This window comes from Citrus sinensis, chromosome 9 (assembly GCF_022201045.2).
Source record: "Citrus sinensis cultivar Valencia sweet orange chromosome 9, DVS_A1.0, whole genome shotgun sequence".
Lineage (NCBI taxonomy): Eukaryota > Viridiplantae > Streptophyta > Magnoliopsida > Sapindales > Rutaceae > Citrus > Citrus sinensis.
The window spans coordinates 28,498,197-28,734,147 of NC_068564.1; the positions used below are offsets into that span (position 1 = coordinate 28,498,197).

A 235,951-nucleotide genomic window follows, 5' to 3' on the forward strand; every position below is an offset into this window, starting at 1 on the left:
ACAACTACGATAGTAAAGCACCCACTTTCGAGAGCTGGGGAAAGTTATGGACGTGGATCGTGGGGGGGGGGGTGGATTCGTAGGAAGGCTATAAAAAGGTAATCGAAGAAGGTAAACGGTTTAGACATTTTCACATTAGAATTTAAGGAAAAACATCTTTATTGAGAGAAGAGAGAAAAACTCAAAGGTATTTTTTATTGTCTAAGAGATTAAAGAACATCCACGAGATTAATGGCCGAGTTTCCCACAAAAATAAATCAACATTTCTGACTTAAGCGTCAGAGGGTTTTCCCGGCGTGCTCTGACCAGTTTCTGTGTGCGCGGGAGTCTGCTAAAGTAGAAGTCATACGGGGCATTGTTCTGCTCAATTAGAAGGGTTACGAGAAGAATCTGCTGTTGGTCGTGAATTCAGGAGTTGAGGAAAGATCCTGGTCATGAACGAGCAGACACCAGAATCTCGCATCAACATAATGTATTAATTTTGTTCCACTAATTTTAATTAATAGTACATAATATTTATCTTAAGAAAAATAAATCTAACCATTTGTTAACCGTTTTAAGGGGTGATAGAAATTTTATAAAATGGTAATGATAACCTTTAGAGTTTGAAACAAGAGTGATGGTAGAGTAACGATGAGCAATTAATTGAGTGGTTGGTAATTTTTTATAAGATTCAAATGAATTAATTGTATTATCTTACCAACAATTGATGAATACTATATTATTTAAGATAATTTCTTTTTAAGATAAAGGATTTGAGATGTGTAGTACCACTCTCGAAATAATTACACTTGAATAACATGTTTATTTAAAAATTATTTTTCAATCCTCTTTTGAATTTGCAATATTATTATTTTTCTTTAAATAAATGTTTCAAAAAGTTATTACTATTAAGAATAAAATATGATACCTAGATGATTATCTAAACCAAATCAAATAAATAAGCTGTAATTATAAAATTTATATAGTGCAATACCAAAAAATGATACTAACTTAGTACATACGTTTAACTAAATGTCATAAATTGAATCAATAAATTCATGGGTGAAATTGTTTGTAACATAAAAAAGACTTGATCACCTACATTTTAATAAAACTTAATATAACATATTAGAATAGCCACTATTGTGTATACTATTAAGGATATACGTATATTATTTTAACACCCATTTAGTACATCTATACTACAAAATTATGGTTTATATTACAATTAATATTATTCATGGTGGAAAACTATCCAAGGCTTATAAAATTTAAGTTTCACAAGCTCATTTCATTTTAGTTTCCAATATCACTTTGTTGTTTTCAGAAAAGTTAAATCTAACATATATTATGTTCTTGATTAGTTTTAGTGTATGAATCATGAAATATTATTTTGTTGATATTCATTGATTGTGGTTTTACATTTTATGTCACTAAGATTCATTACCTTAACGATGGTAATTAATTGTGACAATCGATAAAATATTACCCCTAATAATATTCGTATGGGAATGAATGGAAAAAAAACTAACTCGTTTATTTTTATATTTTCATTTTAAAAGCATGGTTTGTGATATTTTAATTTAAATTTTGACACAAAATATGAACTATTAATCTCTTATAATCGAATGGTTGATATTGAAAGTCAATATAACATTTTATGATGTTAAATCATCCACCAGTAATTGAATTGTATGAAATCAAAGGCTTCAATTTTTTGTTAAAATTTAGGTTCAAATGGCTAAACTCTAAAAATATATATCTAGACCATCATGTAGTCATATAACATATATAGCTGTGATGTAAATATTTCTCATTTGTTATCAAACTCATATAGTATATGTAATAATCTATACATATATATATATCTAATAATTTATTACAATGTACTAATGGTTTTATAGTAAAATTCATATCTTTATAGTAAGATTCATATAATATAAATTATTTCAATGACTTACCACCTAATTACATTTATTTCAAAGCTATTATATTTCTAAGTGTAAAAGTGAAAAAAAAAAAAAAGTAAAATTGTAACACTACAGATGGTACGTAACATTTACAAACATAATATTTCAGTTTCACTTTCCCACTAAAAGCTCATCAAAATTTGGAGCAACACGTCATAAAAAAATAAGCCGACTTATCATCCCATTAAAATTAAGAAAAACGACAAGACGTTTCAACAAAATTAGTTCCCTAAGTCGTCTAATGAGTTTTTCTTAACTTCGACGGTCACAACTTCGAGCTGCCGCGATGGCGCCTGTGACCGTGAGAGCCACGGGAGCTATTGGAGCAGCTGCCGGCATCGCCATCGCCGTCGTCACTTACTGTACTCTCTATAAGCCCAATAAAAATCGAAACTTTCGATCAATCTTCTTCAACAAGAAGAAGAAACTGAAACCGAGAAGAGGCCTCGTGGATGCCATTGGGAACACTCCTGTGATTCGAATCAACAGCCTCTCCGAAGCCACTGGCTGTGAGGTAAGTTCTGTTCTCGATCTTTTCCTCTCTTCAAGCTTCAATTTTTTATCCTTGTTTCATTTCAAGCTTTGAATTTTTTTTTTTTTTTGCCTTTTCTAATGCTATTGTAATATTGTTGATTTCTGTTTTTGAATTTAGCCACTGATTTTTACTTTTGATGTTTGGTTGGCTTGTGGGTTGTTTTAGATTCTTGGAAAGTGCGAGTTTTTGAATCCAGGGGGCAGCGTGAAAGATAGAGTTGCTGTCAAGATTATTGAAGAGGTAAATTGTTTTAATTCTCTATTTTATTGCTTTGAAATTCTGAGAAATAAAATCAGAAAATGTTGTATTTGATTTATGTAAACGGTTATAATTTTTCTGACGTTAATGGTGTTTCGAGATTTTAGCTTGCATTGCTTGTAAATGTTGAATAACTTGGTAGTTGCTTCATTTTCCTAAGGCATAATGTACATCGTGTTACTTTGTGCAGGCTATTGAATCCGGCAAGCTAACTCGGGGTGGGGTGGTTACTGAGGGGAGTGCTGGAAGCACCGCCATAAGCCTCGCTACAGTTGCTCCCACCTATGGATGCAAATGCCTTGTTGTTATTCCTGATGATGCTGCCATAGAGAAGGTATGTATTTATGTACTTTTAATGAGTTCCCAGACATTTGAATGTATGCTTCATACTCTCAGGTTTTGTTGCATTATCTTTAAAAGACTTTGAATAGTTAGAGTATACTCAGGGCATTGAAAGACATATTTCCTTGAGAGTCCTGTTGCTGCCTTGTGTGAGATATCTGTATCCTAGACAATTTTTTATGATGCAAGCTAAAAGTATCAAAGAGATTATTGTTTCCTAGGCAGATCCTATAATCAATTTTGAATACATATTTAGTTATCTACCATAGTCTGCTAAGTATAACTTTGTTAATAATTCTAGGGAAATTATCAATCGTATACCCTTAGTTTACTCCATTATCAAATTTACTACAACACTTTCAGGACATATCAGTCATCCTCCCTAAGTTGACAAAATATATATGTCGTCCACCAAACTGTTAGTTGCCATTTAAATATGATGATGTCAGAGGGGTAATCTAGTCTTTTTATATGATACAAGTGATAATTTAAGGGTATATAAGTGATAATAAGAGATTTTAAGGGTATATAAGTGATAATTTTCAAGGGTAAAATCGTCAATTCGTTACTGTTCCGTTAACTTTCAAACGGCAGCTAACGGTTTAGTGGACGGCAGATAACTTTTGTCAATTTAGGGTGGACGATTGATGCACCCTTAAAGTGTTGTAGTATTTTTTATAAAAGCACAAATTTAGGGTATACGAATGATAATTTCCCATAATTCTATCAAAAAAAAAGGATGTGCTCCTTAAATTTCCTTTGTATTATTGATTTTATTTACATTACAATTATGGAAGGTTGACATGCAACTTATTTATGCATTCTAAAAGGTGGCAATGCAGCAGTTAAGTACCTGGAAAGTGATACATCCCTTAGACCGAACTACTGAGATGGATTAAACTTATTGTTTAAACTCATTGAACATGTAGGAGATGAACCCTATTGTATTCTTTGCAATCATTTTGCCCTTTGTTTCTTTGTACTGCAATGCATTAAACTGTGTCTCTCTTGAAACTTTTCTCAGTCTCAAATACTTGAGGCTCTTGGAGCTACTGTAGAAAGGGTGAGACCAGTTTCAATTACACACAGAGACCACTTTGTCAATGTTGCAAGGAGACGGGCATTGGAAGCAAATGAGTTAGCATCAAAGCGTAGAAGAGCAGTCGACAAGGATGGAAAAGAGCTAGAGCATATCAATGGTTATGGATCTGATGGAGCAATACAAAGTTCAAAGTTTCCAAGTGATTGTACTGGTGGTTTCTTTGCAGATCAGTTTGAAAATTTAGCAAACTTCAGAGCGCACTATGAGGGTACTGGGCCTGAGATTTGGGAACAGACTGGTGGTGAATTAGATGCATTTGTTGCGGCTGCGGGCACAGGTGGCACTGTGGCTGGGGTTTCCAGGTTTCTCCAGGTTTCATTCTTTTCCTTTTCTCATTTGTTATTCATATTATGCTGTCAACGTTGCTTAAATTCTCCGAAACATGTTCAACAGGAAAATAATCCCAACATCAAATGCTTTCTGATTGATCCTCCTGGTTCTAGTTTGTTTAACAAGGTAACTAGAGGAGTGATGTACACTAAAGAGGAAGCTGAAGGACGAAGATTAAAGAATCCATTTGACACAATAACAGAGGGGATCGGAATCAACAGATTAACTCAAAATTTTATGATGGCAAAACTTGATGGGGCTTTTCGAGGCACAGATAGGGAGGCTGTTGAAATGTCAAGGTTAGTCCACGCTAAGCTCTTTCATTGTTGAGAGGGTTTAGATTCTTTGGATATTGAGGAATCAAAGATGGTGGAATTATGCTGCTTGTATTTTTATTTTTGTCCCGATCTGGCTAATATGCTATTGTGAGGAATTCCTTATTTCCCACGTCTCATTTCTGTAAATGAGAATGTTTTCCTTCCATCCATTAATTATCATCAATAGACTGGTTTAGTCAGTTTTAACATATATACTCTTTACTTGTACAGGTTTCTTGTGAAGAATGATGGGCTCTTTCTTGGGAGCTCTTCAGCAATGAATTGTGTAGGAGCTGTCAGAGTGGCACAGTCGCTTGGCCCTGGTCACACGATTGTTACAATTCTGTGTGACAGTGGAATGAGGCATCTGAGTAAGTTTTATGACGTCCATTATCTGTCTCAGCAGGGTTTGACACCTGCTGCAGCTGGATTAGAATTCCTTGGCATCAAATGAAATTTGAGGATGCCTGAGATCACTGTTCCTGTACATTCCCACCGCTCGAAAAGCATTTTATTCATCAACATATTATTTGTGAGAGGTTGCCTTAGGGGATGTGACCTGAAAATTTTGCCAATGAGTTGTTGAGCGGTAGCATTGGGCGGATCAAGCACAAATCATTTTCTTGAGGGTGCAAATTCAGATTGATCGTGATTATTTTTAATTTTTCATACAGGTATTTATTCAAGTCATTATTTTGATAGGAGTATTCTTTAGGAATATTTAGTTATTTTTTATGATCAACTTCATTTCTGCATTACAAGTAACCAGTAAAACCTTATTATTTTGGCATGCAAATATCTAATTGAATGTTTAGAGCATTATAATTTATTTCGAGATACTGAGCTACCTTTATTTTCCATTGACCTGAAGCTTACACTGTTTTGAAACAAATCATTTTGCCACAAGCACGTAATGGCATTAGTCAATTTCAGAAAGACATAATCTTCAATGTATTGCTTAATGCCTGGTCCCTTAAAAGACCACAGAGAAATCAAAACAAGAACTTGACTTTAACATAATTTTTTTTTCTGCAATGCTTTCTGCAATAACGATGATGATAACAATTAACAGCGAACAGTTTAACCGAAGACTTATTGTAGAAATACATAGCTCAATAAAATGTTGTGTACAATGAGATTAAACTTTAATGGCAGCGGTTTCCACCAAAGTCAAATTTGTCAACAGGTAAATATCCAAGCTAACCAGAACTCCAATCACTGGGGGTTCCACCTCTCAAATTGTGACTCATGGCAATGTGGGTCAAGCCAATCCCTATTAGAACCCTTTGACATGTTGGCACTTACTCTTCCGCCACCACCCACAAGCTCTCGCAGATTTTCCACCTTATTCTCCCGCCCAGGCCCACTTGTCCTCCGGTCAGCTTCCTTCAGTTTCTGTTTAAATCGTTGCTTTCGGCTAGAGGAGTTCAACTCCTGATGCTTTGGATGTGAAGGTGGGGCACCATGCGGTCCTAGATAGATGTTCTCTTCTTTTTTACCCTTTTTAGAGATAAAAGGCAACGAACAGATATAATCAAGTGTCGCTATTTATGGTACTATACTTGATAGGATAAAAGCTTCAAAGGAAAAGTTACCATGTATTCATGCTTAATGTATATTTAACTTTTTCTCTTTCTCCTGTACTTCAAAAATAGAGAAATGGAACAGGCACTGACCTTTGGGGAAGGAGGTTTCGAACTTTCCACTTCTACAGCATCTCGTTTACTTTGATCTGAGTCCCCTATTCCCAAGCTTGGAATCACAAATCCATCCGTGTCTGAATTAAGCATCACAAACATTAAAACAATTAATTACCTTGATGAGGTCAATAATAGGACAAAGTTCATTCCATGCGTATTGCCTGCGTATAATACACAGCAAGGATGTAGCCAGAAAATTGTTTCAGCTGGGGCATATTCAGCGTATGACACAGACCATGAATACAGCTTAACTGACTGGACTAATATTTAGTGAGTGAGGTTTCCCATCCATATCCAAAACTTTTATCCTTTTTTTAAAAAAGATACAATACGATCTCAAAATATTCTAATAACAGTATATGACACTACAACAATATTATATTATTATTTATCGGTAGATTTTTAGTAATTACCGTTACCCTAGCAAGGTTTTGTGTTCTGAAAGTCAATACGATAATATAAAACATTTTCATGGATACAACTAAGAAGAAGAAGAAGAAAATGAGGGAAAAAAATAAAGAACCTTATTTTTTATGGTTTCATGTTTTTTAATTAACATCTTGTTTAGATAAATTTCTTTTGTCTTCATTTAGGTGTGGCTAATTCATGTTTATAGAATCCAAATACCTAATAAATTTTTAATATTTGTTTTTCTTAAGGAGGGTTAAAATTTGAAACTCGTCACAATTACCTTGGCAATTTTAATAATTTTAATATTGAGCTGTGGCACTATCACAAATGCAAAGCAATTATGGACTGACTTAAAATTACTCTTCAAATTTTTCCAAAGCCAACTGGGCCCATGCCCCAGCTGGTCTTTGACCCGGATAGTCCTATACTGGCTCCATCAGTGATATGTAGTCCACTCTCAGGGAACTACTATTTAAGAAACATGAACCGGCTATCGGACCATACAAAATTCTAACTACTTCCCACCATTTCATTCTAAACCAATCCACAATGAAGTAAAAGTTTGACTCATCGAATGCAGTAAAGGAGAATAAACTAGAAGTAAGCAGTGGGCACCCAAAAAAAGAAATTATTGAAATGTCAAAGACATTTAGGTTGCAAAAGAAATTTGATTAGAGCATTCTTCAGATACAATCCGGCATACGTAAACAATTAGATGTTATGACAACTCCAAATTAAAATATTAAAAATGCACTCTTTTCTTCAAAGCCTTAAAAAACTTGCATTTTGGGACAGAATTACACTCTCTCACATAAATTCATGTCAAATTAAGTTATTCGTAAATTGATAAAATGCATGATTATCAATAACTCAATACAAAATCAACATACCCACCAATCAAATCCTATCAAATAATACAAAACAAACCTGCCACATGGCATTACTCCTATACTAACAGTGCCTACAATAATTTTTTAAAAATAAAATAAAATCCAAACTTCACCCAAATCAATTCATTCCCATGTCAACCTTAATTCAAAACTTAAACAAGAAACGCAGATCAAATATAACCATATTGAGCACAAAGAATATAGAAAGATCCAAACTTTTTAAGAAATTCCTGCATTTTCTAGCGAACCAAACAGAAAAATTGGAAATTTCTTTTATTGCATACCCCACTCGTCTTCTTCTTCGATCTGAGGAGTGGTGTGCACTGGAGAGGGTTCCATTGGACGCTGACGATCATGGATTTCAATGGCCAAAGGGCGATAAAGCCCGGATGGGGAGCGAGATCAGATCAAAATCAATCACCGAAACCAAACCCCAAGTCAAGCAATCTGTGACCGTTTGATTATATAAGAGCTTAAATACTGATGAATTAACAAATATGGAAGGTTTTTGCTTTCATTTTCAACAATCCCTAACCCTAGACTCGGTTATATATAAACTATATGCAAAAAAGACGGTTGTGTTTAATTTTTATTATGATTTGACCCGTGCACAATTTCCATATTGCCTAAATTACCCTTTTCGTTTTCATGGGATTGGTTTTTGGATTGAGCCATTGTGCTTAGAATTCAGGATAGTTTTGTCATCAACGTCATTGATTTGTCTAAAAATTCATATGATGTGCGGTGTTGATTCGGTTGGAGTAAAAACGACAAAAAAGAAAAAAAAAAAGGAAAAGAACATAAAATCTAATCGATATGGTAGTAGATTTGCAAAATTGAATAAATATTTTGTAATAGATTGTTTTTTGAAAATCAAGTAATCAAATCTTGTTGTGACATCATCTCTATAAACTTGTATTTACTAATATCATGGCTAATAACACGATATTAATTTATGCACCCCAAAAAGCAATGTTTTATTGCTTTTGCCTATTGAATTGAAAAATGTACATGCACCCTACGCACACATCATTACAAAAATTGCACGAGTGACATCATTAGGGGAGCAAAGAAATTTTTGATAGATACTACATGTGTGCTCTCAAAGCACCCTTTTTTTTTTTTTTTTTTTTTTTTCCTTCCACCAAGCTATCAAGTATCAACCATTTCTAATTTAGGAGACAATAAAGATGCTGCTTAATTGGCATTGGCATGTACTTTTTTACAAACCAACAAAAATTTTGAAAGATGAGATCACTCTAAAATGAAGATGAAAGAGTGGTCTTATGTTTGTTGAAATTAAAGTGCATGCATGAGTATAACTACGCTCTCTTTATCATTTTGGGTGGGTGAAATCTAGCTCAAAAAGACCAAAAAAAAAAAAGGTTAATGAATGCAATCGGTGGCATGAAATTAAAGCTTTCTCTTTTTCATAAAGAGGGGCCATTCGTTCATTGATTTCATTCAAGATTTCTCAACAGTGTTACATAGATGCCCTGCACTTGGCCTTTTCGCATTACTTCTGCGGGTTCGTTTGCTTGTGAAGTAAGGCAGGCAATGGGGTTACCCGACGTTAACAGCCAAAAAAGATGTCTTCACGGTAATGGGCGCCCTTCTGCCTTCATGAGGGGCGATGAAAATGGAACAACATGACAATATCATTACATTTCCATGGGCTTTATTGCAGACAAACGAAAATGGGCAGGTCATAATCACTGAGACCTCTTCTTTTTGATTTATCGTATCTGCCAAATTTGTAGATCGGTTCTATTTTCACCCCCGATTTAACTTTTGCAAAACATGCCAGGCAAGTTGACCTCTCGAGTAGGTAAATATTTAATTGGTTTTACAGTGTCATCATGATCAGCGAGACGTGTTGCACATGGATTGGCAATTCCAAGACTTTTTATGTCTGTGAAATGATAAATGTTGAAAAAAAAGGGTTATTTCCACCCAGCCTCTAAATGTTTTGACATTTTCTACCGCGTATTTATATGTTTTGACATTTTTCATTGCGCACCTAATTCAGTTAATATGATAGTTATGTTTAACGGAATTATTTGAAATTTGATTAAATATTCGAAATACCTCTTATCTTGAATTAAATAGGAATGGTAATTTGTAGGCTTGGGTCTAGACTTCGAAAAGTCCAAACCCACATTATTTAAACAAAGCTCAGGCCATTTTAGACGGGCTCAGGCTTTTCTTATTAATTATAAAATGTTTTTTAATTAAGAAAAAAATTAATTTAAAGATAATTATCTAATATATAATAGAATAATAGTCCAATGCATAAAATATTAATAATACAACCTAATAAATAATAAATACTAATAATAAAAATTAAACTAATTTAGCATTTTAAGTTTTTCCTTTTATTTAAATTAAATTTATTTTTTATTTATAAATAAAAAAGCCTAGGCCAAGTCCGGCTTACTAAGCCCTTGTCTAGGCCCAACTTATGCAGGCTTTACATTTTTTTTGGTTCATATCCAGGGCCCCCTTGCAGAGCAGGCTTTATGTCTGAGCTTAGGCCGACCCGAGCTTTTTTACCAACTTATAGAGAACAATTAAATGAGATAAAATGCTAATTTAATAATTAATATTTACATTAAAAATTCTTAATGAAAGGTAATTAATAATAATTCCATGAATTAACTTATCAAATAAATTTAATTTATTATCATCAAATAATATTTAGGGTATAAACTTCTAAATTTATCCTTTGACTGTTAGAATAAACGGTCAAATTAACAGATTTAGGTGTGTGATAGAAATTATTGAAATATTTGGGGATGTGATGAAAAATGTTGAAATATTTGGGGACCGGACGAAATTAACCCAAAAACAAACTATTCTAGTGTTTTACTTCTTTTAAGAGAATCAATTGCTGATAAGAACAAACTAGTATACTGTTGGTCCTTAATGAGAAATTGAACACAAGACCTTAGTTTACTATGTGTTTATTTTCTAATGAAAAGGGCTGTATACAACAAGTGATTTCACCAGAAACAAGGTCCTAGAAAACTTGAAAAGCTCATTTCTCCAGTAGTCAACTGCAAATTTCCTTGGAAGCTCACCAAATCAGGCACAAAGATTCTGGTAAACCACTTTTGCTTCGTCTTCATACTTAGCGTACTCCAAACTCCATTGTAGCCTCTCTCTTTTTTATTTCTGAGCAGCAAAAACTTCATTGCTTTCCACTTTCCAGTCAATAAATATGAGTGACATACTATTACTACTTGCATTTGCTCCTCTCGGATAGTAGTAACCCTTCGTCGCATATCTTTTCTGCTATATATTTCTAGATCTCTGACGATGGGAAAATTAGTAAAGTGTCAAATCTTTTCTCTACTAATTTGTCTTGCACTTGTCCTTGTTCCTTGTTTGGTTCTCAGTTGTTTCCTAGGTTTTGGCTTACTTTCTTTCATAGTTACAGTCTCAATCTTGATTCTGTCAACCATTTACTTAGTCAAATTCTCAAGAAAGCAGCAGCAGCAGCAGCTTACTTATGTTGATGAGAAAGCAATTCAAAATGAAAATCCCATGTGTGATTCAGTTCTTGAGAATGAGCCTGACGATGAGAAAATAGAACAAGTGATTGAAAATGTTGCACGAGATAAAGCTGCCCAAGAAAGTGAAGTTGGCTTTGTACATGAGCCTGAAGATTTTCCATCAGACAGTGATACCATTGATCATGACTCAGTTTCAAGTGAAAACATTGAGCTCGATTGGGTGAGAGGCAACAACATTGTCGGTCAAAATGGATTAGTGATTTCAAGCGGGTCAGTCTCAGAAGATGATGAAGATGGCCTCATTGAAATTGCCATTCCAGGCAGCACTGATCACTCCACTTGCAACTTGAGTGAGGAAGAACCAAGGCAAAAAGTTCGGTCGAATAATTTGCCTGATGATTTCTTGCCTGAATCCTTTATGAGGCAACAAGGCCTGTTGGAGATCTTTGCAGATGTTAATGAAGTGAACGAGGAGGAAAATTTGATTGAAATTGACATTTCCATGGGCTCCATCAAATGTCCAAGGTTTGAAATTGAAGCATAAGCAAATAAATGTTCTAGGGTTCAATATTGCTCTATAAAAATTTTGATTTCTATAAAGTTTGATCTTGTCGACTTGGCATCGCTTTAGGTTTCAGTATGTTTTATTTTATTTTTTTTCTATTAAATGCTGATACATAATCAAATTATGCACTTTTTTATTTGTCAGCTTAGCTTTTGCTAAAAAGTTAAAAATGTTTGATGCTTTTTTCTTTAGCCTTCGGTACTTTTTCTAACAAAATACTCAAGTTTCACTTTGTTCCTGTTCTGTAACATTGATTCGAAGATATGAGCCATAGGGTAATATTTGCTCGTGACCAACATTTGTGCTTTCAAAAATAAAAAAGTGTGCTCTTGATTCTTTTCTTTAGTTTTACTCAAGATTTCATGGGGTATATAAATAAGAATTGACAGATGTTTCTTTCTTTTCCCTTTCTTGGCTGAGATAAAAAGTCCAGTGTGATGAGATTTCAGTATACACTAAAGAGGCACACTCAATTTGTCAAATAATGAGCCAGATTAAACTCAAAAGCCCACTTAAGTTGTAAGATAATGTCGGACGGATTGGGTACCCAAAAGCATTTTATCTCGCAAGACCCCATTTTCTTCTTTTACTCCATTAAATTTTAAAAGTACCCTCTTGTCTATATATCTTTTTTCACCATTTACTTCTAAATTTTCTTGTATTATTTCGTAATTATTTTTTTCTTTTTAAATAATTTTATCAACACATTTACATGCAAGTCTATCATCCATTTTTTTTTTTTGGGGGAAAAAAAATTGATAGTCTGTTATATAAGTGTCTATTAGAGGCTTTTTTAGATAAGTAAATTTTTTAAAATTCAATGTTTTAGAGTAAAAAAAAAGAAATTAAAAAATTATCAAGACTAACATCTTGTTGCACTGCTCATCAAATCGCTATAGAATGAATGGAACATTTTATTTCAACAAATAAAAAAATTTGCAACATGCAAAGTGAAAATACAAAAGAGAATAGATATACAACCAGCACAGCTTCCGTTGTTTACGATAATTTCAACATCAGAGGGGCCTCGTGAGATGAGAGCAGGGGGACCGAATAAACCACACTCCTTATCTTTTTCTTCATGAGTTGTGTTATTGACAACCTCTCTATTATCTTCATTAAAAATAATAATAATAACAACCCTCTATTATCCTCTAAACCCCCCCCCCCCCCCACCCCCAACCCCACATTTTTTTTTAATTCCTAAAATAACCTCCTTAGTAAACAGGAAGGGTTCTATAAGAGAAATAGTGGGGTGCCTGCCTGTGGCGCCACTCTTTCTTCATTCATACCGATTCTATAGGCCCCTCCTTTCCTTTTCAATCCAAATTTGGATGATTTGATAACAATTAACAAGTGGCAATAATACACCCAGATTTTTTTTTTTATTTTTTTTTTAGATCTATATTCACGTTACTTCTTGGTACCCTTGAAGCTTCCTCTATAATTAAATTTGAGATTCTGATCTCTATGTGATAGTTCAATCAAGTTAATCCGTTAACCCAATACCTCATCTGCTGATGAATAAATTATTAATTTCTTTTTTAATGGGAAATTGTCACTTGCTATGGCATCAGAGGCATCAGACAATTCCAATTTGAACAATGACAAAAGCCAACTTTAGAAATAATCATTTTCATGCCAAATTAACAATAATTTTACTTATAATTATAGACTCGACAAAAAAAAAAAAAAAAAAATAATACGAATTTATTTCTAGTGGATTGGCCTAAGAATTTTTAAACAATTCTTTTTTTTTTTTTTCAAATCAGGCATCTGAGTTTAAATTCAACGTGAGGTTACGGAATTTGAGTTTTCAGTGCCCTTACTTACTTTTCAGGAGAAGAGAAAAAATTGAAAGAAAATAACGTGGATTTTCAGAAAAAAATAATAATAATAAAAGAGTTAAAAAGAAAAATACAAAAACATCCACTGAAGCGCCACTTTCACTGCCGTGGGGACCACCACTACTCGCGGATGCTCAGACACAACTCAAAACGAATATCACACAGCAGCCGTTGATTTCCCTAGATACCCTCACCCTCGAATCCCGTCCGTCCATTCGTTTCCGACCTCGAACTACTCCCTCGATCCTACGTGGCACTTAACAGCATTTCAAATCCGGATTTCAAGTCCGAACTATAAATAAATTCACAAATACAGCCAATTTATTTTAATAACAATATTTATTTATTTATTTATTTTTATTTTTTAAAGATGTCAAACACTGAAAGAAAGACAAGTAGAGTTCAGAGTCTGTTTTCTTTCGAGATTTGAGTTTAAAATCTCTGTAAGTTTTTAAATTCTATGCTTGTAATTATTTTTTTAATTATCAATTTCTTTGGGTAATTTTATTTCTAATTACGGTAAATTTTTTCTTTTTTTATTTTGTTGTCTGTTGAAGGTTAGGGTTTTCGATTGGTTTGTAGCTTTTGTTGTTGTTGGTGTTTTTTTTTTTTTTTTTTTTTTGGGGTTGAAATTGACTTACTTGCTGTGTTTTTTGGCTGAGAAAATGTGAAAATTTGGAGAGAAATTGAGGTTTGAATTTTGAAAGTGAGGTCTTTTATCTTTTTTGAGGAGATGTTTTGTAATTGAAAGTGTGAAAAATTGGGACTTTATACGAAATTGAGTTTAGCTTTGCCCATTTCAGCTGAATTTTTATTTCAGTAAGTATTTTCCTGAACTTCGTGTCATTTATTCAGCAAACTAACATAGGGTTTTTGCTGTGTTTGTGGCTCTTCTTACTGGTTTTTGGTGAAACCCGTGTTAAGCTGTGTTTGGTGGCTGGGAAAATGTTGGAATTTGATTAGAGATTTTGAGATTTGAATTTTGATACTGATGTATTTTATCATTTTAGGGAGGAAAAAATGGAACTTTTTTTTGCATTTTACTTGATACGGCCTGGTTTTAGTTTAATTTAGCTGAATTCAGGGAAAAGAAATCATAAACCCTAATAATTGAGTCGTCTTTTTCTTCAACTTTTTGTTATTTTCTTAGCAACCAACCAGAGGATTTATTTAACTTACATTTTTTTTTTCTCTGTCTTGAGAGTTCATTCAGGCTTGCTTCATTTGTATTTATGGGTTAGTTTTCGGTTTATTTTAAGGAAAAAAAGTTTTGAAGGGATTTATTTATTTACTTTTAGAAGAGTATTTGACTTAAGAATTTTCAGAACTTGCTGTACTATGCTAGTATTAAGCAATCAAACTGTTCTGTTTTCTGGGATATAAATTTGATCGATAAATAATTTACTTATTTATACTATTTGTGCAGCTTTTATTGGCATTGAGTTGTGAGAGATTCTTGAATAGTTTGATCAGGCACAAGAACGGTTTCTGTTGAACAGCTTACTTTGAATTAGGTTGATTATGGGTGAGGAAGAAACAAAGAGTGAAGCTCCTCAGGCAACAGAAAATGGGACAACTAGCTTGCCAGAGAAACGAGGTGAAGCTGTGGCTGTGGGAAAAGAGGTGAAGGAAGATGATGGTGTGAAAGATACGGAAGAAGATAAGAAAGCTGATGAACAATCTGAGACTGACAAGATGGATGAAGACTCAAAAATCAAGGAAAATAACAAGTCAAAAGAAGATGAGGGAACAGAAAAAGAAAAGGACACCAAAGAAGAGGAGGATACCAAGGAAGAAAAAGAAAATGAAGAAGATAAAGAAAAAGAGGAACATAAGACTGAAGCAATGGAAGAAGAAAATGGACCAAATGAACACGAGGTGGCTGAAGAAAAAGTGGGGGACAAAGAAGATGGGAAAGTGAAGTCTGATGAGGCTGAGGACAATGTACAGAAGGATGTAGAGACTAAGAAGGAGAAAGGTTCAGCAAAGCGTGCTAAAGGGAAGAGTGATGGGGCGAAAGCTAGAGAAAAGAAGCCCAAGATAGTGAAGGAGAAGAAAGAACCAGAGCCAAGAACTCCTACTGTTGATCGCCCCGTTAGGGAGCGGAAATCTGTTGAAAGACTTGTGGCATCTATTGAGAAAGACTCCTCAAGGGAACTCCATATTGAAAAGGTTTTCTTTTTAACTATTTTTCTTCATTCATATAAATGTAAATTTTGTGCCTCACCATGACTTTGTTTGATGTATATTCTTACATGGATTTTGTAGGGTAGCGGTACTCCTTTAAAAGATATTCCTAATGGTATGCCTATCTTTCTAATGTCATCTATTTTTTATTATTATGTGCTATCCTATTACATATATATACATATTTTTCCTGCTATTAAAGTTTATGGCATATCTGAATGATCATCCCTTAACTTTTACTTGATAATGGCCTCGTGACATCGATTTAAGTTTATGACTAAATCACTATATGATACCGTGGACCTTCAGGTTTTTGAGATCTCCATTTTTAAAGTCTTAAAAAATGAAACTTTTTGCAGAATTGAGCTTAATATAGCTTTATTTTAGCTTAATTTATCTTCTGTGTGCATTGGCATGTCAATGCAGAGTAGTTAATGAATTATATGTCCTCTTAATGTGCTTTCTTCAGTGGCGTTTAAGTTGTCTCGAAGGAAGACTGACGACACCTTCAGACTGCTGCATTCAATTCTCTTTGGAAGGAGGGGAAAGGTAATCTGAGTGCTACGATTTCCTTGCTTGATGTTCATTTCCTGGACAATGTAGTTCACTATGAGGACGTAGTAAATAGATACCTGCATGCATGCAGATGTGCTGTATTAACTCCATGAATATAAGACGGTTTTGGGTCTTACTCTGACGCTTTTATTGGTTGTGCTAAACTTCCTTTATGTCTCCCATTTCTTTCATTTGCAGGCATTTCAGGTCAAAAGCAACATTTCTCGTTTCTCTGGATTTGTGTGGCATGAGAATGAGGTAAAATAATTGCAGTTTTAAGAAAGAAGATTGATCCTCTCTACATACAGTATGTTATGCATATAGCATATGTTAGGGCTTTAAGTATGTTTTCTTCTTATGTACTACCACATATTTGGTTTGCCATGTGATGGTCGTGAGTGAAAATTTTGACTTGGATGCATTTATTTTTTATTTTGCGTTCCTACAGGAAAAACAAAGGAGCAAAGTGAAAGAAAAATTTGACAAGTGTAACAAAGAGAAGTTACTGGAATTCTGTGATGTACTAGACATTCCAACTTCCAAGACCACTAGGAGGAAGGTATGTCAATTTGCTGCTGCATTGGCTAGACTGTTTATATAGACTATTTTTTTAGTTTTCTGTCCAAATTTTTTGCTGTATGCTGTCTCATCTTCTGGAGAGTGGCCACTATCTCATCAGTTTACTTTGAGCAAAATGAACCTTTTCAATTGTAAATCTCTTTAATTGTCTGCATAAGTACATGTGCACAAAATATTCAGGATTTGTCAATTTAGCTTCTCTGCTTGAATTTAAAAAATTGAAGATATCAAGTGATATGTCTTAATGAGATTAATATGCATGTGCAGGAAGATATTGTTGCATCGCTGATTGACTTTTTGGTGGCTCCTCATGCTACAACTACTGTGCTGCTTGCGGAGAAAGAGGTTTGGTTACTTTAACAAAAAATGAAAAAGAAAATTGACTTTACAGATGGCTGTTGTTTCTTGTCTGCTGTATCTCTTATTATAACATTCTGTTTGTAACTCAGTCAAATAAGAGCAATAAGCGCAAGAGGGTAACTAAACAAGGTTCAGCAACATCTGGGGGCACACCTTCTAAACGTTCGTCTAAGGTATTAGTTTACTTCAATTGAAATCAGAAAGACGGTTTACGATTATTGCAGCTAATTGTAATGGTTAGAATACCTTTTGGTTTTCAGTTTTACTATATCCGAGGAGATGGTAATCCAATTCATCATATTTTTAGGCTAATGGTGACTGATTTGATAATTGTTTGCAAATCTGCTGCTCTTTTCTTTTAATAGCATTATTGTTTCTTTTAAAAAATATAAGGTTATTGGTTGTTTTATAGAGTCAAAGAAAGACTGAAAGTGCTTCAAAAACGGGGAAGAAGAGTATTCCTGACACTGATGATGAATCTGAAGAAGAAGAAGAAGAAGGAGAAGACGAAGAAGAAGAAGAAGAAGAGGAAAAGGAAGAGGAAAAGGAAGCAGAGAAGGAAGAGGAAAAGGAAGAAGAGGAGAAGGAAGAGGAAAAAGAAGATTCTGAAGGAGAAGAAAAAGAAAATGGCGTTCCAGAAAAATCAGATGATGATATGCCTGAACAATCTGAAAGTGAGGACAAAGATGAATCTGAGGATGATTCTGAAGAAGATGTCCGAAAGCGCAAACATTCAAAAGCTTCGAGTGCAAAGAAGGTATCTGGTGGAAAATCTAGGACCAAGAAAATTACAGTTTCAAATAAGTCTAGTCCTCCACCAAAAAGAACACCCAAAAAAGCATCAGCTAGACGGTCCAAGGGTGATGAAGACAGTGATGCCAGTCCGAAAGTATTCTCTAGAAAGAAGAAAAATGAAAAAGTCCCCAAGGAAAAGACTTCAACTCCAACAAAATCTACTCGCAAGGAAAAACCTGGTAAAATAGTTGCTGTCAACTTCTTTCACACTCCCTTTTTCTTAATTTTTCCTTTTGGCTAGACCAAATTATTTGTGTTTGCTTTTTCTTAAGCACTAATATGCTGAAAGTTGCTCTTAAAATAATTCAGGGAAAAAGGCTGCAAAAGGGAAGGAAAAAGCTAAAGAGGAGAAGTTGAAGCTGACTGATGAGAAGCTAAGAGACGCTATATGTGAAATTCTCAAGGAAGTGGACTTCAACACGGTGAGATTTGATATCACTATGATCCAATTTCTCATAAACACTACACATTCTTATTTCTCCAATTGCTTTGGAAGACGGGAAAAGAAATTAGATGGAAATACTTTAAATGGTTTCAATCAGTAATTTCTTTCACCAAAAAAAATATAAAAAAGGGGAATGCTGCAGTAATTTCTAGCCTTGTGTCTTATCACTAAGTTGTATTGTTTTATTTTTCAGGCTACATTCACCGACATTCTGAAGCTACTTGGTATGCCTTCATCACCTTCATTTATTGCATTTATTTTCAGCATTTTGAAGTTTCCTATCATCAGATGATACCGCTCAATTGTCTAAGCTTTTAAACAAACTTTATCTGGTGCATGATTCTGAACTGCTGAATATCTGTAAAAAGTTAATTAGTTATTTGTAATACTCAAAAGAAATAAATGGTTAACATCTTTAGAGAACCACTCATAAAGGTTTTGTACAAATGTTGTACCTGTTGACCAGCGATGTCAATAACTGCTGCCCAAGATTAGAAGCAATCCCTGCTGATAGATACCTTGTACTAGGAGTAAGAAACACCCTTAAACTATTCTCTGCCTGATGGGAAATTTGATCAATTTACAGCTCAACAATTTGACGCCGATCTCACATCAAGAAAGTCATCAATAAAGCTCATGATCCAGGAAGAGCTCACTAAACTAGCTGATGAGGCAGATGATGAAGATGGAGAAGGTGATGCTGAGAAAGATGAATCTCAGGTGGCAGGTCAAGAGGTCGAAGCCTGACAATCTTCAAAATGGAACGTGACCGTCTCAAACTATTGTACCTATATTTATATGCCTTTTGGTTACTCTTCAGAGTCTAGTTGTACCGTCTGTATCCTTTAGTCTGTACCAACTAAAGCTGGCTGTAACTTAGTGTTAATTTGCTGGCAATTAAACTAGAGATAAGTAGAAACCAGAGGAGCTGGATGGATGTACTGAAGGCTTGTCGTAGAATTTGCCGCTTGTGTACACAATAACATAATTTGTAGGAACCTTTTGACCTTTTGTGGAGTAAAAAGATTTGACGGTAAAGTCTGGTTTCATAGTTATCCAACCTGGGACCTTCAAAAGCTGGCAATTCATTCCAGGTATGTGCTTATCAACATTAATTTTCAAAGAAATGATTGTTGCATGATGAGATGATTCATGGCCTCATGGGACCCTATTTTTGGATGATAATATTTGTTTGGTCTCTGCCTTATTAATCGAGCCGCGTAATTTGTTTCTCATTGTTGCTGTGTGCCACTGGCCATGTGATACTGAAGATCAAGCTTTGCTGACCTGAGATTGCTTGAATGCTTTGGTTGTCTGGTTGTAAATGTCTGTTTACTGTACAAATGCGAGATTTTGACTTCTAAAGTCTTTGTAGCAAGTACCCTAATGCCCGTTTTTCATTTACATATCGAGCAGGATGATGACTAAATGCAGAATTGGACCACAAAGAGTCGAGGGGTGGTGACTAGACCAGATCTTGTTTATAGCTGACAATCCCGCCAATCTGAAAGTATCCATACCGACGCAATACTCCAGTGAATTTATCTTGATTGTGCTAACCTACCAACTGCTGGGGGCCTAAAATGAAAAGCTATATTTGAGAAAGGCTAATGTTAAGTTTCCTCTCACATGAATAATGAATGTCACATGAATAATGAATGGACCCATATCATTTATTATTCATGTGAGAGGATTGTAAGTTACGTGCATGTAACTTAGGGGGATCCAGATCCAAAAGATAAAAGGCTAAAATGGAATTTGACCTAGTGCTACGGTACAGGGAGTCAGGGACCTAGGCGGTACGTGGGGTCAACAGACCCAAATTGACAGTTCCTTAGACGCGCAGTGAGGCACTGGCTTAGATCTCAGTGTACAAATCAGTGATTTTGGGAAAGCACTTTGTGGGAACAATTGCTTTTATTAACCTTTTTGCTTAGTAGTTGCTTTTCACTTTCGCAATAGCAAGGGTTCTAAACGGACGGTTTTGATCACAACATCGCAAGGGCATCCAAGTTGTTGATAGATAATGTTAATGGGGGGGATGGGATACCCAGTTGCCAGCCATACCGATTTTAAAGAGCTTGTTTTTCACCAATTGAGGTTTAAGAAAATAGAATGCAATCGTCGTTATCATGGTTTCACTTTGGACTGCTTCACGCAAAAAGATTTTTTTGATGTCTTTTGAACGCACAACTTTTACAGCCTCGGTGCGCGACTATTAATTATGCAACAATTTGGCCCGCCCAACGCGAATGATGTCTACTAGATAATAAGGTAATATTTTTTTTATATATCACAATACTACTATCAACTGAAGTTGCATGTTATAACTTTGATTTGAATATTGAAAGCAATCATACACATCATCCTTTGCCGCTGCCTGTCATAATAGACCCTTATCGGTATGCAAAATGTCAAAATCTTGAAGCTAAAGACAAAAAAAATTGCTCCACTACTAAAAGTGGAGCACTCATTGACCTTCTACTACTACTACGACTCCTACTACTCATCTAATCAAAAACTAAGTGGATGGCACATCTGGTTAGTTGATTGGTAATCCTTGGTGCTGCCGTCTTGGTTACATTTGTCATTTTTTAATCAGTGTTTGGTTTGTTTATAAGCTTATAAGCTGTGTCTTGTGAACATCATAAAAAGCAAAAAAAGTGTTTTCATTTTTTAATTTTTTTTAAAAATCCTATGTAAAAATCCAAACGAAAACCATTATAAAGGAATTCTAGAACATATTATGGTGGATGGGGCCTTGAATTTTGGGTATTAGTCAATTAAATTAGTACATTTATATAAAATATATTAAAGGGAAAGGATAGCCTAACAAATACACAATAAGTAGTCACAATCTTAGGGTCGGTGACAACATTAAGACATGGGGTTGATGACTAGGTGAAATCACTTATTTAATAAGCACTTTATTGTTAGATTTGGTGCCATCTATAGTTACCTATCCTATTGGCTAAGTCATTGTATGTTTCCACTAGGAATTAAGAACACTTTATAGTCAATTAATACCTACAAATTGCATGTATGTGACGACAAATAAAAATATTTATAATATCTATGTAAAGTAAACAAACCCATGTAGAGAATTTAAAAATCATGTTTCCACTGTGAAGTGGCAAAAATTAATTAAATTAAAAAAAAGGAAGAAAAAATAACTACCTGCAAATTGCATGTATCCGAATCTGATGACAAAAAAAAAATTCTATATTAATCTTTACATAAAATTAACAAACCCATATGGTAAATTAAATAGTACTCTTGACTAACAAGGACTTGTTCAAAATTACTGTTGTCGAATTATTTAATAGTTAAAAGTTAAATTAGTTAAATGACCGCTAATCTTCCTACCTGCCATATTGATAAATTATAGTCTTCTCGCAAATGAGACGTTAGTGAACTTAATCGTGAGCTCACTATTTTTTTTGTTTTTGTATTCTAATTTGGAAAAAAAAAAAAACTTTTTTTATATGAAAAAATTAAAAATAAAGGAGACCATCAAATAAAAAATTCCAGGTCACACCGACCACGTGCGAGATACCAAATCAATGGTCCAGATAATCAACCACACGACCAATCGAATGGCGTAAATTCTGTCCGTGCAAATACCCACTTATCGACAAACAACGGATCAGAATCATCCACGCGTCCAATCTCTACCCGTCATTAATGCGTCGATCCAACGGACCCAAAAAACTCATTCGCTCTCAAAAACTTTCTCCCCCTCTCAACGAACCCCAAAAAATAAAAAAATAAAAAATCCTCTGATTTTCCCCGTACCAAAATTTTGATAGTTCATTCAAAATTATTAATAATCTCAAGCTTTGTCACCCCTTTTGTTCATTGGAATCATTTCTTGAGTTTTGTCTTCAAAGTTTTAATTTTTTATGATTTTACCTGAAATCCAAAGGATTTTTTTTTTTTTTTTTTAAAAAAAATTGTGCTTCAAGCTAGCTAAGCCTTATAATTAACGTTTTCATGCATGCACTTAGAATTCAGTAAAAGCTTCAAATTTTCTTCCGCAAAGCCTTCAATTTAAGCACCACCCTTCACCAGAAGTACATAAAAAGCTTTTTAATTTAAGTTTATCTCCAAAATAATCATGGGAGACTCGGATAATGATTCGGGAGGTGAAAGAGAGAGGCAGCACGGCTCATCCAGGGAGCTGTCGCCGAGGGAGCAGGACAGGTTCCTGCCGATAGCAAACGTGAGCAGGATCATGAAAAAGGCCCTGCCCGCGAATGCCAAGATATCCAAGGATGCCAAGGAGACCGTGCAAGAGTGCGTCTCCGAGTTCATTAGCTTCGTCACCGGCGAGGCCTCCGATAAGTGCCAAAGGGAGAAGCGAAAGACCATCAATGGAGACGATCTCCTGTGGGCAATGACCACTCTGGGCTTCGAGGAATACGTGGAGCCGCTCAAGGTTTACCTGCAGAGGTTCAGGGAGATGGAAGGGGAGAAAATGGCGCGTGACAAGGACGCGCCGCCGGGTCACGGTGTTGGCGGTGCGATTGGCGGAGAGTACGGTGGGATGATGATGATGGGACACGGAGGTCAACTCAATCAAGGGAACGTGTATGGCTCTGGTGGGTTTCATCATCAAATGGCTATGAGTAGCAAGGGTGGGCCTACCAGTGGTGGTAGCTTAGGTAGGCCCAGATAGTGGAAAAAGAGTCTGGAGGTGTGATCTCTGATGACGGGGAAACGCGTACGGTGTAGATCCGTGGGAACATGTGATTGGATCTCTGGTGCTTAGTTTACCAGCTTATTTGTTTTGCTCTCTCTCTCTCTCTCTCTCTCTCTCTCTATATATCTCCATGTGATTAACTTTCAGTCTGTGTGTAGGTTTAGGACTTTCTTGATTGTAATATTATGGTGTTATAACAAAGGAAAAAATTTGCTTGCGTGCATTGACTACTAGTATATATATATGTATATATAATATGTGTATGTATATGTATATGTATATGCATATGAATTGACTATTGAAGATTTTTCTTCCTTTGTCGATGCGATTGCATATATTATATATGTTGGTTATCAAATTACTGACTCTTTAGCTAATCAAGTTAATTGGTTTGAAGATCCTCCAACTGACATTCAAACATCTCCTATTTAAAGATTAATAAGGTTTTCCTAGTTATAAAATGCATGGAATCTTTTTTGCTTTACCCAATAGAATTCTTTGTTTTGGTTAAAAACTATATTGATGGGAAACAAGTATTATTATTATTATTATTATTATTTTAATGTTGTTTATTGATTGAATCTATGGCATTCGACTTTACAGTTAAGTCTCATATTCTTCTTTTGAAGAATGTTGGATACGTTCGATACTAAACATGCCATCAATGAGTTATCTTTCCCGCCCCCCCCCCCCCCCCCCCTTTTTTTTTTTAACTCCATAAGCAACATACATAGCCAAATATGGTGCGACATAAATGGTATATAAAAATATTTACTTTAGATGGATATTTCGGGCCGAGGCGTGTTATATTATACACCACACAAAAAAAATTGCACCCAACAATTCAAAATAATTGTTTTGAACACGTGTGTTTATCTGTGTTACATGTACTTTCAGCGATTGAAGGATGAATGTCACTTCACTGACATTTGTTCAACGCAACAAAGGGTAGAGGATGTGGGGGGTGGGGGTGATGGATGATTGTTCCAACTTTCAACCCAAACAGTGTGCAGCACCATTTGTTTCCTGCTTCCTAGTACCAGCAAACATGGGAGACACCATTACGACTTGCAAGAAACCGGCATTTTCCTTTTTAGGTTCTTGTTAAGCTACATAATAATATAACTTCCATTAACAGCGGCAATTTAAAATAGTGGGCTTGATCGCCACCAGATCATGGACCGTCAGGTTTATCAAAATTTTATAGAAAAGCCCACCAATCCATCTGCAGAGTGCAGGAAATCCTTTTTCATTTAAATATGATTGTACCTTGGACTGCTGCTCATCCACATTCCACTTTCCACGTCAGAGTGTCAGTCACTTAAGGTCTCATATTTTAAGGATGTCTCATTTTTTAAGTATTTTTTTAATAATTTTTTAATACGTATTTTAAGAAATTAAGAGTTATTTTTGATAAAAAAAAATCTATTTTTAGAAATCTTAATTTTAAAGAAATATAATTAATAATATTATTTAACCATTAGTTGATTCATTATTATTATTTCCAAAAAATTATTTACCTTTTTAATTATTCAATGTTAGAATCTTTGATTTTTAGTATTTCTTTTAATTTCTATTAAAAACCTTATAATCTCAAGAATTAGTAAATGAAAAAAATTTCTTGTTCTTTTCTCTACAAAGAAAATTATTATATTCATTGGTTCATGTAAAATAATTAGTTTCTTAAAATATAAAGTCCATTTTTGTTTTTGAACATCAATTCATCATTTCAAAATTTTGTACTCTATCATTTTAAATATTCTATTTAAAAAAAATATTGTTTTTATTTATTTGTCTGTTTGTTTTTAACGATTTTAATGGAATAAAAAAATATCTTCTTGACTATTTTTTAGGTTTTATTTTTAAAATTTTTTTATCTTTTTTTATTATTATTGAAATTCAAAAATTAAAGATGAAATAAATTTTAATTCTTTTTATATGTCTTTGAGTATTGAAATTGCAAAATAAATAGAGGCCTCATAAGAAAATTTCGCCTAAGGCCCCTCAGACTTTAAACCCGGCCCTGTTCCACATTGTGCCATTGTAATGTGTCAAGGCAAATTGCACAGCCTCTGAGAACTTAAACTAATAAATGGCACAAGGAGATGAAGTTTGCTGATGCGCACTCGAGTATTCTCTAGAGTACTCTACCGATATTTGCTTAAAATGACTATATAACAGACGCTTAGTGTTCGTATCAAACTCTAAAAAGAGGTTGTTTTCTTGCAATTGAATCAAAAGGAACTGTTCATACAAAGCGAGTCTAATAGAATGGGATCGAACACTCTCCTAGCTTGGAGAGCTTGAGACGGAGGTGTTATTCTATTCTAAGCGATTGACATCAACACCTCCTATCACGCTTTATATAGGAGACAGTGGCTTCATAAGTGTAAGGTCGTGCCCTCTGACAAGATATTTGCTTGAGAGGACTTTGACGAAAAATCTTAGGTGAGAAATCTTAAGTGAGACAGTCTTACATGTCATTATCATAATATAAGAGGACCATCCAATTATATATTGCCAGTGTCAAAATGGCTCGACCCACTACTTTAAATGACGTGTTGAAACTAAAACCACCCAATCTAAGACTTTCTTTCCAACGTATATACACATATATAACAATCTAATTTCTCATTTATCACAATGGACTATATTGATGTTTGCCAAGTAGCCTCATGGATTTCCATTTCACAATAGTTGCAAAAACATGATGAGCAATGGCAAAAGTGGAAATACTATTGGGGAAATGCATCGATTGGATGTCATATTTGATGGAAATGGAGCTCTTAAGTCCCAGAAAGAGAGAGACAAGATCTAAGGTTCTAAACAAAGAGCGAATAATAAAGTCTACAAATTGTGAATTTGCCAATACCTTTTGAAGAAAAGATAAGAGAAAATACCAAAAGCAATCTTTTATGAACTAAACAAATAGCCAAAATACTTTATATTAACTCATTTTTATTTTCTAAAAATAATTTGGAGAGCTATGTCAAATATCAATAAGCAAAAATACACAGTCATACCATCTGCCTGATTCGACCAATGTTTTACCATATGGAGCCTACAATATAAGATAACGAAACTCAAAGTAAGGAAAACATCAAAATTTGGGGGGGGGGGGGGGGGGAGGAGGAAAGGGGAGAATTTTGAAAACCACATAGGGCTATAATGGAAGTTAACAAAACTATAAAGAAAAATTAACAAAGGCATATTACGTCAAAAGATTTTGAACTAATTTTTTTTTCCTTCCATATATACAAGGTAACTTTATATATAATTCGGGTCGGGTCAATAATTCAGGTTAAGTTCGTGTTGGATCAGGTTGGATTTAAAACGGGCCGGATTGAGTTCGGGTCAAATCAGGTCAAATCGGGTCAGTTCAGGTCGATTGAAATCGGGTCAATTTGGCTTAAATTTGGTTAATGCAATTTTGAGCTCTTTTGTTTCTATTTTTGTAGTTTTTATGATAGTTTTAAGACATTTTTCTTAATTGTAGTCATTTTTACTAATTTTCAACTGAAAAAAAAAAGAAAGAAAATGCTATTAAATCAAATGAATAAAGTTAAAATGCTAGAATATGATTATTTACCTATTGGCTTGGAGGGTAGGATTAGGACTATTATTTGCTCAACCAACAAAGTCCAAACTTAATAAAAGTTAAAATTAATACAAATTTACAAAGTCCAAAGCACAATTTCCAAATAATGTCTTTGAAAGTTTGAAACACAAACTCACAAAGTCACAAAATTTAAACATAAATAAATTGTTTAGAAACACAAATCACAAAGTTCAAAGTTCAAAGTTCAAAGTTCAAACATTAAAACTAAATAGGCTTTCCTGGTTCCTCCATGGCTCCATGCAAGCACTTTGACAAGTTCTAAATTCAAATTTTTAAACTCCAAGTCAAGTGCCGATTGCCTAGAGAAAGATTGAAGAAATGTACAATAAATATTTTCTTTAAGCCACGTTGCAAATGAACAAACTCAATTCATATAAAAAAATTGAGCAAATAAACCAAATTCATAAGGTTACACATCAAACACAAACACAAACACAAATAAATAAATCTAATTCATATCTTTAATTGAGCTAAAGGGGTGTTACAATCTTTCTAATTTCTATTATATCATTATAAATTTATAATTACAAATCAATATATATGTTTACCAAATTTTTCAATACACACACACTTGAAAATATATATATATATATATATATATATATATATATATATATATATATATATTATGGCATTCATCACCAAATCAAGTTAATAATAATATTAGACAATAATAACATTCTATCAACTTCAACTTGTTTAACTAAAACAATTACAAATTAAACTTAAAATTTAAAACTATAACAACTATAATTATAGTTTAAATTACAACCAAATACTAATAGTACTATAATATCAAATTATGAATAATAATATATATTAAAAGTTACATTTCAAACATTTATAACACTAATGTCGGTGCTCACCGCTTCCACTGTCGAAGTTTGCGATCTTATAAGCTCTATAAAATCAAAAAAAAAATTAGTATCTCAAGTACATGACTGCATGTAGATGTTCTATATAAAGTTATAATGCATTTTAAATAAATTATGTATAGAATATATGATAAAAATTTAAAAACATTACCTTCTTGTAATTCCATATGAAACATTTGCTCCTTAATATCTTCTTGGAGGTTGTAAACGGGATTGGCAAAAAGTTTAGACTGCATCCAAATTTCAGTGCATATTAATGCATCAACCATAGCCGGGGTTAAAGAACTCCTATATTCATCAATAATACGACGCCCGGTGCTAAAGGCAGACTCAGATGCCACTGTGGAAACAGAAACAACGAGGACATCTGTTGCAATTTTCTCTAGAATTGGATACCTCGATCCATTCACCCTCTACCAAAGCAAAACATTAAGTTTAAGATTGCAGGGATCTTCAACTGGGTCCTTCAAGTACCTTTCCACCTCAGATACTACTCTTCCACTCTCATTCTGAACAGAAACCTTCCTGACATATTCAAGGAAAGGGCGAGCAACTCGAAAATGGTCATCACATTCACCACCAGCAACATCCACCAAATTAGCCTCAGTTGTAAAACGTTGAGAAGAACTTGTACCTCCATAGCTACCACTAAGGCCACTCTCACCATACATCGATGGTGTGGAGCTAACGGAGAATGCACTATATGCATCATAAAACTCATTCAACAAGTCCTTCGCTGCTTTGGTCATTTGTTCAACCATCAAGTTATCATTGCCAAAAATGATCTCAAAAATATGTTTAGCAAAATCTATTTTCGCTCGTGGATTAAGAATAGAGGCAACAATCAACATTTTGTTTATCTTTTCTGTGGACTCTCAATACTTATCAAATTTTTTCCTCATACTATAAGCCATAGAGGACACCCAAGGATCTACATTTTCTTGCAGTGCAGTCAATGAACTCTCAATTAAGCCAATAGTATCATAACAAAGATTAGAAGTCACACTCAAAGAGGTAGAAACCAACAATGTGGCATCATAAAAGACCTTAAAAAACTTCACAATTCGTTCAGCACTCTCCTAATCCTCTGGTCCAGGTGGGCACACCCTTCTAATATTATTTTCTTTCTCAGCAAAATATGCCTCATAAGGTTTATCCACTTCTGCCATTCTATCAAATGCCGCTTGAAATTTCAGCGCAGTTATTAACATCAAATAAGTGGAATTCCACATGGTAGGACAATCCAAAACAACAATTCCTTTTGGACAATTCACCTGCTCAATACATTGTTTAAATGTCTGCAGCCTCGTGGTGGAGGATCTCACGTACTTCACAACATTCCGAATAGCGGTAACACTAGCATGCAACTCTCCCAATCATGAAACAACAATCAAATTCAAAATATGTACACAACAACGCACATGTATATATTGTCCCACCAACACAAGTGCATCATCATTCCTCCACGTAAGCAACTGCATAGTGATATAACTAACAACAATATCATTTGCAGTGGTATTATCAACAATTATTGCAAACAATCTCTCTATCCCTCAATCTTGTAAGCAAGCCACAATCTTTTTGCCAATCAACTTCCCTCTATGATCTTCAATTGCGCTAAAACTAATAATCCTTCTATTCAAACACCAATCACTATTAATAAAATGAGTTGTAATCACTATGTGGCTCATGTTTTGAACAAAAGTCCATAAATTAGTTGTAAGAGACACCCGCTGCTTGTTGTTGCAAATTAAACTCTTCAACATTACTTTTTCCTCAAAAAATAACTCCATAACATCTCTACCAATAGTTTTTTGAGATGGCATTGCGGGATAGCTACACTGCAGAAATGCCTAAATCCTTTGTTGTCTACAAAACTGAGCGGCAACTCACCCATAATAATCATTTTAGTTACTGCCCTTCGACACGCGTCTTGACTCCATCATTTACCCAAAAAAATTACTTGCATTTGCTTCGCCGCCCTAAGCTGTCAAATTTGTTGACTTCCACTTTGTTGTGCCCGAAATGTCTTGTATAATCATGTCTTTATATGCCTTGTCATATTTGTAATCCCATCAAGCCTTGAATGACATTGATATTGCTTACCACAATAGTTGCACCTACATTTGTTTGGATTATCTTCGAGTAAAGTGAAATGATTCCATACTTCCGATCTTTTCTTCATTGGCGGTCTTTTCCGCTTCACATTTTCTTTTCCTCTATGGGTTCCTTCCATTTGTACACTTTGTTCTTCATCGTCACTCATCGAATTCGATCTTGAGTGTCCAAGCATCTGAATATTCAAAATAATAATTAATAATCATTAATTCAAAAATCAAAACACAGAAATATTATTAACATAATCCATAAACAAAAATTAGTAATTTCAATTCAAGCTGTTCATGCTCCATAAACAAAAAGTAAGAAATTCATGATTAATTAATTAATTATAATATCTAATTACCCACTCCCCATAATAATATGATATTATTTGTCTATCTATGTCTTAATTCTTATTATAAACCCTTTAATTTCAAGCCCAAGTTATTTGTACTTAACAACTTAACGGATGATTAACAATTTAACATACAATAAAATATTAATTGAACTTATTAATTTTTTAGGGTTGAAGGCTTGAAGCTACTGCGCAAGTGCACATAATCACATAATACATTATAATTATAAAATATATACAACATAATACTTAATTTTAATATTTAATCTACCGAATGTGCTAATTTATTCATAAAAAATCAATTATTAACTATTATTAACAATTATCAATTAATATTATTTCAATTATTAATAATTAACAAAAATTTTGTTATTCGCTAGCTAACACCATTTTCATATGTCCTTTATGCTTGACAGCCAATATGGTCTATTCGCTAAACAGAGCAAACGATAACAATTAATGAAATAAAAACAAAACCCACCAATCAACAATTCCTTTTTATATATGAAAAAATAATAATTTCTGAAGAGCTTAATAATTAACTAAATTTCCTTGATTTTATTACTAATATTTATAAATACATAATTACAACAATTAAATAATAACCAATTACTAAATTACATAATAAACAATTAACAATTAAACATATATAATTAATTAATTATATAGTATATATATACCATGAAAGTTACGACTTAGGAAATAGGAAACTTGAAACTTGAAAGTTGAAGCTTGAAAGTGGAAAGCTTCAAAATCGGGTTTGGGTGGGGAGAAAGTCGGGTCGGGTTGTGAGGATTCACCCTTTAAGCAGTAGATCGGTGGCCACGGCTCACGGCTGGACGCGATTTCACTTGGCAGCAAATCGCGGCTTCACTTGGGAGACGCGGACAGCTCACGGCTGGACGAGTTTGACTTGGCAGCAGCTGGTCGCAGCTTCACTTGGCAGCAGCAGATCGTGGTTTCAGCAGTTGGCAGCAATATATCGTGGACTGGTGTGTGTGAGTCTTGTGGTGGCTGGTTGCGGACTTGTGACTGCCTTGTTTGTGTTTGAGTTTGACAGTGAACTTGTGATTTGTGCAGTTGTGAACTTGTGATAGTGGTGTGTGGCTGACAGCGTGTGTGTGTTAAGTTTGTGAATTTGTGAATTGTTGAGTGATTGTGTGCAGCATGTGTGTGTGTATACAGCGTGTGTGTGTTGTTGTGCATAGGGATGGCAATTGTACCCGCAAACCTGCCCAAACCCACCCGCCAAAACGCGCCCGTTGCGGGCGAATTTTGTATTATAAATTAAAACCCGCACATGGATGCGGGTGGGTTTGGTATTAACCTTATATCCGGTGGATACCCGCATGGATATCCACCAAACCCGCAATATTTTTTCCAAATATTTTTAATTTAATTTTAATCTAAAAATGTATAAAGAAAATAATGTCATTAATCAAATTACCAAATAGCCAAAGGCTCAAAGTTGTGTATGTGTGTATGTGGCCTATCTCCTATTCTAAAGTCATAATCTAAAGAAAACTAAAGGCATTTTCCTTCGAATTAGTATTTGAAAATATTAATCTTAATTATTATTATAAGTATTGTGTTGGATGGGTGCTTATGGTGGTGAATGAAATGAATATCTTCTCTTAGAGCTTGTTTTAAATGATAATATGAAATGTAATTATTATTTTTAGATACTAGTTTGTGTTTTTTAAATGGATTTGTGTAATTTATACTTAAATTTGAGAATTTGTGTTGAATTGATGTGGAAATTTTAATTTTTCATTTACATTGTTTAAATATAAAATTGAGTATGTTATATGGAATTTGAGGTTATTATTATAAATTTATATATTAAACATTTGTGATTTTAAATACGGAAACCTGCAAAAAATCCGTCGGATACCATTGCGGGTTTGGTAATTGTTAAAACCCACTGCAGGTGGGTTTTTGTAAAAAAATTAAAACCCGCTGCGGGTTGCGGGTGGGTTTGGTAATTTAAATTTAGTGCGGGTTTGGGTTTGGTAATGGCAAACCCGCTGCGGGCGGTGCCCATTGCCATCCCTACTTGTGCAGCGTGTGTGTGTGTGTGCTGGGCAGTGTTAATTTTAGTTTTTTTTTTTGCAACCCGATCGGGTATTCGGATCGGGTCGGGTTTGACCCGAACCGATCACAACCCGATCGAGTTTGTAATTTTTAATCTGATCGAGTTTCAATCTCGACCCGATCCGACCCGAACCCGAAAAATTTCAGGTTCGGGTCGGATCGGGTCGCATAAAATACCCGTCCGTAATCAAAAGAGTGCAACTAAATTATATATAATATAAATGAATGAGCTTCGATTCTTAGATCTTACTAGAAAACGAAATGTTGTGTGCGAGAGAGAGAGTACGAGAAACCCTAATATGGAAACTTGTGTTGTGAGATTCTATTTTTCTTTTTCTTTTTTCCAAGCTTCTTTTGTTCTCTTTTTCTTTTTCTTTTTCTTTTTAATGTGCAATAATCTAGTAATCCTAGTTGTTATAGTTGCTAACGTAAGCCATCAGGTATTCTACACACTTCTTCTACTTTAATTGGAATTGGTTTTGTTTCGTTGCACGTGGGCCCAAGCACATCGTATACGGAGGGAATTACGATATCAAAATAATCATTGACTAAACATATATTTGTAAAATCACATTAAATTTTATTTAATTATAAGATGTGATTAATTAAATGTGCGTGCGCGCGCATACATGCACACCGGTAATTAAGTTGTTATCTACTCATGTGAGGTCTAAATTTTAAATATTTTTATACTTAATCCATACTTATTAATTATTATTTTACTCATATTTTGTCAGGTAATTCTAATAGTTTAATTTTGCACTATTACATTAAATTTTTATTTATCTATTTTATATCAAGAATTTATACATATTTAAATCATAATTTTTATTAAATAAAGTAGGTTTCATCTTCTGCTTCATTCTTTTTCTCTAAGCTTATTAGTGCTTTTGATTACGTGAAGTCACGGTGGCAGTACCAAACCTGCTTCCGTGTGATAAAGTGAAAACACGGATATGAGCCTAACGAAAACTGTGGACATGCAGTGGACCCAGCCTCTGAATTTGTTCGATGGGCCATGGCCCATTGGATTCTAGGTTTAGGTACCCAACCTTTAAAGAAATGCTCTAGGTTGGGGGCACTTTTATTCATTCATTTTTTATAAAAAAAAATGATTAAACCACTCTCTTGTCAATCTTCAGTTTTAAAATAATCTATAGCAAATTTTAATAGTCGAGATCTCTTAAACATAGTACAAGATTACAAAAGACTGAGTTTTAAATTTCACTCACATACTTACATTTTTTTTATATGCATCCTTATCAAATGATTTCACACAATTTAATAGTAAAATAATAAATAGATTAAATCATTTCTTATTTTACCTTTGTAAATAAATAGATTAACACCATCTCTTATTTGACCTTTGTCACAAAAGTTAATAACTTAATCGCATATTCTCGACTGAGGAGGAGGCTAAGTTGCAGCTTCTACGAGTGACAGTTTCGGCAAAAGGTAAGGTCCATCCACTGATGCCATGATCCCTTCGTCGACATTGAAGTCTAAATGTTCTCGACTTAACCTACACATCATCACACGCTAACTGCTAACTGCTAACTGCTAAGCATGATGGTACTTCACACTTCACATTTGTTTTGTCGAGTTGACAATATTACCCGTGGGGTACTTTTGTCTTTTCATTTTCTTGGAGGCAAACCCCTCACATGATATCATTCAAATCGGACAACATAAACTGGCCCCGGCCAGTCCAGTGACGTCGTGCCAAGTAACGGCTACTTCACCCCCCATAGCCAGTCGCAGTACCCTACAAACTCAACTCAACGGTCACATTTTCACTTACAAATACCAAATCCGCAACGCTTCGCATTCACTTCGAAAAAACAGTTACACATATATCCCTTTCATTTCTCCCTCAAAATAGAAAGAACGCAACAAACACTCAAATCTAAACCAAACATCTCGACTTCAGATTCATCATACAAGATTACGATGATGCATAGGCTTGTTGTTCTTGCATTTTTTGTCTTCATGTTGTCGGATTCCGGCAACGTACAAGCAGACAATGCGCCTGCACCGTCACCCTTCTCCACAACCCCCGCTAAACCCTCACCACCTCCCGCCAAAACTCCGGCAACTCCTCCGGCCAGTCCTCCCGCTTCCCCTTCTCAACCCCCAACCGCATTGCCGCCAAAAATCTCTCCTACGCGGTCTCCGGCGACCGCTCCTGCTCAATCCCCGGCGAGTCCCCCGCCTACCGTCAGTCCCCCGGTTCAATCCCCATCAACCCCTCCTCCATTGTCGGCCTCACCCCCGGCGGCAACCCCTGTTAGTACTCCCGCGGCGACTCCGGTTGGGGCTCCGCCAACAGTGGAGAGTGGACCGGCTGCTGCTCCTCCAGCGGAGACACCAACAAGCATTCCATCGAGTTCCGCAACTCCGGCAGAGGCCCCGAGTGTGGTTCCTTCTAGTGGTAGTCCACCAGCGCCGGCACCGGGGAGTTCAGCACCGGAAACAGCAGAGGGTCCGGCCAATGATGAGTCGAGTGCCCGGTCAATGTTTGAGATTCGGGTCATTTTGAGTGGGTTCGCAATTGGAGCTGCCTTGGTTATCTAGATTAATATTATTTCTCTTCCACATTTTATTATTTTTTTGGGTCAGGGATTTGGTTATTTTATGGATTGTTTTATATGAGCTTAATTTTTTTTGGAATGATAAATATTTGTTTATTGTTACTATTGTTGCCACTGTAACAAGAACATATTGCATTTAATCAATTTATGGATAGGAATAGAAAAAATGCCAATTTTTGATAACTTAAAAAAAAAAAAGGAAAAATTGAAACACTATTAATGTGTGAAAATTGCAATATTATTACTAGTGGTAATAACATTTGGTAGCAAATTAGCAAGGTTGGCTATTCCGGCAACTGAGTGCTCCGGCGGACGGAGAACTAGCAGTTAAAAGTGAAGTGGCCGGTCTCGCAACCATGCTTGAAGCTTTCATGTAGCTTGCAGGAGTTTCTTGTCCAGAAGGTGTAAAGAAAGCACCATTAAGCATCAGATCTCCTTCTGATCTCCAATTCCATTTCTTCCATTCATCATCTTCTGATATGATTTCATGTTTTGTCACCTGAAAACGCAGCCAGCAAAGCTTAGAATTGGAGAGCTTACAAGGTCCATAAACAACTCTGTGTGTGATTCGAAAAAGACTTACCTCCTTGGTAGATTCGTCATTTGATGCTATGAAAACATTTCCTTGGCTATTGATTGTAGGATTAGCACTTCCTCCAATTGCATACATCTCCCACCCAGTGTATATATTATTCACAATGTGAAAGAACCCATGTCGGCACCTGCAAAAATTAAGCCGAAATTATCAGGATTCAGTAATATCCTACAATAAAAAGCTGTTACTCTGTTCTCTTAGTTACCTGGGCATTCTTTGAACAAGACCATCTCCGAAAAAATTGAAGGCAATGGTGACCTGCATATTCTTGTCAGCAGAGAAATCATCACTATGACCCATTAGCATGACTTCATTGTGATGGAACATGTAGTTGTTTGAGATTGTTATGGCTGTAGAGCCATAAACAATGTCGATGAGTCCGTCATAGCAATGGGAGAAAGTACAGTGATCAATCCAGATATCTCTTGAACCGAATATCGATATGCCATCTCCATCTGATCTGCCTCTTGGTCCATAATGTTTCGGCGAGTCCCTCACCACAGCACTTCCTGCTGGTACACAGTCATGTATGTAAATGTTATGTATGATGATGTTACTTACGTTGTAAATTGATATGCATGGTCCATTTGACATTTGAACATTAAACCCTCTTCCATCTATGGTCTTGTATGAATTCATGACTAGTTCTTGCTTCAAGTTGATGACCATATCGTGATCAAAGATTATCCAAAGGGGTTCTTCTTGGATTACGGCATACCGAAGAGAGCCAGGAATTGGGTCAACTGGATCATCGTCTTTGGACTTGACTATATAAATTTCACCATCTCTGCCTCCAACAGCATTGCGTCCAAATCCAACTGCACAATCGGCAAGTGCTTTTCTGTTACTTTCCCATTCAGAATCACACCTCCAGCAGTCATCAATTGGGTTGCCGGTTCTGCAAGATTCTGGCCCCAGTTGCCTTCTCGTTGTGCTCCTGTAGTTGCATAAAATATTGTCAAACTCTAAGAAGACTATCACGAGTTTATTTAGAAATTCTGATACTTACCTTTCATGTGCCTCTAGAATCTGCATGATTGGAAATAAAAATATGACCAAGGAAATGAGAAAGGAACTTGACATTTTGAGATTGAGCGAGGGACCTGCTAGTGCTTGTGCTTGGTTACAACATCAATTGACTGATTTTGCCAAGCTACTTATAATAAATGTGAAATGACTAATGATGTGCACAAATCGCAGAATCTTGTACCCAACACTTTAATTATGACTGTCATTATCTGCTAAATACGTCTATTAAAAGAATTGAAACAACAAGGGTCTGAGCAAGTGAAGAAAGTTTGAAAAAATGAAGTTGACTTGGGTTATCAAAGCAGATGATATGGATTAGGTAACGCCGTTGAAACCGGTTAATTTGATATGTGCATATGAGAAGATATATCGAGTGATGAAAAAGGAAAGATTAAAGCAAGCTCTCCCACATATAATTGTATGAGACTCAAAATGGTGAGCTATGAAGAAGTGGGGGCATTAGATTTGCAAATGCAGGCCGTAAAGTTTGGTTGGCTTGGCTTACTGGCTTTAGGGTGCTATAATTTATGGTATCTGTGCTGCCAATTTTTGTTGGTGCTGCAATTGTTAATATGCAGAATGCAGCAAAATTGATTAAGAATGGTCCGGCTCCGGCAAAGTCCATGCTCTGCCATTTGCATGATGATCATAATCCTAGATCTAGACATCTAGTGGCGCTTCCTCTCGCCATTGAATTAGTGGGTGCCTAGGTGGTGGGCTTTTTTGTACCGCAACGAGATCACATCACTAAGTAGTCCCACTTGAGAACCTGGGGTCCTGTTACGGGACCTAGGGGCTAGGCTGTAGGTCCATGGGCTGGGCTAAAAGATCCAATACCCCCTTTATTAATTTTTTTTTTCTGAAACACGGCTTAAATGAGTAAAAAACTTTAAACGTAACTAAGGCTCCGTTTGGTACAGCTTATTAAATAGAGCTTATAACAGTAGAGCTTATGCCAATAGAGTTTTTGGACAAAAAATTATTGGGTGTTTGGTTGTCAATAAAAAAAGTATTTTTGAACCATGAAACTATATGATATTTTTTATATTATATATATTTAGAAAAGCTTTATAACTTCTACTCCTAAAAGTTCAAATTTTAGGCTTTTCCTAGTAGAGGTAAATTAGCTTATTTAAGTTAAAAAAACTCTATTAAAAAAATAACCAAATACCATAAAAAATTTTAAAAAGCGCTTATACGATTAAATAAGCACTTATGGCTCTTAAATAAGCCATACCAAACAGGCTCTAAGTGTTTTAAAGTTGGAGATTGAATTTCTTTCTTTGTATATTCGTGAGAGTAGAGCAGTCACTTTTATCAGGTATTTCTTTTAATGTCATTAAATTTTTGAAGACTTGTATAATACTCGTATCGAACTAGGATGAATCTATTAAAATACCCACCAGTAGTGCCGATAGATTTTGTACGTGTAAAAATATCAGCACTCAAATTAAAATCTGAGGAAAATTATTTTATCTTATTGGAAATGGTTGTCAAGTATTTCTAATTTTCCAAATTTATTTATTTTTTTCTTTTATTTTGTAGCATGAGGTATATTTTCCTGTGCCAAACACGAAAGCATCGCCTTATTATCTTTCTCCGCTGCAAATTTCTCTCACACAGAAACATGACCATATCCAATCTTCTTCACTCCCCACAAACACCTCTCACTCTCTTACACAAGCCCCATAATCATCATACTCGCTCTTCATTCCTCAAAAGCCCCAGCTCATCATCATTCTTCACTTTAACTAACAAAGTGAACCACCACCAAACAATAACTACCAAATCCAAAAAGAGCGACTCAGCTGACTACCCAGATCGTTTAATCTCAGCCATCTGTTATTTCTACCCTTTCTTTGATGGCATTCAATATGGCAAATATGTTATAACTCAATTCACCCCAATTCAACTACTTATTCAACCACTTATTCCAGCTATCAAAGTCTTTAAAAGCTTCCCCTTTAATGGGTTTCTAGTCTTTTTGACTTTGTACTTTGTTGTTGTACGCAACACTAATTTTAGTAGATATGTTAGGTTCAATACCATGCAGGCTATTGTGCTTGATGTTTTGTTGATTTTTCCTGATCTTTTTGAGAGGACTTTTAACGCGGGAGAAGGGATTGGGTTGGATCTGATGATGAGTTTGGACAGTACAGTGTTCTTGTTCCTCTTGGTTTGTTTGATTTATGGCTCTTCTTCTTGTATGTTAGGTCAAGTGCCCAGATTGCCAATTGTTGCTGAAGCAGCTGATAGACAGGTTCTTTGATTACTCATTTGGTTTCCTGTTTCTGGTTACGTAAAATTTGTACTCAATTTTTGGATTGAAGTTTCAAAGGATTTAAATTTTATAACACAATGTTCTTTCTGCTGCTGTTGTTTTATATTTTAGCTAAATTGTTATGGTTATGGGTGAATTTTCGTCTAGCTGGTATTTCTACTGTTATTTCCTTAGACAAGTAATTTTAGGTAGGGAAATGATACCTGTTTCTATTGATGGTTGATGTTATGAATTGAATTTGGTAGAATAATCTGATGCTCCTTTCATTGTTCTGTTATATGAATGGAGTCCATATTAGTAATGGATCAGAAGTTAGTCTCTCTCTCTCTCTCTCTCTCTCTCAAACTGAAGCAATGACAAAATGTTAGCTGGGATACAAATAAAACATAATGTTTCAGTCATTTATCTTTATAAACAAGGCCAAGCAGGCATCCAACTGGGAAGTACACTGTCCCTATGGTATGGAACTAGGGTTCATGTCCGACATTTTACCATAGTAAAAAGATTTGATGTAGTGAAGTATCGGGTAAAATGGCGAGAAGCCTTTTGACTCATGGAGGAGTATTTGATCTGGGAAATAATTATCAGATATGTATGTTGATTTTGTCGAATAATTTCTAAAGTCTACCAATATCTCTACCATTTGTTTGGAATGACATTTGTTATCAACATAGATTGGCTTACCCAGTTATTGCTTACAGAGACCTTAGAGTTTCAGGAAATGTTAAGAGCATGGTGCAATGATGTTTGATAATTCAAATAAAAGATAATAATTATGCTTACTAATAATACAAGACCCTCCCAACAGTAATATTCCAGTATTTATATCCAAGTGCAATGGTGTCTAGTTCTAAAATCTGAATGGTTCTAAATTAATCTGAAATATGAACAGATTGAAGGATTGAATTTGGATTTATAGTGCGTTTGGGAGTGAGATACTGTAACTTTTAAACTGTATTTTACTAAGCTACTGAGCTGCCAAAACTCAATTGTAAGGTGTTACCAAACACCTTGGCAATTGAGATTTGGCGGCTCAACTGCCACACATCACTCTCAAATGCACTCTGATTGCATCGATCAAACTTGTGTGATGGGTAGGCACTTGAGTGATCAAAAATATAATTTCAATTGATTTAAAGAAAAGTATTTTTGAAATTTCTGATCTATAAATTACTTTCAGAAACAACAGGAATTCAAGAGATGAAAACCTTCTATTTAATTTATTTATTAATTCATGCATTCATGCGTGAAGGTGAATTGCAGAGGCAAATAGTCTCGTAACCTCACGATCATCATAACTTCTGTGTGATATAATCCATCTGGATATTCCTCCCATAAACCATGGCTTTGGTAGAGATGTTTTTAAGCGCGTTACTTTCAGCTCTGTTTGACAAATTGACATCCCCTGAGCTGCAAGACAAGAGGGTTTAATTCCGAAGCTGAAAAAGCTGGAAAAATATTTGAAGACGATTTAGGCCTTGCCTATTGATGCGGGTGAGAAGCAACTGACCGGTGATGCAGCTAAGTTGTGGCTCGATGATCTCCAGGAGTTGGCTTATGATGCAGAGGACATTCTGGGTGAGCTTGCAACAGAAGCTTTAGGCTTGCAAACTGACAAGCGAAAGCTAGAGCAACAAGTTACATGACTATGCCCTAAACTTTTGAGCCCAGAAACGGAGGCAAAAACAGGGCTCACTTGCTGGAATTTTGATCACTATCTGTTCACGTACTCATCAACTCCGGGGGCATCAAAATTCAAAACTTTGTCAAGAGCGTAAATTGCTAGATCCTGCTCATCTAGCAAAGTCCCACTAGTTTTTGCACTGCCAATGATATTGGTCTTCAGTGTTAATTCATCAGCTTCATTTATCATGAATCGGAAGTTGAAGCTTTCCCACTCAATCAGTGGCCAAAGTGTTCGTTTATCACTTTATTGGATTTCAACATGAGAACACACAAGAATTCAAGAAATGAGATCTTGTGTTGGCTGTATGAGAAGCTTTACTTTTACAAATCAATACTACATACAATGTTGTTCTTATATTAAATTAGGGATGGCAAACAGCAGGTTCTGGCCAGGTTTTTTCAAGCCCATGTCCAGGCCCTCTGTCAACTAAGTATATGGGCATGGGCCGGGCCGGACTTGGGCTTTATTTATTTTAAAAATTTTAAATTATTGTAAATTTGAAATAAATTAATGATCAACAAGTTATTAAAATCATAGATAAATTAAAGAAAATGAATATTTCAAATTAAAAAAATAAATAAAACAAATAAAAACTCATAACTTTAATTTTTTTTAATACTGAATTTTCTAATTCAAACACTCTCTTAATTGATTGACACAAAAGAGAGAATTTTGTATCATAATTTTAGTTTTTTTGAATCATAATTGATTTATAAGTTAAGAATTTAAGTTTTCTTTTTTATTTTTAAATTACTTTTCAATTTTAATTATATTATTCTAATTTATAAAATTATTTTTTTAAAAAAAAGTAGTGGGCTTGGGCTTTGTCCGGGTTTTTTTTCTTGGGCTCTTGTCCAGGCCCTCATGGGTGAGGGTCAGGCCTAAGCGCGCGGGCCCGGGCTTTTTTGCCACCCCTATATTAAATTAACAAGTTAAGTTGGGCAAGAGTGAACAAAAGTTTATATTTCATTTTAGATATTAGGTCTCCTTTGATATTATATTGTTGTGGTTTAAACCAACAAGCGCGTAGATTAACTGGTCTGAAATTGTTCTAGCTTAACCAAGGTCCTCGATTCGAGGCTTGAGAATGCAGCTGCGTTAAATACTTATTGGGAGAGCTTTGGCGCCCTAGTGGTCCTACCCAGCTCGAATCTGAACTAGTCGGGACCCAATGTGGTATTGGGATACCATATGATTTAATACACTGAAAAAAAAATATTGTTGTGGTTTAAAAGTTAAAAGTCACATATTGATACTGTGAAATGAAAGTTATAACTCTGAAATAAAATTTTCATACTATTTTATAAATATAAGTTGTGAAGTTATTAATATAAAAATTATTAATCAAAAGTTCGTGGGTGAAATAATTTGAACTTTCAAACTACATTTTAAGTGTTTAGGAGCCTAAGTTAATTAGTGAGAATTTTATGTTAAAATTTCAAACCCCTATCAAAATTAAATGTTTTATGATTGAATTGTTGGGTAGTCAATGTTATAAAGAGGCTAGGAATAACAATCCATAAACTTTTAGTTGGAGGATGTTTTCAGACATGTTTAATATTGAGGTACTGTATGTTTTAAAGATTAATTGTTATGAAAAAAAATTTTATATTTATGAATAAAAATTAATAGTGTATGGTAAATATAACTTTTAACTAATAATTTTTACAAAAATATTAAGAATATTATAGGTTTTTCATATATAAATAGTGGATAAATCAACTTAGTTTTAAGCTATAGTAGTTAAGACTTTTATCAAACACATTATTACTATAACCTAAAAACCTACAACTACCGACCTTAATATCAAATAGAATCTTCATTTATACTTTATTTATATATCATGATCGAGATACAATGAGATCAAGTTTAAGAGAAACGAAGAAATTTTAGAATACTAACTGAAGTCACTTGAAACTTCTAGTCACATTATTTAGTTCGGCCGTGTGGTACTTTGAAGTTGCTAACATGACTGTGTTTTCTTGGTGGTTAACGAAATGCATTAATGTTCAATGGAATAATGGTTGATGAGAGTACTAATTAATTATTTTCACGTGGATGTAATGTAATATACATCATCTAATTTGAGAACCATCTAAATGAGATCTAACCATGATTTGAATAAAGAAATTGAAACCGAACATGCACAAGCTTAGCAAACCATGACCAGAAATTAAGGCACTTCAACTCATATACCATATTTCCAAATAAATCCATTTAATCTATACTTGCAATTGTTTAATCCATTTATTGTGCACAGGAGTTGTACCACGTCACTCACCTTCGTAAACTTTAATTTATCAGCAAATAAATAAATGTATACCTATCCTCGGGACAAGAATCTAATCTTAATCACGTACTACTACTTATTGTAATTAATTGTCTCCTACTTACCACCAACAATGAATTAATTTCATTTGTGCCACGAAAAGGCAGATACTTAATAGTAAGCATCGACAAGTAGCAATAGGTCATCCTGAAAAATCTTCAATATGATAATACGAGTCATTATCGACTTAATGAAAAAATCTTGAGTACGGCCCTACCAATATATTATGATGTATCGGGAAAAAATCAAATCCTCCTATGGTTTCCAATTCACAATTCAAATTCAGCATTCAATAATCAATAATTTTCTAACTTTATATTTATACATCGCTTTCGATCAGCCTCTTTAGGTTTAGAAATAATCCCAAGTTAAATAATATACAATTATATGTTGACAACTTGTAGAACCCTAAAATTGAAGAACAACCCATTAAAACCTGGAATCACATCAATCACGCAGCAATCAATCTCACGTAATTCAAAGGTACAGCTAATGTAATGTTGTGAAAAAGAAATTAATATATATATTACAATTAATTCTATACTTGCTTGCTTTAGCCGAAGTGGATACCAGGTAATTGAGCTTTAATCTATAATTTAATTGTTTATAAATACTTTAGAGGACGCGGAAAGATTGATCAGAGACAGCAACCCAAGTTTTTCTCCACGCAGACAAAGATTAGATTAACAGAATTTTAATATTTTATACCAGAGCAGGGCATGATCATCATAATGCGAGATATTAATATTAATTTTCAAAAAGACATGATATTAATAATAATAATAGCTACAAACAACGACTATTTATAGTGAGATTTGAAACACATGCAGGTTTCCATAACGTGCATGTGTGGCAGCTAAGGTAAGAACAAAGTATGCATTTTTATAGTTACATTCAATAAATATAAAAGAGTTTTTAAATTGGATGAGCCTTGTTTTATATATATATATTATAAGCTATTTTTTGGCTAGTCAACTTCTCGTTTTATCATTAAAGTTGATTGTTTAAGTTAATTTGTCCGTATATATATTATCATAGAAGCAGATTTTTTTTTTTTTTCCTTATTCGAGGGTAATTTTTTTTTTTTGATAAATAAGATATTCGTACTAAACTTCAATTAAATTACATTAAAGTAGATTTTGATAATTTTATACAATTATAAATAAATTTTCCGTTGATTTCTAAGAAAAACTTCATTTAAGCTACACCGAGACGTATCCTAACACTCTTGGTGCTACTATCTTAGATTAAAAAAAAAAAAAATCGCCAAAAAAAAAAACATGTTAAATGAATCTTAAAATTAGGATGCATCTGGTTTTTCAGTCTTTCTGACTATCAAATTAAAATAATTATTATGATCGATATAAAGCACGCGATTTTCTGTTAGTTATGACTTATGAGCGTTAGAAGAGGAAGAATCTTAACCGTCCACAGACGTATCGTGCTTCCAACCAAGCCATGAAAGATGAAACTTTTGTCGGTGGAGGAGACTGCTGGCGTCACATGATCGATCACATTCGTCTACGTGTCAACGTTTAGTAGGTTCATGCCAGCCTGGCAATTTTGGGAGCACGTATTACACAGCAGTCAACGAACCCACAAATTAACAAAACAAAATTAAACATAATGCCCTACGTATCTTCCCTAATTACCCTCGGGTTTCAACTGAACTACAAAAATGCCCTTTAAACATGGCCCACCTTTTCTTGACCGTGATATCTCAAGCCAACGCTCCCAGCTTGGCGCCCAGTCATCCAGATCGACGGTGATTAGTCATTCAATAAGCAGAGGAGATAATCGAGAGTTCGAGACATTCGAATCAAATGCAATTAGCGCACATTCGAATCAAATGCAATTAGCGCGTAGATCGGCTGGTATAAGTCTATTCTATCTTAACGAAAAATTTTTATTCGAGATTTAAAAATGTAATTGCGTTAAATATTTGTTGGGAGAGTTTTACCGTCCTAATGATCCTGCCTGGCTCAAATATGAATTAATCGGATCCAATACGATCTTTAAATACCAGATGGTTTAATATAAAAAAAAAATATAACTGTGTATTAATTTTTTAATATTTAACCTTACCAACCAAGAGAAATGTTTTTTTTAATATATTGATTATACTATTACACCCATCTCATTTTGTCCCTAATTATAGTTGCTCTTCTTATTTTGAAATTGTGTTCATTTTAACTTACGAAAAAAGAAAATTCTCTTCTTCTTGATCTTTTTTTTTTTTTTGTCTTAATCACAAGGTATACTGGGGAGGGCCCCAACCGTGGAAGGCACTTTTAAGCCTGTACCACAGCCCAGACTATAAATTCCCGCTCGAACTGAAAGGCACAAGTTCTCCCAACAAATACGACTTTCATGCGACTCGAACTGGAGAGCAAACTCAATCAAGCCACTTAAAGGAATTTCATTGCCAGTGGAGCCAACACTTTGTTGAGCTTCTTCTTGATCTATTTTAATTCTTTGACGAGCAGTTTTTAGTGGTCAACAAATTGAACGGCCAATGATTGGTGATCACCAAAACAACATAAGATTATGCGAGACATCCAAAGGGGTCCTAGCAGATCCCAGCGTCAATCTCTTTTCAAGGGACTTTACAGTGTGATTATTGATTGATTTTTGTTAAAATGTTATGAAGTGCAAAAGGTGAAAAGATTTCGTGCTTATGGTTCTCATGGATATATTCTAAACTTGCAGTCTAGTGTTTCTTCAAACACTTTTAAAATCTTACTTTAGTGCCTTGATTTCTGATCAAGCGATGCTAAATCACGTGATCCGTTTTCAACTACCGCTTTACTCAATCTCTTACACTTTTTAAATCTTGATTTATTTTTTGAATAATAAACTTTTGGCTTTGCGAATTAATTAGAAATTAATTTATTAGTTGATTTTAAGAATTAGTTTTTTGTTTTGTCCAATTAGTTGTGCATCAACGAGAAAGCTTTTTTTTAAAAAAAAAAAAATTAACATTGTTAAACACTTAGAAGTTATAATGCGGTACTTGAAATATTCAAACACATTATGTTGTTAAATAAGCAACAAGAAAGAAATATTATATTTTAGGGAGTTCAAAGCACAACCCTAGACAAAAATAATGTCTAACAAAACGTTAAATTATGATACCAAAAGGTCCTAGGTTTAGGCCATAGCAATTATTGAACAAACCCTAATGTTGTTTGATTTCCTCTTTTTAAACAGTTAATTTCCATCAAACCCCCATACTAATCTAGATAGTTAACATATCATTAACTAAAATCATCACATTTTTTTTTCTGATTAATAATATATATATATATATATATATATATATATATATCTGTATTATTAATTAAAAATAAAAAATTAAAATTTATAACACTCAATCCTAAACATATTCTTACTTTCACATTACTCTCTTCTCTCTAGAGACACTGTTTAAAACTAATTATATATAATCAAGGTTTACTAATATCTCATTGGAAATGGAATAGGGTTTCTTAGTTATTTAATTTCTAAAATGAAGTTGCTTTGCTTGTTATTATTTGGTCTAAATCTAATTGTATCAGAACTCTCATTAAGCTTTACCAATGCAGTGGCATCTTTCGTAAAATCTTCCAAATCCAAGCCTTATCTCCAGCAACAACTACTCCACTCTTCCCCTCACTTTTAACCCCTCCACTTCCCATCAAGCTCCATAACCACAAGGACTCAAAATCAAACTCCTCTGTTTCTCTCTTCTCATTCTCTCTCCTCGAAAACGACAATGCCGCAGCTCAAAACGGCATTCCTCCTCTTCTCTCTTCTCCTCCTCGTCTCGGCGGCCCAAGCGCACAACATCACCCGCATACTCGCCGGCCACCCTTCATTCTCGACGTTCAACCACTACCTGTCGGTGACCCACCTCGCCGACGAGATCAACCGCAAGACCACCATCACCGTCTGCGCCATCGACAACGCCGGCATGTCGGAGCTCCTCTCGAAGCACCCGTCCATCACCACCGTCAAAAACGTCCTCTCCCTCCACATCCTCTTGGACTACTTTGGCGCCAAAAAGCTCCACCAGATCACTAACGGCACCGCATTGGCCGCCACCATGTTTCAGGCAACTGGGTCGGCCCCCGGCTCATCTGGATTCGTTAACATAACCGACTTGAAAGGCGGGAAAGTCGGTTTTGGCGCCAAGGATAATGGGGGAAAACTCGATGCCCTCTTTGTTAAGTCCGTTGAGGAGAAGCCTTATAACATTTCCGTTATTCAGATCAGCAAGGTCTTGTCTTCTGACGTGGCGGAGGCTCCGGCGCCGGGACCCGCTGAGCTTAATCTCACTGGGATTATGTCTGCTCATGGATGTAAGCAGTTTGCTGATGCTCTTTTGGCTAATGCTGACGCTTCCAAAACTTATCAGGTCAGCTAATGGATCTCAATTTTTTCATTTTTAAATTTTAGTTTTTAATTTCTGAAAGTATGCTGCAGAAGAAATACATAGATGTGAAAGAATGAGTAGTATAAAAAAAAATTGGTCTTTTGTGATGGTGACTAGTGTTTTTTTTTTTTTTCGTAATCTTAGTTAGTTAAATTTAGGTATTTTTTTAAATATTTGTAGATCTGGGTTACTTGCGAGATGTGTAGATATCTTATTGGGAAGTTGAAATTGTTGATGCAGGATGCTGCAATAGGAGGATTGACTGTGTTTTGCCCACTTGATGATCCATTCAAGGCATTTTTACCCAAGTTTAAGAATTTGAGTGCGGCAGACAAGACTTCGTTTCTTGAATTCTTGGGTGTGCCGGTTTACCAATCCCTGTCCATGTTGAAATCCAATAACGGGTTGTTGAACACATTGGCTACCGATGGAGGAAAGAAGTTTGATCTCACGGTGCAAGATGAAGGAGAAGAGGTTACACTGAAGACCAAGGTTAACTCTGTGAAAATTACAGGGACTTTGATCGATGAGCAGCCTGTGGCTATGTACACTACTGACAAGGTTTTGATGCCTAAGGAGCTATTTAAGGCAGCTCCAACTCCTGCTCCGGCACCTGCCCCTGAAAAGGCAGCTGATGCACCCAAGCCTCATAAGCACAAGAAAGCGGCACCCTCCCCCAAATCTGATAGCTCAGATGCCCCTGCTGATTCACCGGATGATGATCCAGCGGATCAGACCGCTGATGATAATGCTGGTGTGAAGGTTGGCACTGCAAGATTTTTTGCTGTTGGGTTAAGCTTCTGCTTAGGATTTTTGTTGTTGTAAGTTTCTCTGTTTTTGGGTAGTCTATTTTTTCTTTTTTCTTTTTGGACCAATAAGTGAGGCCTATATGTTTCGCTTTATCAGTGAATACTCGAATGAATTGTGTTTCATTTTTTTTTTCCATTTAGATATTTGTTTCTGGTGTGGTGATTTTTCAATTTTTTTTTTCTCTTTGTGTTGGAGGAGGATTTTGTGTTTCTCTAAAGATTGTTATTTATTTTCTCATGGAGTCATGGGTGTAAGCTGTTTTGTGACAAAGGCTGTACATCTAAATGTATACACTTTGTTGTTGTGATTAAGATACATTAGGATCGTGTCACTATTTTATTACCATAAAATTGCTGTACGCAATCATCATTTATAGCCCTGATACAGATGAATTGTTGAGATTGGTGTACTTTGTATATCATTTTATTGTAATCTTCAGACTTCACTGTCTCACTTTGGGCAATTTCAGTTTGTGTTTTTGTTGATGGAATAGATAATCATACCCTAAGCAGGAAAATGGCTTCTAGCTTCGGCCAAGAATTCCTTCTTTTTCCAACAGCTTTTTCCTGTGGATGAAAAGCATGAGCTCAAAGCTTGTGAAGACTAACTTTTTCTAACGTGGCCGGTAAACGTTAGAAAAATCAGACTCAACACCCCCCCCCTCCCAAATTCTTAGCATGCATTCGAGTTCATTTGGTCAACAGTACGTGAGCAGAACTTTTCTGGCACAAGAAAATTATTTTTCTATGTTGGCCCGTAACGCAAGTTGGTTGGTGTAACTTCTTGAACAAATATTTTTCATGTGTTTCTTCAGGAAAAGTTCTTTTATTTAAAAAAAAAAAGAAAAAGAAAAAAACGTTTTATAAAAAACATACTATTTTTGATAACCTGTCTAGAGACTAGAGCCATCTATAGCAATCCTGGAGATTGCTTTCAGAGCTCGCCATTCGCAAGCTCTCTCACTTTTAAAATCAAATCAGTGATCACATGATCTCTATGATAATTCAGAGGGTTCAATTGACCACACCTAGCACTCTAGGAAACAAATGACAACATTTCCGTTGTCTTAACTTATTACCATTGTCTTTGTCTTCCCTTGTTAACATTATGGCATTGCAGTCCTTTCAGTTATTTTGTAATTGAATAGTGACTGTCTTCACTCTGAGTAGAGTCATTTCGTTAGAGTGAACACCCGTTGACTAATGAAGGTCAAGAATCTAAACAGTTCTTCAGAATATTAATATACACGAGTTATAATAATATAATTTGATTATAAATATTAATTATACCAGTCGCATTCCAATAGTTCAGTACGCATATCAGTATTTAAAAAAAAAAAAGAAGCTTTTTACCATTTAACTTGCTCGTCATCACATTACAAGTCACTCAATCCAATCCAGGGATCTAAACGACTGTATCTGTATCTGGGAATATGGATGCATCCCCATAATATGAGATATTAAGGTGAGATGTGTGACAATTTGTGTGAAATCAGGTTAAAGGACACCAGGAAGGATTCACTAGGGAATGCTTAGAGGCAGCATGTAGATTGTAGGACGCTCAACACCAATCAAATTCAATCAACCAGTGAAAGATCCCAGGATAAAAACTGGTTCTGGGCAGATACTACGTGCCCCTTGTCTCCCCAAATGCCATAGAAACGGTTCACAGAAGCTATTATTATCAAATTGTCTTTTCGACAGTCTTATTGCAGGTGCAGCGATAATTGATTTGTGAAATTTCTCAAGACTACTCATGCACGGTGATTCACCAAAGACTACCAAACAATGAGTGATACATTCTTGGGTGTTAGCGGATCGGATTTTGCGGATTGGACATCAATCCATATTCGATCCATGATTTTGTGGATTATAAATTTTTAGTTAAATCTAATCTACGGATTTGTGAAATTCACTTCAAATTCAATCTATACGTCTGCAGATCGGATGTAAATTTGACCCAATCTACCATTTTGCGAATTGGTTTGCGCGCTAAAAATTTTTAATCATATCCTATTCACGAATTAATTAAATAAAAAAATTAATATAAAAATAATTTTACTACTGATCAAATTCAAAATTAAATAAGATTTAAATAAATTAATTGTTTAAATAAAGATAGAAAATACATTTAAAATTTCACAATATTACACACACAAAAAAATCTCATTTGTTTAAATCAATACATGAAAATTAATTGCTTAGGAAGCTATATTTTTTATTTAGTTATTGTTATTTTATATTATTATCGGATAAGACATAATATGATGTTAATGTAATTATATTTTAATTTATTTATTTATTAATAAGTATAATGCCATATTTATAAGTTTAATTTTTTATTAAATAAATATTTTTATTTTTTTACGAATTCGCAGATTTTTATAAATTCACATAAGTAAATTCATATCCAACCCATTAAATGCAGATTTTTAAATTTTTAATTCAATTCAATCCACAAATTCATTGATCAAATTTTTACAGATTAAATTTCTACGAATTAGACAAATTAAATGGATCGAATTGGATTTTAAACACTCCTAAATTACATTCACTAGTTTCAGTATATCCCTCGTGCTGTCATGCATTACATGTGAAAGGATAAGTTTTAATCTTGTAACAAGGATAAGGCAAGCTGCCTGTCACATTTGCCGCCAAAAGAGACAAACCAAACTTGGATCCATGTCAATGTAACCGCGAGGAATTCACATACAGTACAGTTGGCCAGGCTCGAAAAGTCAAAAAGGGTATAAGGGGCTCGCGTGTTACTGAGATGAAAATGACTTAAAATCTATAATTGATGTTAAATAGAATTCCTTATTACTGTGAAAATAGGCGGTTGGTTGAGAAAAAGAGATAGTTAATTAAAAGTACATGTTTATCAAATGCTACTGAGTTTTTCAACAGTTGCTATCAAAGAAGGTAAAGCAAACTACTATGCATTGTGTTTGCACAGTAAATTGTGACACTAAATTCATTCACAGAAACATGATCCATGATGATCGGCAAAGTTCACTTGGAAAGGAAAATTACAGATTGATAACAAATAACAAAAGTAGGATTACAATTAATTTACAAGTACTACTTGGACATATATAGTTTCACAAACTAACTGAAGTTTAGATTATATATACACACATCTATGCATACGAAAAGCTGAAAACAGAGCATGCAAGAACAAGACTAGAACAAAAGAGCAAATGAAGCAAGAAACATCATAATGGACACTAAAAAGATTGTGGGAAAAGGGGTAGGTAAAATACTGTCACTTGGAAAGTAGGTGTAAGTATTTGGAGGGGCAGGAGGGATGTAAGTATTTGGAGGGGGATAACGGCAGCACTGAGGTGGAAGAGGAGGGCAGTTGCCTTGATCTAGAGGGTCAGGCGGCGGAGGAGCTCCGTATGACGGATAAGCGGAGGCTGGCGGCGGCGGAGCTCCATATAGAGGGTACTCGGAGCCTGAAGAAGGCGGCAGAGGGGGGGACATACCGTGGCAGTTGACACAGTCACCTCGTTGGGGCAACTCATCATGTTTGGAAATCGCCCTTGAGTTTGCAAAATCAAAATGAACAAACACCAATATTGTCCAAACAAGTGATAGATAAATGATAACAGGATTGTTTGGTCGAACCATGATTTCCTTACTTTTCAAATACTGAGAAGCAAGAAAGAAAGAGTTTGTCTGATTGAAGAAATTTTAACAAGAAGAAATACCGACAGTACTCTCTTGAGTTTTCCGCTTGATAAATGTAATGGGGGGGTTTGATTATGAAGAAGATTCTATACTTTCTTCTGAATTTCGGTTCTGGTGCCGCATGGCAGACCACCTGTCGGGTTTTTGTAGAGTAGTCCACAAATTGGTTTTGCATGTGGATCCCCCTGGCTACAGATGCAAGAAAAAGATAAAGCTTTGCCTTTATTAATTCATCCTGAGCCACAAATAGAAAATAGAAAATAGAAAATGGAAAATGGAATGATCATCATTCGAGTACATACAAAATTTCGTAGAGGAGAAAATTGTTTTTCAAATTGTTGGAAACCGACTTGTTTTGAGCTCAGATATTTAGAGACTGCATATGTCTAACTAATACGCTGTTAAGAGTAATTTGCATGTCTTGCTTCGAGGATTCTATTTCACCAACAAAATTAGCTTAGGCTCCGTTTAGTTCATGGTACAACTTTCTAGATGAGTTTTTGTCCGTAAAATTTTTCTGAGTAGAGTTTTTTTATAAAAAAATTTAATTGCTTAGTTGTAAATTAGACATTTTATTAAAAATTATAAAATTATATTAATATGTGAATTTTTTATAGTTATGTTATAAAAATAATGAAATAAAATTGTTAAATAAATAAAGAATATTTTAGACATTTTACTATTTTAAAAAAAAAAGTTTTTCAATCAGTACTCCAAAAGCTCATTTAAGCTTTTACTAATACTTGAAAAATAGTTTATTTAGTTTTTAAAAACTCTACTAAACAAACCAAATAACAACAAAAAATTTGATAAGAGTTTATGAGATTAAATAAATATTTGTAATCATTAAATAAGTCATACCAAACACCAAACAGACACTTACATTATAAATATATATATAAAAAATCTATCATAATAACATTAGTCAATTGTACTATAATATTTTTGAAAATTGTAACAATGAGTACAGATTTTTGTACGGATGTTGAATTCACTGAAGTTGAGGCTATGAATTTTTGAATCAAAATGGCAAAAGACTCTGGTTTTTATGCCACTAATTGTTGAATTAGACTTAAGAACTGTGGTCAGTTTAGTGAAAGACTTAGAAAGATGCATGGAGGAAATATCATGGTTAATTATCGAGATTTAAAATTTTATAGTTGTGAAAGATCACTTCAAAATCAACCATGTATTGAGAAGTAGTAATGAAACTACTTCATAGAATAGCTAAATATGTTGTTACCAATCCAAGTTGTGTAATTTGGTTAGAGGAAATTCCAACTCATGTAAATAATTTACTTTTGAGTATCTAATTGAAGTTTTCTATTTCTAAAAAAAATAAATTAAAAAAAAAACAACACTTTCATTCATGATAGCAAGGAAAATTGGTCATGGCTACCCCATATGACATAATAGTAAATATATGATCAATTATTATTAAGAGTAAATTCATGGACTGCATTCTGTATATTCAGTAGTTCTTAATATCAATTATTGTAATGTAAATAATTATTTACAAAGATAGAAATTTCAAGCAACTTCTGCCAAGAAAACTCATAAATAATTTCCAAATTTAAGCATAATGTGTCTCCACAAATAGAAGGAGCGTCTCTCGCTATGGCCTTATGGGCTCATGGCAAGAACAATTGGCCATGGCTACCCCATCTCTGCTTTTCTCGTTTGGAAGCATTAAATTGTAATAACTAATATGCCATGCACACTTTATTTCAAACCATGGTCAATCACAACAATGATGATAAAGCTCCGCAAATTTGAATTTTGTAAACAACCCTATCTCAACTCAAAATTGCCGTGCTTTTAGAAATTATGTTGCCAAATGTCACTTCTTTCCTTGACAATTTACATCAATCTTGTCACACGTTTTCAAAAAAAAAAAAAAAAAAAGAGTGATAGTGAATAAGATTTAAATTTAAATTGTGAGCGAATTTACTAAATAAAAATATTTTAAAAATTATTTAGCCAGTCCATGAAGTAATTTTTTAATCTAAAAAAAAAGGTTATTATTTGGCAATTTAACACCAACATCTCTGCTATTAAAAATTATGTTTATCACACATTTTCTTGGCTTCACATTGCATAAAATGTATGAACAATAAATTCACAGAAAATACTAGTTAAGAGATATATATAAATGTACTTAAATCTTTCAATTATATACATCGATGAATTTCCAACCAATTCAATAGATAACACATAAGATGTCATATTATTAAATATCTCAATTGAGTATCCAAAACGAGTAAGTATAATTTTACTCGACAAAAATTATCTATTTAATTGGATAATTTCCAGCAAACGCCCCAGGGACACTATTGTCATAAACCATCACATTGCAATGGTTGCAGAGGAAATGACATTAACGCCACATATTGTTTTAATTCATTATTAGGGTTTAAAAATATAATTAAGAACTATACTAAATCAAATTATAATTTAGTAAAATAAGTAATGGACATTAAAGTAATTGCGTCCATGAAAAATTCTTTCCCATATATGCAGTGAAGCTGAATGTCATTTGGCTTTTGGGGTCTCCTTAAAAGAAGCAAAAGGCTTCTTCTAATAAGTGCTTTTGAGCAAGAAAAAGAAAAGCAGAAGAACAAAGAAAGAAAAGAAACAGGAGCACAGGGACACGGAAAAAGGGCCCTGAGACAACTTGGTATTAGAGAAACCAACAGCCATGTCTTTAGGCTATGCAGAGAAGCTTTCTTACATTGAAGATGTGGGCAACGTTGGAATGGCTGAATTTTTCGATTCACCTCAAATTTTGCAAGAAAAAGTGAGGCGTTTTTCTTTCGTTTTAGTCCATTTTGACACTTGGGTTGGTTTTTCTTTTTTTTTGGTTAGAGTTTTGTTTGTTTTCATGATTTTTTTATTCTTGCAGCTGTACCCATCAATGCTTCTTAGGTTTTTATGTTAAAGTACTGCCGCAATATGGCATATGTTTGCTATGAGCCTTTGTCTCTGACCTGTATTATGTTGTTTGATGAGATCTGGTATGTGGATAATGGCTTTTGAGCTCATTAGAAGTGAATTTTGCTAGTTGTAACGGTGCTTGAATTGAAAATTAGTGGTGGGTTGGTACTTCTCTAAGGATTTGGTTATGTTGTTTCTTTGGCAATCATGGTTTATTTATTGAAGCAATGTTAATCAGTTGCAGGTCAGTTGATGGGAATGTGCAATGTTTTTTATTTACTATATGATTATGCTGGATATGGGTTGAGCAGAGAGATGAGTTGTATTTGAAGAATGGTAATAGAGTGAATTATGCTTTTTATCGTCGACTGTTGAAGAAAGACATTCGTTGGTTAGCTTGAGATTGAATTTTACAACAATGTGGATCATGATTGATCTATGTTCGGCTAAGACTAGGCCCATTGAATGGCTGGGGATTGCTAGTCACCTAGGGTTTTTATATGCGAGTCTGGTTTTTTATTGGTTTTAGGCTCATATGTCTTGATATTCCGCTGCTGAGTACAGTAGCTGAGCTAGAACTTAAAGATGGGCCAAAAAGGTGGGTTGAGTGAGTAGACCTAGAGGTTATTATGTATGTTCTATTTAAATGCTTAGCACTCTCCATTTAATTCAGTAGAACTATTATTAATCTGTCATAATCTTTTCTCTAATATGGTTCATCTTTTAAGGGCTTTTGGTACTCATTTTTTTTTCCCCTTCAAACAAAATGATATGATTGTCTCATGTTTTATGCTTTTTATGCTAACCTGAAGTTGTTTTCATGTTTATGAGGGCAGATTGAACAACTTGCCAAATTAATACAGAAGGTTCGAATCTGTAGTAACCTGGACTTCTTGTTTGTGTTGTTTTTGTTATTTATCTGCATCAGCCTCTTTAAGATGTCTGTTTGTACTTGCAGAGCAAGCATCTAGTGGTGTTTACAGGTGCAGGAATCTCAACTTCTTGTGGTATACCTGATTTTCGAGGTCCAAATGGAATTTGGACACTGCAGGTGAATTTGTCAACTTTATTTGATTCCAGGATTGTTATGGATTCCTTGTTCTTTTTTAGGATAACATCTGTTCAGTAATGATGCTCCCTCAATATCTTTCAATAAACTTTGAATAGGATAAGCAGTTTATGGGAATTGCTTGATGAGTGATTACCATAGATATACCACAATGCTCTCAGCTGTCCCATCTAGACATATGATGGCTAGTTCCACATGTGTGCACCTCTTCTCATCTAGCCTATAATTTGATTTTGACCATGTTTTGACTACTTGACCTTGTCTGCACTGGAGCACTCCTCAGAATTTTCAAATTATTTCTATTGATGTACTTTGATATTGGCTTTAAGTAGTAACAGCAACATGTGTTGAGGGTAGAGGTATTTTGAGCATGAAGTAGGAGGGATCCTATAAGATATTAAGAAAAATGTGGAAAATGAAAAGTAATACCCAGACTATATTTTAGGGCTCATGTTAGTAGCAATTAGAATGCTTCTAATTTGATGATATAACTTCTTTCCCAAGTATTTCACTTTGGAAATAGGTAGGTGGAAAACGTTCATGGAACATGAATGGTGGCATCTTACATAAGCAACCAATAGAAAATAATTGTAGTCTAGACACGGACACAGATATGGGTATTCATAGTTGACTATGATGAAATTATAGGTGCCTTTTTTAATTTATTTCTCTGAATGGAATTATTCCATGGAATAAGTGGTCGATATGATGGTATACTGCCATTTCCTTTCGAAGCTGTTTCTAGAATTCTGTATCATACTGCACGTTACTATGGCTTGCATTAGCAGTAAGCAATATAATCATAACTGTGTAAACTTCTTCCTGATTCACTTTTACTGAATATAGCGTGAGGGAAAACCCTTACCTGAAGCTTCCCTACCATTTCATCGCGCTATGCCAGGCATGACTCACATGGCTTTGGTTGAATTAGAGAAGGCTGGCATTTTAAAGTTTGTTATTAGTCAGGTAGATCTCTGTCATTCCATTCTTCAGTCATCTCTCTTATATTTTCTACATCTATGAAATACTTCATTTTGATGATGCTCAAGTAAAGTTTACCTTTTTCATTATTTATTCTACTGAATGCCTGTTTGTCAAATTTGAAGCTGGTGCTGTCGTTACCTGCTGCTAACTCCACTTTTCATTCAGTTTATTCACTGAGTTTGGATGAAATCTATTGTTCCTCTTTAGTTTTCTAGAAATGGATCATGAATTCTTTCTAGAATAAGACATGTCAGCTTAGGTATCTGATTCAGTTTATATTTTTAATCACTTCTAAATGCTAGAATGTTGATGGCCTTCATCTTCGGTCTGGAATTCCAAGGGAGAAGCTTGCAGAATTGCATGGGAATTCCTTCATGGAGGCTTGCCCTTCATGTGGAAGCGAGTAAGACATGATCTTTATTTTAAGCCTAAGCTTATTCTTTAGATATAATGTGTGCCCTTTCATTACATAATTCCTTTTTTTGAGGCCTCATTGTTAAAGTGGTTACACAGAGCTTTTCTGTTTAATCAACTGTCAGTTGATTATATACTTAATGTTTTGTTTGCTATGCTTATATTTCTATTCTCAGAATATAATATTCTTACTAAAAATTTAAAGGTATTTCCGTGACTTTGAGGTGGAAACAATTGGATTAAAAGAGACATCACGACGTTGCTCTGATCTAAAATGTGGAGCAAAACTTAGGGATACAGTTCTTGACTGGGAGGTATTATGTTTCATACTCTATGGTTGAATCTTTACGTTTTTTTTTTTTTTTCCTTGCAACTGAAGAAATATTAGGCTGTTCCTGATACGTTTATAGACAATCTGGCCATTTCTTTTAAGTTGCATCACTGTGAATTTCTGTTAGTGAAGGATTATGCGTGAATATGTCTTCATAGTTTCCATAGTAAAAGCAAATTTATAGTCAAATCCTGTAGCATTGGTTAATATAAATAGACTTGACAGACTTAAGAAGATAGCTTTGAGTATGAACGAAATTCTTAGGAGAGACAGCTGGCTCTATGGTCTTATTTTAGCTCATTCTGAATCCTCTGGAAAACAAAATAACTTCTGCTGAAAATTTCTCTCTCTGTGCAGGATGCTCTGCCCCCCAAGGAGATGAATCCAGCAGAAAAGCACTGTAAAATTGCTGATGTTGTACTTTGCCTCGGTACTAGGTAGTAAAGGTTCTGTGATCAAGATTATTTTGTTTAACAGGCGGTCCTTTTTGGATTTGTTTGCATTACGACAATTATGCAAACAATATTAACTGTACGTGTTTTAATCTTGAGGGTATACATCTGAGCTATGTATTGCTTCGATATGCATCAGTCATCTTTGATGATCCTTATGTAATTAACATGACAACCTGATCCCTTACTCTATCATACCTTGATCATTACTCGACATGGGTCTTGTCAAAGCAGGTTCCTTACGGTTTTAATCTTCTGCAAATAGTGGCCACTCTTTTTAGAAAATAGTTAGGCAGATTGCTTATAGATAAAAATTTACGAAAGGTGAACAAGATGTCGACTAGCCCCAAAAACACCCTTAGAATTTACAAATAAGAGAGCATCTCATAAATGAAAAAAGTTTATATCTTGAAAGGGCTAAACAGTATCGACATCTGAAGCAAAGGCAAAAACCTTCCCAAAAGACTTGCACTTTTGTAGCCCAAGGCTTTTACTATTGCACTAAAGAGTTGTCGTTATTTTGTGTCACCTTAACAAATGAATGTGCAGCATGCTAAAGACAATTACATATACACCTTCACACATATTCATGATTACATTCTACAGTTTGCAGATAACTCCTGCATGCAATTTGCCTCTTAAATGTCTCCGAGGTGGGGGAAAGATTGTAATTGTGAATCTTCAGGTACTCCTCTGTGTTTAATTGCATGTACAGCTTACCTTTAAATTTTATATTTACTGCTCCGAACTTTTGTGCCACAAATTTGTACTTTGTCTAATGAGAGTGCTGAGCTATACAAACCTTCGCGAAAGAATTATACCACAATCAGAAATTGTCATATTTACACCTCTAAAAATCACATAAAATGCTGTAATTTTATGGGGATTATAAGTAATGCAATAACTAATTGTTGTTTCCCTGTTATATATATTTTTTGTAAGGCTATTGACTTTCATATCTTCTTGTTCAATGCTATTCTAGTTACCTTGTTTGCTGTGTTGTGTTGTGTTTCACAGAAAACTCCGAAGGACAAGAAAGCAAGTTTGGTGATCCATGGGTTTGTAGATAAGGTAATTGATTTTTCGTGTTGGGGCCGAATGATTTTCATTTGTTTCTTCCTCCTTTTCCTTTGGAGTTCCCCCCTTGGCTCTAAATTGATGAATTAGCCTTAAAGTTGCATTTACCTAAAAGTTTTTATCTCCTTCAGTGCAGCTGAAGTTGAAAATCCACTTTAGAATATCAATATATTTTTGGTATTTGTTTACTGTTCTGCTAATTTTGCAGTGAAAACTGAAAAGTATACTTACCTGGAGCTTTTAGCTTATATATTCGCCTAAAGTATGCATTTCCAATATAATTCTCCTTGTCCATATATCCTATATTAATTTGAAAAAGAACAGGTTGTTGCAGGAGTGATGGACTTGCTTAATTTGCGGATTCCTCCATATATCAGGATTGACCTCTTCCAGATCATTGTAACACAATCTTTGAGTTCAGGTATCTTTTTCTGAGTTTGTAATCCATCAATTAATTATTCTGTCCAGGTATACTGAGAAGTACATATTCATGCATGTTCTACATGCTTGGCCAATGCATTTTATTCTTCTTTTATGGTTCATCGACAAAATATAGAGAACATAATGTTACTAACCAGTCAATAGATCTAATAGTTTTCTTGGGATTATCAATGGGAACTTTTTTGTTTTTATTGGATCTGGTGATAGAGCTTCTTCTTTGGCTGACCAGCTTTCGCGAGTCCTGTACGATGTCCCTTGTAAAACGAGCTGACCAGCTTTCATGAGTCTTGTACGACGTCCCTTGTAAAACGAGTTGTCTATGGCTTTCATGACTCTCATACCACTTGCAAAATGATGTCTATTTGTTTCACTTAAGAATAAAATGCTTCCTGATCTATGTATTATGAGAACATATCAAAACCTTGAACCAAGAACCTTACATGCATCTCAAATTAATCAAATTAAGTGAGCCAAGATTGTTGGCAGCGTGAAACATCTACCATTATTTTATTTGCCGTATCCAGCATTTTTGGCTTCAGTTTATAGCTTTCTCACATGGTCCATTCATTGATATTACAGATAAAAAATTTGTGAACTGGACTCTTCGGATAACAAGTGTACATGGACAAACTGCTCAATTGCCATTCATCAAGTCTGTTGAGGTGAATTTCCTTTGCCATGCCATTGTGCACATTTTCTTTTGGAATCACTCTCTGAAGTCCCTTTGATATCAGTCAAGCACCATGTTCTTTGCCATGTTTTGGTTTTCTCTTAATGAAAATCAAGGACCACAGGATTTGATGGGAATGTTTTATTGGATTGCTTTTTTGTGAAGTCATGTGCGCAGCTTTCTGCTCTCATACATGCAGACTCACTATACATGTTAATTTTACTTCGCACAGCAACTGTTGACACTGTTGATTATATTGCTCATGATGCCTGTTTCAAATGGACATTGTTGTAGCTAATTCACGTGTTGTTGTTATCTTACCTACTCTTCAACTTTCTGCTTGATCTGCATCCTAGGTTTCCTTCTCAGACAGGCAAAAGTACAAAGAAGCTAGTTTGGATAAGCAGCCATTTCAGCTGAAAAGGTAAATCCAATCCAATCCTATCCTTTGTTAGACTCTGTAAAATACAATTGAAAAATTATATTTGTAGCTTACCTTTTTATTGAGAAAGATGGGTTTGATTTCATGCAAACATTTACATTTTATTCAAACTTGTTCTCCTCTCACATTTTCATTTTGTCTATCAGGAGAACTGTTATTAATGAAACATTTGACATCAAGTTGAAACTCAACTTTAGTGATGGTTGTGGATGTCCTTGCACCCAAATTAATATCCCTTTTGATTTTAAGGTGAGAGGAGTTAAGGAAGCCCAAATGAATTTTGTCATACTTGTTTGTATATTTCTAGGTGGCATTGTTATGCCAGCCTGACAACATAACTCCTTATTGCTGTGCAGGTTCCGCCCAAGTGTTTTGAACTTGACAAGGACGACATATTCCAAAGGCTAAGAGAGACAGCATTTCAAGATTTAGGCTGTGGCCAGAATGAAGTAATTGAGAGAAAGGTCTTGTCATCCCCCAAAAGTGAGGTCACAGTCTATGCCATTGTAAGCAATGTCAAAACTTTTGAATCCAATTGTCTGAGTAACGGCGATCTGAAATGGCTAAAAGATGGTGTGAATGGTACTGAAACATCCAAGAAGCGGTCAAATAGTCGTAAGCGTAAATCAAGATCGTAAGGTCTAGGCTTTCAATTTGGTACTTGTACATATGTCATAGTTCATCTGAATGAATGAAACCCGTAAGTTTGAACTGAGTGAATTTTGTTAGATTTCACACTCAGTCTCCCCCAGCAATGGGTTAGGATAGACGGCAACTTGATTCACCAGATTTTGAATGCTTAGATGACCCATAGCAGGCCTTTCTCAAAGAGCTGCTAGTGGTATCATTTATTCAATGTATAGTGACAAACACATTCTTAATGCAGTATACTTTCCCAGCTCCTAGGCTTCATGGTGAAATGCTATTAGGACGACACATTCAATTGATTAAAGGTATTTTGGTTTCCCAAAAATTAAAAAAAAAAAATCCTTGGTAATTAAAAAGCCCTTACTACAAAGTGTCTTGTAAGCGTTTGCTTTTTTTCATTTTTCATTTTGTTATTTTTGGAAACAAAAAACAACAATTGGAGCAAAGAATGCTATTGCATTATAAGGTGCAAATAAAGTGAGTAAGTTTGAACTGACAGATTATGAAACCTATTAGACCAAAAGCACTTTGGAGGGCAACAGAAGTCCGAAGACCACTTAATTGACACTAGCGATTAAAATCTCCTTGTGCCACAAGATCCTATAATAACAATTCAGAATGCGATAAAAATATTGACAAGGGTCGAAACAAACGAGTTGTTTTGAAACCAAAAAAAAACATGGTGACGAAGAATTAAAAGATGTTCCGCTGCTCAATGGATATCGCTGGCTTAAAGTTATTATGCACATGTACGTCCGGTACATTAATATTGGGAATTCTTATTGAGTATGACGGATTAGTTTAACGGCTAGCTTCAACATTCGCCGATGCTTTATTGGCTCGAATTCAATAAATGGGTCATGAACATGATGTTTCAGAATTAAAACAAAATATGAGATGTCAATTCCACTACTTCATTTAATGAATTAATAATAAATTTATTGCGCACGACAAATTACAACTATTCATATTAAGATAATGATAACTAGAATCATATATATATTGAAACATACCAAAATTTATTAATCTTTATTGTAATGTATTTCAATTTACTTACGTTTATCATAAATTCATTTCATACACATATTATAAATTTGAAAACATACAAAATCATTTTGAGGAGTGGGTATAAAAGAAATATTTACATTGTGTGTGTGTGTGTTGGGGGGGGGGGGGGGGGGATAATTCATCAACTTAAAAAGGAATGACTCAGCGTTGAAAATTGTAAAACAAAAGAATCACACAACCCAAAAAAAAAAAATGTCTTTATTAGGTTTTCTCACTAGAATTCTGTAAATTATTAAGACAAACCCATATATATTTAACCTCCCACAAAAAAAGAAAAAAGAAAAAAAAAATTCCACCAACTTCAAAAATAAATGCATGGCTAAAGAAACACTCTTCAAATATGGCAAATTTCAAATTAACACCGAAAATTACCACACTCTCTCTCAAAGTTTCAAGTCTCCATAGTTAGGTTGTCATTAAACAAGGCTCATTACTACCTTTTTGTAAGTATTTGAAAGAAAATCAATCTATTTGGGTTGTAAATTTTCCACCTTTTACTCCCGGTAAAAGCATCAAGTTCCCCAATCAGAGAGACCGTACTCACCGGCAATACTGGGTTATTTCTTGGTAAAAACGCCGTGTTTTCCCATTTGTGGTTTCCCAACGGAGCCTCTCTATAAATTCACTCGGCGGCTTATTGGTATATTGTCTGCCCAAACACAAGCCCTTAGAGAGAAATAAACTATATTATAAAATTATTTTGAGATAAGCTATGGAACGTGAAGACGGATTCAGAGGCTATCCCAACAAGCTTGCAAGAGCAAGTACCGGTAACAACATTTTTATGTACCCTAGCTTTTTAATTAGTTAGCTTTTGTTTCTTCTACACTTTTCATTTTACTTTTTATCTAATTTTGTATATTCATATTCTTTATTTCATGCATGCATGGCTTTTTTTTTCCTCAATTGATCGATCTTCTATTTGAAACTAAATTAATATGCTTTTGATTTTGGGCAGATTTTGATTTACCTGTGTTAATTATTAGATACGCATGCAAACGTTGTTCTTCTTCTTAATTTTCGATTTTTTTTTTCTTCCTTTTCGTAATGATTTGACGTGATTTGAACATCATCTTAGGCTGAGTTTTGTTTTGCCCCCAAAAATTAGAAGAAAAAAAAAAAAATTTAGCCACCTTTTTGCTCTCCATTCTATTTTACGGTAACGGCTGGTCGGTTCTGTTTCTATTTTGCTTAGTGTCTTTTTTTTTTTTTCTCTTGATAATATATCTTCTATTTTATCTTTACCCTTCATAAATATATTCAGAAAGAAAAAGTATACTCGAAACAATTGTTTGCTCTTTTATACTTTTACTGACATGGCTTGCATGCATGAAGTCTCCTTGACTCTGGACCTCCAATCAGCAAATTAATAGATTTATTTATTTATAACTACGAACCCTAAAAATTAAACTCATTTTTCTTTTCGTAATTTTTGATTTTCTATGAAAACAAACACATTTTTTTTTACCTTTCAAATCAAGAGTGTGTCCACGGATTTCTTAGGGAACATTCAACCCACCATGGAGAAGAGGAAAAGGCTTTGTCTTTGACAAAAACAACAAATAAAACAAAGAATCTCAACAGTAGCGAAGTGGTAGGGCCCCTAATCCTCAGATTGCCATTTGCGGGACCCCCACACCTTCTTGCGCCTGGCATGCGCTCCTTTCCGCCACGTATGCCGCGCAAATGTATGACCTGGCGTCCGTTTTTCCCACTATTTCAGGTTTATCCCGTTTGTATTTTTCTGCTGACGTGGCTGACCAGCCAATTTTTTTTTTTTTTATAAAAAAAACAACACATTTTTTAATTATTTAATTTAATTTAATTTAATTAATATCATTTTATTTATCATGCACATTTCATAACATGGTAGTAATTTAGTACAAATACATGCACTAATGGTAATGGTGTCACATTTTATCATATTTGGTTTCAGCCTCGACAAGTCATCCAAGGCACGACTCCGCCGCCATCGCCGCCGCGATACACGCCAGCGTCGACAACAACAACAACAACAACAGCAGCAGCAGCTATAACAACGTCCCAAATGAGCAACGACAACAGCTTCCATTGCAGTCACTGCTACCGCCTGCCGGAGCACCATGCGTTGTCCGCGAGCAGGACCAATACATGCCGATAGCCAACGTCATACGCATTATGCGTCGCATCCTCCCGCCTCACGCCAAAATCTCCGACGATGCAAAAGAGACCGTCCAAGAGTGTGTCTCCGAGTACATCAGCTTTATCACTGGGGAGGCCAACGAACGCTGCCATCGCGAGCAGCGCAAGACCATCACCGCCGAGGATGTCGTCTGGGCCATGGGCAAATTGGGCTTCGACAACTACGTCGAGCCGCTCTCTCTTTTCCTGAACCGGTTCCGCGACAGTGAGCACGAGCGTACTGCCGCTCAACACAATGAGCCCATACCAATGCCGAGGCGCGGCCCTTCTGTGGATTACGGGTTGTTTGGACTGCCCCCCGGCCCTTTTGGGCCCGTCTTCAACATGGGCCCCCAGCAAGGCGTTTTCGATCCCTCTATCGGCGGGTTCTTGAGGGAAGGGTCCGGCTCTGGCAGTGGATCCTCCTCCCAGGCTACCGGTCATAATCATCTCCCCGGCTTTGATCCGTTTGCTCAGTTCAAATGATTTGGGCTAATTAATTGGCTTTTGAACCCCGAGTTCTGATTGTTACAATAATAATTAAGACACAATTGAAACTGTTTAAGAATGGAAAGATGACATTGGTTGGATTTTCTAATAATTTATTTTTCCTATCCCTATTTATTTGTATTTTGAAATCATTAAACATTAATACAAACGTTGGGGAGGAAAAAACAGTGATGGTTGAAATTAATTTTCTTGAATTAAAAATATCTTCTTCTTTTTTTAATTATTTCAGAATTGTGATGCGGTCAGCTAATTGGACGGCTGTGATCTTTGGGCTTGTATATGTCATGGTGACCTAAGAAGTTGCCTTAATTAAACTAGATCGAAAACTTGGCCACAGCTACGTTTTAGGAAATATGAGAATTACTTTTCCATATTCCTGACAAATTTTCTATGCACGCACCTCTGTAGTTTTTCTGCACAAAATAACGTCAAATTCTCAATACAGCAGCCATTCCAAATTTGGGCAAACCTATTTTCAGGTGATTCAGTAACATTGTCAGCCCCAGAGAATATTAATTAAGGGTATTTCTAAGTCATATTTATTTTAACTTATAATTAGATATTTTAGTATAAAAATGAGTAACAAACTAGTGGAGTCAATTGAATTAGTGGGTCCAACTATGTTGCAACAGTTGTAAGGTACCTCATTTTTTGTTTTTTGTGATTTAACTGATGTCAAATTTGACAGAACACATTTTACTTCATTTTATTCATAAGATATTAAGAAATATTATAATACTTTATATTTACATACATTATTAAAATTTTATTTAGCACCTTACACTCTTTTTATTTATTATTTTTATAAATATTAAAGTACTTATTTGTTTACATTCAATACTAGCATCGACGGAAAGACAACAATATTCCTAAATTTATAAATTAGGTGATTCAGTAACATTGTTAGCCCCATAACATATTAGTTAAGGGTATTTCTAAGTCATATTTATTTTAACTTATAATTAGATATTTTAGTATAAAAATGAGTAACAAAATAGTGGAGTCAAGTGAATTGGTGGGTAGTAAGTTACATTTAAGGGAGGGTAATTTTTAAAAACCTCCCCTGAGGTTTGGACTTGTTGCAAGTAGATGGCGAGAATCCGTTTATTTGTAAAACAACCCATACCGTCAGTTAGTTTTTACATTGACCATTAGTTGACTGTGCAAAGATAATATTACCCCTAATAACAGTTTGTAGACTATCATAGCTAAAAAATGCTGAGATTGTCGGTACGAAAATCACAAATCCTTTTTATTCCCCAAGGATAAACACTCGCATGAAGCTACAACAGTCCCCTGGCACTCGAAAAAAAGAACTTGCACCACCAAGACCATATATTTCATTTTTGCAAAATAATCATTTTTGGTTGCTTAATTTTGGAAGAATAATAATAATAATAATAATCACAAAAAATTAATTGAAAACTTGACTAATTTTCTTTGGTGGAGAATTTTAAACCGAAACCGACTCAGGAACCTACAATTAATCAAAAGGAAGCTAGTACTAATAAAAAAGTAACCGATCAAAAATCATCGAGGATAATAAAAATATTGAATTTAAATAACTAAAAATGCCATCGGAAATTGAAATTAATTATTTAACATATAGCATGAAATAAATCTTCACTATTAGTGCTAGGCAGCTGTCGTTCAGCTTGGATTTAAGAGTTGGCGGTCGGTCAACTTTGAGACAGCGTGTTCGAAGTCAAATAAGTTGCAGCAGAGGTTGCAGGGGGCAGATTGCAACGAGGTTGTGGTGGACCAAAGGTTGTGTTGCGGTGGACCAAAGGTCGTGTCGCGGTGGAGAAGAGGTTGCGTTGCGCTGACTTGGCTTCACGGTGATGGGATGGCTGGGCTGGGTAGCCGCTTGGCCAACTATGTGTTCGCTGTATTGGATTGTGTTTTCACTTTTTGATATTTTCTTGTGTGTTAATTTAATTAGATTAGTGAGTTTGTGTGTGTTGTGTGTTTACAATTGATTTGATTAGATATTTAAGTTAAAACAATTTATTGCAAATTTCTTTTTGTAAGTTTGGCTTTTATTTGTATAAGAATAAAGTAACTGAAATGACTAGCTACTATTCTCAAGGCAACGAAAGTTGCAAAAAAATTGTTTTATTGCGAAATGTCAACAATGCCCACAACTACCCAAACAGAGCAAAAATATAGGGGATTTTTTACAAATAAATAAATTTTCACTATCTACTTGCAACAAGCTCAAACATGAGGGGAAGTTTTTAAAAATTACCCATTTAAGGGAATCCATTAATTAATTGTTAGCAAAATATCAAATAAAATTAAGGCGGTTCAGAATATTAGTCAACTTTGACAAGATTACGTGATCCGTGTGTGACGGGACGGGACGGTCAATCCGGCATGCAAACCACGTGTCCCAATCGAGAAGTCCAGGGTCGCGACTGTGTGGGCAGCTGTGGTAGGCGGTCACCGTCTCAGGGTTCGTTGTCTGTCGCTTTTCTTGGCAGTATAAGCACTGTGCATGAACAAGCAAAAGCAAAATCTTCTGGTAAACGCAATTAATAATTGAAGGCGACAATTAATTAATTAAATGAAAGAAGCCAATTGCTTACGAGAAGAGTCTTTGTCTGTGTAGAAACGGTCAAGTAAGTACAGAGCTGCTTACTTATAGGCCGTATTAATTACAATGCATGCGTTATTGGCTAGCGTCCGGTGACGGTGACTGTGACTGTGACCGTGACCGTGACCGTGACGGTGAGCGATCAAAAAAAAAAAAAAATCTCTATAAAAGGCGCTTTAGCCCGTTCTACATATATATCAAGTATGAGCAAATGCAACGATGGAGTGCTGAGCTTGTACGTTTCTCTCATTTTCCCTTTCATTCTTGTTTGTTTGATCTCTTCAGAATATATCATGATCTCGCATGATGAAGCTTGTTTCGTTTTCTTTGTTTGTTAATTTGTGCGGCGTGTACGTATTATATTTACATTGATGGTAACTTGCTTAACTATGAACTTGGTTCGATGACAGAAGAGAGAGAGTACAACCCGCCATTAGCTAAAGAGTCTTTGCTTTTGTTGGGAGTGTGCTCTCTCTTCTCCTGTCATTGAGTTATTTTTATTTGTCATTTAATTATTTGTTATGCTTTGCAAATCTTTTTATGCGTAATTTAACTCTTAAAGATTTTGAAATTCATAATTTAATTTATTTATTTTTGGAAATTCATCAAGTCATTATCAAATTATTGTTATTCTTAAACTATATATGTATTTTCATTGTTACAATTGTTTATTATTTTACATTTAATTAGATTTTTTTTTTTGCTCTTAATTATTGTAAATTTTAGTAGCTACATATCTTTAGGAAATGAAATTATCTACATATTCATAGGAAATAAAATTAATGTAGTTAATTCTCTTACATAATACATATACTTACAGAAAAACACATCTTCAAGTTTTTACTTACAGAATAACACATCTTCAACTTTCAAGATCAGCAAAAAATTGAACAACTAGTTGCTTGTTTTCTTAGTCAATTTTTATTATTCACCTAAGTCGTTTGAACCACCATCGAAATCACCCTACTTGTTAAATAGGCTTTTTTTTCGACCAAAAATTTTAGAAGATCATACATTTAATTTCCTTCAATATTTCATTTGTGTATCTATATTTTTAATATTAAATTTATTAGGAGAATATAAAACAATGTTTATCGCATACCAGAGAAAAGAAAAAAGAAAAGAGAAGATTAATAGTGATACGGATTCTTTTAAAACATATTTATAGAAAAAGAACACATTTTCGTTGTTTCTTTTAAATTTTGTTCATACGTAATATAAGTGTGCCAAACGATATTTACATTAGTTTTATTGACAAATGTAGGCGATGGGGGACCCTGATTTGTTTCTCAAAATCCTTCCTTCCTTCCCTACTAACAATACATGTCAAAATAACACAAAACTAAGATAAATCACATCAAAGTTAGTAATTAAATAATTAGAAGAATCAACAAAAATCAAAATATTTACCTCATAAACCCTTTCACCAGGGACCGAATCAAGTTACCGCCACCGCCAGTACCAACAACGAAAGAGCCAAACTGCCGACAGGAGAACTTTAGTTTGATCACCTTTTGGACTCCGACTGCTTAGTTCTTGCTAAAAATATATGTGACATGAAATTGGGTAATTTGTAGACCTGGAGACAGGAACTGGACGAGGGTAAATCTGAATAATGTAAATTTTTCATGATATCATATGTTACAGGAATGAATAATTATATGCCCTTGGTGCTTATCATGGTGCCCTCTTTCATATAAATTTTGTTAACTCTGGGGCTGATGCAATAAAACTGCTTGTCACTGATGTTAAGAAGCTCAGCAGAACAGGCTACTTGGTGGAGTTGGAGGGTGAATTGTTGCTTGTTCTACGATTCCAAGGATACTCTATATTTTTAGGTTTACAGGTAGGGTTGGCCAAGATTAGAGTGGATTGAGGCGAGAAATATGGGTGATAATGAAATATTGTTCGCTTGCCACTGGTCATTTTAGTAGTGGACCCGACTTTGAAGCAAATTGCATTTATTTCATTGATGATGAGTTTTAATCCCGCGAGTTCTTTTTGGAAATTGTAAGGGTGCATGTCTTCAACATTAAGACCCTTCGTTGTCAATCTTTTCACAAGGAGGCTCCCTTGCTTTGGGAAAATCTGCCGCGTCGGCAGAGAGTTGGACAAAAAAAAAAAATGTAAGTCATTTATACGTAACCTAGCAGTACAGATATACATGTATTTTGTCTATGCGTCTGCTTTATTTCTTTTAATAATTTATTAATTGCTTACAGCTTATATAAGCTGCATATACAGAAGTGAGATTGCAGAAGGGATAAAGTTGATCGACTCATCTCTGTCTCCTTAACTTTTAAAGATTTTATTATTAATTGTTTTGTCATTTGTGTGTCTCTCAATGGCTGATAAAAAGAGTCTCTCAAGTTAAGTTAAGATACTGTTTTTACTTTCAATAAGCCACCAATTTGTGCGCATTTATGTATTTGCTGAAGTGAATGCTAAAACGAGCATAACATTCAGGTCTCGGAGGGCAGCAACACCTCTCTTACTTGACATTAATTATTAAGCATAAATAATTTATATATGGGTTTGAAATTTCAGTATTGTCACGTTCTACCTGTATTGATTAGGTTTTAACAGATTTTGCTAGCAGGGCTTCAAAGAGAGAGGATGGTGATGATGCTCTGTGGACAATGCCTATAGACAAGCGTTTCATTAAGATACTCTACAAAGCAACAAGATGGGAAATGCAATTAAACTTCAAATTTGAAGAGCATGGGTCGCATGGTAATTTTCAAATATCCTTTTTAATTTGTTTCCAAGTGAACAGGAAAATCCTAATGCAGAACAATTTGGCGAAAAGGGGCCTCGTTGTTATCATATGCTTAGTGAAATTTTTAGAAACCCTTCTGCAAAACCATCTCACAACAATAATAAACTTTGTGAGAATTCAGTTTACTAATAAAGATACGAGGAAGTTTGTTGCGATGTCTCCTGCAAGGAAGATAGATATAGTGTGGCTTAATAATCTAAAACGAGTAAGGTATAATTTGAACTTGAATTTTGTTATTTCAATGTTTAAATTTTACTGCGAGGATGTTAATTAATTAATGAAACTGGTCATGACTCATGAATATGAAGTTGGTGGTGTTTTTTCTGAGGCTGCCGGCCCGTCCGTTCGTCAACGTCTTATAATTGACGTTTCAATACTCCATGAACGTACTTGAAACAAAATGAAAACTATGTTCTCGGATGTTGTTTCTCCAAAATCAGGGAGCTATATATTAGGACCCATTAGTGATGATATTATTTATAAATTTGAACTTTAAAGAGTAATTTGTAGAGCTGGCAAATTGGGATGGTGATATCTGGATCTGGATCCATATGTAAGTGAATGCAGATTTAGATTTAAAATCATTATTTTTATTTTTGGAACTATATTTAGATTTGAAAAAAATATATATGTAGATCCAGATGCAGGTAATATGCATACAAATTACGAGCAAATATTTTGAATATCTAGATCTGTATAAATTAAAAATTTAACAATTTACCTAATAATATCCAATAAAATTCAATTATAATTTGACGATCAACAATTCAATATCTAGAATAACATACTATAGCATAAAGTCCCAAATAAAAATACCAAAATATAAATCAAATATCAAGAATAATATAAATTTTAGTCTAGCAATACCACAAATCCACAAATAAAATTATAAAAATACTACAAATCCACATAAAATAATACAAATCCCAATATATTTCTTAATTTAATTTAACTCCTAATTTTTTAAATTACTATTATTATGTGTTTTTCATTTAACTAACACATTTTTTAATTTAATTTTAATTTAATAAATAACCTAATTTAATTAAAAAAAACAATGCAGATCCAAATATCTAGGTTTCTGGATGCATTTGCATCCGTATTTGAATTTGGATAAGCATGGTTTCTAAGTTTTAGGATTCAAATCTGCATTTTTTTATGTGTGGATCCCGATTTTTCTAGATCTTCAGGATCCAAATCAATGATATGATCATATTTTCTATTTTAAATTATTTTATAGGTTCTTTTCATCAAAACCCAAATATTAGACATGATTTTCTTTTTTTTCTTTTTTATTTTATGAAAGAATGAACATGCACATAATTTTTCATTTATAAATTATTATATAGATTTAGATCTTTAATAATGTAAATATATAATATTTTGATAGATATGCATATTTTATAACATGCATAAATATTATATATAGTGTAAACCTTTGTGGTACGGGTGTTTAATGGTTCAAATACAAGTCCAATCTATCATATATTGGATTTGATACTTTGGATCTAATCCAATTCAATCACTTATTGAAATCCAATATATTCCAAATCAATGAAGCATGAAATCCAATTTAATCTGATCTAATCAATCTTATAAAAATAAAACTTTACAAGCAAAATAAGTCAATTGCACTCCAAAGTTCTAATCACTAACAATTATATATCAACTTCTTTAATATTTCATAATTCGTTTTTTTTTTATTATCATATGCTTAAAAAATAATTAAAATTTTAATACCTTGAATATGTAATATATATAATCAGATGTTCAATATAAGCTTTATTAAATATTTGGATATTAAAAAATTTATTAAGTAACTCATTTATTTTTTATATCGGATTAAAATTTTAATATTTTAATATAATTATTAAATTAATCATATTTAAATCGACATAAATTTGACCGACAAATTTTGCTAGCTCTCTACTAATTTGAACACCCCATCAGAATCTTTAGCAAAATCTCAAACATGTCGGATCTTGTCAACCAAGTTTTGTTTGTTTTGTCTTTTACACATTAGTCCCTTGACTAAAGTTGACCGTCAAACACAGTAACGATGTAAGGTCAATAATTTCATTTCAAATAAAAGACGCTAAAACCAGTACGTAATCGACACGTGTTCCAGAGTCACACTAAGATACTAACACTTGTAAACAATTAAAAAAATATCATTAAAATAAAAAATCTAAAGAGCTGCCAAGTGACCGCCGCCGACACGCTTCCGGTCGACGGTCCCCGGCGTTCGACGGCCCTTTCTCTCGAGAAGTTAGAAGAAGCTTGAGTTGATTTCAGTACCAGTGAGGCTCACGCTAGATCACTTAAATGGTTATGTCTTCTTGTGTTCTTTTGGTTGTAAAGATACAAAGAAAGTTGATTTTTTTTTTTTTTCACCTTGCTAGTTTTTTAACTAAAGGATGAATAAAGGGTGAATCCCCTTCTATTGTTGCTGATGCTTCAAGATCTTTCGCTCTGCCGTCGTTTTTGTCTGCTTCATATTTCAAGGGTAAAATTTAATGTTTTCAAATTTCTGTTTCTTTGTTCGTAACGGTCAACTTGACCAATGGACCTAAAACTTTGAAATTTTGAATCACGTAGGACTTATTTGACACGATTTGCAAACTACAATTTCCTTTTGATTTTGCGGTCAGCCACTCAGACTGCAGTGTCATTAACCCCTTGATTTCTGTTCTTTCATTTCTTTTGCTTGTCAGCAGCTGGCTACTTAAGGGAAGCTCCATTGAAAGGTTGTTAAGTTGTGGCTTCTGCTCCCACCTGTACTGCCCCCCAAAAAAAAAAAAAAAAACGCTTTGAAACGGTGCGTTGATTACAATGTTTGTAGGAATTATAGGACAATACCAGTGTGAACATAGATTTTTTTTTTTTTTTTATCCCCTCATTTTCATTATATGAGATTTTTTTTTTTCAGGTGCCATGGATGTTCCATTGCCACTGGAAAAATTATCACTAGAATCCAAAACCCAGTAAGTTATATATCTCTGCAAAGTATCATGTTAACATGTTCTGCTAAGAATTATTATTTTTATTTTTTTTTATGTTGATCATATTTTGAAATCATTCTTTTTATGATTAATTATCTGTAACTAGGGGCAAAACTTATGTTGTTTTAGTTGCTACTGGAAGTTTCAATCCGCCTACTTTTATGCACTTACGTATGTTTGGTAAGTTTTCCACCTACCCTTGAGACTTTGCTAATATCCCCTCCTTTATTTTGCCTTTGCTCTGCTTGGATCAGATTAGTATGTAGTATTTCATTGGGAAATATTGGTCTATGTGTAATTGATCATTCCACTTTTATGCCTAGAGCTGGCGAGAGACGCACTGAATTCAGAGGGCTATTGTGTCATTGGAGGCTATATGTCGCCTGTTAATGATGCGTACAAGAAAAGGGTTTGTGGCTTTTTGTTATAGCATATTGATAGGGATGTAGTGGTGATGGATGTCATTTTAATTTTTATGGAGAAGATTTCATGATTGTAAGCGGCTTTGCACATACCTTCTGTAATTAGAGGTCGTACTTATTTTTAGTATTCAGATATTTTACCGGTCTTTGCTATAATCAATGTGCTATTCAAGTTACTGGAATGTTGATAATCAATAAATCTGATTTTAACCGTATCTAATGGTTGTCACTTAGCATTGCATAGAGTTTTTTGGTTGAATTTGTTCCTACTTCTATGGCCATATATGAATTTGGTTTGCTGAAGCATTGACATGATGCAGGGCCTTATATCTGCTGAACATCGTATAAATTTGTGTAACCTGGCCTGCAAAAGTTCTGACTTCATCATGGTTGATCCATGGGAGGTATTCTCTCTTTTTTGCTCTCACACTTCATTGTGAAAATTCATGATGATTTAAATGATTAATGTTTTAGCATTATTTGATATGTCATAATTTATAGTGCTCGTTAATTAGTTATATCGTCTTATCATGGTTCTGTAAGATGATATTAGTATCATAATGGTGTTGCAGGCAAACCAGAGTAGCTATCAGCGCACTTTGACTGTTTTGTCAAGAGTCAAGAATTTTTTGATTGAGGCTGGGTTGATATCCAGGGGTAAGAAGCAGAATTACATTTTCGCCCTTGCTCTGCATGTGTGGAATTGAGTTGCATGGGTGTGAATCTATGCTTAATTTATTTGATCTTCCACAAGTATTCATGTATATATGAAACAGATAAACACATTATTTCATACTAGCGCATGCATCAAATTGAATCGTTAATGTTATGGCAAGTTTTGTTGGGAATGTATAATCATTTTCATGATGTAATTGAAGATTTAGATAGTGATTCTGATTCACAGAACACTTCCTATGCCTTCTACCCTCATTTGGATGTACGTTGTATTTACTTGTGCTAACTTTATGTGTTTGTACAAGGTCTTAAGAATAGAGATAATACACTTCAAGAGAATTTAGGCATGTTGTGGTTCACAATTTGGAGACCTTCCTTCTTTTTTTCTTATTTTGGTTGTTGTGGTGTAGAAGTCTGGTTCTAGCTTCAAGAGAAGATGTATAGATTTAATAGCGTCACTGACTTTGTCACAGGAGAATTATTTTGTTTGTACGCATTTTATTTGTTTGTTTAAGGCAACACTGACATCGGCTTTCTGTGCTTCTTGTAGAGTCCCTCAAGGTCATGCTTGTATGTGGTTCTGATTTACTCGAGTCTTTTGCCATTCCTGGATTTTGGATTCCTGAGCAGGTATTTACTTGTTCCATATCTTGATTTATATAGATAGGTGCATAAGATTATTGGGTCAGCAGGGATACTAATCCATAAGAACGGGAAAGTTGAATGACTTCTTTAGGTGGTAGGAAAACACATTTTTTGGAAGTTTAGCTGCAAGGTAAAAGAGAGGGATGGTAGTGGGACCTCTAGATGAATAAATGTGCCGTCAGTTAGAAATATGAATATATAATTCTTGGAAATTTTTTACAGCTGATTTCAACTATAAGAGTTTTCATTGTTTAGGTAAGGGCCATATGCAGAAATTTTGGTGTGATTTGTATACGCAGAGAAGGACAAGATGTTAAGAAAATCATTTCTGACAACGAAATATTGAATGAAAATAAGGTGAGTGGGCGTGTTAATAAACTACCTTATTATTTTGGCTGACTTTTTTAATGACTTTACCTACTTTTATTTGTTAGTTTAAAGTGGTTTTGATGTCTTAATTTTGGTCACAATTCATGAGTTGATATTGTTGATTCCTGGTCAACCTTGAAAAGATATCTCAAGTCATTTGGTTATTGGACATTTTGTATGGAAAGTTGTTACTTGTCTACAATTCCAAACGTTAAAAGCTTCAGCAATCACCGTGAAGTTTTCAGAATTCATAATTGTCTTGACTGGAGTTTCTGAGTGGTTTAGTTCAGGAAAAAGAAAAATGCACATTTAATTGCTTTCACTGTTTATTGCACGCTGCCTTGTTTTACAATTATTATTTCATCTTTTCCTATTTAATTGCTTTCACTGTTTATTGCACGCTGCCTTGTTTTACAATTATTATTTCATCTTTTCCTTTTCCCTTTTCAGGGCAATATCAATCTTGTAGAAGAGCTTGTACCGAATCAAATTAGTTCAACAAGGATAAGGTGAGTGGCATCCTTTCTTGGCCATCTGTAAGAGTAGTTATTTACTACTACAATGACACCAATCCATAAAGACTTCAAGGAATCGTTCAACCATATTAGAAAAAATGTTTAACATGCATCGTTGAAATGTAGCAGGTGCATTACATAATTCAAATGGCATCCTCCTATATGCAAAAGTGCCAAAAGGGCAAGTGAAAGTGGTTTTCTCTTGATTTTTTGGTGCTATGAGAATCTGATTATATCCTGAGTAGCCATCTATTTTCCCCGTTTTATTGCAGGGATTGCATTTCTAGAGGATTGTCGATAAAGTATCTGACTGAAGATAAGGTGATCGATTATATCAGAGAAAGACATCTATATCTGAACTCAAATGATTGTTAATTATTATTTTCGAGCGATGCATAATAATCACATGACATAATGTGTAAAAGCCAAAGGGCATTAACCTGTAAAGACCTTTTTTCTGCTGGCAATACAATCAATTTGAAACGAAGGGCTTCTTCGATTGGTTTTGTTTTGTATGTACAGTGGAAGCTAGAATCAATTATTAAAAGATAGTGCCCAAAAAAACTTGTTACTTGAATTGAACTAGGGCTTAGCCCAAAATATACAAAACTGTTGCAAGAAACCTACTTCTGGGAAAAATGGGAAAAAGGCAAAAAAAAAGGGGTGGGGTGGGGGGAGTACAGCAGAGACCACAAAGTTCAATAGAATTGTTTTGAACTCAGGCCAGTCGACTCTTACAGTTGCAAACTGACAACACTACAACAAAGGTGGACGAAAAATGAAAGAATCAAACAATGAATGAATAAACTTTGAGCTACAAAGAATATGAAATGTTAACCAAACTTCAGTTCTCAATCACTCTCTTCATCTTCTGAAACAATGTCCTCTAGAGTTAAAGACACACTAGAGAATGTAAGACATGGCTTCAACTTTGGCACAACTAATGGCTCTGCTTCATTGTTTAGGATCTGGAAGACTCTTCTCATTGAAGGTCTCGCTGAGCTATCGGGGTTTGCGCAGCTCAATCCCACAAGCAAAAGCCTCTTCATTTCATCCTCATTAAACGCCCCATTCAACCTTTTGTCTGCTGCTTCAATGATCCTTCCCTCAGCATATAATCCCCATACCCAGTCAACCAAATTCACCATCTTATGACCTTCTGTTTCTCTCTCAATTGGCCTCCTCCCACAAGCAACTTCAAGGACAACAACGCCATAGCTGAAAACATCAGTTTTCTCAGTTGCTGTCCCATACTGCAGATACTCTGGAGCAAGGTACCCCATAGTTCCTGCTGTAAGCGTGGAAACTGGACTCTTATCATGATCCATGAGCCTTGCCAATCCAAAATCACCAAGCCTTGCATTGAAATTCGCGTCCAGCATTATGTTGCTAGCCTTGATATCTCTGTGAATCACTTGCTGTTCACATTCTTGATGCAAGTACGTAAGAGCAGAAGCCAAACCAACCACAATGTTTAACCTATGATACCAACTCAACAATACACCATTTTCAGAATCTTGGTATAGCATTCTATCAAGGCTCCCATTGGGCATATACTCATAAACAAGCAACAGTTCACCCTTCTCAGCGCACCAACCAAGGAGCTGAACCAAATTCTTGTGCCTCAAGCAAGCTATAATCGACAGTTCAGCTAAAAATTCAGTTTTACCTTCATGGGAATGTTTTGATCTTTTGACAGCAGCCACAGAGCCTGATGACGCAAAATAGGCCTTGTAAACATTCCCAAATGCTCCACGGCCTAAGACTCTATTTGAGTGAAACCCTCTAGTGGCTGAACGTAGCTCTCTGTAACTAAACTCCCTTGGTCCTGGCACCAGGTCTGCTCTTAGGCAAATTCCCGTTCTCATATTCTTCCATTTCTTGATAGAAATGTAACCAAAAACTGCAAGAACCACACAAAAGAAGGCCGGGCCAGCAATCCCAAGACCCAAACCAATCTTATTGTGATGTTTATTTGTAGAATTTGATGTGGGAAAATCAGTTTCTACAACCACTGAACTATCAGACACATTGTGAGGATGCAATTTCGGCCGCACAGGCCGGAACCCAGAAGTTTGAAAACTCCAACTCTGAATCATATGAAGCTCAGTACTCCCTTCTGTTGAAGCTGAAAACCCCACATACATATTGCCTTTTAGATACCCAGAGAGATCAATATTAACTTTCAACAATGGCGTCACAGGCTTCAAATTTGAATAACTCATAAAAACTTTCAACATCCTCAAATCATTCTTGTAATCAATCCAAGCTGTGATCACATTCCCACTCTTCAAATCAATCCCTTGCAAGATTGGATCAGCAGTCTTGATTGACTCAAGACTGTCAATATCCAAACCAATATGATTCTCATCAGGATCATCAAAATGAGGATCAAGCCTCGTATCAAACTCAATAGCTACAAACTTGTTCTTGGTTAACTGTGAAGAATTAACAAGACCAAGACACCCACCAGCACTCCCAAGAATCTGATTGTCAGGGGATATAAAAAAGGCTAAACCATCGCCGAAAGAGCTTGGATTCACATTGTTGATGGAAAAAGAGAATCTTGAGGTAAAAGAAGCTGTGGTGTTGGTTTCTTGATCGAAAAAGGGAACCGGGTTGTTGTAGATAAGACTGCCTGAGCTTGAAGCAGGGACACCAAGCTCTCTTGTAAGGCCTATGACACCATTGCGGAGATAAGAGTCGCCTAGGAGAGTGATGTTACGGAGATTGAAAGAAGTGAAATCGAAGTTCATGTTATTTGATAAAACAAAAGAGAAGTTGAGCAAGAAGATGGAGAAGAAAACAAGTAGCTTTTTTGGAGGCATAGTTTGAAATTGCTCAAGAAATTTCAAGAATGGAGAGAAATTAGCTAAGGAGTTGTTGAAGAAGACGAAGTGTTTTTAGGTTTCTTGAAGATTGGTTTCATGAGAGAGAGAGAGAGAGAGAGAGAGAGAGAGAGAGAATGTGGTGGTGGGAATCTTTGGGTGGGAAAATGGGGTTTAAACAGTTGAGAGAGTTAATGGGTCTGCAACGGTTATCAAGAAAATTGCAGATTAAACGACAGCGTTTCAGGATGCGAGAAGAGGTGTTTCTTCATGAATTTTGATTGGACCGAGTCAAAGAATTTTGGGTATTTGACAAAAGCATCAGATGTGGGTCACATTTTAGGCTTTTATATATACAGAGTTCAAAGATGACCGTTCTTAGGGTATTGGTCTCCTTTTGTTCTTTAATTTTGCTGCTAGTGCCATCAATCAAAAGCCACGTTCACTTTGACCCACCACTACCCAATTAATCTTACAGGCAGACAATGGCTCAGGCTCAGAGTCAATTGAAAATAACAATCTGATAAGAAAAAATGAAAACAAAAATGTGGGATCCCAAGTATTTTGCCCACGTGGAAGGAGCTTAGCCTTTAGGGCACAAAATTTTACAATTTGTACTTTAGTTAGACTTTTTGATAAGGGTACTATCGCAGGACGATGACGATGACGTTTCTTGAGAAAATCAAACAACAGATTTAAAAAGAAAAATGGAATCTTAAACGGTAACATAGGAATTGGAAAATTATTCAATGAACTGAACTTCGGACGGAGGATCACTGGAATGTCACTATGATTGACAAAGATAAGGAGACCATGTGAACGCACGTTGGTCCAAATTCAATTTTTCAAAAAGGGAAATCATAGCGTCACAGGCCATATAGCCGTTACTAAGATTATAAAGTGTATATATTTTATACATTCATTTCTTCGTAGTTGGTAAACTACAGCAGCGTATTAGATTGCTATAAATTAATATAAAGCCTAGAATATTCGATTCGCATTGCTTAATTGCTAATCAAGTGTGTAAAATAAGAAGCATAAAGCTTGCTTGATTTTTCTTTTTAAAATTTAAAATCTCGTAACTGAGATTAGTAGAAGCCCATTAACAAAATTCGTAAGCTGAGGTCGTTCCACTTGCCAACATCACAAGGCTAAAATACATTCTAAATATTAAAAGTTAATGTTGCTTTCGCATTGGCAGTTAATAAGCGACCGACAAGCAAAAGGTTCATTAAGGATTAGGAACTACGAGAGGGACTTCGTCAGATAGATTACATCTGCTCTAGTGCTTCATGGACCATTCGTATTTTTACAAAACATACCAAGAAGCAACTAAATAATTGAGCTTGTTAGTTGTGTTAAGTTCACAAATGTCTGATCTAGAAATGATGGAAGCATGTACATCGCTGCAACTGTGTAATCTTCAGCTACCAATGAGCTCAACAGGAATTACCTGCCACTTAACTCTTCTTCATGGTGAGTTGCTGCGAAACCTGCCCAATGAACAAGAAGGGAAAAAAAATGAAATTGATTGCATAGTCACAATCAAGACTCAGTGGTTTTAAGACATTGCAGTTGGAAAACTATACCTCAAGAGAAGAAGAACCTGTCTCATTGACATTCTGATTATATTCATGGCCTCATCTTTTGCTGCTGTCTCCGAGGCAAGAGAACTACAAAAAAGAAGTGAAGTTTTCCTTATTTAGTCCAGCAATATAGCTGATATAGTCTACTGTTTCACATAATGTATGAGCACTACCTTCAGATATGCTGCAAAAACTTCCTGGGGGAAATATCACTTCTGGGCTTACACTTAGCAGAGATGGAATGATCAGAGCTGAGGCACGTTTACTGCATAACGAAAGTACAAATTATGATGTTTAATTACCCAAGGTACAGCCTCAAAGACACGTAAGTTTTTGGTTCTCACCAAGACTCATGCTGTAAATATCTTATCAATCAATAGGCCTTACCTACTGGGAGAATATCAAGTGTTCAAACCCTCACAAAAAGCAATTATGAGGGTTTAATATCCTTTCTCAACTAGTCTCAGTAATTATCTAATTGTAAATATGTAATCTCATGTAATATGAGTTGTAATATGAGCAATAGTCTAATATAGACTTGAAAAACAGAAAGGCAGGTTGCGTATGCAATGTTTAACATTTCTTCTTCTGCTTTAAAAGTTTAATACAATATTTAACTACACACAACAAACAAGTAACATACCTGGCCCATGAAGGAATAAATTTAGTATTCAGTCTGTCATCATCATCTTCTTCCTCTTCATTGTCTGAATCTTTATATGGGGAGACATCATATGATGGTTCTTGATTTTGGTTGGTGTCAAGGTCATTTTCTGTTGCTTTCTCTAAATGGCCTGTTGCCTAGAAAAAAGAAAATGATGTCTTAGCATGAGTCTGTAATGCAAGAAATATAAATTTTTATGACTTCAATCTATATAGGTTGCATCTTCAAGTTATTTGTAACTATTACTAATCTTATATAATATGAAGTAATTCACAATAAAGTTTGATTAAATCAATTCTAACAGATAAATTACCTTTGATTTATCCCCACAATCAGTTGATGGCTCACTAACTTGAAGGACAATGCTTGTTTCTCTGGCATCACTTGTTGAAACCACAGTTGCCTTAGATTCAGTCTTTTTCATTTTTGCAGGATTTTCTTCTCCTTGTTCTTTTACCCTTTTATAATCCCTCCATGTTTCATCCTTGGATACCTTCGTTAAATTTAATTGTTCATCATGTAACAGAAACCAAAAATTATATCTGTTCCTAATACAGCAACGAGAGAGCAATCAAAGACCTTCGCATCATAAGAGATCTTACCATCAGCAAATCAGCCTCTTTCTTCTTTCTTTCCTCTTCTTTCTTTGCACATAATTTTTCCTCATGTTCTTGCTGCTGCCTCCTAGATTCCATAACACGCTTTCTTTTCCGTTCCTTCTCCTTCCTTTCTTCTTCTTCCCTTTGTCTCTTTCTTGCAGCCATATCAGCCAATTTCTTCTTTTTTTCCTCTTCTTTCTTTTTCTTCTGCAGCTCCAGTTGCTTCAAATTTTCTTGCTCTAGTTTTGCACGCTCAAGTTTCAAGGCTTCCTTCTTCATCTTACGTTCATTCTCTTTCTCTACTGCAAGTCGCTTTGCAGCCTCAGCTGCTTCTAGTGCCTTCACTTTAACATCCCTCTTCCCTAAAGAAAGCACATCTAAAAATCAGGCACCAAGCCAGGAAGGACAAGAAAAATAAAAGGGTACCAGAAAGTGATGCATGCATCTTCAGTCACTCGATCGTTTAGCCAATAACAAACTCGATGAATAAATCTCATATAATTAGTTGCCCTAGATTGCAAACCATTACAGAACTTGTAGTTTTCAGCTTCAGCAATCAGAAAAAAATCCAACAGGAATACCATTGGAAAAATCCAATGATTTATCCCTGAGCTCATAATCCAGTACAATAACTTAAAGCTTCTAGTACTATGCATTTATGTTGCAAATCAAGATATTGCTGAAATTACCTGTAATAATTGCAGCTGCTTGTTTTTGTTGAACTAGCGGAATAAAGGAAGTGATGTTGGATACAATGTTATTATGCTTACTTTCTCTATCTGCAAAACTCGGGCCTCCTTTTCTCAAACTGGGTTTTTCAGATAATTTTGGCTTAGTGAACCTGTTATGACTCACCCTATTTATACAATTTTCTCCAAATGACGATGGACCATGGCTCATTTTTGCCTGCCTTCTATTTTTCTTATTGCTGATATGCTCTACATGCTTCTGCTTTGCCCTAACAGTCCTGGAGAAACTGAATTCTGTTTTTACAGATTCTAGACTACTTCTAGCTGCAAATACATCTGTTTTGGGAACAGATCCAGTAAGGTTTGGATTCTTGGTAATGTCAGCAAGTGGTTCTCTTTTGACTGAGGAAGGCATCACTTCTAAATTGATGCCTTGATGAACACCAGTCACCATGTCTGTGTTCTCATCTTCTTCACTAATAAAGGGAAGCTCTGGATTTAAGCTACCTTGTTTATCTGAACTTGAGGAGTTTGATTTTTTCCAATCCCATAGTTCCCCAACTGGTGATGCAACTTCCAAACTGATGCCTTCTTGAAATACATTAACCACCTCATCTGTGTTTTCATTTTCTTCACTAATGCAGGGAAGATCTGGATTTGAACCACCTCGCTTCTCTGAACTTGCAGAGTTTGATGTGATTCTATCCCAGAATTTCCCAATTGGTGATCCAAAAGGTTTCCTGATTTCCGAGGCCGGCTGTGTACTAGAAAACAGTGAGCAGTCAGAATAGGACCTTCCTTGATAAGCATGGTCGGCTTCCTCATCAAAGCAACTATAACTAGCCTTAAGTTGTTTGACAATATTATCATTTAATGAGGGATTATTCCTCAGGTCAATGCACTCTAAAAGCCTATTCGGAACTGACTGACATAAATTTGGCGCTTGATGCAATTTATATGTAGTGAAAAAATGGGATAATGGTGTATTCATGCAAGCCGATTTGCAAAGCTGCTCCAACACACTAGCACGTTCTATTGTAGTTTTTGGAAGGTCCAGTTTATCGAAGTTAATATCCTCTCCAGCCGTGCCTGAATGCCCATTATCTGTTTCCAAAATGAACCCCTCAAATTCAGGCATAATTTGGTCAGAACCAATCAAATCAACCAATTTTCTTTGAGGAGAGCCAACTGAACATTGTGAAGCTCTGCCGTTTCCTTCCAGATGGCATTTCCCTTCTTGCATGCCTATTTCATCAAAACTTAAGTGTTCTGAATTCCACTGTTCATTTTTCTCACTAAGATGCAATAGGGCTTCATTCCCACCCATAGCACGCTGCTTATCTGGATCAAGGATAGCCCTAGTTGAATTTGACACAGCTCCTTCCTCAACTGAACAATATTTAGAATTGGTACCCTGATTGTTGAAACTTGAAACTAATGGCACTTCCAGCTCCTGTACAAAAGAGAAATGGGTACTGTCCCTCTCCTTGGAGTTAGATTTATCCTGTCAGTAATACAAACAGTCAAAAGAGCTGCAACACAAGCAGGAAACAAACACATGTACTCTGTGAAAACATCGTCCAGACCCTCAAGCACTGTTATTATGAAGTGAAGAAAGTATTAAAATAGCATGTAGCCCCCAGATACGTAAACAACCTATTCCTCTTCTGACCCATTAGATCGGCTAAAAATCACACCAACCAAGCAGTCCAAACCCCATCTATGAATAAAATAATGCCCATTCAATTCTATGAGTTTGGATTGTGATTTAAAAGATGACAACTTCATGATGAGATCATGTTATAATGCATCAAAAACTTGCAATTTGAATTAAAAAGTTCAAAAGACGATTCATTGAAAGTGCAAAAATATTCTATAATAAGGTTAAAAATTGCTTATATTAATAGAAAAATAGAAGACTAAAGTTTGTCAAATAGTACTCGGGCCACGAATCAATGAAAACATTTTGTATACATATTAACTGATCTGCCCAAATATTCTTTGAAATCTCAGGCGATCAAAGGAACATCTCACAAGAGTTCTGGTTAAAGGCGCTTTTTTGGTGCTAAAAGGCTTTAAATGCAACAGACAGTCAAGTACCTCGTCAACTTGCAGCTTATCTGAAGATTGTGATTCCACTTTCATGTTGTGATGCCCATTCTGATCCATTTCACAAACTAGGCTCTTGTTGACACCTGATTGTGCAACAACCTCTTCCTGAGATATAGAAAAGCATTGATATTTCAAACAGCCTTTAGTTTCATCATCTACACAATCTAATTTTCTACTGTATAAGAAGCCTGTGAAAGACAAAAGCAGCTTTACCCTCATGCTTGCTGAAGCAGAAAGGTAGTCATTGAGGTGACCTTCAACTTTTCTTCGCTTATGCTGAGGCCATGAATCCTCTGCACCACAGCTAAAATTATTTCCTGGCAGAATAGACTTCTTTCCACTTTTCCGCCTCCATTCAGAAGAATCAACATTCTTGTCTTCACCATTAGACCTCTCGGTACAAAATGAGTTAACTTTGTTAAAGGAGTCCGTTGTAGAAAAGTGTTGTTGGTTATAACTTTGAGATATTGTAATCCCAGTAGAACCTGCAATGCTACTGTTTTCCTCACTCTGGATATCACCAATGGTTGCTTCTTTCACCACACAGCTTTCACAACATGCATCAGCAGGCTTGCTATATTCCAACTCATAAGCAGGATCGGGTTGTAAAGAATAAATCCCAACGGGAGATAATTTAGATCCTTCGGTTACGACCTTTTCCAGATGATCCATTTTGACAAGTGCACTTCTATCCTCATTTGATTGCACAACATCATCGTCCTGAGATAAGCAAAAGATTGACATATTAGATCAGGCACTAAGTTGTCTTCATAACTATAATGATTGTAAATATGCAGATATGGCCTTACTCTCAAGCTTGGAGCAGCAGACACAACATTAGTTCTACTTCCAACCTTTCTTTGCTTTAACTGAGGCAATGAACCCACCATATAAGAGCCTAGACCTCTTTCTAAGGAAGTAGAATTCTCTTCAATCTTTTGTTCACCTGATTCAGGACAATCTACATTTTTGTCAGTCCTACTAGATCTCCCAGAATAAGCAAGGCTACCTGCATATGAGGACTCTCTCATAGAGCTATATTGTGGAACAGAACTTTGAGATCTTCTAATCCTGCCATAATAAATGCTGCTGCTCTTTTCCTTGCTCAGGAAATCATATAATTTTGCTCCTTCCACCTCACAGCTTTCCTTATCAAAATCAGCAGCTTTTACCAATTCTGATTCATGAATTTGGACAGGCTGTAGGGAAGAAATCCCAACAGTAGATGATTTGAAACCTTCAGTCATGATCTCTTCCACATGGTCCAATTTGTCAACAGGACTTCTATCCTCATTTGATTGAAAAACAACATCCTCCTGAGATAAACGAAAGGAATGACATTTTCAATCACACACAAATAAATGATTGTAGAACATAAAGATATGGTTTTACCCTCCAGCTTGAACCAGCAGACATGGCATCAGTTAGTCTATCTCCATCCTTTCTTTGCTTGAACTGAGGCGATGAACCCACCAAGTCAGAGCCACCCCTTCCAAAGGAAACTGAATTCTTTTCAATCATCTGTTCACTAGAGTTAGGACAACCTACATAGTTGTTATTTCTACCAGGTATCCCAGCATAAACAAGGCTACCAGCTTGTGAGAACTTCCTCGTAGAGCTAGGTTGTTGAGCCGAACTTTGAGATTTCGTAATCCTGACAGAATAAATATTGCTGCTCTTTTCCTTGCCCTGGAAATCATATACTTTTGCTCCTTCCTCCTCGCAGCTTTCACTATCAAAATTAGAAGTTTTTATCAATTCTGGTTGATGAAATTGGTCAGTCTGTACGGGAGAAATCCCAGCTGGATGTGATTTAGATCCATCAGTCACAAGCTGATCCACATGGTCCATTTTGTCTACTGGACTACTATTCTCATTTGATTGTATAAGATCATCCTCCTGAGATAAAAGAAAAGTATGGACATTTAATATCAGGCATTAAGGCTTTGTTGACATTGATGTTTAGCAGTTGTGGCTTTTTAAGTGTCAGTGGGTGCCAACTAGTTGAGTCGGTAAAACTATTGTAATGAAAAAACAAAAGGTTTAGGGTTCAAACTCCGCTTTCATCGTTAGGAGGGGATTGAGTTGTTAGGCTAAATGTGAATAAAAATTTAAAAAGAAAAATGAAAAGGAAAAATATTGTTTCGCAAACACTTACCACTATGGTTTGTAAGTTAAGATGATTTTTAACTATAATATTTGATGAAAACCTATATTACCATTTTTTAAAACTATTAACTTTAGAAGTATTCTATCCAACAATTTCAGCTTTCATTTTACAACAGCCATGGCTTTTAAGCCATAACACCACAATAGCAAAGGGAACCTAAGTTGTCTTCATAAATAAAATGATAGTAAACACACAGATGTGGCTTTACCCTGAAGCTTGGAGCAGGTGACACAGCATCAAATAGTTTACCTCCAACCTTTGTTTGCTTGAGCTCAGGCAATGAACCCACCGTGCCAGAGCCAAATCCCCTTCCAAAGGAAGCATAATTCGCTTCAATCTGCTGTTCACTTGATTCAAGACTACCTACATTGTCGCCAGTCTTACTAGATCTCCCAGCATAAGCAAGGGTACCTGCATGTGAGGACTCCCTCATAGAGCAAGGTTGTCGGACTGAATCTCGTGATCGCGTAATCCTGCCAGAAGAAATATTGCTGCTCCTTTCCTTGCTATCATAATTATGTGCTTTTGCTCCTTCCACTTCACAGCTTTCATTATCAAAATCAGCAGTTTCTACCAACTTTGATTCATGAATCTGGTTGGGTTGTAGGTGAAAAATCCCTACTGGAGATGATTTAGATCCTTCAGACACGAGCTGATCCACATGATCCATTTTGTCAACTGGTCTTCTATCCTTATTTAATTGCACAACATCATCCTCCTGAGACAATCAAAAGTAGTGACATTCTACATCAGGCACCAAGTTATCTTCATAAGGAAACTGGCTGCAATTATGTGTGTGTGAGTGTGTGTGTGTGAGTGGCCTTACCCTCAAGGTTGGGGCAGCAGATACAGCATAATTTGGCCTACCACCAACCTTTCTTTGCTTGAGCTGATTTGATGAATTCACCATGCCAGAGCCAAAGGAATCAGAATCTTCAATCTGCTGTTCATTTAATTCAAGACAACATACATTGTTTTGATCCCTACTAGATTTCCCAGCAGAAGAAAGGCTATCCGCATGTGAGGACTCTCCCATAGAGCTAGGTAGTTGAACAGATTTTTTAGATCTTGTAATATTTCCACGGTAAATATTGCTACTCTTTTCCTTGCTCACGAGATCATGTACTTTTCCTCCTTCCACGGCACAGCTTTCATTATCAAAATCAGCAGTTTGAACCAATTCTGACCAACCAATTTGATCAAACTCTAGGGAAGTGATCCCAGACCTCGTACATAGGCTAGAATTTACACAAAAATCATTCTCAAGTGATAAATAAATTTTCTCTGCTTTTGCACTATTACGAGCCTCTAGAGCCCATTGCCTTGATTTTGATCTTTGAACCCTGGCCAATGATTGAAGTGGCTCAGGGTCAATGTCTGAAATTCTTGAACCTATCTGATCTTGGGGAGATGCAGCACCAAAATCCATCTTGAGCACACCATTTGAGTCACACACAGTATCATTGACAGTAAACTGATGCAGATTAGACAGACCATCTTCTGCGACTAATCCTTTGTTTGAAGCATGAAGTTCTTTGTTTGAAACATCTACCGGCTCTTCATTTTCATCCGTAACAGCCAGCTTATTGAAGGGAACACATTTATAGCTGGAACGAGATGTCACAGGCTGCAGACCTAGGATTAGGGGTGAAATAAGCTCCTCCACACATGACTCTGCAATGATACCGAAGATTGTTAAGGAAAGCCAGCAAGATAACTCTTACCACTTATATCTATGGCAGCAACATGTAGTGGTATCTCTCATGGTAAGGTTGGGTCCAGTGAATCACCACTCTTATGGCCATCAAGTTCATATATTTTTTGCAATTTTAATTATCATGACAAATGCTAGAAATTACAATATTTCACAACATACTAAAACACGGTGCAAAAGCCTTCAAGTTCTCTGTCGTATGTTTTTTTTTTTTTTTGAATGACAAGCAATGATTTCTCAAGCACTATTTTATTTCTCCGTGGTAACATATCTTCTTTCTCTGATGACTACTTGAGGATTGATCTATTGGTGGATCACTTGATTGATTAACCCTACCCACCTACTTCTACTTGAGAATAAATCAAACATGGAATCACCTAGGTACTTCTTCATTATCATACTAAAATAATTCCATTGCTTGTTTTTAAGAGCAAAACTATTTTGAAATTGTGCTTTCAAAAGCACCAAAAATACTGTTAAAAAAAGGATTTAGGATGCAAAACTGACAACATAAAACACTTAAACGAACCATACCATTTTCCTTGCCATGGAATTCACTTAGATTTGCTTCTTCCACCTTACAGCTTTCCTTACTAATATGAACAGATTCATCCAGTTCCAATTCTTGTACATGGTCATGCTGTACGGGAGCACTCTCAGAAACTGTAATTCCACCATACAAAACACCAGCATTATTCTCATCTTGTAAATTACTTTGAAATAATTTTGCACTCCTACGAAGAGCCAAAGCCCTTTGCCTTGACTTGGATCTTTGAAAGTTTTCCAGCGACTGGGCTGGCTCAGGAGAATCATTAGACAGTTTTTCAAATCCCTGATCCAGCAGTGATATAACATCATCAGAATCCCCCTTCTGAACGCCATTTGAGGCACCTTCAACATCATTAACTGGAAGCTGAGGCGAAACAGACAATCGGTCTCCTGCATCAAAACCTTTAGACAAAGTGTGAACTTCTGTGAATGAATTAGCAGGAAAATCCCCTTTATCAGCTGGAACATCAGGCTTGTTGTAGAGTGAGCAGCAACTGCCAGAATATGGCACTGCCAATGGTGGACGTGGGAGTAAGAGCCCCGATATAAGTTCCTCCTTATTCAAATCTGCCATGACGTCAACAAAACAACTATAAATTAACCAATGTTATAAAAAATTCCCAGCAATCAAAAAATTTCAAGACACAATTGTTTATTATTTACCAAATTCGATACTGATCGGCAAAGAAAAGTAGAAAACATCAAATTTCAAATTTGTTGTAAATTCAACTAAAGCCTTAATAACAAAGTAAAAGGGTCCAGTGACATCAATTTTATTTACTCTTCAAACTATCAAGCTATGTTCAGTGTAAATACTTTAAATTATATGTGACTAATCCTTTTCCTATTAAGTTATCAGTTTAATCGAACAAAAAGTAATGCAAAATTTCACCTCCTAAACACTACCAAAACAATGCCCTAAATATTTCTACATCCGAAACTCGACACTTCAACCATAAATTCTCAGTTTCAAGAGCCCAAAGCTTACTGATTACTCATTTTAAGAGGCAAAAAGAACTTAAATTTTGCTTTTATTTTCAAATTAACACTCAAATCCGAGCACAAACTACAAAATAATAATAATAAAGTTAAAAAAATGAAGATAAATTGGAGGAAGAAATGAAGAAACCTAAGCAGAAATTATTTAAAAAATTCCGAAACAATAGCAACAAATTGAATGGATTGAAGAAGAAAGATAACGGAAGAGGTGAAATTACCATTGGGAGGACAGGAAAAGAGCCAAGGAGGAGGGGCGATTCCGTCAATAAGACATTTGGAGGCGAGTTGATGATCGAAGAGAAGAGTCTGGCGTTTGACCTGGTCTTCGATCCACTTCTTCCTCTCGAAGATCTGCACGAACAGCTTCTCTATCGTTCCCATTGTCTCTTCCTTCATTTCACGTTCTTTCTACTCCATTTGATAGATTCGGAATCTAGACGATAGAGTTCTTCTTAAGAGAGATAGCAAGAGTGAAGGGGGAAGGACCAGCGAGGGAATTTGGGCGTTCTGTGATCGACGGTGGAGATTGACTTTGTGACGAGCGCGTTTGGGAATTTGAATTTTGGGATAAAACGGGCTGGGCTGGGCTAGGCCGCCGGTGGAAAATAACCCAATTGACATTTAATTATGCCAACCAGATCCCTGGAAATTTGTGCTTTCTCAATTGAGGATATTTTTTTACTGGATCAATGAATTAATATGTGACAATGTTACTAAATAACAAAATTTGAATTTTTTTTTTCAGTACTAAGATCCGTGAATCTTAATAAAAATATCAACTCATCTTCAACTCCAAAAAAATTGTACGTGAATGATCATTTTCAACTCCATCCAACAAGCTGTGAATTGTATGTTTTTCCTCAGTAAATTATCAAAGCCTCAGTGCAGAACAGCAGAACAGAGGCGACGTTCTGTATGTTTTGTTCTGTTCAAAAATCAAGTAAATTATCACTCAGCCCCAGGTATATTACCATTGACCATATCTCAAAAGCTAACCCCATAAATCGAAGGTTGCTCGACTATTATGCAGACAATAATACAGCCATTATTTCTCACAAGCAGTAAAATAGATAACAATAAAATTGAAATTGCATGGTTCTAAAATTTATTATATAAGAATATAGTCCCAAAGATCAAAATATAACGTACTCATTTTAGAGTATGGAGCCACTTTCTCTTCCTTCCATTGGACATCGCAACAAACATCCTTCTCCAGTCTATACTAGTAAATTTCTCACAAGCTTTTACGTAGACATCATCGTCCAAATCGTTCATAGACTCCAATATTTGAATGCATTCTTCGATGGATGCATGTTCAAGAAAAACTGGAGAGCGTTCGTTTTCATTTCCTGATATTTGAGGTGTCTTTGATTTTTTGCTTGGACAAAGATTGTTTAGGTCGTTGAGAGAGCAGTGTCGCTTGTTTTTCACAATGCTTTGTTTACCACCTTCAATGTCAAAGTACATGTTTGCCGCATCCAGAACCCCTCGAATTTTCAACTCTATCTTCGTATTATAGGATTGGGAGGATTGAATGTACGCAATAGTTTCATCAAGCAGATGATAATACTCGCATCCCTTATTCTGAAATTGTTTTGCTAAAGGGTTTTTCTGCACATTTAAAAGAATGATAAATTAATTAGATACTATCCAAAAACCATATATCTTAATCATATATAGGATGAGAGTAATTATAACCTTGATATAAGATTCCCAAACATCTTCATGTGCCCGAACTATGTTGGTCTTTGGATCCCAAGCCATGCCCGTATGTGCCAAAAGTTTTGAAAATTCATGATGTAACCTACACAAGTGATCGTATTTAGACTTCAACTTAGAAACAGTATATCTCTTGCCAAATTCTTCAAACATATTATCTTCTATGGAAGTCCATGCCATTTCTTCCCAAGTTAAGGCTAGCAGTCCATTTTTCGCTACTTTGTGCAGTAGCTTAACGAAATGCTCCTCAATAATTGGCCATGGAGCAACATAATCAATTTGCTCATCCTTCGAACCCATGCTGCACAAAATACAGCAAAATGTTACAAAATATATTTGGTCAGATATAAGAAATTAACTATGAATTTGTGACTTACAATTCTGCTGATTCAACTCTAAGCCAATTCGGTGGGATTTTGCAAAATAAAGAAGAATGATAAAGAGTCTTATAATTATTGGTTCCCAAGTGATGGACAACCACATCTCGATTATGAGTAACGAAATATATGCAATTTTCTTCGAAGTCACCTCTAAACTTGCTAACACATAGCGATGTGGAGCTATGTTTTCCCAAGAAGATTGCATTAGGGCCGATATTTCTCACCTCAATCCACCGTTTCCTGTGCCAATCCAACCTATAAACATCATATCTTTGACTTACTCGAACAAGTAACAATTCGCCCTTCAACTCGACGAAGTAATTATTTCCGTATGGTCCAGTAGAAGATACGGGCAATGAAACTGCTTCAACAGAACCAGAGCTAGAAAATTTTAAATGAAATATTTGACCCGCAAGATCGGCGTAAAATTCACCCTTAAAACAAATAGTATCACCCCAGTTGAAACCACCGTAGTTACATCTATGGATCATCATTACCGGGGTCCAAGTTTTGTCTCCTGGTCTACAGACGTACAAATTAGTACCATCAATAGCAAGAACAACACATTTGGGATCCAAAGGGCTAGTTGATGTCACCACTCTCAAATCTTGTGGGTTGCAGAATGTCCCTAAATATGGTATCCTGATTTGATCTCTAGTGAAGGGATTCAGAAGGGATGGATTTTTTTTCCTGTCGAATGGAATTGTTAGCAACCAGCCGTCGGATGAACTCGAACACCATCTTTCCTTCAATTGTGGAAGATATATTTGGTGAAGGTTCTTTGTTTGGGTGCTGAAGAGAGTGCAAGAGCAGCACTGTTTTTTATCATTATTCGATGATGCTGATGCTGATGATGATGATGATGATGAGAGCAATAGAAAAGGAGACTGCAGGGATGTAAGTTGGCGGTATAGAGTTCTGATGAGAGATCTCCATGAAAGACAGACGGCTGCACATTGCGAGATATCTTCACAATCTGTGAGTTTTTGGAAGATTTCTGAAAGGAGTTCAATGGGAAGATCCGATGACCATGACCTTCGTAATAACGGTTCTGCTGCTGCCATTGTTAATTATGATTGGATTGAAAACAATAAACCCTAAACCTAATATTTAAGTCAAGGCTTGACACGTGGGCTTATAAACAGTTGGATTCAATAAGTTTACATATGAGCTTATGAGCACTTGGAACTCTCTCCCCGTGCAGGAGAAAGCCTATGTGGATAGCTTTTACATTAGTTTTTTAACACCAATTTTCACATTAACTAATGCCATCTTATAATCTTAATTATTCATTCATTTTTTATCAACCATCCCCGATATTATTTTCATTAACTTGCTTGAATCTTAAAGAATATTTTTTCAGAAATTCAGAATTTGAACTCGACTCATATGAATAAAGAGAGAATTAAATAAGCATAGATAATTTTTCTTTAAAAAAAAATTAATGATAAAAGGAGAGATAAAACTTAGGATATCTAATGAAAAGAGGATCATATTTCAAAAAACAAACAAAATCAAATAATGAAATAAACATGAATATATAATTAGGATATCTAATTCTCATGACCCCGATTTCAAGAGGAGAGCTCACATATTATTCATTATATGATGATCATCATCATCCGAATCGTTGATAGCCTCCAATAATGTCTCTTCGATCAATTGATGCAGAAGATCTTGTTCTATTTTCTAATAGTGAACAAGCCAATGCGGTAAAGACTAACCAAACAATTGAAAACTACTGGCTGCTATATGCCAAGTAGAAAACACTTTTACGTTGATCAAATAGTGAACCCGAGCAATCTTCAACGAAATGAAATATTTGATGATTTTCTCTGAAAAGTCCGTTAAAAATATCCATTTCCAATCTCAAGAGATGTAGAATTGTGTTTACTTAATAGCAATGCATTATCACGCACCAATAATTTTCAACTTAATCCAAATTTTCCTTTGCCAATTCACCTTGTGAATCTCAATATGTTCGCCGAATTTCTTAACGAGTGACAACTCGCCCTTTTAACTCGACCAAGCTTGTCGTACAACCACGAGTCAGTACTTGAGCCTGAGTCCTTCCACATAAGACGGTGCCGGTCGGTGAAAGAGATTTGATCAAGTTGATTGTATTGATGATGATATAGGAGAGTCTTGATAAATATGGCTGTCTATCTCACCAGGATTTGAATCTAAATGACCAATTAAAAAAGAGTAGAGCTTGAGAGAGAGAAGCACGAGAGAAAGACGAGAGAATTTTGTCTTCTCTCTCTCTACCCACTCATTCTCTCTCTATCTCTTTTTTCATTATTTCTCTGGTCTTTCTCTCGTGTTTTTCTACACCAAACATTTTTCATTAAAAAATATTATTTGAAACCATTCAGCTCTGTCATTAGGTATTAGTGTAGTTTTAAGAATACGAAAAAAAAAAGAGAAAAAAAAATGGAATTACCATCCGTTAAATTATCATAAGCACGAAGGAGCATCATCATGTGTTTAACTTAAAAACAAGATTTGAATCTAAATTTCCATTAGGTTCATACCGTTCATACAACTGAGAAGTACTTCAGTTCTGCACGGACACAGATTTCGGGGGTATGATAGGCAGCTCAAACCCAGCACCAAAACAGAAAGGTTCAAATGGGTGCAATCCCAATCATAAACAAATATAATTGTTTCCCCTAACAAACAAACAACGAAGTGCACTTGCAGTGCAAAGAACTGAAGAAACACCGCTGAAGCCAGGGAAGAATTTTTAAAGATGATTTTCTCCGGATACTCATAGGGCGATTGATGACAGCCTCCACCTCAGAAGGGGTATAGAGATGATACGTTGGAGCTACCCTGGCGATATCAACATTGTTTGGAGTGACCTTTTCTTCCATAACTTGCTTCAAAATTGATAGAGCAATTGTCTCTGCCTCCTGAAGGGTTAAATCCTTGTTATTTTGCTCTTGGAGAGAACTGTTAGCTCATCCTCTGAGCCTGAACCAATAGCCTTTGCATTGCATTGCCAGAATGTGCCAGATGGATCTGTATAGTACAGGCTAGGTCCATTCTCGTCAGATCCAGCAATAAGAAGGGATACTCCAAATGGTCGAGACATACATGGATTCTTCATCGCCTTCACCAAAGCGTAGCGCCAGATCAGAGAGTGCTTGTGTAGTAGATTCTACGGTCATTGGCTCACCATATGAGAATCTATGATTTTGAGTTTCAACCCTTGCATGTTCAACAAGTGTACGAGCATCAGCAATCAATCCACTCATAGCACATCCTATATGCTCATCAATTTCCATAAATCTTCTCCACACTGCTGGGCTCCACCAGCGGTGAAGTAATGCGTTTCTCGACAGCAAGCACAACCCCTTGAAACTAATATTGTTACAGATCTTTAAAGCCAGTGCTGTTATATTTACAGTTGAGAAAAGTCTGGAAGAAAATACAAAACTAAAAATATTTGAATAAGTTACAGTTAAGGATAATATAATTAGCTGTTACTTTCGTCTTCAACCCAATTGCAGTTGAACCAAGCTTAATGGCCTCAATAGCATATTCGACCTGAAACAATCTTCCTTCTGGAGAGAAAGTGTTCACTCCTCTATCATACTCAGTCCTCGTAAGGAACATGTTTTGATGCTGATTGGATCTGGAAACCTGAGCTTAAGAGTTGATACCGGAACTGTGTTAGAGCGAGAGTTCCACAGTTTTATATATTTATAATGAGTACATCTCTGTAACTTGTAGGACAAATCTAAGCCATCTAAATCAGTAAATCACTGTGTAGGGAATCAAACTAGATATTGAAATAAATATCCTCTATATCACTTGATCAGTATAGCATTCGGAACAAGCCACACTTTTATTTCCGTACATAATTTAATCTATAATATATAGAGTTTTAAAATAGTCAGCATAATATTTCTTAGAAGCAAGCAACCTTGTTTTGAAGGGATGGGGATCGACTTTAAACTAAAAATAAGAATCCCACTTACTAATTACATAAATGCAAGCTAAAATAAATAATCAAATTGCACGGTTCACTTACATAAATAAAACTACAGCCCAAAAAATAAAGAATAAAACATACTCATATTAGACTATAAAGCCACTCTCTCTTGGTTGCATCCGATATCGCAACAAACATTCTCCTCCAATCTACACTAATAAGCTTCTGACAACCTTTAATGTAGGCATCTTCATCCAAATCGTCCATAGCCTCCAAAATCTTAATGCACTCTTCGATGGATGCATCTTCAAAAACAAGAGCATGATGTTCTTGTTTTCTAAATTCTTCATTTGCTTCGGAGGATGTTTTACTAGTTGAATTAATCGAACTTTCGTAGTCGAACTGTCTTTGCTTTCGTTGTTGGGCAAGGATATCTTTTAGGTTGTTTAGAGAGCAATGTCGCTTGTTGTCGAAAATGCTTTCTACGCCACCTTTAATATCAAAGCACACCTCTGCAGCATCTGAAACTCCTCGGATTTTCAGATCAATCTTTGTTTCATAGGATTGAGAGGGTTGATGAGTGTGGGCAATAATTTCATCAAACGGATGAAAATACTCGAATCCCTTATTCTTAAATCGCTTACCAAAAGGGTCTTTCTGTACATTTGAAAGAAAGAAAGAAATAAATAAAGATGAATTAGGGAAAAAAAAAAACCATCACCATGATTGCATTTACATCAACGGTAATTAATATATATATGTATATACATACCTTGATATAAGATTCCCAAACATCTTCATCAGCCCGAACTTTGTTGGTCTTTGGATCCCAAACCATACCCGTATGTGCCAAAAGTTTTGAAAATTCATGATGTAACCTACACAAGTGATCGTATTTAGACTTCAACTTAGAAACAGTATATCTCTTGCCAAATTCTTCAAACATATTATCTTCTATGGAAGTCCATGCCATTTCTTCCCAAGTTAAGGCTAGCAGTCCATTCTTTGCTATCTTGTGCAGTACCTTAACGAAGTGCTCCTCAATAATTGGCCATGGAGCAACATAATCAATTTGATCATGCTTTGAAGCCATGCTGCACAAGGTATAGCAAAACGTTTTAAGGCCAATCCAAAATCGAATTAGTATCTCATTATTAATTAACACTTAATTTAAAAATACGTATTACAAATATATTTTGTCATAAATTAAAAAAAGAAAAAGAAAAAGAAGCTGACATAATATGCAATACTGAAATTAAGAAAAGTAAGTTTTGATGACTTACATTTCTGCTGACTCAACTCTAAGCCAATTCGGTGGAGTAAATGTCCAAGTCGATGAAAATTGATGAAGAATCTCATGACGACCAGTATCCAAGTCGTAGACAACCATCTCTTGATGGATGGAAATGAAATAAATGCAATTTGCTTTCAAAAATCCTGTAAAATCCGTAACACAAAGCGACGTGGAACCATGTTTTCCCAATAACAATGCAGTATTATTAGAGCCAATATTTTTCACCTTAATCCATTGCTTCCGGTGCCAGTCCAACCTGTAAACACGTACGCCAGATAGACTATAGTCTTTTCGAAACCGATTTTCAATTTTTATTTGAACAAGTACCAATTCGCCCTTCAACTCCACTAAATAACTATTAAAGTCGTACACAACATAAGGTACGGGCAAATCTACAGCTTCGACGACGCCCCCAGAACCATTTACTTTTATATGAAATATTCGACACCCATATTCGGCATAAAATTCACCCTTATAGCAAACCGTATCACCCCAGCTGTGATTACAGACGCCTTTATAATTGGTCACCACCTTGGTCCAAGATTTGTCTCCTGGTCTGCAGCTGTACAACTTTTGTTCGTCAATGGCAAGGACCACACATTCGGGATCCAAAGGACTGGTTGATGTGACCACTCTCAAGTCCTTTGCTTTTCCGGGCGATGATTCTACTAAATGTGGCGGTAACTCTACTCGATCTCTCGTGAAAGGATTTAGAAGGCATAGATTTTTTTCCCTCCTGAAAGGAATTATTAGCAACCAACCGTCGTGTGAACTCGAACACCAGCTTTCTTTTAATTGCGGAAGAAATATTTGGTGAAGTTTATTTGTTTGGGCGTTGAAGAGAGTGCAAGAAGAGCATTGGGATGATGATGAGAGCAATAGGAAAGGAGATTGAAGACATACAAGTTGGCGGTATAGAGTTCTAAGGAGAGATTGCCATGAGAGACAGACGGCTGCACAGTGTGAGATATCAACGCAGTCAGTGAGCTTTTGGAAGATTTCGGATAGGAGTCGCATGGGAAGATCGGACCATGACCTAACTAGCATTGGTTCTGCTGCTGCCATTATGAAGAAGGACACGCAACGTAAACAACAAACCGAAGATAGGGTTTTTAAGGCCCAAATATGCCAAATATTGGATCTTGAGTGGACACAGCTGATCAGTCAAACGTGTTCTCCTAATTCTAATCCTCCATTAAACTCTACTGCAAACCCTGTAGCCGTCACTTTTGAACAACCCCAGTTTTTTCCTCCTAACTCTTGCCAAAATATGACAGATATAATCAATGGATCTTGGGGTTCCATTGCCACTGCTCCGAATAACAATTTTCCATTACACAGCTCTAATTCAAACCCTGCTGCCTCCACTCCAGAACTTCCTTCTTCTAACTCTCACCAAAATACACAAAATATGATGGGTGGATCTTCGGGGTGCTCCAGCTGATTCAAATATCGATACTCCGAATTACTGCCCCAGTACACTTGCGGAACTAGCTAGATCTGGAAAAATGGGTAAACGACGATACACAGCTGCTACACCAAGATCTCTTTGAAAACCTAGTTAAAATGTGGTTCGAAGCTCGCCCAATACAGCAATCACCCAAATTTTGAGGCCTCCAAATTATAAGGGGACTTGCAAAAGGGGGAGGCGGAGGGTAGTTTGGTTTTTTAACTGAAGAGTCTAGAAGAACCCTGCTCCTTTTTTAGTATTGTGTTAGGGTTTTCCCTTTCCGATTTGGCTTTGAACTTGCCTGCTTGGTCAAGGCACCTGACTTGGTTGCTTTAGGGGACAAAAAATAAAAATTATAATCCCTCACTAGATTCAGTTTGTTTTTTATTACCTTCAAAAATGATTTTCGCAATTGTGCCATTGGGGTTTGAATCCGCTGCACCCAACAAAATAAATCCACTCACAAGCATGTGTAAAACCCTATCCTCAACTTCATTCAGGAAATGAGTACTGCCCAAACACTCAAGATTTCACTGCATAATTTACAAGTTACATCCACGATAAAAATTTAAATAATATTATCCTATATCTTATATCATCATTATTGAATCAGAATAAGGATCCAAGCTGCTTGAACTCTGCAGAGAGTACTCTTTGGTACCCTGCCCCAATGTTGGTGCTTGACAACACCAAGTTTCAAGAATTAATTAATGATTGCTACTATTATCGTTTCGCTTTCTGCTTGTGAGCGAGAGCCGCAATCGATGTGTGCCTGTTTTCATTGGTTCTCTCTTTTCCTCAAGAATATATGTTTCTAAATCAATCTCCAGTAAAATGATTATCATTTTAATTGGAGTTAGAGGGATCAAAACCATGAAAATAACAATTAAATTTTAACTCAGCCAGTGCGTTGGAGTTTTCGGAATCAGTAAGTAAACTAACCAAACAAGTGAAAACTATTGGTTGCCAAGTAGAAAACACCTTTACTATTGATCAAGTAGTGAACCGGGGCAATCATGTATCAAGGGACACATAAGTGATAAGTGATTTGCTCTAAAAAGTCGATAATTAAAATATAGAATTTCCAAGTTAGTCGAATTTTTACTTTGCCAATTCAACTTGTACATCCAGCCACGAGTCAATGACTAAGCTTTGAGTCCTTCCACATATATAGTGTCGCGGGACCGGCTCAAGTCTATGTTTGAGAGCAATATGAAAGGTGGTAAAATAGATTTGAGTTGATTGCATCGATGATGACACCGTGAGATATCAAAGGTTTGTAAAGATATATATGATTGGAAGAAAATCAATACCTCCAACGGGGACTTTTACAAGTTAGACTATAAAGCCAGTTTCTCTTCTTTGCTTCGGACATTGCAACAAACATTCTTCTCCAATCTATACTAATAAATTTTTCGCGAGCTTTAACGTGTACATTATCATCCAAATCGTCCATAGCCTCCAAAATTTTAATGCACTCTTCGATTGATGGATGATGTTCTTGTCTTCTGAATTCGTCATTTCCTCCCGGCAATGTTGATGTTTTAGCACCTTTAATTTCGAAGTACACATTTGCTGCGTCTGAAACCCCTCGAATCTTCAACCCTATCTTCGTATTATAGAATTGAGAGGATTGAGTGTATGCAATAATTTCATCAACCAAGTGATAATACTCGAATCCCTTACTCTTAAATCGCTTACCAAAAGGGTGTTTCTGTACATTCGAAAGAAAGCAAGATGAATTAGAAAAAAACCATCACCATGATTACATCAAGGGTAAATAATATATATATACATACAGACCTTGACGTAAGATTCCCAAACTTCTTCATCTGCCCGAACTATGTTGGTCTTTGGATCCCAAACCATACCCGAATGTGCCAAAAGTTTTGAAAATTCATGATGTAACCTACGGAAGTGATCATATTTGGACTTCAACTTAGACACGGTGTATCTCTTACCAAATTCCTCGAATATGTTATCGTCGATGGTAGCCCATGCCCTTTCTTCCGCCCAAGTTAAGGTTAGAAGCCCCTTTTCTGCTACTTTGTGCAATACCTTAACAAAGTGCTCCTCAATGATTGGCCATGGAGCAACATAATCAATTTGATCATGCTCTGAAGCCATGCTGCACAAGGTATAGCAAAACGTTTTAAGGCCAATCCAAAATCGAATTAGCATCTCATTATTAATTAATACTCAGTTTAAAAACGCATTATAAATATATTTTGTCGTAAAAAAAAAAACAAGAAAGAAAGAAAAGTAGAAAATATGCGAAGAAAAGTAATTTGCCACTTACATTTTTGCTGATTCAACTCTAAGCCAATCCGGTAGAGTATTTCCCCAGAACGAAGAAAATTGATGAAGAGTCTCGGAGTGATTCGTTTCCAAGTTATAGACAACCACTTCTTGCTTATAACCGTCAACGTAATAAATGCAATTTGGTTTGAAGTATCCTCCAAAATTTGTAACATCAAGCGTTGTGGAACCATGATTTCTTAATAAGATTGCAGCGGGGCCGATATTTTTCACCTCAATCCATAATTTCCTGTGCCAGTCCAACCTAAAAACATGCACATCAGATGCGCTTGCACTACTACAGTTTTCAAGGATTCGATGGCCAGTCAGTGTTTGAACAAGTAACAATTCCCCATTCAACTCCACTAGATAATTATCTGAGGCTGAGCCGTAGGCAATGTAAGGAACGGGCAATTTTATAGCCTCGGCGACCCCAGAACCATTCAATTTTATATGATATATTTGACACTCGTATTCAGCATAGAATTCACCCTTAAAGCAAATTGTATCACCACAATGGCGATAATGTTTGTGACTGGTATTGTTGATGACCACCTTGGTCCAAGATTTGTCTCCTGGCCTGCAGATGAACAAGTTTCCGTTTTCAAAAAGAAAAAAAACGCACTCGGGATCCAAAAGGCTGGTTGATGCGAGCAGTCTTATCATATCCGGACCTTCGTCGGAGTCGAATTCTATAAGATGTGGCGGTAACTTGATTCGATCTCTCGTGAAAGGATTCAAAAGGCATAGATTCTTTAACATGCTAAAAGGAAGCACTAGCAACCAACCGTCATATGAGCTCCAAGTGGACGTGCTTTCTTTCAGTTGAGGAAGAAATATTTCGTGGCGTTCGTGTGTTTGCGGGTTGAAGAGAGTGCAAGAGCACCTGCTGCGTGCAAGTTATGATGCTGATGATGATTCGAACAATAGGAAAGGAGACTGAAGAGATTTAAGTTGACGGTAAAAATTTCTGATGACGGATCGCCATGAAAGACAGACGGCTGCACACTGCGAGATATCATTACAATCTGTGAGTTTTTGGAAGATTCCGAATAGGAGTTCCACGGGCAGATCCGATGACCATGATCTTCGTGATAATAATGCTTCATCTGGTGCAGCCATTGAATGAAGAAGGATGGCCTGCAACACAACTTATAAACCCTAATTAAACATTCCAGATTAGGGTTTTGACTTTTGAATGGTTTCTCATGTGCGCGCGCGTGTGTATATATATGTGTGTGAATTATTATAGGAATTATTAATTAAATTTTTTTTTTATAACTTTTGAACTTTTTATATAAAAATGATTAATTGATATCGTGATTTTTATAACTTGCTGTGTTAGCTAGCATTCTATCACAACCCATCGTCATATACCAAGAACCCAACTCGCAGAAATGCATGCAGGCAATAATAATACGAACATAATTTCTCACAAGTAAAACGCATCTAGCAAATGAAAATTTAAATTGCATACTTCTGTGACATAATTAAAAAATAAGACAGTCATAATAATCAAAATAAAATTTACCTATGGACTATTAAGTAATTGTCCTCCAATCCGTATTTAACAATAAATTCTCGAGTGGGACTATTTGAACCCACTAAATTACTCACTAAACCCATTTGCTAAATAAACCCAACCTTAAATTTTAAAATTTTTTATTTTACTCAATAAACCTACTTAAATATCCTTACTAAACCCAATTTTTATAATAATATTGATTTTACTCATTAAACCCATATGATAAATGTTTCTTTGAAACATTTTTTTTTTTGGTCCTAAGAAAGTTTTTTCAAAAAAAGTTTTTTTTTTTTAAAGAAAGTTATGCAAGGAATATGATTTCATAATGCATCATGTTGGTGGTTTTCAACAATATAATTTTCATTTATCGATTCAGAAGTTTTGAAATGATGAAAGCTCAACTAAATGAGTCAAAATGGATGCTTCTCCATTGTTCATGTTTGTAATCATCAAGTTATGTCAGCAAGCTTGATTTCTTAGTTAAGAATTGCATATTTACAATGATTGTTCATGAATTTTTCATGTGATAGAGCAATACCATGAGAAAGAAACATTTAAAGAGTGAATAAACATAAAAATATTTTAAAAATATATGATTTGACAGAAGAATCACACATCTTGATTGATTAAGATTTAATGAAAATATGATTAGGGTTTACTAAAATTATGTTGAATATGAAGATGGGTTGAAAGAGTAAAAATTTTATTTTTTTCTTTTTTATTATATTTTAATGTCCATAACTATAATTTAATTCAGGGGTGTTTTAATCACAAATTTTTTTTTCAAAAGTGGGTTTAGTGAGTAATTTGGTGGGTTCCAATAGCTCCACCCTAAATTCTCACAAGCTTTAACGTAGACATCCCAAATCGCCCCTATATAACCTCCAATATTAATTTGTTACCCTCTTCAGTTGACGAAATTGTTCATTTCCTCCAAAGGAGGTTTTATGAATCTATCACTGATGTTTGAGGTGTCTTTGATGCTCTGTTATTGGCAATGTTTTCTTCACCATCTTTAATACCAAAGTACACGTTGATGCTCTTACATGTCTGTAGGTAATACTTTCATTAAGCAGAGATGATAGTATTTGAATCCCTTATTCCGAAATCGCTTTCCAAAAGGATTTTTCTGCACAATTGAAACAGAGATGATTTAGAAAGTTATCATGATGATGCTCTGTTATTCCTAAACATCTTCATCATCTGCATGCCTAAACTCTGTTGGTCTTTGGATCCCAAGCAATGCTCGGATGAGCCAAAGTTTTGAAAATTCACGTAGTAACCTACATATAAGTGATCATATAACTTAGACAATGTATATCTCTTACCGAATTCTACAAATAATTCATATTTCGCAACTTTGCGCAGTAGCTTAACAAAGTGCTCCTCGATAATTGGCCATGTAGCAACATAATCAATTTGATCATCCTTTGAAGCCATGCTGCACCCAAAATATAGCAAAATATTCTAAAACCAATGCCAAGTCGAATTAGTACCATCAGTATATTACTACTGAATAATTTTCAAATGCATTACAAATATATGCCAGAGAAAAGCAATAGTTCACTTACATTTCTGCTGATGATTCAAGTATAAGCCACTTCGTTGGAGTACTTGTACAAATCGAAGAAAGTTGATGAAGAATCACATAATGATTCTTTTTCCAAGCGATAAACAACAGCTTTTTGACAAGGAAGTAATGAAATAAATGCAATTTGCTTTGAAGTCTCCTCCAAGCGATTTGGAACCATGTTTTTCCCAATAAAATTGCATTATGGGCAATATGTTTCAGCTCAATCCAATCTTTCCCCAGCCAGTCCAACCTGTAAATGCATACATTAGATATACAATCGTTTGCAGGAATTCGACTTTCAACGCTTACTTGAACAAGCGACAATTCACCCTCCAACTCCACGAAATAATTTTTCTCACCGCAATTCGCCGGAACTATTAAATTTTAAATGATATATTCCACTCCCACATTCAGCCTAAAATTCACCGTCATAACAAATAGCATCACCCCAACTGCGACTCCAGTCCGCTATTATTGGTATAATCAGTCGTCTAAGTTTTATATTGTCATTTGTGAATATCAAGAACGACACATTTAGGATCCAAAGGGCTGATTGACTTGACCACTCTTAAGCCCTGTGCTGTTCCGAGCTTGATTCGATCTCTCGCGAAAGGATTTGAAAGGTATAGATTCTGTTTCCTGTCGAAGGGCAGTGTTAGCAACCAGCCGTCGTATGAAGTCGAAGCACACTGGCTTTCTTTTAATTGCGGAAGAAACATTTGGTGATGTTTATGTGTTTGGACGTTGGAAGAGAGTGCAAGATTCTGATGATGATTATGAGAGCAATGTAAAAAGGAGATTGAAGAGGAGATGAAAGTCGGTGGTAAAAAGTTCTGATGACAGCTTGCCATGAAAGACATGCATACTGCTGCACGGTGCTAGATATTCTCAGTCTGTGAGTTCTTCGAAGATTTCGGATAGGAGTTCGATCGGAAGATTAGTGTTGGTTCTTCTGCTGCCATTGAATGAACAAGGATGCTGCAATGCAAAGACAGCAATAAACTATAAACACATCAGAAATGGGTTTTATGTGTCTCAAACGAGTGAGCTGTCACTAAGGATCATAGAAAAAAGAAAACACAGATTTTCATATACCATAAAAGGTTATTCATATAAATATATACACACGGTCACACACGCGCGTATACCCAGGACTACTGAAGAATTCTTTTCACAAAAGTATTACTTGTGTGGTTAATTTTTGTTGTTAATAGAGAGCCCGGAGAAATCAGACACTGATAAAAACACACACGAAAAAAAAAAGAATCATATACTGAAGATGCAATCTGGATGGACAAAATAGCCATCTCGAAAACACATACCAAGGAATTCAAAAAGATAAGAAAACACATACCAAATACTAGTTAAATTTTCCAGTGCTTCCTAACGATAATACTGTTACAATCATAACTAGTTTACAATGACAGATTGCTCCCAAATGACAATTTCAAGCAGAAGAATTGCGCTAAGGATCTGTAGCTTAACTGGAGAAATAGCTCCTAAAAGTAAAATAAAACATAAATTTTTTTAAAGTCCAAGTCAAAAGTTACTGCTTCAAATCTGCTTTGCCTCCCGCGTATAAAAGGAATCAATGATCTCATCAGATGATAATTGGCTGTATGATGAATCATTTGATACATCATCAAAATTCTTATTCTTAGTTCTTTCACCACAACTTGGATCAGAATTCACTGCTTTTACTTTACGGAGACTTTCATGTTCTTTGGTCTTATCCGAGGATTCCACCAACTTGGTCTTCCATTTGATACCAACTGCCTTTGCTTGATCCGCAAATAAGACTTTTGAGACAGTTGAACTACATATTTCTTTGTAAGTTTCATAGCTAGCAGCACAGGTATTTCCACCTTCGAGCAATTTTGCAAGAGGATGCAAAACCGAGATTGGATCGTTATTTCTATCTAAGCTTTCCTTCAAATCAAGAAATTTGGAAACCATTTCTGCCCTGCTGAACTGCACGAAAACTGCGGTTTCATCCACATGATAGACTGAAATCACTGAGGTAGGGCCATAGACTTTGGAGATGCATTCTCTAATGTCCCAAGCCTTGAGGTGAGATGGGAATCCCCATACTATAACAATACACTCAAATAAAATCTTTGGGTAGTGGTTTTTGCGCTTATTAGAGGCCAAAGACTCAGAAGTCCTATTTCCAGTGCTTAGATTGATAATCTCTCCATTAGTCCAACTGAGATACAGAAGGTTGACGTGTTCCCGGAGCTTTTCATTGTGAGCTAAATTTTCAGAGGATGACTGTTGTTTAAAATCAATACCAAGGTGACTGCATGCTTGGGCAAAGACGCACCCAGTCATAAAAGCATCATATCCAGCTTCATGCTTCACTCCAGAGTTCCAGTTGGATGACCTGCAAATAGATATTAAATTTGAGATTCCATTAGACTTTAATAGAAAAGAGAGAAACAGCAATTATTAATTCATTTCATCAAGTAAATTATCACACAAAATTATTGTTGCCTGGATCAAACGTCCAATGAACATATGAAATCTGGAAAGACCAGTAACTTTTGATCAACAATGCAAGTCTTGAACACTTTAACATCAATTAACAATTATCTTAAAGGACACTCCCGTATTGTTTTATATGGACTAAATAAACAGGAAAGATACTGAAATCAATAAATGATTAGCTTCAATATTGAAGAAATTGAGTTCATGGCCTCCCCCAATTGTCACTAAGGTAAATAAGACACATTATTCATCTGATGCAAAATATTTTATATAGAGCCCAGTAAATACCATTAGAAATACAATCGAGCAGTATCAACTTCATAATTCATAGGGAACAAAGAAAATACAAACCTTATATCATCCACTTCAACCTCTACTTTCACAGACGGCTGAAGAGACAGATGAGTGCTTTTAGAGCCAAGAGCAATTTGTGGACACAAAACAGAAAATGCCTTGGACAATGAAGTGCTAGATTTCTTCATCCTTTGTTGAAGAATAGAATTTGAATTCAACAATATTTTGGTATCAATGATGTGCGGAAAGTATTTGTTAACAGAGGAAATGAATTCTTCAGCAGTCAAAGGAAGAGGACCAAAGAATTTGCTGTAAATATGTGCAATATCTGTAACACAATGAAAGAAACATTTAAATGAAACAATTGATAAATAACAATCTTCATCTATCTCAAGACTGATATTCATACCAAGGAAGCAATTGTGACCAACAATCAACTTCTTCTCTGAGGAAAGCAAGTCAATAACATGGCGAAATCCAATAGAAGCTTTGATGCTCATCTCTGCATCTATTTTTTGTTCATCCTTCACTTCTTTCTGCAGAAAAAATTTAAGGCAAAGAGACACCAACTCCTCTATAAGATGCAAGTGATGACATGGATAGTAGGAACATCTGAAACAAAGGCATATATACTTCCTCAAAGTCATTACTTACCATCAGCATCTTTTTGACACTTTCTGACTCTATATACACTATAACGTTTTGTGAACAAGAATTTTCCCCACTGACACGAAGATAAGCAAGATCTTTGAAATGCTTTCTTACAACCTGATATTATTATTTTCACTCATTAGTACAGTTAACATATTCAGTGATTAAAAGGTAAATCCATTATGAGAGGAAAAGGGACATAGTATATGTGGGAAAATAAAATTCCTTCACAGTGGATGATCATTAATGAGATATTCTACACTTAAACGAATCAAGCAAAAACCCATATAAAACGCAGGTACTACAAACCAAATGGTCATGTCCACACCATCCCTTTATAATTATGCTTCTACACAACAATCTTGAGACGAGAACTCAAGAGCATATTGGACAGAACTGTAAGATAAAAAGATAGCACGACCAATTGATTTCAAAGATAAAACAACATTACCAATTGAATCAACCGAAGTTGATGAGAAGTGAAACCATTCAGACTAATAGCAGGACGCATCTTGAAGAAAATGGTTTCAAACTGCTGCTTCGAGTCATTAAAACTTGGTTGAACTTCAGAACCTTCATCTCTATTCCGCAACAATCCACCAAGCCATTCACTCAATCTGTCCTTCATTCTTTCGGCAAAGAGGATATCAGGTATGTTGAACAAATGAGTATCTCTAATTTCCTTTAGACTATGCCATGAATCCAATGACTCATCCTTATATGTTGAATTCACATGTTTAAGAGCTTTATCTTCTTGTTCTCTGGATAAATAAGATACACCTGGGATTATTTAAGATTGTAAATTCTCAAACTGAAAGCATTCTAAGATAAGTTATTCAGTACAACTCAGGCAATCCTTTCAGCACTATTAAAGGCAACTTCAAATTGCCAAAAACACATTTATTTCCATTTGGCAGTTTTTGACTAAATAAATACATAAATACACTTGCACATTTGGAGATTGAAGAAGCTTATGAAATGATCTTTGAAGACAAACTAGAGATTTGTTTTCTCAACACACTTTTTAAGTCAGAATATATTAGGAGTGTCTTATGGAGAGGCACTCGACAGGTGATCTTTCAAAAAAGGGATTTGCTGTTCCTTTTGTGGAAAGAGTTCACTGAAGAAGAACTTGCTACAAAAGCACCACTAAACAACACCTTTGTTCGTATGTCAACTTAGAGCTTGCAAGCCAAACTTTAACATTTAAAAATGCCCATGATACCAATGCAAGCATTCACATCAATTACCAAGTTACAATTACAACTTCGATTACTTAAAGCAGCCTGGGAATATAAAAGAAGATAAAACGAGGTACCTTCATGAATGCAGGCATTGAAATCAAACTGGTATTTGGCCAAGAAATCCATTGATGTTGTCTGACAAAGGAATTCATAAGCAGCACCATCAAGTGGAAGTTCTTGACGTTGAAATATAAAGAAATTGTGTCTGCCAAAAAACGCCATCTTATCAAAATTCAGCAATGGATAGAGCACACATGCATCAGCGTAACAATACTACCTAGATATTTTTTGTAATCTCAGTGCTCCGAGAAAGCACTTTTGCATATTTCAGCCATACGCAAGTGCTTTCTCACATAAATGCCATTTAACTGGAAGAGGTTATAACAAAAGCACTAGCAATTGCACCTTAATTTATTATACCGAAAGAGAGAGTGAGAGAGAATTTACGGATGGGTGATGAAGGACTGCTTGAGTGGGTCCCAGCGAAAGGGGGATACACCGAACTGAATGACGGCGAACTTCTCGGCGGAATCTTTTACCTTGAGGTAGCGAACATCGAATCGGTCAAACTCGAAGGAGTCGCGCCACGGTGCGCTGGTGATGCCGGTCATTTCGAGGTCGATGGCAACGAAATCAGCGGCCTGGATGTGGTGGCGAAGCGAGCTGAGCGCCGAGTCGAAGTTTGATTTCTTCACGTGTTTTAGAGGAAACGACGCCGTCGTCGACGTCGTCGAAGAGCTGAAGGCGCGATAGAGTATCGTAATCGGCCATCGTTTCTTCATTCGCAAGCGTCTGTGGAAAGTGGGGGGATAGCCAGACAGTTGCCTTCGGGGTTTAAGAGAGGGATACGGCGCTGTTTTAAACGCTCTATAAAACGCAGCGTTTTAATATCATATTGTCATTTTAACTCATTATTCAATCATAATAAATATGAGTTCATTTCGTTTGTAATTAACTAACATGTAAAGTTGACTTATTTATTTATTTACCGGACTTGATTAAACATTTTTAGAGCACCGATGGAATCATACATTAATCAAATCAAAAGTTTACAAGCAAGGCTATTTGCATTTGAACGTACGTATGCATACATGCTTTAGCAGCTTTACAGAATAATCAAAGTCACTGCCACAGAGGAAGCAATGCAGCATAAGGACAACAATTTAGGAATGGTTATGAATAGTAAATATTTGCAGTTCATAGATGGAGAAACTAATGCTACAAAAGCTTGTTCTGCGGCTGTGCTTCCAGGTCCAAATTTATCACGATACACGCTTAGGAGCTCCTCGAGCAGCTGTTTGACGTAATCACTCAATGTGTGAGTTTATCAGAATCCAGTTAGTGAACCACACTTAAATTTTCATCCCATCATCTTGGTTTCGTTTCCAGAATGGGTATGCAGGACTATGCAGAGCACACTGCACAAGCATTTTAGCTTTTAGCACAAATCCTGCATTTTGGACATGCACTGTTGTAAACCGGTCTCTGTATTTTCATCTTCCAAAATAGTTTCCAAGGATTGCTAATCTGCAATAGAGCACCATAAATCATCGGTGAGTCGCAGGAATGGTTTGTAATCATAGAAAAGGTTTTAAATGTAGAAACTCTAGGATTGCCTTACATTTCATCAGAAGGCCCGAACTAGACGAGCAGCAAAGGCTCCATCTAATGAATGTTTTATGGGGTCAGAGAAAAAGAAACCATGTTTTGTTACAAAATCCGAAGGAACTAATCCATCAGCAGGATCAATGGAAAATTCCTAGCAACAAGAGGGAAAGAAATAATTACCAGTATATAAGAAGTTATTCATCATACATATCAGAAAAATTATTTTACTCAGCGATTCAACTGGAAAGATTGAAATTATCCTCAGAAACCTCAAAAATATTAGAAAACACTAGTATGTTTAAAATGTATGAGCTTAGAGTACGAAAGTAAGAAAAGGCACGCAAATATATATACCACACTCTTGCACATATATAGAGCAAGAGACCTTACAGGATGCCTGAGAAGAAATGCTTCAACCCTCTCTTCATTCTCTTCTGGGTCTATAGAGCAGGTACTGTAAACTAAGACCCCACCAGGTTTTACCAGCCTATAAATGCAAAAAAAAAAAAAAAAAAGGACAAAAAAACATTTTTAGAGCACCAACAAAATAATACATTTGATCAAAGGCTAGAAGTCTAACACCATTAATAGATATATGCTGCTCTGCTTCTAATTTCAGAAAAATACAACAGAACACCCAAAGCTGTTCGAGTAGTTTTTTCAGAAAGTCTATTTTGTCAAGTTTTATTTTTCAACTAAAAGGTACGTGTGTGCAGATGAAGCATGATGTTGAGCATCATAAGAGGAGATATTTGGTCTCACAAAGATGCTGCATCAAGAAGCTCGTCTTGCAATATCTTAAGCTCTTCCATATCCTCCAATCTCCTATTCCAACGCAAGTCTGCCCTCTTCAAAAAGGTAAAAAGTGGAACTCAAGAATTAGATAGACCTCTTAACTTCATTTAAAATATGAAGTCATAGGAGAGAATGAAAGATATTAAAGATAGATGAAACAAAAGTCCTAATGTTATCAAGTGTCAACTTGATGCAACTAAAATATTCACAGTTCATCTGTTGATGTACCTTGGAAAGAACACCAAGTCCGGAACATGGAGCATCCAAGAGTACTTTATCACACTTCACTGTACTATTGTCCTAACAAAGATTTACAAAAGGAAAGCAATAAATAAAAAATTAAATCTTCCTGGATATACTATGTTTCTACCATTTGATAACTTACAGCAAATGTACGAAGATCAGCGTGGATAGTTCGGATAACACTATTAACTTGGTGCAACTTGGCTGTCTCATTAAGGATTCTCAACCGTCCTTTGTTAATGTCAATTGCATATACCAGGCCTATATCCAACAAGCCATCAGCAAAATCATATCAATGAACACAAGTATGTAGTTTTATCACTGGCTCCAGATCATTCAAGGAAAAAGGGTTTATATAACATCCAAGAAAATAGAATTGTAGCCGAACAATTGAGCCAACTCTGTGGGTTAAGCAAGGATAAGTATAGGAAAGGGTCTCTGCCACAATGAATTTCTTGTTACTAAGATAAAAGAATCAACAATCACTTGAACCTGGCAGGTTGTCCTTTCTAAGCCAATAAATTACCTTGGCCACTCAAACAGGATGCCATATATAGTGTCTTTCCTCCGGGAGCAGCACAACAGTCAACAATGCTCTGGCCAGGTTGAGGATCCACAACAGCAACTACCAGGCCTGCAATTTTATGACATGAACATTCAAAGAATGCCATAGTCCAATTAGTTATAATGAAAAAACTAGAGCCAGTATTGATGAAAACATTAAATTGACTGAGACATGACTAGATTATGGAAGAAGTACAAAAATTCCAAAGATATATGTATTGAAAACCACTTGCTACAGCACCAAATGCCTTAGGTAAAGCCGTACTGGAAGAAGGATGAAAATATTAACCTGCACTCTCATCTTGAACTGCACATAGACCTTCCTTCAGTAATCCCGCTTGTATGACATTCTAAAGCAAGGAAAATGAGCTAATTAGGACCTCGATTGTACTTTGTTTCCCCACTATCAGTCGGTATTGATAGCAATAGCGCATTGATGTCATGCTCTTCTGTGAGAGAAGCATTTTAACTTGCTAAAAGAGAGGCTAAATTATTAATGTGGCTTAAGTCCATGTACATAAACTTATCATTGATTCTTTTCACAGGGGATAAACCACGCAAAGGCAAACTTAATGTTGGTCCATGAAGGTATCTCACTTGAATGCAAACTCTATAACTGAAGCGATAACTGTGACAATCAACTGTGTTGATCCATGAAGAACACTGTAGTAAATCTCCAAACATTAACAATTAGCTACATTACAAATTTGTATTTCATTCTAGTACTGCAGCGGAGGTAACTGTATTTGACACCAACATAAACTAAATCGTTGGTTTAGACCCTTGCATTAAAGAAACTAAAAGATCTGTATATTGCTCATACCTGCAATCCTGTTTTAACGCGGATAAATTCGTCCAAATGCAATGAAAGCTCATGTGGAACCTGCAGCTTAAGAGCAGAACACTAGTAATTGCTATCTAGATTTGAAACTCAAGATGAAAAGAATAGATCTAGGAATATCAATATCTTATGGATACCAATTGAACTGAAAAGAAATCAAAGAAAAACTTTTAAGCACCTTCAACAAATTGAGCTGCATCACTAGGTCAGCTCTTGTAACACCTTTTCTGCTATTTGCCCTGTCAACAATATCAGAATATGTAGCTATAAGATCTGTGAGATTTAGAAATAAATGAAAGCATAAATTAAGCCAGAAACCTCAAGCTAAAACTGGGATCACTGTTGTTCCACACCATCAATTTAATTGCTTCTTCTTGCCCAAGATACTTTGTCCATCGCCTTACCATCCACTAAAAATAAATCTTTGTTTCAGTAATTAAGAATTCTCAACCTGCTAGAGGAACTTGAGTCCAAGTTGAGAAATCTAAACCCAATAAAACAATCAAGTAACAATACCAAGTAATGTTGTAACTAACAGAAGAGGAGAGGTGGCAGATTAAACTCACAACAGGATGAGAATAAATAGTGGCAAGAGCACGTGCTTGGGCACGATCATTACCTTCCAATTTTGGCAGAGGAAGGGAATTATTTTCCTAGAACCCAAAAGAAAAAAAAAATTACAAGTTCATAAAAACCAGCAAGTGTTATTCCATTAACCACAGTGGGTAGAAAATGGTAAACCTTAAGTAGCACTAGCTTTCGCAGAATCCCATTTACCAAGTTACCAGCACCAGGTCTAAGGGAAACCTTTGCTAGTCTCACGTTCTGCAGTCAAATGCATAACTGGTCATCAACAAAAATATAATGCTGTCTGGTTTTGTTTTCTCCAAGAGATACCAACTCAAAATGCATGAAACACGGGCATTAAAAGTGAAATAATGTTAAAAGTTCTTAAGACTAAATGAGCATTAGGGCCAGAAATAGACTACAAAAATCCAACTTTATACAAAATTCATAAACTTTTATATCCCAGACCACATAGATGATGAATGTCACAAATAAAATATTCAGATACAAATTTTCCGATAATGTATTTCCAACTTAAAGGAAAAAAGGTAAGTCAAAAAAAAAAAAAAGAGCATATTCACCACAAGAATCCAAAAGTCCTATAAAATTGGGTGTTGCTTCGAATTCCTCTTATGCTTCATGAAATCTAACAAACATAGTGATAAAGCAATAAATCATATAGTTCAACTTTTCAAGACTATAGGTTTTTTTTTTTTTTTTGGTTGGGGGGAGAATAAGATATACCTCATCTACAACAGCATATGGTGGCATATCAAGCTTGACAATTTCATAGAAACCAATTCGAAGAATCTGAAAAATGCAAGCACAAAAAAATAAATAAATAAAGTCAAAGGAAATTAATGCAGATCTATTATCCAATAATATTTCAAACAACTGCTGTGAAAAGAATGTAACTCGATGGAATTGGTGATCATCAATGTTCCACCAACAAGAAAGCTGGCGAATTTAGGTAAACAGTTGAAAATAAGTCCAGAAATCATGCTATTGTTGGCTGAGGGAACTACTGTCTCCTTGTCAATCTCATAATATTTGCCTTGGCATATATAGCAGGTAATCAACCTTAGTAGTTTGACATTGCAAATGAAAATAAATTCAACATGAAATATACAAAGCAAAAATACCTGTAACAGTAGAGGTTCCATACTGCTAAATGTTTTCTCATCATGGCATAGTGAACAGATCAAATGATCAAGATATCTCCTCCAACGAATTGTACCTCCAACAATGTCAGTGACCTATATATTTTGATTAAAAGAAGGAAATGAGTTTACATTCATTGTATAATCTGGATTCAGATTAATACAACTTTAATTAGATATTTTTGCCCCTTATGATAGACATATTACATGGTTCAATCCTCCTGGACAGATTAAAATTTATTCCAATCATTTTTAAGTGAACACCTCCAACACAAATGGAGTAAAAAGAATGCATAAGTACAAGAAAAGAGAATGGGAAAGAGAGAACACAATGGGAGAGAGAGAACACCAGTCTGAGATCACGATCGTCCAAATCTTTGGTGCGAAACCCAAGCGTTCGTTCAACATATCCCATCTCATTATCACCAGACCCTTTCCCTTTCTTGTTTAAAAGATCAGCAAATGCACCACCTAGCTGTATTCTCATTAACCGTACGGCAGACACTATACAAGCCAAAAATAAATCCACAACATATTAACAAAATGAACAAACTGATATAAGCAATACATAAGCAAAAATAAAAATCATTAACCGGGTCAACTCAAAGAGGAGCATTAGCAACACATCAAAATCAATCTTAACATGAAAAAGACGATGAGAGCAAAGACATAATCACCAGCTCTATGGGGAGAAACCTCCAAATTCAAATTCTGAGTTCTGCGTGAAGGACTCACTTTCGCTGGAAACAGAATACCAAATTGTTGTTAGCAAAACACAATAAGACAAAACTTTCACTAAACTTCAAGTAAAACCATATTCACTGTCATAATTCCTTAAAACAGTGCTTAGCACTACCCATCAACGTCAACTGAGCTATATGCTGATTTTAAGCTCAGTTTTAAAACAATTTCCTTCTTTTTTCCTGCATTTTGTAGGAAAACAAGCAGAAACCTTACTTCCTTACTAACAAGCATGAACGTTATTCATTAATCAACTCTAACCAGGTTGCCAAATGGGTTATAATAGTCTGTTTTGGCTAAAAAAATTTTAACTTTAGCCGGTCTAAAAAGTTTCTTTTTTTTTATCTTAAGCTTATTTTTTCCGATACCAAACAAGAAAGTCAAATTACCTCTTTTTTTTGTGGAAATGGAGGTTCTGGGCTTGCGGGTGCTCGCCGCTTGCTTAGATAAAGCTTTGCTTGCGTCTGTAGAGACGAGAATTCTCGGAAGAGAGACAGCTTGTGCCATAGACATGCTGCTGATAAGTGATAATGGTTACTTCTTTTCCCGCTGGACAGTGGATGACACAAACATACAGCATTGGTTTGGGGGGTAATAGATTAGTATTCCGGAGTCTGATCTTACAATGTGAATCTATGTGATAAATCAATAAACGACATGTCATACTACTGGGTAAAAATGTGTGTTATGTTATTTACGATAATTATAAAAAATGCTATGTCGTACAAATTTTACCCTGGAGTAAAGCATATACCCCAAAACATTTATGTAATGAAATTATAAATGATATTGTATTATATAAAATGAAATTATACACAACATATCATCTATATGATTGAATATATAAATAAAATAACATACGTTACTCCAAAATAATACGGTATCACTGATATTATTATTAAATTATTAGTTTTGGTGTTACAACAATATTTCTTTGTAGTAATGATCTATATAAGAATAACATTTATATAGGCATAAAAATTTAAGTTTTAATTTAAATTAATTATAAATAAGAATGAACATCGTATTCTTCTAAGTTATAACTTTTTAAATCTCTTCTTAAGAAACTCGCTTTTATATAGTAATAATTATTCGTATACTGTGAAAAAAAAATACTAGTTACATTAAAAGTTTAAGATAAAATAAAATATTTTTCTAAAGATGTTTGGAACTCTAATTTACTCTTAAACTTTTAATAAGATGATTTTATATATTTCTAATACTACATAAATAATAGATTTATATACTAATTTTTTTAAAATTATACCCATCCTACTTATCAGTGTGTGTATGTTAGATTTGTCATACTCTATTAATTAATTGGCAAAGTAACACATACCTTATATATTTCTTACGCTCAAAATAATGAAGTTAAAATAATAATTTTTTGTAATTATATTTTTATCAGTTTTTTTTTATAATAATAAAATTAGTTTGGCAAGAATAAAATGATTAAAAGTGAGTCTTAGTAGAATTTGACGTCGGTAACCCCAATAAAAGAAATAAAGACTGTGCATTAATTTGTCATTTCCCTACGATATAGGGATCCAGATGTATTATCTATTTTTGCTCCAAAAATGTCCACTAAGAAAATTGCAGGAAATATATCATCTTGCAGCATTTAGGAGCCATTGCTCCAGAGAAAAGAAAGCGTATGGCTTCATCGACGAGTAAAGAGATTGCAGTTTTTACAGACACAAACTTAGGAACTCACATTGCCGTGCCCGTCTCTCCAGACATCAAAGCTGGAGATTTCAAGAGTAAATCTCTTCACAGAACACTATCTTTACTTTCTACTTCTTCCATTATTTACTTATAAATTCTAAAATCACTTCTTTTTGAAATTTTGTTATCTGGGTGTTGCTGATTGTGTTCAGATTTTTTTTTCTTTTTTTTTTCAGTTTTTTTCTTGTTGTATCGATTGTTGTATGTTTCTGTAAACTGTACATAGCTCGTTAGTTGTTCAGATTATTGAAATTTATACGATACCGTATTCTATATGGGCTAAAGATTTATTGGTCATTAGCATTCTATGTTTTCGGCAAGAATGGCTGCTTCAGGCTCCGCTTCAAACTTAGTTATGGTAGCGGAACTTAGGGCTTGTTTGTGGGAAAATATGAATGAAAGATGAGAAGTTTGAGAGGAAAGGGAATTACGAAATTGAACTTTTGATGTTGCAGCTTGAGATGAACACTTTTCCTCCAATCAACTCTTACGACACTGTCACATTGGAGATTGAATGGATTTGACAAAAATTACCTTCAACCATGTTTATTTCATTGATAATGGTATTTTTGGAGAGAGAAGTTTCGACATGGATCATTAATTTGCTCACTGAACTTACACCAGATGTTCACGGGTTAGATTTTTGTGGAAAAATAAAGTTGCAGAATGTCAATGGAGAAACTTTCTTATAAGATATACAAAACAAAACTCACTTTGGATGCTGTAGTTTTTATTTTATAGCTGGTATCATATCTAATCTATATTTTATCAATTTAATTATTAGGAGACCTCCAATTCATTCCATAATATATCATCAAGTCCTTTTTTTGTCTGTTTATGCTCTCAAGTCTCATCTGCTCCCACAAAAAGGTCTCAGACTTTATCTTCTGTGGAAGAAGCGTTCCCAGTCTTTTATGTGCTCTGAGAATTGATGTTTAGTCATTGGCTTGTAGTGTATTTTCATGTTAATTTTCTCCAATTCATGTCAAAGTAATCTGATAAAAAATGATTTTTTGTAGGAGAACTAGAGAGAAGACACTTAAGTTGTTTCCCAAAATTTGGGGAGATCAAAGTTTATGGATTACTGGTACTTTTCTTTATTAGAATATTTCCTTGTCTTGATTTTATTTTTTATGTCCATGCTGCATTTACACACTCCATTTTCTAGTAGGTGAAGCGGAAGTCAAGCTTTTACCATCTACCCAATTCAGTGCCTATAAAGCATGCTTTCCAGGGTCTTAAAGGAACATGGTTTCTTCGTGGGGAAGCAAAGCCTTTGTTTGATTTGGATGGATCATGTTTACATCAGTTCATGGATGCAAACATTAGGCGTCATAATCTTAATACAAGCACTGAAAAGAATCACATCATAAGCAATGGTGAAGCGGGGAGGATAAAAGGCGCCTGTGGCACTGCATCTGTATCAAAAAAGCTTTCAAGAAGTGAATCTCTGTCCGAGAGAAAGGGGAAGAAAGAAAAGAGAGTGGAGTCTGCAGTAGCATGCAATTCTAGCCGATTGGTAGATATCCCTGATAAGAGATTATTGGAAACAGTAGTTGCGGCAGATTGTGTCAAAAGATGTTTATCAAATTACAGTGGGATGGCCAGGCTTGGCTGTCCTTCAAGTGCTGATGTTACTTGGATGGCCAGTCAGAATCACTTGCATAAACAACTGATAACTGAAAGGGACGATAACTGTACAAACATACATGTAAATGCTTTGCCAGTGTTTGCAGTCAAATCTCCCCCAAGGATGTCGAGTTTTCCATTGCCGACCAAACCAAGGCCTGGAACATCAAGGAATAAGCCTGGTGGACCTCATGTTGGGAAACGTCTTGTAAAAGCCTCAAAGAACATCAGCATTTCTGTGTGTAAGACAAGCCCCACAATTTCAATTTGCAGATTGAAGAATAAAAAACTGTTACACGGCAGTGCTTCATCTATGGCTAAATATTTAGCCTTTGAAATCAGCGACAGTGATGACTGAAGAACTCCATAGCACCTTCTGGTGAACCTGACATGCGTTGTTTAAAGTGCAAGCTCATGCAAAATAGGTGTTCATTTTCTGCAGCCAATAAGTTCATGCATGTCTCAATGAATGAATCCCATTTTGCAATGGATTCCCACCTTGACATATAATTTCTTTGCTGTAATCAAGTTTGTGTAAGAACACTCCAGGCTGGTAACCCAACTGTTAATCAAGCGTGAGAACTATGGAGCCAAACAAAGGGTTTCACTCTAGCTAAGCATAGGAAAAGCTGTGGCAGAAACCATCAGTCACATCAAGTTTGGTTAAGGGGCAAGAATCAAGTGTCTTTTACGATTTTGTTGTAAACATTTCATTGTAATCAAGCACAGTGAAGTGGAGCAAGCGCCTATCCAAATGTTATCTTCCATCAATTCACCGTGTAAATAACTATGCTTGCTGTTGATATTTACCCAAATGTGCAGCCTTGTGGTAACTAGTAAGAGGCTTTGAACTGAAACCATAAAGCCAAATGCCCCTGCATGTGGGCTTTAATTTATTTCCCAGCTGAGTTTGAATTGAATCTAAAGAAAGGAATAATAAAACAATGTTTACTTTAATTGCATTAACTTTTTTCTATGAACTTTTTCACTATTGATAAGGAAAATATGTTCTTTAAGGAATATTTTCCCCCAAAGTAACAAGAAACTTGGTGGCTTGGGTGAGAAAGTTGTAAACATTTAATGTGGGAAGTATTATCAAAAGTTGTAAATATTTTATGTGGGAAATATTATCACTTCATGTATTCACAATTATCAAGGGCCACGATTTTCCTATACAAAATGAGAATATTTGGGTTAATATTATAAAAAATATATATAGTCTTGCCATAGAATCTCTACTTAATTTTAGTGGCTTTGATATGTACCTTTTAATTATGATATTATCATGTCACGTTTTGTTCTTCTAACTTCAATTTTTAAATTAATTTAGCTAACACAATATCGTAGTAGGATTTTTTTTTTAGTAATAATAAAGTCACAAACTCTTTTATAAACTTATCTTGTACAAATTAATGTAGTATTAATTCATTGGTTGAATTAAATATCTCTTGACCCACATTCTTATTTATATTATTTTATATTTTCATTCAACTAATGAATTAATGTCACATCAGTTTGTACAAGAATTTGTGGCCGTGTCATCACTCTTTTTTGTTCTTCTCTCCCGATTTTGTGTTATATTTTTATGTCGCGAGATTATTTTTTGACAAATAATTTTAAGAATAGCTTTTTTTAGAATTGAGCATTGATTATAATCTTGAGTTGTTCAAACCTTAAAATCTTTTCGATAACTCTTGCTTCATTACTAAGCAAGTTCCAGCCAAAGGCTTGCGACTCATTTTACCAATCAAACCCTCTAAAGGTGACAATTACATGGAATTGCCACACACCATGTTTCTAGAATTAGACATGTAAATTAATCAAACAAAAATAATTAGTTTTAATATTTTTATTTTTTAAATATTTTTTGCACTAATAGATTTTATCAACCCTTGTTATCTCAGAATTATCAAAGAATTTAAATAATAAAAAATATGTTTAATCAACAAAACAAATTCTAGTAGATAAATAAATATTTAAAATAGAATATCTATTTCCTTCAGAAGTTTTGTTTTATTAATATTTTGTCCCTTAAATCTGCTGCTCCTATATATATATATGAACACCACAGCCAAACACAAACACTTTAGCTTCTTTTCCCTTCTCCTCTTCACTTGCAAAATTTTTTCCTTTCTCTCTGCGATCTCATCGCAAAACCCTAACTTTCAATTCCAAACCCTAATTTGCAATTGAATTTCGGCTGTCCGATCATCCGATCATCATCGTCATCAAACTGTATATTCACAAAAACCACCACATACGCATCCATATATATGCTTTTGAACCGTACACAATTTTGTAATTAAACCCTACCTTTTTCTTAATCTCAATTTCAGTCCTCTTCAATTCTCGATCAGTTCTCGATTTATTGAGAATTGATCGGTTCCTGACTTTGTTTCCGGTTCGTGCAATGCTTTTTGTTTCACGATGAAGCTCAAACGACGGAGGGCTCTAGAAGTGGTACAGTTTCTTCACTTTTTTATTTTTTATTTAATATTTATATAATTTTACTTTTTTCTGTATTGCTACACGTATTTTGTGTATAAATGTTTAAATTTTTGTTATTTTTATAGCTCGGTTGGTACTGAACTTAGCTATTTCATGCATCGAGTTGAATAGATGCTTTATCTTTGTTGAACTAATGTTCGGGTGTCTGTACGTGTATTTTTAATGTCCCCCCTTTCCTCGTAGCTGAGGCAGTGTGTAGCTTGTCAAAAATGGATTTCTTTTTTTGGTCATAGAATTAGTGATTATTTTTGTATGGGGTGTGTATTGTTTATTTATATGTGTTTGTTCGTTTACCTAGGTTTTTGTTTAGATGTTAAAAGTAAAATTCTTTTTATAGCATTAAAGAGTAGTTTCACGCAGACTTGTTTGTTTTGATTATTGGATGGCTGAGGCAGTGATTGGGGGATGCTGGAAATGTATAAAGAATTAATATCTCAAGTATTTTTATGTTTGTTTGGGTGTATGATTCATTGATTTTTAGAAGGTTTATAAATAATATTAATCTTGGGATTATTCAAGCTTGCAGATATTGTTCATTTGTTCTTTATTTGATTGTACTTGTATACATGTATGCTTATATATTTGTGTGGGCATTTGTACTTGTATACATATATGTTTATTTATTTGTGCAGGTATTCGCTAGCATGTGTTCTATAGAATTTCTATTAGTCTGTTAACTTCTTTTGATTGCTTAGGATTTGTTTTTGGTCTTTAAGTTGTGACTTTTTGTCCGTGATTGTACTGGTGCTTGTTGAATTGGAATGAAAATGGCCTTTTTCACTGCTTTTCATGCTTTAGATTGCATTAAGAACGTGTGTACTAGTTCTGATATGTTTCTTTGAACTTGACAATTTTACACTGTGCAATGGTCACATGTGTCCCACCTTTTAGAAATTTACAAAAAAAAATTATATTGATCATAAGAATTATGTAGAAACCATGTGATACTTATATTTAACTCTTTTTTTAAGTAATATATTATCCTTGATATGGAGTAAGGCAGCCAGGTTCTTTTCCACTTGTGGGCAAGTGCTATTATCGGTGTATGTATTTTATTACACACTTATATGTGTGATCTATTTGTTGCCCCTATGTCTTTCTCAGTGAGATATAAATTTGACTTGGAATTTGTTATCTTATTGTTATCACTAACTCTTTTATTTTTAATTTATGTCAGCCTCCCAAGATCAGATCCGTCATTAATAGCATCACTGCTGTGCCGTTGGAGAATATAGACGAGCCACTAAAAAATTTCTTATGGGAGTTTGATAAGGTGCCTTTATAGCTTTTATCTAGTGTAATGCTGTTGATGTTTTAATGCAAATGTGATTTATACTTATTGCTTGTTGATGCAGGGAGATTTCCATCACTGGGTTGATCTTTTCAACCATTTTGATTCGTTTTTTGACAAGCACATAAAATCCAGAAAGGATTTGCAGGTTGAGGATAACTTTTTGGAATCCGATCCTCCTTTTCCAAGAGAAGCGGTTCTTCAAATTCTTCGTGTAATAAGGATAATTTTGGAGAATTGTACAAACAAGCATTTTTATAGTTCTTATGAGGTATGTTTTTCTGTTTTAAAAATCATTCTTTACTCATTTATGATCTGTGTTTAGTAAGTGAGAATTTATCTCTTCTATGGTGGTTAGCCTATTTTATTAATGCATTTTTCTTTAGCGTATTTTTTATCTGGTGCATGTGAACTCCTTTTTTCTCAACATGATTTTTAATGATTTGAAGTATTTGCTAGTGCTTCATTTATTTTCCTTCACTTCTTTCCCTAATCTCTGTGCTTAGATTTCTTTTTGTTCGTTCTTATGTTATTGCAGCAGCATCTTTCAGCTCTGCTTGCTTCCACCGATCCTGATGTGGTTGAGGCTTGCCTTCAAACTTTGGCTGCGTTTTTGAAGAAAACCATTGGGAAATATACCATTAGAGATTCTTCATTAAATTCAAAGTTATTTGCTCTTGCCCAAGGTTGGGGGGGAAAGGAAGAGGGTCTTGGATTAATTGAATGTGCTGTACAAGATGGGTGTGACCCAATTGCTTATGAGCTGGGGTGTACCCTTCATTTTGAGTTCTATGCATTGAATGAGTCATCAGGAGAATTCTCTGTTGAAGAACAGTCAACCCGAGGCTTACAAATCATTCATTTGCCAAACATCAACACTCGTTCAGAGACTGATCTGGAGCTTTTAAATAAGCTGGTTGTGGAGTTCAAGGTTCCTGCCAGTTTAAGATTTTCTCTTTTGTCAAGATTGCGGTTTGCAAGGGCTTTTGGCTCTTTAGCTGCTCGACAGCAGTACACATGCATTCGGCTATATGCCTTCATAGTTCTGGTTCAAGCAAGCAGTGATGCTGATGACCTAGTTTCTTTCTTTAACTCTGAGCCTGAGTTTGTCAATGAGTTAGTTACATTGTTGAGCTATGAAGTTGCTGTGCCTGAGAAAATTCGGATTCTATGCCTGCTTTCATTGGTTGCCCTATGTCAGGATCGATCTCGCCAACCAACTGTGTTGACTGCTGTGACATCTGGTGGGCATTGTGGCATTCTATCCAGCCTTATGCAGAAAACTATCGATTCAGTCCTTAGCAATTCCTCAAAGTGGTCTGTTGTTTTTGCTGAGGCTTTGTTATCTCTTGTCACTGTTTTGGTTTCATCATCATCGGGTTGTTCAGCTATGCGTGAGGCAGGGTTTATTCCTACTCTTCTACCTCTTCTCAAAGACACAGATCCTCAGCACCTGCATTTGGTCAGCACAGCTGTGCATATTCTGGAAGCTTTCATGGATTATAGTAATCCAGCTGCTGCATTGTTTAGAGACTTGGGTGGTTTAGATGACACCATATATCGCCTAAATGTAGAGGTATCCTATGTAGAAGCAGGTTCAAAGCAACGGAAAGATTCTGATTGTAGTAGAAACAGTTCACAGATTGTTGCAGGTTCTTCCTCAGATCTAGACAACATGCAACCTTTATATTCTGAAGCATTAGTTTCATATCACCGGCGACTTCTTATGAAAGCTTTATTACGCGCTATATCTCTTGGAACTTATGCTCCAGGAAACACTGCCCGTGTTTATGGCTCTGAGGAGAGTTTGTTGCCGCAATGCTTATGCATAATTTTTAGAAGGGCAAAGGATTTTGGTGGTGGGGTGTTTTCACTTGCAGCAACTGTTATGAGTGATTTAATTCACAAAGATCCTACCTGTTATCCTGTCTTAGATGCAGCAGGCCTTCCTTCTGCATTTCTAGATGCTATAATGGATGGAGTTCTCTGCTCTGCAGAAGCCATAATATGCATACCTCAGTGTTTGGATGCCTTGTGCCTAAACAATAATGGCCTTCAGGCAGTGAAAGATCGCAATGCGTTGAGGTGCTTTGTTAAAATTTTCACATCCCGAGCTTATTCTCGTGTCCTTGCCGGTGATACACCAGGATCTCTTTCTAGTGGACTGGATGAACTTATGCGTCATGCTTCTTCATTGCGTAGTCCTGGAGTAGATATGGTGATTGAGATCTTGAATGCCATAATAAAAGTTGGATCTGGGGTTGATGCTTCTGGCTTGTCCACTGATCCTCAGTCTGATTCTGCACCTGTTCCCATGGAAACTGATGCTGAAGATAGGAACTTGGCCCTGCCCGATGATAGGGAATCTTCTAAGATGGAGAGTTCAGAACAATCAGCTGAGTCGTCTTCTGATGCATCTTTAGTGAATATTGAACTGTTTCTTCCTGATTGTGTTAGCAATGTTGCTCGTCTTCTTGAAACAATTCTTCAGAATGCTGACACATGTCGCATATTTGTTGAGAAGAAGGGGATTGATGCTGTCCTGCAGTTGTTTACCTTGCCTTTAATGCCTCTTTCTGCTTCAGTTGGTCAGAGTATCTCTGCTGCTTTTAAGAACTTCTCGCCTCAACATTCTGCTTCTCTGGCTCGAACTGTATGCTCATTTTTGAGAGAACATTTGAAATTAACAAATGAGCTATTACTTTCTCTTGGAGGTACTCAGCTTGCTGCTGTAGAATCTGGAAAGCAAAATAAGATTTTGAGACATCTTTGCAGTCTTGAGGGTCTTCTTTCGCTCTCAAATTTTTTGTTGAAGGGGACTAGTACTGTTATTTCTGAATTGAGCACTGCAGATGCTGATGTATTGAAAGATCTTGGGAGAACATATCGGGAAATAGTTTGGCAAATTTCTTTATGTAATGAAACTAAGGCAGATGAAAAGAGGAATGGTGATCAGGAGGCTGAGAATGTAGAGGCAGCTCCATCTACTGTTACTGGAAGAGAGAGTGATCATGATGAGAATATTCCAGCAGTGAGATATATGAACCCAGTTTCTATCAGGAATGGTTCACAATCACTATGGGGTGGAGAAAGAGATTTTCTATCAGTTGTTCGTGCTGGTGAAGGCTTACATCGTCGTAATCGACATGGGTTGTCACGCATTCGGGGTGGACGGACTAGTCGGCACCTAGAGGCTTTAAACATTGATTCTGAAGTTCTGCCTAATTTACCTGAGACATCCTCATCGCAGGATTTGAAGAAGAAAAGTCCTGATGTGCTTGTCATGGAAATGCTTAACAAATTGGCTTCCACATTACGTGCTTTCTTTACTGCTCTTGTGAAAGGTTTCACCTCGCCGAATCGTCGTAGAGCTGATTCAGGGTCATTGAGTTCAGCTTCAAAGACCCTTGGGACTGCTTTGGCAAAAACTTTCCTTGAGGCCCTTAGTTTCTCTGAGTATTCTTCTTCTTCTTCTTCTTCTTCTTCTTCGTGCTCTGGGCTTGATATGTCACTTTCAGTGAAGTGTCGGTATCTGGGGAAGGTTGTGGATGATATGGCAGCACTTACATTTGACAGTAGACGACGTACTTGTTACACAGCAATGGTTAATAACTTTTATGTCCATGGAACCTTTAAGGAGCTACTCACTACGTTTGAAGCAACTAGTCAGCTGTTATGGACGCTACCATTTTCAGTTCCAGCATCCGGTATTGATCCTCAGAACGCAGGTGAAGGCAGTAAATTGAATCACAGCACATGGCTGCTTGATACACTGCAAAGTTACTGTCGTGTGCTTGAGTATTTTGTTAATTCAGGTTTACTATTGTCTCCAACCTCTGCATCCCAGGCCCAGCTGCTTGTTCAGCCGGTGGCTGTTGGTTTATCAATTGGACTTTTCCCTGTTCCAAGGGACCCAGAAACATTTGTGCGTATGCTGCAGTCTCAGGTCCTGGATGTCATACTTCCTGTCTGGAACCATCCTTTGTTTCCAAATTGCAGTCCAGGTTTCATCGCTTCTGTTATTTCGCTTGTTACACATGCATATTCTGGTGTTGGAGAAGTAAAGCGAAATCGCAATGGTATTGCTGGAAGTACAAGCCAGCGTTTCATGCCCCCACCTCCTGATGAAAATACCATTGCCACCATTGTTGACATGGGCTTTTCAAGGCCAAGAGCGGAGGAGGCATTGAGACGGGTGGAGACAAACAGTGTTGAGATGGCTATGGAGTGGCTGTTAACTCATGCTGAGGATCCTGTTCAAGAGGATGATGAATTGGCGCGAGCACTAGCTCTGTCTCTTGGAAATTCATCGGAGACCACAAAAGCTGACAGTGTTGACAAGGCAATGGATGTTCCAATTGAAGAGGGTCAAGTGAAGGTGCCCCCCATTGATGATGTTCTTGCTTCATCTGTCAAATTGTTTCAAAGTGGTGATTCATTGGCATTCCCTTTAACGGATTTGCTTGTGACTCTTTGCCATCGGAACAAAGGAGAAGACCGGCCACGGGTTGTATCTTATTTTGTGCAGCAGCTGAAACTTTGTTCTTTGGACTTTTCAAGGGATACCAGTCCATTATGTATGATATCACATATTATAACATTGCTTATTTCTGAGGATGGAAGTACCCGAGAGATTGCTGCGCAGAATGGTGTTGTGCCTGCAGTGGTAGATATTTTGATGAATTTTACAGCTAGAAATGAGACAAGGAATGAAATTGGGGCACCAAAATGTGTTAGTGCTCTGTTGCTTATTTTAGATAATGTGTTGCAGTCCCGGCCTGGAGTAGTTTCTGAATCCACTGATGGAGCTCAGACTGAACCTCAACCCGACCCATCTGGGGAGCATGCTCTGTCAACTCCAGCATCAGCTGATGAGAAAAAATTGGATTTAGATATTGATGAGAAAAAATCAGGCTTGCCATTTGAAAAAGTATTGGGGAAATCTACTGGTTACTTGACGATGGAAGAGAGTCATAAAGTGCTACTTGTTGCTTGTGATCTAATAAAACAACATGTGCCGGCCATGATCATGCAGGCTGTTTTGCAGCTATGTGCTCGTCTGACAAAAACACATGCCCTAGCTTTGCAATTTCTAGAAAATGGAGGCTTGGTTGCTCTGTTTAGTCTCCCAAGGAGTTGTTTTTTTCCAGGATATGACACTGTTGCATCTGCTATAATACGCCATCTCCTTGAAGATCCTCAGACACTGCAAACGGCTATGGAATGGGAGATACGACAGACTTTGAGTTCAAATCGGCATTCGGGGCGTATCCTTCCTAGAACATTCTTGACATCAATGGCACCTGTTATTTCTAGAGATCCTGTCGTTTTTATGAAAGCTGCAGCTGCAATCTGTCAGTTGGAATCATCGGGAGGGAGGGCCTATGTGGTTTTGGCAAAGGAAAAAGAAAAAGACAAGGACAAATCAAAATCATCAGGTATGGAACTTGGACTTTCATCTAATGATTCTGTTCGGATTTCTGAAAATAAGAATCAAGATGGGTTGGGTAAATGTTCAAAAGGCCACAAAAAGATCCCTGCTAATCTTACACAAGTAATTGATCAGCTTCTTGAAATAGTGTTGAAATACCCTTTGCCAAAAAGTGGGGAAGATGACTTGGCTTCAATGGAGGTAGATGAACCTGCTACCAAGGTAAAGGGTAAGTCAAAGATTGATGAGACAAGGAAGACAGAGACTGAATCTGAAAGATCAGCTGGGCTTGCCAAAGTGACCTTTGTCCTCAAATTATTGAGTGATATTCTCCTTATGTATGTACATGCAGTTGGGGTTATATTGAAAAGGGATTTAGAGGGTCTACTCCGTGGATCCAATCATCCTGATGGTTCTGGACATGGCGGAATTATTCATCATGTTTTACATCGGTTGCTTCCTCTATCTATTGAAAATTCTGCAGGACCTGATGAATGGAGAGATAAGCTGTCTGAAAAAGCTTCATGGTTTCTGGTGGTACTGTGTGGTCGTTCTGGTGAGGGTCGTAAACGAGTAATTAATGAACTTGTAAAAGCCTTATCCTCGTTCTCAAATATGGAGAGCAATTCAACAAAGAGCAGTTTGTTGCCTGATAAAAAGGTTTATGGGTTTGTCGATTTGGCATATTCAATCTTGTCTAAAAATTCATCTTCCACCAACTTACCTGGTCCTGGGTGCTCCCCAGACATAGCAAAAAGCATGATTGATGGTGGAATGGTTCAATGTCTAACCAGCATTCTTCAAGTGATTGATCTGGACTATCCCGATGCTCCAAAAACTGTAAACCTTATACTGAAGGTTCTGGAGAGCCTAACAAGGGCTGCTAATGCCAGTGAGCAAGTATTTAAATCTGATGGGGGAAACAAGAAAAAATCAATGGGGTCAAATGGAAGACATGATCAGCTAACTGCTTCAGCTGCTGGGACCATGGAGCATAATCAGAATAGGAGCAATCAGCCGGAAGTTGCAGATGTGGAAGACAGTGAACAACACCAAGGAAATTCTAGAAGTGAAGGAAACCATGAAACAAATGCAAACCAATCTGCTGAGCAAGATATGGGAGTAGAAGTGGAAGAGGCAACGACTGCCAACCCACCTATGGAGCTTGGTGAGGATTTCATGCGGGATGAAATAGAAGAAGGTGGTGTGATAAACAACACCGACCAAATTGAGATGACTTTCCGTGTTGAGAATAGGGCAGATGATGATATGGGTGATGATGACGATGACATGGGGGATGACGGTGAGGATGACGAGGATGATGATGAGGGGGATGATGATGATGAGGATATAGCAGAAGATGGTGCTGGCATGATGTCTCTTGCTGACACAGATGTGGAAGATCATGATGATACTGGTTTGGGAGATGACTATAATGATGAGATGAATGATGAAGAGGATGATGATTTTCATGAGAATCGTGTCATAGAGGTGCGCTGGAGGGAGGCCCTTGATGGTTTGGATCATTTGCAGGTACTTGGTCAACCCGGAGCTGCTAGTGGTCTAATTGATGTTGCGGCTGAACCGTTTGAAGGGGTAAATGTGGATGACCTGTTTGGTCTTCGCAGTAGGCCTTTAGGGTTTGAACGTCGTCGCCAGGCTGGTAGATCGTCCTTTGAAAGATCTGTTACAGAAGCAAGTGGATTTCAACATCCTCTCCTCTCAAGGCCATCTCAGTCAGGGGACCTGGTCTCAATGTGGTCAGGTGGGAACTCATCCCGGGATTTAGAAGCTTTGTCATCTGGGAGTTTTGATGTTGCCCACTTCTACATGTTTGATGCCCCTGTTCTTCCATATGATCACGTTTCAGGTAGTCTTTTTGGTGATCGCTTGGGTGGTGCTGCACCCCCACCTTTGACTGATTACTCCGTGGGTATGGACTCTTTGCACTTATCAGGAAGAAGAGGACCAGGTGATGGTCGGTGGACAGATGATGGTCAGCCACAGGCAGGTGCGCAAGCTTCTGCAATTGCACAGGCAGTGGAAGAACACTTTGTATCCCAATTGCGCAGTGTAACTCCAGAAAGCAATCTAGCTGAAAGGCAGTCTCAGAACTCAGGAGAGCAGGAGCGGCAACCAACGGATATTCCTCCGATCATTGAGGATCAAACAGCGGCAGAGGGTGAAAATGTTGGTAGGCAGGAAAATGAAGGTCAGGATCCAGAAAATGGTAGTGAAACAGCAGATCAGCAATCTAACCCAACAGTTGGAAGTGAGCCAATTAATTCTGATGCTGTTGAAAACGAACATATGGTTATTCAACCGCTTTCTTTGAACACTTCTTCAAATGGGGATGATATCATGGAAATTGGGGAAGGTAATGGCACCACTGCTGAGCAAGTAGAGGCAATTCCAGAGACTATCAGCTCAGCTCCGGACAGTCATAGTGATTTGCAGCACAGAGGTGCATCTGAAGTTTCTGCAAATTTGCATGATATGTCAGCTCCGGTAGGGAGCGGTGATGAATCTTCAAGAATGGATGATCATTCTGGTAATCATTTGTTGGATTCTGGTTTGGAGATGCCCAATACAAATGATGTTCATGCTTCTTCTGTTAGTGTAAATACTGATATTGATATGACTGGTGCTGATGTTGAAGGAAATCAAACTGAGCAACCCATGCCTGCTGCAGAACTTGGTGTTGATGTGACATTATCCAGGCAGAGCACACTGGATTCTCAGGACGCTAACCAGACTGATCAAACTAGCACGAATAATGAGGGTCCTAGTGCTAGTGCCATTGATCCTACTTTCTTGGAGGCTCTGCCTGAGGACTTGCGGGCAGAAGTGCTAGCTTCCCAGCAATCTCAGTCTGTTCAACCTCCGACTTACACACCGCCTTCTGCAGATGATATTGATCCTGAGTTTTTAGCTGCTCTTCCTCCTGATATCCAAGCAGAAGTTTTGGCCCAACAGAGAGCACAGAGGTTGGCTCATCAAGGAGAAGGACAGCCAGTTGACATGGATAATGCTTCGATTATTGCTACTTTTCCTGCTGATTTACGTGAAGAGGTGTGCATTTTTTAAATTTTTCTTTGAGTTACTAATCAAACTGCAATAACCTTTCTGCTTTTGTTGTTATTCCAGGTACTTTTGACTTCTTCAGAAGCTGTTCTGTCTGCGCTGCCTTCTCCATTACTCGCTGAAGCTCAAATGTTAAGAGACCGAGCAATGAGTCACTATCAGGCCCGCAGTCTTTTTGGAGGAAGCCACCGGCTAAATGGTCGAAGAACTGGTTTGGGGTTTGATAGGCAGATGGTGATGGACAGGGGTGTTGGAGTTACAATAGGTCGAAGGGCAGCTTCTGCTATTACAGATAGCTTGAAAGTGAAGGAAATTGAAGGAGAGCCTCTTCTGGATGCAAATGCATTGAAAGCCTTGATCCGACTTCTACGGTTAGCTCAGGTAAAGTAATATTTTATTTTATTTTATTTTTGCAAATTTACACTTCTAATCATATCAATTCATCTAAATTAGTTATCTAGAAATATAAGGTGGGTGGTTGGGTACTGATGATGAATGGAGTTTGCATTATGTTAATAGATGAAATGAAATATTGTACTCTGTCAGATTTGGACTCTATTCTAAATCAGCTTTTGTTTTTAAAATAGAAAAACCTAGAACTGATGAGATTCCAGGATATTTTTTGTGGAAAAAAAAGCATTCCGAAGCCTTCTATACTTTTAACATAAATTTAAAGAGAAGTTTTAGTAGTTTCAAGATAGCTTGTCAAAATCAAAATCTTTAGAAGATGCAATAAATTGCTTGGCAATGACATCTTTGTTTCTAATTGTGTGTTTTGTTTTTACCTCTGTTAGCCTCTTGGGAAAGGTCTTCTGCAAAGACTGTTGTTGAACCTATGTGCACACAGTGTTACAAGGGCAACTTTAGTTCGTCTTTTGCTCGATATGATAAAACCTGAGGCTGAAGGTTCAGTTACTGGATTGGCAGCTATTAATTCGCAGAGGCTTTATGGTTGTCGGTCAAATGTCGTTTATGGCCGGTCGCAGTTGTTGGATGGTATTACTTCCACCTCTGTTATGATCACTCTCATCTGCACTATTTTGTGTTACATGTAATATATCCTTTTATTGATTATATTGTTATATTTTTCCTTTTTCTGGGCACAGGTCTCCCTCCTTTGGTGTTCCGGCAGATTCTTGAGATTATGGCGTATTTGGCTACAAACCATTCAGCTGTTGCAAATATGTTGTTTTACTTCGATACCTCGATTGTACTTGAGTCTTCAAGCCCAAAATATTCTGAGACAAAGGCTAAAGGCAAGGAGAAAATTATGGATGGGGCTGCTTCAACTGAACCTTTGGGGAACTTAGAGGGTGGGGATGTTCCTTTAGTTCTGTTCCTGAAACTCTTGAATCGACCCTTATTTTTACGCAGCACTGCACACCTTGAGCAGGTAAAATAGTTGTTTGGATGAATAAAACTTTTTAGAATGGTCCTCTTGCTTAAAGTTGTACATGACTCTATGTATATACCATATGCTGGGCCTTAACGTTCATGTGAGATTCATAGCTGTATGGTTATGTTAAAGTTTGATCAGTTGCTCTAATTTTTACCTGTGGTTTATGATGTACTCTTTATGGTTCAGGTCATGGGTTTGCTTCATGTAATTGTTTATACAGCAGCATCAAAATTAGAACGTCAGTCACAATCTGAGCCTGCAGTTGAGAACTCCCAGAAACCAATGATAGACGAAGCCTCTGGTGATGTTTGTAAAGATCCTTCTTCGACTGAACCAGAGTCAAGTCAAGAGGATAAACATGCCTGTATCAAGACATCTTCTTCAGATGGAAAGAGAAGCATTGACACATATGATATTCTCTCGAAGTTGCCACAATCTGATTTGCGTAACCTGTGCAGCCTTCTTGGTCATGAGGGGTACGTTTTTCTTCTCTGATTCTTATCTCGTACTATATATAGAGTCCTCTCTAGTATACTGTTGTTTTAAATCGTATATTCTATGAAATAACTAAAACAGCAGTTCTCATTAGCTGTATCTGCTTCCTATTTCCATAATTTTCATCTTCTCTTCATGTTTTCCATATATGTTTTTCTCTAGTGCAGTATGATAGTAACACAATAGTGACTAATCTGTTATAATAAATTGTTTAGGCTATCAGATAAAGTTTACATGTTAGCTGGTGAGGTGCTAAAGAAGTTAGCCTCAGTTGCTGCACTTCATCGCAAGTTCTTTGCTTCAGAGCTTTCTCAACTGGCTCATAGTTTGAGCATTTCAGCTGTCAATGAGCTTGTGACACTGAGAGATACACATATGCTGGGTCTGAGTGCTGGTTCCATGGCTGGAGCTGCAATTTTACGTGTGTTACAAGCACTTAGCTCGCTCACATCAGCTAGTATTGGGGAGAGTGGAGGTCAGGGGTGTGATGGAGAACAGGAGGAGCAAGCAACCATGTGGAATTTAAATCTTGCACTGGAGCCATTGTGGCAAGAATTGAGTGATTGTATTACCATGACTGAAACACAGCTGGGTCAGAGCTCTTTCTGCCCGAGTGTGTCAAATATGAATGTTGGGGAGCCTCTACCTGGAACCTCCAGTACATCACCTCTTCCGCCGGGAACTCAGAGACTCCTGCCTTTCATTGAGGCTTTCTTTGTTTTGTGTGAAAAGCTACAAGCAAACCATATTATGATCCAGCAAGATCATGCAGATGTAACTGCAACAGAAGTCAAAGAGTCTGCCGGATGTTCATATTCCTCGACCCCTAAATGCTCTGATGATTCTCAGAGAAAGCTTGATGGTGCGGTCACATTTGCAAGGTTTTCTGAGAAGCATCGCAGGCTTTTGAATGCTTTTATCAGACAGAATCCTAGTTTGTTGGAGAAATCACTATCTATGATGCTGAAGGCCCCAAGGCTGATTGACTTTGACAACAAGAGAGCGTATTTCCGCTCAAAAATAAGGCAACAACATGAACAACACCTCTCAGGCCCACTGCGAATCAGTGTTCGACGGGCATATGTTTTAGAGGATTCATACAATCAACTGCGGATGCGGTCCACTCAAGATTTAAAAGGGAGATTGAATGTGCATTTTCAAGGTGAAGAGGGTATTGATGCTGGAGGTCTGACGAGAGAATGGTATCAATTACTGTCCAGGGTTATATTCGACAAAGGGGCGTTGCTTTTCACCACTGTGGGCAACAATGCATCTTTTCAGCCAAACCCCAATTCTGTCTACCAAACGGAGCATCTCTCGTACTTCAAATTTGTGGGCCGTGTGGTAATTCTCATGGACTGATGAAATTTTGAGCTTGCTTTTGTTTGTGGTGATTTTTCTTTCTGATTGATAATGTTTTGCCATGATCTTTATGCAGGTTGCCAAGGCTCTATTTGATGGTCAGCTTTTGGATGTTCATTTTACTAGGTCCTTCTATAAGCACATGCTAGGTGTAAAGGTGACTTATCATGACATAGAGGCTGTTGACCCTGATTATTACAAGAATTTGAAGTGGATGCTGGAGGTGAGTGGATATAATTTCGGAGTTTATAATCTTGTCTTCTTCTTCTTCTTCTTCATTCTTTTCCTCCTCGGCTTTTCAACTATAATTTGCAAATGTAGTACGTTAAAAAAAATTTTAGTGACATTTTCTATCTTTTTTCTGTCTTTCAGAATGATGTGAGTGACATACCTGACCTGACATTCAGCATGGATGCTGATGAGGAAAAGCACATTCTGTATGAGAAAACTGAGGTATGTCATATGGGAGTGGTTGAAGTAACTTGTTATGTTTTAAAAATTTCCTTTGGGAATTTCTGAATGCTTTTCATGTAACACTCCTTTTTTTTTTGTCTTTTTTGTTTTAATAAACATAGGTTACTGATTATGAGCTTAAACCTGGAGGAAGAAACATAAGGGTTACGGAAGAAACAAAACATGAGTATGTAGACCTTGTGGCTGATCATATCTTGACAAATGCCATTCGTCCTCAAATCACCTCGTTCTTGGAAGGTTTTGGTGAATTGGTTCCGCGGGAACTTATTTCAATATTTAATGACAAAGAGCTAGAGCTCCTAATCAGTGGGCTTCCTGAGATTGATTGTAAGTAGATTCATCTATATTTACATTTAATGAGTTTAGCTAGTTGCATTTAATTACAGTATCTTACTGATATTATTGTCCATGCAGTGGATGACTTAAGGGCCAATACCGAATACACTGGCTATACAGCAGCATCTACTGTTGTCCAGTGGTTTTGGGAGGTTGCTAAAGCTTTCAACAAAGAAGACATGGCTAGACTGCTTCAATTTGTCACTGGAACTTCAAAGGTAATTTGATAAACTATGTAAACTGATTTTTTGATAAGTTGATAAACATGAGATTTATCCTTGGGTTAGTGGACAGGACCCGAAGCTTTCTTGGTCACAATTCTGATTATGAGTAATGACACCATATTATTCTGGTTTTTCAGGTTCCACTGGAGGGTTTCAAGGCATTGCAGGGTATCTCTGGTCCCCAGAAGTTCCAGATTCACAAGGCATATGGAGCCCCTGAGCGGCTGCCTTCGGCTCATACATGGTTGGTGAAAATCACTTGATTCGTTCTGTTTTGTATTTGAAATTTGTTTTATCGGTAAAACTTGCAATCATCTTGTCTTTTACCTAACATTTATTTTTATTTTTCTTTATTTTCAGCTTCAATCAACTAGATCTTCCTGAGTATTCGTCCAAGGAACAGCTTCAAGAGCGCTTGTTGCTTGCTATACATGAAGCCAGTGAAGGTTTTGGCTTTGGTTAAATATTCTTTTACGTCAGTGTTGCGCCAGCAGCACCAGCCGTCAGACTCCACATTTCCATGTACATGTCAGTAAAGACATCTTTCTCGTTCCTTGCCTTTCAATTTTTCATATTTTATTCATGAGTTAACTGAGGCTTATTGTGTTCAGTTTTTTTATTTGTTGATAAAGTTCATCATCATCTAACCGCTGAAACTAGGCTAGTTTTGTTGTCCTGCAGAAGCCAACTGATTCAGGTAGATAGAAATATCGATAAGTTGGGGGACAAGCCGCAAATCATTGTCAAAATCAGATTGTAGAGGGATTCCTGGAAGTATCTCGGCATAACCGCAATGGTAGTTATGCTTTGATCAAAGTGGTGGGGTGGGAAGCTCTTCATTATTCATGTTGAGCTGGGAATTTTTTTTCTCTGGCTTTATTTAAAGCCCAATGGATTCAAAAGTGGGTATAGAATGTTGATGGATGATGGTATCATTGTTAATAGTAGGGTTTTTCTTTTGACCATTGCCTTGAGCATAAGGGCATTTAAATAAATAAGAAATAGAAGAGATTTGTTTGCACCCCTTTTTTTAATGGTTTATAAATTTTCTACCTATTTTTGTCCAAGTAAATGAATTGAGCGGGGAGGTGTGTGTGCGCGCTTGCGCGTCAAGAGTATTTGGCATCCAACAGGTATTGTAGTAGTACAGAGAGCGCTCTGTTCATGCATGAAATGTCGATGTGACCAGTAGGGAACAACACACATTTACTCTTAACGCTCATTTAAATTTTTACAAAATTATTATTTAACAAACATTTGAATTTATTATTCTTTTAACTTATATTTGACACCCATCCCATTAGCTTTATTTTAATGAAAAATGTTTTTTTTATAATTATAATAGTTTAGAGTTATGAAAATAAAAATTATATGATGAGAAAAAAAATAATTGGTTTTGTATGTATTTTACGCATAAATTTTTTAAAAAATTTAAGGAAAAGGACCGATATATCTCCAAGGAAAGAGGAAATTATCTCCCTCTAGCTGCATACCTATAGATTGTTAATAAAATTATGAATAAAATTATGAACATACCGTTATTCATAAGGGTTGGAATTTTTGCTTAGAGTTAGAGATCCAATTTAATTTTCAATTTTTACTGAAATTTGTCCCAAGACTGTTCAACATCCCATTTGGCTTAACTTTCTCCTAAAACCGAATGAATTTAATCCATTATTCAAGAATAATCCATAATTCCATGTATTATTTGTACCTAAAATCTTAACTTCATTTCATTTCATGCTCATGATAAAAGAAGAAGATCAAAAGCTAGTTACAATAACAATCACTAATAATTGGCTGTTTATGTTGATTTCAGCGATCGTGGTGGTAAATTGTTAGAAAGAGGTGCTGGTGGAGAGGAGTTGTTTGATGGTGGTGCTGGACAAATAGCCAACGATAGTGTAGCACAATTGCTGGCAGATTATGGCCAAATGGCGGTGGTCTCGGCTAGCTTTTGATCAACAATGAAATGGCAGAATGTACAATTCCAAAAAAATACCTATTAGAAAATTTGTGGAGAAAACACCGACAAATGCTAAATTCACCCAATTGCAGTGATTTCTCTGAGTATTGTTCTTGAGCAATCTCATCACGAACACTTTCAAACTCACAGATTCCTCGTCAACTTTGCTAATATCCAATCATATTTTAAAAACAAGGGAAAATATCCACCGTCCACTTGATTTTGTCGACTTTTTTAAAAATACACAAATCCTAATTTTTTTAACTGCGCTCCACTTGAACTTATAATTTTTTTCACATTTCCACCTCCGGCTGCAAACCATTAATAAAACTAACGGAATTTTGTCCAAATTATTTTTTAACCCCAAAAATAAAAAATTACATATTTATCCTAAATAAATGCCAAAATATTAGCTTTGTGAGTATTGTAGCCCTAAATAAAGACTGAAAATCTTTAAATCCTTTCAAAAAATTTATTTTTTAAACAAATATTATAAAATCTCGCAATCTCGCAACACAAAAGGACCCCACATTTCTCGGGAACCAAACAGGAACAGACGGAAGAAAGCGAACCTGCCAGAGAACGTCAGGATTGGAAGTCCGCCCGGCGGGCTCTTCGGCCTCGAGCTCAATCGGCGGCGGAAGAATCGGACGCGTGGTGTCCGGAAACCTAGCCAAGCTCGGCTTCACACTACTAGCATTACCGTCATCGGCTTCACCAACCGTTGACGTTTTGGCAGTCCCTTTAGAAACAACAGTTTCTTCTACTTTCTTAGGTTGTTGATTAAAGAAGAAAGGGAGATTGAGTTGGAATTTCGGCAACAACGAAAGTATGCTTTTGTTTTCTTGTTTTCTGGGACTATAAGCAATTTCTGTGTTTTCCGCCATGACTACGGTCGATGACTTTCAGAGTAGAAGATTTTGGCTTTGCCTTTGCTTTTTTCTTTCTTTTTTTTTTATTTTTTTAAAAGCAAGTTTTGAAGCGGCGAAGAAAGCAGTGTGGACTGTGGCGTCTTCATAATTATTAATTATATAATTTTGTTTACAAAAACGAATAAAAATAATTTAAGTCTATTTTTGCCTACATTAAATTATATATATAACCCTTAATAATAAAATTTTTATTTGCATAAAATATTAGTTTATTACTTTTATCAGGTGTGGAGGGTGTTTCTTTCATGCATGTGATATGTAAAAACAACAATAAAAATTCGGAAAAAAAGAGTTTATTATTTATTGGTCCTCAGTCATGCATAAAGAACTAAAATTAATTAATTGATAAAGAAGATTAATCACCAATTAGCGGGCAGCAGGATTCTGCTCAGAATCTTCAACCTCGAGCTTCATCGGCAGCGGAGCAATCGGCTTAGGATCCGAAAATTTCACCACCTCTCGTTTCTTGCTTGCTTCTGCAGCTTCTCTTTCTTCACCTTCACTTTTATTTCTCTCTTGCTTATTATTAAATATTGGAGCAGAAAATAATAAGTTTGTAAAGTGTGCGAACAGGTTTTTGGGTTCTTTTGAGTCTTTATTTTCGCTCTCAATTTGTGTGTCTTGTACAGCCATGAATGCGAATGTGGTGAGTAGAGACCAGGGAATAATTAAGCTTTGAGCTTTGAGTTTATCAAAGCTTTTGTTTGGGTTCTTGAAACTGAAATAACTTTTTTTTTGCTTATTACATATCTTAAACGACGTCGTTTTTTAAGCCCAAGTGAAATTATCATTTTAGCCTTATGACATCAGCAACGTCTTGACGGTTTGCAGACGGAGATGGAAATGTGAAAAAAATTATAAGTTCAGGTGGAGCGCAGCTAAAAAAATTAGAATTTGTGTATTTTTAAAAAAGTGGACAAAATCAGGTGAACGGTGGATATTTTCTCTAAAAACAAAAATACCCATACGTAGATATATTTGTGGATTGCTAAAACGTGGTATTGAGTGTTATATTTATGTTTCTCTCATAGTATTTAAGAAGTGGGTTAAATACATCTATATCTATTTCGGTGTTTTGATTAAAAGATATTTACGTAATAAATTATTTTATTGAATTTAGAGTCAATTTTAAACCTTATCTTTTAGCAATTTAGAATTGACAAGCTCAAAAGAGAAAAAGATCAGATAAATTAACTAAAGATTTATGCTTTTGCCACCTTCTAAATTTAAAGTAAATGTTAAGAGTGTATATAACTTCATTCTATAATAATTTAGAATTAACTAGATCAAATAAGAAAAAAAATCACATAGATTAGCTAAAGATAACAAAATAATTTTTGTAAGAGTAATAATAATTTATAAATGGAGTTAGAGATTTTTTAACACCCTTCTAAAATTCTTTATACACCCTTTTTCCAATTTTATTTCTTAAAAGGCCCAAAATTAATTTATGAAAAAAGTAACCCATATATTAAAATCAATCAGTAACCCATATATTTTTATCTATAAAATATATAAACATTTTGAATTATTTTCTTTTTATTATATGGTTTTTATCTCTATAATTTTAAATTCTTATGATTTTTTTTAAAAAAAATTAAATTTCAAAAATATAAATATAATTATGAAAATGTGGTGGGTGTAAAATATTTTTTAAGATAAAACTTTTTTAACTTTATTTTTAATTATTTAGTTACTCTCAAATTCGAAAGTCTTACGAGAAATTTTGAGGAACGATGTCAAACGTAGTAACGTACTCATTTGATGGGGGTATGGGCCGGATTTGCAAGACACCCAGCGGCAGCGCAACCACCCTTCGTCCTTCGAATTTAAACTCTCTAACTTGCCCACTCTGACAAGGACTGCACTCATGTCCTGTTTCAGTTGTTCTTCAACTGCCAAAAGAATCTCTCAATTTCCCCACAAATTCTCACAACTTAGAGCCTGCTCTTGTATGCGTGCACCCTCTAATCACAGCAAAAACTTAAGAAATAATGCCACTAACTCAACTTATTCACAAACCTCTGGTATTTCCCTCTCTCTCCTTGTCTCTCTTCCTTTCTGTTTGTATTTATGCCTCAATCACTGTGCTTTTAAGTGCAAAGTTTTGAACTTTCTTTCATTTGCAGATATGGAGAAGAGCATATACACACTTCTCACCATAGACCGTTGGGAGTCGCTGAACCACATGGAATACAAGCTAGCTTCACTCAGACCAGTTCATGGGAGGTTAGCTTTGAAATTCCTCAACTGGGTCATGAACCAGCCTGGTTTGGAACTCAAACACTTAACTCATATACTTTGTTTGACAACTCATGTACTTGTTAAAACTAGAATGTATGAGGATGCCAAGTTGATATTGAGGCAGTTGGCTCAAATGGGTATCAGTCAAAACTCTGTTTTTGGTTCTCTAATGAATACATATCCACTTTGTAACTCAAACCCTTCGGTTTTTGACTTGTTGATTAGGGTGTATTTGAGAGAAGGAATGGTTGAGTATGCTTTAGAGACTTTTCAGTTGATGGGTTTTAGAGGGTTTAACCCTTCTGTATACACTTGTAATATGATGTTAAGTTTTATGCTGAAAGACCGTAGAGTTGATTCGGTTTGGCTGCTTTTTGATGATATGCTTGATAGGAAGATTTGTCCTAATGTTGCTACTTTTAATATACTGATAAATGTCTCATGTGTGGAAGGCAAGCTTAAGAAAGCTGGTTATTTGTTAAGAAAAATGGAAGAGAGTGGTTATGTTCCAAATATAGTTACTTATAATACTTTGCTCAACTGGTATTGTAAGAAGGGGAGATATAAAGCAGCTTTCAAGTTGATTGATTGTATGGCATCTAAGGGTATTGAAGCTGATGTATGTACATATAATATGTTCATAGATGATTTGTGCAGAAACAATAGAAGTGCCAAAGGTTATTTACTGCTGAAAAACATGAGGAAGAGGATGATAACACCCAATGAAGTCACCTATAATACTCTTATTAATGGGTTTGTTAAGGAAGGAAAGATTCAGGTAGCATCTCGGGTTTTTGATGAGATGTCTATGCTTAATTTTTCACCAAACAGTATCACTTACAATGAATTGATTGATGGGCATTGCAGCAAGGGCAATTTTAAAGAAGCTTTTAGACTTTTGGCTATGATGGAAGAGATGGGATTAAGACCAAACGAAGTCAGCTATGGAGCTCTTTTAAATGGGTTTTGCAAACATGCCAAATTTGACCTGGCAAGGAGTTTGCTTGAGAGAATGAGGACTAATGGAATAAGTATCAGTTGTATTGCATATACATCAGTCATTGATGGGTTATGCAAGTGTGGGCTGCTTGATGAAGCTATGCAACTGTTCAATAAGATGTTCAAGGATGGACTGAATCCTGATCTTATCACTTTTTCTGTACTTATAAATGGATTTTGCAAAGTCGGGATGACCAGAAAAGCGAAGGCAGTATTATGTAAAATGTATAGAGATGGACTTGTTCCGAACAAAATCATATATTCTACATTAATCTATTACTTTTGCAAGATGGGGAAAGTTACGGAAGCAATGAAGGTCTATGCAGTTATGAATCGCAATGCTCAGGGTTCGGATCATTTTACATGTAACATGCTAGTCGCTTCTCTTTGTAAAGGTGGAAAAGTTTGCGAGGCAGAGGATTACGTGGGTCACATGAAGAGGATTGGTGTTGTCCCTAACTCCATTACTTTTGATTGTATGATAGATGGCTATGGAACCTTGGGAGATGGGTTAAAAGCATTTTCTATGTTTGATGAAATGGTTAAATTAGGTCATCACCCAAGTATTTTCACATATGGGAGTTTACTTAAAGGACTGTGTAAAGGTGGGAATTTGAAGGAGGCAAAGAGATTTTTGAATAGCCTACACCATATTCCTTCTGCTGTTGATACTGTTGCCTACAACACAATCCTTGCTGAGACATGCAAATCTGGGAATTTATGGGAGGCAATTGTTCTTCTTGATGAGATGGTTCAGTTCAATTTGCTGCCGGATCGTTACACATATACTATTCTTCTTGCTGGTTTATGTAGAAAAGGAAAAGTGGTTAGTGCTCTCCTTTTCTTCGAGAAAGTGGTGTCTAAACGTACTTTTTCCCCAAATAATGTAATGTTTACCTGCTTGGTTGACGGTCTTTTCAAGGCTGGCCAATCCAAGGCTGCAATGCATATCAGCAAAATAATGGACAAAGAAGGTGTGTACCCTGATACCATTGCTTTTAATGCAGTTATGGATGGATTCTCAAGGATGGGAAATATGATGATGGCCAATGATCTGCTATCCACAATGAGGAGCAGAAAATTGTGCCCTAGTTTGGCTACATATAACATTCTCTTGCATGGTTATTCAAAGAAAAAGGATTTATTGATGTGCTCCATGTTACTCAATACCATGAAGATGGAGGGTCTTTTGCCTGACAAGTTAACATGTCATTCTCTTATTCTTGGATTTTGTGAGACTGGTATGTTGGAAGTTGGTTTTAAATTCTTGAAAAAGATGATAGCGGAAGGTACCATGGTTGAATGTTTTACATTTAACTTGCTCATGAGGAAGTGTTGTGAAGCTGGTGAGATGGGGAAGGCCTTTGATCTGTTCAATATTATGAATATGTTGGGAGTTGTTCCTGATACAAATACCCAGGATGCTATCATAATGGGACTGAAGAGAATTGCTGCTTTCCAAGAATCCCATTTTGTTTTGCGTGGAATGGCAGAGAAAGGTTTAACACCCAAGTGCACACAATATATTACTTTAATTAATGGTATGTGTAGGGTAGGCAATTTCCAAGGAGCATTCAAGCTAAAAGATGAAATGGAGGCGCTTGGCATCAGTTCCTCTGATGTAGCTGAAAGTGCTATGGTAAGGGGCCTTGCCCACTGTGGAAAGGTTGAAGAAGCAATGCTGGTTTTGAATCGCATGCTTAGGATGCGACTTGTTCCAACTATTGCCACGTTTACAACGCTAATCCACAAGTTCTGCAAGGAAGCAAAATTTGTAGACGCACTGAAGTTGAAAGGCACAATGGAACTCAGTGGTGTGAAGCTCGATGTAGTTTCTTACAATGTTCTAATTTCAGGCCTCTGTGCTAATGGTGATGTTATGCCTGCATTTGAACTGTATGAGGAGATGAAACATAAAGGCCTTTGTCCCAACTCCACCACCTATAGTGTTCTCATTGATGCCATTTCCAAAAAAGAGAACAATCTTGTGAAGGGTGAAATCCTTTTGAAAGATATACAGGAGAGAGGATTCATATCTTGGAATTGGGATGGGAGCACTCAACATTTGCACGAGGGCTTGATCAATGCCCTGAGAAAGTTGAAGTCCTTCAAGAAAAATAGAAGAAATAATGCAAAAAGTTAGTAAAAAGCAATGTAATGGGTTAGACTCACAAAATATTCATCTTCAAGGGAGAACACACTGGATTCTCAGGACACTAACCAGACTGATCAAACTAGCACGAATAATGAGGGTCTTGGTGCTAGTGCCATTGATCAGTTGATCCTACTTTCATGGAGGCATTACCTGAGGACTTGCTGGCAGAAGTGCTAGCTTCCCAGCAAGCTTCGTCTGTTCAACCTAACTTACGCACCACCTTCTGCTGATGATATTGATCCTCAGTTTTCAGCTGCTCTTCCTCCTGATATCCGAGCATAGTTTTGGCCCAACAGATAGCACAGGGGTTGGCTCATCACGGAGAAGGACAGCCAGTTGACATGGATAATGCTTCAGTTATTGCAACTTTTCCTGCTGATTTATGTGAAGAGGTGCCATTTTTTAAATTTTTCTTTAAGTTACTAATCAAACTGCAATAACCTTTCTGCTTTTGGTGTTATTCCAGGTACTTTTGACTTCTTCAGAAGCTGTTTTGTCCGTGCTGCCTTCTTCATTACTTGCTGAAGCTCATCTATCAAGGGTCCAAGCAAAGAGTCATTCGGACCTGCAGTCTTTTTGGAGGAAGTAATGAAGAAGGTAGAAGAGCAGACAGTGATGGACAAGGGTGTTGGGGTTACAATAGGTAGAAGAGCAGCTTCTGCTATTGCAGATAGCTTGAAAGGAAGGAAATTAAAGTAGAGCCTCTTCTGATGCAAATGCATTGAAAGCCTTGATCCAACTTTTACGATTAACTCAGGTAAAGCAATATTCTATTTTACGGTTAATTTGCCCTGGAATACCTGCAAAATTTTTTTATTTAGAAATATAAATCTGTATCAATCATCGAAATTTACAAACAAATCATTGCTTAGAAAAATAAGGTGGTTGGTTGGGTTTGGACGATGAATAGAGATTGCATTATGCTAATTGCCAATAAATGAATTATTGTACTCTGTTCAATCTGGACTCCACTCCACTCTAATCAGCTTTTGTTTTTTAAAAAACAAAACCTCGATTTCAAATGAAGCTAAGATGGTACATGTGTTAATCAGTTGCGATGATGATGATTTAGTTTGTGCTATATTCAGTTAGTTTTTCATCTAAAAGTATTTTTGTTTACTTATACAGTCTATTATCGGTTTGCTTTCTTTGGGTGAAAAGCTTTTGGCTTCATTTCTGGATGTCATGAGAATCTCAGAATTGTGATATTGAAAGGGTTTTTGATGCATTGATGTCGAAGCAGGTGTGTAAAACAACAAAATATAGACTTTCTACTATTTCTGATATGCTAAAGGAGTCCTTTGCTTGCTATATGCATGTTCATGTCTTTGTTTGATACATATGTGCTTGCATGATTCTTTCTTTGTTTTGGGGGTTAAGGCCTCAATAGTTCATTTTTTTTTTTTCACTCCTGGATATCAATTATTAATTATTGACTTGATTAGCAGGATATTCTTTAATCAGCAACTAATTTTATTGAAGATGAACTGATCTGATGTGTTATTAGTTGAGCAGGGGTCTATTGTTAAGTAACCATTTTGACCTAAAATTGGTTTGTCACTAAATCTTGATCTTGGCTTCTAATGATCTACCTTGCTTTTTGATTGGTTAATTTCCGGCCAGCCACAAGATGCAGCTTAGAGGCAACACTTGGAATGACTTGCTGGTATCCTGGGCATTTCATTAGCCTGAATGCAGATGGAACCGCTTGCCTAAATTGCCTAAAGCAGTATTCAAATATGTAGTGAGTTGACTCTTCTACCAAATACTGAATGCTACGTGGAGCAATGTAAATCATCTTTGATCTGTGGACCTAGCTTATTTTTTGTCCTTTTCTTTGATTTTGCTGATTAAATGGAATAGGTCTTCAAGTTTGTTCCTCATTGCCAGTGTTAGGAAGAAAATAATAATATAGAGCCTTGTCCTTTCTGCATGTGAGTCTCGTGGATCAAACCACATCTGGCATTTGCTATATTTTCAACAGCCATTGGAGGGCCATGAATCATTGATATGTGGGTCTTCATACTCAATCAGTAAGTGAAACTCATGCTAAAACTCCGTACGTCAACAAAACTTACCCTTTGCATTGTTTCCCTGATCTGTCTTTTTGTATGATTTCAGGAAAAGCCAGCACTCATTCTAGCTAGCAGTGTTGCAGATATGGAGTTAACGACTCAATGTCAAGGGAACCTAATAAATAACCTGTCTCAATCTCTCTGTGGAATTTGAGCTTGACAATGGAAGCATAAGGTCTTGAAATCTTAAAAAATATGATACGTTGCCATCGGCGTGGCAGACAGAATCTAGCAAAGATAACTTGATGTGCCTACTATAATTGTTTTTGTAATAAAATTATAATCTTTTTTTTTTTTTTTGCTTTTTTTGGGGATAGAATAACAGTATTGGTTCTGATCATATTTAATCATCCTCATCGTTTGTTTTTTTTTCACTATATGCTCATAGCTTTATATTTTCTTACAGCTCCATTCCTTTAACTTACAGAAACTAGATTGTTGAGAGTACTGGTTCAAGCATCTGTGGCCTGTGGGAGCTCTTCTCTTTTCATACAAAATATAAAATAGGGGCAGATTTCTCACTAAATATTTGATAGCGAGAGTTGATTTTCGAACTATGTTTGGTAAATCACTTGGTAAATTATAAATGTATGTATCCCATTTCCTAATATACCTCTTGTAACATGTATACATATAGACTATAACAGTTAAAATTTAAAATAAATAAATAAATATATATATAATAAATAAATAAAAAGTAATATGGTTTGAATGATCATCCTTGAGTTGATTAAACAAATCTTCTCCTGATGTAATTTCTTTTGAATTTTTCAAGATCTTCTATCATGTGTCTTTTAGTGGTAGTGTATGGATAAGATGAAACTTCTTTTATTTTTTTATTTATTAATTACCCATCAACAATTGAGTTATTTGCTCAGAATCGTGATCCTAAAGGCAAAGATGTAATTGATCTTATTGTACCATCCATTTAATTAATTGGGTTAGAGGTTTGGATTTTTATATGTTTTAGTATTAAATGCATCTCTTTATCTTTGGTTTAATTCTGTTGCCACAGCAATGAAAATATTCTCTCTTTTAATTATCTTGTGTTCACATCCATACCAATTAAAAAGCAAATTAATTAATTGTAAACATATTTCCCAAAAAAAAAAAAAGGAAATTAATTGTAAGCTCTTAATATTTTTAATTTAAGTGCCAGAAATGCAGCTCGCCAACACAGTTCCTGCAACTCAAACTAGGTGCGGTTTTATAAAATATAATTTGGTCGGCCAGCTTTTGTGTTCAATAAAATTCTCAAAATAGACGTCACAGCTTCTTTGTGGCCAAATTATTTTAGTTTTAGCTTTTCCAATCCAAAAGAGCAAGAAAGAGATTATATATATATATATTTTATCTTCAACTTTAATTAAATTATTGCTTAATTGTAATATAAATATTTTCATTTTTCATTTTATGACGTCACCATCCTTTAGAATTGATACCCACGTCTTAACTAGTGGTTCTTTCAATGAAAGTGATGTGCGAACGTCAAACGTCTTCAATAATTTCTCTCTTTTCTTAAAAAAAGATAAATAAATCAATTATTTATTATGAGAATATCACGTGGTTTTTTTTTTTAAAAGGATTTGTGTGTCTTAAATAAATTGATATGCTTCAATTTATACCTCAAACTATTGAAAATATTAATCAACCCCGATGTATCATTAAGAAGACAAAAATTTAATAAAATTTTTTCACCAACGTGACTTCTATTTATATTTATATTTTGAACGGTAAATAAATGTGCGTTAATATTTTTAATAATTTAAAAAATAAATTGAAATATGACCATTTATGACGGGATGCACTGAAATTTTATCCTTTTTAAATGTTAATATTAACTAACTTTTTTAAGAATTCAAGTTCTCTTTATTAAATATGGGTCAGCTAAATTAGCTTTAAAAACACCTTCTTTTACTGTTGTTTTATTGTAGGATTTTTCCAACAATTAATTGTGGTACTTTATAAGTTTGTTTTTATGAATAAATTATTTTCAAAAATAAAAAAAGAAGTTAAATCCGTAAAGAATTGAAAGTTCATAAGATTATATATATATTTTTATAAAAATTCTATAGATGTTGTTGTCAAGAGCTATCCTAAGACCAGAAACATAAATTTAATTAAATTCACATATATACAAAAGAAAAGTGAAACTACCGAGTTCCCATTACTTTTTAATTTCTTCAATTTTATTCATTCAATTTCAATCAATAAAAAGATAAAACACAATACAATTTACTGTTTAAAACAATAAAATTGCATTCACTTTTTTTTTTTTTTTTTTTTTTGGAATGAAAATTTTGTTATAGAGAAAAGATAAGGGTTTCATAAGAGACCTATGAATCCTCTAGTAGACTCTTTTGCAGTCATCCCACATTCCCACTTCCATAATGATGCCAATACCTATTTGGTAGAAGACATCCTCGTCAACAACTCTTACCCATTCTGTGCTTGAATTGGTACAGGTTGAACAGATAAGGGTCGGGAATTCTCTATTCAAAAATAGAGACACTCTTCTTCTTCTTTTTCATATCCTTGTATTCTTCTTCTTCTTCTTCTTTTTTAACACTTTACACATATTAAAAAATATATACCTTAACTATTTAACTCTAGATGAAGATGCAACACTTTATATTCTAAAATAATTTTACAATTTTAGATAATTGTTAATCATAATTTGATGATTATTAAGTTCAATTTTAATCAATATATTATTAAATATTAGGATCGAAAACAAAAATATCCACTTTGACATTTTCTTATTCATCATTCACTCTTCACTACGTTGTTCTGTTATTATCTGTTTTCTAATTAGGATAAGATTTTAGAAGGTCAAATAAACTTTTAGTTCATTAAACGACTAAGGTCTCCAAGTAAATGTTTAGGACAATATCATATTAGATGGTTGTTTCGATTAGTAAACTACTAAATAATGTTTATGTTTTAGGGTTTTAATTTTTAATTTTAGTATTTGTTCCATTTAGCTATTGATTTTAACTTTAAAAATAATTAAAAATAAATAAACAATTAATAGTCAAATGGGTTTATATTGTGTTTATTTGCCAAAGTAGGAGTGGAGAGTGTGGATTTACTTCACTCTAGTGTTCCACTCTGTGGGTCCCACTTATTTTTTGAGCGTGGAGTGGAATTCCCACTTTCACTCCCATGAGGAAAGGGGGAGCAGGAATTCACTCTCACATCTTTCTTTTTTACACTTTGCTTTATTAAATATAATATTAGTATATTTAGTTACACATAGTAATTAATTTATCTAAGTAAAAATTATTTTAAAATAATATTATTATATTCATGGAGAATTAATAAATATTACTATTATTTAATTTTAACAGGATTATATTTATTTAGTGTTAATAATAAATAGTTTGTTTTAAAAAAATATTAATTTTGTACTATATTATTATTTATTAATAATAATGATTCATGTATTGCTCTTATTAATAATTTTTAATTTACATAACTAAAATCAAAATTAATAAAAAATTTGATTTACATAATTAAGAATATTATTATTATTTTATATAATTTAAATTGATAATAAAATACATAGTTTATTTTACAAATATATTTTTTATTTACTTTATAATTAAAAGCTACAATTCTTTAAATAAAGGTAAAATTGTAATTTGAAAGAATTCAGTCCCAATTCAAGACAAAATAAATACATAAATGAGATTCTAATTCATGTTCCATACTCTCATTTCAGTACAAGTAAACAACATATTCTCACTTTTACTTCGTACTCTCAATCTCAAGATTCTCACTTCTCATGATTTCCAATCCAATCTGATAAGTAAACGCTATCTTAGTATTTTACTCCCATATACTTAATCAACATATATAAATCCTTACTTGATCTTTTTTATAAAACAAAATAAAATTGAATTCCATACTTAACCCTAATATAGCGGCCTTACAAATCCATACCTATGGGGTGTTTTGCCATTTCTAATCCCACCATATAAAGACAAAAACCCCTATATTTTCCTAAGTATCCGCTGCTAATTGCCTTCTCAAAAAATATGAGAATAATAGAAATGCATGAGATGAACTAAAAATAAAACAATTGAGAAATTGCATTGAATTGGTTGATGATATTATAGCTGTCATCAAATTTTTATTCTAATTGAACATCTCTCAAAAAAATAAAAATAAAAAAATAAAATAAAACACAAAAAAAAAAAGAAAACAGAAACAGAAACCACAAATAATTAATTGAATTACAAAAACAGATACAAATACAAATACAAAATCTCGGGAAACCCAACTTGTTTTAAAAACAGAGCCAGCTACTCAGCTTGCATTCATTTGCCTCCTGGTAACCCAACAATTTCCTCCGTTCGCCAGCTCATCTCCCGTTCCGTTATCTCTTTTCGCTATACTCCCCAAACGACGACGTTTTCAGCTTCCCGTCATCAGGCCGTCACCGTCAAATATAAGCCCTTAAAACTCCATTCCACTGTTTACAAATCTCTCTCTCTAAATTCTCTCTTTCTATCTCTAAATTTGTCTCTTTCTTTTCATTTCCCAGAAAACAAAAAGAAGTTCACCTCTCTTTCTCTCTCTAGAATTCATTCATGTCGGTACGTAATCACTTTCTCTCTCCTTAAAGTTTCCATTTTTATTGTAAAGTTTCTAATTTTTTTTAAGTTTCTATATTCGTAATTTCTTCTTTTTTTTGTGGGTTTGCTTTTGATTTAATTCGACCGATTTGAGCGTTGATTGTGTTGATTTTCGGCTCAACTTTAGATTTACTGAAATGGGTTTGTTGTTCATTGATGTGATCTTTGATTGATTTGGATGTAACTTTGATGAACTTGAATGATGCTAAATTTTGTGTTCAATTTCTAAGTTCTGCTTGTTATTTTATGGTTCGTGTTCATCTTTGGTTGCGATTAATGAATTGCGTACTGTTTCATTTGTTTCTGCTACACTTGTAATTGATTACTTTTTCTTGTGATAATTTTGGTTTTTAATCAAATAGTACGTGATTAAGAAGTTTTCTGGAATCTGATCGAGGAAACATGAAGAAGTTTGCTTCAAACTGAAAAGTTATGTCTTGTATGTTTCTAGATTCCTTTTGTGAATGAGAATCAAGAAATTTTTGTGGTAATTTGAGCTTGTAGATTACTCATTAATGTATAGATGTCAAAAATGTTGTGGAACAATTATTTGGTGGGTGGTATGGTAGAAGCTGGTTTGGTCTTTTCAGATATAATTAGAAGATTGAAGTTATGAATTAAATGGGTTAGCATCATTTAAGAATCTATAAAGTATAAAGGGCAAGTTTGGTTGGTCGATGGAATTTTACTTGCAAACTGTTGACTTGTGTGGTTTTGAAGTGCCAAAGTTGAATGCCGTGGATGGAGATGTTACAGAGTGTATATTAATATTGTAAATTTGGATATGTTTTATCACGGGGCATTTAACTAATTCCAAGAAGCAATTCAATCCCATTTTTTATGATGTTGGTTCCTTCTTTCTTTTGGTGACTTCATTCAAGATGACGGATTTGTGTGCTAGATATTCTGCAGAATGGGAATGACCTCTTTATTAGAGGAGTCATGTATGGCTTTATAGTGGAATTACATTAGTTCTCTTATGATGGTTTGCTGAATTATTTGAAATTCTTGGTTGTTCATTTCTGTTATGCAAAATAAGTGTTAGGCAGAGTAGAGTTTTTTTTTTTTTTCAGAAATTGTTGGCCTTCTGTGTGCATGCCAGTTTCTTGGTTGGTCAGTGATATTTCTGAATGCTTATTTGTGAGATCTGCTTGGACTTCGAAGTTGATTGTAAAGATGTTTTATAGTTATAAAAAAATCCATGTTTTGACATGACATTTTTTCAATCTACTGAAAGTATCTTTTATTTAATGGATGTAGCTGTATGGTACTAACTTCATCTTTTATCAAATACAATAATGGTTACTGTGAGTTCTCATAGCTTAGAACTTGGGTTTTAGATGTAGATAATTTAAAAAGAATTCCCAAATCAACTATTAGTCTGTTTTTCACAATATCTTTCTACATTTTTGTTGACATCAGATACCCAAAAAAAAAAAAAAATTATTTTTCTTACAGTTTAATGTATCTTAGGCCATCAGTCTGTTAGGAGCATTGGCTTTGTACTTGTGTGATCAGGGCTTTCTGAATATGATCAGCTTCAATTGTCTATATTTTTGAGTTTGTGTCGTGACAAGATTGGATTGTCAATGGCTTGACAAATTGATACTGGCATTTGGATATCTAATCAATAGAGAAGATATTAGTGTCATTCAACCCAGGTTTACTATAGTAAAAAATTCATTTAGTATGGAGGTACATTGATCCTGGCAATTAACAACTTCATGGACCCTATCGGGCTAAGCGTGTAAGGATTCCAATTCTTGGAAACTGTTTCATTAGGCTATCGTTGTCTATCATTGTCTTGTTTGATGATGGTGCCCATTTTTGACGTCTTTTGTGGTTAAGTACTTTAAGTTGGACTAGGAATTCTCTAGAAGAGTTTTATCAAATCATGTAAGACCTGGAAGAGCACTTTGATTGATCTAGACAACACTTCTTGCAAGGTCTTAGTTTTGTTAAATTTGAATATTTGGAGTCCGTATAATTTTGGCAAACAATATAACTGTTGCAATAAATGGTTGCCTAAGATGGCTACCCATGGCTAACAACTATGAGTTCTCTCCAAACAGGACAAGGGTCGCCCATTGCCTAAATTTGGTGAATGGGACGTCAATGATCCAGCTTCAGCTGAAGGATTTACTGTGATCTTTAACAAGGCCAGGGATGAGAAAAAGACAGGTGGCAAACCAGACTCGCCTGGAAAGGTTGATCCTCCTATTAGGCAAGGGGTGGATCCTGCAAAACCTCAGCCTGTAAGTCTTCCGTTTTTATCACTGCACTAGCCTTTTTTCTTTGACGTTAATGGCTGTAAAAGGACATGCAAGTTTTTTCGCATATTAATGGCTTGTGCTTGTGGGAATGCACTGTTTACAGCGAAAGTGGTTTTGCTGCATCCAAAGGCCTTCTGCTCAATCTTGATGAGGTCCTGCCCACTCAAGAACTTCGATGTAAGAGTATCTTCATCTGTAACTGGTGCCCCACATTAAAAGAATATAGAAGCTGTAGAGCTGTGATGAGTTGTGGTGGAATTTGTTTTTGTGCTGTAAAAATTTGAGTCATGGTGGGGGAAAGCAGAAAAATACTTACTGTATCTATATGTACTGATTTTGTGGGTTATTATTATTACAAAGCCAAGCTATTTATTGTATTTCCTTTCTCTGTTCTATGGGCTGTAGATCTTTTGTTTTGTGACATATATTCTTTCTGCTTGTTGTATTGGTGAATTGAAATTGTTTGTGAAACAACTTTTATGAAAAAAGCCTTTATGAAAAGCATTGAAGAGCAGAATCTTGATTTTAGCGACAAAGAATTTAGCGCAAAAGTTGATATGAAGATAATGAACATGAGAGAACAAAGATGATTTCTGTTGTATTGTGATTAGATTTTGAAAGGGGTTATACGTAAGCCTATTCGAAGGAAAATGCTTCTTTGGATTAATCGGTGATACAACATTCGCGACTTGCTATGGAAGTTAGTAATAATCTGGTTTCGAAATGACTATGACTATAGCATTTATACAACTATTGCCGTTTATGACTTTCATGCGGCTTCGCGACTTTCCCAGGGCATGCTTCTTCTCCAAAAAACAAAATAATAATAATTCTGGGCATGATTTCAAGAAGCAGATGAAGTTCAGTGGCTTACGGATGTGATTCAAGTAACTAAAAAGACCAATGCAAAGTCCTTGGATCTATTATCATTGAGATAACTATTCAAATGTATAATTTAGTTTCTGTAAGTGTTCTTCTCTGGCCGGCAGATCACAAAAGAAACAAAAAACACGAAACAGCACTAGGCTGTATAATCCTACAACTCATCGCTTGAGGACCAGAGCTAAACTCTGGACATCCCAAGCTTCCTTTCGAACAGGCGGCGGAGGAGGTAGACTTGAAGAACACTTGCACCGACAAGTGCAGTGGATTCCCAGAATGCCTTGTAAACTGCCCTCCGACTCATTGCTTCATTTACTGCATTTCCAATTGAATGAAAATTGTAAGGAAACAGATTATTGATATCAATTAAAATCATTTTGTCTGAGGATTGTGGGGAGAACATTTCTGTGATGGTCACAACTAAAATCATTAACGTGCCAATCACATTAGTGGCGTAAGAATAAAAGAATGATATAATCTTTATATGTAGGGATGTCACTTGGTTAAGAAGCTTTGATCATCTAATGGGCAAGTTCATTTCCACAAACCTCAGATCCAATTGGCTAGTGAAACAAATTCACCATTAAAATCATTGGTTTGGCTTGAGACTCTTGAGGATCACAAACATGAGATTGAAGGAAAAACATCAAACTGGACAAGCTTCCATCTAACTTAAAATTAAGATATGTACAGCTCAATACATACCTATTGCCTGGCGTTCAGTCTGCGCCTCAAGCCAATGCTGTTCGAACTGAATGTTGTAAAGGGCTTCCTCCAATTTGGATATCTGTTCTAGCAAAGGATTAAAATGCTCTGCACATATGTGAGAGAGTAATAGTAAGAACACCTCTTTGAAGAAGATAAAAACAGGAAAGAACAAGGTGCACCCACTTACCATCTTTGGCATGCTCATCATAGTATGAAAAGTGGCCAACATGTACATCAAAGTCTATGGTTTCATGATACGGAGACTTGTTTGTGAAGCAGAAGCGGTGGACTCCTTTATGATGGGCCACAAACTCAAATTTCTCACTGATCTTATCACGAAAATCATGAATCTGATCACTAGCAGGTCCCTTCACCTGCAGAATTTAACAACATTCCATGATCAGTGCTATCTTTCACAGGAAACTCAAAAAATAGAAATAAACAGATAATAACAAGCTTAACATACTATCAAAGACACAAAAATGTTAAGATTCGGTCAGGAAAACTTACTTTATGAACTTTCTAAGAGAATCAGAATCAATCACTACATTTTGTAGCTACATATATCAGGCAACTGCTGAATTAGTACACAGACTTCCTCATCAGGAATAACTGTCCCTATCAATTCAGAACTCACAGCTTATCTTTAGCAATTGCATTGCTGAAAATCAAAACATAAGGTGGCACATAATTTGAAGCAACTTATCTAATTTCTTCTACATTGGAAAAGGTAACTTGAGCGAAGCAAACTTAGACAAGCCAAACCCTCCCACAGACAAAGGAAACTATACTCCATATATGGGTTTCCAGATTTGTCTCATATATTTGATTGAAATGAGGGGTGTATAGGGGTAAATTTGGAATGATATTTTTAGATTAATTAATGAATGATACATGAACAATTATTAAGGGCAAAATGGGCAAAATACCGGAGAAATATAAAATACCATTTGGATGAATTTGCTATATTGGGTGGGCTTGGAAATCAATAGTCAAGGTTAGACACTTCAATTTATTTATGGGAAAAAATACACCTAGTACAAAAGGAGTATTCTTTTCCTTTTTCCCTAAGTATGACACATGGCCCTAAAACATTCTCTCATTTTAACTCAAGAATGACGTCCAGCCCTAACTTTTACACTCTCCTTACCATTAGCTTTCACTATATAAATATCTTATTCACCTATATTACGGCTCACTCTCCTCTCTCTGACACTTTCTCTCTCTTCTCTTCCCATCCTTCCCCCCCCCCCCCCCCCCTTTTCCCCTTTCTCTCTCTTCCTGTCAATCTTTTAGATCATCACCTATGTCTCTATTTTTGGAAGGCCATTTCTATTATCCACCTTCATCATCGCCTCCACCATTATTATCACTCTCCATATCTTTATTCACCATCTTCATCTTTATTAACACCAAACATCTCTATATAGTTATTTAGCTTGTGTTATTCATCTTAGATAATGTAAAATCTTATGTAACCTCTCATTCATATAATGGATTGGAGATAACTTGCTCGTGTAGATGTAGGCCAAAGGCTGAACCATTTTAACCTTGTGTGCTCTTTATGTTTATGTTTGTTTTACTATATTTTCAATTTGAGGTTGAGATTGTGTTTCACCTATGAGCAAACCTGAGCTACCTCAGTTACACTAAGTATACTGTGAGACCACCTCAGTTATCTCCGGAGTACACCTAAGCTACTCCGAAGCACACATTAACCCCCTTCGTATCACCTTTTATGGGGCTTCACTAAGCTCTCCCTATTATTCCTCATATGACTACCTTAGCTTACCATGCATATTACTTCAGCACACCACCTACTATACCTCAACTAAACCACCTGCTCCCAAACATAAGAAAAACATACCTAAATCCAAACTTAACACAAGCTCCCTTCAAATACAAATTTATTTGTTTGAATCAGATTTGAGCTGGATCTAGTGAGAACCACTTGATTGGTTCGAATTGGATCCTAGTGAAAATATGGTGAAAACAAGGGGCATGATGAACAGTTGCAAAAAACAGGTACGATCTAAAGTACATATTGTTGACTGGACATAGTGACTTGGGAAGGGAATTTCAAATTTGAAATAAACCTGAAGAATTCATGCCACTGTCAGCACTCACCATAGACAAGGCCGTTTATACATGTTGCCATCTGAATGTAAATGTTAATCACATAAATCTAGACAGAACAATTATCAAAAGAAACTTAAAGCCCTACAAAATCTAAAGAGCCAGTATTATTTTCTAACTAAATTTTATCATAGAAAGCAAACTCCTAAATACCAAATAATAAAAAATAAAAATAAAAGACAAAGATGGAGCTTACCACAAGATCAACACCGTCGTGACTACTATACCAAGATGAATCAGCCTTAATGACAACAAATGAAGCATGAACCGTGTCGCCTTCATATTGTACATTATGAGAAAAACATTCTTCTCTATCAATCACAAATCTAATACCATAAACAGCCTGAGGGCTAAAAATAAATGCCAAAATTGCAGCAATACAGAACCCAACTGGCCCAACTTTCATCTGTAAATCAAAGAAGCAAAATTTGCAGATTATGAGCTTGGATCAAACATAAAAGTCTCTACATATTGTTAGAAAGAATTGCTACTCCCCCACCCCAAATAAATAAATAAATAAATAAAACCCACGTCCATAATTTCCCCACGGTAGCTTCCAAATGAAAATCAAAGGATATTCCAGAGAAATTTTGAAACCTATTGTCTTTTTTTTTTTAAAGTGAAATAACAATATCAGATGTAAATGCAATCGAAATTAAAAGATGGGTATGATTTGATTTTCTGTTCAGTCGCCAAGAAAGAGAAGAAAGGCAAATGAGACTTCGATCTTACATTTTTTTCAATCGTTGTAGAGTCTAGAAATGAAAATGATGCACTACAAGAAACGATGTTTTTTTTTTCCCTTTGACTGTTAAATCAAACCGTTAAAAAGGAAAAATTTCGATAAATGAACAAATAAATAAGCAAAAAACAATTGTACCTTCGATTGAAGTTGAAAAAAATCTTAAAACCTCTATGGTTTATCGAGTTTATTTGAGTTGTTTGAGTTTTGTCAGTCGCGATAACTTTGAATTGTGATCAGTTGATCACGACTTCGCACGTACTTGCGTTGTTCTGTCTTAATGAGGTTTTGATTCTCTGTGTTAGGTCTCACATTACGAATTTTGCTATAACACGTGACTCCAGCTTAGAGGCTAAAGTTGACTTCAAAGGTCGTCTATGAAACGAATTTGCATTTTATTATAGGGAAAATGACACATAGACCTCCAACGTTTGAATAAGGAACATAAAATCTCTTAATATTTTAAAAAAGACACTCAAACCTCCATTTGTTAACAGAAATTATAATTTTAAAGTGTAATTACCATTATACTCTTATAGTATATTAAAAAATAATTATTCATTGTCCAATTTATTCCTATATCATTAATAAAATTACGAATATAACTTCATTACTCAATTTTTTCATTTAATTTTTGTCAAAATTTCTCTTCAAACTAAATAAATTTAATCCATTGCTCAAGAATAAAAATAAATTAAATTGATTATTAATATAATAAAAATAACATTTCTCAATATGTCAATCTATTGGATATGTTATTTAGTACAATTAAGATTTTGTAATTATTGTTGTAACCATTTTTTTATTTTGTTGATTATATAAGTTTAAATTGAGAATTGTTATTTTTATTATATTAGTAATCAATTTAATTTATTTTTATTCTTGAGCAATGGATTAAATTTATTTAGTTTGAAGAGAAAATTTGACAAAAATAAAATGGAAAAATTGGATAATGAAGTTATATTCGTAATTTTATTAATAATATACGAATAAATTGAACAATGAACCATTATTTTTTAATATGCTATAAGGGTATAATGGTAATTGCACTTTAAAATTATAATTTCTGTTAACAAATAAGAGTTTGAGTGTCTTTTTTTAAACATTAGAGGGTTTTATATCCTTTATTCAAACGTTAGGGGTCTTTGTGTCCTTTTTCCTTTATTCTAATTAAATCGTTATTAATTGATAATACAAAATTAAAGTTTACACATTTGTTTTTAAGGGATTTATAAAAATTTTTATTTAAATTTAGGATAAAATTCATGTACAAAGATCAAGAAGGTAACAAAAGGAGAACACACCACTACTCCAAAAACAGAAAACAAGTGCAAGCAAATACGGCTAATCCAATAGATTTAACCGTTATCGAGCTTGGCATTTTGCCATTGTCCCTTCTTAACAAAAGGCCTTGGAACAAAGGCCAGTTGATTAAAACCAGAATGCCACACAGAAGAATCTGCAAAACCAATGTGTCAATTCTGATATTAGCATCACCGGTGGCCACTTTCGCTACCAACCCAACGAAGCAAAACAAGTTGAGCAATGCAAGTGTTGCTAATATTATGAACATTGGGGATGAAGACGAGGCTCCAGGTCCAAACTCCATCATCTCTTTCTCATATCTTTCTATTACATCTTCATCTGCTACTTTGGCTGTGATTTCAAATGCTGGTTGAGAGAATCCTGCTGACATTAAAACGGCGTCGATGAAGCCGAACAAGTAGGAGCTTGTCCTTTTATAGAGCCATATCCTTTGGCTATTCCACCAGCCTAGAATTGTGCCACCACACCGCAGAAATTCAGCTAGGCTGCACAAGTTCTTAGCTGATAACACAAATGCAAATGGTATACACCATGGACTTGAAGCCTGCATTCGTAATACAACACAAAGTTAATTAGTTACGTACTAAGCCTAAAGATTAATGGAATCGGAACAAAATAGGGAATATGTACCTTTGGAAATAAGGAAATGCCTTTGAGCAGATAAAGTGAAGGGATGATAGTGTAATATAGTGTTGCAAAGCAATTTGGAGCCCAGAGGCAATAGCAGCAATAACCCAGTTGAAGGCCAAAGCTGATCTTTCCACGAGCATACCAAGCAGGACTGTAACTGGAAAGAAGGATCAGAAAGTCACCTGCAGACCATCTCTTATGCTGCACAAGCGTCTGCGGTAACGTGGTTGTTGCAACACCTAAGAATGCGCTCCTTTCTGGATTGAAATACACTGATTTCCATCCTCTCGTTTGAATTGATAGCCCTGTTATTACATCCTCAACTGGACACCCGTATTTTACGCCCATCTGCCATCAAGCATACATAATGGTTCTCTATCAGCACAAATTTCAAGTGTCATCAAGTGTTTGATATATATATATATTTTTGAGAGAAAGTGTTTGATATTTACTTCAAAATAATCATGGGAAAAAACTGACCTCCTTTCCCCATTGAGTGTTTTCCTCGTACGTACAGCTTGCAAGAGCCTTTATTATATCCGCTGTTTCTTCTCTTTTCCAATCTTCCATGCATTCATTATCAAATTTTTTTCCGGTGAGAGTATTTCTTCTGTGGAAGCAGCCTGTTCCAACATATGGGGGTCCTCCATATCCATCCATACCATGAAATTCAACCTTTATAAACAAAAAGTGAATCAAAATGACATTGAACTTAACATAATGAAATAGAAATGAGATATGTAATGGTTCTATAATGATTAGTAATCATCAACTCACATCCATGCCTATGCGCATTGATCCATCATAGATTTCATTCTTAGTGATGTTTCCAAAACTCTGCGGAAATTGCACGAAGGCAATCTCATGGCCCTTCTTTTCATCCAGAAAAAAGCAAAGTGCATCCCTCACAGAATTTGAATTGTTTGAGTACATGTCACAGTCCACATTAAGAATGATCTGTCCATTGCTAATGTTTTGTGACACCCTTATCTGCAAAATGAATCATCAAAAGTGAAATGACTGATTTGTTAGTCATGATAACATTTTACTATCATATGTTCTGATGAATATATACCAATGCATTCATTGCTCCAGCCTTGAAATTGTGGGGATGCTGAGGCCTCTTCTCACGAGCCAAATACACCAGAGTTGGCAATGAACATCCATCAATATCTTTAGCTTTTGGATCCCTTCCATCAATCAATATCTGTAGAATTTTTCAAATAAAACAACATTACAGATGGTTTGGCTCAATTGAAGCACTTAAATAAAGTGCTTCAATTCAGCAAAGCATGATAAGATAACAGCTTTTGTTTCTTTAAATATTAATAGGACATACTTGAAGAATGGTGTCGTGGTCACGTTGGGAAAAAAATGAATCCCACTGCGAAAATCCTTTATATTTTGACCTTACTTCTTCAGGTATTCGGCCTAGCTTGGCTGCGGTTATGATTCCATTTTCCATATCTTCATATAATTTCTAGACAGAGAAAAAAAATTGCATGAAGGCTATGTACTACATCTAAAAGAACCGAAAGCAGTCAAAAGAAGTAACCAGTTCCCATTCCTTGATTCATGCTATACTATATTTTGACTTATTTGTACCTTGATGGCTAAAAACCCTTTAGCCTCCTCTGCCTCATGTGGTTCAGAAATTGACTGAAAATAAGCACCTGGTGACCTAGGCTCCACATAAAATTTCTTGCAATAGGGGATCCAATGCTTTGCAAATTGAGATGCCTCTATGAGAGCATAAAATGTACTATCGTGAGCAGCATCGTCTGAGAGATATACACTAAGCTTCTCTGTAGGATAATCATATGCCATGACCGATAAAACAGTGTTGATCACCATGATTGGTTGCTCTGTCTTGGGGTCTGCTGTGCATACAAAAATATCCATCCCGGGCAAGTCATTCTCATATCTGCAAATGAAAAAAAATATATATATTTGCTTCCTTGCCATGATAATCAAGTTTTAAATCTTTTCCATTAACTTGTAAATAAGAATGCACAAATATGTATATTTCTGTTGTATGTTTGAGTCTTTAGAAATACAGCTCATCTGTGTCCTTCTAGCTTTTCTATTTCATTATTAACTGGTAACTGTTCTATATGGCAGCATGTGTAGGTTAAAACTTTCTGTACATAATTTCTCAAGTTCATGGAGTGAAAAAAAAAAGACAACTAACAAACAACACAAATACTAAAGAAATTTCAAGAGAAGAGACAGGGACCTCTGTGAGAGCCTGTCCTTGAAGGTGCGCCGGTAGACACAGTTCCATCTAAGGGCTTGAGTAAGAACCCAGTAAAGACTAAACCATAGCTCAGCTCCCAACAAACCAATCCATGCCCATCTCCCATCTTCTCCATTTCTTGGCCTGTGACTCAATCTATAAACTACTATGAAACCTATTCCCACAAAAATAGACGCTGCAAAAAGTCTACGTATCACTCTTCCCTTGGCTCTCTTTGTTTCGAACAGAGGAACATACGCATCACTACCCATTTCTTACTTCCAAAAGTGAATTCAACAGCAATATGCTTTGGTATTGGTTAATGGACTGATCTAAAGCACTTTTTGTTTAGCTACTCTGATAGTTAATTAAATGCTGTAACTAAGGAATCTTTGCAAATAATAATAACAACAACAATAATGGAGTGGGTGGCGGCGGTCCTCCTGACATATTCTGAATGAATTTTCACCAAGACCCTTGTTAAAGAGATAAATTCCCACAAAGTTGCTTTCAGCATACCGTCAGAGGACATGCTAGTGAATTAGAAAGATAGACTTGAAATTAAAATAAAAAAACAAGAGGCCAAAAGTTGGCTTTAGCATTTTTTTAAGCATTATTGGTAGGAAAAATTATGCCAAGGGCAGAAACAATTAGTTTGTTTTTGGTATGCTGGCTGCAAGTGGCATAATCGCCATGAAAAGAAATTGTTGTAAGAGAGAAAAAGAAAAGAAAATTCAATACAAAGCATGCAAAACAGGCACCAACAGACAGGGGTAATACAAATTAATGCTTAAGCTCTCTGAGAGCTTAATTGGCATCTTGCCGTTTTCCTTCCTCGAGAGAAGGCATTGGTACAAAGGACAGTTGACGGCGACTAAAACTCCACAAAGAATAATTTGCAAGACCATTGCTCTCTCATCCATATTTGCTTTCTTCACCACCCAAAACAAGCACAGAATAAATTCAACCACAAAAAAAATAAAAATATACGTGCAGCTGTGGTAAGGCAAGCCACTAATTCTCTGGCATTCTAATATTAAATTTTCTGGGAGTCCTAAGCACTAGTTGCTGGCACTAAGTAGGATAGTTCTACACAAAATCTTTCTCCTTAGTCAGCAATCTTTGCTATAGAGCTATGGCTACAAATGCTGACTCGGAAAATCCACGTGTCTTTAAAATGGATGGTGTCGATGAATTGTTTTAAAAATCCAATGTGAGCAATGACGTGACGTCGTATGGTATGACTTTTTGTTTATAGACAATAAGAAGGGAGGGCTTAATTGATTAGGACAAAAGAAAGTGTGAATTATTGGAGTAGTGAGTTATTTTTGTAGCCAACTTGCCTTTCATATAAAATATTCGTATGCGTTTTCAGTCGATTTTGAGTGAGTCTCACGAAACAATTAAAGTTTAAATTATGTGAATCCCTATCAAAATATCTGACTTTATATCTCAGTTTTATATCATCTACACTTCAGAAAACTAAGTATTAAACCAAACTGAAAGTGGAACAAGTTATATAAGTGTTGTTTTGATTCTTATTGAGATAATTAATAATTCTAATAAAATCGTAATTGTAGTATAGGTTTTGAGTGTGTCGACAGTGCCTCAAAAATGCTGTAGGTATCCTTTATTGTGGGGATAATGCAAATGGTATAGTGGTATGAACCATAGGCTTAACTGACAACTCACAGATAATGATATAAGCCATTAAATCAGCAGTTTTCAAAGAATACTTGCATATACATTTCATTCTTGGCATATTTGCTAGCTTTTTCTCTCCACATGTAACCATGAGCTAAAGATAGTGCACTTGGAATATAATTTGTTTTAATTCATAATTCATCTTTATCTTAACATGTAAAATTTGAAATGTGAAACCAAGAATGAAGTTCTTTCTCATACTTGATATAGATGATAATATCCTCAAATTAGACAAATTCATGCATGTGAAAAGGATATGAAGAGCAATTTTCATCTTTTCAAGTGAAATATAGTTCCCAGAAAATACAATTAATCCCATTCACATTTGAGATTCTTCAATTTCGGCAAAAAAAAAAGAGAAACAAACTTGTAGTGGGTTCAATTATTGGTATGAAATGCAATGCAATTTGCAAATTTGCAGCCTCATTATTTGGAATTTGGAACCAAGCTTCCCCTATTTAAATCGCAGTAACATAGAAACTCTCAACTGCTAAGCAAACTTTGTTCTCTCGGTAGTCAAGCATAGCAATGGCGAAACAGCTCTCAGCTTTTGTTCTTTTGCTTCTCATCATATTTCTTCTCAGCTCCACCATGGCCACAGGTTAGTTAATTTCTGACAGCACAAAAACTCTACTTTTATTTATATACAAGATTTATGCATTGACAGTTTGATGCCAAGTCCTGAGCTTGAAATGTTTTGAGAGGTCTGAAATAACATGTAACATTTTTATTTCTCTGCAGCCGCGATACCACCAGCAGATGAAGGCGAACTGGTATGATTTTGACCCACTCCTAGCAATACTGCCCAATTTATACAGGATTCTATTTCGAGAACTCAAGATCACTGACTCTCTATTAAATTTCATGAATGTGTTGAAAAATTTATGTTGGACAGGTCAGGCAATTCGAGCATGTCATAGTGAACCGTCAGCCAATTAGGCCTCCTATAGTCCAAAACCGGGAGCATAACAGGAACAGGTTCAGGTTCCTGTCGCACACAAGTAGTATAACTTTAAGTTCTTTTTTTTTTCCATTTAATGCATCAAATCTTTGTACCTTTTTTTTTTCCTTTTTTTTTTGTTTCCAGGGAGCAAGCAACAGATACGCCAAACTTGGATGACAAGGTTTCCTGGGAAGGGCAAACAACATGGTGCATTGCGAAACCTTCAACTGGAGATGAACGGCTAAATGCAAACATACAATTCTGCTGCCAACAACCAGACATAGATTGCAGCATTATACAACCTGGGGGCCGGTCTTATAATCCTAACAACTATTACTCGCATGCTTCAGTTGTCATGCATCTCTACTACAAGGCCAATTACAAGCTACCCCACACCTGTGATTTCATGCAGAGTGGTCTGATTATCTCTCAGGATCCATGTAAGCTTGAAACTTTCCCTTCTTCCGCAGAATCTCTGATCTATACACCTATAGTTTGCATCATGCTTTCCATATTATCAAAGCTAAAATGTGAAGAACTGATGTATAGAATTTTCATGTTTCTTGTTTGCAGCTGTTGGAGAGTGCATATATGAACCCTGATGATAATGAGGGGAAATTATATTGCTTATATATCATAGTAAATAAGATAGAAGATGTGAAAAATCAGGACTGGGTATATGGAAATTAAAAGTTTACATTGTCCATAGTTATAAATTGTATGTGCTTCCATGTGAAGTTATGTGGCCAATGATTTAAGGGTATCAAAATTCAATTTGTAAATTGCTAATCCGATCGAAGTCAAGCTCATACAGTTGTATTATACATATTATTTGTGATAATGCTAGGTCAAAAACCAAATGCAGAAGCTCTAACTTCACAGGTTTTTTGTTTTACTAGAATGTAAGAAACAAGAAAAAAACAGAGTTTCAACAACTATCATTACTTTTGTTTAATGAAGGATATTGATGGTAAAAGTTAAAAACTTGTTCACTTTAATCAGTTAAAACTACAGCAAAAAATGTAGACTTTTAACAAAATTAAAAGACAAAAATCAGCAAAAAGTTGGCTATAGTAATTATATAAGCATTCTTGCTAGGGAAGTTATGCCAAGGAAAGAAATTGCAAGTTGAATAATCATCATGTAAAGAAATGCTATGAGAGAAAATAGAAAAGAAAATTTCAATACAACCATTTAAAACTTGTACAAGCAGATAAAAGCCTTGTTTGGGTTTGAGTAGTTGTAATTTAAAATATATAACACTAAAGTGTTTGTTAAACACTAATTGTTGTAGATTGAAAGTTAAGCTAATTTGATTTTATACTTATAAGATGAAAAGAAATGTCATATTTTTACGGATTTTGTTGAAATTAATATAAAACAATTATATTTACTGTGTACTATTAATTTTTATTGTATAATTACAACTTTTTTCCAGTAGTTGTAGATTAAAAATTACGTTACTTCAATACCAAACAAAACCAAAGCTAACACAAGCGTTTTAGCTGTTAAAGAGCTTGGCATCTTGCCGTTGTCCTTCCTCAAGAAAAGGCCTTGATACAAAGGCCAGTTGATGAGAACCAAAGTGCTGCAAAGAAGAATTTGCAAGATCATTGTCTCGTACAATTTAACAAAGCCATCATCTATAATCACCCGCTTCACCGCCCCAATCAAACAGAATAAATTCAGCAAAGCAAGTGTTGATAATATTGTGAACATTGAAGAGGTGTCTCCGAACTCCATTATCTCTTTCTCATATCGTTCTAATACATCTTGGTCAGCCACTTTTGCTGTAACTACAAATGCTGATTCAGAAAATCCAAGTGTCTTTAAAATGGTGTCGATAAAGGCAAATAGGTAGGAGCTTGTTCTTTTATAAAGCCACAGCCGTTGATCATTCCACCAACCGAGGGCTGTGCCACCACACCACAGGAATTCTACTAGGCTACCTCCATACTTGGCAAATATCACATAGGCAAAAGGTATAATCCATGGGCTTGTGATCTGTTTTCATATAGGGAATTCTGTTAGTCAGAGACCATGATAGGAACAATTTGATTCCCTGAAGAATGAAGTTTCATGCATTTTACATAGGTCTCTAACTTCAAGCTATTTTGTTGGTTCCTAAAAAAAAAAAAGATAGCTAATAACCAAGGTGCAAATGAGAAAGTTTATGAGAGAACTTACCTCTGGAAACAAGGGAATTCCTTTGAGAAGATAAAGTGACGGAACGACGGAGTAGAAAAGCGTTGCCAAGCAACTTGGAGCCCAAAGGCCATAGCAGCAATATCCCAATCGAAAGCCTAAGCTAATCTTTCCATGTGCGTGCCAAGCAGGACAATATTTGGAAATAAAAATCTGAAAATTACCTTCAGACCACCTCTTGTGCTGCACAAGCAACTGCAGTAATGTGGTTGGAGAAACACCTAAGAATGCATCCCTTTCTGGTTTGGAATATACTGATTTCCATCCTCGAGATTGAATCGATAGCCCCGTTACAACATCTTCAGCAGGGCATCCATATTTCAACCCCATCTGCAGTGACATTTACTGAAATGAGCACACAAAAACCAAAAAATTAAAAAATAAAAATAAAAATACATCGTTCTCTAATCTCTATCAGTTTGTTTTCTGTTTTAGGAAACAAATTTTGTAAAACACCTCACCAATTGCGGCCCTGAGTGATTTTCGATTAAACAAACTGTTTTAGAGAGGGAGAAAGACTGACCTCCTTTCCCCATTGAGTGTTTCTTTCATATGTGCAACTTGCAAGAGCCTTTGATGTTTCTTCCAAGTCAAGTAAACTTTCTTCGCCCTTTGAATCCTTTTTACTCTTCCATTCAATCTTGGTTTCCTTGCTGTATTTACTTCCACAGAGAATTTCTCTTCTGTGAAAACAGCCGGATCCAGTATACAGAGGGCATCCATAGCCATCCAAGCCTTGAAGTTCCACCTTCATCACCAGATTGTACAAATTTTCAAGCAAATAAAAGTAATAAAAAAAAAAAGAACGAGTTACAGCACATTCCACAATTAGATCATGATTCATAGACGCATCTACATGTGCTCACCTCATTAAATATTCTTGATGAGTTACTGTACAATTCATTCTTAGTAACATTATCAAAGTTCTGTGGAAACTGCACGAAAGCAACCTCGTGGCCCTTTTCTTCATCCATGAAGAAGCAAAGAGCATCTCTCACAACTTGTGAATTGTTTGAGTACATATCACAGTCTACATTGAGAATGACCTGCCCGTTGCTAATTTTTGACGACACCCTTATCTGCGCATAGCAAAAATTATTTCTACGGCGTGAGTCATTCGTTTAAAGGCTACTCCATGTACCAACATAGCCCTCAGTTAGTTTCTATCAGAATTTTATCTGTCTTTCAAAGATATTTATGATCAATAAGAATATTTCAGTAATATGATGCTTAGATTTACATCTGTGCATCAACTCACTGAAGATAGACGGATTATCGTGGCATTAATTACCAGTGCATTCATAGCTCCTGCTTTGAAATTTTGAAAATGCCAGGGCCTCTTCTCACGAGCCAGGTATACCAAAGTTGGTAATGCACACCTTTCATTATCAACAGCATTTGGATCTCTTCCATCTATCAATATCTTTGAACACATAAGAGAAAGCAATTCAAACATCTTGAACACATAACATTTTAGTAGGCAGAAGAACCAAAATGCAGGCAAAAAATGATTGAATTACTTGAAGAATGGTGTCATGATCAAGTGGCGAAGAGTAAGAATCCCACTGAGAAAACCCTTTATGTTTCATGCGTATTTCTTCAGTGATTCTACCAAGCTTGGTTGCAGTTTGGATTCTATTCTCCATCTCTTCATATAATCTCTACAAAAGACAAGCATATTAAGAACAAATTTAATAAATATTGATATAAATACATAAGAAAATAACATATTTTTTTCCTGCATCATGTTCTTGATTATTATGAAGCTAAGTATCAAATCACAAGAATTTAAGGCAATTGAAAATATTATATCTCTTATTAATTCACATTGTACAAAAAAATGTGGATTTTATAATTTTCTTTATTTCATAAATGTTATATAAATATAATCCAAATCTCTCCACATATAAAATGTAAGAACCTTACAGTATCCTTCCATTTGATGAAATATTCTTAATCAGATTATCCTCTTAACTTGTTATTGAAAGACACAAATCATATATAGATGTTGATATTTGTAAATAAAATAAATGAATTCTATGCATATCTTTTAATACAAGTGGCACACGTGTATCCCATTTATTAGTTACAATTAGACATATAAAATAAAATTTTCTCTTTATCATGATTAGGGAATTATCAACTTTCATTAATCACCAACCTTGACAGCTGTCAGCTCGTTGGATTGACTTTTTTCACCTTGTGATTCACCTACATTGATAAAATACGCAGCAGGGGACCTTGGCTCTACATTGAATTTCTTGCAATAAGGAATCCAATGTGTGGAGAAATGAGAAGCCTCCATTAAAGCATAGAAAGTAAGATCAGAGGAAGCATCATCAGAAAGATAAACACTGAGCTTATCTGTTGGATAATCATACGCCATTACTGATAGGACTGTGTTGATCACCATCATTGGTGGCTCTATTTTCGGGTCTGCTGTGCATACAAATATGTCCACTCCAGGAAGCTTATCCTCATATCTGTTTCTCTTCAAAATATAAACATATTAGTCTACGTGATGCAATCATATAATATCATTTATTATAACTGTCTCGCCACGTAACAGTATTGCTTACCTTTGAGAGAGCCTGTCCCTAAAAGTAAGCCTGCGGACTCTATTCCACCTCAGGGATTGAGTGAAAATCCAGTAGAAACCAAGCCACAGCTCAGCTGCAAACAAGCCAATCCAGACCCATAATAATTTTCCATTTTCATGTTTATTCGGTATGTGACACAATCTGTAAACCCATATGAAAAATATGCAAACAAACACAGAAACGACAAAGACCCTGTAAAAAATTCTACCCTTTACTCTTCTTGTCTCAAACAAAGGCAAATATCCATCACTTGCCATTTTTCCCCCCTCTCTAAGCTCTATCCTTGTCTGTTCAAATGTTGAATATATATTCATATATAATAAAGGTGAATTTAGCACACTATGTTTGCATTTGACACACTGTTTTGTATTATACTATATTACGTTATTTTAATACTGGTGTATTGTATTATATTATTATTGTATTATAATAATATTATACAATATTTGGTGCTACATTGTGCTATATTAATTTTTAATTATATTATATTTGGTGTTGCATTGTACTGTATTAATTTTTAATTATAACATATTCACTAACAAAATAAATTTTATTAAATAATCTAAATAAGAGTTCTGTAGTATACGTAATAATATTTTATATTATTATTTAAATTAATATTATTATTACTTGTATTAAATTATAAATTTACTAATAAATTATAATGTAAAAATGAAATATTAATATTAATATTATATAATATTCAAAAGTTATTATTATTATTATTATTATTATAAAAAAAAAAGAGGCAAGCTAAAGTGACAACTAATGCATTAATGGGTTGTGCTAACTGCCGCATTAGCACGGCACATTAATGCAATGCGTCAGTAGTTACTTTTAGTGCCAAACGTGAGTTTGTATAAATTTAATACAAAATAATAATTTTATCCCATATAATGTGGGCTACTAAACACGCCCTGTGTATTACCTTGCGTTAACTGTATTATATTAAAGTATTTTGTATTATATTGCATTAAATTGTAACGTAGTACCATGTTTTGTATAGTATGAGATTTTTTAAATTTATTGATTGTGGATGACAGCCATAGAGCATGAGAATGAAACCAAAGAACAGCCAACAGCATTTTAAAAGTAAAAATATAAGAATAAAACTACATAGCTAATGCTGCAAGCTGCCGCATTAAGCAAACTCAGGGCTTCCCCTAGTTTGCAAAATGCGGCAAATACAATCACCACAATGCAGCCTTTTATTTTGCCGAAATACGGTGTGCCAGCACCATCCTCATAAGGTTTTGCTGCCAATTACTCCATATATTTTACTTTATTTTTAAAAATTTTATTGTTATTTTTTTATTTTATAAAAAAAGGAAAACTGGAATTTGATACCTTATTCATTTTAAATTATTTTAGCAATCCTTTGTGGTCATAATTTTGTGCGGAAAATGCTCTCAGCAATGATGTGGCCGGGGCTAGTCACTTTTGTGGGTTGGATGCTGACTTTTGCTTAAACAAAGAAAGGGTGGATTAGGATGGAAGAGATTTTCTTATTGTAGTAAATTGTTTTTTAAATTGTTTTATCAAACTTTAAGTTGATTAACATTGGAATAAATTTTTAATGGACGGGGCTATGTGGCCAATTTATTTTTTAAAAATATGAACGTTTGCAAATGAGAAATCTTTATTACTAAGAAGTAACATTGTTAAAGTACATATGATATACATTGTTCTCATACGTATATAAGCATTACTAGGCACGGCAATGAAGCTAAAACAAAACAGACTTGAACTTAACGGGAAAATGTAATGATGGTGCAGCCATTATCCTTCCGGATGAAGGGCTAGAGCTTCATAAATTGGAACATTGACCAAAAACCATTAGCCCATAAAGAAAAATGAGAGAACATTGAACTTTTTTAGAGTTCTGAACTCCCAGGAAAATGATCTTGATCAATCACTTAATCTCCAATTAAGCTGAAAAGATTTAGCCCTGCAATTGTTCACTAGGTTTCTTGTTCATATCTCTTTAACACATCTCCTGTGAACTCCTTGGCAGCGATGGAAAATACTGTTTGGAACAGCCCTAGCTAGTTGCTCATAATTATGTCGACAAGCCCAAAATAAAATGCAGCAGTATTATCTGCATTCTCTATAAATTTCACCGGACTTTGAGTGTGTAGCCGTAACTCATGAATATGCCAATGGTATGAGCCATACGTTTGACACCTGAGACATAATGATAAAAGCCATTAAATCAGCAATGTTCGATGAATAATTGTAAATCTTTTGAAGAAAAGTTTGTTCTAAGTTCTAATAGGAGGGATTCAATAATTAAACATTTCAATCTTGACATATTGGCTAGTTTCCATTTTGTCACTTGTAACCATAAGCAAAATATGTAACACTTGGAATATAAATTGTAAAATTTGTATGTGAAACCAAGAATATTAAAGTTTTTGTACTTAATTGATATAGACAATAATAATCAAAGATATTCTTCTTTATCTTCACATGTACAATTTGTATCTAAAACCAAGAATATTAATATTCTTGCTCATACTTGATATAGATAAAAATAATCTCAAATTAGACAATTACTGCATGAAAAGGAAATGCAGAATAATTTTCATCTTTTCGACGAAAATACAGCTCCCAAAAATAAAATTGATTCCATTCATATTAGTCTATTCACTCTTGCAATTCTTCACTTGGAAAGAAAAATGAGAAATAAACTTGTAGTGGGTTCAATTTTTGGTATGAAATGCATTGCGAGTTTTGCAGCCTCTTTCATTGAAATCAACTTTTCTTCATTTAAATAGCAGTAACATCGAAACTCTTAACTGCGAAGCAAGAATGACAAAGACAAAACAGCTCTCAGCTTTTGTTCTTTTGCTTCTTATCATATACCTTCTCTGCTCCCCCATGACTACAGGTTAGTTAATTTGTAGCAACACAAAATTCCAGTTATACATACAAAATTTATGCAATGATAGTTGATGCCGAGTTTAGATCTTTAAATTTTTAGAGGTCTGGAATAACTTTGTAACATTTGTAATTCTCTCCAGGGGCAGTGCCACCAGCAAATGAAGGCGAACAGGTATGGTTATGACATACACTCTTAGCATTACTGCCCAATTTATACAGAATTTTGAAATTTTAAAAATCGGATTCTGTGTCTAGAAATCAAGTTCATTGATTCCCTGCTAAATTGCTTGAAAGTGTTGAAAAATTATGATGGACAGGTTAGGCAATTCGAGCTTGTCAGAGCGAGCGAGCCTACAAGGCCTCATATAATCCAAAACCGGGAGCACAACAGGTTACAGTTCCCTGTCAAGCAAGTTCTCTTTTCTATTTAATGCATCAAATGATCAAATCTTTAAATCTTTTTCCAGTGAGCAAGCAACAGACATGCTGGAAGTGGATGGCAAGGCTTCGTGTGAAGGGCAAACAACTTGGTGCATTGTGAAACCTTCAACTGGAGATGAACGGCTACTTGCAAACATACAATTCTGCTGCGATCACGTTGACTGTAGCATTATACAACCCGGGGGCGTGTGTTACGAGCCTAACAACAATTACTCACATGCTTCAGTTGTCATGCATCTCTTCTACAGGGCCAATAACAAGCTACCCCACACCTGTGATTTCATGCAGAGTGGTCTGATTATCTCTCAGGATCCATGTAAGCTTGAAAGTTTCCCTTTTGCCACTAAATTATTATCTATACGCTTATACTTTGAATCTTGCAATCTATATATATCAAAACTAAGAATGTGAAGATCTGATATGCACGATTTTCATGTTTCTTTTTTGCAGCTGTTGGAAAATGCATTTATGCACCCTGATGCTAGTGAGGAAGGAATCTTCTAGTGACTTGTCGTATTAAATAAAATTGGATGATTGAAAAGTAAAATTTTACATTGTCTATAGCTAATGAATTGCATGTGCTTGCGTGAGAGGTTATGAAGACCTTTCTTACTGGAAATAAACAAACATTGATACACTGATTTTAGTGCCATGATGATGCCATTATGGATGAGCAAAGAGTATCATAATTCAATTTCTAAATTGCTAATTCAATCAGTGGGAAGGTCATACAATTGTTTACCTATATTTGTCATAAAACTAAGTGCAAATTAATAAAAATACACAAGCCCTTTACAGATTTTTGTTCTCTTTGCATTAAAAACAGAGTTTCAACAATTATCACTGACTTTAATTCTTTTTAAAACTAGTGATGTTGAAGGTTAGAAAATCTTTCAAATAAATCAGTTAAAACCGCAAATGATGGACTTAGAATAAAGTAAAAGAAAAACTTCTTGTAACTTCAAATAAAGTTGGCGGTAAGTTGCGAAAACATCATGGAAATACTTCTTGTAACTTGTAAGAGTAAAAAAAAAAAAGAAATTGAAAAGAGAATTTAATACAAGAAGGTAAAACAAGTACAGACAGACAGAGCTAATACAAGCGATTTAGTGGTCACAGAGCTTGGCATCTTGCCGTTGTCCTTCCTCAAGAAAAGGCCTTGATACAGAGGCCAGTTGATGAGAACTAAGGCGCTGCATAAAAGGATTTGCAAGAGCATCGTCTCGTAGAATTTAACATAGCCATCACCTACAATCACCTTCTTTACCGCCCCAATCATGCAGAATAAATTCAGCAAAGCAAGTGTTGATAATATTGTGAACATTGAAGAGGCGGCACCGAATTCCATTATCTCTTTCTCATATCGTTGTGATACGTCTTCGTCAGCCACTTTTTCTGTAACAGCAAAAGATGATTCAGAAAATCCTAGCGTCTTCAAAATGGCGTCGATGAAGCCAAAAAGGAAGGAGGTTGTTCTTAGGTAAAGCCATAGCCGTTGTTCATTCCACCAACCAAGGGCTGTGCCTCCAGACCACAGAAACTCTGCTAGGCTATATGTGTACTTGGCAAACATCACATAGGCAAAGGGTATTATCCATGGGCTTGAGATCTGTTTCCACAAACCATGAGAGACAATTTAATCCCTTGAGAATTAGCGATGTTATTAAGCAAATAAAAGTTTCTTGCACATGAAAAAAAAATTAGATAAATAAACATACCATTGGAAACAAGGGAATTCCTTTGAGAAGATAAAGTGAAGGAACAATAGAGTAAAATAGCGTTGCCAAGCAATTTGGAGCCCAGAGACAATAGCAGCAATATCCCAAGCGAAGGCCTAAGCTAATCTTTCCATGTGCATACCTAGCAGGACTGTATCTGCAAAGCATAATTTGGAAATCACCTTCAGACCATCTCTTACGCTGCACGAGGAACTGAAGCAATGTGGTCGGTGAAACACCTAAGAATGCATCCCTTTCTGGTTTGCAATACACTGATTTCCATCCTTGACATTGGATCGATATCCCTGTTATAACATCTTCAACCGGACACCCATATTTCAATCCAATCTGCAATCAACCGTTCAGTTAATGCAATGAGTACACAAACTAATATACCTATCTCCATCATTAAAAAAAACACATATAGCCAAGAAAGAGATACTGACCTCCTTTCCCCATTGAGTGTTTGTTTCATAGGTACAACTTGCAAGAGCCTTCGATGTTTCTTCCAATTCAAGTAAACTTTCTTCTCTCTTTGAATCATTTTCTCTCTTCAATTCAATCTTAGTTTCCTTGTCGTATTTCCTTCCACATAGAATTTCTCTTCTGTGAAAACAGCCAGATCCACAATAAATTGGGCCTCCATAACCATCCATGCCTTCAAATTCCACCTTCGCTCACCAAAATATATGAATTTGCAAGCAAAAAAGAGTCATGAAAACGGAAGTTTAAATAAAATATAACACATGATGCAATTCGATTATGATTTCATGCATGCATCAATATTTACTCACCTCATTATATATTCTTAATGAGTTGCTGTACAATTCATTCTTAGTAACATTATCAAAGTTCTGTGGAAACTGGACAAAAGCAAACTCATGGCCCTTTTCTTCATCCATGAAGAAGCAAAGGGCATCTCTCACAGCTTGTGAATTGTTTGAGTACATATCACAGTCTACATTAAGAGTGACTTGTCCATTGCTAATCTTTGATGACACCCTTATCTGCACATGGAACCATTAAACAAGTAACGCTATGTCAGAAGTGAACTATTTGGAATCTTTCCCTGCTCATTGTAGTATAACCTTAAATTAAACAGTGTGTATTCATCTTCTGACTGATTGAGATAGTGTTATCAATGGCATTGATTACCAGTGCATTCATAGCTCCTGCTTTGAAATTATGAGAATACTGGGGTCTCTTCTCGCGAGCCAAGTATACCAATGTTGGCAAGGCACACCCTTCATTATCAACAGCATTTGGATCTCTTCCATCTATCAATATCTTCAGACCCCAAAGAGAGAACCAATCAAACGAACTTAGCATAACATTTTAACTTGAAAAAATCAAAACGCAGAGGTCGAAGGGCTAAGATGATTTAATTACTTGAAGAATGGTATCATGATCAAGCCGCGAAGAGTAAGAATCCCACTGAGAAAATCCTTTATGTTTCATGCGTATTTCTTCCGTGATTCTACCAAGCTTTGTTGCAGTTTGGATTCTATTCTCCATTTCTTCATATAATCTCTGCAAGGAAAAGAGCATACTAAGAACAAATTTAACAAATATTGAAATAAATTAAGAATAATACAACATTTTTCTCATTATCATGTTCATCAGACATAAAATCCTGTTCTTGACTGTTATCAGGTTAAGAATCAAATCACAAGATTTTTTAGGCAAATTAAAAGGATTTGAACACTTGTTACCTCACATTACCCAATTATGAACCTCTGTTATCACGACAATATGTATGTCCACAATTTTAAAAAGTAAGAACATTTCTGTATTTGTTTATTCGATTCATTAATTATATCAATACATAAACAACATCACTATGTCAAGAATTTTATTGTTTACTTTTATTTTTATTTTTATTTATTTTTTTAAAAAAAGAAACTTCAGGATGGCCTAGGTCCTGTGAATCTCCGTTTATCTCCATTATTGGGCATACAAGGGTCTCCTGTGAATTTTATTGTATTTGATCCATAAAATGGACATGTATATCGAATATAATTATTTTTATTCAGATGCTGATAATTGTAGATAAAATAAATGAATGTATTCAACTGATTTCTTATTTTCAGTATAAGGTTATCTCTTTTGACAAATTCGATATATGCATATCTTGGACTACAAGTGGTACATGTGCATGTATCCCATTCAGCAGCTTAGTTGGAAAATCAAAACAAGGATAAAAATTTATGATCGACAAAAAATACAAACAAAGAAAAAAATAAAATATCAAAATTTAACTACTAAAAATATGTGTGTGTGTTTGTGTAAGTATTTGTGTGATTTTTAAAATAAATAAAAACAAAATGTCTGTTAGGTTTTTGGGCTGAATGAAAGTAGACGCCGGACCTACTCGCCACTTTTTGGTTCCACTTACTCCATTTATTGGATATATAAAAAAATGTTATCCCTGTATAATTAATTAATTAATTGTTATCTATTAAGATACTCACCTTGATAGCTGCCAGATCTTTGGACTGACTTTTATGATCATCGCCACGTGCTTCACCAACTTTGATGAAATATGCAGCAGGGGACCTGGGCTCCACATTGAATTTCTTGCAATAAGGAATCCAATGTTTGCAGAAATGAGAAGCCTCCATTAAAGCATAGAAAGTAAGATCAGAGCCAGCATCGTCAGAAAGATAAACACTGAGCTTATCAGTTGGATAATCGTATGCCATTACTGATAGAACGGTGTTGATCACCATCGTTGGTGGTTCTATTTTGGGGTCTGCTGTGCACACAAATATGTCCACTCCAGGCAGCTCATTCTCATATCTGTGCATATTTAAAACATAAACATAAGCATATTAGTATATGCGATGTAATCAGACAATCCAATTTAATATAACTGTAACGCCAGGTGACAGTATCGCTCACCTCTGAGATAACCTGTTCCTAAAGGTTTGCCTGTGGACTCTGTTCCACCTCACGGCTTGAGTTACAATCCAATAGAAACCGAACCACAGTTCAGCCGCAAACAACCCGATCCAGACCCATAATGTCAACCTTCCATTTTGATGATCGCGTTCATTTGGTATGTGACTCAATCTGTAAACCCAGATCAGAAATATGCAAACAAACACAGAGACTGCAAAGACCCTGTAAAAAATTATCCCCTTTGCTCTTCTTGTCTCAAACAGAGGCAAGCATCCATCACCTGCCATTTTTCCCCCCCGTTTCTTTCTCTCCAAACTCTGTGCCGGTTTCTGCATACTTCAACTACTTATACTGTTATACAGTATTTCAATCTTTTGGTTTTGCTGTTTTGCACGGAGAGAAGTTGGACTTTGTTGTCTTATCATGTTTTATTATTTTAACTATTTGCGGTCACAATTTTGCGAATGCATTCTCTCAGCAATGAGGCGACCGGCTTCTTTTGTGGACTAGGATGCTGACTTGACGTAGACAAGAAATATTACTTTCATATTCAACCCAACTTGACTTATTTAATTATGAGTTTCGATTTAGTACGCGACTGTACGCATGGAGTCATTCATCGGCAGACATGGACCCTGCGATACAGCTTCTTGAATAAACGCTCACCACAGGTGAGGTGCACGACTGCACGTCTAATCAACATTTTTTCATGTGTAGGTTCATTTAATCATTCAAATTTATGAGACTCAACAACGAGAAGCAACTAAAGTGGATTTTTATAAGCTCGTTAAAATATCTGACGTTTTTTATATGTCAGTTCTGTATTCCATAGAATTCAGCTTACCAATTAATTGACAGTGTCAAGCCAAAATGATATCCGAGCAAATACTTATTTCGATTTTAGTTCGAACTATGTAGTTTGAAAAGAGATGGCGCATCAAGAGTCACTACGGTTGAACCATTTTCAACGAATCATAACTACTCTGTTTTCTTCATCAACCTTCTAAATTTGTGGGCATATGAATTGGCGACAGTGTGACACTCTTATTTGCTTACAAAGAAAGAAAGAAAAAATCTAAGTACTCATTCACATGGGCGGACCTAATTAAATTTTCTTTTAAGCTTCTTCTGAAAAAATTAGATAAATTAATTTGGACACATTTTTCATATATTAAAAGACTTGTAGTTCAATGGTAAGAGCATTATTTAATGGTTTCAAAACCTTGGTTCAAATCCCATTAGCCACATTATTTTATTTTTTTAAATATTTTGTGAAAACTACTTCAAAAAATAATATTTTCATGCATTTAAAAAAATAATTTATTACTATTATTATTATTATTATTTAGAATTAAAAATAATAATAAAATTTGAGTTTCTAAGACTTAAAATGTATTCAAGTGAACATAAAAAAAATCTAAATTAAATAAAAAAAAAATCTAAACTAAACCCCCCTCATTTTAGTTTATGGATCCGCCACTGCTCATTCATGACTCCAGCTTTAGAAGTTACGAGCCCATTATGACCTTTTCTTATCTCTCGTGCCATGTCTAATTGTTAGCAATCAGTGCCCTTCTTCATATGCAGCTTGTGGAGCTTTTAAGCTATGTTTTGGAGCTCTGATTAAGGGTGGAATAGACATAGTTTTATGGATTAATTATTTATCTCATATTTGATAAGTTTCACTTAAATTGGACATGGGAATTAAATTTAAATTTAAATTTAGTCTTCAAATCATCATATTAGCAATCTCAATTTACACATGGGTTTATATGAGATTGTGTGTGTGTGTGTGTATCACTATTTTTTTCTTATATGTAAAATTAATTAATTAATTAATTTTTTTATTATGATTTACTTAAAATTTAATTTTTGTTGCAATGTTGATTGTATTAAATATGATTATCACTAATGTAATATTAAAAGCAATATAATAATTGACAATTATAGTAATTAATTGATTTCATATAATATTATTTTATATTTGATAAAAAATTAATTAAATACTTAAATTATTTTATTTATATGTATTTATTATAATTATGACTACCCATAACTAATTTACAATATATTTTATTATCTTATTAATTGCATGTTAATTTTACTTCAATTATTATTATAAAGTAGCGTGAATAATTGATACTTATATTCAATTATCAAATTAAATGCCATTTAATTTTATTTAAATATAATTTAACATAACTCAACCCGATATAATACTAAACTTAAGACAACAATATAGTATAATTTGACTTAATGTAATCTAATTTAATCCCAATTACTTTAATCTAATCATACGTACTAACTGTATTAAAGATTTTTAATTTTGTTTTTTAAAAAGAAAGATAAACTATTTGAGCCAAAAGTCAAACTTTGCGGAACCATATGATTTTTTACTTTTTGATACAGGGAGCCCTGTTTTTCAATGTATCTACAACTTTGGAAGTTTGAAGGAAGCGGACCCAACAACAGTGAGTGATTGAACCTTTATTTATTTATTTTATTATTATTCAATGATATCGTTACAAAATACAAAGGGTCCGGCCGCCTTAATCCTTATGCATACTCTGAATAGTCTCTTAATAAATCGAGTTGATTTAAGTTGATAGAGAAAGTTTATAAATTTCAAAATACGTCACTCTATGATACCATAATTTTTTTGACAGAATCAATAATGTAAGAAATGAGAACCATTGGTGGATTTAATCAATAGTATATAAAATTTCTATTATTTAAAATTTTAAGTATATAAGGATATTATAACTGGTTAACAAACCAATCAAAAAAGTCATTTTAAATTTAAAAAATATATGTATTCGTGATGTATTTCGCTCTCTTTCTTTTATCTCATTGAATTTGCTCTTTACTTTCAAGTTACGAGGATTTATACTTGTTTTCAAATCACTTTGTATAAGCATCAATCAATTTGTTGATGCGAGATTCTGGTTACCCTCTCGAACACGACCATGATCTCTCCTCAATCAACACGACCACGATCAGGATCTCTCCTCGTATGACTTCTTCTCCAGAGGCTCCTGCGTACACAGAAACAAGTTAGAGCACGTCGGATGTTTTCCTGGCGTAAACCCTCCGACACTCAAGTCAGAAATGAAGGTTTCGTGTTCCTGGAAAAGTTAGCCACTAATCTTATGGCTTTTTTTGGGGTCTCAAATATTCAGAGCTCCCTTTATCTTGATTTCAATGTCAAAAAATCTAACAATTTTACCTTCGTTGGCTACCTTTTTATAGGCTTCTCTTGAGTTCAGACATTCCCTCAATCCACCCCCATTATCTTCCCACCTCTCAGAAGTGGATGCTCTGTTTCTGTAATCGTGGGTGGTTGCATGGCCTTCGCGCCTTGATTCTCGGGCTGGAGTGTACGTCTCGCCAACTGTCGTTGACCGGCTCTCCTCGACTCAACCTTTAGTAGGAATGGCTTTATGCTTCTAATAAGAGACCGGCCTCGCGGATGGCGTATTCGTGAATGAGCAGAATATTTCTGCTTCTGTTCTCCTGCTACCCGACTTCTGCAAGATATACCTGTTCATGGAACCTTGCTACCAGGTATCTGCTCATCACGACTGGTCTTGTCGAAGTGCACCCCCAAACACAATTCTTGAATTGAAGATTCAAGTTCCATCTTCAATGCAAGCTCTTTCGCACTTTCCCTCAATTGTTTTTCTTTTAAATCAAAATTCTCACTGCAATCTTTAATCAAATTGCCCAATGCTTCCAACCACGTCTGCTCCATGCAACATTTCTTCTGTTGAACTAAACATTCTTTAAATTAAAGGAAATTTTGAACGAATTCATTTCATTCTCTTTCAATTGAAGTTCAAAATTACATTCTAAACGACTGAAATTCTTCATCATAACTCAACGAACACTCAAGTATAAATGCCAACAAAGCTTATTTGCCTGCTGATATTATAAAATGTCCACTATCTCAAACAGAATGCAATTCCAGACCAAAGTGTTCAAAATGCCATTTTCACTCTGTCGAGATAAATTAAAAATTGAAAAAAAAGAACTAATTTACCTGCAACCTAAATGTTATTTTGTTACTATTTAATTAGTTAATTATTCATTTACTATATTAAAATGAATGGTAGAGATTAAACACTTAAATCTAAGGGTTGATAACAATCATATTATTAATATTGTAAAAATATTTCGGTATCATAAAGAAATCCTTCGAAATAATTTGAATGCTCGAAAGAAAGAAAGGTAAAGTGGTTGGGGTTGATGAGTAAGTCAGTGAGTGGGCTGTGGGCCAATTAAATAGAAGGGTGCGGCTAAATAGAAAAATGAAAAGTGAAAAGTCATATACAGTTCGTCGGCAACACGGGAAGCCCGACCAATATTCCGATTCATAAACAAAGGGGAAAAAGGAGTTAATGCTAAGAATAAATTAGAAATTTCCATTAAACAATTGTGAAAAGCCAAACATTGCAGTTTGCAAGAGCAATTAAATTAATAACACAGCATCACACATATGGCAGCTGAAAGAGATTTCGGAGGCATTAATTGCCACCCCCACACACCAAGTGTAAAAATATCTCCTCTTGATCTGATCTCTTTTGTATTTTTTAAAATTTTTTATCATGTATTTTTTAGTAATAGTGTATGGGTAAGATTCATTTTTTTTCATTTTTCTATTTATTAACTACAATAAACAATTGAGTTATTTACTCATAACATAATCGTATTAAGAGAGAATCCTAATCCCACACAGGTAGGACCACTTATAATATTCGGCAACAACCAATTGAGATTCTATTAATTTCCTCCGCCTTTCAAACAAAACTGGACGACTGTCATGCACTCACAGTCTCATTATCCTTTAAGAAAGTAAACGCAACATTAAAAAAATAAATAAATAAATAAATAAATAAATAAATAAATAAAAGAAAAAGGAAACAGAATCGTCACAAATGACATCAGAACGATTGCAATATACGTAGGTAGCGGCCAAAAAACCCAACAATTATTTGATCATCCGCAATTTTCCGGCCCCCTTAAAAGACAATTAAAAAAGTTTTGATTAATGTTTTGTTATTTTGCAACTTTTCTTGCTTTTCGGTTTGTACTACAATCACTTGATGGTGCTGCAGTAGCTCGGTTGATGTGAGGCTTTCCAAAGTTGTGATTTATAATGTGTCGAGAAACGAACAATAAACAGCCCCAGAAGAATTACGAGTGAAATGTCCCAAAAGCTTTGCGTGGCTAATTTGGACCACAAACTGAGCTATCATGCTATTTAGATAGCTATCAATGCTATCTAAATTAGAGATTAAACACTTAAATCTAAAAGTTTATAATAATTATACCATCAATGCTGCTGTAAAAGTCATACAGCATTTTCATAGAAAAATCCTTAAAATTTTTTCGAAATAATATGAACTCTCGACAGTACCTAGGTGAAGGATACAAGAACGAGGCAATCCTAACTCAATTCTGAACCTCGTGCATGCGGTTGAGTTAGTCCTCTTCCTATGAACTTTGTTGAAATAAGTCGTTTTATTATTTGTACTTTTTATCTTTCTTAGTTTTCGTATTTCAGTAATATATTTGGTCAACCACATTCCTAGGGCCTGTAATGCGGATGTGGGTAGCTCATACATTAGCAAGATCAGCTCCCTCTTTTCCTGAGCCTGTTGTATGGTTTGGCGGAAGAAGCTACACGGCATACATAATTCTGATTCGTGAACATTTCGTAATCTTGTTTTCTTTGTCCAATGAATTACCATTTATTTTATAAAATAAAATAAAAAAAACATTTTTGAAATGTCAGAGATAGATGCACGTAATAATAATAATAAAAAAAAGAATTTGCTGTGACCAGTTGCTCTGCCATTTGTGTATACCGACCATCTGAGCTCTCCTGCCGGCACAGAGAGCAAATCAATTAGCAGATTGCAAAAGCATTACATCAATTGTAGCACTTAATAATGGCAGATGAAAGAGATTTCGAAGGGATTAATAACAGAGTCAAAATACATGAGGTATGCAAACTGCCTCCGTTCTCCGACGACTCAGCGGCAACAACAAAAACAACGACAACTGCAGCAGCTGCTTTCGCTACTCTTTCATTGACGTACTTTGACACATACTGGATCAGATTTGGGTCATGGGATGGCCTCCTCTTCTACGAAATCAGGGGCTTAACATGGGATTCATTCAGCAAAGTGGTCCTCCCAAAGCTCAAGCTCTCTCTCTCACTCACTCTCCTTCATTATCTCCCTCTCGCTGGTCACTTGATGTGGCCTCCACATGCTGAAAAGCCAGCCGTCTGCTACTCCTTCCCTCATAACTACTCTAAAAACGATGGCGTTTCAGTCACGGTTGCTGAGTCCAACGCCGACTTTGATCTCCTCGCTGGCAATGGAATCCGGAAAGCTGTTGACTTTTATCCGCTGGTGCCCCGGTTGTCGACATCAGATGACAAAGCAGAGGTAATTGCCATCCAAATAACTCTGTTTCCAAATCACGGATTCTCCATCTGCATTTCAATTAACCATGCGGTACTTGACGGGACCAGCTTAATGTTATTTATGAAATCTTGGGCTTACTTATGCAAACAATTAGACTTACACCAACAAAATAAACCTCCTTCGTTACCGGAGCGTCTAACCCCATGTTTTGACCGGACTCTCATCAAAGATCCCGATGGGATCGACTTGGTGTACGTCAAGCACAACATGGCTTTTGCCGGATTGGATCCCAACACGCGAAACTTGAAGCCTAATCCCGTTGACCCAAAAGTAGCGGATACCAACAACTTGGTTCGAAGGACATTCGAATTGAGCAGCGAAGATCTAAACAAGTTGAAACATAAGCTGCTGCTGGCTAAAGAACAACATCAATCAAAATCCAAACAACTTCACTTATCATCTTATGTGCTTACATGTGCCCACGTATATGCGTGCATGGTTAAAGCTATAACGGAAGATGCGAATACAACTGTTGTGTTTTCGTTCAATGCGGATTGTAGGAGCCGTTTGGATCCTCCACTTCCGGTTAATTACTTTGGAAACTGTGTTTCAGCTGCTGTATGTGTGGTTGCTAAAGCAAGTGACTTCTTGCAGGGAAATGGGATTGATTTTGTTGAAAAATTAAGTGATTCAATCAAAGGGCTCAGGGGGGATGCCATTGTAGGATCAGAGGATAAGATTGTTAGGAAATACGAAATGCTCAAACAGATGGGAGAACAATCAATTGTGCTTAGGATATCCGGGTCACACCGTTTTGATGTTTACGGGCCGGATTTCGGGTGGGGGAAGCCGAAGAAGGTGGAGCCTGTGTCAATAGATAGACGTGGAGCTATTTGTTTGGTAGAAAATAAGGACGGAGGCGGGGTCGAGGTTGCTGTTGTGTTGGAGAAACAAAAAATGGAGGTTTTTTCTTCTCTCTTCATTGATGGCCTAAACGACGAGCATATTATCTCAGGAGTGCCTAAGTCAAGAATATAAGTTTGAGTCCATCATCAACTCGAACTCTTTTGAACCTTTTGAGTCGGTCCTATCAACTTTTACACTACATACAAAAATAGTGGTATAAGATGATGCACGAGTCTTGTCCCCTAAGCTGTTTAATTATTTGAATTTATCTTCTTTAATCTTCGTATAGTAAATTTGGATTTACGGTTACTTCATGTGATAATAGTAATGTAACTTTTCTGAATTTATCTTGTTAAATTTTCATATTGTAAATTTGGGTTTGACGTTAAAGTTATATACTTTTTATTTCAAAATCTTTTTAATAGTAATGCAACGATCCTACCGGGCTTGATGGAGCCTATACCACTTTCCCAAACTCAGATCCATCGTACAATTTGCCTTTCAACGCTTCTTCTCCATCAAAATTCACCCTGGAAATTATAAAAAGCCGACAACTTCTTGCCTGACTGAAAATATCTAGAGATCCTTTTAGCTGAAGCATAAGATTTATACCAATGGTAGCAAAATGAACTCATTATTCCAAAATGTATAAAGGGAAAATTTTCGTCCGCAGAACTTGCCCCAAGAATAAGAGGAAGACAGAAGGCCAATACCCCATACTTCTACAAAGTAGAACTAGTATGTTGCTTCATCTGTGACATAAATAAACCTCGTTACCATCCGCGAATGCCAGTGATTTTGAAAAAGCATTTACCAAGTCAAATTGCCATTACAAAGAAGGTGCATACCATCATTGGCGTCAGCCATGTTAAAGTCATCTCCGTCGTCATCAAAATCAATGTTCTGCAAGAGCATATGGAGCATCAATAACTTTTTTCTTCCCCTTAATAAAAAAATTTCTTTTCTAGACGCCTACTGTGCTCTTTACTTCAATCTTTTGCTTTTTCATTTTTGGTAATTTTACCAGAAAAATTTTCATACACATTAAAAAACTCATTAGTTGTCAAAGGGTAGAGATACAAGCCTATACAAAGCATCTTCTCTTCCGGCAAAGTTCAGATAGCGATTTAAGCGATTTATCATCAAACAAATGATAGAATGAGAGAGGATAGAAAAAATAAGTCACTCGCATCACAAAATATTCCACCAAGTGATTATAAATATTTATGCTTATAATACACAACTCCATGCAATCTGCTTTCAGACAAATTTATTGTAATGCCTCTGAAAAGAAGTTCCACGGCCAGTTAGGTAAGATGCCTGGCACATGACATCTTACCAACAAGTGAGAAGCCCTACCGAGTATCAACCATCCAAGTAACAATATATCATTCTTCTCAGAGAAAAAATGAACTAACAATTATCTGTTACAGATACTATGACCTTTCTGGCTCAAATTCACCTTAACAATATCTATACACCAAAGCAAAATTCATTCTTCATACTATTGCTACAAAATGAAGGACAGAAAAGGAAAGATAGGAGAAATAAGAAAGAAGCATGCAGCAAATCAACAGGCCTGCGTACGACCTGATTTGTCCTATAATATGGCTTTCTAGCCCAAAATTTATCATAGTAATATCCGAACATCATTTATAGCTATAATAATCGAATGATGCTAAAGTAATAATCATTATAAATAAATAACAATATAGTCTTTGAGAAAACCTGGATAAAATCTCCATCATCACTGAATTCTTCTTCAACTTCTCCAGCTGCCTCATCACTGTCTCCATCCTCATCTTCACCTTGCTTCTTTTCCTTTTCAACTTTTTCCTCTTGGCCCTACAGATAAAGAAAGAATCACCAGTGTGGTATTAGAAAAAAGACCAAATAACTAACAAGGAAAGATTCATTTTTCCTGAGGGTTTTTCCTGTTGCAGCAAAAAACATAAGACCACATAAATAAGCAAAATAGTATCAGTGCTATAAATTTACCTGCTTCTGTTTAAGCTTTTCATAGAGATCCAACTTCCTTAGGCCTATCATTTAAACAAACAAATCTTAACCTTTAGAAGCCAAATCTTTAAGAGAGAGTTGACAATAATAAAGGCATAACTAGTTTTAAGTCAAAGATTCATATAGGATATATTTGGGCCTGAGATGTTCCTGCTATAGAATTGAATCACTAGCTATCAACTGAAAGTGGGTTGGTGGTTGATAGATTCTAGTTACCATTAAAAATGGGTGTTTACTGAACAATTTAGCTGTTGTACTTTCAATGTTAAGCAGAAACATAAAGAGTCCCAAACAAATCCTTAATCATTTTTGGCAAGATAATTCCCTAAATCATAACGTTTGTCGTTGAGATTATTCCACCCTAAAATTCATAAGACAAATTCAAGTTACAGGAACTAGGTTATTTGCATGCCCCTGGTAATAAGTTGACACAGTCAAGCAATAAAATGTCAAGAAAAATTTATGACCAAGTTCACATTAGTCAAGCAATAAAATGTCAAGAAAAATTTATGACCAAGTTCACATTTGCAAAATCAATACCCAACTATTGTTACTATTTACAAGTGCGCAATATCGGCACTCATACTTTGAGTGGATGAAATGGGCATAGCACAAGAGGACATGCTAAATCCCAAAACTTGCCTAACTAGTAAAGTGGAGACATATTGAATATAAGAAAATAATACACTTGAGAAACAAAAGAAAAAGATGTTGGAAATTGGCAAGACAAACACCCCAAAACAATTAAAAAGAAAAGTGACCAGAGCTTTTATCTGAGAAAACCTGCATCTGCATTCAATCTCACTATTTTTGGATTTCGCACCTCCCTTGAACCTGAAAGCTTATTTCATGATTGAATGAGTCTGAAATCCTAAATATAACATGTTTTCTCACAAATACCATTGCCATATTTCAGTGGATTCTTTAGTTGCCTACCTTTAACCAGTTCCGCAGGAAAGTTACTTTACTAGCACTGTAACAATTGATTAACAGATCCACGATTTGATGAAACTTTTGGCTTATTCCAGTCAGAATATCTTTCTATGTCTATACTTTGGCTCTCTAACACTAAATGCATGAAGAAGGAAAAATTGCCACAGCTTAAATAACAATTGAGTATGGAAAACTATATATCCTACAACAAATTTAATTCAAATTCTGGCATATTTAGATCATTGCAAGTAAAGATGAGCCTAAATCATGAACCATGCTTTGAATATTGATTCCACCTATCCTTTTCTTTCTTCTTCTTACCAGTATCTACTAACTAACACAGAATACATTAGACATTAAAGTTGTTGAAGTACTCGATGCTCACTCTTTTCAACATTCCCTTCAAGAAAGTATGGAGAGGATTTCCAGTAATTTAGCAATCTTGAATTCCAGAGAATTAAGTTTCTTTCCATTGGAACCTTTTTGTAATCGGACAATTCAATCTCCTACATTTTAAAAATGAAACCTTTCGCATAAATTTTTTTAACGAAAAGAAACACAAACACGTTTTAGCTCTAGCAATTGACTTTACAAGCTAATCCAATCATATTTTATCTAGAATGCCCTTGTTACAAAAGTCTTAAATTCTGAATATCTTAGAATGTTAAGAACTCAAAAGGAAAAAGAAATAAAGAAATTTGAGTACTTATAGGGAAAAGTTCAAAAGGTTCTTGTTTGGCAAAGTCAGAACCACCAGTGCCTCCTCAGCCACCTCGTCCACACCCTCTACACGCCATTTATCTGCCAAAAAAGGGAAAATCGTTGAACATGCAGAGAAAGTAATTGATTGATAGCTTTTTTTATTTTTTTGGGGAAAAAAATATCATAAGAGAATTGAAGAAATAGAAACAGACGAAGAAGGCAAAAGAGTTTCGAGAAATTGACAAAAAAATGGAATTTTGATGAAGAAGAAGGGTGAGGTTTAACTGAGCAGACAGAGAAAGCACGGGCAAGGAGGAATGCTGATTTGCAAAGGTGAATTAGTACTGTGTGTTGTATGCGGATGCCTGTGTAAAAATTTATGTGGTAATAACCTCCGGATCCATAAGTGAAGAAGGTCACAAAGCTTAGCAAAAACTCAACTAAGCATGGGATCCAAATCCTTTGTGAAACTACATAAAAATATTAACAGAAACTTAGAACAACATTCATAACTACATCAACTCATATTACATCACAAGTACACCAAAACATAGATACTAGGATGTTCGCGGATTAAAATTTGTGGATTAGATATCAATTCATATCCGATTCATAATTTTGCAGATTAAAAATTTTCAATTTACAGATTGATAAAATTCAATGCAAATCCAGTTCATAGGTCTGCAGATCAGATGCAGATTTGACCCAATCCATCATTTTATGGATTGATTTGTGGATTAAAATTTTTTAATTATGTCAAATACACAAATTAATTAAATAAAAAAATCTAATATAAAAATAATTTTACTATTTAGAAAGCTATATTTATTAATTTAATTACTCTATTATTCAATTAATTTTATTTTAAATTAATATTGGATAAGATATAATATGATGTTAATATAACTACATTTTGACTTATTTATTTATTAGCACGTAGTAATGCCACATTTACAAGTTTTATTTTTAATTAAATAAATATATATATTTTTATTTTTTTGTGAATTCGCAGATATTTTCTGTAAATCTAATCCACCGGCTGTGGATTTTCAAGCTTTTCAATCCAATCTAATCCACCAATCTACTGATTGGATTTTTACGAATCGAATTTTTTCGGATCAAATGAATTGAGCGGATTGGATTGAATTCTGACCACCCCTAACAGATACTACAGTATTATTCAAACAGAACGGTACTCAAAAGGCCAAAACTACTCAAGTTAAAGCCAAACTGATTACTGATAGTCTGATATATAAAACATATTATATCATGAGTACCTCCTCAGCCAAATAAGTCAATAGCCTTAACCTCAGGCTTCTCGACATCCTCTTTAGGCCCAGTGAAGCACACCACTCTCCATGTTAGCTTTGATCTGATCCATCTTAGCATTCTCAGAAAAGTTTGTCAAAAAATGTTTTTTTTCATACTATTCTAACTCAAGTTTCTCAAAAAATAAAATAAAATAAAATGAAATAAAATAAAAAGCACTTAAACATTTCAAAAGCCTTCTTAAACAAAATCAACTGAAATCAACAATGGCACCAGCGAATTAACTACTGGAATCAACAATGTCAGATAAAGCAACCAAAAAGAACATGGGACCAATTGAAATCAACTATTGGATAAGGCACTGCTGCTTAAACAAAATCAAAGGAAATTCTATACCGTAAACCATTAATCAAAATGTCAGAAATTCACCTGTGCGAACGGCACGGGCTGGCAGCGACGGCCAGTGGCAGCAGCACCGCAGGGTGCGGACTGACGGCGCCACGTCGGAGTCTTTTTTCTTTTTTAAATCTGATTTTTAGTGGCTATATATTTATTCTCAAAAACTGTCTTTTGAAACCGAAATCAGTAAAAAAATTTCCTTTTTTGTGTTGGTTCAATTGGATTTTTCATTTTTCTTTTCTTCGAAAAAAATTGGATTATGAAATGCTTAGGGGCACGTCGGGAAATTTACCAAAAAAGTGCCAAATTTTTTAAGTTTTTATGATTAACCCGTGTCAGGCTAAATATCAGTTTTTTTTTAAGAAAATAGCCTGCATTTCAGGTTTAATTATCATACATAGTTATAATTATGTGCGATAAGCATCTTTGCCCTGTCAATTGCCAAAAATAAAAGTTTATCGTACATAATATAGGTTTTACCTTCAGTCTCATTTTAACTTGAATTTTTATTATTTTTATCTATTAACTCAAAGTAAGCACTTTAAAAATTTTGGTTATTTTATGAATAGAAAATAATAATATTTACAATAAGATTCATATAAATGTCAAACTTAAATCCTAAACTTAAAACATTAAGGTAGCGATTACTTTTTGGATTGGATTGGGAATCCTGAGGAGTGGGAATCCTAGGATTGGGAGTGTGGAGTGGGAGTGGGAGTAGGTTGTTTACTTACACTGGAATGGAAGTATGGATTAGAGATCAGAATCCAATTTATGTGTTTACTTTGTCTTGGATTGGGAGTAAATAGTTTCAAATTATAATTTTATCTTTATTTAAAGAATTATAGTTTTTAATTACAAAACTAATAAAAAATATATTTAATGAATAATATTTATTTTATTATATTTGTAAATTTATTATAATTATTAATATTCTTAATTATGAACAATAAATTATTAATTTTAATACAAAATGAAACCTTATTTTATTTTATTTAATATAATTATATTAAATTTATTATTATATAAAATAATAATATAATATTATTTAGTACAAAATTAATATTTTCTTAGAATAAACTATTTATTATTATTAATATTAAATAAATATAATACTATTATTTTTAAAATAAATATAATAATATTACATTTATTAATTCTCTATTAATATAATAATATTATTTTAAAATAATTTTAACTTAGAATCAATGCAAATTATTATTTAGTTAAATATAATATTATTATTCAAATAAATATAATAATATTTATTTTATTTTATTAATTATAAAATATTAAATTAAATTAAATTAAAAAAATAAAAGGGTAAAAAAGGGAGAGGTGGGAGTGGATTCCCACTCCCACCTCCCCCAATGGGAGTCCCACTCCCACTCCCCACTCCAAAAATGGGTGGGGCCCACGGAGTGGGATTCCCACTCACTTCCTATTTAGAGCAAGTAAACGCTGGAGTGGGAGGAATCCACACTCCTCACTCCCACTCCAGCAAGTAAACACAACATAAAAAGCTTACATTGTCTAAAAAAACAAATATTAACCTTAAAACGTGAAAAAATAAACACTAACATTAATTTCTTACTCTTTAATTAATTATTATATCTTCAATTATGTATTACTATATGTGTCTGATAAATTTGGTTACTTGTTGAGAGTAACAAGGTTCGGACATTTAGTGAGGGGGTTAATTTTAAAGAATTAGACGTTTTGAGTCAATTTTACAAATTTTCCAAACATGTGTGGCCTATGATGATAATTATGTAAATAAAACAAAAATGTGTGTAGGCGCATGCGCGCCGGACAATGGATCAAGTGACTTTACTCGCATACCAAAAATGAATAGATAATTGGTAAAATGATTTTATTTTACCGTCGGCCGCAAAGGCACATAATATATCACTCATAAATAGGGATCAGGCTACGGTGCAACTGTGGCACCGTACCACAGCTGCATCTAGCCGTTGGATGCAGTTAGAGTGGTGGGATCCACTGACATCCAACGGTTAGATGCAACAGTGGCACGGTGCCACAGTTGCACCTAAGGTTCCCCCCATAAGTAGTTACTTATGATGGAACTTCTATATTTTAATAAAAGAAAAAATTTATTTTACAAGGTGAATTTGAAAACAGAGCAGTTGATGAAATCATCTTAATTTTCAATTATAGAGAGTATTTTAAATATTCACTGTTAATAAAATGGAAGGAACAAGATTGTTGTAGATAAAGATGGGTGCCGATTGCCAACATTGGTATGCAGTATATGGCTCGAGAGAATAGGTCAGGAATCAGGATGGCCTCATAATTTTAGAACGAGATTACTACAACTGTAACAAGAATATTCAAATAAGGCAAATAATTTTTTATCCAAATTTACTTAAATATAACAACATTACTCACACTCAGGAATTAAAAAAGATATTCAAATAAGAGTGGAGTTGAAGATTGCCTTAAAATCTTGACCTGAGCACAGTTCTTAATGGATGCGAGGTATTTTCTCTATCATTGAGGCCACTAACGAAGAGAGAAGTGAACACCTCCATTTGTGGTTCATCCAAGACAACACCAATCTCGACACTGCCTCCGTCCCTACTTTGCATCAAAGAAATGGCCCCCGTACCGTCTATTGACACAATCTCCACCTTATTTGGCTTCCCCCACCCGAAGTCCGAATCATAGAAATCAAAATGGCTAGTCCCGCCGGCTATAGCAATCTCAATTGATTGTTCTCCTGTTTCTTTCATCACTTCAAGTTCCCTAGCAATCCTATCCTCTGTTCCTACAATGGCATCCCCCTTCTTCAGGCCTTTGACCGAGTCACTTAATTTTTCTGCTACAAAAGCAATCCCGTCTTCCTGCATGAAATCAACCGCTTTCGCAACCGCAAATTCCGCCAATATACAGCTTCCAAAGTAATTACCAGGAAGTGGAGGATCCAAACGGCTCCTGCAATCCGCAGGGACCCAAAACGTAACAGTTGTGTTGGCATCTTCTCCTCTAGCTTTAACCAGGCAGACAAACACGTGTGCACATGTAAGCACAAAAGTTGATGAATGAAGTTGCTTGGATGGATGCTGGTCTTTATTAACGAGCACCAGCTTATGTTTCAACTTGTTTAGATCTTCACGAGTCAACGTGAAAGTCTTTCGAACCAAGTTGGAATCCACTTTTGCGACGGGGATGGTAACTTTCAAGCTTCGTGTGTTGGGATCCGATCCGGTAAAAGCCATCAACTGTTTAACGTACACCATGTCGATCCCATGAGGGTCTTTGATGAGACTCCGGTCAAAACACGGGGTTAGACTTTCCGGTAACAAAGAAGGGACAGGGACGACGACGTTTTGTTGTTGTAATTTTTTGCATAAATAAGCCCAAGATTTGATGAACAGTACCGCACTTTTCCCGTCGATTACTGTATGGTGAACTGAAATGGAGATGGAGAAACCTTGATTTGGAAACAGAGTAATTTGGATGGCAGTTACCTCAGCTTTATCGTCTGATATCGACAACCGGGGCGCCAACGGATGAAATTCAACAGTTCTGCGGGTTCCATTATTGCTAGAGAGGAGACGCAAGTCAGCATTGGACTCTGCAACTGTGACTGAAACGCCGTCGTCTTTAAAGTAACATACTGCTGGCTTTTCAGCATCTGGAGGCCACATCAAGTGACCAGCGAGTGGGAGATAATGAAGAAGAGTGATAGAGAGAGAGTGCTTCAGCTTTGGGAGGATCTCCGAGTTGAATGAATCCCATGTTAAGTCTTTGATTTCGTAAAAGAGGAGGTTATCCACTGGACTCAAATTGAAGCAGTATGTGTCAAAATACGTTAATGGAAGCGTAGTAGCAGCGACAGCTGCTGCTGTCGAGTCGTCGGAGAACGGCGGCACTTTGCAAGCCTCGTGTATTTTGACTGATCCGTTATTATTAACGCCTCCGATATCTCTTTCAGGAGCCATATGTGTGCTATCGTAATTGCTGCAGTATCCTGTATTGCTTCTTGCAATCTTTGGCTTTTTCACAAGTTTCTATATTATATTTCTGTTTAATTGCTTTTCCAACTACTCATAATTCATAAGCAAAGATAAAACATACGGATCATACCGATATGAGCTTGATACAGATATGGTTTAATTTTTTAAAAAATAAGTACAGATATGTGCATGCAGCTTCTAGCTAGATAGGAGTTAGAAAAATACCAAAGGACATGTCAAACAAATCAAGCTATTGTCTTTTTTTTTTTTTTTTTGGGTTATGGATGTCATAAGAAGTACCTCAAGACTTAGGAAAATTAAACAAATCGGAGAAAATGAAGAGGCTAATTGATACTTAACCAAAGAGGATTGAATTTGTCTTTTTTAATGTTAGGAAGAACTTTAAAATACGTTAAAGATAATGTAATTAATTAATGCATGTATAATATGTGTAATTAAATTTAAAATAACCACTACTTGTATATTGGTCTTTTAAAATAAATACGTACATATTATAACATAATTTATTAATTATATAATTGATACGATACCTCTTATTCTATTTTTTTTTTTATATCTTAGAAGTATTTTAAAATTTCTCCTCAATGTGATGATGAGACTTGACTCTTTCAATGTGATTTTTTTTTATAAGCTTCAATGTGGTTGTTATTAATAAAAGATTTAAGGTTAATTAATTACAAAGTCAACTATGAAAGACAGCTAATCCAGATTGAATCTTTTTTAATTTAATCACGAAATCTGAAGAAATAAGAATTAAAAATGAAAGAAAATGATCGCTTGTGAAAAATAAGGCTAAAACACAATTCAACTGATGTGATTAACGATCCTCATAAACTCAAAACTTCCTAGAGCACTTAGATTTAGCACCACACAGACACACATATAAGACAATTCAATGATACCACAGGTGATCTGATTTAATTTTAATTTATTGCGATTTGCGATAACGTTTACAATTTTCCAGCAATATTGAAATAAAAACGACATTATCAAATAAATTAAATATTTATGGTTAATAGAGCTTATGTCGTTGGAATCAAAACTAATTTATTTGTCTTCTATAGGGATGGTAAAATCCTCCACGGGTTTGAGATCCCATGGAGCCCCACTCTAAATGAAAAAATTTTTGGGGAATGGAGTGGGGAGTGGGGAGTGGGAGAAAAATAATCCTTAAATTCTTAACGGGGTGGGGTTTGATTTTGTACTCCTCACTCCACCCCCACCCCAATCCCCATTATATACAAATATGTTTTTAATTCTTATTTAATAATTTTTATACAAATATATTTTTAATTTTTATTTAATAATTTTTATTATATCAACTATAATGTCAATTAATAAATTTATTTATTTATTTTTATGTTATATAAATAGGATATGAATAAAAGAAAACCTAACAATTTAATCATTTTTCAACTCTAAAATATTGTTATGTTTTCTTTTCTTTTTTAAGGTGCTGCTCTCTTTAAATATTTTTAAATTTTGATATCATTTTAAGTTATTGTTTCAAACTTTTAGAGATTTTTTAAAATAATTTAAGTGCTTTATAATATGATGATTATTTTATTTAAGTCTCTAATTTTTAATTTACTGAAATCATATATTTATACCTATTATAAAATAGTTAAATGGGGAACAGGGTGGGGATGGGGAAAACATTCCCCACATAAGAATTTCCGATCCCCACTCCACTAAATTTATTAAGGAATGTAGGCAAAATAATTTAATGGGGTGGGGAATGGGGTAGGCCTCCCCACCCCATTACCATTCCTAGTCTTCTAGATTCAACTTCTTCTTGATCTTTTCTTCTATATTCCATGTTCTATAACAAAGAAGGAATGTTGATCAAGTATAATCCTCATATATATCCTCCCTCATTGCCACTTTATTCAATTTTTAATTTATTTATTTCTAGATTTTTTGAAAATATTTAAATTACGATATTACACGAGATGTAAATATAAAATATCATAATATTTATTAAAATATTATAAAGGAAAAATTTTTATTGACTCCTGCTTAGATTGATAATCCTCAATTTACTTTCATGATGTTGGCAGAATTTTACAAGATAGATTAAAAATTGTCGTTTTAGATGGGGTAAATCAAAATCGACCGTTACTTTGATGAAAATTGTTAAAAGTGTTAGTGAATGTAATTGCCGGCCACAGCCTACACGTGTACAGTTTTTATTATTTTACAATTACAGCAAACAAAATCTAAAATGTAATACCCCAAATAACAAAAAGAAAATTCTTTCAGAAAAACCAGAATATTCTAAAATGTGCTATTTTGTTTATTTATTGAATATTCGATTAGTTCGTTGACCCCAAAACAGAACCTGAAAAAAAAAATTTATTTAATGCACGTTGCCAATTTATTAAGCATTATTTATTGAGGTCTATTGTTTATAAAAAGAATTTCTGGAACAATTTAAATTAAAAAAAAAAGTAGAACGACGAAAACTGAAATTTCTTTGCACCGTTATTACTACCAAGTAAAAGCTGTAACATATAAAACACATCATCCCATGTTACTTATAGGGCATTAGGCAAGCCAATGAAGCAAAAACAACAGACTTCAACATGACAGAAAATGGTAAGCAGCCCTTGTCCCTGCGGAGGAATAAAGCTTCATAAATTGGAACATTGACCAAAATCATTAAACCACAAAGAATAATCTGACAGATCAAATTCTGCAAAGCTCCGAAATCCAGGAAAATGGTGTTGATGAATCCTCCAATTAAGCTGAGAAGATTGAGCATTGCAAGTGTTGCAATGATCGTGAACATGACAGACGAGCTTCCAAACTCCATTATTTCTTGCTCGTATCTCTTCAACACGTCCTCTGTCACCACCTTGGCAGTGATAGCAAATGCTGTTTGGGATAGTCCCAGTTGCTCGATAATTACGTCGGCAAACCCAAAAAAGAACGCAGTTACCCTTCGGATGATCTGCATTCTCTGAAAGTTCCACCAGGATTTGAGTGTGTAGCCGCAACTCATTGACTCATGAATACTATACACAGTCTTTGTAGTGAAAACATATGCAAATGGTATGAACCATAGGCTTGTCACCTGTGACACATGGATTTATATAAGTTCAGTTTCGAACCATCCCAATAGATTTTATCAAGAAATAAAACTTTCTTGCATGCTCAAAGTCGGGCTTGAGCAAAAAATTTGAAAGTTGTGAAAACATACCTTGGGAAATAAGGAAATGCCATGCAGCAAGCAAACAGGAGGAACGATCACATAAAACAGAGTGGGCAAAGAAAGTGGAGCCCATAAAAGATAATTGCAGTAACCCACTCGCGCGCCAAGTTTGATCTTTCCGTAACCATAAATGAAGGGGCAATACTTTGAGAAAAATATCTGAAACAATCCCTCAGACCATCTCTTGATTTGAACAAGAGAATTGTCTAAAGTGACGGGAGCCAAACCCAAAAAGGCCGGTCTCTCTGGATTGTAATGCATTGATTTCCAACCTCTGCATTGGATTGTCAAGCCAGTAACTACATCTTCTACTGCATACCCATATACCAATCCCATCTGCAAAATCCATAATCACGATCAGTTCTTGAAAAATAACGTTACAAGTATTACGTTTTAGGTTATCTTAGCACAAAAACATGAGTAATTTCATGACTAGAATTGATAAAAGGTAAGAGCAAGACCTCTCTGCCCCATTGGGTGTCCTTCTCATAACTACAACTGGCAAGAACTTTTGAGGCCTTTTCCAATTCATCAACACTTCTTTTATCCTTATTTCTGGCCTCATTAATATTCCTACAATCATAAGAGTACTTTGCTCCGGAGAGGCTATCTCTTCGATGGAAGCATGCGGTGCCACAGTACATAGCCGCATCGTAGCCACCAAGCCCGGCAAGCTCAACCTTCAGAATCATCAAGACTATGATATGGAAAAAAATGAAAAAAATAATTAATTAAAGATTAGTGCTAATGTGCAAAGTACTAATTTTTGCCTATATATACCTGATTCTCTACTAGATTATAATGGCCATACAGATCATTTTCGCTGATTATGTCAAAACATTGTGGATGCTGCACAAAAGCAATTTCGTGTCCTCTTTTTTCATCCATGAAGAAACACAAGGCTTCTCTTATTGCATCTGCATCATTTGCGTACATGTCGCAGTCCAGATTGAGAATTATGGGTCCATGGCTTATCTCTGATGACACTCTTATCTGCATACGAAAATTGAAAATAATAATAATAATTTCTAAGTAAATTAATACACTTTCTGGTAATCAATAAATTAATGGCACCGTTGTTGGAGTTAATTACATACCAGTGCATTCATGGCTCCAGCTTTGAAGTTATGAGGGCATTCTGGCCTTTTCTCTCGTGCCGTATATACCAATGTTGGCAATTGGCATCCTTCATTATCTACAGCGTTTGTGTCCCTTCCATCTATTATTATCTAAAAATTAACCACACACATAAAAATGAATAAATAAAATAACATATAAAATTTTGTTCCCACAAATTTCATCACAAAATAAAACCACGTTATTAATTACCTGTACAATAGGCTGATGATTCTGCTTCGATACTTTATGATCCCATTCCAAGAACCCTTTGTGTTGACTCCTTAGTTCTTCGGAAATGCTACCCTTTTCAGTTGCTGATTCGATCTGGATTTTCATATCTTCATATTGTTTCTTCCAAGGGAAGGGAAAAAAAAAAAAACCAATAAGTCATGTTACCAAAGAAGTGCCTAGGCTTCACATAATTTATAATCCGAATCAGTGTTCACTTTCTATACCTTAATAGCTAACAATTCTTGAGTATGAGTTGTGTCTTTCACATCAAATTTCTGAGCAAAATAAGCTTCTGGTGACCTTGTTTGAACGTTGTATTTTTTGCAAAAGGGTATCCAATACTTGGAGAAATGAGAGGCCTCTAGCAAAGCATAAAATGTGAATTCTGAACCAGCATCATCAGACAAATAAACACTCAATTTCTCCGGTGGATAATTATACGACATGACGGATAAGACAGTACTAATCACCATTGCTGGTGGCTCTAAGATTGGATCCGCGGTGCACACCAAAATGTCAACGCCTGGTAACTTCTCTTCATATCTGTCACATCAAAAAATTTATAAGTCATAAATTAATTACGTTAAAAATATCACCTACAATGAAGAGTTCACAACTTTTTGTTACACCTTATAGGCTTATATGAAGATATAGTTTCTGTCTGAGGTTTATTTATTTTCTCTTTTGATGACCAACTGGAAGCATTTAATAAGATTAGGGATGTTTCCGGTTATAAATTTGACCCAAAACAATAATGTGAACTGCAAAACTGACCATTGATAAAGATTAGGGAGTAATTAAATTAACCTCAGTGAGAGTCTCTCTTTGGAAGGCAAATTGTGCTTAACGTTCCAACGAACAGACTGAGAGATGATCCAGAACAAACTGAGAAAAAATTCTGCCATGAAAATTCCAATCCAAGCCCTTCTTCTTCCTCCTCCTCTTGGAAAATTCACCAACCTGTAATTCAATATCAAACAGATTCCCACAAAAACTGTGGCTGCATACACCCTGTGGAAAAACTTAGCCTTTGCTAATTCCTTTTTAGTCTCAAAGAGTGGCTCCATCGCTTCTTCTTCTTCAGCACTTCTTCTAGACAAGAATATATAATTAAATTCATTTACAATGCATGACTTATGGGAATAAATAAGAAGAGGACAACCCATGAGCGAACATGTTGATTCGAAAAGACAAATAAATTATTGTGGTATACAAATGTTGATTCCAACGACATAAGCCAATGAAGCACAATATTTAATTTATTAATACGTACCTAATCCATTTTTTTATTTAAAAGTTCTAATTGTAAAAAAATGGGTATAATAGTTTTAAAAAAAATCTTGTGCACTAGTTGTGAAATTAATCTATGTGATTGTTGAAGTAAGTCTTGGAGATCACCATATTATTGTAATAAGTTAAAATTGAACTATACACAAATTTTTCAACGATGCTATTACATAATATGGTATAATAGCATTTAATAAAGTGCAAGAATTCTATATATAGTGCTTATTTGGTGATGAAGAGTAGGAATTCATATTATACTAGGATTAGTTTCCTTATTAACTAAAGTTTAAGACTTTTAAATTCCTTTCTAATTTAGAATTTTGTTTCCCTTTCAATTTAGAATTTTGTTTTACTTCATGAATTAGGATAATTACTACTACTATAAATAGCTCCCTCTTGTAGCTTTTGAGGGCAGAGAATTTTGAGTTTAATAATATTTCAATTTTCAAATCTCTTTGTGAGTATTTGAACAGTTAATTCTCGGTATTCTGCGGAATCAACAAGTCTTAACCCCTAAATTCGCGGTATTTTTTTGAATCAATGTGAATTTAATTATTCTTTTGTTCCGGTATTCTCTAGAATCAACGGAATATTTTGAACATTAAACTTCCGCTGCATCAGCTTGGTATCAGAGACAAAACCTGGTATTACTCATCTAATCCCATCTACCACCAAACGTTTTCCTTTCTCCTTTTGTTTTTTTCCGTTTAGTTAAAAAAAAAAAAACTACTTTTTCAGACAAACCACCACCACCATCTTACCAACCCAAAATCTTTCAGATCCACCCACCCTTACTCGATTTCCGACCACCATCATCGGCAATCTAAAACTTTTTGCTTAATTATAGTTTCGGCCTAAAATTTTTATTTACTTTCAGTTTAACCCCACTACCTTTTTAAACCCGAATTTGAAAAAAATGCCTCCAAGAAAAGCTCGTGATGCTCATACTACAACTTACAATCAAGAAGATGTTTCGAAAGATGAATCCCTGGCTAGTATGACAGCCAGAATTGATATGTTAGCTGCACAAATGGCACGAATAGCAGAGTTACTTGACGAACGCCATTGTACTCCAGAACGTGAAGACAAATCAAGTGGAAGCTTTGCTAACCCATTCTCTGGGCGTCGACCTAGAACTGAGTCTATTGATGACAGAAGATGGGAATCTGGGTTGCGAATTGACATTCCCGAATTTCAAGGAAGTGGTCGACCTGAAGAATTATTAGACTGGATTAACGCCATTGAGGAAGTTTTCGAATACAAAGAAGTTCCTGAAAATAAACTAGTTTCGCATGCTGCAACTCGATTTCGTGGAAGAGCAGTAGCTTGGTGGCAACAAACTAAGCTCACAAGGATTAGGCAAGGCAAAAAGAAGATTGATTCTTGGGAAAAGTTCAAGAAGCACTTGCGTGGAGCATTCTTGCCTCATAATTACGCCAAACTGTTATACCAACAGCTACAGAATTTAAGGCTAGGTAATCGATCAGTGGATGATTACACTACAGAATTCCATTGGTTGGTGGCACGCAATGACTTGACAGAGACAGCAGAACAACAGGTTTCCCGCTACATTGGAGGCCTACGATCTCAATTTCAAGACCAATTAAATTTACTTGACCCATACTTTGTTTCAGAGGCACACCAACAAGCCTTGCAGTTGGAGAAGCAATTTAGTCGACGTACTAATGACTCAAGCTTTCGGGGTGCTCGAAGTATTGTTCGTGATAATTCAAACCCGACTTCCCAATTTCGTAATTTCACCCCTCTAAATCCTCCAAATAAAACTAGTAAACCTAGTGAAAACGGTCAAAGCAGCAAAACACAATCCTCGGATTCGGGATTACGCTGTTTTAATTGCGGAGAAAATGGGCACCGAATGACAGAATGTAAAAAGGGAGGAAAATATGGTAAAGGCTTATTCGTAGGCACAGAGGAAAGTGAAGACTACCAGGAGGAAGAAACTGAAGAGTTCGCTGTAGAGCCAACTTTTGATAGTAGTGATAGCGCTCAATCTGTTGAAGAACATGGTGATAGCGGGCCAATGTTGATCGTGAACCGCGCATTCTTCACTCCTAAAGGTCAAGACAAAGACAAGTGGCTATGACAGAATATCTTTCAGATTACCTGCACAATCGGGGGTAAAGTATATCGTATAGTCATAGACTCAGGCAGTTGCGAGAATGTCATTTCGGAAGAAGCCATAACAAAGCTAAATTTAAAGACAGAACCTCATCAAACTCCATACAAGCTCACATGGCTGAAGAAGGGAAATCAAGTGACAGTATCGAAACGTTGCTTAGTTTCCTTATCCATTGGTTCAATTTATAAAGACAAAATTTGGTGTGATGTCGTGGTTATGGATGCTTGTCATCTATTACTGGGTAGACCTTGGCAATATGATCGAAACGTAGTACATGATGGGAAGAGAAACACCTACAGCTTTATGTTTAACAACACCAAGATCGTTCTCCTACCTAACAAGGAGTTTACTCTCCAGCAAGACTTGGGTAATTATTTGTTAGGTAAGAAGCAATTTATAGATGTTGTAGCAGAGACAAAGAGAGTCTACATTTTATTGGAAAAAGAGAGTAACGGTGGTTCTAAGATTCCTGAAGCTGTGACACCTATTCTAGCGGAATTTCAAGATTTGTTTCCCAATGAGCTACCACAGGGTTTACCACCTCTTCGGGATATACAACACCAAATTGATTTGGTACCAGGTTCTACATTACCAAATCGACCTCATTATCGTATGAGTCTTACAGAACATGAAGAATTAAGGCGCCAAGTGGAAGAGTTACTAGAAAAGGGATTTATCCGTGAAAGTCTTAGTCCCTGTGCAGTTCCTGCTTTATTGACTCCAAAGAAAGATGGTTCTTGGAGGATGTGCGTGGACAGTCGAGCTATCAATAAAATTACAGTTCGATATCGTTTTCCAATCCCTCGATTAGATGACTTGTTAGATCAACTCAGTGGAGCAACAATTTTTACCAAACTTGATTTGAAGAGTGGCTACCATCAAATTCGAATACGGCCTGGAGATGAATGGAAAACAGCTTTTAAAATTCGCGAAGAGTTATACGAGTGGTTGGTAATGCCGTTTGGCTTATCCAATGCTCCGAGTACTTTTATGCGAGTCATGAATCAAGTTCTTCGCCCTTTCATTGGAAAGTTTGTGGTTGTTTACTTCGATGATATACTTATATATAGCACCAGTCACGAGTTATATCTACAACATTTGAGAGAAGTACTTTCAGCCTTAAGAGCAGCAAGTTTATACACAGCAGTAAAAAAATGTATTTTCTTGACAGAGAAAGTATTATTTTTAGGATATGTGGTATCGAAGGATGGTATATCTGTTGACCAATCAAAAGTGGATGCTATTCGAGATTGGCCTCAGCCAACTACTTTATCCGCCACCAGAAGTTTCCATGGATTGGCCTCTTTTTACAGGCGATTCATTCCTCATTTCAGTACTATTATGGCACCAATCACGGATTGCATGAAAGGAGGACAATTCTCTTAGATAGAGGCAGCTACTAAGGCATTCAAGATTATCAAAGAAAAGTTGATTACTGCCCTAGTACTTGCCCTACCAGATTTTTCGCTCACTTTTGAGGTTCATTGTGATGCTTCCAAAGTCGGCATTGGAGCTGTTCTTAGCCAACAGGGTAAACCTATAGCTTATTTCAGTGAGAAGTTGAATGGAGCAAAGACACACTACAACACTTATGACGTGGAATTTTACGCAGTAATCCAAGCGTTAAAACATTGGCGACATTATCTAGTTCATAAAGACTTTGTTTTATACACTGACCATGCCGCGTTAAAATACCTCAATAGTCAAGACAAGCTCTTTCACAGACATGTCACGTGGACAACATTCCTTCAACAATTTACTTTTGTGGTGAAGCATACCTCTGGTGAATCCAACCGGGTAGCAGATGCACTTAGTCGACGAACATCTTTATTGACACATATGCATAATCAAGTTCTCGGATTTGACACATTTCGAGAGTTATATGCTTCTGATCCTTACTTTGCTCCTATATTAGAAGACGTTGTTGCAGGGTTTCGCTCAGATTATCATTTACATGATGAATTCCTTTTCAAGAGTAATCAGTTGTGTGTTCCTGACTCCAGTTTGAGATTGAAAATCATTTCAGAGTTACATAACGAAGGGCACATGGGTCGTGACAAAACTCTGGCTCTAATCGCCAACACTTATTTTTGGCCTACTATGAGGCGTGAAGTCTATCACTATGTCGAGACTTGTCGCATTTGTCAAGTTTCCAAGGGCGCAACAACTAATGCTGGGTTATATATGCCGCTGCTGATTCCAACACAACCTTGGGCTGACATTAGCATGGATTTTGTTTTGGGATTACCCCGCACTCAGAGGGGTATGGATTCAATATTTGTTGTTGTTGATCGATTCTCAAAAATGGCTCACTTCATTGCTTGCAAGAAGACTACAGACGCTTTGACTGTTGCTCGCCTATTCTTCAAGGAAGTTTATCGATTGCACGGTTTACCAAGTTCTATAATACTTGACCGGGATACACTATTTCTTAGCCATTTTTGGAAGACATTATGGAAGTTGACTAATACTCGCCTGAATTTTAGTAGTGCTTACCACCCACAAACAGATGGTCAAACTGAAGTTGTCAACCGCTCTTTAGGAAACCATCTACGTAGTCTAGTTGGCAATAACTTGAAGATGTGGGATCAGAAGTTATATCAAGTCGAGTTTACTTATAACCGTGCAGTTAAGCGTAGTATTGGTTTAAGCCCTTTTAAGGTGAATTACGGATATAATCCACGAGCTCCTATCGACTTGGCTCCAGTTCTAGATTTAGTTCGCAAAAGCGGTAAAGCAGAAGACTTCATTGAGCAACTTCAGAAGATTCATGAAACTACGCAAGAGTCTTTGAAGCAGACGACCGAAGGTTATAAAATTATGGCGGACAAAAAGCGTCGACCTTTAGAATTGCAAGTAGGAGATCTTGTTTGGGCTATCCTAACTAAAGATAGATTCTCAATTGGTGAGTACAACAAGTTTTCTGCTAGGACAATTGGCCCTTTGGAGATTATCGAGAAGATAAATCCTAATGCATACAGATTAAAGCTTCCTAGTCATATCCGCACCGCAGATGTCTTTAATGTCAAGCATCGTATTCCTTACAAAGGTGATCATGATGAAGATGTTATTGCTGACAATCCGAATTCGAGGGTGAATTCTCTTCACCCTGGGGGGAATGATGAAGAGTAGGAATTCATATTATACTAGGATTAGTTTCCTTATTAACTAAAGTTTAAGACTTTTAAATTCCTTTTTAATTTAGAATTTTGTTTCCCTTTCAATTTAGGATTTTGTTTTACTTCATGAATTAGGATAATTACTACTACTATAAATAGCTCCCTCTTGTAGCTTTTGAGGGCAGAGAATTTTGAGTTTAATAATATTTCAATTTTCAAATCTCTTTGTGAGTATTTGAACAGTTAATTCTCGGTATTCTGCGGAATCAACGAGTCTTAACCCCTAAATTCGCGGTATTCTTTTGAATCAACGTGAATTTAATTGTTCTTTTGTTCCGGTATTCTCTAGAATCAACGGAATATTTTGAACATTAAACTCCCGCTGCATCATTTGGTAAGGAAGGCCTTAACGTAAATTGTTTTCATTACACTTTTGCACCATATGGTGTAACAACTATTGCAGGCACTACACTAACAACTTTGTTGCCATTAAAATACAAAAAAAATATAAAGAATGTGTTTTTTTTTTAAAATCTGTTAGTATATTGAAATATGTTTTTTTATAATAATTAGTACCATCTTTACTTTGTCTTATTAAGGAAATATTATATATAGATGGAGCGACATAACGGAATTGGAATTGATAGGATAGATAACACTAGATACTGTTCTAGTATTGGACCAACACAATTAGATTCCGCTTTAATTGAAGTGTGATTAGATCTTGTTACAATCCAAATGACTTAATGAGATTCTTAGTAATACGCGTAGTGAGATTAGATGGCGTTTTAATATAAATGACTCTGCAACAGAGATTTTGATAAATAATCTCAAAGAAAATTTTTAAAAGAGAGGTTTTTATTGAATTATTGAAGTTGAAGTTATAATAATAAGACATTTGTATTTATAATAAAATAAACCTACTTCTCTAAGTTAACTAAAAAAAAAAACTAAATCACAATTATAATAAAAATTAAAAGAAAACAAAATAGATGTGTTTGGCAAGCAGGAAAATATAAGAAAGTGAAGAGAAAGCTAAATGGAAGCTTGTAGAAGATTCAATAATATTCTAAAAATTGCATTACACAAATGAATCTGATTACACATATTTATATACATGGAGCTGCAAGGTTCATGCTGCTAATTTGTTATACACACGTGCATTGAGCTGAAAACAAACTTAGTGAGCTGTTCCAGTGTTTGCTATCACATAGTACTATTGTGTTCTGCATTACATGTAATATTCAAATCACTAATAGAAATAAAGACGAAAACATGAACCATAATGAACTCCGACTAAAATAGAAAATATTAAATGCCTAAAATAATAAAGTTTTAGAATCATAAAATAACATTCTACATCATATATATATATTGCTTGTTAAATCCATAATTAAACTTTGAGACATATTTATGTCATAAATCAGCTTACAATGTTATAAAAATTAATTTACAAGATTGTAAATCCATGTTAGACTTATGCATACATGCATATGTATGTATGTATGCATTATTATTATTCTTCTTTAGAACAATTACTAAGCATATTGTTTTGCATCAATATGTTTTATTGACTGAGGTAAAGCAAAGCAAGCTAAAATTAACTGGTATAAAAGGGACGATGCTGCATAGATCCGCATCGATTGTGTTGTCACACTTGGAACATCGATTTGGCTGAATCTGATAGAGGCATCATCATTTTATCCATCTTTCTTCGAGAAGATGAGGTCACCAGGACCACAGCCTTCGCCGGATCTTCTTCCACTGTCATCTCATCGATAACAACAATTGATAATAAATAAAGAGAGATTGGATAGCTTTCGAAAATTATTCGTAAAATTCATTAACAGCTGAAAGTTGAACAACAATCAGTAATAACTATATGTTGTCACTTCAGGAGCCGGATGCTCTAATCAGATAACATGTTTCTGAGTATGACAACTCCTACAAATACAGTGCCTTAATACCAAAAACACTAAGGCCAACTTAATCATGACATCCTCTAATTAAGCTAAATCCGAACACGCTGAGAACAATAGGAAAGCATAATTTGGTCTTCGATACTGCCATTTACACTTAAAATACCCTCCCTAATTGGCAAGAACTTCCCAAATCAACTCAGGATCATAAGATGGCGATCTTGCAAGCGAACAGCCTTCAAAATCTGATTCCACGGTCGTCCTCCTTCATATGTAGCAAGCTCTATTGATGAGAGCTCACTTAATAAGAGCTTGTTGTCACGGAATGGGATTTTTGCGCAGCAAACCCGTGCGGTTTGAGCGGCTCGTGACATTGCGCCCCTCATCAAAATTGTACGCAATTTTGTTTCGATTAATTGCACACCTATCCTATACTAAGTTTGACTTTATGAAAATCATTACTAAGATTATCTGACGTTTTTATTTATTTTTATTTTTAACTTCTTTTTTCTGCAGATTTCGTGATTAAATTAAGAGTAATGATACAACCACAAACTCTTGTACAAATTTATTTTGTACAAACTAACGTGGCATTAATTCATTGGTTGAATGAAAATATAAAATAATAAAAACAAATCATGTGGGCCAAGTGATATTTAATTCAACCAATCTTATTATGCCACATCAGTTTGTACAAAATAAGTTTGTACAAGAGTTTGTGGCTATATCATTACTTTTAAATTAAACTAGATTCAATCTTGATTGGAGATTGAGGTTTAACCTAAACAAAAAGAATCCACTTTTTTCTCGTTAGTTTCTATATAATTTTTTTTTTAAGGGTAAAAGCTCATTTAGTCCTTATATTTTAATATTAGTATCCATTCAGTCCCTGTATTTTTTAAAATGCCTCGAAACATTCCTGTCATTAAAGTATTGATACCCATACCTTTACTTTTTATTTCTTTTGGTTTACTTTTACAATACTACTCTTTTATAATATTTTTTTTTGTTTGGACATTAATAAAAAGAAAATATTTAAATTATCAATTTAACCCTAAATATATATATATATATATATATATATATTAAATTTTTTGCAAGCACCATTTGCACATTTGATAGTTTGCATACAATTTTTGACAACTTAAAATTAATATAATTTTTATTTTATTTTTTAGGGTTAAATTGATAATTTAATTATTTTCTTTTTATTAATGCCCAAACAAAAAAATATTATAAAAGGATAATATTGTAAAAGTAAGCCAAAATAAATAAAAAGTAACGGTAGGGATATCAATACTTTAACGACAATGATGTTTCGAGGCATTTTAAAAAATATAGGAACTAAATGGACACTAATCTTAAAATACAGGGACTAAATGAGCTTTTACCCTTTTTAGAATTATTAATGACTCTTTTGTTTTTCAATTAATGGAAATTCTTTCATTTTGAGTACGTCTCATTATATTATCAACATTCTATACAATCAGCCAGCTCATTTCTCTCTCCAGCGATCAAATATTTCGTTATTAACGCCATAGTATTGTGTTTTTTTTTAAGTCGCCTAGCTTCTCCCTTCAGCAATCCTAATTTATACCCTTTTTTTTTCAACCAAATCAGGATCAACAAATGAAATTATCTAAATTTTATCATAGGAATATTATTATTTTATCACCTAATATTTTCTAATGTATTATTTTACCACCAAATTTTTTTTTACAATTAATTCAATGTTTATCAAACCATTAAAGTTAACATAATTCTTAATCAAAATAATAATAAAAGTCTATTTTACCCCTAAACTATGTAAGCACATTTTAAATCTCTAAATTAAAAAAATACATAATTAATTAAATAAAAAAACAATTGATTATTTTATATATCTAAAATAATTAATTGATAAACTTGTAAATGTTATACTTTGCAAAATATTAAGTGAAAAAAAATAATTGCCAGGAAACTTTGGTGGTAAAGTAATATGTCAAAAAATATTAGTTAGTAAAATGATAATATCATATTTAGAAAAAAAAAAGTTACAAATTTTCTTTTGCATATGATGATTTTATTTTTGTTGGCTTAAATTTTTTTAAGCCTACAGAGAGAGAGAGAGAGAGAGAGAGAGAGAGAGAGAGAGAGAGAGAGAGAGAGAGAGAGAGAGATGTGCGTGTGTGTCGAGATCTAGCTTATATATATATATATATATATATATATGCATTTCTATAGATATAAATATAAACATGGAGTAGTAATTTGGTTCAATAGCTTTCCTGAACTTTAACAAAATTCAGGATGTTAAACCAGATTAGAACTATATAATAGGATAACAATAATGACAAAATAATAATCATAACAAAAACAACAAAAAAATATTAAAAATATTTTAATCAGCACATAGGTTAGAGATGATATGTCGATCATTGTTTCATCTATTAGTGATAGGTCATTCACAAAAATAAAACATAACTGACATGTCGGCCACCTCGCAGACATGCGTACTTGTTTGCGCCAACGTATACTGTAGATGACTCGTTGTTTATATTTGATAATAAACGACGTGTCATGTAATTGACATACTTATTGACAACTTGATGTTATATTTCTTGATTGACAAATGACATTTCATCTATAATATTGAATTCTAAATTATTTTAATAAAAGTGAGAGATTGTTTGTTTTTTATTTGTTACATGACGAAATAGTAATAATAATAATAATAATAATAATAATAATAATAATAATAATAATAATAATAATAATAATAATAATTATAAAAAGAAAACACAAAAATACCAGTGATATAATATTTGAATTCCTATAGGAGTCCCAACTACTATTGGTCATTAATTAATTAATTAGATATTAAAATTTTCAATTATTTAAATTACTTATTTACCATCCAATAGAAAGGTTATTCAATTTTAATAGTAATCACAATGAAAATTTCAGTTAAAGCTACAACTATTAATTACTATTAAAACTAAAATTATGATTATAGTACAATAACAAGATAATAAATTTCGGCAATATAAACGTACCATTGTACTACAATATTGTAGACTTAAAATTTACAAACTTTTTTCTTTAATATATTTGTTGTATATGAAATTCTTCAAGAATACTCTAGATTTACTCCAGTTGCCTTTAATTTTCAAATTTCATTAAAATTTAAGGTGAAAAAACCCTACTTATTAAACTAACTAAGAAGATAGAATTGTTATTGCCTACGTTTTTAACTATTAAAAGTTATTTAATTAAAAAATCCGAATGATTTTTTGATTTTTTAAGGGATATTATTAAATATCCACTCGATGTTTTCTAATATGTCACTTTATCATAAATTTTTCTAACAATTACATTTTTCAAACTCATGTTTCGATAGTTATTAATTTACTACTAAATCTTTAAAAGCAATAGAATACTTAATAGAATTTATGGTAAAATATTATTTTACCCCTTAAACTATTTAAGTGTGTAGAAAAATCATTTTGTTCTCTGAAATTAAAAAAAAAATTCCCAAACCTCACGATTTGGAAAATCAAATATTTTCAATGTAAAAAGTAAAAATTTTGAAAATAAATTACTGTTTTTAAAAAATAATTTTATTTTCATATTTATATTTATATCAAATTTAATAAATACAAACAATTATAACAATATATTTAATAAAAATAAAAAATTATTTTATGTTAGTTGCTTGTACTTTCAATATTTTTATTGAGCTATTTAAACCAATTTAATAAGTACATACCAATTACAATATTTATTTTGATAAGCCTAAATAATTTTATTATTTTACTAAAAAGTTATTAATCCACCACATGCCTTGTTGAGAAATTATCAAATTACTACGTCTTTTTCATTTTATGTCAAATGACCATGGCTGATTAAATTTATCAAACTAAAATCCCTTAAATACTCTTACAATGTCATCATTTTTTAAATAGAGTTTTTTATTTGGTGGTAAAATGATAATAATTGAAACATCATGTGAAAAAATATATTTGTCAGAAAATTTTGATGGTATGTGATATGTCAGAAAAATTATATGGGTACTTGATCATATCTTTTTTTTTTTTTTTTAAGTGAAGACCGAACTGTTTTTTTTGTTCAGTTTGACTTTAATTGGAACCGAACAAAAAACCGTTCGGTTTACCCATACTTCCCTCTGCCTCCGCAGCAAGACTTCACTATCACTTTACCAATTGTCATCAAAATATATAGAGATAATTAGAGTGCGTTTAAGATTGAGGTGTTGTACTTTTTAAGTTATAGTTACTGTACAAAAAAAAAATTATAATATTAAAAAAAAAGTTAATAATATGTAGTAAATATAAATTTTAAATAATTATTTTAATAAAATTATTAAAAATATAATAGATTCTTCATTATACAAGTAAAAAATCATATTAATATAATTTTTAAGGTACAACAGTTAGTGTTTATCAAATATTTTATTATTGTAACTTTTAAGTTACAGTTGTCCAATCCCAATCACAAACGCACCCTTACTTACTTGACCCAATTATGAAAGCGACTTTCTGCAACCAGTAATTGTTTATTACTTCCAAGTAAAAACTGTAACGGGGTTGAAGATTGTACGTTATTCTCATGATTTATACATAAGGCAGCAGGCATGCCAATGAAGTCAAAAACATAGACTTGAACATGACAGAAAATGGCATGCAGCCCTTGTCCTTGCGGATGAAGAGAGCTTCATATATGGGAACATTGACCAACACCATTAATCCGCAAAGAATAATCTGACACATCAGATTTCCTAGAGCTCCGAAATCCAGGAAAATGATGTCGATGAATCCTCCAATTAAGCTGAAAAGATTGAGCATTGCAAGTGTTGCAACAATTGTGAACATGACGGACGAGCTTTCAAACTCCATCATTTCTTGCTCATACCTCTCCATCACATCCTCTGTCACCACCTTGGCGGTGATGGCAAATGCTGTTTGGGATAGCCCCATTTGCTTGACAATACAGTCGACGAACCCGAAAAAGAATGCAGTAGTCCTTCGGATGATCTGCATTCTCTGTAAATTCCACCAGGATTTGAGTGTGTGGCCACAACTCAGCGCCTCACATATGCTGTACGCATTCTGGGCTACGAAAACATATGCAAATGGTATGAACCATAGGCTTGACACCTGTGACACAATGATAAAAGCCCTTAAATTGCCTGGAAACTAAATTTAATAGATTTTGGAAAGTGAAACAACTGTTTGAGCCATCCCAATGGATTTTATCGTGAAATAAATTTTCTTATGTTCAAGGTTTGAGTGGTAACAAATTTGAAAGAAGTGAGCGTACCTTTGGAAATAAGGAAATGCCATGGCCCAAGCAAAGAGGAGGAACAATAACATAAAACAGAGTAGGCAAGGAGAGGGGAGCCCATAAAAGATAATTGCAGTAACCCATTTGGGCTCCAAATTTGATCTTGCCATGACCATAAATGAAGGGGCAATACTTTGATAAAAATATCTGAAACATTCCCTCAGACCATCTCTTCATTTGAACAAGAGCAATGTCTAAGGTGACAGGAGCAACACCCAAGAAGGCCGGTTTGTTCGGTTTGAAATACATTGATTTCCATCCTCTGCATTGAATTGTCAGGCCCGTAACTACGTCTTCTGCAGCACACCCATACACCAATCCCATCTGCAAAAATACAAACGTTACAAGTATTACGTTTCAGGTTACAGAAATCCGTCCTCGAGACCTTATCATTAAGTAACACTGAAAAATTTCACGACTATGACTAGAATGGGTAAAAGGATGAGAGCTAAACCTCTTTGCCCCAATGGGTGTTCTTCTCATAGCTACAACTAGCAAGAACTTTTGAGGCCCTCTCCAATTCATCAACACTTCTGTTATCATTATTTTTGGCCTCATTAATATTCCTATAATCCTTTGGATATTTTGCTCCGCAGAGGCTTTCTCTTCGATGGAAGCATCCGGTGCCGCAGTACAAGGCTGCATCATAGCTGTCAATCCCGGCTAACTCGACCTTCATGCATACATCAACATTATTATGAGAGAAAAAAGCAACAAATTAATGGTAACTCTTTGCCAATGAATACCTGATTGACCACAAGGTAAGAATTTGCATAGAGATCATTTTTGCAGATATTGTCAAAACGTTGTGGATGCTGCACAAAAGCAATTTCGTGTTCTCTTTTTTCATCCAATAAAAAGCACAAGGCTTCTCTTATTGCGTCTCCATCATTTGCGTACATGTCACAGTCTAGATTGAGAATCACAGGTCCATTGCTTATCACTGATGACACTCTTATCTACAAGCAAAAACAAAAAAATTCTAAGTACTTATCAACTTCCTGTTATCATAAAATTAACTAATGGTGTCTTCGAAGTTAATTGTCTAAATACCAGTGCATTCATGGCTCCAGCTTTGAAGTTATGAGGGCATCCAGGCCTTTTTTCTCGTGCCATGTAAACCAATGTTGGCAATTGACACCCTTCTTTATCTACTGCATTTGTGTCTCTCCCGTCGACTATTATCTGAAAATTAGCCACAAAAAAAATTAACAAACATGAATAAAGTGTTTCCAAAATTTCGTCATGACATTAAAACTATATTATTACCTGTACAATTGACTGGTGATCCTGCTTCGTTACTTTACAATTCCATTCAGAGAATCCCTTGTGTTGATTCCTTGTTTCTTTCGAAATGCTGCCCTTTGCAATGGCCAATTCAATACGGGTTTTCATGTCTTGGTATTGTTTCTTTAAATTCAAAAAAATAAATAAATAAATAAAATCGGTTATTTTGGAATTACATTTTTACCCCAATTATGATGATAGAATGTGAATATTCTTTTTAAAGATTAATCGGTCTTTTCCATATAAATTTAAACTTTCAAGAAAGCTGCTAAGTCATTATTTGTAACTTACAATTAATCCAAAAGTAATTTTTCATAACCCTTTGTTGTTTGACAAGCAACAATTGGCTCATATAAAAAAACTTATTTTATGTTGATATAAGTTATAATTAATGTAACTTAATAGTTGATAAATTTTATTAACTGCTAAGTTAACAGAATCTCTTAAATTATAGAGGTGTGTTGATGTTTTTACTTGTGACACAGAAAATTTGAAATATTTCTTAATATAGAGCAGATATGCAATATATATTCGTTATAGAATAATTTTTCAATTAAGGATCCTGACAGTATTAAATTTAAGATGAATTAAAAGATCAAAAAATACAGATGCAATATATTTTATTCTGTAGTGTATTGAAGTATGGGCTTTTTAATGGTTTAATTTGTTCTTAACTTTAACATAATTAGATATTCTTGATTAGAAACTCACTCACCTTGATAGTTAGACACGCTTGAGTATAAGTGGTATCTTTATCTTTCTCACCAAGTTTTTTAGCAAACCAGGCTTCTGGTGACCTTGGTTCAACATCGAATTTTTTGCAGAACGGTATCCAATACTTTGAGAAATGAGAGGCCTCTAACAGAGCATAAAATGTGAATTCTGAACCAGCATCATCAGACAAATAAACACTCAATTTTTCCGGTGGATAGTTATATGACATGACGGATAAGACAGTACTAATCACCAACGTTGGTGGCTCTGAGATTGGGTCCGCCGTGCACACGAAAATGTCAACTCCCGGTAACTTCTCCTCATGTCTGTACTACCAAAAACCATGTAATCATAAATCAATCAATTATACATTATCTCAAAAACAAAATAAAGAAAAGAAAAGAGATTGGATCAAATCTTGAAAACCAAGATAAAAATCTGCTGCAATGATTTTTCAAATAATTAATATAATGACAGAGCCTAGAAAAAAATTACAAAACATGCATTTGCTTTACTGTAAATAAGTGTAGCGAGTATGGACAAGAGTTCTAGCAGTGGTGGAACCACGATTCAGGATTTTGATCAAGCGAGCGCCACAAACCACAATACATAAACATTATCATTTAGCTCTTTTTGAACTATTACAGTCAAGCATCTAGAAAAGGTTTTTATACTAATTATAATTTATTTTTTTTTTAAATTATCATTTAGACATCCCAAAAGGCATACAAATCTATTGCAATTAAACTAGATGTTTGGATTCATTATTAATTAAACTTTCGCTTCGTGCATGCAACTTATCTAAACTCATTTAGCAAGTTTGTCCAATTGATTTTTAAGCAGATTTATTTAACTAACCACTTGTGTTCGAATCTTGAAGATGTAAGAAATGAAAAATTAATTTGAGTAAAGTCCACCCCATCTTTTTAAAAATGAAATTAATAAATATAAAAGCTCATCTGAATCCTAATCAATTTATTGGCACTTATAAATATAATAAGTTATCGTCTAGTCAGTTTCGTTACTGAAATTAAAAAATTATAAGTTTCATGCTAAAAGGTTGACGTTTTAGATTAAAATTGTTTTGCACTCAGATATATTCTATATATCTAGAGAGCTAACCTTAGGGAGAGTCTGTCTTTGAAAGGCAAATGGTGTCTTACACTCCAACGAACAGACTGGGTGATGATCCAGAACAAACTGAAAAAAAAATCAGCCATGAAAATGCCAATCCAAGCCCATCTCCTTCTTCCTCCTTGTTCTTCTTTTGGAAAGTTAACCAATCTGTAAATCAATATCAAACAAATTCCCACAAAACATGTTGCTGCGAACACCTTGTGAGAAACCCTAGCCTTCGCCTCCTTAGTCTCGAAAAGTGGTACCATAGCTTCTTCTATAGCACAAATTCCAGTTTCAAAGAATATATGAATGCATGGGTATATATAAATTATTAATCATATGAATTATCATGTTAACAAGATACTGACGAGTGAGAAAAATGAAGTATAAATGTTCTTGAAGTCCTAATAGTTTGAGTCAATTTTCTATTAGTTCCTGCATTTATAAAATTTTCTAAAAGGTCCCTATTTTACAAACACACAGACAGAATCATCATATATTTCTACCTATTGCTTTCGGTTTTAAGTTATATTATAAAAATTACTATTTTGCCTTAAAAAAGTTAGAGCTGACAATTAGAAAAGTAATGACCAGGTTATTTCAAAGAATTTTTTAAAGGGTAAATTTTGAATTACACTACTCATGAATTAATTATCTTCAAATTATCCTTCTTACCTTTGAAAATCTCAATATACCCTATATTTTTGTTAAGAAGACAAAAAAAAAAAAAAAAATTGTCTATCCATCTCACTTTTTCCTTATCTTTTGAACGAAAATGAAGTAATTGAAAATTTTAAAAGTATGAGGAGTAATTTAAAAATAATAAATTTATAAGGGAGTAGTGTGAAATTTTATGCTTTTTGAAAAATCCAGGCCTATAAGACAAGATCAAAACGTGGCAAGTTGAAACACGAAATGTACAAGTAATTTAGTTTGTACACATGACATTGTCTGGACGGAAAGGGGTATCAAGTGATCATCTACGGTAGGGAAATTGACAAAACTGTCCATAAAGCTTTTCTAATTTTCAAAATTAACCTCTCTGACTTATCCATCATAACTAACCATAAACTTGTCACTTTTACTCTTGTTATTTCCAAATCATCAAAACTGTAGCTTCTCGTTATTTCCAAATCATCAAGACCGTAACTTTTTTTTTTTGCCTCCTCTCAAATTTGGTGGTTTGGTCCCGATGGCCAAGATTTTTAAGGTACTAGGTAACATGTCAACGGCGGATACATTTCCGACATCACTTAAAATCACACAGGTCCAACAATGGTTGGTTTGGACATCGAAGCAAACTTTTCTTTTTTTCATTTTTTTTCAAATTGAATTTTGTTTAATTAGTTATTTGAGTGTATTTTAATAATAAAGAAGAATTAGGATTGTATTTAGTATGAAAACTGACAAATGTTTGCTTTCAATGTCGTCATAATTAATACATGTTGTTTTGATTTCCAAACATTTGCTTCAAAATTTTCTTTATTTGATGGAAAGATAAAATGAGAAAGTAGAATAGGGGTGCTGGTAATCTGCCACTCTGGGGATGGATGATCGTCTATCGATAATCAATTAATCATGCATGTTACACAACTTCAAAAATTGAAAAAAAGATAATTTATGCGGCAATTACAATGAATCTGCCAAATTGGGAGAAAGGTGTCTGTTGCCCAATTTGATAGATCCATTACAATTAACTAAATATGATTTCTTTCATTTTTTTTTCTTTTAAAGGATGCACACATCTAATAGATAGCTAAGGATTCAATGTATTATAAAATATTTTGTATTACAAGAAATTAAACAATATAGAGTATTTTCAAACAAAAAGTCCATTCTTACTATTTATTGAGTTCATATGATTATCTGCCAACTCTCGCACAACCTATCAAAGCACATTTGTTGACTCCCAATAAACCCAAAAAATTAAGGAAAAAAAAAAACAGATGATTAAAAACTTCAAAACATGATTATGTGAAAATGTACTATAGGCACCTATCATACATAAATTTTCTTAGTTTCCTCTCTAATTTCATTTTAACTTAAATTTTGGTTGTTTTAATTTTTTTTTTAACCTATCAACTCAAACTAAATATTTTATGAACTCTCATTGTTTTATGAATAGAAAAAACAACATTTACAAATTTCTAATCTAGCAACAACTTAATATATTGAAAAAACTACATTGTGTAAGAATAAACACTAATATTGACTTCTTGCTCTGTAATTGATTAATTATGTATAATTAAATCTTTTTCATGAAGTTGGTGCTTTATTGAGAGTGGCGAGTTATGGAAATTTATTGAGAGTGGTGAAGTTTGATAATTTACTGAGAGTGTTATCGGTTTGATAATTTATCGAGAGTTATAATAATAAATTTATCTAAAAAAATTTATAATTGGTTAGTTACGATAAAAAAAAATTAAAAAATAATTTTTAAAAAATTAAAAATTTTTTGGGTTAGTTACGTAAATTTCCCTCAACGGTGCACGATGCACAAGAATTTTGTCCCCTTTGTGAAACATTTATGTGGCTCTCCACCGCTTGGCCCATATGTGGTGTAACACACCTTATCACATTTCAGGAGGCGTGACACACATCAATTTAGTTGCCATCAATATCAACTGCTACTTACATTATTTTTAAGCAGACGCTAACAGTCAATGAGTTTCATGTAGATTAACAAAAAGAGAATTTGATTTCATTAGAATTACTTCTCATATACCATTAATTTACTGTTAATTAAATTAATTACTAATAACGTTACAACATTAAATATATATTTAAGTTAAGTGCGTATATGTATGTACGTGACGATCATTCCATAGAAAAGGGCCATATATGAAATGCTCATTTATCATATTTAAACAAATTTGATAATGTAAAATGACATTATTAAATAACAGTCCAATAAATATCTAGCAATTTTACGTCACAAATATTTTATTTATCAACTTGATATTATTTTAATTGGTTCAATCATGCTGGCAAAAATATATATAATTTATTGCAATAAATTGAAATTAAATGAGATATGGAAACGTGTTGTTGAATTTGGTGCATACGTATTAATAAATCTGTGTTGGATTGCCGACCATACCTATAAATTTAAATTTAGGAGAATAATTAATAAGACCATGTTCAATATATGAGCCAAAAGACAAACCAAGTGATTGGGAAAATTGAAAATGCTTTGTTTTCCAAAGTCAGCTTTTTAAATTGGTGGATGCCCTTAGGCTTTAATTAGGGAAGGCAATAAAATTTGGATCCGGTTCGTAGCCGCAAAGATTCAGAAAATCTAAATCTAAAAAATTTATATTCATATATTAAAAAATACAAATTTAGATGCTGAAAATAAAAAAACCGCATGGATTCGGATCCGAATCCAGATGTAAGTATATCCGCAAAGTTGGATATCTAGATTCGGCTAAATTATATATTAAATTAAAATTAAATTAAAAAGATGTAACTTAAATTGAAAAAATCCTAACTACCTAACCCTAAAACAAAATCACAGCAGTGTATATACGCACACATTCAGTTCACCTTCATTGGCGGCCAAATCCCCCAAGTCCGTAATGCTGCCATCACCGTCTGCCTCGCCTGAGCATGCTGCACGTTGCATGCATCGTTGTCGTCGAAGCCTTGCTTGAGCATGCTGCATGCATCATTTGTCTTAAAGCCTTGCCTGCGTTGAGTCGTCTACCTCATCTCGCTTGAGCTGAGCATGTTGCACACGCTTGCCCTTGCCCCTTCGCTCCGTCGTTGGTTGCTCAATAACTCGCTTGCTGGTGGCCACTTCCTCGCTGCTCAATTGTCGTTGGTAACAAAAAGGTAAAATTATTCTTTTTTTATATCAATTTTTAGTGAACTAATTTGTGGACTTTAGCCATGCGAATTAATTTCCAGTGAATTAAGATGTATAAGCATAAATGCATAATTAACTTTGTAATCTTCCTTAACTTTGAAAAAATATGTTAAGAAACTAAAAAGATAATAATAATAATAATTAGGTAAATGAGAATATTATAATGAATTGGTTTACTTAGGTTATTTTTCATATCTCATTTTTTTTTCACATATGCTAACTCACTTTAATTAGGTTTTGGGATATTGAACATGGCTGAAGAGGAACAAGAAAACAATTTTACATTTTCTCTGAATAGTGTTAATAATATGGATGTTAGATTAGAGGATGTCCGCGAACCTGAAATGACAATGTTGTTGAAGTTGAACTGGATTTAACAGTTATAGAATATGGTATTGGTCGTGGCCATGTGTGTGGTGTTAAAGAAAGAGTAGGTAATGAGAGTTAAGGCATAGCGAAAGGGTCTACATTAGCACAATCTAGCAGTTGTAAGCTAACTTCTGATGTATAGAATCATTTCAAGAGGTACAATGACGTGGAAGGGGAGCGTTTGGCAGTTTGCAACTATTATAATAAAGTTTTGACAAGACATTATTATGGTAGGACTACGCACTTAAAAAATTATTTTACAAGTTGTTTGAGAAAGAATTTCAAGCATGTTAGCCAAATGCTTCTTGCTAAGAAATATGATGGATCCGTTGCAGTTGAAAGTTGTTCTGAAATAAAATGTGATATGTCGACGGTGAGGATTACTATTGCAATAATGATCATTTTGCATGACCTTCTATTTTCATTTGTTGAATATTAAGGGTCTTGTGATTTGATGAAGTTGGTTCAACTGACACTTGATACAATAAATAGAAATACCATAAATAATGAAATTTTAAAACTTTATGATGTTGAGAGGTCGAAGACAATGAATTTGTTGGATGCTTGTGAGAGTAGGAATGCAATTACTATAGATATGTGGATATATGGTTATTACAACACATTATATTGACAACCTATGGGTGTTATGAAGGCACATTATGAGGTAACACTTTTAATATTTATATTATGTTTATTTCAATTTTAACGCATTTTAATGATTTCAACAATTTATTATTATTATTATTATTATTATTACATTATTAGGTTTATATATGTGCCAACTCCACACAGTGGAGAAGTAATATGTAATGTTTTGTATGATTGTTTGATGGGTTGGGATATTGATAGGAAAGTATCAACTGTAACTGTGGATAATTGTGCTGTTAATAATGCAATGATTAATATATTGTTGGAAAAATTTTCCCAAGTTCATTGATTTTAGGTGAGAAAATTTTTCACATGCGTTGTTGTACTCATATTTTGAATTTGATTGTGAAGGATGAGATGTCTGTGATGGATAAAAGTGTTCAAAATATAAGAGATAATGTCAATTATCGGACTACTACAACTGAAAGAGTTGAAAAATCTAAGACCGCAATGTGCCAAATAAGTATTGCAGAGACCAAACATTTGGTTCTTGATTGTGAGACTCAATGGAATTCAACTTAATGCTCACTACTACTTTGTTGTATAAGAATGCATTTGTTTGGTTGAGTAAGCTTGATAAACAATATAAGTGTTTGCCTAATGAGTCGGAGTGGGATTTGGCAAAGGTTTTTGTATGCCCATTTGGATTTGTTTTCTATGTTGATAGAAATTATTTTTGGATCTTGATATCCCACCTCTAACTTATTTTTTTTCTTGTGAGATTAGATTGTTAATGAATTCATGGAAAAGATAACCCAATGTGGAGATTAGACAAATGACTGAAAATATGATCACTAAATATGATAAGTTTTGGGATGTTATTCATGGATTATTGGGTATATGAAATATCTTAAATCCTAGGTTTAAAAAGATGATGGTTTACTTCCTTTTCCTAAGATTCATAGAGAGGAATCTGTCTATCGAGCTAAAAGGATATTTAACATTCTTGTTAAAGTGTTGAAAGAGTATGAATCACAACATGTAACAAGTAAAGATATAGGAGATTTTGAGATGGGCAATTCTTTTCGAGGTATGTCAAAAGCTCTTATTTTTCTGGATTCAAATATGGCTAATGAATGGGACTCATCTATTTCCAAAGAAGTCGACTATAAGCAAGCTAAGTGTCATGGGATAAATGTTTTGCACAGCAAACCCGTGTGGCACTTAGACAACCTTTGCTGAATGTTGTTAAGTAAGTATTGAGCTTCTCAACTAGTTAAGCCTAGAGGTTTTCGAAGAGCTAAGGAGAATAGAACAATGGAGCCGAATGAAAGAAATTGTATTACTCAAAGAGTGTTTACAAGAGAGCTTACAAGAATGCTTGAGTTGCTTGCTCTAAGCTTGTTTCTCAAATGCTAAATGACATGCCCTATTTATAGGGGAGGCTTGCCAAGCTCTAAAGATTCTAGAGAATTCTACCATATGCCTAGATTCTAGATATTTACATGTGCTGGAAATGTGTGGAGTATTTTAGATATTTACAAGTTCTAATGTGCTAAAGTTGCCTAGAAGTTTCCGAAATTGGGCCAAGCTAGCACTCTTGGCATTGTCTTGGGCTTTTAGTGGGCAAATTGGGCTAGCAACTTGGGCGGTCTGCAACATCCTCCCCCACCTTAGCTCGCGACGTCCTCGTCGCGCTCTCGTGCTTAAAGTTTTGGACGTGCTCAGCGAATTGCCACAAATCATCTTCACGTTCCCAAGTGGCTCACTTTTGGGGAGATTTTTCCACTTCACCAAGTACTCGTTGTATGGTGGCACGCCTCTCCTCCGAATAACATGATCTGTAATGATGTAGTCCACATCTTTGTCGAACGTGGTGACAACGGCTGTTGGCACACACCTCGATTCTCTGCGGCTTGGGTCTTCCACATCTCCATGATATGGCTTGAGAAGGCTTACATGGAAGGCTGGATGGATCTTGAGTCTTGGCGGAAGTTGGAGTTGATATAAGACGTTGCCCACACGTCGTACAACTCGGAAGGGTCTCTCGTAGCGCCTTACTAACCCCTTGTGAACTTTCCGCAACGTCTTGAATTGTTGGGATAGGAGCTGGATCATGACTTGATCACCTTCCTTGTATTCAACATGTCGTCTCCTTGTATTCACCCACTTTTTCATCTTCCTCACAGCTTTGTCAAGGTATATTCGCGTGATGTCCGCTTCCTCGTGCCATTCACGGGCGAGCTTGTGTGCCGTGGGGCTCTTTCCTCCGTAAGTTGAGGCTATGGCGTTGGGGGTCATAGGCTGGAATCTCATGTCGAGTAATTTCGCCCAATCCCACTAGTGAGCGCTCACATAGTCCCTCAAGTACATCTCGATGAGGCCATTGATGCGCTCAGTCTGCCCATCTGTTTGTAGGTGGAAGCTTGTCGAGAACTCAAGATTGGTCCCCAACATCTTGAAGAGCTCCATCCAAAAAAGCCTAGTGAACTGAGGGTCTCGATCACTCACAATGCTCTTTGGAACTCCCTAAAGCTTCACAATGTGTTTGACTAATAGGTGGGGTACCTCGTCAACTTTGCAATCGACTGGTGCGGCAATGAATGTGGCGTACTTGCTGTAATGGTCGACAACGACCATGATGCTGCGGCACCCTTCAGACTTGGGCAGCGATGTGATGAAGTCTATGGAGACACTTTCCCATGGCCTTGTTGCGAGTGGTAGCGGCTCCAATAATCCTGCTGGAAGTTGATGATCCACCTTATCTTATTGGCACACAAGACAAGTTCGCATATATGTCTCGATGTTGTCCCTAATATGCGGCCAAAAATACGAGGCTTGAACTAGAGCGGTGGTGCGCTTAATTCCTAGGTGACCAGCCCACTTAGAGTCGTGGCACTCCTTGATAACTTTCTTCCATAAATTTTCCCACCTTGGCATGAACAACCGATCTCCCTTGGTGAGGAGGATGCCTTCATCTTGCCAAAATTGCCTTGTCTTACCTTCGAGCACCTTTTCCAGCAAGTCCTTTGCTAGCGGATCTTGTTAAGGCCTTCTTTGATGCGTGAGACAAGGTCGGACTTCGGTTGGCTCATGCTAAGTGTCGCATATTCAGCCTTGCGGCTTAGAGCGTCCACAACGATATTGGCTTTACCCGATTTGTACTCGAGCCGATAGTCGAATTCCGCAAGAAAATCTTGTCTCCTTCCTCGTTTCGGACTCAACTTCTTTTGTGTTTGAAAATAGTTTATCACTACGTTGTCCGTCATGATTGTGAAGTGAGATCCTAGCAAGTAATGTCGCCACACCCGCAAGCAATGTATGATTGTGGTCATCTCCTTTTCTTGCACCGTGTAGCGGCGTTCCGTATCGTTTAGCTTTCGACTCTCGAATGCTATAAGGCGGACTTCTTGCATAAGGACTCCACCTATGGTGTAGTCAGAGGCATCTGTTTGGACTTCGAAGGGTTTGGTGTGGTCCGGAAGAGCGAGGACGGGTTTTTCTAAAATTACCTTCTTTAACTCCTTGAATGCGCGTTGGCACTCTTTGGACCAATGTCACGTTCTATTTTTCAAGACATCTACCTGCAATTCGTGCGGATATTACCCACATCTGAATCCACATATTTTGGAAATAAAAATAGTAATCTGATGCACGCATCAGGATTCAGATCCGGATCAAAATACAAGTGCATCGGATTTTCATTAGGATCCGAATCCGAATCCAGATTTTGCCATTCCTACCTTTTATCTCTAACATAGGACAAAGAAATGTACATCAAATGAGTATATCTACAAAGTAGCATTTTATGAAACAATATTTGACCTTACACTCTCCATTAAATACGTCAACTTGCAATTGAGAGAATTGTGTATTTATTTTGAATATTGGATAATTCTTTATGAAGTAAAATTCAAAACATCGATGAAGTAATTCTTATAATTATATCATATGTAGAAATTGTTATAATTAATAAATAGGCATTAGCATGCCAATGAAGCAAAAAAAAAATAGAAGCAACCCTGATCCGTCTAGATAAACAGAGCTTCATAAATTGGAACATTGACCAAAACCATTAACCCACAAAGAATCATCTGAGAGACCAAATTTTGTAAAGCTCCGAAATCCAGGAAAATGATGTTGATTAGTCCTCCAATTAAGCTGAAAAGATTGAGAATTGCAAGTGTTGCGGCAATTGTGAACACCACAGACGAGTTTCCAAACTCCATGATCTCTTGCTTATGTCTTTTTAGCACATCTTTTGTCGCCACCTTGGCAGTGACGGTAAATGCTGCTTGGGATAACCTCAGTTGCTTGATAATAACGTCGATGAATTTGAAAAACAGTGCGGTAGTCCTTCGGATGATCAGCATTCTTAGTAAATTCCACCAGGCTTTGAGTGTATATCTACAACTCAGTGCCTCAAATATGCTATATACATTCTGGATTATGAAAACATATGCAAATGGTACCATGTGCTCATCCCCTGAAAAAATATATTTACTTAACTAGAAGAACCGAAGACTTATAACGTCTCAAAGGCTCACCTAGTTAATCCACTGTTATCTTTTGTACTGATCATAAAAAATTTTATTTAGCAAATAATTTCTTGTGTCCTTGAGACCAGGGGGAAAAAATAGAAAAGAAAAAATTGTTTGAGAGGATCTAACGTAACTTTGAGAATAAGAAATGCCACGGAACAAGCAGAGAGAGGAACAATCGTGTTTGAGGGAAATACTTCGGCGAGACCAGAAGTAATGAGCAGATAGTTGGTGGCAGAGTCCTGCGAGCAGGTGTGTCCTGTAAGAGCCTGGTTGCAGGGGAACAGGAGCAGAGCTATTCTGCTCGTCCACGAATATGCCATTCACGAGGACGAACTCCTGTTAAAGGCATAAGGCCATTCCTACTAGGGGTCGAGGCGAGGAGACCCAGTCAACGACAGTTGGCAGGACGTGCGTTCCTATCCGAGAATCAAGGCACGAAGTCCATCTCCATTCGCCCACAATGACGACATTGGGGCATCCACATCCGAGGGTGGGCAGAATAATGGGCGTGGACTACGGAAGACCGGGATTCAGAGGAAGCCTATAAAAAGATAGCCAACAAAGGTAAAAGGGTTAGACTTTTTGCTATTAGAACTAAGAAAAGAAAGTTCCGAGAACGGAGATTAAAAACAAGCCATAAGATTCGTGGCAAACATTCCCAGAACCCCTATTTCTGACTTGAGCGTCGGAGGGTTTGCGCCGGGAAAATAACCGGCGTACTCTGACCTGTCTGTGTGCGCATGAACCTCTGGAGAAGAAGCTTTACGAGGAGAGATCCTGGTCGTGGTGAAGTTGATCGAGTAGAGACCCTGGTCGTAGAACTAGGACAACCAGAATCTCGCATCAACATTTTGGTGCCGTCTGTGGGGAGCTGATCAAAAAGCTTCTGTTGATAGCAAGAAGAGGAGTGAAGCAAGTGAAAAGCAATGGAGACAGGAGGAAGTAGTGCACAAGGGGGTGATATGAGGCTTAACGATTCCGTGACTTTAAGGGAGATAGCTAGTAAAGCACGGGAAAAAGCCATGTTCGACCGGATGGAACGGATGGAAAAGCAGATAGAGACCCTGACAACCATCCTGCATGAGTTGCGGAGTGAACGAAGGGTAACCCAGGAGGAAAGGATGAGAGTTGGTGGAGTGGCACCAGGTCCCGATAGTACGAGGAGAAGTCAAACCACCGGGAGATTTGGTGGTGAGAGAGGTAACATACCTCTGCGGGAAGAATTCCGTAGAGACGAAGAGCAGTCCCCGGCAAGACAGATTTTTGACGAGGACGATGGGGTGGCGAATGCAGAGGAAACAGTGCTGAGGCAACATTTGCATGATGTAGAGCAAGAGCGGGATCAAGTTGCAGCACGTGACCCTGGTCGTGCAGTGCAGCTGGAGGAGGAGGTGCGCAGACTAGCGCAGATAATTGACGACATGCAAGGAAGGAGCAGAGCTCCTGGTTGGAGGATAATGCTGGACGGAGAATCACCGCTCGCAGCAGAGATCATGAGGGCAGTTATTCCGAGAGATTTCCGCCTCCCAGACCTTAGATATTCGGGAAGAACTGATCCGTTGGTACACATAGAGCGCTTCAACGATATAACTGAGGTACAAGGATTATCTCAATCCCAAAGGTGCAGGGTGTTCCCACTATCCCTTGAGGGACGTGCACGAGAGTGGTACAGGAAACTTCCTCAGGGCAGCATTAAAACCTTCGAGCAGATGTGCCAGGAATTTGCAGAGCAGTTTAGTGGGGCAATGGCACCAGAGGATGACATGATGGAGCTGAAAAGCATGAAGCAGGGAGAGCAAGAAACCCTTCGGGAATTCATCAAGAGGTTTCATCGTGCTGTCCTCGACTTGGGAGCATTCAACCACCCTCAGGCGTTAAGGGGATTGAAAGAAGGGGTGAAGATAGGAAGGCTGTGGTGCAACTTGAGAAGCCTAGTTATTCAGACGTATGCGGCCGCATACGAGCAGACTAAGAGAGACATTGAGATTGAAGAGGAGAAGGCCGCACGGATTAAAACAGACCAGTTAGAGGGGTTGGGGAGGAAAGAGAAGAAAGCATTACCAGGGAATGGGCCGATTAGGAGGAGGGATCACCAGACCTCGGGTAGTGGAGCAGGAGGTCGGGTAACTGCTTACCAGCCTCATCAGAGGCCACCACAGTATCAGCGCAGCAGGGCGCAACCTCCTCGTTCCCCAGCTAGGGAGCCTTGGAGAAGACATGATTCGGCATATGGTGGTCTTCATCAACATCCCCACGGTAGCAGAGGGAGCAAACCAGAAGTACTGCCAACGCCACCAACTCAGAACGGAGCAAACAGAGAAAGAGCAGTGCACCTGATTGACCAAAACCAGGACTATGGGCGATATACTTCCTTGAAGATGTCCCTGGATAAGGTGTATGAAACCATAAAGAATCGAAGGCTGCTGTACCTCCATGCCCCAATAACAAAGCCATCCAGCAGGAGGGATAGGGGACGCTATTGTAAGTTCCATGGCACTCATGGCCACACCACAGCAGATTGCAGGGATCTCAAGACCCAGGTTGAAGATTTGGTGAGAAATCGGTATCTGGACGAGTTTATAGATGGGACATTCCCAATGGTAGCATCAACAAATGAAGGGGAGCAAAGTGACAGGAATTTGAGGCGCGAGCAGCCTATAGTAAGGATGATAGCTGGGGGCCCAACATTGGCTGGAGATTCCAACAGGTCGAGGAAGAATTATGCTAGATACGCCATGCCAAGCAAAGAGGTATTCTTCAACACCCCAGCAGCTAAACGTGCAAGAGTTAGGCAAGTGCCAATCATGTGGACAGATGAGGATGAGGAAGGGATTTTATAACCTCACGAGGATGCTTTGGTCATCGAGGCCACTGTCGCTAGCAAGAAGTTTGACAGGATACTGGTTGACACAGGGAGCTCAGTTGACGTATTGTTTAAGTCAACCCTGAAGGAGATGGGAATAGTAGACCGGAAGCTGGAATATACCAACACCTCCTTGAAAGGGTTTGGAGGAGGAAAGTTGATCCCTCTAGGCATGGTCGAGCTGCCTATCACAATTGGGAGCTCCCCGACAGAAAGGACAACGATGCTGGAGTTTGTGGTGGTAGACGAAGAAGGTCCTTACCAGATGATCCTAGGCCAGCCATTTCTGAGGATGAGCAAAGCGGTGCTGTCCAACCATTATCTGGCTCTGAAGTACCGGGTGAATGGGGTAGTCGGAGTGGTACGAGGAGACCAGAGGATCGCAAGAAGCTGCTACTCCTCGGCAGCAAGGGAAGCAATGCAGATAACATCCCTTGATACCCGAGTAGAAAACAAGAAGGGCCATATAGAGTCAAGCAGATGGTGGGACCCGGAGCTTACAAGCTGGTTCGCACGGACGGCCACGAGGTGAAACGCCCATGGAACGCAGCACACCTCCGAAAATACTTCCAGTAAGACTTGTTCACATTTTAAAGCAATTTCTGCTCGTGCTCTTTATCTTTTATTTTTATGTTTTATGTCAAAGCAAGTTCATGTAAAATCAAAACCTGCAATTAATGGAACGTCGAGGAATGTCATTCACTTGAAACTGTGATAAATCTTCCAAGGCATGCAAAGGCTCACTAAGTCTCAAAGCCTGTTTTATGGCGAAACAGAAGCCAAGCATGCCAGGATCTGCTCGACCACGTGAAGGCGAGCAGAATCCCCAAGCATCGAAGAAGACACTAAGGCATGCAAAGGCTCACCAAGTCTCAAAGCCTGTTTTATGGCGAGACAGAAGCCAAGCATGCCAGGATCTGCTCGACCACATGAAGGCGAGCAGAATCCCCAAGCATTGAAGAATTTACTAAGGCATGCAAAGGCTCACCAAGTCTCAAAGCCTGTTTTATGGCGAGACAGAAGCCAAGCGTGCCAGGATCTGCTCGGCCGCGAGAAGGCTAGCAGAATCCCAAGCTTTAAAGAAATTACCTAAGGCATGCAAAGGCTCGACAAAGTCTCAAAGCCTGTTTTATGGCGAGACAGAAGCCAAGCGCGCCAGGATCTGCTCGGCCGCGAGAAGTCTAGCAGAATCCCAAGCTTTGAAGAATCAAAGGCATGCAAAGGCTCATCAAGTCTCAAAACCTATTTTATGGCGAGACAGAAGCCAAGCATGCCAGGATCTGCTCGACCACGTGAAGGCGAGCAGAATCCCCAAGCATCGAAGAAGACACTAAGGCATGCAAAGGCTCACAAAGTCTCAAAGCCTGTTTTATGGCGAGACAGAAGCCAAGCATGCTGTTGTGCAAATTTTAATGTACTCGCAAGCGCACGAATCTATTGTAGTATAGATCTATGGTGACGAGTGTCGATCCCACGAGGAGGTGGATTTTAATTGTGTAGAATTAATTTTGTAAATGGGTGATTGGATTTATGGTGGAAATGATTTGGAATATGCTAAAACTTAAATTAAAATGGCGAGAATAAATTCTAAAACTGGAATTGAAATGGCGAGAATGAATTGAAGAGAATTCTATTGAAATGACGTACTTGGGTATCTGGATCCGTATCAACATGCATCATGGGCTAAATAATCCGTATTAATGCCAATTAAATCATGAGGGGGGAATCCACACCTCATGAACCACGCTCTAATCAATATGGTGCTAAGGGCTTATCGTGCCAAATAATAATAACCTTATACTAGAGAGCCGGTGTAACCAAGGCGGTATCTAGACAAGACTATTATTATTTGTCGACGAGAAGTCAAAACATCCACAAAAATTAGAGGGGAAGAGAAAATAAATTTACCAAATTAAGCCCATGACACATGTTGAGACTTCACCTTCAACCCAAGCTTGAAAGAAAATTAGCCACTCATAATTGAACTAGGGGCAAAATGGAAATTTATTAAAATACGAAGAAAATACAAGATGGAGAAGGAATTACAGAAAATGGATCCCAAAAATGGATTCAGAGATATCAAATTAGGGGGGGGAGGCCCCCTTTTTATAGATACATGGAGTAAATCATGGCCATCGGATTAAAAATAGTTTGGACGCTCAGGATTGCGCCACGTCATCAGTCAACAGTCCACGGTTTGACCACGCGGATGAACAGTAACACGGTTTGACCCGACTTTGAACAGTAACGCGGTTTGACCCGGATGAACAGTAACGCGGTTTGGTTGAAAATAATCCTGTGTGATGCATGCACCGTACGCGAGATTTTTCGTCCACTGATATGCTGCCACGTCACCATCAACAGTACATAAGAATTTTAGTCCAACAGGATCGTGACACCTCATCAGTCAATGCCACATCATCGGTCAATGCCACGTCATCATCCGTCTATGTGAACAGTGTCGTGAACAGTAACGTATACAGTACCGTACACGTGAATAGTACCGTACATGTGAATAGTGTCATTTTTCCTTTTATGCTCCTCCTAAGGTTTTCGACCGTCCTGAGTTCAAAAGTGATGTCCGTTTTGCCGTCTGATCTCTCCTTTATTGTGAAATGACTATAATGCCCCTAAAATACATAAAATACTTAATTAAAATAAAACACATGTAATTAAATCACAAGAAGGTTAAATATATAAAAGTAAGGGTTGTTAGTAAGACTTAAAATGTAAAATAACGGTTTTCTCCTTTATAAATATGCATTTTCTAATACTCAACACACCCCCCAACCAGCTTATTGCTAGTCCCTAGCAAATAAAGCGAAAACAAAATTCAAATTCAAAATAATTTTTTTTTTGTTTTAATAGAAACACTCGTATTTATTCCATCAGATTAATGATAACACTCAAATAAAAGTATAAGCATTATCTCTAGTCTAAAGCAACATCACACCCACATCAACCATCCACATGAATTAGCCCAGTAGACTTTGTTTTAGCTACTCTCAAGAATGACATGTCAAACCCCAAAATCTCACTGGAAGTAGTGACACTCTCACAAATAAATTAATCCCAATAAAAATAGTCACTCCAATGAATGGTAATTGAGAGAGAAAATAATAAAGAAGTGATATCACATGCTCTCACCAAGATGAAATAAATATGCCCTCAGCTTAGAAATAATACGATCTCAAGTCAAATAAAATGTTAGTCAACCCACTTTATTTATCTTTTTTTTTTTTTTAATTATGCATCACTACATCTTTTTAGCCCATATAACTAGCTTCTACTTCAAACTATAGTTCCCTAAAATCAAGAAGGACTTTTATTAGGATGAAACGTAGGCTAGGGACATGGCTAACAAAGAAGGAAAATAAGGAAAACAAAGTGTATGTTTGAGAAAAATGCAGAGAAATTTTTTTTTTTTTTTTGGAAGTTGCAAGGTGGATTTCACCTATTTTTATTCTTTTGAAACAACAACTTTTGTTTTTGTTTTTGTTTTTGTTTTTTTTTTGTTTTTTTTTGTTTTTTGGCATAACTTCACTGAACAACATAATTATTTACATTTTCTCAAACATAAATAGGTGATGGAACTTATAAGACATCGGGTAATACTCCAAATCGGAGTGGGTCAAGATGATAAGTTGACAAAGAAAATGTTTTTTTTTTTTTAAAGGCTCAAAAGGGTTAACTATGGATATTTAATAAAAGGGATGGCTAGAAAGGCTCAAACGGATCAAAGATGGCCTTTCCATCGTCTTTTAGGGCTCTGAATAACCTTCCATATCTACTAGTTAGATGGGCCTCCAAATGTAGCAACACACTCTTTTTTCTTTTTCTTTTTTCTTTTTTTTTTATTTTACAATTTTTTTTTTTTTTAGGGTTAACTCAAAAGTAATTTAGAGATCGTGTATAAAATAATAAACTGCTAAGCTGTATAAAGAGTGGGCAAAAGGGTTATTCTCCAAGAAAAATAATAGGCTCAAAAACTCACTTGGTACTTATTATGACATGTTCATTCCTTCAAGCAACTCATATATGTCTCCGACATCAACATGTAGAGTAGCAAACATAATGTAACATCACTTAAGACCAAAGATAATACAAATACTAAAATTTAAAATTAATCATGTCACCCAATGTTAAAACAAATCACACAAATTTTTTTTTTTTTTTAAACAACATTCTACCCCCCAACCTATTCTAAACATGAAAGGAAAATATGCATGCAGAAATGTGAAAATGATGCATAAAAACTAATTAGAAAAGTTACACGTAAAATGATAGAAAACGAAAATGATTTTTTTTTTTTTAAAGAAGATGCGTTTCTAGAGGAACTACACTCCATATTCAGCCATCTTCGACTCAAAAGTTGGAAAATGTATATTTATAGAGGAGAAATTAAAAAGAAGAAAAATAAACATAAACACATAATAAAGAAAAAGAAAATGTCTGAATTTTTTTTTTTTTTTATAAACGATGAAGATGCGTTTCTAGAGTCACTACACTCCATATTCAGCCATCTTCAACACAAAAAGTTAGCAACAGTTAGTTTCTACAACAAAAATTAGTAAAAACTTAACCAAAATTCTACAATTGTCGACTATTCCCTCCCCCCAACCAGAACGAAACATTGTCCTCAATGTTTGAAAGGAAAGAAGTAGAGTTTAGAAGACATCACCTGGGTGGTGCAACACAGAAGAAAATATTTATAGGCGGAGAGTTAAATCTAATTTGTACTTCTTACTGCTGCTACTGTTACCATCATTATTTGGACGCTCCAACACGAAGGTCCAGGGGTCTGGCTCCGGTCTATAAGCTTGTAACAGATCAAGTAGCTCGTTAGCAGTGTGAGCACAAATAAAAAGTTTTTTCACATTAGCGGGAATGAAATAGTTTTTTATTGCATGGTTAAGAAATGCGATAAAGCCATCATAAAAGTTATTGACATTTAACAAACCGATGGGTTTTTGGTGGATGTGCAGATGGGCCCAAGATGCTAGCGTGATAAGTGCCTCTAGTGTTGCAAGATCTCCTGGAAGGAAAATAAATGCATCAGCATGATTAAGCATTTCAGTTATTCTTTCTTGCATACCTGAGACGACTAACTCTTCTCCAGTTGATGAGTCAGACGAACTGCCCAATGGTTTTAGGACTCTTGGGATGATGCCTAACACTTGACTTCCTCTGATAAAAGCTGCTTCGGAGACCATTTTTGATAACCCTCGGTTACCTCCTCCATACACCAAATGTAAATTTCTCGCTGCTATGCTTCGACCAAGATCTATGGCTGCCTCAACGAACTCTTTATGTTTGCCATAGGTAAATCCAGAAAGCACACAAATGTTCTTGAATTGTCTATTGGGAGTAGCTGCCATTGGAATATTTCTCAAAAACAATTTGTGAGTGTTTGACAAAAGAAATCACATTTAAGAGTCTTGGTGATAGTGGGTCACAGCTGTGAATGAGGTAACATGTTAGTGTCAAATAACGCATGAAGCACATGGCTCGCGAGTCAAAAAGAAAACAGTAAAAAGGAAATAGCAAACAATAATAAAATTATTAAAGACAATAATGCAAACAATAAAACAACAGTGAAATGAAATAAAATAACAGTAAAGTAAAAGGATATTTACACGTAGTTGCGACTGTGGCTCACATCTTCCTCTGGTTTTACGTCCAGAAACGGCTTGAACGCCCTCTATGGGTCGAGGATAGGCTTCCCATCCAGTTTTCTTATAAACAGGCAAACAGGGTCGTTTATAGTCAGATTCCCGAGACTATATCGTGCATGCTCTTTCTGGAATAATGGCCATAACTGGAGAATCGCTCCTTGCACATATCCACTGGGATGCGTTTCAAGAGACAAAAGGATATCATCCAATGACTCCTTATTCAAGCCATCCCTAATGAATTGAATCTTATCTTCCCTGTTATCAGACATCATTCCTAAAGAACATGGGTTTTTATTGCAACTCATTCTGGCACACTTATGACAAGCAACAGAAATTCTTCGAGCTCGTCGTTTTCTTGCATAATTTCCTTTACCACAACCAGGCATGTATGCAATAAATTTTGGAGGTAACTCACCTGCCGATCGTACTTTAGCCTCGATTAACCAACGGATGTCAGCAGGTATGTTATTTCTCATGAGTAATCGCATGCGTTCGGACCGAGCTTTATAGATCGTAAGGAGGGCATTCTGAGGAAGTGAAGGGAATCGCTTGTGAAGCTTCGTTAGAATCTCGTTTCTGTCCATACCTTCGCCTCAGAATATCAGTTATTATAGGAAACTGAAGTAACCGACTTGATTGTCACGGAGTACCGTTATCCGCCACTTCACCGGGGTAACAAACTAAAGCACACAAACAGAAAAACAAATTAAAACACACAAAGAAAATTAAAATCGTCCTCTTATTGAATTTACCTCAAGCTCCAACTGGATGTCGTAAACACTTCTCTCAATGTCTCTGAGTTGGCTTTCTAAACCCTCAACATAGGCTACTAACTCTGGTGGTTGTAGAGCCCAAATGCGTTGTGTTTTACAAAATTGAATCTGCCTTTTGAGATGAGTTTTGACACGTTGAAGTGGTTTAAGAATGTTCAGGAGGAACGGCCTAAGTATGAGACTCATGATTAACAATGATAAGAGAAAACTTAATGGTAAAATAAACACACTTATGCAAAAACAATTTCAATTAGCAAAAGAATAATATAAAGAAAGAAAACAAAATCAAATCAACGAAAAGAAAGAAAAAAAAAATCAATTCAAATCTGGTGGGTCACTCAAATTTATTTCGGTGTCTTCTCCACGTGGTTGGTATTCTAGATATGGCTTTAATCTTTGACCATTAACTTTAAACGTGACACCGTTCTTTGGGTCCTTAATTTCAATTGCCCCATGTGGAAAAACAGTATGAACAATAAAGGGACCAGACCAACGAGAGCGTAACTTACCTGGGAATAGGTGCAAGCGAGAATTGAATAAAAGCACTTTCTGACCTGGAGTGAACGATTTTCTCATAATTTGCTTATCATGGAAGACTTTCATTCGTTGCTTGTAAATTTTGGCATTTTCGTATGCATCATTGCGAATTTCTTCAAGTTCTGCCAGCTGTAATCTTCTTTCTGAGCTGGCTTGCTGCATGTCAAAGTTGAATTTCTTGATGGCCCAATATGCACGATGCTCGAGTTCCACAGGTAGGTGGCAAGCTTTTCCATACACTAGCCTGTAGGGTGACATCCCAATTGGGGTCTTGAAAGCCGTTCTATATGCCCATAATGCATCATCAAGTCTTAATGACCAATCTTTTCTGTCTGGCCTCACCGTTTTTTCTAATATGTGCTTTATTTCTCGATTGGAGATCTCAACTTGGCCACTGGTTTGCGGATGATACGGGGTCGCCACTTTGTGTGTGATTGAATACTTTGTCAAAAGAGCCTTGAATGCTTTGTTACAAAAGTGGGCACCACCATCACTGATTATCGCTCGAGGGAATCCAAAGCGTGAAACAATGTTGCTTTTCAAAAATGCTATCACCACCTTGTGATCATTGGTCCTACATGGAATTGCTTCTACCCATTTTGATACGTAGTCAACAGCAACCAATATGTATTGATGGCCAAAAGAAGGGGGAAAGGGTCCCATGAAGTCGATACCCCATACGTCAAAAATCTCAACCACTAAAATTGGATTTAGTGGCATCATGTTCCTTCGTGTAATGCTTCCCATTCGTTGACACCTATCACATGAAGAACAGAAAGTGTAAGCGTCTCGAAATATAGATGGCCAATAGAAACCACATTGTAAAACTTTAGTCGCTGTCTTCTTAGCACTGAAATGGCCTCCACAAGCTTGTTCATGGCAGAATGAAAGGATATTCTGAATTTCACTTTCTGGGACACATCGTCTAACAATTTGATCCGCACAATACTTGAACAAATACGGGTCATCCCAAAAGAAATTCTTTATCTCTGCAAAGAATTTAGCCTTGTCTTGCTTGGTCCAATGCTCTGGAAGTTTACCTGTAACAAGATAATTAACTATATCAGCATACCAAGGTAATACTTCCACACTCATTAATTGTTCATCTGGAAATGACTCATTTAATGGTAATTGTTCTATAATTGTGTCAAAATGGAGACGAGAGAGGTGGTCCGCCACAACATTTTCTATCCCTTTTTTATCTTTGAATTCCAAGTCAAATTCCTGCAAAAGTAACACCCAACGAATTAGTCTGGCTTTTGCATCTTTCTTTGTGAGAAGATATTTAAGAGCAGCATGATCTGTGAATATAATTATTTTACAACCAATGAGATAAGATCGAAATTTTTCCAATGCAAACACTACTGCTAGCATTTCTTTTTCAGTAGTTGAATAGTTCAACTGTGCATCATTCAATGTCATACTAGCATAGTAAATAACATGAGGAATTCGATCAACTCTTTGTCCTAAAACTGCTCCTACTGCATAATCAGATGCATCACACATAAGCTCAAATGGTAAGCTCCAGTTTGGGGCCTGAATGATGGGTGATGATGTCAACAATTGCTTTAATTTTTCAAAAGCCATAAGACATGAATCATTAAAGATAAAAGGTACATCCTTAGCAAGTAAATTGCATAAGGGTCTAGAAACTTTGCTAAAATCTTTAATGAAACGTCTATAGAAACCAGCATGCCCAAGGAAAGATCTTACTTCTCTGACTGTTTTAGGTGGAGGGAGATTAGAAATGAGATCCACCTTGGCTTTGTCAACCTCAATACCTTTGCTCGAAATGATGTGACCGAGAACAATACCTTGTTTTACCATAAAATGGCACTTCTCCCAATTTAAGACTAAGCTCTTCTCGGTACATCTCTGCAGAACTAGCGTTAGATGATGTAAACATTGATCAAACGAGTCACCAAAGACAGAAAAGT

General features: G+C 35.4%; 33 protein-coding genes, 3 long non-coding RNA genes, 1 other non-coding gene and 1 pseudogene across 82 annotated transcripts; 19 read left to right on the plus strand and 19 right to left on the minus strand.

The window, feature by feature from the left end:
* The first annotated feature begins 2,155 nt into the window (after positions 1-2,155).
* On the plus strand, positions 2,156-5,665 carry LOC102610473 (cysteine synthase 2). Of its 2 annotated transcripts, XM_006474838.3 has the most exons (6): positions 2,163-2,466; positions 2,653-2,727; positions 2,936-3,079; positions 4,112-4,501; positions 4,583-4,818; positions 5,068-5,665. In XM_006474838.3, the coding sequence occupies exons 1-6, from the start codon at positions 2,239-2,241 to the stop codon at positions 5,288-5,290; spliced, it is 1,296 nt and encodes a 431-aa protein (XP_006474901.1). In that variant the 5' UTR covers positions 2,163-2,238; the 3' UTR covers positions 5,291-5,665. The 2 variants fall into 2 exon arrangements, with proteins under 2 accessions (XP_006474900.1, XP_006474901.1); XM_006474837.4 differs by having other exon boundaries at positions 2,156-2,466; positions 4,112-4,818.
* A 250-nt stretch (positions 5,666-5,915) lies between these two features.
* Positions 5,916-8,380, minus strand: LOC102610163 (uncharacterized). The gene is made up of 3 exons (XM_006474836.4): positions 8,122-8,380; positions 6,513-6,613; positions 5,916-6,336 (listed from the first exon to the last, which is right to left on the minus strand). The coding sequence occupies exons 1-3, from the start codon at positions 8,174-8,176 to the stop codon at positions 6,052-6,054; spliced, it is 441 nt and encodes a 146-aa protein (XP_006474899.1). The 5' UTR covers positions 8,177-8,380; the 3' UTR covers positions 5,916-6,051.
* Positions 8,381-10,757: 2,377 nt separating this feature from the next.
* Positions 10,758-12,116, plus strand: LOC102609854 (hypothetical protein). The gene has a single exon (XM_006474835.4). It carries the CDS (start codon positions 11,156-11,158, stop codon positions 11,894-11,896), a length of 741 nt encoding a protein of 246 aa, XP_006474898.1. The 5' UTR covers positions 10,758-11,155; the 3' UTR covers positions 11,897-12,116.
* A 1,929-nt stretch (positions 12,117-14,045) lies between these two features.
* LOC102609385 (DEK domain-containing chromatin-associated protein 4) lies at positions 14,046-19,723 on the plus strand. Of its 2 annotated transcripts, none has more exons than XM_006474833.4 (12): positions 14,046-14,207; positions 15,191-15,936; positions 16,033-16,066; positions 16,421-16,500; positions 16,705-16,764; positions 16,955-17,065; positions 17,353-17,430; positions 17,535-17,618; positions 17,858-18,419; positions 18,550-18,662; positions 18,879-18,909; positions 19,272-19,723. In XM_006474833.4, the coding sequence occupies exons 2-12, from the start codon at positions 15,286-15,288 to the stop codon at positions 19,430-19,432; spliced, it is 1,965 nt and encodes a 654-aa protein (XP_006474896.1). In that variant the 5' UTR covers positions 14,046-14,207; positions 15,191-15,285; the 3' UTR covers positions 19,433-19,723. The 2 variants fall into 2 exon arrangements, with proteins under 2 accessions (XP_006474896.1, XP_006474897.1); XM_006474834.4 differs by lacking the exon at positions 14,046-14,207 and adding an exon at positions 14,397-14,583.
* Positions 19,724-22,411: 2,688 nt separating this feature from the next.
* LOC102609097 (nuclear transcription factor Y subunit B-3) lies at positions 22,412-23,604 on the plus strand. The gene has a single exon (XM_006474832.4). It carries the CDS (start codon positions 22,803-22,805, stop codon positions 23,361-23,363), a length of 561 nt encoding a protein of 186 aa, XP_006474895.1. The 5' UTR covers positions 22,412-22,802; the 3' UTR covers positions 23,364-23,604.
* A 10,649-nt stretch (positions 23,605-34,253) lies between these two features.
* On the plus strand, positions 34,254-35,123 carry LOC102608805 (classical arabinogalactan protein 4-like). The gene has a single exon (XM_006474831.4). It carries the CDS (start codon positions 34,381-34,383, stop codon positions 35,002-35,004), a length of 624 nt encoding a protein of 207 aa, XP_006474894.1. The 5' UTR covers positions 34,254-34,380; the 3' UTR covers positions 35,005-35,123.
* Positions 35,124-35,237: 114 nt separating this feature from the next.
* LOC102619978 (probable pectate lyase 22) lies at positions 35,238-36,774 on the minus strand. Its single transcript, XM_006475052.3, has 4 exons — positions 36,626-36,774; positions 35,822-36,553; positions 35,605-35,743; positions 35,238-35,520 (listed from the first exon to the last, which is right to left on the minus strand). Exons 1-4 carry the CDS (start codon positions 36,697-36,699, stop codon positions 35,293-35,295), a joined length of 1,173 nt encoding a protein of 390 aa, XP_006475115.2. The 5' UTR covers positions 36,700-36,774; the 3' UTR covers positions 35,238-35,292.
* Positions 36,775-38,195: 1,421 nt separating this feature from the next.
* LOC102608517 (protein TIC 20-v, chloroplastic) lies at positions 38,196-39,072 on the plus strand. Its single transcript, XM_006474830.4, has one exon. It carries the CDS (start codon positions 38,273-38,275, stop codon positions 38,912-38,914), a length of 642 nt encoding a protein of 213 aa, XP_006474893.3. The 5' UTR covers positions 38,196-38,272; the 3' UTR covers positions 38,915-39,072.
* Positions 39,073-40,125: 1,053 nt separating this feature from the next.
* On the minus strand, positions 40,126-41,011 carry LOC127900058 (uncharacterized). Its single transcript, XR_008052034.1, has 2 exons — positions 40,437-41,011; positions 40,126-40,336 (listed from the first exon to the last, which is right to left on the minus strand). It is a non-coding gene; the product is annotated as an uncharacterized LOC127900058 (long non-coding RNA).
* Positions 41,012-46,611: 5,600 nt separating this feature from the next.
* LOC102608229 (fasciclin-like arabinogalactan protein 1) lies at positions 46,612-48,481 on the plus strand. The gene is made up of 2 exons (XM_006474829.4): positions 46,612-47,338; positions 47,597-48,481. The coding sequence occupies exons 1-2, from the start codon at positions 46,697-46,699 to the stop codon at positions 48,179-48,181; spliced, it is 1,227 nt and encodes a 408-aa protein (XP_006474892.1). The 5' UTR covers positions 46,612-46,696; the 3' UTR covers positions 48,182-48,481.
* Positions 48,482-51,088: 2,607 nt separating this feature from the next.
* Positions 51,089-52,324, minus strand: LOC102608029 (uncharacterized). The gene is made up of 2 exons (XR_370301.4): positions 52,161-52,324; positions 51,089-52,047 (listed from the first exon to the last, which is right to left on the minus strand). It is a non-coding gene; the product is annotated as an uncharacterized LOC102608029 (long non-coding RNA).
* Positions 52,325-54,391: 2,067 nt separating this feature from the next.
* LOC102607534 (NAD-dependent protein deacetylase SRT1) lies at positions 54,392-61,570 on the plus strand. Its single transcript, XM_006474827.4, has 14 exons — positions 54,392-54,655; positions 55,629-55,658; positions 55,751-55,843; positions 56,708-56,827; positions 57,148-57,248; positions 57,465-57,573; positions 57,948-58,027; positions 58,649-58,727; positions 59,060-59,113; positions 59,444-59,540; positions 60,140-60,222; positions 60,587-60,654; positions 60,819-60,921; positions 61,029-61,570. Exons 1-14 carry the CDS (start codon positions 54,557-54,559, stop codon positions 61,308-61,310), a joined length of 1,398 nt encoding a protein of 465 aa, XP_006474890.1. The 5' UTR covers positions 54,392-54,556; the 3' UTR covers positions 61,311-61,570.
* Positions 61,571-62,999: 1,429 nt separating this feature from the next.
* Positions 63,000-65,259, plus strand: LOC102619694 (nuclear transcription factor Y subunit B-9-like). Of its 3 annotated transcripts, none has more exons than XM_052433234.1 (3): positions 63,033-63,158; positions 63,892-64,111; positions 64,325-65,259. In XM_052433234.1, exons 2-3 carry the CDS (start codon positions 64,075-64,077, stop codon positions 65,032-65,034), a joined length of 747 nt encoding a protein of 248 aa, XP_052289194.1. In that variant the 5' UTR covers positions 63,033-63,158; positions 63,892-64,074; the 3' UTR covers positions 65,035-65,259. The 3 variants fall into 3 exon arrangements, with proteins under 3 accessions (XP_006475114.1, XP_052289194.1, XP_052289195.1); XM_052433235.1 differs by having other exon boundaries at positions 63,034-63,158; positions 63,892-64,076; XM_006475051.3 differs by lacking the exon at positions 63,892-64,111 and having other exon boundaries at positions 63,000-63,158.
* Positions 65,260-68,027: 2,768 nt separating this feature from the next.
* On the plus strand, positions 68,028-68,173 carry MIR156F (microRNA MIR156f). The gene has a single exon (NR_161485.1). It is a non-coding gene; the product is annotated as a microRNA MIR156f (primary transcript).
* Positions 68,174-72,407: 4,234 nt separating this feature from the next.
* LOC102607052 (nicotinamide/nicotinic acid mononucleotide adenylyltransferase) lies at positions 72,408-76,548 on the plus strand. 5 transcript variants are annotated; one of them, XM_052433316.1, is made up of 13 exons: positions 72,408-72,733; positions 72,836-72,939; positions 73,148-73,251; positions 73,363-73,417; positions 73,539-73,615; positions 73,759-73,844; positions 74,178-74,261; positions 74,430-74,514; positions 75,083-75,162; positions 75,433-75,534; positions 75,997-76,055; positions 76,188-76,242; positions 76,334-76,548. In XM_052433316.1, exons 4-12 carry the CDS (start codon positions 73,368-73,370, stop codon positions 76,201-76,203), a joined length of 639 nt encoding a protein of 212 aa, XP_052289276.1. In that variant the 5' UTR covers positions 72,408-72,733; positions 72,836-72,939; positions 73,148-73,251; positions 73,363-73,367; the 3' UTR covers positions 76,204-76,242; positions 76,334-76,548. The 5 variants fall into 5 exon arrangements, with proteins under 5 accessions (XP_052289276.1, XP_024953689.1, XP_015384690.1 ...); XM_025097921.2 differs by having other exon boundaries at positions 72,410-72,733; positions 76,191-76,242; XM_015529204.3 differs by lacking the exon at positions 76,188-76,242 and having other exon boundaries at positions 72,413-72,733.
* LOC102606760 (probable L-type lectin-domain containing receptor kinase S.7) lies at positions 76,405-79,506 on the minus strand. Its single transcript, XM_006474824.4, has one exon. The coding sequence runs from the start codon at positions 78,887-78,889 to the stop codon at positions 76,913-76,915; it is 1,977 nt and encodes a 658-aa protein (XP_006474887.1). The 5' UTR covers positions 78,890-79,506; the 3' UTR covers positions 76,405-76,912.
* A 403-nt stretch (positions 79,507-79,909) lies between these two features.
* Positions 79,910-90,498, minus strand: LOC102631149 (uncharacterized). Of its 2 annotated transcripts, none has more exons than XM_025097559.2 (15): positions 90,190-90,498; positions 88,958-89,539; positions 87,584-88,383; positions 86,918-87,427; positions 85,932-86,438; positions 85,349-85,855; positions 84,753-85,259; positions 84,528-84,644; positions 82,428-83,931; positions 81,742-82,100; positions 81,453-81,632; positions 81,119-81,276; positions 80,649-80,740; positions 80,479-80,562; positions 79,910-80,382 (listed from the first exon to the last, which is right to left on the minus strand). In XM_025097559.2, the coding sequence occupies exons 1-14, from the start codon at positions 90,365-90,367 to the stop codon at positions 80,522-80,524; spliced, it is 6,042 nt and encodes a 2,013-aa protein (XP_024953327.1). In that variant the 5' UTR covers positions 90,368-90,498; the 3' UTR covers positions 79,910-80,382; positions 80,479-80,521. The 2 variants fall into 2 exon arrangements, with proteins under 2 accessions (XP_024953327.1, XP_006474885.1); XM_006474822.4 differs by having other exon boundaries at positions 87,536-88,383.
* Positions 90,499-91,053: 555 nt separating this feature from the next.
* Positions 91,054-93,244, minus strand: LOC127900015 (uncharacterized). The gene is made up of 3 exons (XM_052434289.1): positions 92,068-93,244; positions 91,670-91,991; positions 91,054-91,582 (listed from the first exon to the last, which is right to left on the minus strand). Exons 1-3 carry the CDS (start codon positions 93,132-93,134, stop codon positions 91,121-91,123), a joined length of 1,851 nt encoding a protein of 616 aa, XP_052290249.1. The 5' UTR covers positions 93,135-93,244; the 3' UTR covers positions 91,054-91,120.
* A 1,353-nt stretch (positions 93,245-94,597) lies between these two features.
* LOC102630841 (proteasome subunit alpha type-5-like) lies at positions 94,598-95,760 on the minus strand (annotated as a pseudogene).
* A 5,272-nt stretch (positions 95,761-101,032) lies between these two features.
* Positions 101,033-102,240, minus strand: LOC127900032 (putative F-box protein At5g55150). Its single transcript, XM_052434392.1, has one exon. It carries the CDS (start codon positions 101,812-101,814, stop codon positions 101,050-101,052), a length of 765 nt encoding a protein of 254 aa, XP_052290352.1. The 5' UTR covers positions 101,815-102,240; the 3' UTR covers positions 101,033-101,049.
* Positions 102,241-105,401: 3,161 nt separating this feature from the next.
* On the minus strand, positions 105,402-109,667 carry LOC102630341 (poly(A)-specific ribonuclease PARN). Of its 2 annotated transcripts, XM_006474820.4 has the most exons (7): positions 109,274-109,667; positions 108,901-109,031; positions 108,034-108,362; positions 107,586-107,699; positions 107,341-107,467; positions 106,989-107,259; positions 105,402-106,533 (listed from the first exon to the last, which is right to left on the minus strand). In XM_006474820.4, exons 1-7 carry the CDS (start codon positions 109,606-109,608, stop codon positions 105,705-105,707), a joined length of 2,136 nt encoding a protein of 711 aa, XP_006474883.3. In that variant the 5' UTR covers positions 109,609-109,667; the 3' UTR covers positions 105,402-105,704. The 2 variants fall into 2 exon arrangements, with proteins under 2 accessions (XP_006474883.3, XP_052289704.1); XM_052433744.1 differs by lacking the exon at positions 107,586-107,699.
* Positions 109,668-109,831: 164 nt separating this feature from the next.
* On the minus strand, positions 109,832-115,953 carry LOC102629461 (uncharacterized). Of its 7 annotated transcripts, none has more exons than XR_003064997.2 (19): positions 115,735-115,952; positions 115,282-115,344; positions 114,954-115,108; positions 114,587-114,700; positions 114,189-114,254; positions 113,619-113,702; positions 113,444-113,530; positions 113,196-113,287; positions 113,056-113,116; positions 112,860-112,925; positions 112,634-112,699; positions 112,326-112,386; positions 111,999-112,106; positions 111,615-111,733; positions 111,458-111,529; positions 111,197-111,282; positions 110,820-110,921; positions 110,448-110,585; positions 109,832-110,353 (listed from the first exon to the last, which is right to left on the minus strand). XR_003064997.2 is itself a non-coding variant. In XM_025097515.2 (19 exons), exons 1-18 carry the CDS (start codon positions 115,856-115,858, stop codon positions 110,454-110,456), a joined length of 1,653 nt encoding a protein of 550 aa, XP_024953283.1. In that variant the 5' UTR covers positions 115,859-115,951; the 3' UTR covers positions 109,832-110,353; positions 110,448-110,453. The 7 variants fall into 7 exon arrangements, 6 of the variants coding, with proteins under 6 accessions (XP_024953283.1, XP_024953284.1, XP_024953285.1 ...); XM_025097515.2 differs by having other exon boundaries at positions 110,825-110,921; positions 115,735-115,951; XM_025097516.2 differs by having other exon boundaries at positions 110,825-110,921; positions 112,860-112,919; positions 115,735-115,950.
* A 924-nt stretch (positions 115,954-116,877) lies between these two features.
* Positions 116,878-119,661, plus strand: LOC102629168 (uncharacterized). Its single transcript, XM_006474815.4, has 3 exons — positions 116,878-117,105; positions 118,090-118,157; positions 118,242-119,661. Exons 1-3 carry the CDS (start codon positions 117,000-117,002, stop codon positions 119,055-119,057), a joined length of 990 nt encoding a protein of 329 aa, XP_006474878.1. The 5' UTR covers positions 116,878-116,999; the 3' UTR covers positions 119,058-119,661.
* A 1,107-nt stretch (positions 119,662-120,768) lies between these two features.
* LOC102627750 (E3 ubiquitin-protein ligase UPL1) lies at positions 120,769-137,364 on the plus strand. Of its 7 annotated transcripts, none has more exons than XM_006474813.4 (17): positions 120,769-121,159; positions 122,385-122,480; positions 122,563-122,769; positions 123,037-130,480; positions 130,589-131,001; positions 131,077-131,394; positions 131,808-132,009; positions 132,120-132,406; positions 132,599-132,888; positions 133,123-134,251; positions 134,346-134,492; positions 134,642-134,722; positions 134,845-135,070; positions 135,158-135,297; positions 135,441-135,547; positions 135,664-135,831; positions 135,985-136,324. In XM_006474813.4, exons 1-16 carry the CDS (start codon positions 121,127-121,129, stop codon positions 135,764-135,766), a joined length of 11,223 nt encoding a protein of 3,740 aa, XP_006474876.1. In that variant the 5' UTR covers positions 120,769-121,126; the 3' UTR covers positions 135,767-135,831; positions 135,985-136,324. The 7 variants fall into 7 exon arrangements, with proteins under 7 accessions (XP_006474876.1, XP_006474875.1, XP_015384664.1 ...); XM_006474812.4 differs by having other exon boundaries at positions 123,037-129,694; positions 129,800-131,001; XM_015529178.3 differs by lacking the exon at positions 135,985-136,324 and adding an exon at positions 137,123-137,364 and having other exon boundaries at positions 123,037-131,001.
* Positions 137,365-139,842: 2,478 nt separating this feature from the next.
* Positions 139,843-146,344, plus strand: LOC102628623 (pentatricopeptide repeat-containing protein At5g55840). Of its 9 annotated transcripts, XM_052434297.1 has the most exons (8): positions 139,844-140,228; positions 140,331-140,430; positions 141,103-143,991; positions 144,066-144,356; positions 144,728-144,842; positions 145,223-145,343; positions 145,463-145,632; positions 145,721-146,344. In XM_052434297.1, exons 1-3 carry the CDS (start codon positions 140,072-140,074, stop codon positions 143,585-143,587), a joined length of 2,742 nt encoding a protein of 913 aa, XP_052290257.1. In that variant the 5' UTR covers positions 139,844-140,071; the 3' UTR covers positions 143,588-143,991; positions 144,066-144,356; positions 144,728-144,842; positions 145,223-145,343; positions 145,463-145,632; positions 145,721-146,344. The 9 variants fall into 9 exon arrangements, with proteins under 9 accessions (XP_052290253.1, XP_024953555.1, XP_052290254.1 ...); XM_052434293.1 differs by having other exon boundaries at positions 139,843-140,228; positions 140,331-143,991; positions 145,223-145,388; positions 145,490-145,632; XM_025097787.2 differs by having other exon boundaries at positions 139,843-140,228; positions 140,331-143,991.
* A 3,762-nt stretch (positions 146,345-150,106) lies between these two features.
* On the plus strand, positions 150,107-152,980 carry LOC102627443 (protein NOI4). The gene is made up of 3 exons (XM_006474809.4): positions 150,107-150,275; positions 152,387-152,569; positions 152,691-152,980. Exons 1-3 carry the CDS (start codon positions 150,270-150,272, stop codon positions 152,733-152,735), a joined length of 234 nt encoding a protein of 77 aa, XP_006474872.1. The 5' UTR covers positions 150,107-150,269; the 3' UTR covers positions 152,736-152,980.
* Positions 150,282-151,683, plus strand: LOC127900052 (uncharacterized). Its single transcript, XR_008052032.1, has 2 exons — positions 150,282-150,563; positions 150,677-151,683. It is a non-coding gene; the product is annotated as an uncharacterized LOC127900052 (long non-coding RNA).
* Positions 152,981-153,469: 489 nt separating the features above from the next.
* LOC112495481 (transmembrane emp24 domain-containing protein p24beta2-like) lies at positions 153,470-157,358 on the minus strand. 2 transcript variants are annotated; one of them, XM_006474807.4, is made up of 5 exons: positions 157,194-157,358; positions 156,510-156,719; positions 154,365-154,551; positions 154,175-154,282; positions 153,470-153,784 (listed from the first exon to the last, which is right to left on the minus strand). In XM_006474807.4, the coding sequence occupies exons 2-5, from the start codon at positions 156,717-156,719 to the stop codon at positions 153,651-153,653; spliced, it is 639 nt and encodes a 212-aa protein (XP_006474870.1). In that variant the 5' UTR covers positions 157,194-157,358; the 3' UTR covers positions 153,470-153,650. The 2 variants fall into 2 exon arrangements, with proteins under 2 accessions (XP_006474870.1, XP_052290404.1); XM_052434444.1 differs by lacking the exon at positions 157,194-157,358 and adding an exon at positions 157,046-157,070.
* A 910-nt stretch (positions 157,359-158,268) lies between these two features.
* LOC102626979 (cellulose synthase-like protein E1) lies at positions 158,269-162,259 on the minus strand. Of its 2 annotated transcripts, none has more exons than XM_025097278.2 (8): positions 161,248-162,259; positions 160,617-160,888; positions 160,351-160,491; positions 160,087-160,218; positions 159,789-160,001; positions 159,492-159,686; positions 159,012-159,359; positions 158,269-158,925 (listed from the first exon to the last, which is right to left on the minus strand). In XM_025097278.2, the coding sequence occupies exons 1-8, from the start codon at positions 161,381-161,383 to the stop codon at positions 158,362-158,364; spliced, it is 2,001 nt and encodes a 666-aa protein (XP_024953046.1). In that variant the 5' UTR covers positions 161,384-162,259; the 3' UTR covers positions 158,269-158,361. The 2 variants fall into 2 exon arrangements, with proteins under 2 accessions (XP_024953046.1, XP_024953045.1); XM_025097277.2 differs by having other exon boundaries at positions 160,617-160,935; positions 161,248-162,257.
* Positions 162,260-163,398: 1,139 nt separating this feature from the next.
* LOC102626391 (major pollen allergen Ole e 10-like) lies at positions 163,399-164,787 on the plus strand. 2 transcript variants are annotated; one of them, XM_025097772.2, is made up of 5 exons: positions 163,399-163,552; positions 163,693-163,724; positions 163,847-163,935; positions 164,039-164,334; positions 164,468-164,787. In XM_025097772.2, exons 1-5 carry the CDS (start codon positions 163,480-163,482, stop codon positions 164,494-164,496), a joined length of 519 nt encoding a protein of 172 aa, XP_024953540.1. In that variant the 5' UTR covers positions 163,399-163,479; the 3' UTR covers positions 164,497-164,787. The 2 variants fall into 2 exon arrangements, with proteins under 2 accessions (XP_024953540.1, XP_006474868.1); XM_006474805.4 differs by having other exon boundaries at positions 163,847-163,929.
* A 529-nt stretch (positions 164,788-165,316) lies between these two features.
* Positions 165,317-168,956, minus strand: LOC102618794 (cellulose synthase-like protein E1). Its single transcript, XM_006475048.4, has 8 exons — positions 168,679-168,956; positions 168,261-168,582; positions 167,620-167,760; positions 167,391-167,522; positions 166,966-167,178; positions 166,623-166,847; positions 166,082-166,429; positions 165,317-165,898 (listed from the first exon to the last, which is right to left on the minus strand). The coding sequence occupies exons 1-8, from the start codon at positions 168,954-168,956 to the stop codon at positions 165,350-165,352; spliced, it is 2,208 nt and encodes a 735-aa protein (XP_006475111.1). The 3' UTR covers positions 165,317-165,349.
* A 2,474-nt stretch (positions 168,957-171,430) lies between these two features.
* LOC102626686 (glucan endo-1,3-beta-glucosidase 7-like) lies at positions 171,431-172,660 on the plus strand. The gene is made up of 5 exons (XM_006474806.4): positions 171,431-171,589; positions 171,723-171,754; positions 171,900-171,973; positions 172,050-172,339; positions 172,474-172,660. Exons 1-5 carry the CDS (start codon positions 171,511-171,513, stop codon positions 172,500-172,502), a joined length of 504 nt encoding a protein of 167 aa, XP_006474869.1. The 5' UTR covers positions 171,431-171,510; the 3' UTR covers positions 172,503-172,660.
* A 296-nt stretch (positions 172,661-172,956) lies between these two features.
* Positions 172,957-177,116, minus strand: LOC102626095 (cellulose synthase-like protein E1). The gene is made up of 8 exons (XM_006474804.4): positions 176,643-177,116; positions 176,213-176,540; positions 175,131-175,271; positions 174,897-175,028; positions 174,536-174,748; positions 174,188-174,412; positions 173,742-174,089; positions 172,957-173,632 (listed from the first exon to the last, which is right to left on the minus strand). Exons 1-8 carry the CDS (start codon positions 176,975-176,977, stop codon positions 173,078-173,080), a joined length of 2,277 nt encoding a protein of 758 aa, XP_006474867.1. The 5' UTR covers positions 176,978-177,116; the 3' UTR covers positions 172,957-173,077.
* Positions 177,117-181,994: 4,878 nt separating this feature from the next.
* Positions 181,995-184,365, plus strand: LOC102623426 (malonyl-CoA:anthocyanidin 5-O-glucoside-6''-O-malonyltransferase-like). Its single transcript, XM_006474791.4, has 2 exons — positions 181,995-182,122; positions 182,234-184,365. Exon 2 carries the CDS (start codon positions 182,594-182,596, stop codon positions 184,112-184,114), a length of 1,521 nt encoding a protein of 506 aa, XP_006474854.1. The 5' UTR covers positions 181,995-182,122; positions 182,234-182,593; the 3' UTR covers positions 184,115-184,365.
* Positions 184,366-184,545: 180 nt separating this feature from the next.
* LOC102623728 (WD repeat-containing protein JIP5-like) lies at positions 184,546-189,603 on the minus strand. Of its 12 annotated transcripts, none has more exons than XM_006474794.4 (10): positions 189,335-189,603; positions 188,914-189,008; positions 187,922-188,106; positions 187,641-187,735; positions 187,320-187,440; positions 186,785-186,835; positions 185,981-186,024; positions 185,711-185,827; positions 184,831-184,885; positions 184,546-184,734 (listed from the first exon to the last, which is right to left on the minus strand). In XM_006474794.4, exons 5-10 carry the CDS (start codon positions 187,405-187,407, stop codon positions 184,718-184,720), a joined length of 372 nt encoding a protein of 123 aa, XP_006474857.1. In that variant the 5' UTR covers positions 187,408-187,440; positions 187,641-187,735; positions 187,922-188,106; positions 188,914-189,008; positions 189,335-189,603; the 3' UTR covers positions 184,546-184,717. The 12 variants fall into 12 exon arrangements, with proteins under 12 accessions (XP_006474857.1, XP_024953356.1, XP_024953357.1 ...); XM_025097588.2 differs by having other exon boundaries at positions 188,914-189,017; XM_025097589.2 differs by lacking the exon at positions 188,914-189,008.
* A 2,142-nt stretch (positions 189,604-191,745) lies between these two features.
* On the minus strand, positions 191,746-193,679 carry LOC102618515 (malonyl-CoA:anthocyanidin 5-O-glucoside-6''-O-malonyltransferase-like). Its single transcript, XM_006475047.4, has one exon. The coding sequence runs from the start codon at positions 193,267-193,269 to the stop codon at positions 191,764-191,766; it is 1,506 nt and encodes a 501-aa protein (XP_006475110.1). The 5' UTR covers positions 193,270-193,679; the 3' UTR covers positions 191,746-191,763.
* A 2,087-nt stretch (positions 193,680-195,766) lies between these two features.
* On the minus strand, positions 195,767-199,077 carry LOC102623151 (cellulose synthase-like protein E6). The gene is made up of 8 exons (XM_006474790.4): positions 198,677-199,077; positions 198,094-198,412; positions 197,849-197,989; positions 197,617-197,748; positions 197,300-197,512; positions 196,981-197,199; positions 196,508-196,855; positions 195,767-196,381 (listed from the first exon to the last, which is right to left on the minus strand). Exons 1-8 carry the CDS (start codon positions 199,033-199,035, stop codon positions 195,839-195,841), a joined length of 2,274 nt encoding a protein of 757 aa, XP_006474853.2. The 5' UTR covers positions 199,036-199,077; the 3' UTR covers positions 195,767-195,838.
* Positions 199,078-210,766: 11,689 nt separating this feature from the next.
* LOC102622658 (cellulose synthase-like protein E6) lies at positions 210,767-215,128 on the minus strand. Of its 2 annotated transcripts, none has more exons than XM_052433860.1 (8): positions 214,801-215,128; positions 213,680-214,004; positions 212,947-213,039; positions 212,731-212,862; positions 212,424-212,636; positions 212,132-212,350; positions 211,654-212,001; positions 210,767-211,490 (listed from the first exon to the last, which is right to left on the minus strand). In XM_052433860.1, exons 1-8 carry the CDS (start codon positions 215,061-215,063, stop codon positions 210,948-210,950), a joined length of 2,136 nt encoding a protein of 711 aa, XP_052289820.1. In that variant the 5' UTR covers positions 215,064-215,128; the 3' UTR covers positions 210,767-210,947. The 2 variants fall into 2 exon arrangements, with proteins under 2 accessions (XP_052289820.1, XP_006474851.1); XM_006474788.4 differs by having other exon boundaries at positions 212,947-213,087; positions 214,801-215,127.
* Positions 215,129-235,951: the final 20,823 nt, after the last annotated feature.

Coding starts and splice junctions, on each gene's coding strand:
- LOC102610473 (XM_006474837.4), top strand. CDS start 2,239: ATGGCGCCTGTGACCGTGAGAGCCACGGGAGCTATTGGAGCAGCTGCC. Junction 3,080..4,111: donor ATGATGCTGCCATAGAGAAG/GTATGTATTTAT, acceptor AACTTTTCTCAG/TCTCAAATACTTGAGGCTCT. Junction 4,819..5,067: donor GAGGCTGTTGAAATGTCAAG/GTTAGTCCACGC, acceptor TTACTTGTACAG/GTTTCTTGTGAAGAATGATG.
- LOC102610163 (XM_006474836.4), bottom strand. CDS start 8,176: ATGGAACCCTCTCCAGTGCACACCACTCCTCAGATCGAAGAAGAAGAC. Junction 6,614..8,121: donor CGAAGAAGAAGACGAGTGGG/GTATGCAATAAA, acceptor TGCTTAATTCAG/ACACGGATGGATTTGTGATT. Junction 6,337..6,512: donor CGAAACCTCCTTCCCCAAAG/GTCAGTGCCTGT, acceptor ATCTCTAAAAAG/GGTAAAAAAGAAGAGAACAT.
- LOC102609854 (XM_006474835.4), top strand. CDS start 11,156: ATGGGAAAATTAGTAAAGTGTCAAATCTTTTCTCTACTAATTTGTCTT.
- LOC102609385 (XM_006474833.4), top strand. CDS start 15,286: ATGGGTGAGGAAGAAACAAAGAGTGAAGCTCCTCAGGCAACAGAAAAT. Junction 16,067..16,420: donor TTTAAAAGATATTCCTAATG/GTATGCCTATCT, acceptor TGCTTTCTTCAG/TGGCGTTTAAGTTGTCTCGA. Junction 17,066..17,352: donor CCAAGACCACTAGGAGGAAG/GTATGTCAATTT, acceptor ATGCATGTGCAG/GAAGATATTGTTGCATCGCT.
- LOC102609097 (XM_006474832.4), top strand. CDS start 22,803: ATGGGAGACTCGGATAATGATTCGGGAGGTGAAAGAGAGAGGCAGCAC.
- LOC102608805 (XM_006474831.4), top strand. CDS start 34,381: ATGATGCATAGGCTTGTTGTTCTTGCATTTTTTGTCTTCATGTTGTCG.
- LOC102619978 (XM_006475052.3), bottom strand. CDS start 36,699: ATGTCAAGTTCCTTTCTCATTTCCTTGGTCATATTTTTATTTCCAATC. Junction 35,744..35,821: donor CTTGTTCAAAGAATGCCCAG/GTAACTAAGAGA, acceptor TAATTTTTGCAG/GTGCCGACATGGGTTCTTTC. Junction 35,521..35,604: donor ATGACGAATCTACCAAGGAG/GTAAGTCTTTTT, acceptor CTGCGTTTTCAG/GTGACAAAACATGAAATCAT.
- LOC102608517 (XM_006474830.4), top strand. CDS start 38,273: ATGACCATATCCAATCTTCTTCACTCCCCACAAACACCTCTCACTCTC.
- LOC102608229 (XM_006474829.4), top strand. CDS start 46,697: ATGCCGCAGCTCAAAACGGCATTCCTCCTCTTCTCTCTTCTCCTCCTC. Junction 47,339..47,596: donor ACGCTTCCAAAACTTATCAG/GTCAGCTAATGG, acceptor TTGTTGATGCAG/GATGCTGCAATAGGAGGATT.
- LOC102607534 (XM_006474827.4), top strand. CDS start 54,557: ATGTCTTTAGGCTATGCAGAGAAGCTTTCTTACATTGAAGATGTGGGC. Junction 54,656..55,628: donor CTCAAATTTTGCAAGAAAAA/GTGAGGCGTTTT, acceptor TTATGAGGGCAG/ATTGAACAACTTGCCAAATT. Junction 55,844..56,707: donor ATGGAATTTGGACACTGCAG/GTGAATTTGTCA, acceptor TACTGAATATAG/CGTGAGGGAAAACCCTTACC.
- LOC102619694 (XM_006475051.3), top strand. CDS start 63,101: ATGGAACGTGAAGACGGATTCAGAGGCTATCCCAACAAGCTTGCAAGA. Junction 63,159..64,324: donor GCTTGCAAGAGCAAGTACCG/GTAACAACATTT, acceptor ATTTGGTTTCAG/CCTCGACAAGTCATCCAAGG.
- LOC102607052 (XM_015529204.3), top strand. CDS start 73,368: ATGGATGTTCCATTGCCACTGGAAAAATTATCACTAGAATCCAAAACC. Junction 73,845..74,177: donor ATGATGCGTACAAGAAAAGG/GTTTGTGGCTTT, acceptor GACATGATGCAG/GGCCTTATATCTGCTGAACA. Junction 74,515..75,082: donor GGCTGGGTTGATATCCAGGG/GTAAGAAGCAGA, acceptor TGCTTCTTGTAG/AGTCCCTCAAGGTCATGCTT.
- LOC102606760 (XM_006474824.4), bottom strand. CDS start 78,889: ATGCCTCCAAAAAAGCTACTTGTTTTCTTCTCCATCTTCTTGCTCAAC.
- LOC102631149 (XM_006474822.4), bottom strand. CDS start 90,367: ATGAAGGAAGAGACAATGGGAACGATAGAGAAGCTGTTCGTGCAGATC. Junction 81,277..81,452: donor ATTGTGGGGATAAATCAAAG/GTAATTTATCTG, acceptor TCTTTTTTCTAG/GCAACAGGCCATTTAGAGAA. Junction 80,563..80,648: donor TTTTTGCAGCATATCTGAAG/GTAGTGCTCATA, acceptor TCTTTTTTGTAG/TTCTCTTGCCTCGGAGACAG.
- LOC127900015 (XM_052434289.1), bottom strand. CDS start 93,134: ATGGCAGCAGCAGAACCGTTATTACGAAGGTCATGGTCATCGGATCTT. Junction 91,992..92,067: donor AGAGTTGAATCAGCAGAATT/GTAAGTCACAAA, acceptor TATTTTGTGCAG/CATGGGTTCGAAGGATGAGC. Junction 91,583..91,669: donor TTTGGGAATCTTATATCAAG/GTTATAATTACT, acceptor TTAAATGTGCAG/AAAAACCCTTTAGCAAAACA.
- LOC127900032 (XM_052434392.1), bottom strand. CDS start 101,814: ATGTTAAAGAATCTATGCCTTTTGAATCCTTTCACGAGAGATCGAATC.
- LOC102630341 (XM_006474820.4), bottom strand. CDS start 109,608: ATGAAGAAACGATGGCCGATTACGATACTCTATCGCGCCTTCAGCTCT. Junction 108,363..108,900: donor CAATGCCTGCATTCATGAAG/GTACCTCGTTTT, acceptor AAATAATCCCAG/GTGTATCTTATTTATCCAGA. Junction 107,260..107,340: donor TGGTCACAATTGCTTCCTTG/GTATGAATATCA, acceptor ATTGTGTTACAG/ATATTGCACATATTTACAGC.
- LOC102629461 (XM_025097515.2), bottom strand. CDS start 115,858: ATGTCTATGGCACAAGCTGTCTCTCTTCCGAGAATTCTCGTCTCTACA. Junction 111,530..111,614: donor CTGATCTTCGTACATTTGCT/GTAAGTTATCAA, acceptor AATCTTTGTTAG/GACAATAGTACAGTGAAGTG. Junction 110,922..111,196: donor CTTCTTGATGCAGCATCTTT/GTGAGACCAAAT, acceptor TTGCATTTATAG/GCTGGTAAAACCTGGTGGGG.
- LOC102629168 (XM_006474815.4), top strand. CDS start 117,000: ATGGCTTCATCGACGAGTAAAGAGATTGCAGTTTTTACAGACACAAAC. Junction 117,106..118,089: donor CAAAGCTGGAGATTTCAAGA/GTAAATCTCTTC, acceptor GATTTTTTGTAG/GAGAACTAGAGAGAAGACAC. Junction 118,158..118,241: donor TCAAAGTTTATGGATTACTG/GTACTTTTCTTT, acceptor ATTTTCTAGTAG/GTGAAGCGGAAGTCAAGCTT.
- LOC102627750 (XM_015529178.3), top strand. CDS start 121,127: ATGAAGCTCAAACGACGGAGGGCTCTAGAAGTG. Junction 131,002..131,076: donor CTGCTGATTTACGTGAAGAG/GTGTGCATTTTT, acceptor TTGTTATTCCAG/GTACTTTTGACTTCTTCAGA. Junction 134,252..134,345: donor TCAAATTTGTGGGCCGTGTG/GTAATTCTCATG, acceptor ATCTTTATGCAG/GTTGCCAAGGCTCTATTTGA.
- LOC102628623 (XM_052434293.1), top strand. CDS start 140,072: ATGTCCTGTTTCAGTTGTTCTTCAACTGCCAAAAGAATCTCTCAATTT. Junction 140,229..140,330: donor AACTTATTCACAAACCTCTG/GTATTTCCCTCT, acceptor TTTCATTTGCAG/ATATGGAGAAGAGCATATAC.
- LOC102627443 (XM_006474809.4), top strand. Junction 152,570..152,690: donor ATCCTGCAAAACCTCAGCCT/GTAAGTCTTCCG, acceptor CACTGTTTACAG/CGAAAGTGGTTTTGCTGCAT.
- LOC112495481 (XM_006474807.4), bottom strand. CDS start 156,719: ATGAAAGTTGGGCCAGTTGGGTTCTGTATTGCTGCAATTTTGGCATTT. Junction 154,552..156,509: donor ACGACGGTGTTGATCTTGTG/GTAAGCTCCATC, acceptor TAAATTCTGCAG/GTGAAGGGACCTGCTAGTGA. Junction 154,283..154,364: donor TGATGAGCATGCCAAAGATG/GTAAGTGGGTGC, acceptor ACATATGTGCAG/AGCATTTTAATCCTTTGCTA.
- LOC102626979 (XM_025097277.2), bottom strand. CDS start 161,519: ATGGGTAGTGATGCGTATGTTCCTCTGTTCGAAACAAAGAGAGCCAAG. Junction 160,002..160,086: donor CTGGAGCAATGAATGCATTG/GTATATATTCAT, acceptor TTCATTTTGCAG/ATAAGGGTGTCACAAAACAT. Junction 158,926..159,011: donor GCATTTCCTTATTTCCAAAG/GTACATATTCCC, acceptor TTACGAATGCAG/GCTTCAAGTCCATGGTGTAT.
- LOC102626391 (XM_025097772.2), top strand. CDS start 163,480: ATGGCGAAACAGCTCTCAGCTTTTGTTCTTTTGCTTCTCATCATATTT. Junction 163,725..163,846: donor CAGCAGATGAAGGCGAACTG/GTATGATTTTGA, acceptor TATGTTGGACAG/GTCAGGCAATTCGAGCATGT. Junction 163,936..164,038: donor CATAACAGGAACAGGTTCAG/GTTCCTGTCGCA, acceptor TTTTGTTTCCAG/GGAGCAAGCAACAGATACGC.
- LOC102618794 (XM_006475048.4), bottom strand. CDS start 168,956: ATGGCAAGTGATGGATATTTGCCTTTGTTTGAGACAAGAAGAGTAAAG. Junction 167,179..167,390: donor CAGGAGCTATGAATGCACTG/GTAATTAATGCC, acceptor TGCTATGCGCAG/ATAAGGGTGTCGTCAAAAAT. Junction 166,430..166,622: donor ACACTCAATGGGGAAAGGAG/GTCAGTCTTTCT, acceptor ATGTCACTGCAG/ATGGGGTTGAAATATGGATG.
- LOC102626686 (XM_006474806.4), top strand. CDS start 171,511: ATGACAAAGACAAAACAGCTCTCAGCTTTTGTTCTTTTGCTTCTTATC. Junction 171,590..171,722: donor CTGCTCCCCCATGACTACAG/GTTAGTTAATTT, acceptor AATTCTCTCCAG/GGGCAGTGCCACCAGCAAAT. Junction 171,755..171,899: donor CAGCAAATGAAGGCGAACAG/GTATGGTTATGA, acceptor TATGATGGACAG/GTTAGGCAATTCGAGCTTGT.
- LOC102626095 (XM_006474804.4), bottom strand. CDS start 176,977: ATGCAGAAACCGGCACAGAGTTTGGAGAGAAAGAAACGGGGGGGAAAA. Junction 175,029..175,130: donor ATCATGATACCATTCTTCAA/GTAATTAAATCA, acceptor TGGGGTCTGAAG/ATATTGATAGATGGAAGAGA. Junction 174,749..174,896: donor CAGGAGCTATGAATGCACTG/GTAATCAATGCC, acceptor TTCCATGTGCAG/ATAAGGGTGTCATCAAAGAT.
- LOC102623426 (XM_006474791.4), top strand. CDS start 182,594: ATGGCAGATGAAAGAGATTTCGAAGGGATTAATAACAGAGTCAAAATA.
- LOC102623728 (XM_006474796.4), bottom strand. CDS start 187,407: ATGGAAAGAAACTTAATTCTCTGGAATTCAAGATTGCTAAATTACTGG. Junction 185,828..185,980: donor AAAAGCTTAAACAGAAGCAG/GTAAATTTATAG, acceptor CTTTATCTGTAG/GGCCAAGAGGAAAAAGTTGA. Junction 184,886..185,710: donor ATGATGGAGATTTTATCCAG/GTTTTCTCAAAG, acceptor ATGCTCTTGCAG/AACATTGATTTTGATGACGA.
- LOC102618515 (XM_006475047.4), bottom strand. CDS start 193,269: ATGGCTCCTGAAAGAGATATCGGAGGCGTTAATAATAACGGATCAGTC.
- LOC102623151 (XM_006474790.4), bottom strand. CDS start 199,035: ATGGGTTGTCCTCTTCTTATTTATTCCCATAAGTCATGCATTGTAAAT. Junction 197,513..197,616: donor CTGGAGCCATGAATGCACTG/GTATGTAATTAA, acceptor TTTCGTATGCAG/ATAAGAGTGTCATCAGAGAT. Junction 197,200..197,299: donor ATAATCTAGTAGAGAATCAG/GTATATATAGGC, acceptor ATGATTCTGAAG/GTTGAGCTTGCCGGGCTTGG.
- LOC102622658 (XM_006474788.4), bottom strand. CDS start 215,063: ATGGTACCACTTTTCGAGACTAAGGAGGCGAAGGCTAGGGTTTCTCAC. Junction 213,088..213,679: donor AAGCGTGTCTAACTATCAAG/GTGAGTGAGTTT, acceptor TTGAATTTAAAG/AAACAATACCAAGACATGAA. Junction 212,863..212,946: donor ATCACCAGTCAATTGTACAG/GTAATAATATAG, acceptor GCTAATTTTCAG/ATAATAGTCGACGGGAGAGA.